Source organism: Hydra viridissima, unplaced genomic scaffold (assembly GCF_058129835.1).
Source record: "Hydra viridissima isolate aposymbiotic clone 2 unplaced genomic scaffold, HvirCarnegie_v1 scaffold_2, whole genome shotgun sequence".
Taxonomy (NCBI): Eukaryota; Metazoa; Cnidaria; class Hydrozoa; order Anthoathecata; family Hydridae; genus Hydra; species Hydra viridissima.
In genome coordinates this window covers 9,444,318-9,684,462 of record NW_028324301.1, presented here as the reverse complement: position 1 = coordinate 9,684,462, position 240,145 = coordinate 9,444,318, and the positions used below count along the sequence as shown (strand labels likewise).

The 240,145-nt window shown below is 29.6% G+C and overlaps 21 protein-coding genes and 4 pseudogenes across 51 annotated transcripts; 14 read left to right on the top strand and 11 right to left on the bottom strand.

Moving 5' to 3' along the window:
• Window positions 1-728: 728 nt before the first annotated feature.
• LOC145194510 (uncharacterized) lies at window positions 729-2,715 on the bottom strand. Of its 2 annotated transcripts, none has more exons than XM_080072175.2 (5): window positions 2,642-2,715; window positions 2,293-2,385; window positions 1,889-2,132; window positions 1,516-1,775; window positions 729-1,401 (listed from the first exon to the last, which is right to left on the bottom strand). In XM_080072175.2, the coding sequence occupies exons 1-5, from the start codon at window positions 2,660-2,662 to the stop codon at window positions 1,282-1,284; spliced, it is 738 nt and encodes a 245-aa protein (XP_079928301.2). In that variant the 5' UTR covers window positions 2,663-2,715; the 3' UTR covers window positions 729-1,281. The 2 variants fall into 2 exon arrangements, with proteins under 2 accessions (XP_079928301.2, XP_089935956.1); XM_090079830.1 differs by having other exon boundaries at window positions 729-1,335.
• A 779-nt stretch (window positions 2,716-3,494) lies between these two features.
• LOC145184868 (uncharacterized) lies at window positions 3,495-7,723 on the bottom strand. The gene is made up of 4 exons (XM_080060650.2): window positions 6,546-7,723; window positions 6,269-6,385; window positions 5,916-6,107; window positions 3,495-5,732 (listed from the first exon to the last, which is right to left on the bottom strand). Exons 1-4 carry the CDS (start codon window positions 7,216-7,218, stop codon window positions 3,841-3,843), a joined length of 2,874 nt encoding a protein of 957 aa, XP_079916776.2. The 5' UTR covers window positions 7,219-7,723; the 3' UTR covers window positions 3,495-3,840.
• An 18,529-nt stretch (window positions 7,724-26,252) lies between these two features.
• LOC145192768 (uncharacterized) lies at window positions 26,253-29,967 on the bottom strand. Its single transcript, XM_090078084.1, has 4 exons — window positions 29,258-29,967; window positions 28,845-29,042; window positions 28,500-28,718; window positions 26,253-28,368 (listed from the first exon to the last, which is right to left on the bottom strand). Exons 1-4 carry the CDS (start codon window positions 29,877-29,879, stop codon window positions 26,570-26,572), a joined length of 2,838 nt encoding a protein of 945 aa, XP_089934210.1. The 5' UTR covers window positions 29,880-29,967; the 3' UTR covers window positions 26,253-26,569.
• Window positions 29,968-30,106: 139 nt separating this feature from the next.
• On the bottom strand, window positions 30,107-38,875 carry LOC145192753 (receptor-type tyrosine-protein phosphatase O-like). Of its 9 annotated transcripts, none has more exons than XM_090078076.1 (17): window positions 38,785-38,802; window positions 38,352-38,479; window positions 37,569-37,618; window positions 35,938-37,312; window positions 35,419-35,641; window positions 35,087-35,169; window positions 34,754-34,874; window positions 33,011-33,148; window positions 32,787-32,868; window positions 32,591-32,681; window positions 32,227-32,303; window positions 31,861-31,995; window positions 31,665-31,787; window positions 31,356-31,501; window positions 31,098-31,233; window positions 30,824-30,983; window positions 30,107-30,649 (listed from the first exon to the last, which is right to left on the bottom strand). In XM_090078076.1, exons 2-17 carry the CDS (start codon window positions 38,389-38,391, stop codon window positions 30,543-30,545), a joined length of 3,087 nt encoding a protein of 1,028 aa, XP_089934202.1. In that variant the 5' UTR covers window positions 38,392-38,479; window positions 38,785-38,802; the 3' UTR covers window positions 30,107-30,542. The 9 variants fall into 9 exon arrangements, 8 of the variants coding, with proteins under 8 accessions (XP_089934202.1, XP_089934204.1, XP_089934201.1 ...); XM_090078078.1 differs by lacking the exon at window positions 38,785-38,802 and adding an exon at window positions 37,968-38,117 and having other exon boundaries at window positions 38,352-38,490; XM_090078075.1 differs by lacking the exon at window positions 38,785-38,802 and having other exon boundaries at window positions 38,352-38,495.
• Window positions 38,876-38,976: 101 nt separating this feature from the next.
• LOC145192788 (uncharacterized) lies at window positions 38,977-42,960 on the bottom strand. 5 transcript variants are annotated; one of them, XR_016449682.1, is made up of 10 exons: window positions 42,815-42,960; window positions 42,551-42,697; window positions 42,164-42,285; window positions 41,482-41,638; window positions 40,962-41,127; window positions 40,833-40,882; window positions 40,293-40,610; window positions 40,120-40,202; window positions 39,831-39,888; window positions 38,977-39,465 (listed from the first exon to the last, which is right to left on the bottom strand). XR_016449682.1 is itself a non-coding variant. In XM_090078085.1 (10 exons), the coding sequence occupies exons 1-10, from the start codon at window positions 42,919-42,921 to the stop codon at window positions 39,322-39,324; spliced, it is 1,185 nt and encodes a 394-aa protein (XP_089934211.1). In that variant the 5' UTR covers window positions 42,922-42,960; the 3' UTR covers window positions 38,977-39,321. The 5 variants fall into 5 exon arrangements, 3 of the variants coding, with proteins under 3 accessions (XP_089934211.1, XP_089934212.1, XP_089934213.1); XR_016449683.1 differs by having other exon boundaries at window positions 42,551-42,674; window positions 42,815-42,944; XM_090078085.1 differs by having other exon boundaries at window positions 40,293-40,443.
• A 16,046-nt stretch (window positions 42,961-59,006) lies between these two features.
• LOC149891826 (zinc finger BED domain-containing protein 4-like) lies at window positions 59,007-60,185 on the bottom strand (annotated as a pseudogene).
• A 5,670-nt stretch (window positions 60,186-65,855) lies between these two features.
• LOC149891818 (uncharacterized) lies at window positions 65,856-208,994 on the bottom strand. Its single transcript, XM_090080618.1, has 2 exons — window positions 208,461-208,994; window positions 65,856-67,293 (listed from the first exon to the last, which is right to left on the bottom strand). The coding sequence occupies exon 2, from the start codon at window positions 67,166-67,168 to the stop codon at window positions 65,975-65,977; it is 1,194 nt and encodes a 397-aa protein (XP_089936744.1). The 5' UTR covers window positions 67,169-67,293; window positions 208,461-208,994; the 3' UTR covers window positions 65,856-65,974.
• Window positions 67,366-69,202, top strand: LOC145190746 (large ribosomal subunit protein uL23m-like). Its single transcript, XM_090080708.1, has 5 exons — window positions 67,366-67,662; window positions 67,932-68,014; window positions 68,229-68,308; window positions 68,490-68,665; window positions 68,952-69,202. Exons 1-4 carry the CDS (start codon window positions 67,532-67,534, stop codon window positions 68,631-68,633), a joined length of 438 nt encoding a protein of 145 aa, XP_089936834.1. The 5' UTR covers window positions 67,366-67,531; the 3' UTR covers window positions 68,634-68,665; window positions 68,952-69,202.
• LOC149891825 (uncharacterized) lies at window positions 73,567-74,921 on the top strand. The gene has a single exon (XM_090079223.1). It carries the CDS (start codon window positions 73,670-73,672, stop codon window positions 74,447-74,449), a length of 780 nt encoding a protein of 259 aa, XP_089935349.1. The 5' UTR covers window positions 73,567-73,669; the 3' UTR covers window positions 74,450-74,921.
• LOC145190736 (endothelin-converting enzyme homolog) lies at window positions 75,720-80,906 on the top strand. The gene is made up of 16 exons (XM_080067625.2): window positions 75,720-76,453; window positions 76,633-76,686; window positions 76,912-77,046; window positions 77,126-77,206; window positions 77,307-77,437; window positions 77,596-77,818; window positions 78,091-78,189; window positions 78,322-78,399; window positions 78,491-78,653; window positions 78,783-78,837; window positions 78,937-79,004; window positions 79,407-79,537; window positions 79,656-79,721; window positions 79,881-79,973; window positions 80,082-80,158; window positions 80,323-80,906. Exons 1-16 carry the CDS (start codon window positions 75,869-75,871, stop codon window positions 80,438-80,440), a joined length of 2,157 nt encoding a protein of 718 aa, XP_079923751.2. The 5' UTR covers window positions 75,720-75,868; the 3' UTR covers window positions 80,441-80,906.
• LOC145187738 (endothelin-converting enzyme homolog) lies at window positions 82,934-90,601 on the top strand. 4 transcript variants are annotated; one of them, XM_090079633.1, is made up of 17 exons: window positions 82,934-83,665; window positions 83,779-83,832; window positions 84,948-85,082; window positions 86,863-86,943; window positions 87,065-87,192; window positions 87,529-87,751; window positions 88,317-88,415; window positions 88,555-88,632; window positions 88,773-88,876; window positions 88,982-89,040; window positions 89,220-89,274; window positions 89,394-89,461; window positions 89,548-89,678; window positions 89,762-89,827; window positions 89,935-90,027; window positions 90,127-90,203; window positions 90,286-90,601. In XM_090079633.1, the coding sequence occupies exons 1-17, from the start codon at window positions 82,991-82,993 to the stop codon at window positions 90,383-90,385; spliced, it is 2,226 nt and encodes a 741-aa protein (XP_089935759.1). In that variant the 5' UTR covers window positions 82,934-82,990; the 3' UTR covers window positions 90,386-90,601. The 4 variants fall into 4 exon arrangements, 3 of the variants coding, with proteins under 3 accessions (XP_089935759.1, XP_089935760.1, XP_089935761.1); XM_090079634.1 differs by lacking the exon at window positions 82,934-83,665 and adding an exon at window positions 84,492-84,576 and having other exon boundaries at window positions 83,803-83,832; XM_090079635.1 differs by lacking the exons at window positions 82,934-83,665; window positions 83,779-83,832; window positions 84,948-85,082 and having other exon boundaries at window positions 86,917-86,943; window positions 87,120-87,192; window positions 90,286-90,425.
• LOC149891824 (endothelin-converting enzyme homolog) lies at window positions 90,579-97,028 on the top strand. 2 transcript variants are annotated; one of them, XM_090079636.1, is made up of 16 exons: window positions 90,579-91,534; window positions 92,514-92,567; window positions 92,808-92,942; window positions 93,335-93,415; window positions 93,724-93,854; window positions 94,014-94,236; window positions 94,601-94,699; window positions 94,932-95,009; window positions 95,124-95,286; window positions 95,450-95,504; window positions 95,586-95,653; window positions 95,850-95,980; window positions 96,209-96,274; window positions 96,376-96,468; window positions 96,623-96,699; window positions 96,824-97,028. In XM_090079636.1, the coding sequence occupies exons 1-16, from the start codon at window positions 90,917-90,919 to the stop codon at window positions 96,948-96,950; spliced, it is 2,199 nt and encodes a 732-aa protein (XP_089935762.1). In that variant the 5' UTR covers window positions 90,579-90,916; the 3' UTR covers window positions 96,951-97,028. The 2 variants fall into 2 exon arrangements, with proteins under 2 accessions (XP_089935762.1, XP_089935763.1); XM_090079637.1 differs by lacking the exon at window positions 90,579-91,534 and adding an exon at window positions 92,034-92,285.
• Window positions 102,391-120,366, top strand: LOC149891822 (endothelin-converting enzyme 1-like). 7 transcript variants are annotated; one of them, XM_090079639.1, is made up of 16 exons: window positions 102,391-103,093; window positions 106,430-106,483; window positions 106,965-107,099; window positions 107,181-107,240; window positions 107,350-107,480; window positions 109,161-109,380; window positions 109,725-109,823; window positions 109,920-109,997; window positions 110,159-110,285; window positions 110,529-110,583; window positions 110,658-110,725; window positions 110,848-110,945; window positions 111,157-111,222; window positions 111,627-111,719; window positions 111,854-111,930; window positions 119,964-120,366. In XM_090079639.1, the coding sequence occupies exons 1-16, from the start codon at window positions 102,467-102,469 to the stop codon at window positions 120,079-120,081; spliced, it is 2,106 nt and encodes a 701-aa protein (XP_089935765.1). In that variant the 5' UTR covers window positions 102,391-102,466; the 3' UTR covers window positions 120,082-120,366. The 7 variants fall into 7 exon arrangements, with proteins under 7 accessions (XP_089935765.1, XP_089935764.1, XP_089935770.1 ...); XM_090079638.1 differs by having other exon boundaries at window positions 102,392-103,093; window positions 110,123-110,285; XM_090079644.1 differs by lacking the exon at window positions 102,391-103,093 and adding an exon at window positions 104,927-104,945 and having other exon boundaries at window positions 110,123-110,285.
• Window positions 115,337-116,288, bottom strand: LOC149891823 (uncharacterized; annotated as a pseudogene).
• Window positions 122,436-123,407, top strand: LOC149891821 (uncharacterized; annotated as a pseudogene).
• LOC149891820 (uncharacterized) lies at window positions 130,084-132,080 on the bottom strand. Of its 2 annotated transcripts, none has more exons than XR_016450201.1 (3): window positions 131,393-132,080; window positions 130,834-131,251; window positions 130,084-130,675 (listed from the first exon to the last, which is right to left on the bottom strand). XR_016450201.1 is itself a non-coding variant. In XM_090080234.1 (3 exons), exons 2-3 carry the CDS (start codon window positions 131,021-131,023, stop codon window positions 130,653-130,655), a joined length of 213 nt encoding a protein of 70 aa, XP_089936360.1. In that variant the 5' UTR covers window positions 131,024-131,251; window positions 131,393-132,026; the 3' UTR covers window positions 130,084-130,652. The 2 variants fall into 2 exon arrangements, 1 of the variants encoding a protein (XP_089936360.1); XM_090080234.1 differs by having other exon boundaries at window positions 131,393-132,026.
• LOC145186447 (endothelin-converting enzyme 1-like) lies at window positions 138,522-151,399 on the top strand. 3 transcript variants are annotated; one of them, XM_090077769.1, is made up of 16 exons: window positions 138,522-139,244; window positions 140,497-140,553; window positions 142,174-142,308; window positions 144,010-144,072; window positions 144,307-144,437; window positions 144,554-144,773; window positions 145,572-145,670; window positions 145,746-145,823; window positions 145,946-146,108; window positions 149,355-149,409; window positions 149,499-149,566; window positions 149,662-149,789; window positions 149,926-149,991; window positions 150,086-150,178; window positions 150,251-150,327; window positions 151,072-151,399. In XM_090077769.1, exons 1-16 carry the CDS (start codon window positions 138,624-138,626, stop codon window positions 151,193-151,195), a joined length of 2,178 nt encoding a protein of 725 aa, XP_089933895.1. In that variant the 5' UTR covers window positions 138,522-138,623; the 3' UTR covers window positions 151,196-151,399. The 3 variants fall into 3 exon arrangements, with proteins under 3 accessions (XP_089933895.1, XP_089933896.1, XP_089933897.1); XM_090077770.1 differs by lacking the exon at window positions 138,522-139,244 and adding an exon at window positions 139,618-139,775; XM_090077771.1 differs by lacking the exon at window positions 138,522-139,244 and adding an exon at window positions 139,915-139,939.
• On the top strand, window positions 157,627-160,112 carry LOC145195120 (5-hydroxytryptamine receptor 1E-like). The gene has a single exon (XM_080072902.2). It carries the CDS (start codon window positions 159,046-159,048, stop codon window positions 160,069-160,071), a length of 1,026 nt encoding a protein of 341 aa, XP_079929028.2. The 5' UTR covers window positions 157,627-159,045; the 3' UTR covers window positions 160,072-160,112.
• On the top strand, window positions 168,832-170,439 carry LOC145190763 (5-hydroxytryptamine receptor 1F-like). The gene has a single exon (XM_080067656.2). The coding sequence runs from the start codon at window positions 168,944-168,946 to the stop codon at window positions 169,964-169,966; it is 1,023 nt and encodes a 340-aa protein (XP_079923782.2). The 5' UTR covers window positions 168,832-168,943; the 3' UTR covers window positions 169,967-170,439.
• On the top strand, window positions 172,755-176,115 carry LOC145180396 (BTB/POZ domain-containing protein 10-like). The gene is made up of 7 exons (XM_080055286.2): window positions 172,755-173,320; window positions 174,067-174,163; window positions 174,317-174,437; window positions 174,625-174,725; window positions 174,823-174,919; window positions 175,132-175,296; window positions 175,490-176,115. The coding sequence occupies exons 1-7, from the start codon at window positions 172,878-172,880 to the stop codon at window positions 175,687-175,689; spliced, it is 1,224 nt and encodes a 407-aa protein (XP_079911412.2). The 5' UTR covers window positions 172,755-172,877; the 3' UTR covers window positions 175,690-176,115.
• On the top strand, window positions 181,986-201,023 carry LOC145180382 (periodic tryptophan protein 1 homolog). Its single transcript, XM_090077249.1, has 18 exons — window positions 181,986-182,075; window positions 182,403-182,473; window positions 182,597-182,655; window positions 187,384-187,514; window positions 188,891-188,976; window positions 189,073-189,169; window positions 189,509-189,619; window positions 191,576-191,691; window positions 193,287-193,366; window positions 193,511-193,607; window positions 194,115-194,176; window positions 196,524-196,557; window positions 197,178-197,252; window positions 197,361-197,451; window positions 198,774-198,895; window positions 198,971-199,076; window positions 200,717-200,769; window positions 200,857-201,023. The coding sequence occupies exons 1-18, from the start codon at window positions 182,060-182,062 to the stop codon at window positions 200,986-200,988; spliced, it is 1,539 nt and encodes a 512-aa protein (XP_089933375.1). The 5' UTR covers window positions 181,986-182,059; the 3' UTR covers window positions 200,989-201,023.
• On the bottom strand, window positions 194,644-195,745 carry LOC149891819 (uncharacterized; annotated as a pseudogene).
• A 2,560-nt stretch (window positions 208,995-211,554) lies between the features above and the next one.
• On the top strand, window positions 211,555-223,159 carry LOC145192330 (DNA replication ATP-dependent helicase/nuclease DNA2-like). Of its 5 annotated transcripts, XM_090080621.1 has the most exons (19): window positions 211,555-211,663; window positions 211,774-211,898; window positions 213,364-213,405; window positions 213,495-213,941; window positions 217,110-217,318; window positions 217,401-217,648; window positions 217,992-218,213; window positions 218,424-218,714; window positions 218,797-218,901; window positions 219,053-219,265; window positions 219,433-219,876; window positions 220,147-220,414; window positions 220,811-220,923; window positions 221,009-221,139; window positions 221,297-221,428; window positions 221,664-221,857; window positions 222,009-222,223; window positions 222,331-222,605; window positions 222,811-223,159. In XM_090080621.1, the coding sequence occupies exons 2-19, from the start codon at window positions 211,857-211,859 to the stop codon at window positions 223,030-223,032; spliced, it is 3,813 nt and encodes a 1,270-aa protein (XP_089936747.1). In that variant the 5' UTR covers window positions 211,555-211,663; window positions 211,774-211,856; the 3' UTR covers window positions 223,033-223,159. The 5 variants fall into 5 exon arrangements, 3 of the variants coding, with proteins under 3 accessions (XP_089936747.1, XP_089936746.1, XP_089936748.1); XR_016450327.1 differs by lacking the exon at window positions 211,555-211,663 and having other exon boundaries at window positions 211,722-211,898; window positions 220,147-220,427; XM_090080620.1 differs by lacking the exon at window positions 211,555-211,663 and having other exon boundaries at window positions 211,722-211,898.
• A 374-nt stretch (window positions 223,160-223,533) lies between these two features.
• On the top strand, window positions 223,534-224,862 carry LOC145192362 (UDP-N-acetylglucosamine transferase subunit ALG13-like). Its single transcript, XM_090080624.1, has one exon. The coding sequence runs from the start codon at window positions 223,534-223,536 to the stop codon at window positions 224,035-224,037; it is 504 nt and encodes a 167-aa protein (XP_089936750.1). The 3' UTR covers window positions 224,038-224,862.
• LOC145192351 (ubiquitin carboxyl-terminal hydrolase 38-like) lies at window positions 224,829-230,331 on the bottom strand. Its single transcript, XM_090080623.1, has 8 exons — window positions 230,042-230,331; window positions 228,584-229,531; window positions 228,387-228,488; window positions 227,278-227,430; window positions 226,977-227,164; window positions 226,570-226,666; window positions 225,334-226,344; window positions 224,829-225,169 (listed from the first exon to the last, which is right to left on the bottom strand). Exons 2-8 carry the CDS (start codon window positions 229,526-229,528, stop codon window positions 225,008-225,010), a joined length of 2,658 nt encoding a protein of 885 aa, XP_089936749.1. The 5' UTR covers window positions 229,529-229,531; window positions 230,042-230,331; the 3' UTR covers window positions 224,829-225,007.
• Window positions 230,332-240,145: the final 9,814 nt, after the last annotated feature.

The following is a 240,145-nucleotide window of genomic DNA, read 5'->3' as shown; positions in this document are numbered from 1 at the left end:
ACTTAAGCAAAAACTTTAAATGATTTTGTTTTGATTCAGAATTAATATTCTGCTCTCAAATTTGCATTATGAAACTCTGTCATGGTTGCCATTGTTAATCTAATAAAATTTTGTTAACATTTTTGACTTGTTTCACATTTCTAATTTTTAAAATTTTTAAAGTTCTAAAAAAAATGAAGAGGTTTCAAGAGGTTTATAATAAACAGCAATTGGTATATCTAAGGTAGTTGTTAAAACATAAATCTCTATTTAAAAGCCTAAGATGTTAGAATTTTCCATTTTTGAAACGCTGATTACATACTTTTTCACGGAATTGGGCAGATATGCTTTTCTCTTTTTTAATTAAAGATTATCATCTTTTAAGCACTGCACTTTTATAGTTGTCTATTTGTAAATATATTACATAAACATTTCCAAATTATTTGAAACGAAATACTGACAAAGATGTCTTTTTTATATGGAGCTTATTAACAAAGTTTTATGTTTCAATGGACTTAATGTCCCCCCTCTTCCCCCCCCCCCCCTTCCCTTCCTGCTTTCTTTTAGGGCCCTGTAAACTGCTACTACAACTTTTTAAAACTTGGATTTCTTAATCATCTTTTAATTTATTCTAATTATAATTAATAATTTTAACAAAACAACAATGTTAAATTTTAAGCCAAAGAAAAAACAGTAAAAAACAAGGCAAAACAAAAAAGAAAAAGAGAAGTTGAAGCATTGTTGTTTAATTCTTTTAAATAAATAATTTACTTCAAATGATGTTTAATAAATCAATTGGTGGAAGTGTGGATTGGTTGAAGTAATAATAAATCACTGATATATAATAAATAGTCAACACCTTTACAGAAAATGCTACTCTCTGTCATTAAATTTGTTCCTAATAATATACTATTTGTTTTAGCTTTTAAAAAAATTTCTAGTCTTAAAATATAATTCTAAAGGCATCATTCTAAACATATTTCGGAATATTTGCTTTAAACAATGCGGTACTCAAAACTTTGTTTAAAAGAAAGAAATGAGAAACAAAAAAAATAGAGAAATAATCAACCCTGATCTAGATAACGCGTATTCTAAAAAATGTCCTTTAGAATTGTTTAACTAACTTTGTTTATTTTCTATATCTGTATATATTTTTTAAATTCTACAATAAATAACAAATCTCTCTGAACAATATGTACAAACACAATTCTTTAAAAAAATACATTTTATAATTTGAAATTTGCTTTAAAAACGTCGTTTTAAAAAGAACAACGGAAGATTGCTGATATCCTTAAGATATGCTCATAAGTTATTGTCAATGTACAGATGCAGATAATCTGGTTGTACAAATGGAGGCTGTATATTAAAGTAAGGATGTGAGTTCATAGAAAAGAATTCTGGTAATGGTATGCCGCAAGAGTACTAAAAACATATATATAAAAAAACTGTATTTAAATCTTACAAAATAAATAAAATTAGCGGTTAATTTTTGTGAATTTGAAAAAGTTGTAAACAAAATAAGTAAGAACATCTTACTTGACTTTCAGCATGAGCAAGGGTTAAAAAGAAATCTGTAGCGTATTGTCCGATCGGATGCATAGAGTTTCGTGAACGTGGGGGTGAAGGGGGAGGTGTTAATAGATTAAACATTGTGGATGAAGAGATAACCATAGGAGCTGTTATTGGTAACAAATGATTACATGAACCGTCATTTAACTGTGGAGAAACTTCATTAATAGCTATATACTGGTGTTTTCTTGAATTTGAAGTGTGTCTTAAAGATTTCATCTTGGTTACTGATATAAAAAAAACAAACAATAACGGAACGGAGAATACAATATGGCAAACATGTAAGTTACATTGAAAAAGTGTATAGAAATATGAAAAGCAAGCTTTAAAAATTAAATACCTTTTAATTGTTCCGAAACTTTATCAAACTGAGATGCACTCCTCTGAACAGCTTTTCTTATTCTTAATTTTCTTCCGTTCATGCGAACAGTTTTCGCTGCAACAAGCATTTCACTTACTGATTTTTTCTCAAAAGTTACAAAACCGTAACCTTTGCATTCTGCTGTTATTCTGTCGGTTACAATCCGCACGTCGTTGACGACACCAAATCCAGAAAAGAACACGTTGAGCTCTTTTTCCGTAACCTTGTAAAAAAATTATTGAGTTATTATTAAACTATCAAATAAACTACTAAATATATTATTTTAAAGCATAAATGAAAATATATTTTGTGTTGTATTTATCTAAATTGAAATAATAATAAATTGAAACATAGTTGTGAATTTAAAAATCGTATTTTGCTACCTTTGCTGGTATTCCACCAATAAATAACTTGTTCATCGTCTCTCCTTTGCTTTCAGATGAAATGATACAGTATACTGACGATCCATCAAAGCTCTAAAAAATGTCCCACTATTGAAATAAAACTAAAAAAATTAAAAGATAAAAAGCTAAAAATATAAATCGATTGCTTAATGTTCCTAAAAAAATTTATTTATTTTTCATAAAATATGAGTTTCATCATTTGAGATGTCACTCTCTGGACGATTTCTGTATTTTTACATGATAATATCAAATAAAATGCTTGACAAAACCTAAAGATAATATTTTAAAAAAAAAGATAGGATTCTGGTATTTGTGAACGCGATAAAACCTTTTGAATAGGTGTTTCCATTTAACAAGCGTTTCAACAACACGTCCTTGAAAAATTACTTTTGTCTGACAATCATTTTTTCGATTGTTGTTCTTTTATATTGTCTAACGAAAACAATAAAATTACCTTCGTGCAAATTTGAAGAGATAAAAATTTTTACGAGTTACTTTTTATTTAAAGCATTATATGAAATTCAGACGCAATTAGACACATCCTTTTTTTTTCGTTCCCATAGGAGGATCTACAAGGAGTTTTGTATTTAGCGAAAACGGATAGGATTTTATTGAAACACACAAAATTATGTTGGTGACGTTGATACCATATTATTCTCACTTGGGAACACCAGTCTAAATCTACAATAACTTGAATTAATTCAAAGTTTTACAGTTTCTTACTTTAATTATACAATATTCGTGAAGGCTATTCTTGTAAAAATAGGTTATGGTAAAGGGATAAATAATGAGACACAATATTTTTTTCTTTTGACTTATCTTACCTAAGTTATTTTTTTATATGAAATTTGTTACTATTTGGTCTGCTTTTCATTAGCTTTAGTTTATTTCTGAAACAACTCGACCGCTCCCATGGGGTATTGGTCTTTATATTTAAAGAAATTTACAGACCGGAACTGAAATCTTAAACTTTGTAATTACCAGTTTTTGTGTAAAGTTTTGTAAACTTTAACAATTAGTCGATGAAAATTCGAATAAATGCGTCATGCAAAGTGGTTTTTAGAGTTTGTCTAGAATATTTCAATCAAAATTAGTTTAAAGACAGGATATAAGGGTAATTTCTTAGAATTAAAAGGTGAAACAAACGGAATCGAAAGAAAAATTTTTAAGTAAAAAAAATATTTTTGTAAAAAAGATTTTGATATTATTTTTGCATTGTTCTTAAATACTATCTTTATTTTTACAAAATATTTTGTCTAAAGCTTTAAAAATGTATTTTAAACATGGTCTAAAAACAGCTCCACTGTTAAGTTCCTAAATTTTCTTTCATGAATTTTTTAAGGATAAAGTTACTTCATGGCAGATTTAGTCTTTCTCGTACTTGGTGACAGCACCTTTTAAAATTTACTCCTGCTTTCTCCTCGGCTACTCTTTTTTATCTTAAACCGATTAATTTCACTTACCGTCTGCACACTTACAAACTAACCACAAAAACTCAATATCCACTTGTAACACCCGTATTGGCATTTACGGTTTGTTCATTTTAACAAATACTAAATCAAAAGTAATTGGCTCTTTTTCTAACATTGCTCTGGCATTGGGCGGATTTGTTTCGCATTTTTGGCAATGCAAAACACTCGCCATGCTCTTATTTACTAAACGAAATTTATCGTGGTTTAACACATTTATTGTTGGTTGTTCTTCTTTGTTAGAGTTTTGTTCGTTGTAAAAACTTCGATGACGATATGAAACCACAGGTGCGTTTGAAGTATCTTTAAGTACGCCTTTGGTAGTCTGAATTGTTGGTAGTTTGTTATATGCAGATTCTGATGAAATAGTCTCAGGAGAGACTTTTGAAAACGTATGATCGATGGCATTATTCACTTTTCTAAACAAAGCTTTTCTTTCTTCAGAAATGGGCCCGATCGGAGTTTTATAATTTTCGTCATTTTCTGTATCATTAGAAACCAACTTCGTTAAAACTTTTTTTTTTTTCCTTTCAGAAACTAAAACTTTTTGGAATGAGGGCTCCTTAAATTCTAAATCTCCAGAATTAAATTTTTCTCCGTCATAACTCTCGGTTACCGGTTCTTTGGGGTCAGGTAGCTTAATATGAGTTCTAAATCTGGATGGAATTTCACTTGGAACCTCATGTTCATCCTCTTTCATTTCTTCTACCTGTGAAACAGTAAGTCCTTTTGATTCTCTTAATGGCATTGGTTTACTTATCATTTCGACAACTTTAACAGTGTCTTCATTACTTTGATCTTTGTTTTGAGGTTGAGCTTTTAGCTTGGCTTCTTCAATCCTATAAAGAATATTTGATATAAGTTTTTCATTTCTTTCATCATTATCCATGTTCTGTGCAGCCTCGTTTCTTGTAAGTATTTTATTACTTGTTTGTTCTCCAGAAGCACGTAATTGAAATACCTCGTTATTATTTTGCGTCAAATGCGTAGTTTCACTTAAAGAAGGTAAAGAATTTTCAGCCGGCAACGAAATTCCAGGATTTTTATTAATTAAACCGCCTGATTTCGAAAGTTCGCTAAAACTTTTTTCTAGAGAAGCTGCATCGTTGTTTTCTCCTGGACTTTGGATTTGGTTTAAACCAGAAGAGAAATCATTGCGCACCGGTTTAAAGAGAACTTGGCCACCTTCTTGCTGTGAATTACTTTTTAAAATGTTATTGTTTACGTATTTACCTTGAGGAAAGAGTGGTGAAGTTGTTTCGGAAGTTTGCAGTGGAGGATTTTGGTCATGTTGAATGCCGTTATTTGGTGAATCAGCTCTCGAAAAACTTGCTGTTGAAGCACTGGTTAATATGCTGCTGTTGCTTTGAACTGGGGACAGTTCAAACTTTTTGTCTGTGCCTGACTCACGAGATTCTTGCGTATTGGAATTTTTATTTTGATTTATTAAAGAAATTTGATTTCCTGATGTGGATGTTGCAGGAACAAATTCCGTGACAGGTAACACGTTTACCGCTTTGATATTTTCTGAGGCTGCAACAGAAGCTGCTTGGTTAACTTCCTTTACGAGCGATGTTGTTGAGCTAATGATTTGCGGAGAGGGCGAAGGTAAATTAGGCTTTGCTTCAATAGGTTTTGAGTTTCCAGCTAAAATTACGGCAGTGTTGTTTGTGACCTCTGAGCTTTTATTTGTACCAAGAGCACTTACTGAGTTGCTTTCACTACTTTTAGCTTTTTCCGTTAACGTTTTAATAATATCGTTAAAGCCCTTCATGTTTTTAATTTCCTCTAACCCATCTTTGCCGTTCAAAACAAAGACAATATTATGAGAACTTTTTTTATCTTCGATGATTGGCTTGTTACCTTCATTGTTGTCCGTCTCGTTTTCTTTCTTTTTAAAGTTTTCTTTTTTGTTAACTTTTAAAGGTAAGCCAACTGTTTCTTTGTCACCTATGAAAAGAAGTAATATTCATTTTTCTACAAATAAAAATCTGAAAAGAAAATCTTTTAAAACAATCCAAAAATAAAGAGTATTTTGAGTTGCATTAAATAGTTGTAATAACGTTTATTTACAGAGATTTTTTTAAAGATCTGTTAAGATTTTTTATAGAGATTCATTAAGATTTTACGCACTTTCTTCTTCTGCTATTGATACGTGCTCTTGGTGATGATAGGGATTTTCGTCAGCCTCACTGTAGTTCTTTTCTTTCTTTTTTTTACGATGACTTGCAGCTGATCGATCGTTCTCTTCATCTTCCTCTTCTTCTTCCTCTTCTTGTCTTTCTTTTTCACGCAAAGCTTTTTCTTCTCTTTCTTCTTTTTCATCTACAACAATAACATAATTTTTTTGAGAGACACCAAATTCACCATTACCATACTCAGAATCACTAAACTCAGCGTCACCAGACAACCTCGTTCTGAACATTGCATAACTATTACAGGTCAATAATTACTAAACACCGAAACTGATTAAGTTATTTAAAAACCTTTAATTCTGTCTTCTTCATCGTCATCAGGTTCGTTTTGCGGACCCCGACCTTTATGATAACCTTGGGGTAATGGTGCAAACGGAAAAGGTCCTATATGATGGCCAGTTGTCACGTCTGAAAAGATTTTTTTTTTTAAATTCTTTATTTATGTGTGAGTGCAAATAAAAAAAAAAATTCTGAATATGGTATACAACTATATATTTGGTTAACTAAAAAATTGTAGAAAAAATCAACTGAACAATACAAATCACCCATCGACAGAAAAAATCTAGACCTTCATCCTCGTCATCTTCTTTACTTGAGTCTTTATGACTCTTCTCGGAATCTTCTTTCTCGTCATTTTCGTCATTTTCGTCTTCATCTTCGTCCTCATCACCTCCATGATAATGTCCCCCTCTTCCACCAATTAAACTATTACTCTTACTATTGGGATCACCTTGCACTAAATGTCCGTCTTCATCCATATGAACCCTACCACCGTGAAATGTAAAACCTAATTTTGACATTAAACTGTTTGAGAACTTTGTGTGTTCATTGTGATCGACTCTTTCACCCCCAAATAGTTTTTCGCCTTTTTCTTCATCATCATTTTTTGGTGATTTGTTAGAATGTCGCCGTTTTGTTTCATCATCGCTATCCCAGTTTTCTTCATCATGGTATCCAGTGTGAATCCCTTGATGTCTGTTCTCCAGATTTTTGAGTACCGTAGGCTTATTTGCCCTTGATTCCTTATCTCGATCATATGAAAAACCCAATTGCTTTCCAAAAAATCTTTTGCCTATTGTCTCATTACTGTGAGATGAGGAGCTATTTAGAAGATTTATAACATCTCGCGCATGTCCGTTATTAACATGCTTTTTCTTTGGCTTGTGTTTATAATGTATTGGAAGACATTTATGCAATACCAAAAGTATATAAAAAATGACTAAAATTAATAAAGTTTTCATATTTCATCAAGAAAGTTGTAAATCAGCAGCATGTTTGCTTATTAAAAAGTGGATTGAGTTCTAGTGTTATTGTCAACAAACTTCTTGCTTGACTGATTATGTGCTTCAGTTCTGTACAACATAATTTAGTCACCATTCTACTGAAGAAATAGCTCTTTTTAAATGGCGTATTCTGTGTTCTTTTTTTTTTTTTTTTCCAAAAGAAATTTTAATAGTAAATTGGCTTTGCTAACTTTTTTCCGACGTTATTTTTTTCTTACCTCAGTTTCACTGACATGGGCTTTGGCCAAAATGATAGTCACGGTATGTCAAAAGCTTTTAACCGATAATAAATTGCTAGAATTCAGCTCTTTTAGACTTTCTTGAAAACTAATAATCTACAGTTTCTATGCACAAAAAGCTTTATAACATGGTTTTTACCCCCTTTGCGCTACTATAAATTTTTGTAAACAGGAGGTCACGCCAATTTGTTAGAGCGGGTTTAAGTCATAGCGTAACGTCAAAATATGACAGTTACAAAAATGTCAGTGTATGAGCTTCTAAAGCAGTTAATCTGATTAAAATAAAAAAGATAGAGGTATTAAAAAATATTACAAATGAATTAAACAGCGGTTTATAAAGAAAAAAAAATTACTGAACTTCTAAAAGATTCCCAAAACCAGGGGAAAGTAGATCTGGTGAATTAAAAATAAACTGAGTTGCAGATTGTTTTACCACAGTTGCTTCTTTTACAAAGAAGAGTAGTAAGAGTAGAATACTCTTTATTAATAGCTTTACTAAGCGAACAAATGGATTTATAAACAGGAATGGAATCATTTTTTAACTGAAATAATTCAACTTTTTTCTTTTGTTCTATTATCTCGTTATTTTTTCGTTATTTTCTCGTTATTGTCTTGTTTTTTTTCTTGTATTAGTATTTTTTTTCCCTATCCTATTTTTTTTATTCCTTTCTTTTAAAGTGAGTTTTTTTTTTTCTTTTAAGTTTTCTTTTAAGTTTTCTTTTAAATTTTCTTTTAAATTTTCTTTTAAATTTTCTTTTAAATTTTCTTTTAAATTTTCTTTTAAATTTTCTTTTAAGTTTTCTTTTAAATTTTCTTTTAAGTTTTCTTTTAAATTTTCTTTTAAATTTTCTTTTAAGTTTTCTTTTAAATTTTCTTTTAAATTTTCTTTTAAATTTTCTTTTAAGTTTTCTTTTAAATTTTCTTTTAAATTTTCTTTTAAATTTTCTTTTAAGTTTTCTTTTAAGTTTTCTTTTAAATTTTCTTTTAAATTTTCTTTTAAGTTTTCTTTTAAATTTTCTTTTAAATTTTCTTTTAAGTTTTCTTTTAAGTTTTCTTTTAAATTTTCTTTTAAATTTTCTTTTAAATTTTCTTTTAAGTTTTCTTTTAAATTTTCTTTTAAATTTTCTTTTAAGTTTTCTTTTAAGTTTTCTTTTAAATTTTCTTTTAAATTTTCTTTTAAGTTTTCTTTTAAATTTTCTTTTAAGTTTTCTTTTAAATTTTCTTTTAAATTTTCTTTTAAGTTTTCTTTTAAATTTTCTTTTAAATTTTCTTTTAAATTTTCTTTTAAGTTTTCTTTTAAATTTTCTTTTAAATTTTCTTTTAAATTTTCTTTTAAGTTTTCTTTTAAGTTTTCTTTTAAATTTTCTTTTAAATTTTCTTTTAAGTTTTCTTTTAAATTTTCTTTTAAGTTTTCTTTTAAATTTTCTTTTAAATTTTCTTTTAAATTTTCTTTTAAGTTTTCTTTTAAATTTTCTTTTAAATTTTCTTTTAAGTTTTCTTTTAAGTTTTCTTTTAAATTTTCTTTTAAATTTTCTTTTAAATTTTCTTTTAAATTTTCTTTTAAATTTTCTTTTAAAATTTCTTTTAAGTTTTCTTTTAAGTTTTCTTTTAAATTTTCTTTTAAATTTTCTTTTAAATTTTCTTTTAAGTTTTCTTTTAAATTTTCTTTTAAATTTTCTTTTAAATTTTCTTTTAAATTTTCTTTTAAGTTTTCTTTTAAATTTTCTTTTAAATTTTCTTTTAAATTTTCTTTTAAATTTTCTTTTAAGTTTTCTTTTAAGTTTTCTTTTAAATTTTCTTTTAAATTTTCTTTTAAATTTTCTTTTAAATTTTCTTTTAAATTTTCTTTTAAATTTTCTTTTAAGTTTTCTTTTAAGTTTTCTTTTAAATTTTCTTTTAAATTTTCTTTTAAGTTTTCTTTTAAATTTTCTTTTAAGTTTTCTTTTAAATTTTCTTTTAAATTTTCTTTTAAGTTTTCTTTTAAATTTTCTTTTAAATTTTCTTTTAAATTTTCTTTTAAGTTTTCTTTTAAATTTTCTTTTAAATTTTCTTTTAAATTTTCTTTTAAGTTTTCTTTTAAGTTTTCTTTTAAATTTTCTTTTAAATTTTCTTTTAAGTTTTCTTTTAAATTTTCTTTTAAGTTTTCTTTTAAATTTTCTTTTAAATTTTCTTTTAAATTTTCTTTTAAATTTTCTTTTAAATTTTCTTTTAAATTTTCTTTTAAGTTTTCTTTTAAGTTTTCTTTTAAATTTTCTTTTAAATTTTCTTTTAAATTTTCTTTTAAATTTTCTTTTAAATTTTCTTTTAAATTTTCTTTTAAATTTTCTTTTAAGTTTTCTTTTAAGTTTTCTTTTAAATTTTCTTTTAAATTTTCTTTTAAATTTTCTTTTAAGTTTTCTTTTAAATTTTCTTTTAAATTTTCTTTTAAATTTTCTTTTAAATTTTCTTTTAAATTTTCTTTTAAGTTTTCTTTTAAATTTTCTTTTAAATTTTCTTTTAAATTTTCTTTGAAGTTTTCTTTTAAATTTTCTTTTAAGTTTTCTTTTAAATTTTCTTTTAAATTTTCTTTTAAATTTTCTTTTAAATTTTCTTTTAAATTTTCTTTTAAATTTTCATTTAAATTTTCTTTTAAGTTTTCTTTTAAGTTTTCTTTTAAATTTTCTTTTAAATTTTCTTTTAAATTTTCTTTTAAGTTTTCTTTTAAGTTTTCTTTTAAATTTTCTTTTAAATTTTCTTTTAAATTTTCTTTTAAGTTTTCTTTTAAATTTTCTTTTAAATTTTCTTTTAAATTTTCTTTTAAGTTTTCTTTTAAATTTTCTTTTAAATTTTCTTTTAAGTTTTCTTTTAAGTTTTCTTTTAAATTTTCTTTTAAATTTTCTTTTAAGTTTTCTTTTAAGTTTTCTTTTAAATTTTCTTTTAAATTTTCTTTTAAATTTTCTTTTAAGTTTTCTTTTAAGTTTTCTTTTAAAGCAGATTTAAAAATTAGTGTTTTCTTTAGAATTTTTCGTTCATTTTCTAAAAATATTCCACAAATAATTAAGCCAAAATTAAATTTTCAGAAGCATCCACGAATTTATTTCCTGTCAGTGACTGTTTCTTTTATTAATGGATAAATGAGCCATTACGTTCTAACATGACAAAAATGTTAAAGAATAATGGATAGCCAATAACCTTAAGATTAAAAATTTCTGATATATATATATATTATTCTACAAGCTCATTGATCAATAATTATTTTCATTGATTTCTCATTGATCAATAATTATTTAGAAAATTTTAAAAATTACAAATTGTCATGGTGCAGGAAATTACAAATTGTCATGGTGCAGGAAATTGCAAATTGTCATGGTGCAGGAAATTACAAATTGTCATGGTGCAGGAAATTACAAATTGTCATGGTGCAGGAAATTACAAATTGTCATGGTGCAGGAAATTACAAATTGTCATGGTGCAGGAAATTACAAATTGTCATGGTGCAGGAAATTGCAAATTGTCATGGTGCAGGAAATTACAAATTGTCATGGTGCAGGAAATTACAAATTGTCATGGTGCAGGAAATTGCAAATTGTCATGGTGCAGGAAATTACAAATTGTCATGGTGCAGGAAATTACAAATTGTCATGGTGCAGGAAATTGCAAATTGTCATGGTGCAGGAAATTACAAATTGTCATGGTGCAGGAAATTACAAATTGTCATGGTGCAGGAAATTACAAATTGTCATGGTGCAGGAAATTACAAATTGTCATGGTGCAGGAAATTGCAAATTGTCATGGTGCAGGAAATTACAAATTGTCATGGTGCAGGAAATTACAAATTGTCATGGTGCAGGAAATTACAAATTGTCATGGTGCAGGAAATTACAAATTGTCATGGTGCAGGAAATTACAAATTGTCATGGTGCAGGAAATTACAAATTGTCATGGTGCAGGAAATTACAAATTGTCATGGTGCAGGAAATTACAAATTGTCATGGTGCAGGAAATTACAAATTGTCATGGTGCAGGAAATTACAAATTGTCATGGTGCAGGAAATTGCAAATTGTCATGGTGCAGGAAATTACAAATTGTCATGGTGCAGGAAATTACAAATTGTCATGGTGCAGGAAATTGCAAATTGTCATGGTGCAGGAAATTACAAATTGTCATGGTGCAGGAAATTGCAAATTGTCATGGTGCAGGAAATTACAAATTGTCATGGTGCAGGAAATTACAAATTGTCATGGTGCAGGAAATTACAAATTGTCATGGTGCAGGAAATTACAAATTGTCATGGTGCAGGAAATTACAGTTATTTAGAGTAATTTTAATTTCCTGCACAATTATATTTGCATTTTTAATGCCCCATATAGGGACAAAGTCACAGTTAATACACAATTTAATCTCACCTTCATTGATATCTTTCAGTAATGGAGGAAAAGATAAATCATTGTCCATTCAGTTGACTATTTTCGAGTAATTTCTAATAATTGAAAATCTTGAACCTTAAAACAAAATTGAACCTTGAAATTTTGGTACCACGGATGCTCTGAAAGCTATTTCACTTTATAGAACTTTTAAAATTCATTGAAGTCCATGTTCTTTTGTGTGTTTTGTTTTGTTTTGTGTCAGGCAAAGATTAAAAAGTTTCTGGATTAGCGAAAAAAAAAAAAAGGTCGAGTATTATACATTTTAACAACCGGACTACTAGGAAATGCCGATTCTGAGCCATTGATATATTCCTATACTTAAGCCAAGCATGCAAGATGGCGTCGTGTTTTTTTTCCGTTCTAAAATTATTTCTTTCCGCAATGTTAAGGAATGGATCTGATTTTGTAGTGCCCGATGGCTAGCGTTCGAATTCCGTCTTGTAAGATGTGTCTTTTATCATCGTTAGCGCTGAGAGCAACTTTGTTGATTTCTTCGGTGTAGACATCGTGATGACGTGATCGTATAACGTTCATGGTGGCGAGTTTTTCTTGTTTATCCTTCAAGCAGTCACCACAAGGTATTGATAACTTCTTGAAAGTCAAGACCTTCATCCAATTTTTTTAAAACGTAAAGACACAAGTGACCGCAATAAGAGGTATTACCAAACTGAACTCTCTCGCTGTTGTAATAAACCGGACTTTTCAAATAATCGACAAGTTCGACAAGAGGAGGCTGAGCGTAAGAATCAAAACTATACTTTTTGTCACCGTCTTTAAACCAACACACCCAATGAAACCCACCAGTGCTTGAATCGCCCGTATTCACGATCCCACATTCTTTTTTCATTGTCTTTTTCGGTAACTCATCCCTGACAAACACACCTTGAAAGTTTTTTAATTTTAACTGTTTAGCAACCTTTATCAATTGAAAGTTAGTCAAAGCTTCATTAGGTAAAACAATTCCTTCTACGTCAATCCATTGAAAGTCGATCATTTTTTTAATTTCTTAAAAAGTTTATCCGAATTTTTTAACAAGAGCTTTTCATAGAATGGCGCCTAAAAAAGGAATGCTTGAGAAGGGTGAATTAGGTCCGAGCAATAAGCCGGCTCCAGCATATTTATAACCTTTCCCAGTTTTAATGAAGAGTCCATCACCGTGAACATTTTTAGTCCATGGGGTAATAAACAATCCTTCTCCACCTAAAGTTTTTATCTTCATTCCTTTTCCATTTTTGCTCAAGTAAACGATTCCTCTTCCAGCAATTTTATCAACCATAGCAGAGCCAGCAGAAGAACCTACACCTGCTAACAATCCGGTGGCTAGAGCTGGAACTACTTTTGTTGCAAGTGTACTTCCTATCATACCCAATAACGGTAAAAGAGCGCCAATAAATCCGCCTTCAATGGTTGAGTTGTATGCAATTTGTTTTTTGCTTAATTTAAGAGTGACTCCTTTACCAGTTTCATACGCTTTTTTAATTTTGTTCAATTTCACATTAGTGATAGCGAGAACATGTTTACCGTTCAAGTCTTGATGAGAAAGCTTAATGCTAGTATCGGTTTTGTGTTGAATGGCTTTTTAATTTTCTTTTAGTAAACCCTAAAACTGAAGAGATGCTATTCTCCACATTAAAGTCAATCAAATAATTCAAGCCAAGTTTAATGGTTGATTTTAAAGTATTAAGATTGATTCCAATTTGAAGGTTGCTTGGTGAGTAATTAACTTTATTTGCAATAATATAACTTCCACGTTGAGCTGATTTTATTGTGCTTAAAATAGACCTTTGCAAATACTCATTGATGTCTTTAATGTCATAGCTTCCTGATGGAATGATAATGTTCTCCCAATGAGCTCCATTGTTCATGCTGTATTTGAAAGAATTGTTTTTACTGTTTACATTTGGAATGCTGTTGTAAGTCTCAAGACCGAGAAAAGCCATTTCATAACTTTTCCTTCGTTAAAAACGATTTTATCCAAAAATTCAGTGGTGATAACACTTGATTTTCCATCTACATCGATGATTATACCTGACATTTTTTAAATAATAATTATTTTTTAAATTGTTTTAGAAAAATAAAAAATCGTCAAATCCGCTTCTGTACTTTCCCTCGTTCTTTTTAGAAGAGAGATCGATGACAGCAAATCCGTGAGGTTCATTCCAGCAATGATTGCAAAAAGCTTTAAAATCTTCTATTTTCATATCGCACGAAACGTGGTCTTGATAAATGTGATTAACGCTTTTTTGGTCTTGTTTAAAGAGGCAAATAAAGTTGGCATTTTCTCGGATGGTATGTCTTGGAATCTCAAAATAGTTTTGAGCGAGATAAAAGCAGTCAACGTTAGAATGTCTTCCTCGGATGTAATATTTTTCGCACTTGTTTTGATTGGTCAATTGCAAATCGTCAAAGATCATCAAGTTGTTTTTGGTTGCATCGAGATCTTGAGGTTCTGGCACATCGTCAGCCGTTTCAAAGAATTGACACTCCATATCATCGTTACCAGGATATTTTTTTGAAAGGCCATTAATAACATCTTCAGGGTTTAAATTCAATTTTTCCATTTCGTCTTGTACATCATCCGTTAACAAATCAACAATATCCTTTTTAGGAAGTTTATTTTCGAAAGACCTTTTGAGTATTTTGTATTCGGGTTGAAATAGTGATTTACCAAAGACATACAATCGGTTGTAATCTAACCACCCAGATCTTAAAAGTAAATTTAAGAGCAGCGTTGTTTTACCATATCCAGACTTTCCAACGATGATTCCTCGAATGCTTCTCGGTAAAAGCTTGCTGTTGTTTCTTTTGGTTTTCCCAATTTTACACGACAGTTTCATCACTTCCATATTTTTTATATTAAAAAAGTTTTTATATATGTTAAAATGTACTGCATTAAGTGTAGAAGAGAGACTGAAACCATTCACTTGAAAAACGAGATCACAAAAAACAACAGAACTATGTTGAAAGGGACTTGCAACTCTTGTGGGATAACAAAATGCAAGTTTGTTTCGGCTGCAAAAGGAGGAGACTTGGTGGAATCGATCAACAAACTCTCAAACAAAATAAAGCTTCCATGGGCAAAGTTTCCAGGAGAAATGCACGTTCCAGGTATGAACTTTGCTGGACCTGGTACTAATTTAGATAAAAGACTCACTTCTACAGACATGTATCAAGATTGGAGCAAACCGGTGGATAGAGTGGACAATGCTGCATATCACCACGATTTAGCTTACAAGTATTTTAACGACAAGCAAAACAGAAATTTAGCAGATCGAATGATGCTTGAAGAAATGAACTCTATACAAAATCCCACTCAGAGAGAAATAAACGAGCGAAAAATCATCGAACCCATCATCAAAGCCAAAGCCAAATTCGGATTAGGTGTGAGTGATTTGAAATGGACGGATCAACTTGCAGAGGAGCTTCATAAACCAGTAATACATCATTTCAGAAGAAGAAAAGTGTTTGTGAATGACATTGATGAAATATGGGCTGTAGATTTGGTTGACATGCAAGCGTTTTCAAAGTTCAACAACGGTGTAAAATACTTGCTCATGGTTATTGATGTGTTTTCAAAGTATGGATGGATTGTTCCATTAAAGAGTAAAACTGGAGTTGATGTAGCTAGCGCTCTAAGCAAAATATTTGAGGAGAGAAAGTGCGTCAAAATGTGGGTGGATAAAGGAAAAGAGTTTTACAACAAGCATGTACAAGCTCTAGGTGTGCAATTATACTCCACTGAAAATGAAGAAAAAAGTTCTGTTGTTGAACGATGGAATAGAACAATGAAAGAGAAAATGTTTAAATACTTTTCAGCTAACAACACCAATAAATACATTGACGTTTTAGACAAAATGGTTGATAACTACAACCACACCAAACACTCTTCTATCAAAATGACACCAGTTGAAGCCAGCGATGAAAAGAATAAAGGTAGGGTATGGTGGAATCTGTATGGAAAGGATCAAACATTACCAGCAAAACCAAAATTCTTAATGGGTGATCATGTGCGGATTGCAAAAAAGAAGTCTCATTTTGAAAAGGGGTATACACCTAGATGGACTGAAGAGGTTTTTACCGTGTTGAAAGTTCAGTATACGAATCCGCCTACGTATAAAATCTCTGACGCTAACGGTGAAGAAATTCAAGGTACCTTTTACGAGCAGGAGATGCAAAAGACATATCAAGACATATTCAGAATTGAAAAAATCATTCGCAAAACCAAGAGCAAGTCGTTAGTCAAATGGTTGGGATATCCAGACTCGTTTAATTCATGGGTAGATAATAATGAATTGTTAAGTTTGCAAAAATGATCTAAAAATTTATTTTTAATATGTAAAATGCATGCTCCTCACAAGTTTTTTAGAAATGTTGCCTCAGCAGAAGTCCACAGTTTGGATTTGCAATTAAAAATTTTGGAAGAGAGGGTTAGAGAGTTGAAGGAAAGAAGACCAAACAACATTATTGTGTCTACGAAAACTTTAGATCATCCACCTTATTTCAACGTTAACGAACAATATGAGATTTTTGCCCAGAAAGACATTAAATTTGCTGCTCTCTCACATACAATGATAGCTTTATCCATTGGGCTGAATTTGGAGAAAGGTGTTGCAGTGATAACATTAATGAATAAAATTACTGATCAATTGAATTATAGAAAAAACGAAGTTATTATTTCAGAGTCTGTAGATGATGTTATTATGGACGTGAATAGTAACAGCAAACAGGACGTGATTGTTAAAAAAGGAGAAAAACTTTGTAAGATTAGTTACATTGATTTAAAATAGTTTTTTTCTTAATAAAAAATGGAAATATTGAATGAAAAACTTTATCCAGTTCTTCCATCAGCTCCTATAGAAGAAGGAGGGCATGTTTACCGTCTTCAGAAAATAAGCGAAATTCAGAAAGAGATAGAGAGTGAAAAAGCAAAGCGAGTTCATCTAAGCAAAAAGTACCATCGCGTGTTTAGGATCATTTCTAATGTGGATAATACAATGCAAGCCTTATGCATTGCTTTAGGTGCGACTGGAATTGGGCTTTTGTCAACCATTATTGCTAGTCCTGCAGCGATTGCGTGTGAAGGTGTAGCTATTGGTATGGGGTTTTTATCCATTGTAGGAGGGCAAGTGAATAAAAAACTAGCATTAAAAGCGGAGAAGCATGAAAAGATCAAAGTGTTGGCCGAGTCAAAATTGAACACGATCAGCGAACACATTTCCAAAGCGTTGATAGACGGAAAAATAAGCGATTCAGAGTTTGAATTGATTTTAAACGAGCTTCAAAAGTTTAAATCCTTAACAGAGGAAATAAGAACTAAAACAAAAAAGGGAATAGATGAAGTTACTAAAGAAAACTTGATTCAAAAAGGAAGAGAAGATGCGATTCAAACGTTCAATAACCTTTTTAAGAAAGGATCAACGTAGTCGTAAAACCAATTTATGTTTTTTTCCACGTATTTTAAAAAGATGTTTTTCTTTAAAATACAAGACATGAATAAAAGGGATGAAATTGTGAAAGAAATTAATGACAGAAGAAACGGCAACATTTCAGATGCTAATCTTCAGACTGATTTGAGAAAGCTTTACAAGCCTCTGATTGAAAGCAATCAAAAGATGATTAAAAGCCTGTCAGTCGATCAAAAAAAGAAAAGACCTTTCGAAGTGAACAAAGTTGGAGATAAAATGTACATTGGAAAAATGGAGGTTGAAATAGATGGAAATGATATCATTGTCGGTGAAGAAAAGTATAATGGAACAAAAGGCCTTTGGGAACTGATGACTGAATTAACAATACCAAAGAGCTATACCGATGAAGATTTGCAAAATTATGAAAAAATTTTAATGGATAGTGATGCTATAAGATCTGATTCGCAACCGCATAAACCGAAATCATCAAGAAGACCAAAGTATCAGCAACTTATTGCTCCTATTTGGGAAAAAATAATGTGTATTGAAAAAGGTAAAAAAGGTCGTGGTGTCATTATTCTTCCAGGCGATCCTAATGCGTTGGTGGAAAAGCTTGAATTGAGTATTGCTGCATGGCATGCTGGGAATAAAGAGTCAAGAAATGTGGCTGTTGCTATTTGCGATGAGCTGTTGAGACAAGGAGAGATTAATAAAGAGGAATATAAATCGTTAATGAGGACTATTGATAAAATTATTTAAAAAATTGTTTTTATTTAAAAAATGCTCATTGTGAACAAAAGAAGATATGTAAAAAAGAACGTTGTTGGTGGAGGTGGTATTGTAGACATGATTAAAAATTTCATAAAAAGAGCAGCTGCGTCAAGTGTGCCAAAAGCAACAGTGAATTTGCTTAAAAATGCTGCTACAAGTAAAATTGGACAAGAAGCAATTACAGCTGCAAAATCTGCTGGGACAGAGTTAGCCCTTTCAGCCATCTCCGCTGCTAAAGACGTGGTTATTGATAAAGGTAAAAAGACCATTGAGAAATTAAAGACTGGTTCATCTATTCAAAGTAATAAAATGTCTAAAAAGAACGCGATTCGAATTCAAGACCTGGTGAAAATGGGACAGGGTATGAAAATAGCATGAAGATAGCATTCTGTTGCGATGGCTTGTTATAAACTTGCGATGGCTTGCGATAAGAGACATTTAAATGAATTAAATAATTTTTTTATTATATAAAAAATGATAAGTACTGAGCGATTAAGAGTTACTGAGAACCCAGAGTATGATATTGGTATTGAAAAAGTTGATTTTTTTGAGTATCTTCCAACCAATCTCGATTTAAATTCTTCAGGCACGATTACTTTTGAGATTGACTGTCAATCGATTCAAACAGTACCATCAGAGGCTTACATTCTTATTGAAGGAGTGTTGAAAAAGAGCGATGGAACCTTTTACGATGCTAAAGACAACATTTCACTGGTGAACAACGCTTTGATGTATTTGTTTAATGATGTGACTAATGACTTGTCGGGAGAGCAAGTGGAAAGAGTGATGTATCCAGGTCCAGCCACCACCATACTTGGATTGATGAAATATCCTTATGGATTTCAGTTTGCTGATGGATTAAAGCAAATGTGGTATATGGATACGTCAAATCTTGTTGGAAATTCAGGATTCATTGTTAGACGAGACCATTTGTTTGCAGACACTACATCCGTTGGAGCTTTTTCGTTTAAAATTCCGTTGAAGCACATTTTTGGATTTTGCGAAACCTATGACAAAGTTGTTTATGGGTTTAGACATACCATCACCTTTACAAAGAAAGAATGTGATGATGCGATTTATAGAGCGGAGAGCGTTAGTGCAGGAATGATCAACCTTAAAAAATTCAGACTTTATATGCCTCGCGTTGAATTAGATATTTCGAAAAAGACTGAATTCATGAATTTAATGGCTCAAAAAATTCCCATTCAAGTGGCTTATAAATCAAACAAATGTGAAAGACAGCTTATTCCAGCCGGTCAAACAGAATTTACCTGGTCGCTTGGAAGAGTCACTGACAAAAGCATTCCAAGATTTATCTTGTTCGGACTTCAGACAAACAGAAATTCCAGTCAAACAGTTAATCCGTCACTATTCGACCATTGTGATGTTAGCAATTTTTACGTGACTGTTAATGGAATAAAGTATCCAAATTACAATTACGACTTGAATTTTGGAGAAAAGAGAGTGGTTATGGCTTATTCAGATGCGTTCTCTTTTGATGAAAAATATTACGGCACAAATGAACTTGTTTGTCAATCTGGGTTAAGCTTGCTTGAATATATAAAATTATATCCGTTGTTCTTTGTGGATATCAGCAAGCAAAAAGAAAGAATGACGTCGGAAACAGCTGAATTAGTGGTAAACCTTAAATTTCGAACTTCAACTATTGCAAATACCGTTATTTTTGCAGTGGTTATTTCTGACAAACTGCTTAAATTTGTTTCAGATGGAACCAACATGACTGCTGTTTATTAAGATGTCTTTTCAGGAAAAATTGAATTGACTTAAAAAAAAATCTTGGTATAATAAAATGAGATATACAACATCGTATTTGAAAAATTTGCTGAATGAAAACGGTGTTATTAAAACAGCAGATGATTTAATAACGTTGATGATGCTTGCGGTTGAAAATAATTTGATCAGTAAAGATGAGATTTTAGAAAGAGCAAAAGAAAAAAAAGTAAAGCCTCCTCCAAAAGAAAAAAAACCTGTTGATCCAAAATGGGAATGGCTTAGTTTAGTTAAGAAAAAACCCATCATGTGAGAATAACCAACATTGAAACGGGTGAGGTGGTAGAATACAAGTCTCTTTACAAAGCGATGGCAGGAACTGGACGTGGATGGAGATATTTAGAGCGTCGAGATGGAAAGGTTGATAATGGAATCAAGATTGAATTTTTAAATTCTGAAAAGCTTGAAAAACGTAAAAAGCAGCAAAATTGATTTTTTAACTTTTAACATGTTAAAAATTGACTTAAATAAAATTCTTGGCATAAATAAAAAGATGGAAAGCATGCAAAAGGATGATCTTTTAAATGCCATTGATGATAGCTTTGAGTCAACTTCTGATACGGCTAAATCAAAAAGTTTGCTTAAATTTCTAAAAAACGTAAGAAAACTTCCAAAGGAACATCGAATCATTTTCAAAGAAATGGTTGAAGTAGCACCTTTTGAAGAAGTGATCAGAAATATAAAAGAAGACATTTATCTGCGTAATAAATTCCTGATCGGAACAAATTGGAAACTAAATGCTAGCGGACGTAATAATTGTCGTAAAATCACTGAACATATTAGAGAGATTAAAAATATGTATTCACGTCTTTCTAAATAATTTTTTAATTCTTTTCGCGGGGAATTAAAAAACGGTGAAAACTTTTCGAAGAAGAAAATATGCTGAAAGTGTGCCAAGATTTAAAAAAATTGAATTGACTTAAAGAAAATCTTAGTATAATAAAAATGAGTATCTATTCTTCAAAACCAGAATTAATTGCTAAAGAGCGAAAACTTGAATGCATCGAAAAAAATTTTCTTTCCCTTAATAAAATGGGTGATAAAACTGATGCTAAAAAGCAAAAAGCTAAAACTGTCGCCAAAGAGCGAAAAATTGAAAGCGACATAAAGAAAAATCTTTCCGTAATAAAAATGGAAAGTAAAACTGTGAAAGATCGAAAAGTATCAATGGCATCATTAAGAATGGATGCTAAAGAAAGAGCTATAAAAGGCTATACCAGAATGACCAAGGAAGAGCTTGTTGAGGCAATAAAAAACACAAGACCTATCATTGGGTATGGTCCTGCTCCTCGTAGACGAACGACTGAGGCAAGACCGTTGCCTGTTAATGAAAGACCTACCGTGGTTAGGTTTGTTCAACCAGCTGTAAAAGTTTCTGTAAAGCCGACAAAAGTTTCTGTAAAGCCAACAAAAGTTTCAATAAAGCCGACAAAAGTAAGGTTTGTTGTTGGTTCTGAAAGACCTGTGCCTGCTCCAAGACCAAGGTCTGACGACTTGATTTCATTCGAACCTTCTACTCTCTTGCAAAATCGGGTGACAAGAGATGAACCCTCTATTCTTAACACACCGGTTATCGATTCAACAAACGTTATTACACCTAGACCGGTTCCAGCACCAAGACCTGGTTTATTTTCAAGTCTGACGGCAGTTACAAAAAGTGTGGCGTCTTATGTTAAAACTAAGTTTAATAATATTAAAGAATGGATAGAACCCTACGTTCCTGAAATAGTCAAGAAGAATGTAAGCGAATCAGTGAAACAAATCGATGAAAAGATAAAGTCTATCAAATCACTTGTATTAAAAACAGTGTATAAACAGCCCGTGTCAAAACCAATTATAGTACAACCTGTGTCAAAACCAATTATAGTAAAGTTTAAAATGACTGAACATTCAGCGGAGAGTGCTGTGAGGCAATTTTCTTATAGACCTTCTTCTCGATATCAAGACCTTGCATCCTTTTTTAATTTGGTGAGAGAGTCTGCCATTCAAACCATGGAAGGAGAAAGAAATACAAAGGTAAGAATTATTTTAACGTGCGAAATGAAATCTGTGAGCATCATGACTGGTGAAGAAGTGACTCGGGAAGCAAACTTTTCATCAAGATCAGAGATTATTCTAGCAGCTACAGATGTAAGAGCACTCATAGGTGAAATGGAAGAAAAAGTCTTGGAAAGTAGTGTCAAATACAATGCTTTAGGATCTAATTGCACTATATCTAATATTTTAAGAATGGACATTAACTTTACTGATTACGAACCTCTCAGCGGTTCTTCCTATATTGAGCTGCCTGACGATCTGAAAAACAAAAAGGCGATCATCAACATGGAAAACAACGACAACCAATGTTTTAAATAGTCAGTCACTCGAGCTTTGAATCTGAAAAATAGAGACAACGAAAGAATCGATGAAGACTTGGTTCTAAAATCAGAAGAGCTGAATTGGGATGGAATGGAGTTTCCTGTCAAGCTTAATAAAATCGATAAGTTTGAAAAGAATAACCCAACTATTAGCATCAACGTCTTTGGGTATGAAAATAAAAAACCTTACCCTTTGCGAATATCTGAATTTACAGATCGAAAGCACTGTATTGATTTGTTGTTTATTTCAAACGAAGACACTGACCATTATTGCGTGATTAAAAGTTTCAGTCGGTTTGCTGGTTCCTCAGCATCGAAACATCAACACAAAAGATATTTTTGCCGAAATTGCTTGCAAGACTATGACCAGGAAGAAAAGCTTCAACATCATCAACCTTATTGTTATGATAACACCTCAGTAAGAATCGAACTTCCTAAAGAAGGGACGACCGTTCAGTTTAAAAACTATCAAAAGGGTATGAAAGTTCCATACGTTGTATATGCGGACTTTGAAAGTTTCATCAAACCCATCGATGACAACACTGAATATAATAATAAAGAGTCATGCACCAAACAATATCAAAAGCACGTTCCAAGCTCCTTCTGCTATTACATCAAATGCTTTGACGATAGCCTTTACAAGGGAAAACCAGTCATGTACACAGCTGAAAGCGAAGAGGATGACGTAGCTCAAAAGTTTATAACCATGCTTGAATCTGATCTTATAAAGATTTTCGACAAGATTGATTTAATAAAAGAGAAAGTCATGGCTGTTAAGGATGAAAAGAATTTTGAGACTGCAACCGAATGCCATATTTGCAAAAAAGATCTTAACGGTGATAAAGTATGGGATCACTGTCATTTGACTGGAAAGTACCGTGGTGCTGCTCATAAGAAATGCAACTTGGATTATAAAATTCCAAAATTTATTCCCGTTGTTTTCCATAATTTATCCGGCTACGACAGCCATTTGTTCATCAAGAAATTAGGCGGGAAATTAAAATGCATACCCAACAATGAAGAAAAATATATCAGCTTCACAAAAAGCATCAAAGTGAGAGAATTTATTAATAAGAAGGGTAAACTTCAGGAAGTATGGAAAGAGATAAGGTTTATTGACAGCTTCAGATTCATGTCCTACAGTTTAGACACTTTGGCTAAAAATCTAAACAACGACCAATGCAAAAACGTTGCTCAATATTACTCTGGAGAGCAGTTTGATTTATTAAGAAAAAAAGGCATTTACCCTTATGACTGGGTAGACTCGATTGAAAAGTTCTCCGAAACGCAATTACCTCCTATTGAAGCATTCCATTCAAAACTGAATGATGAGGGAATAAGCTCTGAAGACTATGCGCATGCAAAAAACGTTTGGAATGTATTTGGATGTGAAACGTTTAAAGATTACCAAGAACTGTACAACGTGTCCGACGTGCTGATACTTGCCGATGTCTTTGAAAATTTCAGAGACGTGTGTCGTACCTATTACAAGCTAGACCCTCCATGGTATTACACCTCTCCTGGTTTGGCTTGGGATGCCATGTTAAAGGAAACTGGAATTAAGTTAGAGTTTCTAACCGATATTGATATGCTCAATATGATAGAAAAAGGCATACGTGGTGGAATCAGCATGATCTCCAATCGATATGGAACTGCTATCAACAAATACATGAACAATTCCTACGATCCTTCAAAACCATCTACATTCATTCAGTATTTAGATGCTAATAACCTTTATGGATGGGCTATGTGCAATCCTCTTCCTGTTAGAGGATTTAGATGGATGGCTGAAGAGGAACTTTTAAATTGGAAATCCATACCTTGTATTCTCGAAGTGGACTTGGATTATCCTAAAATTCTACACGATTTGCATAACGATTATCCTTTGGCTCCTGAAAGATTAAAAATTAATAAAGTCGACAAGCTGGTTCCCAATTTAAACAACAAGGAAAAATACGTCATTTATCATGAAAACCTAAAACTCTATGAACGACTTGGATTGATCGTTACCAAAATTCATCGAGGTATTACCTTTGAAGAAGAACCTTTCATGAAACAATACATTGACCTCAACACTGCATTAAGAGCAAAAGCTAAAAACGAATTTGAAAAAGAATTCTTCAAGCTCATGAACAACTCTGTCTTTGGAAAAACAATGGAGAATATTCGAAAGCATGTTGATATTAAACTGGTCACCACAAGAAAAGAAGTCTTGAAATTGTCAAGAAAACCTAATTATGATCGACATGTCATTTTTGACGAAAACCTTGCTGCGATTCACATGAAAAGAACAAAACTCTTTTACAACAAGCCTGTTTACTTGGGAATGTGCATCCTAGACCTGAGCAAAACTCTCATGTATAAGTTCTATTACGAATACATGAAGCCTAAATACAACGATCGCGCGAAATTACTCATGACTGACACTGACTCGCTCATTTACGAAATCAAAACGGATGATTTTTATCAAGACGTTGCTGACGATGTTGAAGCTAAATTTGACACCAGCGAATTCACGAAAGACCATCCTGCCGTTCAAAACTTTGGATTTGACGTTGGGTTTAAAAATAAAAAGGTTATCGGTAAGTTCAAAGATGAAGCTGCTGGTAAACAAATTAAAGAGTTTGTCGGGCTTAGACCTAAACTCTACTCCTATGAGATCTTTAATGAAAAAGAAGAACACAAAAAATGCAAAGGGGTTAAAAAGAAAGTCGTTGATAAACACATCACTCATCAACATTTTAAAGACTGCTTATTAAATGGAAATGAATATCTTACCACCATGAACGTTATACGATCACGTCAACATAACGTTTACACCGAAGAAATCAACAAAGTTGCTCTCAGCGGTAACGATGATAAAAGACACATCTTACAAGACGGAATTCAAACGCTAGCCATCGGGCACTACAAACTAAAACCCTGCTTTACATTTATGGACTATGATAAACTCTTCGGCCATGATGATGACAAAAAAACATAATCACACACTACTATCTTTTTTCATTAAATATAACTCAGAACATGATTACACATTTAAAAAAAACGACGCCATCTTGAATTCCTTAAGTATAGAAAAGTATCAATGGCTCAGAACCGGCAAGTCCTAGTAGTAACCGGAAAACATTCCAATGATATATTTTGTTTTTTTAAAATTTTTGATAGACAATTCTTTCCTAGAATAGTGAGAATCATAGCAAGCCTACATTAAAACGAAACTGAATTGCAAAACCAAAACAAAATAAACATTTGATTTTTTGCACCTAAATTTTCAGCGGAAAGAAGATCTTTGCATAGGAGACATTTGAATATATATACTTTTTTGGTTTGCATAAAACTTATTAGTCATCAATCAGAACAACTAAGAACAGATAAATACCGTTCGGATCTAACTATGTCGTTCATTTAAGCGCAAACTTTTATCAACAACAAGATTTAATAATAACGATGGTCAACAAGTATTCCGAAACAACGGGTTTGAAGGTCAACCAGGAATTCTTCATAATTCTAATGAAACTAAAAAAGTTTGAAAATTTAAAAGACTTAAAATTAAAAAAGTAAAAGAGATTCAAAGAGAAGGTCAACCAGGAATTCTTCATAATTCTAATGAAACTAAAAAAGTTTGAAAATTTAAAAGACTTAAAATTAAAAAAGTAAAAGAAATTCAAAGAGAAGGTCAACCAGGAATTCTTCATAATTCTAATGAAACTAAAAGGTTTATTCTCAAAGAGAAAAGCAAAACAAAAAAAAAAAACAAAAAAAAACGCACGATATCATCTCACCATGGTTTCCTCCAACCTCCAACAAAAGTCCACCGATATTTTATAGATATTTTGATCGCCAAAACTAAATATTGAAAAATTGTTGTGTACGAAATTTTTTTATGCTCTTTGCCAAACAAATCACTTTTTTACAAACTGCAAGAACAACGCCATCCAAAGATAAAATTCCAAAGATCTATTAAGTAAGATCTATATAAGAGCATTATTTACAAATAAAAAAAAAATCAACTCGAGAATATATATATATAAGAACTTTGATTTATTTTCTTTTTTAGCGTCTGTAATACTTCACAATGTCATATTCTAATACTTGTTAATATCTTCAAAAAAAGTTTAAACTTGTTTCATTATACTTTTATGTGGCTAATTTCCACAAACCATTTAATAGCTCAAATAAATGTGCTCTCCATTACGCTCTCTGCAGAATGTCCACTATGGTCTACTGCCCTTTTCTTTAACATCTGATGCTTGCACATTTTTTTAAAACTATATACAGAGCTTAGTGAATGATCACTATTAGATAATTTTTGAAATGGGTTATTTATTTTTCAAATGGGTTACTTTGCTGGAGGTTTCATGAGATGTTTAATATTACCATCAACAAGGCGACGCTCGCAGTTGTCACAACGGACAGGCGAAATAATTAAATCTAAACCTTTACTATGTACAGTTAAAGGTTGGAATGCAAGATTGTCTTCTTTTAATATAGATCCGTACGGCCGTTTTTTTTTAACAATAAATGACACTAAACTCGCCAATTTGGACAGCAAAGGCTTTTTATTATCGTGACTTTTATTATTATTGTTCTCTGTTAGGGCATCTTGTATTTTTGATGGATGAGCTTGAGGCGTGTTATCCTCAATAGAAGGAAAATTCTTTTCATTGTTGTGATGCTTTGCTTGCTTTGTATTAACTACCTTTGGGGACTTTTTCTTGCTTTCTAAACGTGAAGGCTTTGGGTTACCAGGGGGCGATGCTTTCAGTACGGTGATTTTAGGAGAATCGTCTGGACGAGGGTTTTCAAGAGGCAAAACACTTTGCAACAATGGAGCAACAACTTCTAAATCTTTTGACGATTCATTTAACGTGCGATTCACAGATTGAATTTGGTAATCTTTTTCACTTTCAACTGAGTTATTCAGTGTTTTTATTTCATTTACTTTGGCTTCTTGTTTCGTCTTCCGCGTTTTGTTGTCTAACGCACTTGTTTTGATACTTTTTTCTTTTTCTAGCTTTTCCTCTTTCTCTATCTTTTCTTCCTTTTTTTCGTCGCTTTCTTTTGCCATGTTATTTGCATCATCGCCGTTGGATTGGGAAAAAGGTGTTCCGTAGTTATACTCATAGTTATATTGGGGATATTTAGACTTATAAACATACTTTGATTTAAAACTATACTTCGGTTTATCTCCACCGCTTTTATTAAACTCGCTTTTAGATTCAAAGTTTGAAGAACCAGTCGAGTATTCAAAACTATATTCAGATTTATCTTTCCCAGAACTGCTGTTGCTTTGAGGGAGATATTTTTCGGATGGATTAGCCTTTACAAATGAAGTGAATTGTTTATTCTGATCTTGGTTATGATTCCCAGAACTAACAAGTGGTCGGTTTAAAGATGTATTGACTTTCAGCTCGTCTGAAATGGTATTATTATCCGAATCTTTAGAGCCAATATCAATAAAATTTGTTTGCTTTTTTAATAAGGTTTCTCTGATTTTGTGGTTATCTTTCAAAGTTGATTGCGCATTTTGTGTCGGCGTTGAGGTAAATGTGCTTTGCTTTGAACTGTAACTGCCAATTGATTGCTGTAACTTTACAGATTTACTATCATCTACAAGAGAGGAATTACTTGGAAGGATTGACCTATGCGGAGAAACAATAGAAAGAGGCATTGCCAATACGTCTTGATTCGATGTCGATTGCCGTTCTATCTGATTTGTGACATGGTGATTAACTAAAACGCCATGTTCTTGTTTTTCAAGCGCTTGGCTTTGGGAAAGAGCGATTCTCGGTGTTGATAAATTCATAATTTGTTTCTCAGGGGTTTTATTTTTCTCTAGAGATAACTTAACTTCAGAGAGCTTTTTTTGAATATCAATTGGTATAGCTTCTTCTTTTTTTGAATCATATTTAGTAACGTTTTTAGTGAGAGCAATCTGATCGCTACTATGAACAACTTTAGAAGCATCTTTACTTTTTTGTTCGTATTTTGAAGCATTTGATTTGAACGTCTTTTTTTGTTCGTAATTATGATGACGATTTTCATACCCACCATGGTGCACATCATGATGCAAGCCTGTTTCCTCTTTTCCATTTACATCCTGATCCCATTGTAGCTCATTATACTTGCCTCTATGACCTATAAATACAAAAAAATCAATCTTTAGGAGATAGTTATCAAGAATAAAATAAATTCAAATGCATAAAATTCACCCTTCTAGAAAGACAATAGTCAAAATAAAAATAAGTGATTCTAACAAGCTTTCATACCTTTAAATCCAGCCGAGACAATACTCATTTCTTCACTTTTAATAACATCGTTCCCAACATCAGTGGCAGTTTCAGTATCCTTTTGATTGTTAACTAGTCCTGAAACTACTGACCCATCTATTTCTTTTGCTTCTCCATGCACTTTATTATTAGAGCTGTGACTGGCTGTTTGTGATAAACTTTGAGGTTGGTCCGTTTCTAAGTCAGATTCTTTATGATCTAAATTTATTATAAAAGTAAATAAAATACATTCATTTGTATTACCATATTATATTACTTTATTACTTATTACTATATCGAATTTTTCCGCCCTACTCAAAAATACAATTACTTTTGTATACTTACTTTTTTCTTTTGTTATCCAGTGTCCTTCATCGCAGCCCCCTCTATCCATTTCATAATCGTGTTCACGTTCTTCTTGCTCACAATCGTCATCGTGATGTTCTTCGCATTCATGTTCTGGTGGTCCGAGACCTTCATGATACCCTTGCGGTAAAGGAGCTAACGGTATCTGCATGATCTGATGGCCTCCACCACCTCCACCTAAAAATGTGACCTTCATATAAAAATGTGACCTCCACCTAAAAATGTGACCTTCACATAAAAATGTGACTTTCACATAAAAATGTGACCTTCACCTAAAAATGTGGCCTCCTCCGCCTAAAAATGTGACCTTCACACAAAAATTAACATTTAACATTAAGATCAACTTCTTTCGAGTTGAAAAATAAAATTATTATAGGTAAAAGTATCTTTACAGAATCCTCCACACGAATGATCATTTTCTTCATTATGGTCTGGATGACCACCATGCCCGCCCCCGCCTCCAATACCATGACCATGTATTCCATGATGCGCTCTTGAAAGATGACCACCACAATCCATATGAAGTGCTCCACCGTGAAATATATGTCCATTGCGAGAGTTATGTTGCATCATGCAATTGGGCTCACTGTGTTCTGAGAAGGAGACACCACCTCCCGCATACATACCGTGGGAACCTTCGGGGTATCCATACCCATGATCATCGTGGGATCTGCATCCTTCACTGTGACCTGATTTGTGACCTCCTCCTGAGCCAAGAAATCCTAAATGTCCATGACCACCATGGCAACCACCAGCAACAGAAAACCCAGGAGACAAGCCATAATACCTTTTAGAAACTTGTTTAACACTTGGAGCAATTACTCCATTTCCAATATTTTCTACACATCCTTTATCACTGATAGAAGAACGAGTTTTAACAACCGAGTCAAAACTCAAAGATAAGAAATCTGGCTTAGTGTTGCTTGCGTTCGTAATTCCTTTGTTTAATATCAAATTTTTTATAAAAACAGACGTAAAAAGCAGGAAAACTTTTAAAGATATACGAATAGTCATATTTCTTTAAAAAAAAAATTAACCTACAGGGTTAATCAGTCTAAATTCTTAGTATGAACAGCATGGCAAAACAAAACATGCCTGAATGATTCCGTAGCACAAACAACTTGATGCACACTTATAAAATTTGGGAAGTAATTTAAACCTAAAATCACGACGCCGCTATAAAATTAAACTTTTTATAATAAAATCTCATAAACTGAGGACCGCAAAAACTTCCAATAGTGTGAATTCAACTCGGCAAATATTTTTATTTAAAGAATGTATAAAAACTAAAAATATATACGCTAAATAAATAAAAAATCTACTCATAAACCTATGTCATGTGGATCGCTGCTTTGAACAAAATTTATTTACATAAATTTATTAAAAAAAGAGAACAAAATAAATATTAAGTATAAAAATATTAATCTCTTTAATCAGGTAAATATAAAAGGAAGTGTTTATGTAACTGTGTTAGTAAACGCGTCTAAATTTATAAACACGCATTGATAACATTTGGTATTAAAGCGCATCTATAAAAATGTATTAGCCTGATTTTTATGCTTTGCCATTTAGAACGAGAGAAAATTTCTCATAAATGGTTCGATGAAGTTTGGTCGCGTAATAACTGTCTTTAGCATTCTAAAACTCATTGATAGAGAAATTTGGCGCACATTATTTTCATGTATCTCTTTGATTGCTATCGTCCGGGTTATTAATTTTCTTTTCCGTGTCTTCCGGTAAATTTTTCTCTAAAATGTCACATTGCGTCTCGTTGCCAAGTAGAGCTGCAAGAACAATCAGTTCTCGAACAAAATAAGACATTTAAAAATGATGTAATAAGAAATGACTTATTTCATATATGTATGCTATATATATGCTATTTATTGGTGTAAAACATATATATTATGTTAACATAGCATGTTATGAACAAATATCTACAGACCAAACACAGATCCTACCTTCTGACGCTTTTTCAACATCCCCTTCGCCTAATCGAAAAATACTTCGTCTATTTCCTTCGTTTGTAAGTAGACCCCGTTGAAGAATGAAAATGTGTTCAGTCTCGTCTTTTTGATTCAAGTAATCAAGAATAACACGATGAATAAAGATATATTGATCCTAAAAATAAAATCGTCTGATGAAATAAAGTACTTCACACTTATCTTTATCTCATCCGACTTATTTTAGATTTTTAAAATAATTGCATACGAATATTTAAAAAGTTAAACATACTTCTGTTTGAACCATCGAGCAACGTTGTGTCCGCATAACAGAAACCACACCATACACATCGATGCTATTTTCGACTTGAAGTTTGTTCAATATAATATCTGCACATAAATAGGTTCCAGTCCTTCCTACTCCAGCACTTAATTAAAAGAGTACCAATTAAATATTTCTTACAAAACTTTTATACTAAACCCAATTTAGTTTTATTTACGTCCAGCCATAAAAATAGCTTTCTTTAATGCAAAAATGTATTATTCTTACGAGCAATGACAAATAAGTGGGCCGTCTTTGGGTTGCTGAAGGTGTCTTACTGTTTGAATGAATTGTAAGAGTTCATTAGACGATTTCGGAACACCATGATCAGGCCATGCGGTATATTGGCAATGATGAACTGTGCGTCTTTCTCCCTGGAAACAAAAGACGGAAATAAAAAGTTATTGTTCTTCTTCTTCTTTTTCTTTTTTTTATTTGGTAATACTTCATAAAATATATGTAAATATTTATTTTTTAATGTTTCATAAAATATATGCAAATAATTGCATACTCAAAATTTTAAATAAGACTACTCACTTCGCATTGCAGTAAAAACTCTCTTTCAATCCATTCTGGATATATATATTCATTGAGTCGCGTTACAGTGACGTCACCATATTTAACAGGTGTAATAGTAGGCCAATACTGATGGCACTTTACCTAAAGAACATAAGAAAACTCAAAAAATCAATAAACTATAAAAAAAAAAAAAATTTTGGAAGCGCCAACCTACCCTTCCTCTTTCCACGTATTGAGTCAACATAACAATAACACGAGAGTTTTGCTCCCAAGTCATTCTCCAAAAGTCTTCTGTAGTACAAGGTAACGGACCCTGGGTAGCTATATAAGCGCGAGGGTTTTTGTAACCCTAAATTTAAAAAATAAAACCATCATATTTATTTCAATTTAAAAATGTTAACAACAACCTGTATTATAAATGTTCGGATATCTTGTCGAAATACAGCTTCAAAAACGAATTTTTACCCTTTTAAAAAATTTACCATTTTTTTTTTGCAGAAAATTTTCGTAGCTGGTTTGTATAAGTACCAGTAAAAATTTTGTTCAACGAAAAACTTTCTAATTAAAAAAAGTCACCTACATGTATATAATTGGCGTTAATATAATCAGAGCCTGGCTCGTCGTCAATAGATGATAGTTTTACCCGAGTATAGTCATCTAAAAAAATAAAGTTCCGGTTTTCTTTTTACTAATAAATATTCGATGTTTTGCGAGAAAAGAGCAGAAAATTATCTTCAGCAAGCATTTGATTAAACGAAAAAGGGATTGATTCTGAAAGAAAGCTTTCTCGGTAAGCCTTTTATGATATATTTTGTACTGAAAACGATTTTTCCATTTATTGTAATATGTTTGATTCGAAAATTAATTTTGAATTGGAAATGGTTCATCTTAAACAGCAATAATAATAAAAGGTTAAAGTCGTTTGCAAAAACAAATATCTTTACATGGCAGTACGTTAGTGTATCTGTTTTTCCGGCGATTTTCGGATATGTCAGCAACTTCATGGCGCTCTGACTTACCAACATCACGCATTGACTAAACAAGAAAATCTTTCCTAATATGAAAATAAAAACCATAAAACTACGTCAAAAAAGTTGCGGATAAAATCCTGAATTAAGACCAAACTACCCGAACGTATACCTCAAATTCCTCGGCAAACCTATAAGCACTGTCAGAAGAACTACGATCGACCCAAGCTTTAAAGTCACGAACCGAAACAGGTCTATAAGCAGAAAATAAAAATGATCGATAAACTTGCACTATAAATCTCCCATTCCAAAAATCCCGCATCACAAAAATTTAAAACTTTATTGTGACTCAAAATCAAAATATAAAATTAACGCAGGAAGAAAAAAAAAACACACCTAGTCATTCCTTTTATGGATTTCTCGCTTTCTAAATGTAAATCAAGCCTGCGTCTTCCGCTGCTCTTCTTTTGGCAGGGGGACATAAGCGTGGAGCGGAGGTTCTCCGGCTTGTTCGTATAAGGGCTCTCCCGAGTTCTATTAACAACAGTAGTAGAGAAGTTTAAAAAACACTTCGGACATTTTTTCCTTAAATAGCTCGTAGTGTAAAACAAAAACCGAAAAAAAGTCTCCTTCAACGACATTTCGCAGTTCGCTTGAAATCGTTGGTTGTTAAATTGTGCAAGCTTTTTGTTAAACAACACGCAGCTTTCGTTTTTAATCAAGGAGTTCAATTTTGTACCCTTTTAATCATTTCCAATTAAAGTTAAACATAAAGTAACTCTTATATCATTTCTACTTGTAGTTCGACCCAGCTTACTTTGTTGTAAGCGTTCAAACCCTAAAAAATCGATTTTTTTTTCCTTATCTAAAATACATAAAAACGGTTTAAAAAAAAGAAAAAAATTCTGTCTTCTAAAATATTTCCTATATTGCGCTCTAAAGTCTCCGCGTAATAAGTGAAGTATTTGTGCAAAAAAATTGTGAATTATGACTTTTCAACTAATCAACCGCCAAATTTGATTTCGCAGTCTTATTAGGACAGTGAATATTGCAGTAAATAGATATTTTCAAAACAAAGTGAAGTTTGGCTTTACTTTTTAAATAATAAATAATGATTATGTAAAATATTCAATAAAAATTAGACTTTTAACACAAGTTCAAGGCAGTTTTTTTTTAACTAAAACGGCATACGAGATACTTACACCAACCAAAACATCATATTGATGAAAAATATATTCGTTAATATTAAATTAAAAAAAAAAACGTTTAAAACTTTTAGATCTATATTACAGGCCTTCATTATGAACAAAACCAAACACGTTTTATATTATTGGCATATTTGGCGAGCATGTCGCCTTTGTTCAGGTGCGAAATCTGTCTCAATGAACTACCACATAAACCACAGTGGAGAAGATTTAATCTACAACGAAGCAGCTGCTGGAATTAAACTGTTTGCACTTCATTAAAATTTAATAAAGATTCTGGCGCGCATTTGAAATTTTTTTTTTTTTTAAAAAAGCAAAATAAAAGGTTACCCGTTCTGTTACTTTTTCAAAACAATTTTTAAACAGTTTTAAAAAAGCGTTCTTGGTAGGAAGATGGTTCTAAGTAAATAAATTTTTTTAAAATTGTAACAAAACAACATTTGTTCGTCTATTGTAGTTCAGGACTTCCGGCATAAATTTTTCAAATTTACACCGGAAGTCTTGGACAATCTATCAACCGATAATACATGTCTGGTAATAGACCATAAACCATAATTCGTTTTAATGAAAAAATCAGAATGAAAAAAGTTATATAAGTTACACCTGTTCTTTGATATAATTTATAGAGTCCATGACATACTAAGTTGTAATCCATTTTTCTTAAAAACTACGGGTCATTAAAGCTAAAAGTACGGATCTCGTAGTAACAAGAACGGATCATTCTTACAGTAAACTTCCTAATTAAACTAAAAAATTACTTCATTTATTTCAACCTTGATATTTATATTAGCATAGTAAATCTAGTTGTTTTAAAACCTTTAAAATTTTATTACTTTTAAAATTGAAAGTAAAAGAAAAAACAAAAAACATTCATAACTCACAAATAACACACAAATAATAAACAAATAATAAACAAATAACATCCATAACTCACCTGTGATACCTTCGATAGAAAACAATGGCGAAGACAATTAGAAAGAAAAAGAGGACTCCGCAAAGTACAATCAAAATTATTACATTTGACCCCAAACTGTCTGGTGACAAAATTGGTTTTGCTAAAAAAGAGAAAAAAAAAAAACTTTTTTAAGCAACCATTAAAAATGACATTAGAACTTTAAATTCTATTTTTATTCTAGCACAAAAAAGTCAGTGTAACAATTCACCAAATAATTAACGTTTCAAGGAGGTAGTAAAAAAAGAGAATCTATGAGATAAAAAAACCTCTATCAACATGTCTTCTATATATTTTAATGGAAGATTTTCATACTAATTTTATTGTTGGTGTGATAAGTAACAGTGAAGTAAGTTTCTGTGCTCAAGTTGCCATTGAAGTGAAATTCCACTTGCATTCTAAAATAAAATTGAATATTAAAGCAAATTAAAAATGGATGCCCATCATTAATATAAAACAGAATTCACCCTATTCAATTTTTATTAAATATTTATATAAATATTAAAATACTTCATGAACTGCGATGGAACACAAACTGCTGCATGTGAAAAAATGAACCATGAAACCAAAACTGGATTGTTTAGAGAATCTGAAAATTCAGAAACAAAAATAAAGCGTCATCATAAAATGAATGGTTAATTACATACCGATAACCATGACTTGGTTTCAGAGGTCCATTACAAACAAAGGTATTTTGGTTAAAACAACTTTCAACCCCAATGTCAAATGAAAACCGGTTGAAATGGACAAACTGTTCTCCATGCAACAACATGTTAATTTCTGATTGTTCAATAACAATTGCACAATATTTATGGTAACGAAAGATTTCATTTGCACTTACATTGTACCAAGTAGATACTTTTTTAAAATCTAAACCAAATAGAATTGAATTAGTATACTGAGCAAACCTGAGATAGAAAAATTAATATTAACTGACATAAACACAATATAAATATTAATAATTTGAGAAAAAGCTAAAAATGTAATATTTTAAAAATTCATAAAAAAACAAAAAATTACTTTAGATATTTTTTTTTTGTTAAAAACTATTTATTTATTTGTCATCAATATCTCTTATTTCTTCAACAATTAAAACATCCAAATGATAAACAGATATTTTAGTGCGAACAAACAACTTAATATCAGGTTAAAATTAGATTGCTAACCTGAATATTTCGGATGGAACTCTTGCACAAAAATAACAATCTTCATCAACTTTTTTGCATTATATGGAGCTTGTAGAGACACTTGGATTGATTCATGGGAAATACTGATGCTTGTGCTTTGTAAAATTAGTGGAAATAGAGTTTGGTGTTTAGTTGTTGACATTAATAAAATATCAGTAGGTAAGATACCAATTGAGTTTTTGAGTTTTAAAACAGATGAAGTGGTAATCAGAACTTTAGGTGCAAACACACTGCTTTTCACTAGTGAGTTTGGTAGTTTAAAGCTTGAGGTCACTTGACTTTCAACAACAGTCAGCATGTCATCTAAAACATCTTTTAACAATGAATCTGTTGATGAAATTGTTGTAAAGTTATTCAATTTAGTTTTAAAAGATTTTTCCATAGCTGATGATATTGTGTGAAACTTATATAGAACATTTGAAGAATCTGCCAACACAATTTTTACACTTTTTTCAATGGTTGACATATAAGGTAAATATTTTTTAATAGTTGGTGTATAAGATGAATATTTTTCAATAGTTGACATACTAGGTGAATAGCTTTTAACAAATGACATAAAAGGTAAATATTCATGCCTCAAGTATGAAGAAACAAGCAAAAGAAAAACACGATCAGTTGAAAAAGATACTGTTGAGATATTAGTTACTGAGACAAAGTTTCTTGAAGCAATAACTTTGTAATTGGAAACATTTTTTAACACACTGTTAATGGTATGTAATGGCTTCTTCTTGATGCTATTATCATCATCAATAAACAATGTGGTCCTATCAACCGTCCTCTTATCAGGTGTAAAGTAATTTGGGTGTGAAGAGTAAATAGGAGAATGGCTGAGTAGTGGGGTTTCACTGAAAGATGTGTTTTCCAAAGTAATGCTTTTGTTTTGTGTGGGTATTTTAGTATTAAAAATACTTGAGAAGAGAATTATTGAAGGTTTAAAAGAGGGAGTAGCAAATATATTTGCTGTTAACTTATTTGGGTCTGTATGGGTTTTATTAACAGAGGACTCAGTAGAAACTTTTATTGTTGATGATGAGACATATGAAGTATGTTTAAGATGAGGACTTAACTGCATAGAAATGTTTTTATAAACTGCTTTAGTTTTCAATTGGAGGATTCTTGGAAATAACGTAAAGGATTTAGTATGTTTGTAACTGCTTGAGAGAATTGTTTTAATTTCTTCAGTTTCATTCAATTGCACAACATTAAATCCTGCTTCAATTGCCATTTTTGGTGGATATTTTGTTGCAGTCTGATCAGCAATATTTTCTGAGACATTCTGTACAGAAAATGTTTCTGAAAACAATTGAGGAGTCAAATCACCATCACAAAATGCAAAGAAAAGCAAATGATAAAGCTAAAATAGAAAAAATAAATTTAAAAAACTAAGTAACAATAATTGTAGATATTTTAGCACAATTATAAAGAAGATATAAAAAGTTCCCTTTAATGATGCTTTTTGCTGACTCAAAAAATCTAACTATATTTCAATATAGCCTTGTTCTTTTAAAAAAAAAAATTATTCACCCATTTAATAAATTCACTATCCTAGATTTATTGCTCCCTGGATTAAAAAAATCATTTCAAACTTAAGCAACAAAAAAAAATCTTACTAAAACGAAACAAACAGTCAGGAGCATATTTTCTCTAAACCATACTATCTCTAAAATTAACAAAAAAATTTTCAAGATTCTTAAATGAAGTTAATCTCTTTAAAATCTATTTGTAGGATTATCGCTGAGGATTAAAACAAATTAATAAAAATACACAAAACAGAAAAATTGACAGATATCATGATAATGCCTATAAATTAGTACATATCATTTTATATAAGCTTCAAATAACTATAATTAGTAATTTATGACAATATAAAAGACAATATAAACACCTATACTATAAATCAAACGAAAAAAACTAACTATCAATCTAAACAATATTTTTTCCTTCTAATTTTCATACATTTACTTTAAATAGAAAAATAATAAAAAGTTTTCTAAAAAATAAAATCTTGCCTTGTAAAAATTGCATGGTAAAAATTTTCATTTATGATTCTTGATAAAGTGATGAATGGAATTATACTGTTTACTATATCCATTTAAATCTGATAAAGTATGCTGGAGCTGATAACAACATTTTTTCTTACTAAGATTTCCTTTGTATAACTGATAAAACAAAGATCATAAAAAGCTTAAATCAGTTTTCTTTGGTTTTGTTGAACAATTTCTAAGATCAATGTTACTTTACAAACAGAAAACATCATTATAAGCCTTTTTATGTTTTAGGTATAAATTCTATTTATGTTTAAGAATATGTAAGCATAGTTGATTTATAATGAACAAATTGCAAAAGCTACAAATTTAACAGTTCTAAAATTTTAAAATAGTAATTTCCAGCACCTTCAACAAAACAACATGTTTTCAATAGTTGCAGCAACATCTAAATATTGTTGCAGCAGCATCTAAATATTGTTGAAGCAGCATCTAAATATTGTTGCAGTAGCATCTAAATATTGTTGCAGCAGCATCTATAATAATAACAAATACAAATGTTTATATTTATAAACAAAACAACAATGCTTATAAAACAGCATAATGATTTAAGCTTAATGTTGAACTACACCATGTAAAACTACATTGATTATAAGAAAACTTCTTTAATATCTTTAATTTTGAATACAACTGTCTTTCTTCAATTCCCACCTCCAAATAAACAAACAAAAAAAAAAAAAAAAAAAAAAAGGAAATGTATTAAAGATAAAAAATTCTCACTAAAAAAGCACAAATATCCTAAAAATACTAAATATTCTATGTTAAAAAAAACTTGAATTACTTCGTCCCTTTATTTCAAAAACTAAATACAATAACAAAATGTAATTTTCCACATGATGCATTCACTTAAATTACCTCAAACTAAATACACAGGAAAGTTTCTAAAAAAAGAACTCTTAAGATAAGGAAAGGAATATTGTTGGTGACTGTTTTTACATCATAGAACTTAATTGGATAAAAATTAAACACATAATTGTACCACTACAAAAATTTTATATATTTCTTGTAAATCAACTTTAAGCCACTGCTTAAAAAAATTTATTTTAAAAAGAGGTTTTTGAAACAATAACAATCTTTAGAAAGTATTCCAAAAAGCCAAACTTTTACAAAGATGTATTTAACATAATAAACTTACATGTTATATGTTTTTAAAACTGTTGCAATAAAATAAATGTAAATCTTCTACATAAATAACTATTTCAAAAGAATTGAAATAAATATGCTAACATATCTAAATTAAAGATATCATTGAAGCATGCAAAAACTTTGCATTTACAAGAGAAAAACAATGCAAGGCTAATTTAAGTAAAACAAACTGTCACCGAAAACGTGACTTTCTATAGGATTTAGGATTAGCCTTAGATTTTTTTCCTTCAGTTAAAGTTTGAATATCGCTTTTTAGACATTCATTAGATGAAAGTTTATGTTCTTCGTTGCTGCATAATGGTACAATTCTGGAATCCTACAAAATAAAAAAAATAATAGCAGTTGTCTATTTTTTTTTTTTTTTGAAAAATGCTAACCTAAATTCTCTAAATAAGAGTTTTAAATACTGCTACATTAAGTATTGACACAAGTATTTACTATATCAAAGCTACAAAAAAAAAAAAAAAATTTGCTATTTTGTAACACTAAATTGCTATAAAGCATGTGGTTTATAGACCAGATGATGTACCCATGTTCAACTTATAGATGCAAACCAATTTTTTGCAGGAAAAACTTGGTTTTATTACAACAGTTTGAAATTTTTAAAATTATTTATTAATGTACAAATTGATATATTCAATCAAATTTTCAAAATCTTAACAAAATGAATAAAATCTGTACCTTTTCAACAAACACAATTGGTTCATAGGGAACTGACTTCTCTATAACAAATGAATATCTAGAGCAAAAATAATTACACTTGAAGGAAAATCAACATAAAGCAAAATTGTAAAAACAGAATTTTCAGTGAAAAAAATTGCCATTGCAATAAATTACTATGCTTTTAAGAAACTTAAAAAAGTGCACAACTGAAAAATGAAATAGGAAAGATGACACAAGTGTTATCATTAAAAAAAACCTTTTTATAGAAGATTAACAGCACATTCTTTTATTTGAAAATAAAAAATACTTTGAAAGGGCATCTCGCTTTAGGCGAGCCAAATCCTCTTCTGATAAATTTGCTTTCTTAGATGATGTTTTATGAACTTGAAACTAAAATAAGCAATAATAAAAAAGTTTAACTTAACAAGACACTCAACAACCTGATTTGGATGAATGCAAAAATAGGTGTAAATATAAAACCTTGCTAGCATTTTGAACTTTAGCTTCTTGTTCAAGAAGCAATAATTTAGATGCAGCTTCAACGTTACCAACTAAAATCAACTTTTCCTGTATAGATGATATTGGCATACATGGGAACACCTCTTGGAGTTGAGAAACTTTTTCTGACATTCTAAAAGCATTAAAAATAAAATGGAAAAAATACAGTACAATCTCTCTAATTCGAACTTTATGCGGAAAAATTTGAATTAGAGAGATTTTTGAATTATAGAAAGTTGACTTTTCTTTTGCGCTTTTCACGGTGACTTTAGATTTAATCGAATTATGGAGATTTTCGAACTAAAGAGATTCGAATTAGAGAGATTATACTGTACTTATCTTTTTTCTTACTAACTGTTTCTATGAAAAACTATAAAAATAAGATTGTAGAAATAAAAGCAATCACATTCTTTTACATTACACAATTTAGTTGCCTCACCTAAAAATATGACCCAGATATTTCCAAGTTATTAAAAAAACAAAGCAGATATTTTATGTTATTATAACATTTTAACAACTTACAAAGGATCAGCACAAGGTTCTTTTATTTCAATATTTGCTTCCTCCTCATCCTAAAAAAGCAGGAAGGAAAAAAAAAATTATATTATCACAAGGCAATGTTTATGCGATTTTACACCAACTATATCTTACACTACTGTTAGTATTGTTTAAACTGCGCTCTTGACAACTTTTGTTTGACAATATGGTATTCACAGCTTTATCAAGATTTCCACGAGCATGTGCTAATGCACGACTTAATTGGTCTTCTGGAGTACCTGGAAATAGATCTTGTAACTTTTGTAGCTTATCACGATAACTATAAACAATAAGCAAATTAAATTCATAAAAAAGATAAAACAATGAAAACTCAAATTCAAAGCAGTATTAAAATAAAAACTTAGTCTAATATTTCTTATAATAAATAAAAATATAATCTTATATACTTGTAAAATTATGCTGAATAAAAGTGTAATTAGATTTAATGATTGAAAGATAACAAAATAATAATTCATTTTTGTAATTGTTAAATTCTAACCAAGGTAGATCCAGAATCAAATCAGGATTCCTTATTCCAATTGTAATGATTTTTTTAATCAATAAACATAAGAAGCAACCCTGTTCCTGTATTGCTTCCCTTTACTTTTTTTACTACTCAAACTTATAGTCTTACCTGAGCTTTTTTACAGGTGATTTTGAAGGTTTATCAGATAATCCATTAAAAGAATCATCCATTTTACTTGTTTCAAAATGTATAGGAAGCTGAATCAACATTAAACTAGGCAATATGACATCATTTTTAGTTGTTGGGATGCTGGATATTACATGGTCTAAATGAATTAGAAACCCTGAATATTTTTATGAATGAATCTTGTAACATAAACTTTGCAAAATTAGCCTTCCAGATTTCATTTAAAGCTATTTTACTAAGGAAAAATAGTTAAAAAGAATCTGAATAAATCAATACAAAGTTTTTCCAGACAGAAACCCTCAAATAAATAAACAAGATCGAAAATTGCTAACTTAAAGTTATTAAAACTTAAAACTTTCTATATTTTAACTTTAAAAATTTCTCAAAGTTAAGTAATTGCAAAAACTCACATGAATGAAAACTATACATAAAAGGTCAAAAAAAGTCAGGTTTATTAATTGCATAAGATAAATCCATTCTTCTAGATGCTAAATAGTGGAGTAGAAAAAATCCACAAACAAAAATACTTCAGAAAAGTGAACTCAAAAAATATATTCAACTCAGAAAATGTTTAATGACTTTATAAAACAACAAAAGTAGTAAATTGTAAGAAATTTCAAAAAAAAGTTTTGAAAAAAAAAAAGCAAAAAAAAAATAAACATACCTTTTTTAGGAATATCTTTCTGATCTTCACTAGTTTTAACTAAATTCTTCTTTGGTATGACACTAATAGTTCCTGTTTCAAAACGTTTTGCCAAAGAAAACATCCAGCTTATTATGCAAGCACTAAGAGGCAAAAAACTATACTATTTTCTCCACGTACATAAATTTGCAGTATTTAAACAAACTTTAACTATAATGGAATTTAAGCAGCTAATAAGTTAAGCTAAATATCTACATAAATTTAAATTGCAAAACAACTTTTTAGGCTGGCAATTTTTTTTAATATTCAGATTATCAATCATAACAGTATAAAGACTAAAAAACAAATTTTTCTTAAACATGTTGTGTATGTGCATAACACTAATATTTAATTAAATAATAACTCAACCTGTCTATGTTTTCAAACCCAGGTATGAATTCTGACATCATTTTAGTAAACTCATCTACATCAAAACTTGTCTCAGCATCATTTGAATCCTTACCCAGACTTTCCAAAACTGTAACCAGATACTCTAACAAAATTTCATCCACACAACTGAAATTAGCAACATTTTTTCATATATCAAGAATTAAACAGTTGTAAATGTGTGTTTGTGTGTCAGAGTGTCATTGAGCACATTATTGTTATTGTTATGTGCACATTTTTTCTTACCTTAAATCACAATCTGAGTATTCGAATATAAATTTCTCAAGAGCATTCCGAGCGAAGACATTTTTAGCATTTACAGTTTCATTTTTATCCATCATTACTTTTATCATATATTAGTTATCACCTAACATCTATATATGAGAGAGAGAGAACAATCATAACATCTATCTATCTATCTACCTATCTATCTATCTATCTATCTATCTATCTATCTATCTATCTATCTATCTATCTATATATATATATATATATATATATATATATATATATATATATATATATATATATATATAATATATAATATATATATATATGGGAGAGAGAGAAATATCCAAGATCTAGATTAGTCTAATCCAAGCTGAGTCTAATTCAAGAGAAATATTTGTAAGTTTCAAGCTCAGTGCCAGCGTCTAAGCAACACTTTTAAGACTAAGTAGCTATAAACTTTGCTTCAAGTTCTCAAGAGTTTTTTTTTTAAAAACTAAACAATTGCCAAGATTATTAGTTTCTTCACACCTGAACCAAAAAAGGCTTGAGAACATGTAACTTTTGAATAGGAAAACTCAAGTTTTGTTTTTTCTTTTTAGCTATTCAATGCCTCCATCAATGGTTATCATATATTTATCTGGTGGAAGGTTATGTTAGTTAACATTGTATTCAACCAATTCAACAACATCATTGCAAAAAATGACTGAGCACTGAGATTTTCCACATTGTTCATTGCCATTTGTTTCATCAACTCCATAGTCATTTGTTTCATCAACTCCATATTCAGAACTGAGATTCAAGTGTTTTGTAACATTGACTTAAATAAACTTAATTCAATTAATTTTTGAACTGTCCAAGTTCAGAAAATGTAGCTATTTTGTGAATCTCAAAGAAAACCCTAAAGTAAATTGAAATCTGAAATTTTTGATTACAAAAACAGGATAAGAACAATAAACACTTTTTTCAAAATTGTATTTTTTTGTAACAGTTAAGTCACTCCCTCTTATTGCTAAATAGCATTTGATCTTCTGTCTTCAAATGATGCAAACTTTGTTTTGACCACATCAGAAGCAATAATTTCTGCTGCACAGGGAACTCCGCCAATAACTCTCTATAGAATTTTCCTTTGATTTTGAACAATGCAGGGATTTGGATATTTTATTCCTTGACCAATTGGCTATCAACAGTGCTGACACACTTTGACTGAGTAGATCACCATTTAGTTTTTCCCCTTTTTCAATCTTAAGAAGAGTTTATCTATATCTAGCACAAATTGGTAAGGTAAATGTTCAAAGTAAAATAAGTAAGGTAAGGTGAATGTTCAAAGGTAAAAAAGGTAGATGTTCTTCGTTAAGCTCATAGTTTTCAATGAAGTATTTCCAACTTCTTGCAAGTATTGAGTCTCGTTTAGCTAGCACCATACCTGAACCTTTTTGAAATACATCAAACATACTTCAGTACAATTATCGTTACCTGAGCTTTTTTAGGCACTATGATAATAAACTTTGACATCTGATGTTTAACTGCTACTGCAGTTCTAGATTTTCGTGTAAACGTAAAGCATAAACAGTTGGAACAAAATTAAAAACACTCTTGATTGTAAACTAAGAAAACTACTTCACATTGAAGTTTTTAAAATTCAAAAACTTTGCGAAAACAAAGAAATAATTTCTTTTTTAAAAATTTTTTGTTGGAAATGGACAAAAAATAAATTTTTTAATATGAAATTGAATAGAACTTCGTACATGAACCTGATTTTGTTTTTAGTATTGGTAATGTTAACTACTTTTATTCAAAGTTTTAAGGAATTAGAACCTTGTATGAAAACAGAGTAAACAAACAACGTCCTGGTTTTTAGAATTCCATTGAAAATACTAAAATAGTTACAACTTTCTCGGACGCCGCTAAATGTTTTAAAAATCATTTACAGAGTTCACTGGTTTGGTAACTCGGTGTTTTGCTTTAAAAAAAACTCATTAAGGTGAAAGCTGAGGTCACATAACACTGACCGTGCACAGCACAAATATTTATGACTGCACAGAGAGAAGACGACGACTATTTTTGCAAATGACGTTATAATGCTATTGGAAAGTTTTAAACAAGATACTGAACTTCAAAATTACACTGAAGCTATTGTCGAAGATGTGAAGTACTTTTTCTTACTATGATTAAAAAAGTGAAAAATGTTTCTTAATGTAAATCATTTACACAGCATAAACAAAAATTTGTTTTCACGTTTTTTACTAAGTGATCATACACCTCCAACTAAGTTAAGATTATAAACCTCTTCGTAAAAGATAAATGATTGGATGGTTGATTTAGTTTTTTAAACATATCTTAGTTACTAAAAGTTATTTTTAGCTTAAATCTGGATCCTTCCCATGTAACGTATGTGTCAAAGTTTTTAGAAACAAAAGAGGGCTCAGATTGCATCTCTGAAAAGTACCCCAACTATGTTATCGTTGATAAAACCTGCTAATAATACAGATTTTATCACCGAGATTTTGTTCTTATTATTGAAAAAAAAGTGTCTTGCAAGATCATAGAAAGATCATAGAAAGATCATAGAAAGATCATAGAAAGATCATAGAAAGATCATAGAAAGATCATAGAAAGATCATAGAAAGATCATAGAAAGATCATAGAAAGATCATAGAAAGATCATAGAAAGATCATAGAAAGATCATAGAAAGATCATAGAAAGATCATAGAAAGATCATAGAAAGATCATAGAAAGATCATAGAAAGATCATAGAAAGATCATAGAAAGATCATAGAAAGATCATAGAAAGATCATAGAAAGATCATAGAAAGATCATAGAAAGATCATAGAAAGATCATAGAAAGATCATAGAAAGATCATAGAAAGATCATAGAATTTTATAGAAAGCTAAATTTATGGTGATAAAAGTAATGATATTGTTAAAATACATCAGATTGACTAGATAAAAGTTGAGATTCAGTTTGATAGAATAATTGAAAGCTGTAGTAAAATTTTTCCAAAATGTTTGAATGAGTTTTACGCTGACTATTTTGGCAAAATGTTAATCAACAGAAAGCAAAACTTTAATTGTGATGCTAAATATGAAGATGCTGCTACATTATTGTTAAGCAAACTTGCTGATAGCATAGCATCTTAATAAGGCTAATATTTCGAGTGTCAGTGATAAAGAGACATCAAATAGACGAACAATATGTGAAAGAGAAAAGTATGGATTGTAATATATTGGTGGTTACTGTATTCAAAAATTTAAAGAGGATTCAAAAGTTCTGAACAAATAATGTTACTGATATACAACAAGCAATATCAATATTAAAAAGCTGCCAATGTGAAGCAAATGTATTGCAGATCCAAAGTTTATCAATGCTCTTAGCTAAGGAGGACTCACTGCTATAACAATTCAGTTTGAGCAAATATTAGTTATAGCAGAAAAAGCATTTTGTTTATATACAGAACAGTCAGAATTAGGCACAGTAAAAAAATTTTCACAGCTATGCTTTGCATACTTCTTTTGTAGTCTGAGTAAATAAGATGACATTCAGGAACCACCCATATAAATAGTTTATTTACAACTTGCGTGTTTCAAAATCATTTAGCTTAAAGTGCTTTTCACAATCAAAGACTTTTTCAGAGTTGATCTGCTCTTTAAACTGCTAGTCAATAATGCGTCCTTTAGTTATTAAACTTAACCATTCAGATCACCGACTTGGATTAGCAGGATCTGCAAGATTTGAATATTCCTACACCCTTTATTCTTCTTGATGTACCACAATTTGTTATACTGAAATTAGCTCCTGACATATTATTATTATAACCACTGATCAAGGTTTTGATATACAACAAAAATTACTTATAAATAACTGCTACAGATAATCTGTGAAATAAAGCAATAATCTGTTTAAAATATTACTTAGCAATAAACAAACTTTTAAAAGTTTGTGTGCGCTGTAACGCTTCATTTACGCTCTATTTTTGCGTCAAAAGGTTAAAAAATTTAGATTTTAAAAAGTTTCCAAACCTAATAAGTCATAAATTTAATGTTAAAAAAAATTTAAAGATGGTAATCATTATATCAGTCAAAAATTAAAATCAGCTCTCATTCTTCAATTGCAACAATGAAGAATAATAATGACTGGGATCCTTCAGTATTTCCGTAATGGTAAAATCATTGTTAAGTCAGAATCTGAAGAGTAGTTCGTAACAGTTCCTTCTTCAATAAAATGCTGTAAAGTAATAGTTAAGTTACTCAATAGGCGCGAATCCAGCTTCATCGCTAGGTCCATTGTTGAATTCTCTGTTTTAAAGAGGCATCTCTAAAAACTGTATTTGATCCTGCTGAGTCTCTCTTTGAATAAATATTTTCTCCACTTAAAGAACCTTTGGCCCTTTCAGGTTGTACAAGTTTAAAAAGTGAGCTGTGAACTTCCATTGTTCTCCAATTGACCGCCAGGTTGAAACTCTCCCCACTCCAGATTTTTTTTAAATTTAATCAACTATGTGAATTACTAAATACAATTTTTTTAATAAAAAAAAATTTCTGAACTAAGTGCCAAATATTTACATTTTCAAATTTAAAACGAAATTTTAATAGTCAGCCATTATGGTAGTTAAAATAACCTATTTACATTTATTTAATTTATAAAAAAACCATAATATAAATACATTTATATCATAAATGATATTACCGCTTTTGTTTGTTTAAGTTAAAATTCACTACAGCTAGTGAACGACCGAAACCGAAATTTCAGCCGAAACCAAAAGTTCTGAAATTTCAGCCGAAACCAAAAGTTCCGAAATTCAGTAAAACCGAAACCGAAACTGGCCGAAAAAAAAACACCAAAACAATATGAAATAAATACTTTACATATACAGTGTGTCCCATAACTCGCTAGAAAAACTAAGCCTATGCAATATATATATATATATATATATATATATATATATATATATATATATATATATATATATATATATATATATATAACCTATATATGTATATATATATATATATATATGTTTATATAACCTATATATGTATATATATATATATATATATATGGTAATAATAATGATAACAACAATAATGAAAATAAAAATAATGGAATGCGAAAAGGTAGGAATTCGCTGCATACTTTTTGGAAAACTAGCTTGATAATCAAGACAAAGTACTGTGGAAAGGTGAGGTGTATTTCCATCTTGACGGAACTGTTAACACCAAGAAAGATTTTATTTGGAATCGAATCCTCACTGTTGTGCCAAAAAGTTGCTTAATTCACTAGAGTTGTGAGTGTGATTGATGTGAAAAATTATCAATCCACCATTTTTTATCGAAACTGACACTATTGATGGTGACAGCTATCTGTCTATATGACAGTACTAGGTGGTTCCTTTACCTTTCCTAGCCCATTGAAATCTAGCATCAACAATATACCAACAAAATGGCACTCCCTTGCCTATAAAAAGAAATAAAGCAACAATTTCTGATTGTGTTATTAGTTGTTTTATCTCACAGTTCTGGCCACTTCGTTTACCAAATTTATCGCCTTGCGATTTCTGGTACTGAGGCAATCTAAAACAGTTAATGCATGTGCCTAGACCACCTTTAATACTTAAAAATGTAAAGGTTCGAATATTAGACACTGCCCTTCAAACAATTCCTGACAATATCGGGTTAGTGCTTCTTTTTTTTATTGATTGCCTTCAATTAATGCTGGAAAGTGATGGCGGTTATATTGAATGATATTCAAAAACCCCATTCCTATGACGTTTACTTATCATTCAAATTTGTTTGATTAAATAATTATTTGAAAAGATAAAATAGATTTGTTTATGTAGTGGCATATTGGACATAAGGTAATTAAAAGATCATTATATAACACAACTGAATCAATTATTTTACGTGATTTTAATTAAAAACTGATTATGTCCCAAAAAGTTAAAACACCAATATAATTAAGAAATCATTATGATCCCACACTGTCTTAACAAAAAGTTAACGTTCCTAAACTGAGTAAGTAAAAGATAAAAAAAAATGAACAAGCAGAAGGTAAAAAAAAAAAAAAAATGAATAAGAAAAAGGTAAAAAAAAAATATATATATATACGAATGAGTAAAAGGTAAAAGTAACAGAAATTTCGGACCCGAAGCCGAAATTTAAAGATAGTAAATTTACTGAAGATGATAAAAAAGACTCTGAAAGTGCAAAAAGATGTTGGATTTGCAAGGGTAAATTTAAGCAGATTAATGAAAAAGAAAGAATTCATTATCACTATAGTTGAAAAAAAAAGAGAGAAAAAAGTGCTTTAAGAGTACGGCTAACTGCTTTACTTTTACAGGTAAAAAACTGTTTTACTTTTAAAGAGTAAAATGGTTTTTTACCTTTAAAAGTAAAGCCGTTAGTTGTGTTGTGCGCTGCTCCTCTATATTAACCATTCTGGTAAATATAAAGGAGCAGCGCACAATTCTTGGAATCTCAACTTTAAGGACCCTAAATTCATCCCAATTGTCTTTCATAGTATTATAGGATATAATAGTCACTTATTCATTAAAAATCTACTTTAAGGTGATATTAAGTGTATACCTAACAATGATGAGAAGTATATAAGCTTTTCAAAAGATGTTGTGCTAAATGATAGCGCTGAAATAGCTCCTTGACCCAAAACATCCAAGGCTAAGAGATCTAAAAAGAAAATAGAATTATAATTTATTCATAGTTTTAGATTTATGTCAACTAGTTTAGCATATCTAGTTAAAAATCGTAATAAAAAAAACTTTAGATCTTGCAAAATTCTTTGAATCTAAACATCTAGATCTACTTTTACGAAAAGGTGTATAATCATAAAAAAATGAATAGTATTGAAAAGTTAAATTGTACTAAATTATCTCCAAAAGAAACATTCTACTTTAGATTAACTGGTGAAGATATTAGTGATGAAGATTCTGTCCATGCATAAAAAATGTATAAAAAAACTCATATGTGAAACCTTTAGAGACTCATCATATTATGAGGGCGGTGTTTTTAATAATTATAATTAAATGATTTAAATGATTTTAATGATTTGTTGGTTGCCTGTTAGTCTGTTTAAAGCTGTAGTAAGATTTAGGATTTAGGGATGTATGGGTCAAGTGTTATGTGTAAAGCGCTAAGTTTGTGTATGCCGTCCTCAATATACTTTATTATACAATATAGCTCAATAAGCGTTCTATTAATGTATAATGGTTAGCACTCTTTTATTCATTACGCTTATGTAAATACAAATAATATTTTCTTACTCTACTTGTAGTGTTCGTTACTGTTTTTATCAATTACTCCTCTTTTTGGTTATTTGAAACTTCTAGTTATTCTTCTTTAATCAATATTTCTTCTGATTTCTATTTAATTCTTTACTCCTTTTTCACTTTTAAAACCTCTTGTTTTTTTCAAATATTTTTCAATCACAAAATTTATCTCTCTTTAAAGTTCTTCTAGACAACTTTCTAAAACTCTCTTTTACTTCTCTTTAAAACATCGTCTTCTTCCTTCTATCCGTTTCCCTCTTCTACTCTCCTGTCACTCTGTCTGTCTGTGAAACCCTATTTTTTGAGCTTTTTATAGTTTTTGGTTGTTTTCGGTTGCGATACCTATTCATCATTTATTAATATGGCCGGTTGATGAATCTTCCTATTTACGTCTCTTCCCGGTTGTTTTTTTTTTTTTAATTTTTTTTCTTTCCTTTTAATCGTTTTTTTATGAGTCTTCGTGTTTATATGGTGTTTACATCTAACTTATTGAGAAGCAAATGGACTTAATTCAAATTCAATGCGTAGTACTTTACCTACATATGGTTTTAAATCCATGAAACAACTTGAACTTAGATTATAGAAAAAGTATAGCCGTGTTTTAGAAATAGATTTGGAATATTCAAAAGATCTTTTTGATTTACAAAATGACTATCCTTTAGCCCCTTGTAATTGAATTGCGCGGAAGAAATTACCTAATATGACGTAATTTTCTTGAAATCTTGTTAATATCGTTTGAGCGGTTTTTTTAAATGAGCGTATTTAAGGTATTTTGTAAAGTTAAATTTGAACGTGATTTTGTAAAGTTAAATTTGAACGTGATTTGTAAAGTTAAATTTTGTAAAGTAGTTTGAACGTGAAATTTATGTAGAGGGAGAGTTTTTATGAGTAAAGAAAATTTTTCATTCACAAAGTTGTGTTTTCTGCAAGAAAGCTACACCCCTGAAAGAATGAAGAATAATATTGATAAGTTAATACCTACTTTAAATGATAAAAGTAACAACATTATTCATCATTAGACTCTAAAAAAATATTTAGAACTGAGTTTTAAGATTAAACATATTCATAGAGGTGTAAAGTTTGAGGAAAGAACACAGCTAAAAAAGGGTATTGATTTAAATGCTGACAAGAGAGTAAAGGCTTAAAATAACTTTGAAAAGGAATTATTCAAGCTAATGAATAGTGCTGTTTTTGGAAAGGCTATGGAGGACAAAGAAATAACAAAGATTTTAGATTAGTTAATGATAAATATGAATTTAAAAAGTTGACTACTAAAATAAATTATTGATCTTGTAAGATTTTTGACGAAGATCTTATAGGTATTCATTTATAAAAGATTGTTCAATACACTAGTATTGTAACAAAAATACATTTGAATTCGATTGTGGCTATATGAACAAATACTGAGAAAAAGTAGAATTACTGTATACAGACACTGACAGTCAAACTTATGAAAAAGAGACTGCTGGTTTTTACAAAGATATTTCTCCAGATGTTGAGGCAAGATTTTGATACTAGTGAGTTTGAACCAAATCATCCAACTAAAACTGGATGTAATAAAAAGGTAAATGTTCAAATCTGAAGAAAAGAGTAAGATAATTAAAAAAAAATTTTTTTTATGAAGTCAAAAATCCGTCAAAATACATAATGGAAATGTGGATAAGAAATGGGAATCGGTAAATAGAGCAATAGTAAAAAACATTTAATGACTGTAAAAACTGTTCGCTTAATAAAATAACTAAAGCTTTACCCATGAATATTATTTGTAGTCGTATGTATGAAATATAATATATTGAAGAAGTAAATAAATTGGATTAGAGCTTTGATGTTGATAAAAAAATATTTTTGGATGATAGTATACATAAACTTGCATACATTAGCATACATTAGCATACATTAGCATTACAGACTCTTTGAGACATAAAAGAAATGTATATTGTATTTAAAAATGTATTTCATAAAATGTAAAAAAAGTTACTGAATCTGATGGTGAAGAGTTTACACTTTCCAAAAATGAAAAAAGAGAAAGATATAAGTTATGTGGCACTACAAAAATTCGATTTGTTAGAGTTACGCTTAATGGCTCCTCTGGCGTTAAAGCTCCTACCAATGACTAAAAGGCTGAAGGTGGATCAATATTAAACTCATATTAACAAGCTACCGTTTGTGATGCATTTACCTGGTCATAATTTTACTGGATCTGTTACAAAATGATGAAAGATTAAATGATAATCTTACACCAAAAAGAATGAAGTAAACCTATAAATAAAGTTGATAATGGTGCATATCATCATAATATATGAATTGAATAAAAACACATCAACTCGCAATAATGTACTCTTTGGTGCCTAATAGAAGAAGGGGTTGGAATAAGCGGGAGGGGGGGGGGGGGTTGGAAATATCACTAAAACTTAATAAGCAGGGGGGCTGGAATAAGCTGGGGGGGGGTTGGAAAATTTCGAGTTTTTTTAAATACTTAAAGCAATAACTAAGTAATGTTTTTGTAAATTATTAACATATATATTAGTGTCTGAAAACAAGTAAATATATAATAAAGAAGTACTTAAGTCCAAAGAAGAAATATCAACAGAAGTCCAGTTCAAAAAAGTTTCTCTCTTTACATATTTTGTAAAATATCAAATATGTCACCCTCGTCCTCTTGCTCAACATCGGTATTATCATGAGCCTCTTTTATTCGTTAAGAAGAAAATAGAACGTTCTTTTTTTAAAAACAAAGTTTTTTGAATGAATGATATTACGTAACGTAAGTAAGTAGTGAAAAAGAAAATTTTTATAAAAAATTGTCTTGTCTTGGATGGAATTTTTTCTAAAATTCAATAGCCGGGGGGGGGGGGGGGTTGGAATAAGAATGTCCTGGGTGGAAAATTTTTGAAAATTTAATTAGCGGGGGGGGGGGGGGACGTCTATTAGGCACCAAAGAGTATGTGATAAAGAAATGCTATAGATAGTATAAAATAGATAGTATTAATAATTATTCGTTCAGAAAAAAGTTGGATAAGTCTATTATTGAAAAAATTATTAGAACAAAGATGAAGTTTGGAATTGGATTGCCGAGCGGGCGAGAACTATCGCATATATCTTATTCTTCGAAGAAAAAAACAAAAAAATTAGTTAAAAAAATGTAAATCATTTAATGTTTTCTCTCAATACGCTGATGAATTACATAAATAAGTGAAAAGAAAATATGCAAAAAGAAAATTTATTGTTTATGTATAGTGGAAATTCGGATGCTGATCTTGTTGATTAGCAAGCATTCTCTAAATTTAATAAAGGTATAAAATATTTGTTGATAGTCATTGATATTTTCTCCAAATACGGCGTAAAATGAAAGAAAAAGTGTGGAAAATGGAAATACTTTTGCGCCAGTTCAACTCACCTATATATATAAACGTTTTGGATGATAAAGTCAAAGAAATGATAACGCTAATCACTCTTCAATTAAAATGACACCTATTAAAGCTAGCTTACAGAAATTAACGTGGACACCAAGAGCTGATATTATAAAACAACTCCATAAATATTTACGCAACCTTTCTCGTATTTCACGAAATAAAATCAAATTGCTGACAAAAGAAAACAATTTTGTCATTACTAAAAAACTGTACCTTATTAAGAATTTTTTAATTAAATGATAAAAGTTTCTTTTTTCGTATTTTTTTTTAAACACAAAGATAATTTTGCAGCATGATAATTTTTACATTTTCACAAAACTCGTAGTGCCACGAAATAGTAAGTTTTATAACATTGACCCAGTTCGCACTTTTGCCAATTTGCCTTTATTCCAATATCGCGTCACACTCCAGTTCGCAGTTTGTGAAAAAACGTTCGGCCCGCTTATTCCAATTTTTATTTTATTCAGTCTATGTATTATGTTCAGTCGTACACTTGTTGCTGTTACAAATTTACACCTATTGAGCTCCCACAAAAAACATAATATTTGAAATTTTAAGTTTAAAGAAGAATGAAAATATAGCGTGGAAAAAAGTTATACCAAGAAAAATTTAAAATAAAAGAGCCGAAACCAAAACCAATATATTCGGTTTACACAACTAGATGGGCTGAAGAAGTTTTTACTGTATCTGTTATGCAAAATACTACTCCAGTGACAAATAAGAGTTTAGAGTGAAATGGTGAAGCTATAGCTATTTAGGATTGAAAAGATATTGAGAAAAACTAAAGTCTTTGGTAAAATGGGTTGGTTATCTAGATTCATCTATCTCATGGATAGATGATAAAGGTTTGTCTTACATTCCACACTAATGTTTATCAAGTGATATCTTATATAGTAAAAATAGCCTATCACAACCCGGTTACTATGTCGCCAACATCACTTAAAGCTTCTTGTAAAATCTTCTGATGACAGCAACAACATCTCCATCTTATATATTCATGCTGACATCTTTTAGTAATTGCATAGTTTTTTTTACATATACTATCCTCGTCACTTTTTCACCAATGACCTTTAACTTTAAGGTGTCATCAAAACCTTTCTTGACTTCATTCTGCAAGTAAAGCATTTTTTTACTTCTATATTTATTTTTATAACTAAGAAAGTAAACATATCACACAATAAACTGGCTGTAAAACGTATAGAGTTCTATTAATAAACTTTTGATTTCAGAAAAGATTGATATATAAGTTTTTTTATTCGTTATTATTCGTTTAAAATCGAAAAACCGAATGCCGATGCTTAATTTGTATTAACATACAAGTTTCTTTGTATCTATTTTTTTTAAGTGTTTATATAAATAGGAAATAGTAGATTTTCTGTGTACTAAACTAACTACCCACCCACCCAACAACAAGTTGTCTTAAAGACAAATTGAAGACGTCTTGAAATTGGTCTAAGATGAAACACAGTAAGTCGTCTTATTTAAAACGTCTTGAAGTTGCCTTATTTAAGACATCTTACAGTTGTCCTAAACTGGGGCCAATGCTATAAACAATTCGAAGTTTTTTTCGAGAAAAAAAATCTTTCGTAAAAACGCAATTTTTCACGTACGAAAAAAAGTTCGTAATCTCGAAGAATTTATCGCTGTTTGTATTTTTTTCGGCCATTGCTATAAAGCATAAAACGTATACGTCACTAAAATTCACGAACTTTTTTATCCGTAATACATAGTAGTTATATAATAGTAATTTTTATTGTAATTTTTATTTATTAGGCCTAATTAATGAATTTTATTAGTCATTAAGTATGCTGTGCTGTCTATTCTACTTTTATGAATATTTTTACATTCTAGTATTTGGTGTTTCAAAAAGCTGTGTAAAATTAAAGTAGGAACATAAATTTAATTTTTTCGGGCGAAGACTTAGATTTCGAAGTTGCAGAAAATTAGCTTCGCCACCGATTGCCTCGAGAGGTTGGTGTTTAAAACATTACTTAAAATTACTATATATATATATATATATATATATATATATATATATATATATATATATATATATATATATATATATATATATATATTTAATGATTTTTTATCGAACAAAATCAGAAATCAAACTAAATAGGCGCAGAAATTATATTTTTGTTTTGTTTTTCAATATCATTTTAGTTTAATGGTCGCTTTTTTAACGAAGATGTTTCTGACAACGTTTTTCGAGAGCAGTATCGAGTCCCAAGAGCTGTATTAGATTTTTTAGAAACTTGGCTTAAAGATGATTTGCAACATTATACTAAGCAATTTGCAACATTATACTAAGCATTTCTTCATTTTATTGGCACAAATGTTTTTTTTCATGTTCTCAGAGAATGTCATGGAATCTTTACCAACACAATTTATCGTATTATACAGTGTAGGAGAAGCTATTTTCAATGTTAGTGTATTAAGTTAATAAAACTATTGGAAGTATATATATATTTACATATATATATATATATATATATATATATATGTAAACACTATGAAAAATTTGTTTAACCAGAATTACTATCGAAAACCTTCATAAATAAGTATGGAATTTTAAATTCATGCATGCATTGTTAACGAAGCACAACAAGGAACTGAATAATCGATTAAATGCAGATTTTAAGTAATTAGTTTATTATGAAGTTACCAAAATCCTTTTAAGCTTTATCTATAAAATATCTGCATAAAAACACAAACAAAGAATGTTCAATGATTTTGAAGCGCTAACGTTGTTCTAACAATGGCCGCCAAAAATCACGAAGAAAATATCTAAAATTGAGATCAAAAATCTATCTGAAGTTTTTTTTCGAAAAAACGCATTTTTTATCTGAAAAGGCGATTCCCTTGTTCGTTTATAGCATTGGATTTAATAGCGAAGTTTTTATCTTAAAAACGGAGTTTTTTGAATGTTTATAGCAATGGACTTTTTTTTTCTTCGCTTTTTACGGTAAAAACTTCGTGTTTTACGGAAAAAACTTCGTTTTTTATGTTTATAGCATTGGCCCCAGGTCTCAAATGAAACACAGTAAGTCGTTTTAACTAAAACGTCTTAAAGTTGCCTTATTTCAGACGTATTAAAGTTGTCTTAAACTGGTCTCAAATGAAACACAGTAAGTCGTCTTTTCTAAAACGTCTTAAAGTTGCCTTATTTAACACGTATTAATGACGGCTTAAATATATATATATATATATATATATATATATATATATATATATATATATATATATATATATATATATATATATATATATATAACCTTTCAGTCTCCTGCCAATACAACATAAATATATATATTTATATTGTGTTAGAAGGAGACTGGAAGGTTGTGATAGAAAATAGAAAGGTGTGAATATATAAACTATCCAAATGCAATAATTGAAAAAAGAGACATGATTTACTATAGAAATATACTTCACAGCATCCACAAAAAAATAGTACATGATTATAAAATTTTATTAAGATTTTTGTGATGCTGGTGCGTTTTTTAACACACCATAAATAAATTTATGGACTGTCTTCTCCGATTCCTTCAGATATGTCTTTCGGACAGCCACTAAAAAGAGAAAATTAATGAAGCAATAATAGATCAAGAAAATCATTGTTTTTTTGGAAAGCAGCGTTAGAAGACAGATACCAATTATATATTTATAAAGGTGGGTTTCTTTAAAACTTCAACTTTGAAATTTATCATCAGCGAACAATGTTATTTCTAAATTCGATTAGTTTCTCAGAAATCTGTAAAATATGTGCTTGTAATAACCTAGCCATAGGGCCTTTACAGAAGTAGTTCAAAATTCTTTTGAATTATTAGTTGGTCTTTTGCATATAAACAACGCAGAAATCTGGAAACATATTTAATACCAGTAGCTATGAGAGGTAGCATTTCTCTTCCTTCCCAAGAACCTTTGATAATGCACCTTTCACATAATTGCTAAAATAATGCCATAATTTTAGCAATCTACATCAAAATATTCAATTATTAGTTTTGTTGCAATTTATACCAATAAAATATTTATTAAAGTTAACTATTTATAATTATAATTATTACTTTTTATTTACATTTTTAAGAAACTTTAACAAAATATGTTAAAAATGTATTATTGCTATTATTATTACTAATAACTGTACTAAATTTAGTATTTTCTGAAATTGTGTCATTGATAATCAAATTTGGTTGAAAGAAAAAACAAGATAACGAACCACATGGCTCATCTTGTTTTTTCTTTGGAAAATCATATTGTTACTATTATTTAAAAAAAAAAGTGAATTTATGTTTATTTCAAAACAAAAAATAAATACTTTATATACTTTATAATATAAAAAAATATCACTAATACACAAGTTTTTCTCCTATATATAAAAACAAGAACACATAAAATTACAGGTAGATATCTATGATGTCTGCATGTAATCTAGAGACAACTATAAACTAAAAAGGTTACCTTAGTTTACTTATGCATATAAACTAGAATGTTTTTCTCAATAAATTGCTGAAAAAACAATCTCTTTTAAAGTAATGAATTCATGATTATTTTAGATAGATGCTGGCAAGCCATAATGGATTGCTTAGAACTTATCTAAAACATTTCATTCAAATAAACACTGCATTGAACTGATGAAATTATTGACTCTCCAAATAAATGTTGTCGTTGTATTTTGATGGCGATAGAATGTTCTAATCTAAAAAATTTACTTTATAAATTGCACAAAATGTTTTTTTAGTAAGTAATTTTTAGAGCATGACAGTTAACTGTTAAACGGTTAATTTTTAGGTTAATCATGTTAAAGGTTAAGGTTAACCTTTAAAAATTATAAGGTTAGTTTAAAGGGTTAAGGTTAACCTTTAAAAATTTAAGGTTAATTTTAAGGGTTAAGGTTAACCTTTAAAAAGTTAAGGTTAATTTTAAAGGTTAAGGTTAACCTTTAAAATTTTAAGGTTAATTTTAAAGGTTAAGGTTAACCTTTAAAATTTTAAGATTAATTTTAAAGGTTAAGGTTAACCTTTAAAATTTACGGTTAATTTTAAAGGTTAAGGTTAACCTTTTAAATTTTAAGGTTAATTTTTACAGTTAACCTTAACCTTTAATTTTAAGGTTAATTTTAAAGGTTAACCTTAACCTTAAAAGTTTAAGATTAATTTTAACAGTTAACCTTAACCCTTAAATTTGTTTATATTGTCACGGATTAATGCCCTTTTCTCAAAATATCTTCTTAGTTCCTAAGAATTTTAGGTTTAAAATTTTTATGCTCTTTATATAAATGTAAAAGGTTATTAATTACACTTAAAAGTTCATAACATGTAAAAGTGTAAAGGATATTGGTTACATAGTAATTAGAGCATAATCTTATGGATAGTGCTCTAACTGCTAGGCATAAGCCCCATCGCCAAGCTTTTGTAAAGCTATTCGTCAAGGCTATCCTTTGTGATGGAGGTTTTTTTTTTTTTTTTTTTTTTGTTTTTATAACATGTTTTATTTTATTGGATATCTTATCTTATTCATTCTCATACTCTTCAAATCCAGGCCATGTAATATTTTTCATTTCTTTCATGTTCTCTTTCATGAAAACAAGTATTTCAATGTTGTCAATGCTAAGGCAAGTTCTTCGTTCTGTCAATGTATTTCCAGCTGTTGAAAACACTCTTTCTGATGTAGAAGATGATGCTGGGATGCACAACATCTCCCTGGCTAGTCTGGTTAGATATGGAAATTTATTTTGCTGGTTATTCCAATATTGAAGGATATTTGAATCTTTGTGTACACAGCCTTCTTCAACATATAACGTTACTTCATTTTGTGCCTCCTTAAAAGAGTCATCTTTAGAGTTTTGTCTTTTTTGCTGTTTCCCATAAAGTTTTTTATTTGCCTGTTCCCAAACATCTTTCTGTTCATCTTCTTCAGACTCCAGTAGTGTTGGTGAAGAGATTTTATTACTAGTAGGACTTTCTGAACCATCTCGCTTTTTCATATCAATTATGGCTTGGACAGCAGTTACCTTAATCAATTCATACCTCTCAGGATCTGCAAAATTGATAACAGAGCCCTTATAACGAGGATCAAGAAAATGACACATTACATATTCTGGTGTTTCAATACCAGAATTTGGAAATCGGGCATCTAATCCTTCAACAAGCTTCTCTGAAATCTCACTGACACAAGTAAGAGTACTGTGGTTACCAAAGAATACTAACTTTCTCCTAACATTGACTAGTTGCATAAACACCAAGTTCATAGTTGGTTCTTTGTCAGAACTAAGTGCTCTAGACATTTTTTCAAGAGGTTCAAGACAGTTCAAAACACCCTTCATGATAAGAATTTCATCCAGGCTTGGCAAGAAACCTTCAATGACTGTAGATGTTTCAGCCATTTTAGCAATGCAACCTTCAAGATCAATAATTGACTGCAACATCTTCAGATCTGAATTCCATCTTGTTGAAACATTTTATACCAGTTTAGTTCGTGACTGCTTAAAATCAAGAGCTATTTTCCTCAAGATACTGGAATTTTTGGGAGAATGATTGAAGTGGCCAACCAATTTAGATAGTTTAGAAGAAAGTTCTTTCCAGGAAGGAACAGCTTTTAAAGCATCAGTGACAATCAAATGAATCTGATGATCAGCACACCACAAGTTGTCATTTATCGATGGTAATTGGCTAGCTTTGCTGAGGCGCATAGCTTTCAAAACATTAGTACCTCCATCTGTTGTTGCCCATGTGTGGGTTTTTTGTTCCAATTTCAATTTCTTTGATCAATGAGTCAAGTTTTTCCAAGATTATTTCACCCGTGTGTTTTTCTCCGAAATAATCAAGTTTGACAAGAAGACGTTTAAGCTCAAACCGGTTATTGATAAAATGAAGAGTTAAAGATTGGAATGAAAGATTATTATACTGAGTAGTCCAGATGTCTGTTGTAAAAGCAGCACCATCAAGATAGGGCCTTTCATCATTCACAATTTTTGAGATGTGGTCCTGAACAAATTGATATAATTTTGGAATTCTTAAACGGGACAAGGAAGTTGATGAGATAGGGTTATATTTTCCCTTTGTTGTCAGTGACAATATTGTACGAAATCCTTCACTATCAACTATCTTAAATGACAACTGTTCCCTTATGATCCACTTAGTTATTTCTGTAACTATTTGCACATTTTCAGGATGGTCTTTGGGCCATTGACTTACAACACGAGCTGTTCTTGGTGTTTTTGGAGTTTTCTGAGTATTTGTTGATCGATGAGGTAATATTGATGATCCAGGAGTCATTACTAAACGAGCACGTTTACGACAATGAATGAAGTCTTAATCATTATCACTTTCACTATCATTGTATCTCTTTGCTCCATTGGATATTAACACTGCTTGAGAATCAGTTCTTTGCTCAAATTCAATTAAACTTTGAGGATGTCTCTTAAGATGATTCCCTATACCTGATGTAACAAGGATCGCGCCACACTCATTACACTTAGCATGAGAATCATCAGTTTTTGTAAAAAAGTCCCAAATCATTGATTTTTTTGGCATGATGATTGATGATGATGAAACTGAAAGTAATAAAAGAAATTAATAACTAGAAAGCAATTAAATAATATTTGCAAGTAAAAAAGATTATCTGTTTGACGGGAGGGGGGAGGAGTGGGGGGGGGGGGCGGACTAGGTTGTAAATTCCCTATTTGTAGTTTCGTTAAACTGTTGACACAGTTTAAAAATTTTATATTCTGTATAAAAATATTTCAGCGCTATATTTTTAAAAATTCATAAAACTGCTACATGTTAACAAATAGCTATTGCAAATAATCAAGAATATTATAAGTAACCAAAATACTTTTGGATCTCTGAAATATATGGTATATTTTCTAAATCAATCATTTCGGTTCTTTAGTTGCTGTTTTAAAAAAACATATTTATTAGTTAATGAAAAATTGTTATCGAAATGTTTCTCTTCTATATTTATTTGATGATTCTTAATTAGTAATTTTTTGCTAGGGTCACATAAAAAAATGAAAATACAAAGTTTCCAAAATGCCAAAAAGAAAGATTTTCGTACTCGCAAATAATATTTTAATTTATTGATAAAAAACATAGCGATCATTTGGAAAGAAATTCAGTGCTTAGTTGAAAAAGATGTTTTAGAAATTACTGTTTTAAGGTGACGCACTTAAATATACCCTAAAACATAATGTGATTATAAATAAAAAATTAAACAAATAAATAAATTTCTTACTTGATCAATTTGAATTTGAAGTTTGTTGAAGTTGAATATATATATATGTAGAACTTTTCAACACAATTAGTAAACAAGCACTGATTGTAAAAGTGAAAAGAGAAAAACTCTCTCTTACAGATAATTAAATTAAATTAAATTCATTTAACTTCTCTCTTCTAGATAGATGCCAAATTAAAAAAAAAAAAAAGGGGGGGGGGGGGGTTAAACACCATCTCTGCATGAGACTTTGTCGTCTTTAAACTGCAACACTGTTTCTAGTTTATACACTTTAAAAAAAATTCATATTCGGTTAACCGTACAAAAAGTTATTTTGTATGGTTAACCGAATACTTCGGTTAATTTTCTAAGGTTAATTTTAAAGGTTAAGGTTAACCTTTAAAAATTCAAGGTTAATTTTAAGGGTTAAGGTTAACCTTTAAAATTATAAGGTTATTTTTAAGGGTTAAGGTTAACCTTTAAAAACTTAAGGTTAATTTTAAGAGTTAAGGTTAACCTTTAAAATTTTAAGGTTAATTTTAAAGTTTAAGGTTAACCTATTAACCGTTTAACGGTTAACCTTCATGCTCTAGTAATTTTTGATTTCGATTTAACCATAGTCATAAGAAATAGATAGTCTGGCCACTTGCGGTATTCCTTTGATCAACTCTTTGTTCGCATTTTTTTCGTGTCCAGTCCGCTTCAGAGTGCACAAAATTTGTTTTCATCGATTGTTTATCTACGAACTGCTTGTTTAAATTACATCTTTTTCATCCAATATTTTGAATGCCTGGTGCTAATTGTTCTATTTATGGATGCAGTACTTCTAGGAGGCATAAGGGAGTCTCAATATTTAAAGTTCCTGCTTCTAACGACAGTTTTAATACGTCTTGGAGGGAAAGTCTGATTGCCATTATTCTCAAAGATCGTTATGAAGATTTAAGTTTGAAGACTCAAATAGAAAATAAGCGTCTGTTTATTTGTGAAAAGCATTATCTTCCAGAAATGATACTTTATAATGATAAAAAAAAGACATTAAAACCTGGATCATTGCCGACTCTGTGCTTACCAAAAAAATCTTTCACACCATCAATTCCTATACAAAGAAAATCTGCCTCTGCCATCATTGCTAAAAAAGATGCTTTAACGACTTCAAATAATATTACTGCCTTTAAGCCTATATATAAATCATTTGAAGAGTTCTTAAATCGTATTAGCAAGTTAAAAATTAGTGACTGGACCATGAGTGTGAGTCCTGTTGTGGCAGAGTTTAAACTTTATGATACAATCCACACATGTCCTCGATATGAAATATATGTTGATGATAGTCTTGCTTTCACCATTCGTGTATATTCTTGGCTCATTCCAGATGATCATTTAATATATACAAAATACAGAAGATCTATGCGACATATTTCAGCATCTAATCTTTTATCTATTGTTACTTCTTTTAACCTTTGTTCTGGAATAACTGATGTCTTTGCATTAAAATCAAATCTTTATATTAAACATTGTATTTCAAAAAAATTTGATTTATTTTCATCTAGGAGTGAGTTTCCCTTAAACCAGACAGAGTATTTTCGATCTCAGTCATGTATTATGCTGATTGAGTGGATGTTATGCTGTTCACAATGTAAAAGTATTGAAAAAAGTGAAATTAAATGTTTGAAAAAAAGATTAGCTACTTCTAGTATCCCTGCTAAATTAAATGCACCAATTACATTTACATCTCCAGATCGTCTGAAGCTTACATTACAGAGTGTTCGTCTAGAAAATAAAGAATTAAAAAAAGAATTAGCTTTGATGAAGCAAGAGATTGAAAATTCATCACTAGCTATTAGTAAAAATATTGAAAGTGATTTAGTTCAAATAATGGCAGAAGCTGATAAAAGTCAGATTTCTCCATTTATGAACCTGTTTTGGGAGGAGCAGCAAAAATATTTAAAATGCTCAAAGCAAGGGATTCGTTATCATCCAGCAATAATACGTTACTGTTTGGGATTAGCTGCAAAATCACCAGCTGCTTATGAAGCAATAAGGTTAAATGAGAAAACTCATTCTGGTTTTTTAATTTTACCAAGTCGTAGGCGATTGCGTGACTATAAAAACTATGTAAAGCCCAAGTTGGGATTCAATAAAAACATAATAGAAGAATTAAAAGATAAAGTCATTAATTTTTCAGTTCAAGAGAAATTTATAGTCCTAGTTCTTGATGAAATGAAAATTCAAGAAAATCTTGTTTGGGACAAACATTCTGGAGAATTAATTGGTTATGTTGATTTGGGTGATCCTAGTGTTAATTTTGCAACGTTACAACAAGCTGATAAGCTTGCTTCTCATGTTTTAGTTTTTTTAATTAGAAGTATTGTAAATCCTTTTAAATACAGTTTTGCAAATTTTGCTACTACAAATATTACATCAGTGCAATTATTTTCTCTATTTTGGAAAGCTGTAGGAATTTTAGAAATCTCTGTTGGTTTAAAAGTAGTTGCTGTTACTTGTGATGGAGCATCATCGAATAGAAAATTTTTTAAAATGCATTTTAATCTGACTGAAGAAGAAGATATTAATGGTAATGTTGATGTGACTTACCGCACTGATAATCTATTTGCTGATGATGATGATAAAAGATTTATATATTTTATTTCTGATGTTCCTCATTTAATTAAAACAGCAAGGAACAACCTTTACCATTCTGGAGCTGGTAAAAGCAATCGTTATATGTGGAATCAGGGTCAACATATTTTATGGTCCCATATTTCTGATTTATTTTATGAAGATTTAAAATGTCAACTACATGCATGTCCAAAGCTAACTGTTGAGCACATTAAAATAACTCCATTTTCAGCTATGAATGTTCGTTTAGCTGCACAAGTTTTAAGTGATTCATGTAGTACTGCATTAAAAATCTATGCACCATCAGATACAGTTGGGACAGCACAATTTTGCAAATATTTTAATGATTTTTTTGATTGCTTAAATGTTCGGAATACAAATGATTGTATATTAAAATGCAACTCTTTTTTGAAACCATTTTCTGACACAAATGATGTTCGATTTACATGGCTTAGAGAAACATTTTTAAAGTATCTTTCTGATTGGCTTTTTTCTATTGAATCAAGATCTGGAAATTTTTCAAAAAGTGAGAGAAGTAATATGTTTATTACTTGGCAAACTCATGAAGGTTTAAAAATCACAGTTAATTCTGTTATTGAACTTGTCAAATTTTTAATTAACAACAATGTAAGTTATGTATTAACTGAAAGGTTTTGTCAGGATCCTTTAGAAAATTACTTTGGACAACAACGGTCAATTGGTAGAAGAAAAGATAATCCTTCCTTGTTTGATTTTGGTTTCAATGATAATACCATTCGAAATCAACTTATATTTCACCCAATTGCAGGTAACTGTCAAAATGTCAATGAATCAAACAAAATATCAAGGGAGAGTACAACACGTATACCACGCAGAAAATGGACCAACTCTGAAAAATGTATTAATATGAAAAGTTGACTTTTCAAGTGATTCAATAAAAATTTCCCTTATGTCTCCTTGTACTGCTGAAAACAAAGAAAAAGAACATACATAAAAACGGCTATTTTCATAGCCACAAATCTTATTAAAAATGTTAAATGGCATAAAATATTGATTAGTTACATTAGAATTTTTTTTATATTTGTAATAAACTAAATTTCAGTTAATTTTGTAGACATTTCCTTACATTTACTTTTGTTACAATATAAACAGGCACCTATTATTCTTTTTATAAAACCTCCACAGGTATCCACTTCCCCCAAAAAAACTAGTGATTTCACAGGCAGATCTAAGTTAAGATTAGTTGATGTATGCATATATATATATATATATATATATATATATATATATATATATATATATATATATATATATATATATATATATATATATATATATATATATATATATATATATATATATATATATATATATTAGGGGTAGAATTGATCTTTGAGTTGTTTTTGATCTATGAGTTATTAGTTGTTTATTATAAATATAAAACTAGTGTGCATAGTTAATTTTGGACTTCATTTTTAACTATTCTTTGTTTTCTTTTAGATAAGGGAGGGTCTCTTACCTAGCTTTTATTTCTATAAACAAATAACAAAAATTTTAAAAACTAATCTTTTTAATGACAAATAGTTGCTAAAGTTACTATGCCAAGCATGCTTTCATGAGATTTGTGGCTATGAAAATAACCGTTTTTAAGTGTAATATTCTACTAAACTTCTATAATCCAATTGATGTTTTTTTCATTTTTGAGCGGAGGGATTTTGACTTTGTTTGATTCTCTTTGATTTTGTGGATACTTAGTTTTTCTTTTGCATACGAAAAAGATCTTACTCTGACATAAAGTGTAATCAGATGATAAAATAAGTTTAAAGACAGTTCTTTGGAAACTCGATTTGTGCAAAGACCACGAAGTTCAGATATGTTAGCCAAAACTCCACTGTTTTTTAAGGTTTCAGCTACAATTAACTCTGAATCAATTTTTTTTACAAAACTTTTACTTTGATGGCGAAAGAGAAACTCAACTTTTGTAAAAATTTCTAAAACTGGAGGAGACACTTTCCACAAACCACCACGATTTTTAGCATTCACAAATTTATCATAAGCTTCAGTGCATGTTTCTGGACTCTCAAATAATTGTTCTGTTTTACCAGCATTAAGAAGTGAAAGGCAGTCTGTGCTTAACTTTTGCTGCCATAATCGAGAACTGCGAATTCTGCAATAAAATGTGCTAAATACATAACCACTTAGATAAAAGATAATTTCTTTGTCTCTATCAGAAAATTCAACAGGTGATAAACCATTTAAATTTAAAAAAGAAGTATTGTAAAGTGAGTTTGTAAGAAATGCTAAAACATGATTGCATAGTTCATAGCCAAGAAGTCTAGTCGATTTTTTAGTCAGATTGCTAAATAAAATTCCTTGATTAACAGTTTTGTAAAATTTAGGATAAAATCTTTCAGCATCACCATCAGCTTTAAAACCAGCTATTACTGTCTCTAATAGAGATAGAGTTTGTTGTGAAGTATCTAAAATTATTGCATGATTAATCCTTAACTCATCTCTATACAAATCAGGATAGCATTCATCGTTGATTAAGGTAGTAATACTTTTATCAAGCAGATTTTTAAATTCATCAAGAAGAATAGGTGGTTTAGGACTTTGTATCGTTAAATCTAAAGGAATACTTTGATGCTTTGAATTTGTATGCCTTGTAAGTCCTCTTTGAGATATGCACTTCTTAGAACAAATTGTGCAAGAAAATATGCAATCAACTTGTTCACTAGATAACTCCAACACCAAAGCATCTAAATCTTTAACAAAATTTTCGTCTTCAAAAAGAATATCATTCTCCAAAGAAAAAAATAATGCTTCTTTATCAAATTCACCATAGAGTTCTTTCTGCGTTTCCATTTTTTGTGCACTCAGTTCCTGGCCGCCCGACAAATTTCAAGTGTTTCGTATGATTATAAGAAAAATCCAGATATTACGGCCCAAGTGACCAGACTATCTATTTCTTATGACTATGATTTAACCGCCTATCCAACCAGCTTTATTGTGAAATATAAATCGCACTGTTTTAATAAAATAATTGCGCATGCGTGTAAAATATTGCGCTCTAAGTAACTTATGGCTTAGTAGCTCTATATCTTTTGCTTTTTCTTATTAACAGCTAAAAAAAAAAAAAAAATTCATAAAGTCTTGTGTTAATGTGTAACTTCGGCTTCAATCAAAAGTGAAAAAAAAGTGCTTTGGTCGAATTCTCACCAATCCTAAATGGCGTATCGCTATCGAGTTAGAAATCCTCGTCTTCAAGCAAGAATATTTCTACCAGATTGGTTTGTAAAAGTTGTTCGACCAGGAAAAGAAATTCCTAAAGATACTGTTCAAATGCATGTTCCTTTAGAGTAAGTCTTATGTCTATATTCAAAGTATTTTCATATAGTAATGAATCGTTTAGGTTTAATATGACCTATAGATTAATAGTAAATGCAGAACTCTGGGTTTATACCCTAAATTGCCACTATCTCAAACTTTAAAAGCATTACATTAATCTTGGTATTTCTATTATTTTCTTTATAACAATGATAGCAGCAGCTACTATTAATATAGCTGTTATACTTAAAATTTAGAATGTAAATATGTAACTTATTAATTTTTCTCTTAAAATATTTAGTATGGGTAAAATTGATATAAAAAACTACATGGAGAAGATATATAATGTCCAAGTGGCTAAAGTTAACACTAGAATACAAGCTGGTATATATTATATAACTTTTGATATTTTTCAAAAAAATTATTTTGTTTTATTAGTTAAGGGCTACTTTTAAACAAAAGTTGCTTGAAATCAAAAGTTATGTACATGTATGTATGTATGTATGTATGTATGTATGTATGTATGTATGTATGTATGTATGTATGTATGTATGTATGTGTTTTCATATAAACCATTGTTTATGCATTAAATTAATAGGAAAAATGAAAACTACTCAATGGAGAAATGACATTATAACTAGAAAGACTTCTGATGTTAAAGTTGCTTATGTGATATTGGTATGGTAGGAGAAGTTCGGTTTACATTTTTGACTAATCGCTAACAAATTTAATACTTTATAGCGTTATTTCATTATTTAATTTTACTTGTTCAAAAAATATTGTTTATATGACCTTTTAATTTAATTTCTTCGGATTAGTGAGTGTTTTTATTCCAACTTTTGAGGTTATCTACTTTTAGAAAGAAGGGACGTTTAAATTTCCAGATATGTTCCCTGAGATTTCATCAAAAGAAATTGATGATGATAACAACGAAGAAAGGAAACTATCTCCAGATGAAAAAGCTCTAGAGATTGTTCAGAAAGCAACTGCTACTTGGTTTTAGTGACTTGCAGCTGATTCTTTTTAACATATTAGGTAAAAACAATAAAAGTAATGCTAATTTATTTACATAAGTACTGTGATATACGCCTATAGATAAAGTATACACCTATAAATAAAAATCTAATAACCCAAATGTTAAGGGTATTGTTCAAGTTTAATTGAAACAGTTTAAGTTTTTTAAAATCACATAAAAATAATATTCAATTTTTTCCTCCCAATAATGGGAGGAAAAAATTGAATATTTTTTTTGTGATTTTTATTTTTCAACACACTCATGCATATGCACATTAATTTACATCTGCATATTTTTTATTTATAGAGGAAGTTTACCCTTTAAATCTAAAGATCAAAACTGCAATTGAAGATTTTGTAGTTGAAATAACCAAGTCAATTATGATTTTAAATCATAAAAGAGAAGTTAAAATATTTATATCTATTGGGAAATGTTAATGCATGAATCCAATGTGCTGGCATCAAGATTCAAAGATATCCTTGATATTCCTTAATAATATTTTCATATTTTGTAAGCAGAAAGATTTTTTTAACCATGGAAAAACGCAGATCACATAAGTTAATGTTTATTTTGTAAAAATATGAAGTGAAAAATTCTTTTTACAGATGCCAGTAGGTTACATTTGACCAGAGAAAATATTGGTAGAGGCTGGATTTCTATTAACAATTTAACTCAATGAAAAATGATTTATCTTTATAAACATTGTTTAGAGAGCTTTAGAATATCAGAAGCATCAAATAATCAAACTGAGTTGAGATGAGGCATACTTTTTTAAAAAAGTATCGTGGATTTTTTTGTGCAAAAAATGGGGTGTAAAGGGATTGAGTTTTAGGCAATTGATTTATGAACAAGAATATTTGAAAAATTGTTTTTTTGCGTTATTTTTAAAAATGACTGTTATAAAAAACTTATGAGAAAAGATAAATTTTAGAAGAACAATTAGGATTAAATGTAATTTACTACTAGGCATGGGAGTTTAGTCTTACTAAATTTAGTCAACTAACTTTTTAGTCTAAAATTAGCCGGCAAAAATAAGATTTAGTGCTAAAAAAAACTGAATAACCTATATCATGAAATTATAAAAACATAATATGAATTATGACAAATAAATCAATTTAAAGACATCAAAATTTATTGTTTTTAAGAAATATAAAATGCTTAACATAATTTGTGACAATTAGGTAATAAAATTGTTTTGTTTGTCCCTAGTATTGCCCCAAATTTTCTTTTATTGAATTAAATAAAAATTGGTTTGTTAGCAGAACAACTCCGCCAAAAACAGCTGATATTTATACCGAAAACATAATTAGTTATTAGCATTTTAATAATTATTTTTTTAAAGAAAAACAAAATTGAGAGTTGAACAAGATATATGTTTAATTACATAATATAGAAATAATAAAAAACATTAACTTCCTGTTTCAATCTTATTGTTGTTTTTTTAAATATCTGCGTTTTTATGAGTGTAGAACGAAATAAATTAGGTATTATTACCTCAAAAAATCATTGCAGGTATTATATAAAGGAAATCCGAAAATGTTTCCACACATAACACACCTTTCAAAAACGTGGCGCCATTTTTTTTTATAAATTGATTTCCCATGTGTTTTATACTTTATAATTCACTTTAATTAGAAATTGAAATAATCCAGATCTGAACCGCTTTTCATTGAAAATTAAAACAAGTACTTAACAATAACGGGGGACTAATAATATAAGTTTTATTACAAAATTACAAGTTATATGTCGCAATCCTTTCTCCAAAAACCTGAAAAACTCTGAAAATCGAATCTTGAAACAGACGCCCTGCAGATGTAAATTGGAACTTATAGCTATATGTAATTAAAAACATGGCGCTCAAACCACTTCACAACTAATGCATAACAAGATTTTGAAAAAGTATTTTTTGGGGAACAGTAACAATATATTTTTCGCAAATTAAAAATTTAGTAGACTAACTTTAGTTATACTAAAAATATAGTCGAGTAGTGTTTGGTTAGACTAAATTCTTAGTCGACTAAATTTAGTTACGGTTTTTTTAGTTAATATAGTTACAACTTTTAGTTTTGGTCACAACACTATTTATTACGTTTTAAACTGTAAGAATGAAAGAAGTTCTAATTTAGTTTCTCAAAGTGTTAAGAAATTCACTAAAAAGCACAAAATAAGTATTGAATATTTTTTAGATTTCCACTCTTCTTTTTAGCAACAGGTCCAGATAACTTTTATTTTGGTTTCGCATTTCTATCTTTATTTGTTTGATCTGCCCTTGTGTTACTTTTTGTTCTTCGCAAATCCTTTTTCTCTCTCTCATTTTTCTTTTCTTGTAAAGATTACTTAATTAATTTTCTTGGTATGTCTTGTTCGGAACAAATTAAGATTTTAAAAATTTTCAGAAGTGACTTGCGCAACTGAATTGAAAGCAGATTCGGAATCATCATCTTTGTCGATATACCGCTGTAGGTGAACATTCTCAATATTCAGTGGTAAATGCCTCTACCGCAGAAATCATTGATCAGTTTAGGTTTAATAATGATTTATCTTTAGCAATTTTAAAATTTTTGATAAACTCAATCTTGTTGCAACCATGTTCTCTGCCCAATTATTAACAACCTTTTTCTATCCTATTTTTTAGTTGTTCCAAAAATTGATGAAGTTCAATAATACTTGGTTGAAGTTCATCATAATTGCTTACTGCTGATCTACAAAATCTTTTAAGTTTCAATAATGGAATCTAAGATTTGCTAACTGCAAAAACATTTTAAGCATCATCATTATCAGTTTGAAGTTTAGTTCCATCTTCATCATCACTGTCCCCATGATCAGAATCACTGTCACCATGATCAGAATCCCATCTATCACCCATACGATGAATAGTAAATCAAAAAACACTTTCTAACATAAAAGTGTCAAAAAAGTCTTAGCCATAAAAAACTACCTAAAGGAAAGTCGTTTCGCAAAACGTTCCATTTTTTGGAGTATTTATTTTATGGTTGTGAATGAAAAATGAGCCTCGGTGCTATCAATAATTCTTAAAAAATGATCTAATATCAGAATTGTTAACTTTCTTCAACTTACTTGCTTCTTGTAAGTTTTTATTTGATGTAAATTTTCTAGATTCAGATCAATTTTAAGACGTTGACTCAGATTCATCTGAATAAACATAGGATCCAACAACAGAATCTTTTCCCCGAGGGTCGTAAAGAAGTTCGATCATATCCTTACAATATCTACTAATTGTAAATTCTTTACTGTAAGCGCCGCTATTATTTTAACCAAGCATGGAATATCTCAATGTTTGAAGATGAAACAGAAGGCGAACTATATAAATTAGTAAACTTTTACGTTTGTGTTATATCTAGTGCTAGCTTTTTTGTACATCGAAGTGTTTTACTTCATGAAGAAAACTATTGCTTCACCATGACTCATTTTCTTCGCCGTTAATATAAGAATACATTCAGTTCTAAATTTTCTGCTTAACGAATTTTAATTCTGCTTCTCCATTTTCAATATCTGCAAAAAAATTTTCGCAAACTTTAGTAAAATTAGTCATCCGTAAATATTCCGTAAAATATAGTATTTTGGGACCATCCATCTGCAAAAGTAAGTTGCGCAAAAATTTCTTCCGCAAAAAATATCAAGGTATAAACGCCTAAGCCTAAGTATATTCAATATTGGAACATTATTAATATTGCTCTCATTGCTGTGCAATTCAGCTTTTTGCTCATTATGTAAAACAAGTTATCTGCTGGTGCCATTAAACAATTTGGTGCTGTCATATTGTATTTTTATTAATATTTTATTTGCTCAATGCTCTACAACTTTTTAGGAATTTAACATTAATGCTGTCTTCTAAAAAAAAATATCCGTTATTTTTATTAAAATTATTTTACTTTTATTAGAAATTGTTTTGTTGCAAATTATTTTATTTCATTAGAAAAAAAATGTCCGATATTTTTTTCACAGTATAAATATTTATCCAATTTGTTAAAAAAGTCTAATATTATGGTCCATTCAGGTGCAAATTTTCCTTATGGATCTGAGGGATACCAAAAAAAACAAAAAACATATCTGTCGTTTGTAGTAACAAACTGTTTGCAATTGGAAACTTCTGATTTCACCAACTGAAAAGAAATATCTTGTACATCATAATGGTTAAGCTTTGTTAAAAGAATGTCATGGCTTCGCAGTGTTAAATGTTATCTAAAAATACTTTCCATTATCAAGAACTACTCTTATATTTTCTAAAATCTCAATACGAGTGTGAAATGTAGAATCCTCTTTACGAAAACCAAAATGATGTAAATATTGAAATTTAACTAGTAAATAGTAAGTCATTTAGTATAACCTTTTCAAAAATTTTGATTAGAAAAAAGAGAAATCGGACGACAATTTGTGCATTCAGCGTAAAATCTCTTCTACCAGACTGTCTAGCTTGAAGGTATTTGGAAAATATTATTTTGAAAAATAAACCGAAGATAATACTTAAGGGCTAAAAAAGAATCTCTAATACCAGTTTAGCAGATTTTCTTTTTTTTTTTTTTTTTTTTTTTTGAGTTTTTATTTAATAGTAAAATTAGGAGGAGAAATCTGCCTCGATCTCTCAACTCTACAACACCCCCAACCTCCTTCTCTGATTTTAGAAACAAAAAGTTTTTAAATATTCATTTTTTTCTGTTTGATAGTTAAATAACAAGTTAGCAAAGCAAGTACATTTATTTACGTCTTCCTACCCGTGTAACCTTCAAACAACCCTGATAAGTGACTGTCTCTCTTTTTTTTTTGTTCATTATTCGTTGTTTAATCCTCTTATTTGATTTAGATATACTTTCATTGTTTATCTCGTTCGCTATCGTTTTTTTATCTAGGTCTTTAAACGAAACGATAACATTACAAATCAAACGATTGCTTTGCAATGTTTTCGTTTTGTTTTAGATGTAGATAAGAAACTTCGGAAGTTTTTATAACTTTTCTTAGACAAGAATTTCAATTAAATTGAATGATCCAAAATCAGTCAATATTGAATGATCCAAAATCAATCAACATTGAATAATCCAAAACCAGTCAACATTGAACAAACAACTTCCATTAAATTGCAGGATCCAAAATCAGCCAACATTGAAGATGATGATTCTTTATCGGGTTTCTTATCGCAGAATAGAAATGAATTTTGTGAAAAGTGTTCGGATTTCAGCGGTTCAATAAAAAGCCATTTAAGTTCAACTAGGGAATCAATTTTGAATGCGAAACAGGATCCAAGCACTTCAAAAATGCCAGAACACAGCAATGGCTTTGATAATAATGAATCTATCAAGCAAAGCTCGCATTTCAATGGAGTTCAAGCGTTATGGTTGGCTAGAATAAAGAATAAGATTAATCCAACTTTCTTTCATGAACAGCTTTTTAGTGAATCAGAATTTAAAAAAAACGAAATTTTAACGAAAAAAAACCAAGTCATTGAATGCATTAAATCAATTGACACAGAATTACTGCAGAAGAAAAACAACGATTTTAAAAAGGTATCAAAAAATATTCAGAGTTATAACAAACTTAAATCTATTTTAACAGCAAAGCGCATCAAAGAAATAGAAAATGACAAAATCAAAGAAACATTGGCAATCAATGTCGAACGTCTGAAAACTGAAGTGCCTCTTCCGTTACAAATTTCCATAAAAGAAGAAGCCACCACGATTGTTTCTTTAACGGAACAAATGTATAAGTCAATCTTAGGAAGCAAACATAAGCTCACCATAGAAGCAGCTAGTCATTTAAGAATGCTAAAAGGACAGATTTATGATAAATAAGAGTTTAATAAAAATATTTTGCCGTGTATTATTGACCAATACTTTATTTATTTAATAGTGCTCTGTGCGAATAATTGATGACGATGTTTTTTATCGTGTTTTATTGATATGATTTTGGGTATCGATTTCTTTTAGTCAGCAAAAATTTAATGTTAAAATTATTTTTGAAAATTATTTTTGAAAATATTTAAATTATTTAAAAATAATTACGAAATTCTCATAAAAATATTATCATTAAGTGTCTGTTACAAGAAACCCCCACACACACACACACACATACACAAGCGCACAGTTTTCCGTATTTAATATAATCCTTGTTTAATTAATCTTTCATTAAACGATAAATCTATATCTTATGTTTTGTAATATATAAACTATAGTATTTATTTACAATTGAAATGAATATTTATCTAGAAAATTTATTATGTATAAACGGAACATGTTCGAATAAAAGCAAACCACGTTTTGAAAACGAACTTCGATTACATATATCGTAGTCAACTTCGATTACATATATCGTAGTCAACTTCGATTACATATATCGTAGTCAACTTCGATTACATATATCGTAGTCAACTTCGATTACATATATCGTAGTCAACTTCGATTACATATATCGTAGTCAACTTCGATTACATATATGGTAGTCAAATTTGAATATCTAAGGGGACTTTTCGGTATATTTATAACAATAAAAAATATATATATATACTTTTTTTTGTTTGTTTATTTTCCCCGTTAGCAAAGAGACAGGCATGGTTTCTTTTTTATTATTTTAGAAGAACAAAATATGCTCAGAGAAAATTTGAAAAAAGTTTAGAGAAACTAAAAACTTGTTCTTTAAAAGTCAAAAAACAATATTCAAACGTCGTAAACTTGAAGAAAGCTCATTTAAGATGTGTTTTAGTGCCAACCTGATGGTCTCTGAAAATTGTCAATCTGGTGTTCTCAGTGAATTGCCGAGAGTTCCAATGCTTAGCCTTCAGCCACTTTGTACTTATTGTTGATCATAACTTAAATGTAGATAAATTCGAGAAATCGAAGACTTTATGACTAATTTAAGACCGAAAGATGCTTTAAACGAATGGAACTTTTTTCTTTAAGTTTAATCTAAGGGAGTTGCACGAACACCTCGGATATTCCTCTTCGCTGGTAGAAAATCATATAAAATATGAATAAATTTTCAATTAGTGAGATTAATTTTCTAAACATACAGCTGAATTATATAAGCGTCCTTCTATGCATAATACGATCAAAAGCTGCAATCAAAAGCTTTTGGCATTTCTTGTTCAATCAGGCGTAAAATGGCAAACGGGGTTAAACCAAGAAAAGAACGTCGTTTATAACAAAACAGAAACAACTATTTTATGATGGAGTAAAAATAGGAACACATTAGACGCCCTTTGTACCGATCTAACGATGATAGAATTTTTTAAATGCACTTCCTTCGTTGTTTTTATATTAGCTTGTTTGGCTCCACCTAACATATGCAAGAGTATACCAAAGAACGTATGTGTTTCAAAAGAATGTAAAGATCTTTCTACAACTATAAAATCAGCACTCAATGAATCTGAAGAGCCTTGCAATGACTTTTACAACTTTGCGTGCGGTGGTTGGAAAAAAGCTCATAAAATACCATCAAGTGAAAACGAAATAACTTCGTTCACTATTCTTACAAAAGAAATTGAAAATGAAATACATAAGTTGCTTGAAGAGGAACCAAAGAGTAACGAAACCGAGGCTTTTAATAAAACTCGTTTGTTTTATAAATCGTGCATGGATAACGAAACGTTAGAGCGATTAAAGGCAAAACCAGCACTTGATTTTATATCTTCTATAGGTGGTTGGTCGGTTTGTGACAACGCTGAGTGGCAAGCAAATTCGAAAGACTGGAACGTATATGACGTTTTGATCCATCTGCAAAAAACATTTTATCCAGCACCACCTTTTTTTTCAGTTGAAGTCACCAATGATCACTTAAACTCAACAAAACACCTGATAAAGGTAAAACTAAAAAGTGTCATTCATTTTCAAGAGTCTAAAACAAAGTCACAGTTCATAATTTAGTAATTGTAAAGTAAGAAAATAAAAAAAACGAAAACAGCAATTTAGTATAAATCATTTTTGGAAAATTTACAATACTTTACTATTGGATAAATTTATTGGTCGCGGTTGTATTTTAGATTGACCAATCAGGGCTAAGTCTCCAGAGAGAAATATACTTTAAACATGCCAACGTAAGTAAATATTAATAAAAAATAGTAAGGTTAATGCCTCAATGGTGAAGATATATTTAAATGGTAGTATAGCAATTAAAGTACATTTAAATTTACTTTATTAAGTTAAATTGCTTTAAAGTATGTTGTGTTTAATACCTTACTGTAAAAAAATAACTATCTTGAAGATTTTAGTTAGAAATACTTTTACTAACTTTACGAGTTATAATATTGTAACTCTTCCAGATTACAGATGACTACGGGGAATACATGGTAAAAATTGCAAAATTGCTAGGCTATACATGCAATGAAAAAGACCCTAATAAAAACGTAACTAAACAAATGATTGAAATACTTCGTTTTGAAAGAAAACTTGCAAAGGTATAAACGGTTTTTTAGAACATTACTTTCATTCCCAAACAACTATTATGGATTATGATTTGTGAAATGGTTCTTATAGCTGACTACTCCCGCAGAAGCAAAGCAGGCTGGAACTTTTAGAAGAATTGATTTAGCCATCATCAAGAAAATAATCCCACAAGTAAGTGCTGATGAGATTATTTTGCTCAAGTTTTTTTCATTTATTTTTTAAATCAGCAATCTTTTGAAAAGTATAACTCTTCCTTAAATTTTTATTTTAGTTTGATTGGGCGAGGCATTTAAAAGGTATATTTCCGCCTGATACAAAAATCCAAAAAGATGAAGTAATTCTAGCTACTTCACCGCTCTACTTATATAACGTCGCTAATCTTATAAGAAAGACAGACAAAAAGTAAAGGTTTCTTTTATTCGGTGTCGATATACTTTTATGTAATATGAAATAGTTGTTTTTCGATTGGTGAAAGAAGTACGAAAACAAGCTTTAAGTATATGAAGAAGTTAATAATAAAAACTCCGACCCAACTGCTATCAAATGGTCTTTTACTTTAGGCTATTGTCAAGGTATATAGTTTGGCAAATGCTTCGAGATAAAATAAGTTTTCTATCGAGAGATTTTCGGAAAGCACGTGCAGAGTTTAACAAAAAAATGACTGGCGTGGAAGACAACGAACCTCGTTGGAGAACCTGCACCACGGTAACAAACGACAACATGGGCGTACCGATCGGTTCTTTGTACGTCGAAAAATACTTTAGCGACAGCACCAAAGCGAAGGTAAAAAAAACCACATTTTGACGCAGCGAAAATGTCTTTCAGTAGCCGGGGTACGCCTCGAGTCGAAACTCGGTTTTATTCTTTATACGTTAATTCATATTTTTTTCTTTCAAATGACTTTAAGATTTAATGCCGTTTAAAAGAAAAAAATACCAAAAAAAGACTTTAAAAAATTAGCATGAAGCAAATTTTAACTACTTCAAGTTTTAAAACAATTTTAAGTAATAATAATTTGTACCGTTCAAAGAATGATGGCTTTACAAAATCTTTAGACGGACATCATGATTAAGGAAATTATGCAATCGTTTAAAAAAAGGATACAGGATCACACATGGATCGATAACATAACACGAGAAGGAGTCGATCAAAAGGTATATTATTTCCGTTTAGCAACTAATGGTTCATGGATATCTAAAGCAAGCCGCTACATTCTCGATTTAGCATTCTTTTTTGTTTTTGTTTGATGAAAATGACGTAAGTACAAAGTTTAAAAATAACTTTAGGTAGATGCTCTCGTGGCAAAAGTCGGGTACGCTTCGTATATAAAAAACCCGAAAGAATTAAACAAAAGGTTTCAAAACGTAAGTTTAATTTGTAGCCAATCAAATTGTTTATAGTTCAAAATATCTTTATCCCAATAACACTTGTGCGCTGTTTTGTTTTTTGCAATAGCTATCAATAAACGGTGCCACATTTTTTGATAACAATTTGAGCGTTGACAAATGGATTCGATACAGGTTGTTTAATAAGCTAAGAAAACCCGTTGACAAATCAAAGTGGCCTATGTTTCCACAAACCATTAATGCTATGTACCAGTTCTACGAAAACGAAATAGGTGAAGTTTTGATTTTCAACTTTTAAAAAAATTCACTTCGTTACAGCCAAAGATTAAAACATTCCAATAAACCTTCGTGTTTGTACATTTCGTGTTTTTATCGTTAAACCTTCGTGTTTGTATATTTAGTTATACCAGCTGGAATATTGCAACCTCCTTTTTTTTACACCGGTGACGTCCCTAGGTATGTCCCTATTGCTGCTGTTAGGGAGAACAAGTATGAACAAATTACTAGCCTTAAGAAAAATACATTTAAATATAATTTTATTGTTGTTTTCTTCAGATCGCTAAGCTATGGTGCAATCGGTTCGATAATTGGTCACGAGCTTACACACGGATTCGATAATACAGGTAATAGATTATTGCAGCAATTTCCTAGACGTTAAGAGCAAAACTGGTATAAACTATTGATCTTTTAGTCTTTGTGAGCATTGCTATGTAAATGATCATGATGATCATTATGATCATCATGATCATTATAATCGTTATGATCATGATGATCATGAAATCATCATGATCATTATGATCATGATGATCATGATGATCATAATGATTATGATGATCATGATGATCATGATGATTATGATGATCATGATGATCATAATCATCATCATGATTATGATGATCATGATGATCATCATGATTATGATGATCATCATGATCATGATGATCATCATGATTATCTCAATCATCATGATCATCATGATCATCATGATCATTATAATGATAATGATGAACAATTCTTTTTTCAAGGACGTAAATTTGACAAAAATGGAGATATAGTTAAAGAATGGTGGACCAGAGAAAGCTTAAGGGAGTTTAACAAAAAAGCGAACTGCATTGAGAAGCAGTACAGCCAGTACAAAGTCCAAGACATGTATAGAGTAGGTTTATTTTTTTACGGTTTAATCTCATACCATCTTAGTTGACCAAATGATTTATTACTATATCATTTCACTGCAAGGAAATCGTTTTACCAAATCTCAAAAAATTTATATTTAGATAAGTGGTAGATTGACACTCGGCGAGAACATAGCTGATAATGGTGGAACAAAAATCTCTTTTGCGGTAAATATTGATAAATTTTTAACAACTCAAAAAATCAAGCAACCAAACCAAAATTTGCTTTTTTTATACATAAATTGATACCAGCTGCTGTCTTGACGACAATAGCATCTGATAACTTTTATTAAACAGTTTAAGTGAGTTAAAAGATTTTATCTTTAGGCATACAAAGACTTTTTAAATGGGACTACTGACGATATTCTTCCAAATCTTCCTTACACAAACGAACAGCTTTTTTTTATTGGATATGCACAGGTAAAAGTATTCTTCTTAAACTCTTTTATTTAATTGAACAAAACAAATAGATAAATGAGAGAGATTAATAATACCATTACAACATAAATAAACATAAATTATATTTAGGAATACTGCGCAAACGTTAGATCTAAAACAGAATACATCGCAACATTAAGCGAAATTCATTCCCCCTCTAAGTTCAGGTACGAATGGATAAACAAATCTAGTTATAGTTAGTAATCTCTGAGGAGAAAATCTTTTTTTCTTGTTCATTTGGTGGATTGTTTCTTGAGCACACTATGATGGTAATGTTGTAAGAAAACAAACGTGTTATATATATATACTTCTTATTTCATTTTTAACACAGAGTGATTGGGACTTTATCAAACTTAGAAGAGTTTTCAGAGGCATTTCAATGCAGACAAAAAGCAAAAGACGGCACAAGGATGAAGATGGATCCTGAAACAAAATGCGTTGTTTGGTAGATGAACAGATGTTTACTCCAAATCCGTTAGAAGATGAATAAACTAATGGTCGAGTAAAAAGAAACCCAACTTAAAATGTGCAATTAAAAATAGTGGTGTTATTAAAAAGCAAGTCTGCTTAATTTGAGATGTTAAAACTTTTTTTTTTTAATATCTCAAAAAGAGGTAAAAAAAAAAAAACAAAACAAAAAGAGGCAAAACGTTTCAAAGAGGCAAAACGTTTCAAAGAGGCAAAAAGTTAAATATTGCACGCGACCATATGTTGTTCATACAAACTTTTATTTGTTGTAAAGTTTGTTTTTAACATACAAACAATGCAAAAGTGAAATAGAAAGTATGTTTTTTAACCAACAAATGTTAAAATAGTTTATATGTTCATCTTTTACTACTATTTATTTCAATTTTTATATATATTTGTAAATCGCAACATTTTTTATATGAAAATAACGGATAATCAAGAACCCAAGAAGAACTTTTATTTTGAACTAAAAAGTTTTCTAGTTTAAACTAGAGAACTTGCTATATTAAAAAAAAACTTTTTACGCATAAAAAATAAGGCAAAAAAGTAGTCCATAATAATAAATGATGGAAAAATGTGATAAAAACCAAACAGAAAGGATAGCCAAACAGTAGGCTATACTTACAAGCCATGAAAATGTGTAATAGCAAGGGTACACTCACAAGGCCATGAAATTGAGCGCAATAATACGATAATATAAGTATTTATTAAAGCTAAAAAAAAAATCAAATAAATCCAATTTCATCCTTTTAAAATTTTGATCAAAAGTGTTCTTGTTTAACAAAAATATTATTTTATATATGTAAAGTTCAAGTTGTTATCAGTCAAATTTCGGTAAAATTGGACACCCTCTTAAAAGAAGATTTGTACACAGGAATCTTTTTACTTTTAGAGTTTCACAGTGTCTTAGATTTTTCAATTAGGATTTTTAACTATTTTTTTTCCCTAATTAGAACTTTGCTAAAACATTTCGAGTAGAAAAACTTTTTTAGAAATCCAATAGCATTTCATTAGCAATCCATTAGCATTAGAAATCCAATAGCAGTCACTTTTATTTTCTTTAACACTTCTATAGAACTCGTATAGATTTTTGAAACAGAGCTTTTTATACAAGGTTGTTACTATTAACATTTGGTTGCATAAAGAAGTAAAAGATATAAAAGATATTTGTTGTGTTTAAAAAAATCAAAAAACTTATTACTTCGGTAAACACTTCAATCAAAACTCAAACGAATTCAAAAAAACAACAAGTTTTAATTAAGTTTAAAGACGGCTTCCGTTTGAATTGTGAGAAAATAGCTCACAAAATGGTAGAACTAACCTTATTAATTAAAATCATGTTGGAATATTTCCAACAAAATTTTCAAAATTTTTAACAACTATATTCGTATGGTTTTTTTTTAATTTTAGTGTTCGCCTATTATTTTGCTCTTCGATAAATTTCAATAGAACGCTACAACTGAAGGTTTAAAACCATCAATATCGCAATCTAAAAGAGTATTTTACAAGAAAGAAACTTTTCTAACTATATGAGAAATTATGTTTAGATTATTGTTCTGATGTTAAGATGTTTGAGATGATAAGGTTTGAGATGATCAGTGTTTGAGATGATAAGATTTTGTCTATTCTTTTAAGGTTGTTGTTATTTGTCGCAAAAATAATAATAACAAAAATAATGATAATTGTCTGATTGTTTGATAAAGGTATTCACTTTATACAATAAACAAATGAAGGAAAAAAAATTTTAAAAACAAAGTAAGAAAAAGAAATTTTAAAAAAGTTTACTTTATCTTATGTAAAAGTTGACTGACCTCTGATAACTTCAGAATTTAAATCTTGTTTGCTGACCAAATCATCATTAGCTTTAAAAATCATGGAAATGTAAACAACACTCTTAATTGAGAATTATTATGCTTATTATGATTATTATGCTTATTATGCTCCTCCTTAAATGAGATTTTGTTTCATTTTGAACTTTTTTTATATCTTTCTTAAAAGAAATAGAATATGAAATGTAATTTAAAAATCTTAATTATTTCGGAATAAAGGTAAAAATTCTTATCTTAAACCCTAAAAAACCCCTTTATTTGATATAACCATGAAGCATCCATATTTGTTTTGAATTTGAATACATAGATGTGATTACTGGATGTGAAAGGAATTAAAATTCAGAGTAAAAAATTTTAAATTAATTTGTTAGCTCTGATAATTCCTACACTAATTTATGAGTACATTTTTTTTTTTTTTGATCCATTGATTTCTGGCTTTTTTTTTTTCGTTCTAAGCCACCGCGTGTCTGTTGTCAAAAAGATGATATTTTAGCTAAAACAAAAAAGTTTACACGTGCAATTAAATAAATTTTCGCAGAAGCAAAATTTATTACTTTGCTTTGTTTATTACTACTTTGGGCATGTTCCTTTCAACCCAGTTTTTAATGCCCACTCAGGCGTGTTTCTCTAAAGATCCAGCGAATCAAAAGCGCTTACGCTTAAAAACAGCATTAAGCTGTTTTTAGGGAAAAAGTGATTAATATGACTTTATCACGGAAACTTGTTTTTTTATATTTTTCTGAAGTGTTATTCCTATTTACGGTTAGTTTACCCCGCAGTTCCTTTATTCAAGAATCAGAAAATTTAGTAGAGCTTGGCATGTGGCCTGTGAACAATTTTGTAGATAAAAGTAGGCTTTCGAAATATAGGAAGAGGCAAGTATGCGATTCTCCTCATTGTTTGAATATATCTTCAACAATCAAAGCATCATTGAACGAATCAGAAGATCCTTGTAATGATTTTTATAATTACGCATGCGGTGGATGGAAAGCGTCACATGAAATCCCATCGAGCGAAAACGAAATCACAGCTTTTACAATTCTTACTCAGGAGATTGAAGAGAAGATTCATGAGATGCTGAGTACTGATCCCGTAGGAAAAGAAAACGGCGCTTTGAGGAAGACACGTTTATTTTTTAAATCTTGTATGGACGTACAAACAATAGAAGAATTGGGGCCGAAACCCGCTTTAGATTTTATAAACTATTTAGGAGGATGGTCTCTCTGTACCAATCCCGATTGGCAAATTACTCACGCAGCAAAATGGGATGTGTATGAAGTTTTGAAAAAGTTGCAAAGAAATTTTTATCCCGCTCCGCCATTTTTTTCTGTTGATGTCACAAATGATCATTTAAACTCAACTAAACATCTTATCAAGGTAAAAACAAGTTATAACTTAGATTAAAAAAAAAAAAGATAGAAAGGATATTGTTGCAAGTAACACCGAACCACGTTTCGCAAAAACTCTATTTCCTTAAATCATTTTGCTAGATTGACCAATCCGGATTGAGTCTTCAAAGGGAAATTTATTTCAAGCATGATAACGTAAGTATATGTCGGGTTCAAATTAATAGTAAAATTAGGTAATCAAATCTAAATGTTTTTGGATTTAATGTGCAGCTTTTCTCGCAGAAAATCTTTTTGCTTTAAGGTGAAGCGAAACATAACATACCTTAATGTTGTAGATAACAGTTAAATAGTTAATTGTATAATAATAGTTTAATTCTTTGTTTATCTGCGTAATTTCGTTTGATTGCGGTAATATCCTCTTTTGCATTTTCCATGCAAAACTCTGTCAACGTCAAAAAATGTGTAAACTGCTTTGAACTTTGACAAATTTTTTACTGGTTGCATTTCTTACTTAATCCTAGTTGGATCTTTTTACATAATCCTGGTTGGAATTTTAAAAACGTAATATAGCTACCTCCAAACTATTGCTACGTCTTAAGTGCCTTTTTTTTCTTTATCTTTGCAACCTTCAAAAAGACCTTCCAACAGCCTTTTTATTACAATTATCATCTATTAATAATGTATGACCAATAAAAACTATTAAAAGAAAACAGTTAAAACATCAATAATAAAATAATATTAAATTACCATTCCTCGTATTTTGGTGTTAACAAATATGCCATAAGCTATAATATAATACAGTTAATGGTACTAACCAAAGGCTGCCAATTCCAAACCAATTATGTTAATTTTAGCTGGGTTATGGGATATCTTGCAGGATCAACTACCAACTTAATTGAAGTTTAAACGCTATCAAACCTTGGATATCAATAATATCAGGTAATTTGAAATATTTTTGAACTATAATTTAAAATATGAAAATGGTCCCGCCGGCTAGCCCATAATATATTGCGCCACCAATTACATACAAATATATGGATTGAAAGACGAGTTGACAGCCTTTTGTTTTAACTCTCATATTACTGATTAATAGAAATAAATTCACACATTATGAGCTCATTAACTTGTATAAAAGTACCAAAATGCCTAAAAACTTTTTAACTTGAATAATTCAGTGTACATATCCCCTTTGTAAGTTTTACGTTTTGATGAATAAAACTTCCTCCAAAGGAAAAAAATTGGTGCAATTAGGGTATAAACATTGCATCGAAGATTGAATATGTTTAAAGTAAAGATGTTGTTTGTTTTAGGTAATAAATGACTATGGTGAATATATGGTTAAAGTTGCAAAATCATTGGGGTATACTTGCAATGATACAGATCCAGAGAGAAACATTACAGCCCAAATGTTTTCTATATTGGAGTTTGAAAAGAAACTGGCAGAGGTAAGTGTTAACACTGTCGGTGTCTAAAAATAAAAACTTTGATACATAATATTTCGTTTTTTGCAATGTCTAAATTTGAAAAAGCTGAAATATTTTGTACGAAATTTGTAATTTAGTAAAACTCATTTAATTCGCGTATCTCCAAAATGTGGGGGAAAATGTATAAAACGGTATATCATAACTATATTAGTATCATTAAACCATCAAACTTGTCATTTTGAACATTTTAAAAGTGACTTTGCCAGAACTCCAACGATATTCCCACAATCAGGACTTTTTCTGCAGAATACATATTAATGTTGATTCTTGCTTTAAATTTAAAAATTTTTAACATTAACAGGCTTTTTGTTTGAACCACGCTTACATTGCGTAGCATTTTTCTTAATTTTGTCTAGTTAAATATGAAAGTAGAGCTATTAGCTCAATATTTTCCATTTCGTTAATTTTACATTTTTTGTTTTTATTCTTGAGCTCTTCAGAAATCAGAGCCGCAAATCATTGACGTTAATATTAATGGAAGGCGCCCTGTTTGTCCTGCAAAATACTAAGTTTGAAACTTTTTTAACATTTAGCCTCAACACTAACAACTTAGCCGATTCTTTTAGTTTACATAAACTACTGTTAATTATTGAATATTCTGCAGCTACCTTAGATTCATCACTTGCAGTGGGTAGTTCAGAAAAACAAAAAAGAAAAAAAACAAAAACAAACAGTGACATCGTTGCTATGGAAATAGGACGTTTTTTAACTGGTAAATAGCGAAGCAAAATTCGTCTTGAGGAGCATTTCCTTAATACCGAGACTTATTTCTGATCGTGTCAGCCTTAAAAGAAGAGTTTGAAAAATAGAAAGTTTAAAGATTTTGAAAAATAAGTCTTCTTTTAATGGTAATATGGTTAGAAATAAAGCCAATCGGTTAATTACAAAAGTAATCCAAATGATTCGTAAAAGGAAAATCTAATCATAGAGAAAAATGAGTTGCCAGGTATTTGGTACCAAATAAATAATAAAATTTTTAGTTTTTCCTAAAAAGAAGTTGTTTAATCATCAAATTTTTTTATCCAAAATCAAAGATTACTTTGTTAAAATATGCACATGTTCTTCGTAATGATCACTTTCATCATTGCTGTTTCATTTAAGGTTTTAAGTCATGAACGGTTAACCTTACCAGAAGCACCGTATCTTACATAAACAGTAAAACTCATTTGTAGTGATTTGAGAAGAAAATAACATAATAACATTGGAAAAACTTAATTTGTCGCTGTAAATCGATTTTGACGCCCTCAGCGATTTTTTTTTTTTAAGATTCTTATTTGAAAATGTTTTAAAAAAACATGGAAGGTTAAAAAGATTATAAATGCAGGATTAAAAAAAAAAAAGCTATGTCGTATTAGGAAAATTATAATGCCTGTGCATGGTTTATTTGGGGTGTGCTGTGTCACATACCCAAACTATAACAAATTAACTATAGTACTGTAGTTGACGTTTTTTGTATTAACCTTGGGTTCTATGTTTTCTTGGGCTCTACATAGCGCTACTCAACATTAAAAAGTTAGTGTCTTTAGAGTTTCAGTTTATAACTTTTTAAGGGACTTGCATATTTGGCTATTTAGTACAAACTTTTCTAGATTTTAAATTCGGTATAAACATTTAATCGTAAATAGCTTTTTAATTTATATTTCAATTCATACTTAAATTGCATGTTAAAGTATTAATGTCTAATACAATATATTATTACTTTTTTCAATATGTATTACATGTTATAGCTAAATTTATCTAGATCACAACACCTGCTGAAGCAAAACAAGCTGGGACTTTTCGAAGAATAAATCTTGCTATTATGGAAGATGTTGTTAGCGAAGTAAAAGATTTATCTTTATATTGTTAATAGATATAAAAACTATTTTTCATCTTTTTTTTCTTGCCTTCGTTTAAAGTTTTTATAGCAAAGTGTTTGTGAGCTGATTGTTTCTTTTAATTAGTTCAAGTGGAAGGAACATCTTCAAGATGTATTCTATTCTATTAATATACTTCCAGATGAGGTTATTCTTGCTACTTCCCCCGTTTATTTGAAAAAAGTTGCTGATCTTATAAAAAATACAGATAAAAAGTGAAATATTTTTGTTACTATTATTATGTTACTATTTTGTGTTATTGATCAAAATAAAAATAGATATTTTTTGAAGAGAATAATTCTCTTAAAAATAAAGTATTTATTTTTAGGAGATTAATTCTCTTAAGAATGTAGTAATATTTAAATATTTAAATAAGTATTTATTTTGAATGTTTATAAGTTTTTATAGTGAGCGTGTAGAATATAGTTTTTTTTTTTTTTTTTTTTTAATCAAAATCAAAGCGGGTATGATAATTTGATTGAAAACCCTAAAAAAAGTTTAACTAACAGCACTATTATTTATGATAAACTATTATTGTTGTTTCTTAATAGGCTGCTTTCCCGTTATATGATGTGGCAAATGTTAAGAGATAAAATCAGTTTCCTCTCTGATGATTTCCGAAATGCTAGAGCAGAATTTAATAAAAAAATGACGGGGGTAGAAGACAGCGATCCTCGCTGGAGAAAATGTACAGGAATGACTAATGAAAATATGGGTATTCCAATTGGAACTTTGTATGTGGAAAAATACTTTAGTGAAAATACAAAGATTAAGGTAGGAACTTCTATATTGTACCGTTTTTTTTTTTATCATTGTATTTTTTTAAAATTTCCTGAATCCCATCCATTTAAAAATATATTTTTCTTTGCAAAAAAAAATGTAGCTTTCACCGATTATAGCTGAATGTATCATATTTTGATCACATTTGTTTTTTTTTGATTAAATTTCAAAATTGCTAATTATCTTTAAACATTTTTATCTGCAACATTTAAATAAAGTAAATCAATGTAAAGACAATTTTGATACATAAAAAGTATTTTACAAAGAATTAATATACTTCGCTTTAATGTGGTTTGGCTAAAGTTGTTAAGGTTTGTCTAAACTTCTAAGTAATGTGGACTTTTACACGGCCCTAATAATATCAAGTCCAAAAGCTTAGATTTAAAATAGTTATGATTAACACCACCAAATGTAAAGTAAATATAATTATATTTTATGTTAACAGTAGTATTTCTTATGCTACTGAATTATTCTTTTTTTCTTTCTTGAAAATATCCTGTTAACTATTTTAAGTGTTTGCGTCATTATATGTGTAATTTCATTTAAAACATTTTTTAAGACTAATGATATGATTGATGAAATTATTCAAACATTCAAATGGCGAATAGATAAGCATAGCTGGATTGACGGAAAGACAAAGAGAGGTGTCATAGAAAAGGTAAAAGAAAGAAGTTGCTGAAGCATCAAGCTAATTGATGATAAAATCAATTTTAAATTTAAAACACTGATCTGTATAATTCATATTTAAGGTTTTCTTTTTAGAATTTTTTGTTTTTATCTTTTTTTTTAACTTTAAGGTGAATGCTTTGGTTGCAAAAGTTGGTTATGCATCTTACATAAAAAAGCCATCGGAGCTGAATAAGCGCTTTCGAAAAGTAAGATGTTTTGATCATCATACTCTTTATAGCATAATATTATAACATTATGTTTGTACCTTCCTAATCTCCTTAGTTAATGAACAATTATAAAGTTAAAATTTTTTTATTACTACAATACTATTTTAAATTTGTTTCAGCTCAAAATTGATGCAAATAAGTTCTTTGAAAACAACTTGAATGTAGACAAATGGATACGATACCGTCTTTTTGACAAATTACGTAAACCAGTTGACAAGACAAAGTGCGACATAACTTCATCCCATTCTTGTTCTATATGTAACAAATGATATTTTATTTTTCATAAAAAATGCTTATTTCTCTTAGTTCATGAAAAAATATCTTTTAGATGGCCAATGTTCCCTCAGACCATTAATGCTATGTATCAATTCTATGAAAATGAAATAGGTATCATTTACTGGTTCCTTTCTTAATTTTGGTTTTTTATTTTTATATTTGGATATAATTACAATGCCATTGTAAAACTTCCAAACATGTGCATGTGTGGAAGTTTTGATGCATATATCTTATGAAAAAAAAGTGTTTTTTTAATTTTATTAATGACAGTTGTTTGTTATTTACTGTAGTGATTCCAGCTGGAATTTTACAACCCCCGTTTTTTTACACCGGAGATGTTCCAAGGTAAAATAAAATTTTAGAAGACTGATTTTTTAGAACAAACATTTTTAGAACAAGCATTATAGGATTAAGGCTGATTTTTTAAGACAGGTTTTTTTTAAGAACAAAAGCTTTTTTTCCAGATCATTAAGCTATGGTGCTATTGGTTCAATCATTGGCCATGAGCTAACACATGGGTTTGATAACACAGGTAAGTTTTGAAATTCTAATATTTATTTTGATAATTATAAAAAATCTGTTGAAACATCAAGAATAAAATGGATATTTAAACTTTAGGACGAAAGTTTGACAAAAATGGTAATATTGTTAAAAATTGGTGGACTGAAAGCAGTTTGGATGAATTTATGGAGAGATCAAAATGTTTTGTGGATCAATATAGTAAATACAAAGTTCAAGATAAATATAATGTATGATATTTTACTTCTTATGTTTCTCTGAAGAAATCGTTCTCTTGATAGATTTAGTTAAAGAAAAAATAAAAACATTTTAGATTAGCGGGAAGTTAACGCTAGGAGAAAATATTGCTGATAATGGAGGTGTAAAAATATCTTATCAGGTATTTTTTCTAAATTGAAAGCGTTAGTTTTTTTTGTTATAGACTGCATAAACAAATAATCTGAAGATGGTGAAATTTGTTTGTAGTTTTCATTATCTTTAATCTAGGCGTACGAAGATTATTTGGCTCATAGAGAAGATAAAGTTCTGCCGAATTTGCCTTTTAATAATAAACAATTATTTTTTATAGGATATGCACAGGTAAGACAATATTGCAGCTTTTATACATCATATGTATTAGTTTGTGAAATATTACGTATGAAGTTGTGTAATTTTACGTTACTTATACTGTTATTATAGGAATATTGTGCGAATGTGAGACAAAGAACAGAATATATCGCTACGCTAAGTGAAATTCATTCGCCAGCTAAATTTAGGTACCGGTCTATTTTATTTTTAATTTTCTTTAAATGAATCTACTTAAGTTTGTGATTTCAAACAAATAGATACATTTTCTAGAGTCATTGGATCATTGTCTAATTCTAAAGAGTTTGCCCGGGCGTTCCAATGTGATAAGACTTCAAATATGAATCCAGAAAATAAATGCGTTGTATGGTGAATAACAATCTGATTAAAAACTTTCTTGTGAACAGCGAACTCATGAAATAAACAAGCATTTAGAAAGCAGCTCTAAAATAGGAAAGAAGAAAATATTCTTAAGGAACTTAGTTAAGATCAAATTTTTAATGGTTTTTATCTATTGTGAATTTTTTTTTTTTCTTTCTATTTTATGTGTTTTTATGTTATTGTTGAAGGAAATAATTTATTCAAATTATTTTTAAAGAAGTCCTGGTAGTTTCCTAATTAAAAACCAACAAAAAGTGGTACTAGGTTTTAGAGAGACTCGCACACCTGGAGAAAACGTTTTGAGTATGTTTAATTCAAGTGTTCAATTTATTGCATTTTACATGCAGCCAAGCGTGAACTAACAAACAAGTGGACACAGAAAACAATTATTAAGTTTAAAATTAGCCTTCATTAATTACCATAAGAGGAATAAAAGCTGCATAAAATATAAACTAGTATTTTAAGAAAAAAGCGGTAGATATGATAATGAAGTAAGAGACACAATTGTGTAAAAAGTAGAGAAATGGTAACTTTCTCTAGGTGTAGAAATCTTTTTAGTTATTTATTTATATGGTACTTAATAAACAATGTTGTGGGCAAAAGTTTAAAAAACTCATCTGTTGACAGTGAGGAATTGAGGACTAAGGTGTGCATCTCTCAAGAATGCAATATCCTTGCTAACACCGTTAAAGAAGCGTTGAATGAGACAGAAGAACCTTGTAATGATTTTTACAACTTTGCGTGTGGCGGTTGGAAAGAAACGCACAAAATCCCATCCAGTGAAAATGAAATTACGTCATTTACAATTTTGACAAAAGAAATTGAAGATGAAATCCATAAACTGTTAGAAGAGGACCCCAAACCAAATGAAAATGAAGCGCTCACAAAAGCTCGCTCATTTTATAAATCTTGTATGGATAATGAAACTTTGGAATCTTACGGAGCTAAACCAGCTTTAGACTTTATTTCTTACATTGGCGGCTGGTCACTTTGTAACAACGATGAATGGAAGAAAAAATCTAAGAAATGGAATGTGTATGACGTTTTGATAAAGACGCAAAGAAACTTTTATCCCGCACCAGCCTTTTTTACAGTAGAAGTAACTAACGATCATATGAATTCAACAAGGCATCTCATAAAGGTATTTCCTTAAATCTATTTTTCGAGAAAACTATACTAAAAAGCGGATCGCAATTACAACTTAATTTCTACTTTTAGTTTTAAATAAGGTTACTTAACTTTATCCAGTTGTCGAAACAGTTTTATGACAAAAACAAAAGAAGTTAAGTTTTTTAAATTACCAAGCTTTCTTCTCAGGGTCCAGTTGTTAAGAAAATGTTTTATACCGACTTACTTATACGAAAAATACCAGTTTTCGCCTAAAACCGGTTATATTTTAATAAGTTGTCCGATTTTTTCTGATTGTTTGATAATGAAACATATTTTCAATAATTGTATTATTATCTTTTCGTGCAACAGAGATAAATTCCCATTTTTTTACATCAAAACATACTTTTTTTACTACCTGAGTTAAGAATATAAGCAATACTTTAGATTTTACGATATAGATAGGATTTGCATTAAATCTTGATTATAAGTGTGAAATACCAGCCTATAGATCCACCGAAATGACATTCTTCGGCCTCTTTCCCATCCACTACTTTTCATCCGAACGGTATGCATAATGCAAACGAAAAAAAATAAATTAAAAAAAAAAAAAAATTAAAAATAAGAAAATAAAAGAGCTGCTATTGCAGTATCCCATCCACTTTTTTTAAACGCGATAGAAAGATCATCTATAATGAAGAATTATGGCATTTTATTTTACATTACCAATGTCAAATTAGAGCACTTGAACCTTATAGAAGCACTAAATTCCTTAATGAGAGAAGGTAAATAAGTCATGCTTATTAAACGAATTTTGTGCACTTGGGCACAAAAAATGTTTACTTAGTCAACAAAGGCAACTTGATCAAATAATATTTTTTTAAATTTTAAGTTTTTACTGTAAGTAACATGTGTAAAATACATTAACTTGATTAATTTGCAGAAGTTAATATTTGGTAAATGGTTAACTTATTTCACATGTATATATTTACATAAATGTATACCTTTTTTAGATAGACCAGTCTGGGTTGAGTTTACAAAGAGAAATATATTTCAACCATACAAATGTTAGTAAGCTTAATAGAATTAAATAATTTTTTTTCTAAATATAGTAAAGATGTAATTTTTGTTGTCTCCTTAAAAGATATATTTTTGCTTTGCTATTTTTAAAAGTTGCTTAAAAGTTAAAAAGTATATATATATATATATATATATATATATATATATATATATATATATATATATATATATATATATATATATATATATATATATATACACACACGCACACATGCATATATATTTAGATCACAGCTGACTATGGTGATTACATGGTCAAAGTTGCAAAGTTGTTAGGATATACTTGCAACGAAAAGGATCCTGAGCATAATGTCACAGCACAAATGCACTCAATCTTGGAGTTTGAGAAAAAAATTGCAAACGTAATTTATTTTTTCATCTCTCTGCTTTTTATTATCATCTTTAAAGTGAAAGTGTATGTTAAGTTGTTTTTTTTGTTGTTGTTGTTCTTTTGATGTCTCATAAGATACATCATATTTAAGTCTTTAAATTAAATTTAAATATTAATTACCTACCTTGATTTTGAAATAAACTTTTACTTTAAAAAAGTTTGTTGCTATTCTATGAGTGTTTTTTTTTTTTTTTTTTTTTTTTTTTTAAAAAAAAAAAAAAATCAGAGATTTTTAAGAACTGAAGCAAATGAGGCTGAATGACAAGTTAAAACTGCAATCAATATAAGATAGATATCAATAGTTACAAAAAAGTTTCTTCAATCTTGAATCAAATACAATAAAAAATGTTTTTTGTGTTTTAGTTAACAACTGCTGCTGAAGCCAAACAAGCAGGGACATTTAGAAGAATTAACTTGAAAATCCTTGAGCAAGTTGTTCCACATGTAATCATATTTATTGTCTTATATTCATATTTATAACTTATTAAATAATGTCAAATTTGATCATTTAAATTTGGAAACAAAAACTGAAAAATGTTAGTTTAATGAAAATAGTTTGTGTCAATTTATATCCATTTTTAAAGAGCTTTCTCTGTTAAATGTTTCTATTGCATTAATTTGAAAAAGTACAGGTATTTTAATATTCATAAATATTCTAAAAAGGTGGGAAATGTGTAAGTATGATGTAAAATACTTTTGATAAGTTTTGATGAAAATCATTTCAATTCATCAAAATCATTTTCTTTTTTCAGTTTCATTGGAAAAATCATATGACAAAAATTTTTCCTGAGAGTTACAAGATTAGTGATAAAGAAGTAATTTTAGCAACATCACCAGTATATCTTCATAGCATTGCAGACTTAATTAAAAAAACTGATAAAAGGTTCAAAACTCTACTATAATTTTTTAAACAAATTTTACAATTTTATGACTGTATCTCAAGAAATATAAGTTGTATATATATATATATATATATATATATATATATATATATATATATATATATATATATATATATAGTTTCTTTAATTCCAATTTGTAGGTTATTATCAAGGTATGTAGTATGGCAGATGCTGCGAGACAAAATAAGCTTCTTGTCAAAAGATTTTCGCAAAGCTCGTGCAGAGTTTAATCGTAGAATGACTGGTGTTCAGGATAATGAACCACGATGGAGAACTTGCACAACTGTAACAAATGATAATATGGGTGTTCCAATTGGTACACTATATGTTGAAAAGTATTTTAAAGAGAGTACAAAAACAAAGGTAACTAATAAACAAAAATATGATAAAAATCCGTTCATATATTTTATGTGAAATATGCTCACAACATGTGCTATATGTTACTAATTTTTGTGTTTTGGTTTCAATTTTCTTGTTCATTGAGTCTCAATCACCTCATTAGTTTACATACTTTTTGTAGTTCTTAATATTTTTGTAGTTTTTTGTTTTGTTTTGTTTTTTTTATCAGAAAAACTTGATCTGTTACAGTAATCAACTTTAATTGAAGGGGAAAATATTACAAATAAAACACTTTTTTTTATAAATTATTCAATTAATTTTATGAATTTTTAAAAAGAAATATTTAATAGAATGAGTTTAGTTCAAAAAAATGTATGTTTCTTTTTAGACTAAAGCAATAATTGAAGAAATTAAAAAATCTTTTAAAAAGAGGATCCAGGACCATGAATGGATTGATAAAAGTACCAGAAAGTTTGCTTATGAGAAGGTTATTTTATTTGATTGCTGCATTTTAAGTTTTCTTAAATATTTCTGTCAAAAAAAGAAAATTCTATTTTTGTTACAAGCAACTGACAACAAGATGCATGAGAGAAAATTATATTTCAATAGATAATTTAGTTTGCTCCCTACAATTTTTTTTTTTCAGATAATACATTCAAAATTTTTCTTTAAATTTGTAACATTTAGTTTTAGTTTTTTTTATCTAAATTTTATTGTAGGTTGATGCATTAGTTGCCAAAGTTGGTTATGCTTCTTACATAAAACAGCCAAAAGAGCTAAAGAAGAGATTTCGCAGAGTATGTTATTTATTTTTAAACTAAATGGATAAAGCATGATTTAAGCTTACAGCAAAAGTTGGTTTGAAAAGAATTATAGTTATGAAAAGTATTGAATTACAAAATAAATTTTAGTTGAGTGTTGATGATGATCAGTTTTTCACAAACAATTTGAATGTGGACAAATGGATTCGCTACAGGTTGTTTAACAAGTTGAGAAAGCCAGTTGATAAAACAAAATGGCCAATGTTTCCTCAAACAATTAATGCAATGTATCAGTTCTATGAAAATGAAATAGGTAATATTTTATTTTTGTTTCATTTTGTTAAAAACTTTTATTTGACTATTTTTCAAAGTTTGGCTTATGCACAGAAGCTGTTGCAGAATAATTATTTTAATATCTAATGTGTTAAAGGTTTTTGTAAACAAAAAAGTTTTTAAAAACATTTTGATTGCTTTAGTCATTCCTGCTGGTATATTGCAGCCCCCATTTTTCTACACTGGAGAAGTACCTAGGTATAGTTTTATTGTTTATCAATCACTTTTTAAACAAAATAGGTATGAATATGACTTACTTTTTTCCCCTATTTTTTTCAGGTCACTGAGTTATGGTGCTATCGGTTCAATCATTGGCCATGAACTTACACATGGATTTGATAATACTGGTATACCACAGGTTTTTATAGGCTTTGAATTGATTGAATGATTTTAAAGGATTTTAAAGAATAGATTAAAGGGTTCTAAACACTTTAAGTTTTGGAATCTGATATTTCTGAAATATATTAGAATATGCATGCTATTTGTATTATCAATTTTTTTTTAAATCTCAATTCCAATTAACCACTATCTTTTATAACTTAGGTCGAAAGTTTGATAAAAATGGTGACATAGTAAAAGACTGGTGGTCCAAAAGCAGTTTAGATGAGTTTATGAAGCGATCTAAATGTTTTGAGGATCAGTATAGCAAATATAAAATCCAAGATAAACACTCAGTATGATTTGTTTATAGTATTTACATGTTTGAAGCCAATGTAGTTTTACTGTTTGCATGTAATGAAATTGCAATAACAGACAATTTAGCAACATCGTGTAATATCAATTCCAAAAATTTTCATCAAATCGAAAAAAATTACAGTACTGGAAATCAAATTGTAAAAATTTCATAATTCTATTATAAATTTTAAAAAAGCCAGTTTATACAACTTCATTTTATTTTTTAGATTAGCGGCAAGCTGACCCTCGGCGAGAATATCGCTGATAATGGCGGCATACAAATATCATTTGTGGTATGAAAGTTTATTATCTTCTAGAGGTTATGAGTTTTTGTGATGTTAACGGTAGGCTGCTTTTTAGTTTTTGTTTTTTCATTATTTATTGATTCTTTCAGGCGTATAAAGATTATTTAAAGAATAATAATGATACAGTTTTGCCAAATATGGAATACAATAAAGAACAGTTGTTTTTTATCGGTTACGCTCAGGTATTTCTTAAAAGTCGATAACTTAAATAGTTATTATTTTCACTTTTTCAAAATAAAATGCATTCAATCAAAAAAACTAATTGACTTAGTTATCTTAATGTTTCTTTTTTTTTTTTTCATCATCTCTTATTTAAAATATTCACTTTGTTGACAGGAATACTGTGCTAATATTCGAGCAAAAACTGAAGTCATCGCTACTCTAAGTGAGAATCATTCTCCCTCAAAATTTAGGTAAAAAAAAATTTAGGTCTTGCATGAAGTTTTTTATAAAATAAATATTCTTAAATTATGAACTATTTTCAGAATATAGTTCTGTCACACTCAAATATTTGACAGCTTTTATTTTGTTTTGTAGGGTAATTGGTACGCTATCAAACTTTGAAGAATTTGCGAAAGCTTTCCGATGTAGAGAAAAAGCAAAAGAAATTAATGGTGGAAAACGATTTAATATGGATCCTGAGAAAAAATGCGTAGTTTGGTAAAATTACTGCGTTAAATGCACGCATGAATTGTATCATTGGTTGTAAATATATACTTAAATATATAACATGTTATTATCAGATTTTTTTTTTTTTTCTTTTTGAAATTGTTGATATCTGGAAAACTGTCGAATATTCGAATTAAATCGTTGAGGCAAACACAATCAAAAAAACAAAAAAAAACACAAAAGTATGGTTGCTTTTTGTAATAACCTGCAATAAAGCTGAGAAAATGGTCTATTGGTCCCGGTGTTGTTATATAAGGTTTATTTAAGGAGTAGGATCACTGTACGGTCGATACAACTCATTTGACAAGTGACCGAGCCCTTAATAAAATTTTTTGCATTAAAAGCTAGCGAATTAGGTTAACTAAGGCTTGCCAAGTTGGATAAATAAGTTAATAAACAGTGTCACAAACTAATAAATATGATCAAACTAACATGGACTAGTGTCATCCAGTTTAGTTCTACTTTACATAAAAATTTCCATAAAAGTTTCTATAAAAATTGTTTGAAAAGCATTAAGGCTCTTGAAGTAATTTTATTTAAACAATTTTGTTTGTAATCGCTTTTAGTAGTTCTAGGACATCGATCTTCCTTGACATCAACCTTTGAATAATCACCCCGGACAATCCAACCTAGACATTAACAATTTATAAAACATTCATGGCGATTATCCGCATACCATTTTTTGTATGTTAAAGATAAGCAAGTGATGTAGAGTAAACTGGGGTAAGAGTAACTGGTTTAGCTTCAAACTCGATTATTTTTTTAAAGAAAAAAATTTTTTTTTTTTTTTTTCAATTTATAAAGAACTTTAAGAAATAAAATTTTATATAAAATTTTTTAAAATTCTCAATTTTATAGAGAATTTTGAATAATACAAAAGTTGTGAAAGTTATTTTCGTAGAGTTTTAAAAAATTGGTTTTTTTATGAAAGAAAAACTTTTTTTCCCTTATAATCAGGGGAAAATAAACTAATTAAATTTTGATAAAAATAAAGATTTTATGAAAATCAAAACTAATCCTATTATACTAATCCTGTATATTTAATTTCTACTAAATATACAAAAAATATCTATTAACTAATTAAATTTGAGTTATTTCATGATTTGAAGCACGTCGACGGCACTTTTTCAATCGAAAAATCTCTTCACCAATTTTGTATTTTTTAGGTAAACACGTTTGACAAACTCAAGACTTGTGTGAGGGTGGCGTTTTCAATTGGTTTCTGCTTATTTATTTTATTTCTGTTTTAATGTTTAGTTTGTTATTTGTTATTAAGTTTAGCTAACGAAGGTAAGGGGAAGTTGGTGGGATGGTTTGGGTTAAGGTTGTTTGGATTAGGTGTACGGAGGTTGGTAATGAGGTTGATGGTCTGGGGAGTACTTGGTTAGGTAAGGGCGAGGTTTGGGAATAGATTAGTTAGGAATGGGCTAGGTTTAATCTAAAAGGACTAAACTTATAATCGCCGTCCTCAGTATATTCTATAATATAATAAAACTCAAAAAATGTCCTATTAATGTGTAATGGTAGCACTCTTATTCTTATAACTTTTATATAATACAAATAATATTCTCTTACGCTTCTTGCAGTGTTCAATACTGTTTATTTCAATTACTCCTCTTTCTTTTATATTTTCTTTTATTACAAATATCTCTTCTTTAATTAAATCTTTTGGTTATTCTCCAGCAATCAATATTAAAATCTTCTTCTTTTCTTCTTTTATTCAACTGCTTATTAAACTGCTTATTCATCAAAATACTCTTCTTATCACAAAATTCTTTCTCTTCTTTAAAATCCTCTTTAAATCTCTTAAAGCTCTTTTCTCATAAAAATCTTCTTTTAAATCTCTTTAAAACTCTTTTCTCATAAAATTCTCTTTTAAATCTCTTACTCTACCTTAACCATCTCTTCTCTTAACTTCACTCAACTCCACTTAACTGTTAGACTCCTTCTTTTTTGAGCTTTTTTTTTTTTTTTCTTGTTTTCCTGTTGCAATATCTTTTCAGTAACTTATATGGCAGGTTGATGAGTCTTCGTGTTTACGTCTTTTCTCAGTTGTTTTTTAACTTTTCTTCTTTCCGTTTTATTGTCTACTTACGTGATAGATCGGTGAATCATCGTGTATAAGTCTTTTTTGATCGTTGTTTTTGACTTTTCTAATTGTCGCTTTATCGTTTACGAGTCTTCGCGTATACGTCTTTTCTCAGTTGTTGTTTTTAACTTAATTCTTTTTGCTTTATCATTTATTGATGTGAAGAGTGGACGAGTCATCTTGCATGTGTCTTTTCTGATCGTTGTTTTTAACTTTTCTTATTATCGCTTTATCATTTACGAGTCTCCGCGTTTACGTCTTTTCTCAGTTGTTTTTAACTTAATTCTTTTTGCTTTATCATATACGCGTCTTCGTGTTTACGTTTTTTCACAGTTGTATTTAACTTTTCTTCTAACGCTTTATCACTTATTTATGTGAAGAGTTGGTGAATCATCTTGTGTATGTTTTTTTTTTATCGATCGTCGTTTTTATTTTAGTTCTCCCTCTTCACACTTGCAATTAGAAGTTTTACATTTGTGCCATATGTTGTTTTGAGTTGGCTCCTTCCCAAACTCTGCAACACTTTTTGGTACTTTTGATGTCTTTGTCTTGTCTCCGTTTTTTTAAATTTTGCACTTGCTGTGTTTCGTCTAAAGCTTTACTACAGTCAATATTGCGTTTCTTTAATTGCTTTGTTTTTTTTGGTCTCATTGCTTTAGCTTGTCGAGCACCTCAGATGTACTTAGACATTGCCCTACAACTCTTGGAATGCTGACTGGTTTTTTGGTTTGAAAAAATGGTGGCGCTGTAAAACATTTTTTAAACTACCTTCGAGTCTTTCTGTGAAGTGCTGCAACACTTGATACATTTGAACAGGAGTCCTTTGTGTTGTTGTTAAATTTTGAAGTTGGCAAATTGTTGGAGTTGGATGCTGGCTGATGTTAGATAGTAATGTAGGCTGAGATAAGGATGATGAAGCAGGCTCGGATGAAGATAATAAAGCAGGCCGAGATGGTTCTTGATATGATTGAGCAATTTGTAATTTTGATTGATCACTTCGCTAATATTAATTGGAAACAAACCAGTGTTCTGAAATCCAGCGATTATATGTCTTTGTGTAAATGCGTCAACGATGCCACAAAAATTTTTCTTATAGTTGAATGAAACTTTCTTTTGTTAATTTGATGAAATTTGGAGCTGCATGAAATTCTGTAAGTAGCTTTCGTGGAACTCGTTTAATGTGAAAATACACACCTACGTCTAAAGGTTGAAGTATGTGGAACGAATGAGCAGGTAAACATATAACCCTGATGTTATTATCTATGGAAACAAGTGCAATATCGTAAGTGACATATGTGATGTGTCTGTCCAAAACTAGAATGTGAATACCTATAACTGAAAAAATTAAGTTAAATTATTGATCAAGCTACTTAATTTAAGAACTTGACCAATTTGACCAAACTTATTAGCAGGATATTTTAAATACGGTGTTTGGTGGTCCCCCAACACACCAGTCTTTGTAAACTAAGAATGGTGGCAGAATGGTAACGGCTGCGTTGACACAATTACCACCTGTGTAATTACTTTTTTCACTATTACCGTTCAATTTTAAAAGGCGTTTAGCGCCTGCGAATTTTATGTTATTTGCCTTGATCGCGTGAAAATCCAATTTTGTCAATATTCTAATAATTGCACGAAGCGTTATTTTTGAAACTGGTTTCAAGAAATTGTTTTAAAAGTGTTTTGAAATAACTGGTTAGTTTGTTTTCGGTACAAGAAGAAGCCTTGAGAGACGATATAATGCCTGCCACTCTGACGCTTAATTTATGACTTTATCGTTTCATGAAACCTTGATATCATTATCGTCCTGGTATATCGTTCGGTGAAAATAGATGACTTTAATTTGTAGATACTAAATAACCCTTAGTTGTTTTAATCACATCTGCAAATGTTCTGCCGAATCCCCAATCACTTAAACTGAAAAGTACTAAAACAAGAACAAATTCAAACGCTGTACTTAGCACGGTTGCTGAACCTCTACCAAGTGATTGGATTTTTTAGTGTATAATTTGTGAAAAGCTGCCTTTGGTATCTTGTATGCCTCTTAAACTTTACATAGTGATACTTCGCCTTTTTTTGATTTCTACAGCAAATTCTAATTGTTTTTCAGTGTAAGTTGTTTGGGTTTTATCGAATATGAATCATATTTGTTTTAAATTTTTTTTAGATAGATAGCAAAGGCTACCATATTTATTTAAAGGCTACCATGATAATACTTTTACCATAATAATAATTTTATAAAGGCTACCATACTTATTTACGTTTTAGTTAATTATTAATAAACTAAGCCACTCTCATCTTAATGCATAAGTGTGAACAATTACTTCGGCAGAAGGTTCGCAGATATCATCGCATGGGGGTTATTTAATATCTACAAATCAAAGTATCTACAAATAAAAAAAAAAAAATTCAGATGTTAATTTGCATGTTTACTTTTCCAACGATAAGCCTTTCCTCGGTTTTCCTCTCGTGATTTTTTTCCTAAACTTTTTCAAAAGTCAATTTTGAAGAGAGAATCTTATTTGTCAAAACGTTTCCGACAAAACTGCTTTTTTAGTTTAGTAAAATTTAATTTTAGCTTTTTTAGTTTATCAAAATTTAATTTTGGCTCTTTTAGTTTAGTAAAATTTAGTTTTAGCTTTTTTAGTTTAAAAAAATTTAATTTTAGTTTTGAGAACTTGAAGCCTTTTTTAGAAACCTTTTTTTTTTTTTAGAAATCTTTTTTCTTTTTTTTAATAGCTTGAGAACTTTATCGTTTGCTAAAGCAAAAATAAGTTTAAAAAAATAATTTTTACACCATACGATAAATCAGAAAATTCTCTACAATACGGTGTCACACCTTTTTAAAGATTTAATGTATATACATTAAATAAATGTAAACGAGACAAAATTTAAAACTTTTCTTTTTTTTCTTTTTTTTTCTTTACCCCCAGTTTACTCTATGTTTTTCCAATAATTGAGTAAAAGCATTGCAATAAGATTTTTTTAGAATGACTTTTTAGAATATATATTTACAGTAAACTCTTATAAATTATTTTTAAAATATATCTTTATAATAAATTTTTACAATAAAATTTTAATAATATATTTTTAAATTATTTTAATAACAAATTTATATGTGCAACATTCTCTTGCAGAAGAATTAAGTCACATTTTATTTCGAATATTTTGTTATAATGATGTCAAAAACAATCCACCCTCCACAGGACGCTTTTTATGATTTATTAGATTTTTTTTTAGTAGAAAATTTTTTAAAAATTATATCAATACTTGGCGCTCAATCAGGCGTGTAAAAAATTATCTACCAAAAGATTAAATGACCTTATGTTTATATCTAAGTTTGATTGCTCGTAAAAGTTGTTCGACCGTGTTTAATGCGTTTTTAATAAAATAGATTGATTTGAAAAAACGTTTCTTAGGACATGCATACTTGGTGCTCAGTATTTCTGGTATATTTGTTTATATACCATTTAAGTCACAGTTATATTATTTGTAAACGAATACAATCTTCTAAAAGAGAGTTCACCAAATCGACTGTATGTGGCTCACCGGTGTGTCATCATATTGCTGATACCATCAAAAAAGCTTTAAACGAGAGTGAGGAGCCTTGTAACAATTTTTACAAGTTTGCATGCGGTGGATGGATCAAAACGCAAGAAATTCCTAAATCTGAATTTGAATTTAGCCCTATGGTTTTTCTTAAAAGAGAAATTGAAGATAAAATACGACCGTTACTTGAAGAGAAACCTGATTCAAACGAAAATACAGCATTTTTTAAAGCTCAGGTCTTTTACAAATCATGCATGGATAATGAAACATTGGATGCATTGGGTGCAAAACCGGCTTTAGATTACATTACTGAACTTGGTGGCTGGTCTATTTGTAATAACGAAGAATGGAAAAAAAAATCGCAACAATGGGATGTTTACGATGTTTTAAAAAAAACACAGAGCAAATTTTTTCCGGTACCTCAATCATCTAACATCCAACCATTTTTTAAAGTTCAAATAATTGTAGACTCACGTAATTTAACAAAGTCTCTAATTCAGGTATTAATTAAGCATGCATAATGTAGAAGTATAGTTTGACTTTTTTTGTTAAGAAAAAAATATTGCTAGTATCAACAAAAACATATCTAACATCTTATTACATCATCATTTAATTGCAGCTGTAAAGTGTGGTTGAGATCAAAAGGAACTTATTAGAGAATTCAAAAGAAATGGAATTTTAGAAAATCGCTTTTTAATGTTTTAAGACATGCTGTGAAAAAACGACACTTAACAAAAAAAAAAAAAAAAAAACAGTTTATAGGGCTGAAAAATGTTTGTAGGTCATTTGGTAGCGCTAATTTTTAGAGGTCTGTTGTAACTGAAACTCGGTTCTTCATTCAAGACTTTTGCAATATCTTTCTATAATTTAGCAGTTCTTTAATAATGTGCATCTGAAAAAAAGAAAGTAGCTGTAATTTTTGTCTTAATTTATGTCTTCCACGTTTTTCGGAACATAAATCTTAATATAGTAGGACATTGAAAAATTAAAAGGACATCTGTCTACAAAAATATACATTGTTTGTTGCTTTGTTAGGGCGTATAAGCTTTTTCTATACTTTTTTAGCAATTTTCAAATCCTCGGAAAAAAGCAACTAAGTTTTTTTTCTTGAAGAAACTGGAAAAAATAACTAATAAATAAAATCATAACTCTTGAGCTTGTTTATATGCACTGATAAACTTTTTATCAGTTTACAGAACTTTTAAGCTTCATATAAAGATGAAGCTTACTTTTAAGTATAGCTGCAGGGGGATTTAGCAAAGCTTACACCAGAATAATATGCTATTTGTAGGTAGAGCATATGAACCAATCATATTCATTTAATAATTAAAATGTCGGCCAAGGATAAAGAGGTTATTTGCAGCCACGTTTTTTTTTTCTCTTTTCCTCTGCAGCGATGAACGAAAAAGACTGGTGCATCGCAGTTGTTAATTTGTTTTAACAAGGAGATCAACCTTCAACTGTAATACAGAAGCTGGGACTCACAAGAAATCAATACGAGACTGAGTTCGATACCTACCACAGGTTTCTTAAGACTGGATCTATTGAAAGAAAGAAGAGGGGAACTTCTCTTCAATCAGAAGCTTGAACGAAGGCAATCAAGTTGAGGGAGAAAATTTATCGAAATCCAGCTAGTTCCCTGCGGAAACTACAATATGATCTAAATTTATCACAAACTATAATTCAACGCATTGTTAAAGACGATCTACATATGTTAGCATTCAAATATCGGAAGAATAAGCTTTATGCCGCAAGTGGTCCTCAAGAATGACTCCGACAAGAAAAACTTCTGAAAGCTTGGCACATGGAATTCAATCCAAAAGATTTCATTTTTAGTGACGAGAAAATTTTCACGATTGAAGAGAAATTTTTACTCCCAAAATCACTGCGCGTATGCTTCACAATAAGGGCATCACATACCATCTTTATGTTTCCTCTCTTAGGATCCAGCACCAGTGATGATTTTTGCTGTCTGTGATCTGAAATTTGCGAATCTAAGTGTGAAAATTAATCTAAATTATTACCGAGAAGAAATTCTTTACGGCTCAGTCTTTCCATGGGCAAAAGCAACGTTTTGAAATAAATCATGTCTCCCAGCAGGATTATACAACCAGCCAAACTGCAAGGAGCAACCAGACCTTCTGTAGGGAGAATTTTCATGATTTCATTCCTAAAGAAGAATGGCTGGCTGCATCTCCAGATATTAATCCCAGTGATATTTTTCTATGGGGCATGTGTTGGAGCGGTTCGTGCCTAAACTCCATCCCTGGCAAAACTTTGATCAAGACGTCATCGTGTCGATATGTGTTTACTCATATTCAAAGAGCTTTAATTTATTGATTTAGGAAAAAGGTGGTTTTATTGAACACTTTCTCCAATTTTTCAATGCGTTATATTGTTCTTGTATTTTTCACAAAAGATTGTTGCTTCTTGTCCATTCTCTAGTGGCTGTATATTAGCTAGTGTAAATTTGGTAATACCACAGTTAAGCGGCCTAAGATAATTCACGGACTTATTGTGGATCAATAAGAAGCAACACTTTTTTCAAAAAATGAGTTATTATCATTTTTATAGTCATAAATAGTATGCGCAATAGAAAAAAAAAAGATATTTAAGCATAGTTCTTAAAATTGGAGTCACAATCTTAAAATCAACTTACAGCAAAATGTATTAATCACGATATTTTGAAATTATACAATGACACATGATACGCAAACTGACGCTGAACCAATAACGCCTAAAATTTCAAAAAAGTGTTCAGTGATAATAATGATACAATTAGTAATTTTGATGATAGTGATAGTGATGAAGACTCTGTTCCTGACATTGAAAATAAAGCTTCAAATCAACAGGTAAACATTTACTTTTATCTTATGGCTTATTATTATCTTGCACTTAATAATATTAAAAAAATAATAAAATATTTGTGACCTAGATTTTGTCGTGCTTTTTCTTTTTACTTTTGAATAAGTGCTTTCAATTTATTTTTTGACTCTTAGGATTAGGTCTCGGTGTTTCAACTTGTAACTCGCTTGTAGGCTGTTACAGTAATTCAGGATATTCAATAGAATCTGTAACGTCAACAGATTTGATTGGGATGTTACTCTAAAATAAATATATGATATTATAACAATCCTCAACGATAAACTATTTTTTTTGAATTATAATATTAAGTTAATATTATAATTCAAAAAAAATAGTTTATCGTTGAGGATTGTTATAATATCATATATTTATTTTAGAGTAACATCCCAATCAAATCTGTTGACGTTACAGATTCTATTGAATATCCTGAATTACTGTAACAGCCTACAAGCGAGTTACAAGTTGAAACACCGAGACCTAATCCTAAGAGTCAAAAAATAAATTGAAAGCACTTATTCAAAAGTAAAAAGAAAAAGCACGACAAAATCTAGGTCACAAATATTTTAGTGATAAAACTAAGAAGTGAGTCCCGGCTAGAAATTTACGATCACTTTGTGGTTCTAAAAATAAATGCACGGAAAAATTGAATAATATAATTGAAATAAAGATTTTTGATGAATTTTAAAACTTCGGATCATTGGATTTGCATAAAAGTTATCTATTTGGATGCATAAATGTCGAAAAAAAAAAGTCTTACAGAAATAAACAAACAAAAAAATGAGCCCAGTATAAATTACAACGCAAATTATTTTACGAATGTTAATGGCCAGACCATTAAAGTATGTAAAAATGAATTCCTAAATGTTCATGGGTTGCAACAATTAAAAGGCAAATAGAAAAAATCATAGTTATATAAGTGCACTGAAATCAAAAATGCACTCTTTCAATTTTCAATTTTAAGTTATGTTTAGATTGCACGATCAGGATTGGGTTTACCAAAGAAACTTTATTTCACTAATAATCAGGTAAATAATAATCATCTTTGTGTATGTATATATATATATATATATATATATATATATATATATATATATATATATATATATATATATATATATATATATATATATATATGTATATATATGTATGTATGTATGTATGTATGTATGTATGTATGTATGTATGTATGTATGTATGTATGTATGTATGTATGTATGTATGTATATATGTATGTATGTATGTATGTATTTATGTATGTATGTATGTATGTATGTATGTATGTATGTATGTATGTATGTATGTATGTATGTATGTATGTCTGTATGTCTGTATGTATGTATAAAAATATATGTGTGTGTATTTATCAGTGTATATATTGAGGTTTGTATACTATATTTTTACTATAGGTATGTATATGTTTATGAAATATTGTTACAGTCTAGTAAGACTATAAATAAAAAATATTTATGAATTCACTAGTTCTGATGAACTTATTGCATATTTTAGTATAGTAAACACTATGTTGACTTAATGGTGCTTGTTGCAAAACTGCTAGGGTTCACATGTAATGAAACAGATCCAGAAAATAATGTCACTGCACAAATGTATTCAATTTTCCAGTTTGAGAAAGGAATTGCAGAGGTAATATCAGTTGAAGTGACTTCTGAATTTCAGATTTTAACCTATAAAGTCCCATAATTATCAGATAATTTTGCATTTCAGATAAAAGAAAAAAGTATTAAACTGACTAATCTAATAAAGCTTCAGGCCGATGTTCCCAATGTAAGCATACTTAACTTAAAAGTACCCAATCTCTTTCTGTGTTTTTACATGAACTAATTGTGTTTATCCTAAATGTTTTAATATTTTTATGTAAACATGGTTTGTTTAGTTTGATTGGAAGGATTATTTTAATAGTATATTGCCCGACAGTTACAGATTATCTCAAAATGAACAAATTTTAGCACCGGATGCTGATTATCTTAATAGTGTCACTAACTTAATGAATGTAACAGATAAAAGGTATATTTTTTATTACAATAGAAAAAATATATAGATATAAGAGAATAGATGCAATAGATAAAAGGAGGGCTTTTTTTATATGCATATGAAAACTGTAGATATCAGGATGTCTATAGTTTTTGCATGTATGTTTAAAAAGCTTGTTTCTTCAATTTGAACCCCATTACTCTTAGCCTTATTAGAGTGACAGGGTTTAAACTATTTTGTGCATACCTCAATTGTTAATTCCTGGGCAAGAATTTTTTTGTTAATATAGAGAAGAACAGAATATTATGTTGAAAGAAAAAAACAAATTTTCTTAATCTACCTAAAAACTACTCTAATAAGGATGTGAAAAGTATAATACTTAGTTATAACCAGTTAGGTCAATATATTGTTTCTTGTTCAAGTTTATGCAATTATGTCAATTAGGTCAATATATATTTTTGTTCAAGTTAATGTACAAATCTTTAAAAAAAAAGTAAAACACCAAACAAAATTTTCAGATGTAATCAGGGTTGAGCTAGTTTTAAGCCAAGTTACAGTAGAAATTATTTTTATCAGCAAAATCTTTTCACAAGTAAATTTGAAAAAAAAAAATTTAAAGTTGTGATTTTTAAAATTTACTCATAAGAAGATTTTAAAAATTCATTTTTTTTTATCTTCTTTATTAACTCTATTTGTGCTGCTTCAAGCATTAGAGGATTGTTAGTTTATTTTTATATTAGCTATAAAACTATTTTATTTGATACTACTTGTGTTAACTATTTAATATTATCTACCATATTAAAAAGTTAATATTATGTTAAAAAGAGCAAATAGTTTGATATTTTTTTATTTTTCCTAAAATTATTTACATTCTTTTAACTTTCACATACTTGGGTAAGCATGTGCAAAATTTATATAAGCATGGGTTAAGTTTAGGGAAAAAACTATTTCACTAAAATATCTACAGCCCACTGGGGGTTACCCTGATAGCTTGGCAAGGTAGATGTAAATCTTAATCTATGCAACATTTACATATTCTTACCTACTTTTATATCTACAGTTCAGACATAAAACAAGTAAGTTTATCCAAATAGTAAAACTAAAAAGGACAAGATTTTCTAATTCTGCACTCAAGTGTGCTATTATTGAGATATGCTAATCTTTATGCAAATTTTTATATAAGAGAAGGGTTGGGCATTGGAAAATATTTTCCAAATAACAATAATTTTAACATGAAAGGTTTCTTCATCACAGACTTTCCCACAGGGATAGAAGTAGTGATGATCATTGGTGAATGTCAAACTAAGTTAGAGGTTTGTCTAACTGAAGTATGTTTCTGACAGACATCATGCCCAAAAGAACTTTTTTTGATGTAAAATCATTAAAAAAAGCATTAAATTAATTTTTTCCTATATAGTTTTTCAGTGTTTTTATGTTAATAAAGTCTAAAAGGATTATCATTATTATTAATCTCTTCATATTAATGCATTATACTCTATACCTTTTTCTTTTTAGTAAATGTTTTTAGAAAAACAAACTGAAAGAATCTATGATGTCTAATAGATTCTTATATATGCTGGATATCATGTCCTATGAGCTAAAAAAATATTACCTGCTCTGTGATTTTTAATTAAAAGTTTACAAAATATTTACTTTATAGATAGCATTTTAACTTAAACAGCTCAGTTATCTTTTTCATTTTAATTTTTCCAGACTATTATCAAGGTATATTTTATGGCATATGTTGAATGACAAATTGGATTTTCTATCGAGAGGTTTTAAAGATGCAAATATACAATATTATAAAAATATATTTGGTTTAAAAGATCCTGAACAATGGAGAACTTGTATTAGGTTAACAAATCAAAACATTGGTTTACCACTTGATGCAAAGTTCATTCAAAAGTACGTTAAGGATGAAAAAATAACTAAGGTTTGTTGAATTTAGAAATGTATTTTAATTTTTTTATGATATTTTAAACTAAAGTGTTACAGTCTTTTATGTTGGATTTATAGTTTTGGTATTTAGTCAAATGTCAATTAAAATTTTAAATGATAGTTTTTAGTCAAATGTCAATTAAAATTTTAAATGATAAAAACCAAGAAGTGATTGCTATATATATATATATATATATATATATATATATATATATATATATATATATATATATATATATATATATATATATATATATATATATATATATATATATATATATATATATATGTATATGTATATATATATATATTGCTTCCTATTGTAATTATGATTTTTAGATAAAAGAAATGTTTGATAAATTTAAGAAAGTTTTTAAAACTCAAAATTTGGATCAAAAATGGCTTGATCAAATTACAAGAAATCATATCAATGAAAAAGTATTTCAATTTATTTAGTTTTACTACATTTGAAAACAAAATTAAAATAACACAAATGAAAAGTTTTCAAACAAAACATGTCATGTCATTTTTCAGGTTGATGCCATGATTGCCAAGATTGGATATCCATCTTACTTGAAAGATAATAAATATATTAACTGGCATTATGAAAATGTAAGAAATTTTTGATAAAAATAAAAAGTTTTTCTTTTTCGCCCAGTGATTAAAAATATTTGATATTTTACTAGCTATTTATTTATCTATTTATTTTTGATGTGTTTGTTATTTCATTATTACAGCTTACATTTAATAAAAGTACTCCTTTCCTCAACAAGCTTAAAATTGACAGCTTTAATCGCTATCAGTTGTTTAAAAAGTTAAATTATCCAATTAACAAAACTGAGTGGGATGTTCAACCGCAACATGTTGGAGCTGTATACAAGCAGATTTCCAATCAAATAGGTAAAACATCTTAAAATTGATATTTTTTAAAACATTTGTTTTATTTATTTTTACTTATTTTTTTCTTCTTCAAATAGTTTGTTGTTAATATTTGACTTGAATTTAGTATAGTATTTTGAGAAAAGAAAAGTGGCTTTTTTACAAACATTTATGTAATTCTGCATTTTTAACTAAAACAAAACTTTTTAAATTCCTTGATAAAAAATTTTACTACAAATTAACATTTATGAGCTTTTTTTTTAGTTATTCCAGCTGGATTGTTACAGCCACCAATTTTTCAAGTAGGAAAAGTACCAAGGTAACTTATTGTTAATGATAAGTAATGTTTATTTTTTAAAAATATGTGCTTGATGCTTAAACCTTTTGTTATAGTTCTCTTAATTACGGATCCATTGGTTCAATTATTGGTCATGAGTTAATCCATGGTTTTGATAGTAGAGGTAAAAATTCCAAGTTGAAAAAGTTTATTATTTTTTGTTTGTATTTTGGTGATAAAGATTTTTCTAAAATTTACCACTTGAGAGATATTTTTCACCAATATTACTTCTCCTTTAATCACTAGGTAAAGATTCGTGGTCTTCCAATAGTTCAAAACAGTTTCAAAACAAATCCATATGTTTTGAAGAACAATTCAGCAAGTTTAAAGTGGGAAATCATACGGTAAACAGAAAGAAAAGTTATAACAAAAGAGTTTTTTTTTTGCAAAAAATTTGTATTTAACTAATTTTAATTATACCTCTTAGTATTAAGTTTAAAACTCTATAAGTTACAATTTTAAAGTAATCAAGGTTTAAAAAACTTGTAATTCTAATTCAATTAAAGATTGCTGTGCTGAATCTGAAATTAAATCAAGTGTAAATATATTTTTCAGCTAAATGGCACATTATTACTTAGAGAGATTATTGCAGATACTGAAGGCTCTAAGCTCTCATATGCTGTGAGTTTAAAGTTTATTTCTTTGATTATGTGAAAATTCACTTGTCTCATAAAATATATCATAAATTTATTGTGATCAATCTTTACCTTGTTGTACTTTTTAACAAGCCAATTTGTAGATGATGTCAAAAACTGGAAGCAAGCATTTTGTTTTTCCATATTCTGATACTTGTGAAACATTGAAAGCCTTGATAAATCATTTAGTCAAAATTTTTAAGTGTTTAATTACATTTGTAATAAACATGAATCATAAATGCTGTATCACACAAAACTTTTATCATAATTTCTGATTGCAACAGAAATTATGATAAAAGTGTTTGTTATTTCAAGAATTTTAGTTCAGATATTCACTAATGGTGATGAAGAGAAATTTGACTAATGTTGAGTTTTTTTTCTTTTGTGTAGGCTTATAAAGATTATTTGAGTAATAATAGAGACATTGTTTTACCAAAGCTAAATTACACTAATGAGCAGTTATTTTTCATTGGCTTTGCACAGGTATTTTGATTGTAAACACAAACTTTAGAGAAAAAAATTTAATTATATTTTTTGATCCATTTTTAACTTTTTAAGTTTTTCACTACTTCCTCTTTTTTTTCTTTTTTCTTTTGCTTTAACTTTTTTGCTTTTAGGGATTTTGTATAATATCTACACCGGAAGCTGAATATTATAGTTCTCTAATTTCCAGTCATCCTCCGTGGGATTTAAGGTAGACTTGAATATTGTAGTAATTTTTCTAATCCGTTGTTGTTTTTTTTTAAAGTGATAGATTGTTTATTTTATTCAAGATTCAACATTGGTACAGTCAAACTTTCAAAGTTTCAGCTCACTAACATTAAAATTTCAGAAATTTCTAATCAGCATTTTACAAAATTATTTTTTAGGAACTATTTTTTCTATAATCTTAAATTCAAGAAGTTTTTTTTAGGAATTGCTTTTGAGAAAGATTGCCATAAACTATTATAAAACTAAATACAAAACAATATCTGTTAACAGTTCATTAAGTTCAGAAGTAGTTTCTATCATTCTTCTCATCTCATCAACTGAGACATATTTCCACTTTTTTATTCAGATTCTCTCTGCTTTTTTCTGCAAAAATCAGTGTTTTGATGGTTTTTCAGATTGAAACTTGGTCTGTAGTCTATCATAATATTTCCAGTGTAGCTGTAGGAAATATTGTGATAGGTAATTAACTTTTAATTAAGTTTTAGCAGTATTTTTAGTTAAGACCTAATTTGTTAAATATCATAAACTCCTCTCTGAATTGTCTCTCAATAGATTTAAGAATAATTTTTTGTAAATAAATACACACTAGTAACAGAATTATTGATAAATTTTGAAAACTTAAATTTATCATAATTTATCAACAATGTTGAAATTCGTTAAACTTCGAAAAAAAAAAAAATTTAACGATTATGAAGGCCTATATAAATAAATGCAAGGCTCTTAGTATATCTTTTGTATATTCTGTATACATAAAACTGCAGTTTATGCTTCAACTCTTTTTTATTTAAAAATTAGAACTTAGAAGGGCAGAGATTACTAGCATAAACCAAAATAGTTATCAGTTTTCTTCACTTTAAGTCCATCTCTTTGACCTGAACAATTTTTTTTCCAAATATAAGGGATTAGAATAGGAGTCTAAGAGACTGGAAGGGAAGAGTATAATAGTACTAGCACAGCCACATACTAGTTATCACTTACCACTTCACTTTAAAATATAGCTTATAGAACTTGAAATTAAAGTCATTTAACTTGAACAAATTGAGCTTAAAACCTGAACGTCACGCAACGTTCGTTTGTTTACTTTTCATACGCATTCGTTTCGCTTACTCAAATGATTTCAAAAACGGTTATATTTTTGGAAGCGAATTTGAAACCCGTTAGAAATTTGAAACAATTTTGAAACATTTTCAAATTTATACAAATTTTTACGACTTTGAAAACCGCGAAAATATACTTTATTCGAAGTAATACGATTTTGAAAACCGTCTAATTAAATTTTATATAACTTTTAACAACTTTGAAACTCGTTCACAAACAGTTTTTTGCGACGTCGAAGCTTCGTCTTCGACTTTGAAGCATGTCGACATGATTGTTTTATCTCTTGTATTTATTCTAGTATATACCAAATATACTGGAATATATGTATTTATTCCAGTATATACCAGATAAAGGTTTCTTAATTATTCTTCATGACCACGTGACCACATAGTGGTCACGTGGTCATAAAGAATAATTAAGAATATAATGCAGTATAATAATTATATTGCATTATAAAGCATATTTAATCTAGATAATTTTTTAAAAAAATTAAAAATTAAAAATGACAAGATATGCTCAGTCTAAGCAAGAAGCTCTTCGAGAGCACCTGTATAAATTTTATTTAAAAGAAGGATTGTAAGTGGAAGAAAACCGAAAATCATGGATACCAAAGTGATGTGAAAATTAAAAGTCATGTTTGGTCAATTAGAAAAAGATTCACAAATACAAGTAGCCAGATCATTCAAATGTTCTCAGCAATGATGCAAAAACTGATGCAAAACACATAAATAGTTAACTAGTATAAGAAAAAGACAAAAAATTGTAATTCCAAAGCGATCAGAGGAACAAAAAGCTGAAGCAAGGAAGAGATGTGGAAGATTGTATTGAAGTTTTAAAAACTTAAGCTGGGTTTATGATGATGAATCTATTTTTACGTTAAGCAATAGTATTAGTAATAGAACCAGCAAATTCTATATAAGCAATAATAAATTGGCACCAGAAGATGTAAAGCACATAAAAGAAGAAGTTTGAAGATCATATAATACTTTGGATATGCTTCTCAGAAAAGAGTTTTTCAAGTCCTTTGAATGAATGAATCAGTACAACAACTTAAAGGAATGTATGCAAAAAGGAGTGATGCCATTTGTAAGACAACATCATGCAGATAATAATTGGATATTTTGGCCAGATCAAGTAAGAGCTCATTATGCTAAAAGTGTGATTGACTACTCACAGGTAGTTTTAGGTATAAAATGATGTGACCCCGGAAGTTTCAATGGATTTAGGTTACTAATACCATATGTTTTAAAGATCTAACTTTAAAAAAATCTAATGAGTGGCCCTTTTTGAGAAAATTTGTTTTTAAAATTTAAAAAAATTTTCATTATATTTTTTAGGATTTTTAATGGTTTAACTTCTTTAATTAGTATTTAAATCAAAAGTATGCTTGATAATACAACGTTTATTACTATTTTTTGTTAAATATTACAAGACTACAAGATTTTAGTTAAAAAATCAATGACAAAAAATCTTTTATTAATATATAACTTTGATAAGGTTCTTTGATTACAGGTTTGCACTACTAAACACCTCTGTAATTCTCTTGGTTCTTGTCAGATGTTTTTTGCTCATTTGGGAAACATTGAACCTGTTGATGACAGGATTCATTTTAGCATGAGCTGCTTCAGAAGCCTGCTCTGCATATCTTCCAAGAGAATGGCCTGATCTGGAGATAAAGTCTTCTAAGTGTGCTGTAATAGCATGTACTTTCCAAGTGACAGTCAGATCCTTTTCAAAATACTATAATAAAACATCAATCAAACATTTTTAAATAATGCTGCTTGTTGTAATAATATTTCTTTAAGAAAAGTATTTTGTATAAACTATAGTGAAATATTAAAAAGTGTACTGGGGCAAACAATATTATTAAAAGCAAAAAGAGACATTCTATAGCCTACCTCCTTATAGTATTCTTGGGTAACCACATAAGATTGCGTAAATGCCTGAATTTCATCTTTGTGATTGGAATTCAAACAGTTTCCAAATGTTCCTTGAACTACAACGCGGAACTTTTGCAAGGGTTCTAATAGAGGTAGTAGCTCTACTGGTAACAGATTGTTCAGCTCATCGCACTGTTCTAGTATCCGTTTTAAAGTATTTCCTTCATAAGTTCCACCATGATATCCTTTTCTTATACATTCTAAGCTTGAAACCCACATCTCAAACTCGGGCCACAATTTGGTTAGAAATGATAACATGATTTACAAAACCCATCAGCATGTGAAGTTCTGGCAAAGGTATAACATCTAACACCAACTTGGACTTGTCTTCTTCCTTGATCAAACATGGCTTCACAACATTCTATGTAAAAAAAATATTTATTAAAAACTGATAAAATGTAGAGTTTTTTAAGGCAAAACTTTATAAAGATCTTCAATTATGTTCATTAAAGTCACCTTGAAGTCCTGCATTCTTTTGTGTGGCAATCCCGCCTTGTAATACAGTGTATACCAATCATCTAAAGATCTCAAAGTTCTGAGATCTCCAGCAGCAATAGTTGATGTAACTTCACACCAGGCACAGGAATATTTTCCTCCGTGAGCCTAAAATAATTTATATAAGGCTCCTGAATTACATTTTATCAAGTAATACATGTGTATGTGTTCAAGTAATGTAAAAAGTATAAACTTGGATTATAATATATTATACCGAAATTCCCAACAATATGTTGATGATTTTCATGTCTGATGCAAGAGAATATTTGCATTTATGCAGATTTAGGCTTCGACAATCTGCAATAGGTTGTCATGGGTTTCTTGTAAGTTATCTGCATATGCAAGAGCGACAGCCCCATTGATCCCAGAGTATGTTCCTTTGTCCCCCATGTCATCCTCTCTCTCTTGTTCTGGGTCAAATACGTTACAGATTACTTTCAATGAACCTCCACCTAAATTGCACATGCAATTCAGGGATTATTTTACTAAATAATAGATTAAAAGAGTGCTCAACTTATATCTATGTCCCTCATTTTTAACTTTGGCTACCTGAATCAATTCCAACTCTGACAAAAGTACAGTGGTAATTTTGACCTCTGAAATCCATGACAAAGTTGAGAAACTCTGTAAGGTCTTCAACATAAGCAAGGTCTCTTGCAACTACTTTTGTTAGCCTATTGTTTATCTTCTCTTCAGCTTGAATGGTCTTGACAGCATAAAAATCTGATAGGATCTTGCTCCTCTCATCTAGTTTTGATTCAAATTTTATACCGCATTTTTGAAGCCCCTTTAACATTAGCTTATTCATATATTGACTAAGTCCTAGTTTGTTCATAAGGGGCTGGATCTCTTCAAATTTCACTTTCCTGGTTTGTTCACTTGGTTTTCCAAGGGTTACAGGAATTAATGATCCTCCTGTAATAAAATTTATTAATTCGTACATACATATTTAAAAATGGCTAATGCTAAAAATACAAAAAGTGTCATTTTACATTTTATTTATAGTATAATAAATAACCTAACCTGTTGAAATATTGATCTCTTCGCCGAGGTTTGTCTGTGAAGATGCATAAATGTTTTTGAGCACAATTGAAGTAACTTGCTGTTGTACCTTTAATGATCTGCTGCTTAGCAGGCTTGAAACATTTACCTTCTCCTGTCCAGGAGAACATTTGTGAGGTATACCTTTACCACGATTGCAAAAGCAGTTAGGACATAAAAGAAGAGGTTTTTCTGATTTTGACTTTTCTATTCTAGCTTTGGTTTTCCTTACATCTTACAATCCATGGATTTTGCCATAGCGCAGACTGTACACTGTATGCTACAATCTCTTCCAGATATGAAAAGCATTAGATCCCCTTGCTTCCAGTTTTCAATAACATTTATTGGAATAGAATTATTGGAAGTCAGCTTGTACATGTATGATTTGCAAGATGAACAAATTCCTAAGTAGAATAAAACTGCTGTTATGGATTCAGAATAAATATCTACTTTTAACAAAGAACATTGTTGTGAGTGAGCAGTAAGAAATGTTTTCTTTTTATAAAATATTTTGTTCAATATTCTGTCAAAAGACAGTATTGAATTGATAATAATACTGAACATCTTGTACAAAAAATGTTCAATATAAGTTTTACCTGTTGGATACTCAAACACATGTTTTGAATAGCTGGGATTGATATGATCTTTGATCAATTTTTCCAGTTTCAGGTTGATGGGTATACATTTTAAATCTTTGAGGTGGCAGCAGGCACAAACCAGTCTCTGATTGTCCTCATGACTTCTCTTATATTTATTCTTTTTAGAGAGTAGACGTGGCATAACTTTTTGGTTCTTTAAACTACTTTTGCAGATTTTATTTTTTAGTTTTGCGGATTACCTATTTAAGGCATATAAGTGTATGTGTTGTTACATATTTAAGTTCAGAGAGTGAACATAAGAAGAACTGGATTTATTGCAGATTGTACTGACTTCCTATTGTTTATAAAAAATACTATTTTATTTTAATTCATTACAATATTGATAAATAAATGTAAATAATAAAAAAAGCAAATGTGTGTGTCTACATAGGACTATTTATGCAATATGGCTACAAATATTGATATAGAATGGGAAACAGATTGCAATTTTTTGCTTTTTAACTCAAATGTTGTAGTCTTGTTATATTTAACAAAAAATAGTAATAAACGTTGTATTTAGTAATAAACTAAAAGTAATAAAATAAATAGTATAAAACGTTGTATTATCAAGCATACTTTTGATTTAAATACTAATTAAAGAAGTTAAACCATTAAAAATCCTAAAAAATATAATGAAAATTTTTTTAAATTTTAAAAACAAATTTTCTCAAAAAGGGCCACTCATTAGATTTTTTTAAAGTTAGATCTTTAAAACATATGGTATTAGTAACCTAAATCAATTGAAACTTCCGGGGTCACATCATTTTATACCTAAAACCTATATTTGTGAACTGTGTACTTGAACGTAAAAATGATAATCCTGTAAATGTACCAGAATGTCGCCCAATAGAAAACTTTTAGGCTATTTTAAGGCATAAGGTTCCTCAAAAACTTTTAAGGTAAAATAACTCTTAACAAAAAACCAACTATATTCTGAGACAGACCAAGGCAACAATATTTAAAAAAATAAATAATTTTATTAGTTGTCATGGTTACCAATGACAAAAACATTTTTGGCATAAACATTCTAAAATGTTTGTGCCATCCCGGCCATACTATCTCAATAACTAAAAGCATTTAGAATATGAATTTTTGGCAAATGGTTAACAGGATGCTGATCTACAAACTGAACTAAAACTACTGAAATTTCTAAAATGGTTTGTTAAAAAAATAAGAATTCTTTGGATCAAGCTTGTATGAATAAATTTTTTTTTACAACATTGTAAAAATTTAGTTCCAATTGTAAAACTAGATGCAATAAATATTTGCTGAAATTTTCATACAAATTGAACATACCATCAATGAAATGGAATGGGGAGGTCTGGGAAGGCCTCGTGTTCAAAAATTTATATATTGAGAAAAACACTTTTAAATATAATATTCACAATTGTACCAAATATTTTCAGTCGAAATCTCAAATTAAAAACAGTTACTTATATGAACATGAACTAGGTTCATATAGGTTACTTTCTTGGACATTATCGGCATCTTTTCTTTATTTTGCATTCCCGAATAACTTTTCGTTGCTTTTTTGATGTCCGATTTTGATATTCTGCAGAAATTAGACGTTTTTTGTTCATGATTGAAGAGTATATATTCCAGGAATCGTATTCATCTTTTCAAATAAAAGAACACTTGCTTTTCTTCCAATATTAAAATTTGAAACAGCGTCATAAACTCCTAATTCCAACTGTGTAAAGGAAGCATACTTTGTCTTGGTTATGCGCTGCCATATCACCCCATTAAAACTTTTCATTTTGGTATTGGTTCTTACCATAAAAGCATTTTTTTAAGAGTTCTTCTTGAAATAGATTTTTAAATATATAGGTTTTAAATGACTGACAACTGAGAGTAGAAGACCAATGCCTGGTTTGTAGGTAGAGGCTTTGTTAACTTTGTTCTGTTTATAACGACGCCAGAAAGATATCTCAGACAGCATCAATCATTGTTTCTTTTGCAATAACTTTAGCACATTCACAGACAGTTTTTGTAATTGTTTTTAGTTATTGGTTTAGGGATGATCATTAAAGATATAACTTTTTCTAATCTTGAAAAACCTTGACTGGCTTTCAAATTTATGTTCAGCGATAAATTTCGTGCCAGAAATATATTTTAAAAAAAGATTTTTTTAAGAATCTTGAGGGGTCTTATAATGTAAAACAGCAAGTATACAAGAATAAATGGCAAAAAATGTGAAACAACTCTGCCAAATTATCGTCTTAATAAATTGGATATGAACCTAGTACAACGGCTTTTTCCATCAGTTAAGTCAAAACTTGATACTGTAAGGCGAAGAGAAGTCATCATAACTAGATAAATGTTTTAAAACAAACTATAATTAAGCTTTAAGAAAACTCTTTGAATTTTAGTTTTATCTTAAAAATTGAAAGAGTAATGAGCTTTCAAACTTTGTCCCATTTTTTAGCTGTAATCCTTTGTTATCTTGTTCGCTTTCCTGGGTAAAACTGACCACTGTCGGCGGGATCAATTTTTAAAAGTTTTAGAATTTCCGAAAAATTCGTTACGAAAATTCCGATATTTCGAAAACCAAACTCCGAGGCTTATTTTATTAAAGTTTAAGACTTGTTCTATTGAAAAATATTTAAAGCTGTTTCATATAATTTGATGAAAAATTTCAGTTCTTAGCATGTATATATCAATCTTTTGATTCCTTGTTTAAATTATTCCTCTAATTCAAAACTTTTTTTTGTTGTCGATGTGCAGACACTGTTAAATTTAAATTTTTTATTTTAAGTTGATAACCTTAAGATAGTCAGAGTTTAAACTGTTTTTCATATTTACAGAATTATTGGTACTCTATCGAATTCCAAGGATTTTGCTAAAGTATTCCGATGTAGAGAAAAAGCAAAAGAAAAACAAAGATTTTATATGGACCCTTTACAAAAGTGTGGCATTTGGTAAATAAGTGTGGCTATTGGTCAATTAACAGTTTAGTTTTTAATGAGTAAAAGGATTTCCTCATTCAAAACTGATTAAACTGCACAGTAAGAAAAACGTGTTATTGTATTTTTCAGAAATATATTTGTATCTTGTATATAATTTTTTTTTTTTTTTAATATTTTTGTATCTTTAAAAAAATATGTTTGGATTTGACATATCTTATCATAAATTTTACTTTATTTGGAATAATTAATTTGAATGATTATATTTAAGTTTTGTGAATAAAAGATTATTTTCTTCTGCAAATCTATTTATTTGATTTTTATTTGATTATCCGTTGTATGAAAATCTACTTTAGACAATATCATGATATTGGCAAGTTCTTAGAATAAAATATCTTTAGCAAATTGTTTTTGTAACTAAACCATCTTTAAGTTTAAGTGTAAATGGATTAGAGAACTGCACAGTTCTCTAATCTACTTTGTTTTGAAACGTTATAAGGAGCGCCTTTATTGTGCGTCTTAACTTTAGGTGAATTTATCTAAGTGATACATGTTTCATGTGATGCTAATAGACGAAAACAGTGTTTTCAAACTTCACCTTATAGGATTTCACCCACTGGGGACCCATACAACGACACTTACCTTGTAACTCAAAGAAATAGACTATTATTTTGTGAGTTTACATGTAAGACATGCAGCTGTAATAACATGCAAAGATGTCGAAGATATTAAAAAATGTCAGGAATAACACCTGTGCTATTAATACTGTAGACAGCATAAGAATAGCTTTTTCAAAACCTGGACAAGCAGTGTTTACTTATTCACATATTGTTTTCTGATCATTTAAAGATGTTTATTGTAATTTAATTTAATTTTGAAAAAATGACAGTCTTTGATCAATCAAAATCTTCGCAAGTAGATTATCCATAACAACCAATTGATCATCGTAAAGAAATTTAGAATCAGAACATTCTAAAGCCGGGGCCATCCGGAAATATCAAAAGAGAAAGTCCAGTTAAGACTTAGCTGAACTGTGAGTCTTGACATAGTTTCAGTTTTAGATCGTTTTTAAATTCTTTTGAACGATTTGGACGTCTTTTCAACGTTCAAAAGACATCTTCTTTAGGTCCCGTGCCTACTGGGATAACACAATGAAAACTGGCTTTATTAAACAGTCGATGCAATGTTTTGATGCTCTACTATTACTTGCTGTTTTTTTTCAGATGAATATTTAAAGAATCAAAATCACTTATGTCTTTAGAGAACAAAAGTGAAATTAGTTCTTCCACGATCATACGTAATACTCTAATACTGTGTGGAAACGTCTTTCCAGCCAACATAGCTCCAACACCTGCAATCGCAATTTTCAATACACCTTCCAGAACATGACATTAATGTACAAACACAATCAACAATTGCTGGATGTTTTTCAACTGTTTTAGCTAAGTAGCTAAAACAGTTGAAAAGCTAGTGCTAGCTTTTCCATAAGAACTGAGAACCACCATAGCACTACCAACGTAGTCAAAAAGATCAAAAATTAAATTTCTGCGGCTTTTTGTCTGCAAACAAAATAAATTAAAAACTACACTCCTTTTATTTGGTACGGATTAATTATCAAAAGAACATTTGCGAACGTATGCCTTACGTAATAATACCAATAAAATACCACAATGAGCGGAAACTAAAAACCTTATTGCTACGAAATTATCCTGAATTAGCAATTTAAAATTCGGGAAATTTCTAATAAAACTATTTATAAGTAAAGTCTTGTATTGTAAAAAGAGTATACCAAAACTTATATAGAATTTCATTAATTATATTAGTTGTAATTTATATAATATATTATTAACTAAAATCTTCTTAAATATTTTGTGGTTCATTCTCGGGTACAACCGATTTTACCCTATTCAAAAAATATTTTATGTTGAATTGCTATCTACTTAGTATTTACACAATAAACGTTTAATTAACTAAAATTTTAAACTTTGATAAGTCTAAAATTGTATTTTAACTTTAATTTTAGACTGCCTAATTCTTTCCAGCCGACTAGTACAAATTAGGTTTTTTATTGTTTTATAGTCATGGTTTTTTATTACGTAATAAATAATTCTTCCGCGGAAGAATTGACACAGTCCGTGTCCAAACAATGTTAAAGCGTGTCAATATAAAAGCGTGACAAGTTAAACTTTCTGAGTTGCCTAAGTCAAAAGAAAATTTCAATTTTTGAAAGATTCTTAATCAAATGCAGTAAAAAGGTTAGTTTTATGATTGCTGGTCAAATGGAGGCCACTGCAGCGCACTTGAAACCGAAAAAATTTGTTTAAAGGACCACTCCATAAAATTCAAAGCTTTGTCAAGACACGCTGGAATAGTATGTTTTTTTGCTTGAAGTCAATTTTAGATGCGAAGCCTATTCTTTTGTACATACAAAGAAAAAGAAAGAAAAATGAATTCCCTGTCAAGCAGAATACCTGGTGGAGAGAAATTCCTGATGAATCCATTTTTGAAATCTGGCAGAAAGTTTTGCCCTTGATGAAAAGGCTTAAAGGCGCAATCAACACCTTGTCTGTTGAAGACAAGCCATCAATTCATGAAGCCATTCCCGTAGTGTTCAACTTGCACAAAATCTTCTCTGACAGCATGACAGAAGAAAACACAGAAGATGTGAAGAACTACTGTGCAGCTGTTTTGTCTAAGCTTGAAGAAAAGTTTAAGAATCATGGCTGCGATGAGAAAGCTTTTGCTGAAGCCAACTTTTTAGATTCACGTTACCGTGGTGTGGTTCTACGTCAATTCTCCCTGGCATTATTCGAAAAGGTCAAACGAGAAATTATCAATGAACATTCTTCCTACGAAGAATGGACCTCTGCAACACGCCCAGAGGTTTTTTAGGAGTTTTCCCGTAAAAACGATCCCCTTTATGAAGCCTGCAGAGATGAAGAAAAAGCAACAGACCCAATGGTTGGAGCTGAAGAGAAACCTCTTATTTTAATGGAGTGGGAAGCTTTTTTAAAAGTCAAAGTGCCAAAAGATACTGATGTCTTTTGCTGGTGGAAACAAAATGAATTTCAATTTCCAATTTTGTCTACAGCTGCTCGTGCTGTGCTCTCCGTCCTAGCATCTTCTGCAGCATCAGAACAAGTTTTCTCAGAGGCATAAAATATTGTAACTCTACTACGAAGTCGTTTGGACCCAACTAATGTGGCTCGTCTGGTGTATATACATCACAACAGCAGCAAAGTCATAATTCAGTGGGATTTACAACTTGAATCAGGTAAATGCAGTTTGTTAGAGGGTTTGTTGGTTGCTGTAACAAATTTATCTTTTTTAATTCTTTCAACTTGATTTTTGATTTTACTTTAATTTGAAAAATTTAAATTAAAAAAATTTAATTAAAAATAAATAAATTATAAAACTGTCAAAATGCAAACTTTTAATTTAACTGACTAAAACTGTTAGGAAATATCATATTTTGATACAAAGTATCAAGAAGAGTAAAAATGCTGAAATAATGTTATTCAGGTCAACTTGAAGGTCCATCTAAGTCTGATCATGAACAGTTCCATGTCTGCTGCCTCCTCGAGCAGAACCTCAACTTCAGTTAAGCGCAATGCATCTCATAGCCAATTTGAAGAAATTGATTCAGAAGATGATGAAGATCAACTTAATCAGGTCTCCAGTGGTTCAAGTCAGAGTTTTGATGATAATGATGATTACACATCACCCTGAATTCAAACAAAGGCAAAAACATCTAATAGTCTTATTCTTATACCAAAATCTTATAAACACAACTCATTCCAGTATAACTTTTAGCAATTAAAATCTTTGTAAGAAAAAGTATGAGATATTTGGAAAAATAATGAATATGAAGATATTGTTAAAAATAGTACGGTTAACATTTTGTTTTATTTTCAGGCCTTAAACGCATCAAGAAAAATCTCCTTTTGGCTCTTCGTTTCGTCATCATTAATTTTTTTGTTGGTTCTTCAATATTTCAAGACATTAACATTTATATTTAAGAAGAATATTATGTTTAACTGTTTGTGTTACTAAAGTTAATTTTCGTATATATTTTAAGTTCCTTTGCAGTATTAAAATCAAGAGGAAAAATAAAAGGGCTGAATAAAATAATTTATGAAAGTTATTTTTCATAATAGTAAGGCTATCATCAGACAGGCAATATTTTGCGGCCATTTAGAGCATAGAAATACATAACAAGATAGGCGATGCGAAATCTAAATATGTAAAAAATAAAAATTGCAATATGTTGCAAATCCGTAAATAAATAAAGAATAGCAAAAATAATAGTAAGTTCGTCAGAGATGAATATAAATACGTTAAAATACGTCAGCTTTTCTACAATAGTTATTGTAATTTTATTTCATTAAAACAATACAATACAATAGTTCTCGAATTTTGTTGTATTGTTAGAAAAAAAACAATACAATACTTATTGTAATTGTTTTTCATCACAGCAATACAATACAATAGTTCTTGAATTTTGTTGTATTGTTAGAAAAAAAACAATACAATACTTATTGTAATTGTTTTTCATCACAGCAATACAATACCAAAATAAATTTATTTTATTGTTTCTGTAATATTGCAATACAATATTATTGTATTGTAATGTGTAATTGTATTTAATTTTTACAATTACAATTACAATAGTCCTAACCCTACTTTTGACAACCAGTTCTTTTCCACCAAAAGTAACATTAAAAGTACCACATTTTTCTATTTCAGATTCTAAGTATTTTGCTTCTTCTTGGACAACAGCTTTGCTTTCTTTTTGAAAAGAAAATCTTATTGGACAACAATACGCAGTAGATGATGGCTTGTCATTACGCCATAATAGTACTTTTTTGTTATTGCAGAACCCACTGAGTTCTAGTGGTATTAAGCAGGTAATGAACAGAGATTCTTCTTTTTTTAAGTTACGATTTCCAGCTTCCTCACTACTCACTTGCTTGTACACGCTTTGCCCAGTAGCCCCATTAAACCCGGCCTTGCAACGCAAAGTCAACCGGGTCAAACCATCCAGCATTGTGCTGATCACAGGAGCTTGCACCTCACAGAGTCTTTTTACTGTATGTTTTAGCAATTCTTGTAGTGGTACTTGTGCTGAATAATCATCAGCAAAGATGTTCTCTGGATAGCAGTTAGCTTTGGACAATCTTATGTTGTTGTATGAAGGATATATATGGCAGTCACGTTTTGAAGCTCCATTTCTGATAAGTTGGTAGGTTGATTTTTACATGCCACCATCTATAATTAATGCCAGACCTTCATTAGGTGTATTCTTTTTAAATTGACAAGAAGGTTCTGATATCTCAGCAACTTGCTTGGCAGCCTCATAATTGAACTCATTTCTTAATTTAAGCCTTGCTGAGTGGAGCAACTCATCAGTAGTTAAATTATTTATATTTATAACATCATTGAGTCTTCTTCTTTTGGTTTTATCAGATGCATCTTCAAAGGAGCAACTTGGTCTTATGTGGTGGACAAGAATTCTCAGATAAATTATTACTTATGTAGATTTAAAGTCCTGAGCCAACCAATTTTTATTTTTACTCTCAAACTTTATATTTCCCCGGTTTGCATCCTTCCATTTCTTTTGATATACTTTTAAAAACGCAGCACATCCAGTAGAACCCAAATTCATAGAGACTAGAATAGCTTCTACAGACAAAGAAAATGATTTATCACTAGGCTTTAGTTGGTCATGCCGTATACGTTTATGGACATCACTTATCTTCATATCAACTTCAAAAAAATAATTTTAACATTATTAGTGCAACCACTATAAACTAATATAACATGAGTATGGCCATTATTTTCATTTCAGCTACATTTAATTAGGCCAGTATAATAAGCACAGCACCTATTATTAACTAAAACCAAAAAATAGGTTTGTCGCGAATAGCATTTTACGACGATATCTTTTTTTAAATGTTTACCAAACTTAAAGGGGCAGCTAAGAGCAGAATTAAACAGCACTAACAGGCTGTACATATATTGTATTATTTGATCTAGGAATTAATTCGTGCGGTTTTTAATTGAAAATTGAAAGTTTATTTCAAAAACTAAATGGATGAATACATTAATGAAAATAGTGTCCATCACTAGTCACTACTTTTGCCCATCTTTCCGGCAATTTACGAATTCCGTGTCGAAAAAAGGCTTCATCCTTAGAAGTGATCCAATCAGAGACCCATTTTTCGATACTTTCTGAAGAAGTGAAGCGCTGTCCAATCAAATCGTTATTCACGCAATCGAACAAGTAGTAGTCAGAAGGAGCAATGTCCGGAGAATACGGCGGGTGGGATAACACTTCCCATCCGACATTTTCCAAATAGTTTTTGACAGGTTTTGCGACATGTGGTCGAGCGTTATCATGCTGAAAAATGAGTTTATCATGTCTGTTACCCCAATCTGGTCGTTTTATGACCAGAGCTTGCTTCAAATGCATTAATTGTCGTCGATAACGTTCTCCATTAATAGGTTCAACTGGTGTCAGAAGCTCATGGTACACCACACCTTTCATATCCCACCATATACACAGCATAACCTTTGCACAGTGAATATTCCGTTTGGGTTGTGATGGACCTGGTTCACCTGGCTTTACCCAGGCCTTTTTTCGTTTAGGATTCTCGTAATAAATCCATTTCTCATCATCAGTAACGATTCGATGCAAAAATCCCTTTCTTTTCTGTCTTTCAAGCAGCAATTCACAAATGGTCTTTCTTCTTTCCACCTCTCTGTCTTTCAATTCATGTGGAACCCAATGAGACATTTTTTGAATCATACCCATGGCTTTGAGGCGTCTGGAAACTGTTAATTGTTCAACTCCTAACGATTTTGCAAGGTCCTCTTGCGTTTGACAAGAATCCTGATCGAGCAATGCTGCCAATTCTGCATCTTCAAATTTTTTCGGCTGTCCTGGTCGCTCTTGGTCTTCCAAAACAAAAATCACCACTTTTAAACCGTGCAAACCACTTCTGACACGTTCGCTCAGCTAGAGCATGGTCACCATAAACTTCAACCAAAAAACGATGACTTTCGGTAGCACTTTTCTTCATGTTAAAGTAATGAAGAAGAATCCCCCGCAAAAACACTTTATCAGGAACAAAAATTGACATTATCAGTTAAATTAAAAAAAGTGTTGTTTACGCTTAAATCAAATGATTTATAATGAAAATGATGCGCAATAACAGTGATCTTCGCACGCATGCGTGGCTAAAAGAAACGCTGAGACAATAAGCTAGTTTCGTAATCCCTTGTCAAACCGCACGAATTAATTCCTATACCAACATTTCAAATAGCTTGTTATGCAATATCTTAAGAGCTCTAAGTGATAAGAATAACTTTTGTTTTAGGTATGTTTTTAATAGCTGCCACAAGATGATGCAAAAAGTAAGGGGAGCCATATACATATACATACATACATATATATATATATATATATATATATATATATATATATATATATATATATATATATATATATATATATATATATATATATATATATATATATATATATATACACACACTGTCCTCCAAAACATTAGCAACCAAATAAAAAAATGCTTTTTTTCTATTTTGAATACTAATTACAGCAATTTTATTTTTTTAACTACGCTTTAAATAGAAAAAACGCTTAATATTGAATGTAAGAAAAAAGATTTGTACATAATAAGGGTACTTGAAAATGAATAAACTTGTTTTTTCGTTTTTATTGGTATTTTAACGCAAAAACGTGGTCCTCCAAAACATTAGCAACTTTTTATAATTACTCACAAAAACTCACGGAAAATCAGCAGCACAAGTGTGGAAATAATGCCAAAGGGAATTGTTGTGTTGAAATTATCAGTACTTAAACAATGAGAATCAACTAATTGTTAATTTTTGTCCAGAGATGAATATGGAGTGTTGCAATTATTACAATATTAATTTAAGATCGCGTGTATATGCTGTTTTGGATTATAATGGCAGGAAACAAGTGTAATTTAGCTTTTCGAGAACGTATTGTAAAAGATTACAAGAAAGGAGTCAAACAAAAGGAAATCGCAACGAAATACTCCATTAACAAGTCAATTGTATGTCGAATGATCAAGCGATTTAATAAAGGTAGTCCTTTAGAAACAGAACATAAGGGCGGAAGACCACTCAAAACACGTCGTTTCACCGATCGAAAAATTATTCGTCATGTTAAAAAAAATCCTTTTGACAGCGCTAATGATACTATTAAAAAACTGAAACTTTCCGTGTCTCTAAATACAGTTTGTAGACGGTTACAACTTTCAAGACTTTTGAGCTTTAGAGCAGCAAAAAAACATTTCATTTCTCAGAAGAATAGAAAAGCTAGAATTGAGTTTGCAAATTCTCATAGAGACTGGACTATAAATGATTGGAATAGAGTACTCTGGAGCGATGAATCAAAGTTTATTTTGAAAGGTCCTGATTGAAATTTAAAGGTACGTAGACCTAAAGGTAAACGCTTAGATCCTAAATACACAAGAGGAACAATCAAGCATGGTGGTGGAAAAAGTGCAATGGTTTGGGGTTGTTTTTCTGGTTTTAGTGTAGTTTGACCTATTTACCGAATAAATGGCATTATGGATCAGTATGATTATCGTGATATTCTTAAGGAAAAAGTAATTCCTCATACTGATAACAATATGCCTCTTTTATTGACATTTCAACAAGACAACGACCCCAAACACACCTCTAAACTCGTTAAAGAATGGTTTGAAACAAATAGTAATGAAATGGCCAGCTCAATCACCTGATCTCAACCCGATTGAAAATTTATGGTACCAAGTTGAACTCTCCCTAAAACATAAAGCACCGTTCAAAAACGCCGATGAGCTATATAAAGCTATTGAAACCACGTGGAATGAGGTTACACAAGAAAAAAATAATAAACTCGTAGAGTCTATGCCGAGAAGATGTTCCTTGATCCTAAAAAGTAAAGGATATGTCATTAACAATTGATATTAACATTTTTTAGGGTAGTTTTAAAAAAGTTGCTAATGTTTTGGAGGACTACGTTTTTGGGTTAAAATAGCAATACAAACAAAAATTCACATTTATTTTTTTTCAAGTAGTCTTATTATGTTAAAATCTTTTTTCTTATATGTAACATTTACTATTTTTTTCATTTAAAGCGTAGTTAAAAAAATGAAATTGATGTAATAAGTAATCAAAGTATAAAATTTTTTAAATATTATTTGGTTGCTAATGTTTTGGAGGGCAGTGTATATATATATGTGTGTGTGTGTGTGTGTGTGTGTGTGTGTGTGTGTGTGTGTGTGTGTGTGTGTGTGTGTGTGTGTGTGTGTGTGTGTGTGTGTGTGTGTGTGTTGTGTGTGTGTGTGTATATATATATATATATATATAAATCAGTTTGTTTCTGTTATATTTTTGAAAAGCTTTTTCTAATCATACTGAAAAGGTTGCTAATAGTAATTCCTACATTAGAATCTTAAATGACTTTTAACGGAAAATTTTGTTATACATAATGAATATATATAAAAATTGATTTTTCAAACCTAAGCACCCAATTCAGATCTTTAAAATATTTTTAATGAACCACTTTTTATGTTACCACCATACATTGGAACGCAAAAAAAACTGCGTTTTGCGTTTGCGTTCTCAAATAAAAACTCACACGCAAACTCAAACGCATTTGACGCAATTTATTGCGTTGACTTACGTAAACGTAAACGCAATTCACGCAAATAACTGCGTTTACGCACGCATTTAATACGCAACTTACGCATTTAAAATGCGTTTATAAACGTAACTCAAACGCAACTTACGCGTATAAATGGGTTTGCAAACTTGACTCAAACGCGACTTACCTAATCTATTTTTAAAAATGTGTCTTTTTCAGAAAACGCGAATTGTTAAGTAGATACTTTTTACTTTTTAATTCAAAGATATAATAACTTTTTATTTAAACCGTTGTTATTAAAATTATTGTTATTATTGAAACTATTGCATTATATATTCATTTTATTTTTGTGCGTTTCAAGTTCAAAAAATATATTATCTTTATATTATAAGTTTACATTTCACTATCTGAGTCATCATCGTCCGAAAAATCATTTAAACTTTCAAGAAGCTTTAAGTTTACTTTCAACAATGAGCGACTGATAATCAGATCAGCAGTCATGTTGCCTCGTCTCTTTTCACATACAAAACCAAAAGTACTAAAATATCTCTCTATAAAAGCTGCTGCTGATGGAATATTTAGTAAGATGACAAATAGCTTTCGTAACATTGGCATTTTAGAATTTTTGAACCGAAAATCATAAGAAGGATACACAGATACAGCAAGTCCTTTCTCTTCAATTTGCTTAAAAAAGTAAAGTTTTTCTTTTTCAATTTCAAGTAAATAAAGTTGTAAATTAGGCTGCCGAGCTTCTGGGCAATAGTTATCATCTAGCATAAATCCGCTGAGCGAATCAGTTTGCTGATCATTTGAATTCAATCGTGTAAACTCAGTTGTGTAAACTCACATCCTGGTTGCGATTCTAAAGCATTTTGATAAATATTGCGTGGCGTAAAGAATTTCAGGACTTAGTGTAGCTTTTCTACTGCTCCTAAACAATTTTGGGTTGTGATACAAACTTTTATATAATAAATTAATATATAAAAGTAGTTTAATTTATAAATTAGGTTTTTAAGAACTACTTTTTAAACTAAATTTTAAAACTTTTTATTTGTCTTAATTAAATAATGTAACCTAATAACTAAATACCTTTAACAATAAATTGACAATCAGGTCTAAAGAACCATAATTTAAGCTTTGAGATATTCAACAGTGATGCTACTTGATAAATTCCTGAGTTAAGTTCGTACTGAAACTTTAATTTAAAAGAAGAAATTAACAAGTTAGCAAGTTCTTTTCCATTTCCTTGTAATTCCATTCTACTCCATTTTGAAATCATAATAGTCAATGCAGGCAAAACATCAGCAATCAATGAAAGATTCTTTTGTACAATTAAGTTGAACTGGTAAGCGGGAAGAAGGATTTGTAGGTATAGTTCAATCTTATCTAATTCGATTGGGCATCGTCTAATTTTTCGTTAATTATGTTTGATAATTTTGCCATCGTTTCTGGTATCAAGTTTTCTCTAAAACTTTTTGCACAAGGAAGTGGAACTTTGACTAGTTTCCTATAAAAAAAGGATTATTAAATGCATTAATCGAGCAGTTTGATGTAATAAAGAACTTGATAGCGTTCAAAGTATCGGCATCTAGCATGTTTCGCTTTTTATTTGATTTGTTTAGTGAGTCGTATGAGTCAAACAATTTACCCAAAATGTCGTAATGTTTTCTTTGTAAATGCTTCTTAATGTTGGATGTTCGACCAATACGAGCTGTAAACTTTTGATTACACAATATGCAGAAAAACTCAACATCATTTTGTAATTTATTTATTTGAGTATCAGATGTAGTGAAATGAAGATACGAAGAATACTCCTAAAATATATAAAAATCATACGCTACATTGTTCTTAATAACATTTTAGATCTAAGAAAAAGTAATTTAAATACCCGTTTAGTTAAATTTACAATAAACTTCTTTTTCGGAAAAATGTTTCTTTGACCAAAATCTTGCATTTTGTCAATAAATTTGCCAAAGACTATAACTCTGAAACCTTAATCTCGGGTCTTGCTGAATAGGAGGAATAGAAATATTAGAAACTGAAGTATTATTCGAAGACTTTCCCGATAATGATGTCAACGCAGCGCTTGTTGTCTGCATAGTAGATTTCGTCGTTTTTGTAGGATTTACAGATCTTGTTCTTTTTGAAATTGCTTCTCCAGATTTAGATGCAGATGAACTTTGAGATAAATAAGGTTGCAATTGCAACTGTTGTGATTGCAATGTTTCTTCTTCATGTCGTTTTTTTGAACAAGACTTTATGATATCCTCATGATAGATTTTACTCTTGCGAGATTGATGTGTCATATTAAATTAGATATTTATGAAACGATTAAGTAAAACTTGGTTTTGTTTCCTAAACTAATTTTTTTTTTATACTTTTATGTATAAGCTGCATATCATAAGGAAATGCCTATAGCAACTTCTTTGTGCTATAAGGAAATGTCTTTAGACATATCCCTTAAAAGAAATTATTACGTGTTTAACATGTTTTTAGGTCATTTTATAACGAATTTAAAAAATAATTATTATTTAAATTTTTTAAAAAATGATATTTAGTTTCTCATTAAAATGGCTCCTTTTAAATTGAGTGTATTATGTTTTTAAATTGAGTGAATATAGCCAGATTTTTATAATAATTGAAATGAGCTTACAAGTTAAAGGTATTAAGCTATGCTTGTTTCTAAAAATAAGTTTGGCTGAAATAATATTACCATATACAACTGATTATTACTGTGTTCAATTTGTGAGCGGAAAATGAGTTTTCCTTTGTTTTAAGCAAAAAGGGCAAGATGTTCCTAAAGTCAAGTCCCTTGTGCATTTGTGAGACCTAGGTAAATTAATAATGTTAACTTTATGGACATCTTGCCCCACCCTATCCTAAACTTGAAAAAATAAGAAAGCAAAAGAAGAGAATAAAAACAATTGTTAAAAAAAAAATGAAATGAAAAAATTAAACTGTAAGGTGCAACGAACGAAGAGTCAAAGTAAGTAACTATATATGCTATATATACACGATATATATATACACCATATATATACTATATATACACGATCTTTCTTATTCTAAATTTTATGATACGGCAAAGAAAATGGAATATATATATATATATATATATATATATATATATATATATATATATATATATATATATATATATATATATATATATATATATATATATATATATGCGTATGTTCCGTTTCAGTTACGTTTGTAAACGCATTTATACGTGTAAGTTGCGTTTGAGTTACGTTTATAAACGCATTTTATATGCGTAAGTTGCGTATTAAATGCGTGCGTAAATGCAGTTATTTGCGTGAATTGCGTTTACGTTTACGTAAGTAAACGCATTAAATTGCTTCAAATGCGTTTGAGTTTGCGTGTGAGTTTTTATTTCGGAACGCAAACGCAAAACGCAGTTTTTTTTGCGTTCCAATGTATGGTTACCACTAATTAAATAATAAAGGTTTTGATCGAGTGACACGGCATAAAAACTGGCGGTCTCTCTGATCCACAATGCATATACACTTCAGTATGTTTAAAACCCGTTTTAAGCATTTTTTATTTTATTTTTTGCTTTCTCTCTTCTCTTCGAAGCTTCTTTTATAGCCGAAGAATTTTTTTCTTCTCGGTAATTTGACCACCAGTAATCATCCATCATGTTGAAATTTCTTCGTCTTGGGCAACAAAGAGTTCTTACTAAAAAACTTAAATCTGAAAGATATAGTAATTGATTTGTATTACCGAATTTGCAAGATGTCGTTGGGAGTGTCGGTATTTCGGGCTGCTTAAATTTTTATGAAATGGGCTTATGAAATATCCTTACAGGTAGACTTAACCAACATGCTTACATAAAAGCGCAAGAGAACTGCATGGTTCCATTAGGAGAATTTCCCACTCCATTGACTTCTATTAGGTCTTCTTCAACATTTGTGATCTGACGTTGTTGTAATCGGAAGGACCTTTTTTCGATTTCACAGCGATTAGAGAGATTTTAGCAGAGATTCGTGGATGTATTGGAGCTGAGCACAGTGAATATCAGCGTAATAGTTTATCACCTTTTCATCACCTCATGACAAACCACACTAATTTTGGCTCATAAAAGTTACAAGAATGCTGGCGCAGGTTAAGGTCAATTTCGGGTACCATCTGGGATGGTTTATCTGGGTACATCTAGGTATACCATCACCGTTGGTTGTTCCACTTTTCCCTTAGCATGTAGGTGGTTGGCAATTACAGTTAGTAAGCATCCAATTTTACTTACCAATTCAGAGGTGTTCTAATGAGGATCTGTCTTGAGCACAGAATTCAGCGTTGTCATTACCAACGTGAGGTTGTCAACCTACACGTAGTTTATCTCAAGGACTTCAATTTCATAAAGGAAATTTGTAAAATATAAATCTATGAATATGTTACATTATATTCTACTTTGTTATAAGTTATTTGATTAAAGGCTAGCGTTTACTGTATTACATTTTATTGTTTTGCTATATGTAATAAGGCGGGTCATACTTTTTTTTTTTTTTGGCTATAGCATAAAAAGTTGTTCTATTGGTCCAAAATCTAGGGACATAAGATTTTTTAAATTTTAACCTCAGTAAGTACTTGCAACTTGTAGTTGAAAATGAGGAAATAATGTGAAAACGTATATCAATTTTATAAAGGCATATTCTTATTAGTGTTCACTACGTTTAGTTTATATTACATTCGCTGGTACATGAAATGAGATTAGATAAGTCTAAGTAACCGTAAATTAATCATACATTACCTTAACTCAACCAAAAGTAATCCTAGCATATCGTAAATTTACCCTCATCAAACCCTGTATTACGGTAATATATCGCGAGGTTAGAATTATTTTGTTCTATCTCCAAGTTTAAATGTTGGGAGAAAGTTTTTGATTTTTTCTAAAAGTAAAAATTGTTTAAAGTTTTAGCTTTTATTTTTAAAGAAATAATAACTTATCTTTAAATAATTTATGTTTAAGCAATTTATTTAGAAAAAAAATAAAAAAATAATGCATATTTTAAAAGTTATTATTATTAACTAAAATTAATAACTCATTTTCTCCTAACTTTTAAAATTGGAGATAGAACAAAATAATTCTAACCTCGCGATATGTGTTTAACATGTTCTGTTTTATATTTTATATTGTTTAGAAAAAGTGATAATTTATTCTTGCTACAACAGGGTTTATTTCAATCAGTTGTTTATAATTAATCTTTTCTAATTGTTATCTGATATTGTTTGGACAAGTTGGTTTCCATTGTATTGAGTATTAATAAATGGCGTCCGTCAGCACAAGACTTTGGACTAAACACTCAGTTATAAAAAAAAATCAACTTCCTACATCTAGTAATGTTTACAGACTGTATGACTACTACTTAAAGTACAATAAATATGATTGTATGCAGAAGAGAGTAACAGCTGTAGCACATGAAGTTGTAAGTATCTACAACACTGCGAGTATCCCAGTAATTGACACAAAGAGTGTAGTCAATCGTATAAAGAAATTGATTGATAAAGTTAAGGGTCTTGCTAAATATCCCAGTTCTAAGAAGACATCCATCAACTACCAAGACTGTTTGAAATCATTACAAACTGTATTTGATATATGTACTTGTAAATGTGTTGACAGCGGTATACAAGAGAATTCACAATGTATTTGTCCACTGTCGCATAAAATACCTCCAACAGAATGGTCTTTCTGGTTGGACCAAAAAACTGAAAGGAAAATGTATATAGGTGCTATAGATATAAAAGCTACAGGTAAGTTGCAGAAGAAAGAAATGAGAGCAGTCAAACATTTAAAATTTGAGCGCAATCAGAAAATAAAACATGAGACAAAAATAAATTATATCTACAACAACATGAGTGATGATGCTGATGATGATGGTGGTGAGGACGTAGAACTTCAACTAAACATGGGTAATGAAGTTCTTGATTGTGAAATTTCCAGTGGTGAATCTGATGATGGTGTTGCAGCACCCAGAAACATGAAACAATATCCGGAGTTGTGCAAAGCTTTGGACAGATGCAAGATTAGTAACAGAGAAGTTTGTCTTGTAGTGAATGCAGTGCTAACAGATATGAAGCTATTGTCGGCAGAAACTGCAATAGATCCTGCAAAACTTAGACGTCAGAGAGGTCTTTGGCGGCAGAAACAAGTTTCTAAGCATGCTGCCGAGATGCAAGAACTAGTTTGTATTGGATTTGATGGGTAGAAAGACTTAACTTTTGTTGAGAAGTCTGGCATACGTAGAAGCATAAAGGAAGAACATTATGTTATTGTATCATTTCCAAACAATAACTACATTGATCATGTAATGCCAGAAACAGGTAAAGCAGCTGATGTTGCAAATGAGATATTATCGATAATTGCAAATACAAATTCAGCAAGTACGCTACAAGCAGTTGTTTGTGACGGTACAGTAACCAATACAGGCAAACAAAATGGTGTGATTCGAAAATTAGAGAAAGGCGTTGCAAGACCACTGCAATGGCTTGTTTGCCTGTTGCATACTAATGAACTACCATTTCGGAAATACATTTCTGCTATTGATGGAGGATGTACAAGAGGTCCTAGTAGTTCAAGTGGTGTAATTATGAGTGCGCTAGACTTTGATCCCAAGGATTTACCAATTTCAAAGTTTAAAGCTATGTTAGGAAAAGTGGTTGAGATTAATGATGAGGTTAAGAACAGTCTAAGTACAGATCAAAAATATTTTCTTAGAGCATGCTTAGCAGTGCAGCAAGGTTATACAAATAGTGATGAAATTAGGTTTTTACAGAACGCAATGCCAGGAAATTTAAACCATGCTAGGTGGCTGACAAAAGCCAACAGAATTTTGAGATTGTATATGTCAAAAGAAGTCTGTTCCCCATCACTATACAAAATTGTACGCTTTATAGTAAATGTTTACGCTCCTTCATGGTTCAATATCAAGAGTCATCCTTCTTGCGCTGATGGTGCAAAGAACTTTTTTTACTTGCTGAAGCAGTGTCATGAGCTTGGAGCAGAAGATTGGAAAATATTAGAGCCTGTGTTGCAGAACAACAACTACTTTGCCCACTCCGAAAACATTCTTCTTTCTGGTGTTTGTGACAATGATGATTCTGTGCGACATTTCTGTTGTGAAAAAATAATTAAATTGAGAAGTACTTTGTGTAGTTCTTCTGTGCGTGTTTTTGATAAGTCAAGTATCAAGCTAAACGCCAATGCTTTGACTTACGTTGATATGATTGACTGGACTACAGCTAACCTCACACCACCACCGCTGCTAGCAGCTATTGAGGATGAAAAACTTCTACACCGTCAGTTTGATTTCATTTTTGGTATACCCTGTCACTCTCAGGCAGTTGAGCGTGCTATCCAAGATATCTCTGCAGCAAGCTCAACCGTTTTTGGGAATGAATCGCGACATGGAATGATTTTACAGTGTACTGCATCAAGAACAGAACTACCTAGTTTTAGCTGTAAATCAGACTTTTTGTAAATTACGTTTGATTATATTGTTTCATTGAACTAATAATATCTAGAACTTCACCATTTAAGTGAATTTTATGTTTCGACGTCGATAACACCCCCTTATCGTTGACAGGGCCGAAATTAAGGAGGTGCATCTTTTTTTTTACTTTTTTTATAGTAAGCAAAAAATGCTTATACACCCCCAAAAAAATACTTTTTTGCGCTAGCCATGGATATGGTCTTTGTATCATATTAAGTGCTTGATTAATTTCTTATATTTTTAGCTATAAGCCTTTAAAGGGTAAATCTTTGCGGTAAAGTTGCAAGTACAAGACACCTGTTGTTTTAAATGTTTTTGGCCTTTTTACAATAACTAGCACCTAGAGCAACTTTTTAGACCATAGCCAGGTTAGCAAACTCTAAAAAAAAAAAGTATGACCCGCCCTAATATGTAATCAATTATTGTAACTTTTGTTTTTTTAAATTGACCGGACAAAAAGACCAATGATAAAGTGTCTTAGGAGTATGTTAATAGACTTTTACTAAGTGAAAATCGCTATAAGCTGTTTTTATGTCGTGTATTTCATGTCGTATTACATGTCGTGTATACATTTTAAATTATGTCACGAACTAGAGATGAAAAACATTTAGCAATGTGGCGGTTAGAAATTTAGCAATTGGTAAACCGGCTTATAGTATTTTCATTTAATGCTAATTTGGTAATTATTTAAGTTATGAATATAATTGTAAATCGTTTTATACAAAAAAGGTTATTTTAAAAATAAAATAGATGGCACGGTTTCCATCATATTATGAATTAAAAGTAAATTCATAGATGGTAATTCCAGTATTAAAAACAACGTTGTGAAGTTAGAACCTGAAGAAAAAAATCTATATTTTTAGGTTGTAACTTTGCGAAATCTTCAAAACAGATCATTTTTTAAAGATCCAGGAGGACTTATTAAAACTCTCAAATAAAGAAAGTTAAATCATCAAAAAGCAATTTGTTTTAAATCCTTCAACACAAGAATCATTTGCTAAGCAAGTGATTAAGTTCTTACAAAAAATATGTCATACCTAAAAAATGCTGGAAGAAATTTATCAATTAAAAAAAATTTTAAAATAAAATGATTCTTTAGTATTGTTTTCTAAATAGCGCTTTAATTCTCAGTTGTTTATGACAACAATTCCAAACTTTATTGTTTTGCCAAACTTTAAACATATCTTTACCTTAGATTTAGCTTTGTTACCGTTTACAGGCAACCAACCGTGAATAAGATAACAAGTTTAGAAGAAACAGTAAACTTGAACCAATGCATTTGGCGCACTCTTCTCTGTTTTGTTTACAGAAAAACAATGCGACAAGTTTAACATGTTTTAAAAATTAAAGAAACAGAAATAGCTGAAAATGGCCACAACTTTGTCAAATTGGTTCTTACTGTGTATAATTGTAATCAGTATACGCAGTATTGTAGAGTGTAAAAGGACCAATGGCTCGTCATCTAAGCAAGCTAATTCTGTGAAGAACTCAGACATATGTAATTCTGAGGAGTGTCATCGACTCGCTGATACTATAAAACTTGCTTTAAACGAAAATGAAGAGCCTTGTAATGACTTCTACGAATTCGCGTGTGGTCGATGGAAAAAAGAGAGCAATGTTTCACGCTTGGAATCTGAAATAAATCCCTTTACAATTTTAAGAGAAAAAATTGAAAAAGAATTACATGGATTGCTTGAAGAAGAACCAAAACCTAATTGGAATGAAGCACTTGTCAAGACTCATTCTTATTACAAGTCTTGCATGAATACTGAAGCATTAGAATTATTGGGTCCCAAGCCGGCTCTAGAGTTTATATCAAGTATCGGAGGGTGGTCCATTTGCAACAATGAAGAATGGATGAAGAATTCTGCACAATGGAATGTTTATGAAGTCTTGATAAAAATACAAAAGAACTTCTTTCCTGCGTCAGCATTTTTTACGATTGAGATAGTTAACGATCAGACGAATCCGAATAAAAATCAAATTCGCGTAAGGAAATTCTTTCAAGCCTTAAAGCATTTTGTTTCTCAAGTAAAACAATGACGTAGCTAAAGAATCTGAATGTTATGACATTCAGATTCTTCTAGCTACGACATTGTTGACTGACATGTTTGTAACATGTTTGTACATGTTCTGTACATGTTTTGTAACTGACATGTCATTTACAAAACTTTTATTAGCTGTCAAGAAGTTTGCTCGAGTGCCGTTTTTGAAAATAATAAATAGCACCGTCATTGAAAAAAGAGGTGGTAACAAAAATAAAAATAACGTCACAACTTTAAAAATTTAAACCAGGGAACAACAAAAAAAAAAAAAAAAAAAAAAAAAAAAAAAAATGAACAGTGCCATATCTCATAAAAATACATGAGTAAAAAATATATATACCGTAAAATATGTAACTGTATAATAAAATATATATGCATCGAAATTCGGTTTTTCAGTTTTTAACGAATGATGACAAATAAAGTACCTACTTACATATCAGTCTTTTAAGATTAATCTAACTTTCTGTAGTTCATGGTAATTGAACCCTTTATGCATTTAATTTAAATGGTTTAAAACAGCAAAATTTTTAGTGTGACAAGTTTTTATTCATATAAGAATTTGTCATAAAAATAAATTTACCATATTTAATCGAATAGCAATTTTTCGATGCCTAGAGAGGTTAAAAAAAGTAACATAAGGTATGCCAGATATCGTATTTCTTTTATGGAATAGTGTCACTTTGTATATCTAAATATGTAAATTATATTATATTCACTTAATTTAAAATGAATGAGATAGAAATTGGTACTTCATTCATTATTATTCATTAAAAACCGATTACCCAAATGACGATGTTTAGAAAAATATGATTACAACAAGAAGAAATTTTCTGTTTTACAGCGCATTTTTTTCACTTACAATTATACTTTACAGCAATATTCCTAATTTAACGATTAGTAGAAAAAAATTCAACGACAAAATCTTTATTATATTCAAATTCAACGGGACTATTACCTAACTGTTTATTCTGATCTAACTACTCCACTGAGTGTTTTTTGTTGGCTCTTAACAGAATCCTTTCTTTCTTGATATGTTAATTTTCTAAAATTCTATTTTGAGCAGTGTTTTTCTTAGTTAATCATAAATATTGAAAGATTGCGTAAAGAATTGCCTTTTATGTGAAAAGTTCTGTTAGTGTGTTTAATGTTATGTCTAACCAGTTTTTTACCTTTTTTTTCTTCTTCTTCTTCTTTAGATAGCTAAATCTGGCCTAGGTCTCATAAGAAAGGAGTTGTATTTTAATCATACCCAGGTAAATTTCATTTTAAACAAAAAAAAAAAATTTGTTCTATGTTATTTTAAATTTAGTTAATGATATAATTAAATCTAGAAAAAAATGATTGGGCAAAAGCCAAATAAATGTTTCAAGAAGTGAAAATTAACCTTCAAAAGAAAATTATAGATTCTTGCTCTATCTTAATCTACCTAAATAAAAATCTTTTTTACTATTCAAGTAACTTTCGCTAACGTCATTCTAAAAATATTTAGGTATTTTATAATGCCAGATACATGTTAGATACATAAAAAGATAAACTTTTTCCCAGTTAGTAAAAATCCTCTCTTGTTACATGCACACAGTCCAACAAAATTTTTTTTAGAACAGACTTTTGTAGGTTGGTTAACTTGTTAAAAGCTAGTAAGATAGGTTAATAATTATGTGAGGGTAACCACACAAAGGATTTTTTTCTATTGTGTTTTGTAACTTTTAGGGTATTTTGATAGCATTCTTTTGTTCTGGCTCTGTTCATAAAGTCTGTACTTAATTTAACATTTATGGCTGTAAAGCAGTCTGGAAATAGTCAGCCCCTTTATGCACAAGTAAAGGTTGAAAATCATTGTTGATATTCAATATTGAAAAAAAAAGGTCAATAGTCCTCTGTAATGAAATCTGATAGACTGGAGTCCAGACCAAAATCATTCAGAAATTTTTAGCTTTCCATAGTTGAAACTAATACAGGTTTTCAGGTCAACAACTCGACATGTATGGTTTTTTGAGTTAATAAGTTTATCCCCTACTTATTGTTTTTTAACATTTAGAGAACATTTCTTTTTTTTTTAAACATTTAAAAATTGGAACTATTTTACCATAAATGTTACTTGAAGCTGTTAATTAGCACTATCTGAATCAAGTTATTTATTTTACAGTCAAAATATTCCATGATGTGTTGATTTAAACTGTGCACTGAAACCATCAGGTGCAATAGATAAGTGAAATGAAGTATCTTTACTCTTGAACAATTTTAATTTTAGTTCAGTTTAGTTTTAATTGAGTCTAAGACCCTAGATTTTAGCTTGGTGGTAAAGTGAATAATTATAAAGATGCCATTTGTTATGCACCTTGGTTTTGCCATTTGTTATGCACCTTGGATCCTAGTCATATTTCCCAGCTAAATCTCCAGGAGTTAAAGTAATAAATAATTTGAAAATTAAAAAAAAGTTTTATAATTCGGGATTTGCTCTGCATAAAAGTATGAACAATTATAGTTGGTACCTCTTTGAGCAACTAATTGTAATGAGGTTGGATAATGATGATTTTGACTCTGTTGAAAAGATTATGCACAAATGGCTGCAGTGAATAGATGGATAAAGTATTTGTAATTAATTGCGTACTAAATGAGTTACATTCTGCAGCAGGGTTAGCATTAAAACTAATATAATCTATATAGAGCTTACTTTAAATTATGTTAAACTTTAAGACACCCTACTGTATAGTGGCACAGAGAATAATCAAATATCCTAAATAGTTAATACATATGTATAAGCACACATATACTTCCAACATCTGTGTGCATATTTTGTTGCTGTATGTTGCTAGTATGTAATGTTTAGTGTATCAAGATATCAATATGTAATTATATATTACAATATTTAGATTGTACAGAATTATGCATACTATATGGTTGAAATTGCAAGACTGCTTGGATACACATGCAATGAAATGGATCCTGAATATAATGTTACAGCTCAGATGCTTTCAATATTGGAGTTTGAAGAAAAGCTAGCTAATGTAATATATATTAAGGGTTGATAATTCACTTTCAGGATATAAATCTATGTATTTCATAAAATGTTATTTTTGTGGGCTGCCAAAGCTCAAGAAAATATCATTTTCTAATATTTTCTTCATAAATAATTTTTTTGATTCATCATTTTAGATAATTTTAGTTCTTGAACATATAAGTGCTTGAGATGGTTAAATTTGTGTGATAAAAAACATTTAGTTTACACTTTCTGGATTTAGGTGCCTATATATAAGCTTTTTTTTTTTTTAAAAAAAAAAATATATATTATATATATATGTTATACAGCTTTAATATATATGTTACTACAGCTCGCAGCTTTCCTTAGAAAAAGTTGCAATATGAGCTTCACAAAAACTAACTGTAATCTGACAATCTATAATTTGTATTTTGTCAATTATTATTATTTTTGTTGTAACAAATATATATTACTATTACTATTACTAAAAAGAAATCTATACTGTGTGCAAAAAAGTAAAAAAACATATAAAAGACTTTCAGACTATTTATAGTTAAAATTTACACAGAGGAAAATTAAAAGTTTAAAGAAAGAAGAAAAAGGAAAAAAAGATTTTTTGCCTAAAAAAATTTTAAAATCTCAAGAGAGCACATTTCAAAACTAAAAACACTAGAGTTTTTCAAAAAATGAGTTATGCTGTTCATAAACATGGTACAAGTTAAGAGCAGTAGTGAGCATTTCACAATATATATTAACATGTTGTGAAGAGTTAACTGCTCATGTGTTATGATGCAGTTATTTCTTTCAGTGTTTGAAAGTGCAGTTACTTTATTCATAAGATCTTTATTGTCTAGAACAATTGCTATTGCACAAGTTTGCTAGGTAAACATACAGTCATCTTCTCTAAAGTTTTAGAGATATTATTTTAAGGGAGGTTTCGTTTTAGTTAAACTAACTTTTCTCCCTACAGCATTTAATGGAACTCTTTAAAAGCAAAAGAATGTTAACCAAAATTGAATTAAATAATTTATAACCTAATAGTTTTTGGGTCATTACTTAAGCATGACAATCTGAGTTGTCATTTAGGTATAATAATCTGAATTGTCATTTAAGCAAAGTAATGTCATGTTATGATAAAATGCAACTGATTTGCAGGAAATCAGGATGAGTCCATTAATTGAATTTCTTCAGGTGTAGATAATACTGTATCAGATCCTTGGCAATAGCAAACTTATATCTTCTGTAGACCTTTTATTTTTCGTTTTGCTCCCGATAGTTCCCATTCTTAATTAAAGCATAATTTGTGGGAAGTTTTCATGACATTTTCTATTTAACTTTTTTTTCTCTTTACTATTTTGCCCACACAAATTTCCTTAGAGTACTTGCAACAATTTACCCAGATCAACAGTTCATGAGCAGTACAATTATTTTTATCCATATAAATAATTTTTATATGTTGCACCTCTTGAAGATTATTGTTTTATGATAAAAAGATTTTAGATGACTTCACAATTGTACCTGCCTATTAGGGAGTTAATCCATAAAGTGTAAACCAATTTTTTTTATACCTGTAATGAATAACTTTAATGCTTACTTACCCAGGTAATTTCAGTTCTCTTTGATTCTCTTTGGTTTTAAAGTTGGTTAAACATTTACTAGAAGTATTTTGTTTAAAATTTACATTTTAGTTGTTTAGCATATATTCATAGAATATTTTTATTGATTTTAGTTGTCATTTGCTGAGGGCATGATGAGAGTCAACCTTTCAAATCTTGCAGAAATGATTCCAAATGTAATTTTAAAAATTTTTTAATTGCTTTTATACTTAAGATTCATTCTTTATTTTTTACAAATAAACTCTTTTGTGCAGCTTTATAGAATGATTCCATGTTTCCATTTTGAATACTATATACCTAGATTTATATAAATGTATATTTAAGAAAGTTATATGTAGCTTGTTTATATACATGCATATGTATGTATGTATGTATCTATCTATCTTTTTATACATCTATATTTTTTGAAGTTTGATTGGAAATATCATTTAACGAGTCTATTTCCAAAGAATTATGACATAAATGACAGTGAAATGATTTTAACTGCTTCTCCAACATATCTCTATGGTGTGGCTAATCTAATAAAGAAAACTGACAAAAGGTACATAATCTGATATCATTGCTTTACCTAAATATATTTTCTTAGCTGTATATTTAAAAAAAAATCATAGCAGGAATATTTAGTGGTTTAGTTTTTTTTACTTACTTATTCTTTAGCCTATTATCAAGATATATTGTGTGGCAAATGTTGCAGGATAAAATTCTTTATCTGTCAGAAGACTTTCGTAAGGCAAATGCAGATTACACAAAGGCACTTGGTACTGAAGGGAAGCAGAAGCGCTGGAAGATATGTACTACTGAAACAAATTTTAATTTGGGTTTACCAGTTGCGAACTTGTTTATTACTAAATATTTTGATAAATCTACAAAAACTAAGGTAATTATTTAAACAAATTATTCAAGTTATTAATAATAGTAAGAATAGCGATTGGCTTGTTTCAATTTTGAAATGTTTTTGAGAAGTTATATATAATTAGGTTAAATGGTTACACAATTCTGAGTTTGTGTAAAAAAATTTTCCAAAGTATGAGTTCTTCGCTGTTTAAGTAAATACTAAATTTTTTATTCATGGCGAAAAAGGCTTGGTACCTCTCAAAAATAAGTTTTTTTAGTCTCAATGTTAATTGTTTGTCTGCAGATGTACATATTGCTGCCACAAAACTTGCAGATAAAGTGGATTTGTTGAGATTTGGAAAGTGGTATTTGTTTATCACTTGCTACAAAAGTTGTTTCAGTTTTCTTGGAATGTTAGGCTCCATTAAATGTCTGAAGCTAAGCCAGGTTTGATGACTGCCAGGTTTGACTGCAAGAGGAAAGCAATCCTGCAACACCTGTTGATTTAAAGGAAATTTGTTTCCAGATGTATATTTCAAATCTTTTTAATTCTCTAAAATATTAAGTTGTAATATAAAATAATTTTAGTGAAAAATTTTATTACAGGAAATGTGATAAGCTCATTGGCACAGTTACTATGCATGATAAAAGGAAGATAACAAGGTGTTTGGACAATGTCTATTAGAAAAATAAAACATCTGTTATAGAGAAATCAATTTAATACTTTTAAAAATTATTTGGATCTGTATAAATTTATTACTTTTTTTTTTTTTTTTTTTTTTTTTTTTACAGGAAAAAAAGTTTTTTGCGTTTTTTTTTTCTTTTAATCTTTTCACTTCAGATAAAAGAAATTTTTGAAGAAATCAAAAAAACTTTTATAAACCGAATTAAAGACTATAAATGGTTAGGCGAAAAAGAAAGGAAGTTTGCAATTGAGAAGGTAATTTGTAATGCTGTACATCATTTGTATTTTGTTCCCTCACTTTGTACCTAAAGGTAAATAATTTGGTAATAGGTTGATGCAATGGTTGCTCAGATTGGACACCCATCATATGTTAAAAATGCAAAAGAACTTGATAAGAAATTAGCTATGGTAATTTTTATATTAATGTTTTCTTTTTTTTTTTTAAACTGAAGTTTAATAAAATGCTGTCCCAATGTTTTATATTTTTAAAATAGCAAGAAAGATAAATATAAATATGATCTTGTTTTTAGCTTACAATTGACAAAACAGAGTTCTTCAATAACAAGCTCAATATTGATAAATGGAGACGTAATGAGTTGTTTGAAAAACTCAGGAAACCAGTTGATAAAAAAGAATGGCAAATACATCCACAAGATATTGATGCTATGTATCTTGTCTTTTCCAATGAAATGAGTAATTTAAAATTATTTTTTTTTAACATGTACATTAGGGTGTTGGCTTTTTTATGACACCTATATCCCTTTTTTCTAACAGATGAATAATATGGGATGTAGATGTAGTTTTTAGGATATTTAATTTTTAAAAAAGATATGCTTTGTAATCCAATATCTTTAACAAAAAAATTGCAGGCCATAAAAACTTTCCTTGGTGATAACTTTAAAGGTGTTGATAATATTAAAGCTGTTGAAGTTTTACTCCATTTTCAGGAGATTAAGTTCAGGAAGTGTGTTGTTGAAATTTTCATTTTCACCACTACTCTCAGTTGTCTCAGTATCACTATCTTCTTTATGTAAGTCATAATTTTTATTTCGGGCTTTTCTAATTCTCTAAGGTGGATGAATAGTTTTTGGGTTACTTGCATTGTTTGTAGAATAACCAGCTCTTCCTTGTGGTCTATCTGCAGTTTATAAAGTTTTTATCTTTAGTTGTTAGCTACATATTCTTGGAATCTGTAATATCAAACAATTCAGGAAATGTAGTTTTAAAATCTTTTTCAAAATATTTCTCATTTTCTGTGATAAGATCTCCTACTTAAAGTTGAGCAATTGTGACAGAAATTTTCAACTTTATCATCTGCTTTGATAAAAATGAAAATTTCTGCCACAACTATGCCACTTTATTATTAAACATAATTGTTCTTGTTTTGGTGAGTTACTTTTTATTCATATTAAATCAAATAGCATATATATTTAATCAATTTATATAAATGCTCATTTATTAATGGTACTGGGTTTTAAAAATAACTATTAGTAATGCCCTAATGTACATAATCTATGAGATTTACAGTTATACTTTGCAGTTAAAATTTCCAAAATAAGTTACAGATATATTACAAATTACATATAATTGCAGAAAGCAACAATGTTTTATAATAATGATTTTCCTTCTTGACAGCAATAAAAAAATTAAAAGATTGTTCAATTGCAATATGATTTCAAGGTTTAATTGCACCATGTTCAAATAGATGTAATAATAGGTTTTAACCACTGTGATAAATCACACAAACTTTATTGATGGCTCTATAGCAGTTTCCATTCACTGCTATGTTCTGTCTGGCATCTTTTTTAAAGAAATATGAAACAATGAAACTGGTTGTTGGTTGATTTAGTCATTCAAGAAAAAATTAGTTTTATCTCTGTAAAAAATTTTGTAGTGAAGATGAGATCCATTCACTGAGTGTAGAATCCACATGATGGTTATGCAGTTTCAATTTTTGCATGAGCTGGATCTTGTGAGCTTGTAAATCTTTAGATAAAAACAGCTCCTATTTAGATCTTCTTTAATACTGTGCTCCACAGCAGCAACAGCTTCTTCTGTATGCACTGATCAATATCTCAATAGATGCATATTATCTATTAAAGAATGCATGGTGCAAAAATGATCCATGGTTATTTAAATTACTTTCTTAAATAGACAATTATATCAACCATAAAATGGGCAAATAAACTTCCACAAGTTGCAAGCATTTTTCTGGCATAACTCTATTCACAGTGAAATAGTAAGCCAAACTGAGCATAAATCAACTGTCAAGTTGGCTGTCATTGCCAGTTCTAAAAACAAATCTCTAAAAAAAAACACCCTTTATCTTTAATTACTAATTTCCACTAATTCAATTTATTGAATTATAACTGGTTTTGCAAGCAACATCAATTCAAAAAAGTGGGAAGAATAATGGTAATGGAATTAATTTTTCTAGAACAATAATCAAAAGTCAAAAATCAAACACTTCAAAGATAAATGATGTAAAATGAGAACAATTCAGTGCTGAAACATGCTGGTTATGATTTTTTTTTTTAATTTAAAAGCCTGGCATGTTAAGTAATATGGATCATTTGAAAGTAATGAAAATAGGTTTCAGTTTGCCTAATTGTATAAAAACCTGGTGCACTCATTTTTCAAGTGATCTAGTATGGATATCTGCATTCAACAGTTATGGTTTATTGAAGCTGGAATAGATAATGAATTAGACAAGCTTTTATTAGATTTAAAATTTGAAAAAAATTTCAAATTTAGGTGTTTGTCACTTTTGCAAACACCACCTAATTCTTTATGATAGATACACTGGTAACTGGTATAAGAAAAAATTCTGATCCACCATGTATCTGGTTCATCATGCACATGATGATTCAGAAAAAAATTTTTTTACTACATGTTAGCCTTTATTTCATTATTGCAGCATACACACAGATAGAAAGTATAAGTTGTGCTAGAATTTTTCAGAGTTTTCACAAAAGTTTATCGAGAAAACCCCAGGATAAATTTTTTTTTAAAAAGTCTTAAAGTCATAACCCTTATGCTGAAAATGGTAAACAGCTGAAGAAGATCAAGAAGAATAATGTTTGCAACCCAAACACTAGTAACCATTTAGCAGCCTGTTAATTCAAAATTTTGAAAACTAGTGTGATGAATGCAAAGAATCAAATCTATGAAGAAGGTCCCTGATCCAACTTATGCTAAAGTTCAAAAAAGAATTCACTGAAGAATCACTTAAAAGTTTACAAAATCTTCTGTTGGAGGATTAAACTTATTGTCCAGTTTTTTCCATCTCAAGTACCAGATGATGATTACTAGAGTGCTATTAATGATTTTCAGTTTGATTTTGAAACAAAAACAAAGATAACAAAAAGAATTTCTATGCAAAATATTTGGTTTGACAGACAATTTTGCTGGGTTGTATCATTCCAGATCTGATGTCAAGTTTCTAAACTTTACATTTCATTTGGAATGATAAACAAGCATGTTTACCTCAGAGAGTGTGTCATGAAGCATCTAGTTTCATTTATGAGCAAATTGAAACAAGATCACAGCATTATCTCTTGACCAGAAAAAAGTAGCTTGCATAATACAAAAGTTATGTGTAATTAGTCAGCTGTACCTAAACAAAGACCAATAAAATGCTTCAGGGAATTGCGCAAGGGAAAGTACAAATAATTGAACAAGAAATGTGACACAACTTGTAAGTTTAAGAATACCTAAATAAAGATTTTGAAAAAAGCAGCCAAAAAAAGTGAGGTTTATCTGTTTTTTTGGTTACTTCTTATTAGTTCCAATTTTACTTACCTTTGAACATTTGGCAATTAAACCTTAATTACCCTTTACACTAAAGCCTACTTTACAAGTTGTGTTTTTAAATTTTTTTTTTGTTGTTTTATTAAAATAAAATAAAAATTTTTTAGATTTATTAATTTTTGTTTTTAGTTATTCCTGCTGGTGTTTTGCAATCTCCTCTGTTTTACAGTGGAGAAGTACCAAGGTATATATAATAAAGACTTGTTATGCAGAATTTCTAGCTCTATTTTTTGTGTGGATCAGCTTTTTTTTAAAATTAATGTTCTACTTCAGATCTCTTAGCTATGGTTCAATTGGTTCAATAATTGGCCATGAAATAACTCATGGGTTAGATAGTAAAGGTCAGTTTCAAATCAATCTTAAGTGCAAACTTTCAAAACTTCTCTCATTCCATAAAGTGTTTAATGAAACAAAGGTTGTTTGTATGTAATTTTAGGGCAAGCGTATGATAAAAATGGTGATATTACAAAAGATAGGTGGTCTCGTAAAATTTTACTTGAATTTTTCAAGAAGTCTAAATGTTTTGTACGCCAATACAACAAGTTTAAAGCAGGAAAGGAATCAGTAAGTAAAGAAGCAAATATGAGGGGTTTTTTTTTAGCATTCTAATTGCTCTTATTTACTTATATATTTCAGTTGCATTATCATTTATAAGTTGTTAATTTTGTTATCACAAAAAAGTTTATTTAAAATTTATTAGGTAAATGGCAATTTGACGCTAGGTGAGAATATTGCAGATAATGGAGGTAGCAAGTTATCATTAATGGTGAGTTTTCAATCTGAAAAGCAACTTTGTTTAAAGCTTTTGGTTTGGTTTATTGTTTTTTATAATAAAATTTTTTACATTTTATGTTCTGCAGGCATATGAAGATTATTTAAAGAGTAACAGTGATACTACTCTCCCAACATTAAATTACACAGCCAGACAGTTGTTTTTTATTAGCTTTGCACAGGTACTTTATTTACTTGAGTTAACAATATAACTTTTTTTTGCTTTAATTTTAAAACTATATTAATAACTTTAGGGATATTGTACAAACATCCAAACAGAAGCCGCAGTTGCTAATGCATTAGTTGAAGGTCGCACACCATCAAAGTTTAGGTGAGTTCCTAATTTATAAATATCTGCTAAGTATTTGATAAATATCTGATAAGTATTCTATAAATATCAGGTAAATATTTTATAAACATCTAGTAAGTATTTGATAAATATCTGGTATTTTATAAATATTTGAGAAGTAACTCTCATGTAAAAGTGCGAAAAACAAAAGAAAAATGTTGGTTAAATTTTTCAATATTTATTTCAAGACGCATTGCAACCAGTGTATTGTGTTATAACCAGTGATGTGTTTATTAAGTTTCCTAAAATTATTTGTTTGCTGAAAATTGTTTGCCACATGATCTTATGTTTGCTCTTAAAGAAATGTTCTACAAATTATTATTATCAATAATTCGATTCAATAATAAAAAGTAATGTTAATAATAAGTTTCGCTTTGATGTTTGGATTAAGTGGGGTAAATTATAAAAGGAACTCAATGTGTTAAACCTTTACGTGCAAACAAAAAACACGGAACAGTTAAAAGAGTTGTAAACAATTTTTTCTATAAATCTATTGAATTTAAACAAGTTGGTATACTGGGATATATAAAACGTGTGGAAATAATATTCTTATCTCACGCCTACCTTTTTAATCTCTCTTTTTCCAGTCTCTTCGATCACCGAACTTTTACTAAAGAGGTTCAAATTCGAACGACAATGAAAATCTGAGAATGTATTATATGGTCAAGTTTCTAACAAAGAAAAAGACAAAAATTATTATTATTTTCTTTTGTACGAACTTTTTAGGGTCATCGGCACTTTATCTAATTCAGAGGAGTTTGCAGAGGTTTTCCAGTGTCGAAAAAAATCCGAAAAAAATGGCGGAAAAAGATTTAAAATGGACCCTGAGAAAAAGTGCGTATTATGGTAGAGAAGTTTTTGTTTTTAATCAGCTTGCGCTTATCTCTATCAGATATAAGAGTAAATTTTGTGTTTTAAAGAAAAAATTTATGTTAATATTTTAAATTATAACTCAAAACTATTTACTTCGATATTTTTTTTACGAAATAGATGTATATTATACTTTAGGATTTATATTAAGACGTGATATTAAAGAACTAAACTTTTCAAATAATGATCATCGTTTACTATACTTAGTGCGTTCCTTACAATTCTATAGGAACTCCTTCTTTCTTTGAGTATGAGATTCTATAGCATCTCCTTGCTTCTACGATTATGAGATTCAATCATTTTTCTTGTATTCTAGTAGCAACACCGGATACTTTTCCCTGCAGGACAGAAATGCCATTACAAATTTGTGCCCTAAGATTTTCCATTTAAGATGCCTTTGATAAATTAGTTACAGTCTCCAGGCATTCAAAAATTTCAAGGAAATCTTCATGAACTTTGTACTAACCCTTTGTGCTGATTCCTTGCCTATTTTCTAATGTTCCATGCGACCATTCCATACTTATTATTTGTTAAATACCTATTATTCTATAGCCATGCAACCATTCCATCCCTATTATCCGACAATCTATTCAATGATCCATACCTGCCACTTGCTCAATTAGTCAGTTGCGAAGAAATTTTTTAATGCATTTAACTTATTTATTGTATTATAAAATTTCGAGAAAATCTTTAAATTTGAAAAAATGACATTCTTATTTAACATTTTAAGAAAAAAATCAACATTGATTTGTTAAAATATTGTTGGTTTAATCATAGTCATTAGAATTATCTTTAAGTGTTTACTCATTGCGCAAGCAAAAAAGTTTTTCATCTGGTTGTCTAAGAAAATTACAGTTGGCTAGAGTCGAATAGTATTGATCAGATATTTCCAACCTACAGAACAAAAAGCATTAGTAGCCACCATGATGCTTTATTGATGAATCTGATCGTTTTAAACGAATGTCAGAGTAAGCGAAATTAATATAGCAAAAAAAATGTTAAAAGTCAATGTGATGGGAGCAAAGAGAGTGCGATTTCTAAATGATCTTAAATACTATTGATCATTGAAGAATGATATGGTGAGCTAACTCTACTTAAAACATTTACATCATTATTATAAGAATCTGGAAATTGCACTTGGTGTTTTGCAAACCCAGTTTTAACAATTAAGACATTCAATATTTCAATAACGACAGATGCACAGTATCGCTTCATACAAGCTAGGTGGACAAAAATATTTTGTTTTGTAATTTCATTCCTAAGAATGTAGTTAACAATATTTGGTGTTTTATTGATTAGTTGCCCCCTCTAACCAAATTTTATTTTTGTTTAAAAAACGGTTCATCATCAATGTGCTGCAGACCATTTTTTTGCGAATTTTGAAGCCATACATAAAATATTTAACTGCAAAGACCTCTCAGAATCTCTAGTCACATCAGTAACACAAAATCTTTGCAAAATGAAATCCATCAAACGATAATTTCTTTCTTCTTGATTATGTCTTCGCCATTCTTCAAATAACTCCATTTTTGAAAAAGAGCGCAGATAACCTAAATGAAATTTAATAACAAAAAATTGTGGATTTATGTGGTGATAATCTTTTCTTTGTTGTACGCTTTAGGACTTTAGCAAAACACTGTTAATAAATTAGCTTGGATACATGTGGATACAAAAAAATGTACAAATTTAAAAATTAAAAACCAAAAAGTATTTTACAATTTTAACCCAGTTTTTTAAACCATATGTAATTAAATAGTACTTACCCTCAAAAGTAAAATCCATCGCTGAATTAAAATGATTGCTATCTTTAATTCTTGTTAAATGTTAATGCAACTATTGTAAATTTTTAATTAATTTTTTTCAAAAATGAAATTTCATTTTAACCCCTTTTTAATTGCTTATGTTTGATTGCTCTGGAATGCTTTTCATAATTAACACCGCAAGTTATTACTAATGTAGGACTATTATTGTGAAAATATTATCAATAAGTCGATTTCTTGATATGACTTTTGTCCACCTAGCTTGTATGAAGCGATACACTATGAGATGGTAAGATTTCAATAACGACAGATGGTTAAGTTTAGCGATGCCTTCAATTGAGTTGGTAATGAGATAGATGGTTAAGTTTAGCGATGCCTTCAATTGAGTTGGTAATGAGATAGATGGTTAAGTTTAGCGATGCCTTCAATTGAGTTGGTAATGAGATTTTTTTTGTGAAGTGTTTAATCTTGGTTTAAGTTTTGCTTTTATGTTAATTCTTAAAATTAGAGAGGAAAAAAAAAAAATCCAAATTGGCACTTTTTCAGAGCTGCTGGTAAAAAACTTTTCTATCAAGAGTCTGAAGAGATGTTCAGTTTTTTAGGAAATCATCACAAGAACTTTAAAAGTAACGTACACAACCCTCCTAGTGACGTCACTGTATATTAAAGTTAAGCAAAATAAATTTATGTAAAATGTCAGAGTAAATGCAAACAAAATCAGAAAGCGCCAACTGATTACTCTCTGAGGCGAGCAATTTATTCGAGCTTAAAGACCGGAAGTGTGACAAAAAGCTTGTCTTTTAACTGTTATGCGTTGTTTATAAGATAAAAGCTTTCTTATCAATAGAAAGATAAAAATACCTTAATAAGTAAGGTAAATATAATTTTCTTGGAGAAATACTTTTAACGCACAGTCTACGCATGCGTGGTCAATAGTCTGCTATTAAGTTTTAGTTAATTTGTACATAAGAAATATCGAGAGTTTACCGTTTCGTTCTTCAAAAAATAAAGCATTAAAATATGCTACTTTTAAAATTCTGTTCAAAGTATACTTTCAATTGATGTTAACCTGTTAGTGGTAAGCATAGTCTATAGAGCTGTAATATATAGAGTATGCTTTGAATTTAACAAGACATTAATTTGTATTTTGAGAAGAAGCACTCGGAATAATTATTTGTTTCAAAAGGATCTCGGAATAATTATCGGTTTTAGAATAATTTCGAAATAATTATCGGCTTAAAATGTCTTGGTTTAAATATTTCCTTTCTTTGATCAAAGGTCGCATTACTACAGTAATGTTTTAAAAACCACCTTTAGGGGCCATTATTAGGATTAAGAAAAAATGAGAGAGGATTGATAATAATTTAAATAAGTAAATTTCATTAAAGTCTTCTAAATTGTCTTTTCTATTCTACCTTATCCACTGGCCCATAATTTTATGTTTATTTAATCTCGTCTTTAACCTATTTTTTAAAGATGCCTTTGTACATAAACCCAGCTAACACAAAACGTTCAAGGAACGTTCGTAGAGCGTTAGAAACGGTCGGGCACGTTTTAAGAACGTTCTAAGAACGTTTCCAACGTTCTTCGAACGTACTTGAACGTTTTGTGTTAGCTGGGAAGATGATCAAAACAAATCAACGTATTACTAGATAACAAAATTTAATCATAAATTTTTTTGTCTTCTGTAAGAGAATAATTATATTGGAGCCAGGTTATTGAAGAGTTCCATCATGAAAATTAAAGTAATTAATGTTAGTATTATATTATCCATATTATTAAGTGTATATTTATGTGTAAGTTTTTTGTAAAATGTTATTAAAATAATCCCAAGTTATTTGTAAGTTATTAAAATAATCCCAAGTTATTTGTAAAATGCAATTTTGTTAAAATAATCCCAAACGAGAGACAATTGTAGTTTATCAATATTATAAAAGAATATTTTACTTTTAAATGTTTTTCTTGATGCTTTTTAGTTAATTATCGTCGTTGTCAAAAGCAAACCACCTAAATTACGTCTAAATTAAATTTAAAAAAAAACTGCTGGATTATATTGAAGATTGCTTAATTATATGTTACGAGATTATTGAATTAACAAAGATTACATGATATTGACAAAATAAACAATCTGTTGTATGTCCTGTAAAATTTAGTTTTATGGACTTACGCGTTTCGCTTGCGACAACGACGATATATTATTTTTCCATTTTTTTATAAAACAATTCTATAATTTGTTTTAAATTATTTGGCTTCTTCATTAAGTAATATGTTAGGCAATCATTAGTTGTTAAGTAAACTCTGACTTCAATAAAATTTGTTTCAAATGAAATTTTACTTTAGAAAATGTTTAATTCATTCAAGTTTGAGAAAACTTAACATAATTTTGATCAAACAGAAATTTCGAATATGAAATTTTTTAATTGGTTTTCAATTAATTCCTTTCTCAAACAAGTTATAAATTTTTTTTTAAGTGTTAAGTTTGTTTGTTTTTTTTTCATTCTTATTGAAATAATCGTATTCTTAAAGAATTAATCGGATTCTTAGTGAATTAATCGTATTCTTAAAGAATTAATCGGATTCTTAGTGAATTAATCGTATTGAATGGTTTTTTCGAGATTTTGGGAGGATTTAAAAGTTCAAGTGCAAAGAAAGGAGTCGGAGTGAGTGTTTTGCCAACTTACACATTCAAAACATTGAAAGAAGAACATGAAATCAATTTAATCCTCTTACCGGCTCAATACCCAGATTTGAATCCACTTTGGGTTCACATCAAGTTTATTTGGTCTTGGGTGGGAATGGAACTTGTCAAGGTCTGCGTAACTTTATTAGGGAGCAAGAAACAGTTATTTAAGCCATTCGGATAAGGCTTCTCATCTAAGCTTGCAATATTCCAGTTAAGGTGGTACACCCCATTCTAAAAAATTTCTTTAAATAATCAATACAAAATTAAAACTACAATACACAAGTTAAAACAAGTATGTTGATTTTTTTTTAAATAAGAAATCTCGATTGCCCAACTTTTGCCTCACTTATTCCATACGAATTGCCAAAATATGCGTGTAATTTAAAACAAGATGTTTCCAGTTCTATATATCTTTTAACTCTGAAATTTTCACACTATGTTCCTAAAAGGTACGAAGAGGTTATGAACCAAAATCATGCATTAAAGATGCATAGAACATTTTAAAAATAACTTTCTATATATTTAAGACAATTTTTAACAAAAAAAGCAAGAAAAAAAGATTTTAAACATACTTATACATCATATTTATTTGTAGTTTTGGTTCATTACCTAAGTCAATTTATAACAAAAACACCCTGAAAATTTCAAGTCACCATATGGTCCCAAACTGAAAATATTGCGTTTTAAAATTTAGGTATTTGGTAAAAATGACATTTTGAGAAAAACACAAAAAACAAAATAAAAGTTCGTTATATTAGGAAAAGAAGCACGAGCCCAACTAAAAACCTCCACTATTACATTGTGGGTCCTTTTCCAGTTCTTTTTCAATATCTATGTAACCTTTTTTGATGGCTCTAAGCTGTTTTCTCCTTATTTTACCTTTAGCACTTGATTTGTGATTCATTTTTTTAATTCGGTTGCAGTCCAATATTTATTGCACTATAGTTTTTAAAATTCATAGGAGATGGCATGTTCATTACTGCAGCAAAAAACTTTCTTGCTTTTTAAATTATTTTCTAAACAAACTTCATTTCCACATTCGGGGCATTTAAACTCACTAACCATTAGTTTTAAAATATTTAAGTTTATAATGATGTTGTAATTTTTTTGACTTCCAGATATTTCAGTGTTTACTATTTTTTTGGAGCTTGCTGATAAACTTGGATCAGAAATTGATGTATCAAGCTGAATAAACTTTGAAGATTTTAGGTGTTAATTACAAGAAAACTTTCTTTTTTTAGTTCGAGCAATAGAACGTCCCATATCTTATTTAGCTATTTATTTATAAGAACATTAACAAATTAAAACAGCATGCAAGCACGATACATTTGATACATGTTCGCATTAGTAGTTCAAGTTATAGCTTTTAAAATAAACATGAAGCACAAAATAAACAAGCTGCAGTAGAAAAGAGTTATTGATGTTTATAAGCTTGAGCAAGTTTACATTTTTTGTTTTAAAATGCGTTGCTATGGCGTTGCTACGGACTTCTCAATTTACTATGGTCACAAAACACATAATTGTACACACTTCCTTATTTATTTATTAAAAAAAAATTAATAAAATTGTTCTATGAAAAATTTTGAATTTAAAAAACCAATTTTCAAAAAATTGATTTTTTCTAAAAAATTTCAAAATTAATGGGGATGTACCACCTTAAAGCGATGCATAAGAGATGCCTACCAAAAAAAAGGGCGTGGGGACTGTTTTAAAAACTATTCTTTCTACTTCTTTAATGGTACGCTTATTTTTGTTTATTTTGACGTTGCACTGCTTTCTTTTCTTAGTTTGTTATATTTTATAATATAGTTGCTTGTAAGATTCTTCTAAAAACAACTTTTTTATTTAAACAAAAAATAATTACGCCAATCTTTACTGGTTATTTTTTTATGACGCTTTGAAAAAAACTAGAAGCAGAAAAATCTTACTCCGTCGTTTTCTAAACGCAATTTATACTTCATTATCTTTTTTATGCCTTCATAAAAACACTTCAGAGGACATAATTTTTAGCCAATAGTAATTGAGGATTTTTAAGTGAACTTATTGAACTTTTCCGACAAAAAATTTAATTTAGAAAATTTCATTTCCTTTTATTTTATCATCAACATTGATATAAAAAGTTATTTGAATATAGTTATTTTAATGAAAATTCTATAAAACTTGAAAGTTCTATATAAATCTAGTTAATTTTTTTAAATCAATTTTCACGAAGACTAGAAATTTGACGGTTGACGAAAAAATGGCTAAAATATGCTAAAAACGTCAAACAATTTTTAGTCAGACAAAATGTAGAGATTGCCGAATATTGAGTCTCTCAAAATTTCAGTGAATTAGGAAGACAAGTTCCAGATATTACTTCGTAGTTTTTTTAAAGGACGAAAAACAAAATTAACGGTGGGAAAAAAGTTGTCATCTGGAGAAAAAAAAAGAAGTTGCACTTGAAATAAAAAAGCTTTTAGTTAAAAGATTTTTTCTCGAGATTTCAAATAATATAGATTACGAACAAAAATGTTTTGATTTAAAATCTACGATCTATAATGTCATAAATTTAGAAGAAAAAACTAAATAATGAATATTTCTAGACTAAAAAGCTGAAAGCATTCTTTAAAAGAAAAGTTCCTATTGCAGCGTTTTTAAGATAATTAAAGAATTCTTTTTTCGGAACAGATCAATGTTAGTATCAGTTAAATTGACTTTAAATTGTCGGGTTCTTAGATGTTTTTGAATACCTGAATTTTGGATATCTTTATTGACGATCATCCTCCTCAATAAGCAGATGTCGATTAAAAGCTGATAACCAGCACACTGGAGTTGATTTTTTTGTTTGTTATTGTCTGCAATGAATATTTTTTGAATTTATCTTTAATGAAGGCAATGCATAAAATTTAAAAAAGAGCTTTTTACACAGATTTATAGTAAGCTATTTCGTATTTATTATACTAACGTTTTTTTTATGAATAAAAGAACGTATTAATACATTAATTTTGCTCAAAATCATGAAAAAGCTTTTGGAGGACGGACAAACTTGAGAACTCAGCAAGCCAACAACGGCGGTTTTAAAACAAGACATTCAAAATAAGAGAAACAAGAAAAGTGTTGAGAGTTAGCTGAGAACAATCGTTCCAAAAAATAGATCAAATTCCTAAGGAGTGAAAAGAAAATTGTTATTGATAAATATTGAGATAAAACTCAAGAGAGGAAGCGATGTGATCCTAACAGTGATCATTTTTAGCTGTAAGTCCAGGAGATTGATTATATGTATTTTCTATCTGATCAGTTTTTTTTTATTAGAACGATAAGATTAAAAAACTTGACATATTGCTGTTCTCAGAATACACAGCTACGTTTAATCTACTGACCAATTTAGAGTACTTTTAAGCTACAGGCATGTCGAATTCAGTTGATGCCATCACCCAGCCATTGTCAGTTGTAATTCCTCTAATGATATCGTGTGTGTTTGCTGTTATCTTTAACATAATAGTGTGTTACCTCATCGCAACAGTACAATCTCTGAAGACACCGACAAATGTTTTTATATTCAGTTTGTGTCTTTGTGACATGGTTATAGCTGGGATACTACTTCCAGTTCATTGCTACTTTAGTGATTCAATCTACTACGGCTATCTCTTGACAATATCAATCTTAGTGTACATATGTAATTTGACTGCTGTCACATGGGAAAGATTATTTTCTATAACATATCCTCTAAAATACATCATGATTGTCACAAAAAAAAGGACAACTATGATTGCTATACTAGCGTGGGTCATTCCCATACTTTACTCGTTGTTACCATTGATTTGGAATAGTGACATTAAAAGAATAGAGAACAAAGTTTACGTTGTTTTTACCTTAGTGGTGTTTCTCATTGGTCCTCTAATTTTTGTATGCATCACATACATCAAAGTGTGTGTTGAGATTAAAAAAATGCTGAACTACAACAAAGAATGTAATGGGATGAACAAGCTCAGATTCTCACCATCTACAGAGAATATTGCTTCAGAGATGACCCTGGTTCCAGATTGTGACAAATTTATGTCCTCAGAAAAACTTATTAAACCCATTGACCCTTCTTTTGTGTTTATCAAAAAAGAAATTGAAACCAAAACATCTCTTGTAAAACAGCTAAAAGCAAAAATGTCAGAGCTAAAATCCTCCACAGCGTTTGCAATCGTTGCGATAACATACATGATGAATTGGATTCCTGTGATTATACTTACATTTTTACAAGCTATAGGAAGATTAGATTTAACCCCACCCGGACTTGCTGAGTTTTCAATCTTCGTGATGGCAATGAGCGCACTTATCGACGCTTTAATTTATGCGTTGTTTCTTAAAAGTTTTCGTAAAACTATTAAACTGATCATAAGAAGGTTTAAAACGAGAGACAAAAAATGTATGTGTTTTATTTAAAATGTAAATGCAGTTAAAATGCAGTAATTTTCTAAAGAAAAGGAAAGACTTTTTTTTTTACTTTTTACTTTTTTTCTACAGTCATTTAGTACTTAATACTAAATTTGTCTTTGATTTTTTTTTTTTTTTTGCACTGAACTTACCAAGATTAATGAGATTAATATAAATTATTATTTTTTAAGTTTTTCAGTTTGCAAGTAATAGTTTTTTTAAAAAAAATTTAATTATTTATTGTTGAAGACATATTATATAAATGAAAATCTCGGATCATATGTTTGTCCCGTAGAGGTATGAATTAATTTTCACCGTATCGTCTGTTAAAAGTAGGACAAAGGTAGTGATTTCTTTGAAAGGCAGTTTTACACATTTTTAATTTTCGAAGATACGGACATTATTCTCTAAATGTTGAAGAGTTTTCGGTTTATAACAAAAAGGTAATTTAAGTTATTAGAAAACAGCAAGCTTCTAGAATTGAACTTGAATGTCGGAACGGTAAGATCTATAATCGAGAACATAGTTGGTCAACAATTTATTTATTATCGGATTTTAACTTCGCATGATTCCAAACTTGATCAATTTGAACAAACAAGCTGCTGATATCTAAAAAGTAGACATCAATCGTTGCCTCTGTTAAACAAATAGCTTGAAATGTTGTATTTCGTTTCAGTTATCTTCTTGCTAAACATAAACTAAACATGATTTCCTAGGGAACGGAAATACTCAGAACTGGCCCCACTCAAAACATTCTTATTACATTCATTTCTAAATTTATAGAACTATTTTAAGCTACTTATATAAAATTTATGAAAAATATATTGATTGCTGAAGGAAAAGTATTTTTCTGAACGATAGTCGAATGTTTTTAAACAAAAAAAAACAATACGATATCGCAACACCTCATGAAAGGTATTTAAATGGAAGTAATTTGTTACTGGTGCTGTGATTCAAATGGCTTGTTGTTTTTTTTAATCGAAAAACTTGTCTATTGTTCAAGCTTTTTAATTTTTAACTAAGACAACCAACCATCTTAAAAAACCTGTGTGTTTTTTAGTTGTTTTTTTTTTTTGTTTATTTATTTTTTTTTTTTTCTTTTTTTTTTTTTTTTTTTTAATAAAGTTAACTCATTTATAATTATATGTTCTAGTAATTATTATATGCTTAAACGTTTTTAAAAAAATTTATGAAAAATGTTAATTTTGAGTGAAACGGTTTATAGCCTTCGGTCTGCAAAGATGAAGTTACACGATCATTTTTAAAAGTTATTTCAATCTATGTTTACTTTTTAAAAAAAAAACTATCGATTGCAACAATATTACAACAACAATACATCAACCCCAGTTTTGAAAACACAAAAACTACACTAAAGTAAACAAATAGGCACTAATCACGAGCCGTTTCATAAAAATTACTTAACAAAAAGCATATGTGAAGAATAAATGATAAAAAAAATCATATATTTATTTAAAATATATGATTTTTTATCATATATTCTACATATATGCTAAATTATGTTAATAATAGTCTTAATAGCCATATTACTACTGGCTTAATTACTGATAAATTTCACTCGCTTTTATCAAATATATATCCATTCATTTTGTGAAACTCGCTTTTCCTATACTGATAACTATCACTGAAAGAAATCAGATTGATATTTTTCATCGATAACTATCAGTGTGGGAAAATTTACGACACAGCCCCTAAGTTTATCTCACCAACTTTTTTTTTTTTGTTAAATTAGAAATTTTTGTTAAATTTAAGTTCACCTCACACGTTGATACTTTGTTTGTCGCATACGAGTACCTTATGCATTTTTATGTTTTAAAAAGACCCATTTTCTAAAATTATTTTTCGCATCAGCTCCTGCTTGTTTTGCTGACCTAAATATAGAAAATAATATATAAATATATTACATTTATACCATATAAATATCATATGCCGTATGCGGAAAACTGAGCAAACCTTTTTCTGTAAGGCAACGTACTAGTACTTTCCGTTTTTTTTTTTTTTTTTGGCGTTTCTATTTTGATTTTTCACAAGGCGTGTAAAGACCTTTTGATATCAACTGTAATTGCGCAAATCTTGGATTACTTTGATGAAAACAAATTGGTCTTTAAAAAGAAAAATAAAGTTTTTATAAATACCAAAGTTATGTGATTATTATTTAATGGTAATATTAAGTTTGACATTGCTTCTTTATTGTTATTGTTTTTTTTTTTTTTCTTTAATTGTTGTTTTAAAAGTTTTTTTTCACGAACAAATTGTTAAACAGTAAGAAAAGAAAGAAATGTAGAGTAAACTTCTTAATGTGTCATTGAGAAAACAATAGATATTTCATTCCGAATTGAAAATTGTTCTAAATCGTCAACTGATTTAAACAAGAACCATCGCAATCGCATAATTGAAAGAATAAAAGTGAAATTTAAAACTACTTCATCTTTAATATTTTCATCATAACACCAACCATGATCTGAACTAAGGATCAGCATGAAGAATAAATCAAGCAGCAATGGGAAGTAAAGATCTTTGCCAATAAAGTTAGTAAGAAAGATAAGCACCTGAGTTTAAAGCCTTCCACATAAGCAACTGTGTGTATCTGTGTGTATGTATGTATGTATGTATGTATGTATGTATGTATGTATGTATGTATGTATGTATGTATGTATGTATGTATGTATGTATGTATGTATGTATGTATGTATGTATGTATGTATGTATGTATGTATGTATGTATGTATGTATGTATGTATGTATGTATGTATGTATGTATGTATGTATGTATGTATGTATGTATGTATGTATGTATGTATGTATGTATGTATGTATGTATGTATGTATGTATGTATGTATGTATGTATGTATGTATGTATGTTGTTGAGAATAAATTACCATAGTGAGCTGCAAAACAAAGAATAATCATGGTCATTAGCCATACCCTGTTGAGCAAGCAAAGTACTTGCTTATCTTAGACAGCTACATTTATCATATATTCCTCTGACCATGAAACTGTGCTATACAACACGTTTCTAATAAAGTATGAGACAAACTTATTTTGTATATTGTAACTTAGTTTTGCACCTTAATTAATTCTTTAATGATAAAGTTACTCTAAAGCTTTCTATTTAAAAATGCACACATATTTATTAAACATTTTCAAAAAAATAAAAAACAAATAGCTAGACTGTTTAGACAGCCGAACTTGAAATTTCCGTGTTTACGCTTTCTATAAATTGCACAAAGAAAATGGTAAAGCCTGTAATTGAAAGCACTTTAAAGATAAATGTGAAGCTCGTTCAGCAATTTAAAGATTAATCAAACATACAAAACAAGGAAAAAATGTTACTAGAAAGAAAGGAAGCGGTCGAAAGACAAAATTTAACACACTTAGTATCCGTGTTCAACTTAAACGAGCCAAGAAAAATGTTTGTTGATCAAAGGATGCACCATGAAGAATGTTTTATAAACCAGTTACTCTCTTTTATTAAAAAAACATTAATTTTAAACTGAAGTGGAGACAAATGACGATCTACGACTTTTTTTTGTAAGCTAAAGTGAGACAAGTTTTAGTGAAGTTATCAATTATAATAATAAAAAAGAAAAAACCTTTTTGTTCTAACTATTCTTCAAAGATCAACTCTATTTGATTAGGAATAATGATTATAAAAGTTGTATTATGCAACTATTACTAAAACAATATTTCTTCTTAAAGCTTTCATATTTCTATGATACCAACGTCTCAGATATATATAATTAATATAATATAGTAAATATAAATTTTATTTTTCTATTAATAACCGATAGTTTGATAAAAGAAAAATGAAATAAAAAAAATCGAACTTTTAATCAAGCTTAAGCTAACTTAAGTTAATATTACGTATTCAGAAAAGTAAAGAATGCGTTAAGCGTTTTGAGAAATAACTTGGCTTAAAAAAACAGTTTATTTTAAAAAAAGAACATAAACATGTTTTTTTTTTCTTTTTTTCCCTTAACTAGTATCTTTTTTAAAAAACTGTTTATAAATGTTTTGGTGACGGGCAAAGCAGGTAATTTTTGGCCCTTTGTAAAACATTCAGAGTGTGAATCCACGTCATATAATTATTATTTGGATTCTGGATTAATGAGGATTTAAGGATAAATGCCTGCTGAAAAATGCATCATGTATACTTAAAATAAACTCGTATAATTCAGTATTAGGCAGGAGATATCAGTTACTACTGATTGAGCCTCAATTATGAAAAAAGTAGGAAAGATTATGTAACTTTTTTGTTATTATTACAAAATCTTATTTACTACAAGCTTACTTCAATAAAAAATTTGTTAACAATGAGAAATGACTATGAAGCCAATGAATTTAGCTATATTTTTGTTTTAAACCAAGTATTTTTGATAAGTTTTTTAATAACTGGATTGTATTATAGTGTCCATTCCTCCCTTTAAAGACAATCATCTTTAAATGAACTATGTTAAAAATGTACACAATTTTTTGTAGTTTATGGATCTTTTGGTCATAGAAATCAACTTTTCTACAAGCTCATTTTTTTCTCTTCGAATGTAATTATTTTATTGTGGTAATCCAACAAAAAGCTTGTCAATTTTTTAACTTTTTAAGTTTTTTAGTTTTTATAGGCATGGCTCTAAGATTGAAAAAGGTTCCAACTGAAGTCACCAACGTTATTAATATCAAACATTAATTTTAACCTTCAAAAAATACCGGTAAATTATCCGTTCACCGGTATTTAAAAAAATGACCTAATACCGCTATTTTTAACTTCTGGTAAATTTACTTCCCCAATTAAGTAAAGTATCAAGATACCAGAAGACTAGTAAAAACAAGAACTAGATTTAAATTATACTTATTTATGCAATGTATAGTTCTACTAATACATAACATTGAGCACTATAAAACGAACATGAGATTTTGTATTTCGGAGTAATACAACTGGAATATATATATATATATATATATATATATATATATATATATATATATATATATATATATATATATATATATATATATATATATATATATATATATATATGAAGACCACACTGGAAAAACGAACAAGCTACATTTTTATTGTTTTGTGTAAATTAGAATTTCAAAACACCATCGCTCACTTATTTGTCAAGCTTTTTGAATTTTCTCTTTTTTATTATTTACTTGAGCAAGGTCTTTAATAAAAACAAAAGTTTTACTGTCAACATTACTTAGCAATTATGCTGCTGTTATTGTTTTACCGATGGCATACCTTTTTGGTGCTTGATCGTTTTTCCGTTTTAGACTTTTTTTTTTCAAAAAATGTTTGTATAATAGTAAATTACAATTTTAACTGAGTGTATGTATCGTTTTGTAGAGTGTATGTATCGTTTTGTCTAGAAGAATAACCAATTCAATAAATTAAGGAAAACTTAAACTTTATTAACTAGAAATGAGATGCGTTTTAGTAATGGTGATCAGTATTAGTTAAAAAATAAAAGGTGATTATTTTTAATCATCAGTGTCCGAGCTACTTCCTTCAGAACCGTCAGTGATGTCTGTAGCTGAGGTTGAAAGGTTGTCAAAGAATGCATGGTTTTCAGGTTGACAAAAGCGCTTGAGAACCTGGAGATCTTTATACTTTTCTTTTCTGATCGCCAGATCAGTAGGGTAGAGCTGCATCAGCGTTGGAAGATTTCTAAGAATGGATCCCTTCTTCTGGGGTTTTGCTAATACAGCGATTTATATTGAGCCATTCCAATTATTTCTATATGACATCAATTCGGATGCTTAGCCTCAAATCGGATTTCCTGCACTGGCTTTGTGGGAAAGGGACATGTTGCTTTAAAGTTTAGTTTCATGTGGTCAGCGAAGCTCAAAAACTAGTTGCGAGAAAAACGAATAACATTGAATAGTGTTGGTTTAGCTCTAGCTTCTTCTAGGACTCTACACCAGTCTTCTGGCAACTCCACATCAGCCTTTTGGTTTACCAGGCCCATGTCTCTGTCACACTCCATGTAGGAGTGTCCTCTGATGGGGAACGTCAGCTTGACAGTCTTGAAGCGCTTGTAGGTGTGGATCATTGTGTGGAAGAAACGAATGATGGTGAAACTTTTGTTCTGTTCAGCACATCCGTCACAAAAACCTCCAGGTCAGCAACATTACTCGAAAGATGATTTATAAAAAAATGATGCAGCATTGACCCAAAGTCATCTGCATCCTTCTTTCCTTTGGTTTCGTCGTAGGTATATATGTACACATCATTTGTGTACAGCACGTGAATGTTGAAAGATACAAAATTAAGTTGGCGACGGTAGTAGACGTCATTAAACATCTTGTTTGATATAGGTAGATTTTTTTGATAATCAAATGATATTGCCTCAACCGCTTCAGTTGCTTGAGCACGTCTTTGTGCTTCCAACTTTCTTGTGTAAAATGTATCAGCTTTGCGTTTGTGAAGTTCATGCTGTTTGGTCAACTTTTCTTTTTCCACACGTGGACATCTACGTCTCCTTCATTCTTTAAGATACATTTTTCCACATGCTCCATTTTTAAAACTAACTCGTCACAAGTCGTGTCTTTCCTTAGGTATCCAAATCCTATATTGAAGTCCTTAACGAACACTCTGCGATAAGCTTCGTAAGTTATCTCTGTCAGGGTGTGTTTCTCGGAAGAGGACGTGCATTTTGCTGACATTAAGCTCTGCTGAAAGATACAGCTTTCTAGTTTTGCCAAGCGCATAGTGAAATTTGTGCACGGATAGCTGCTGTCACATGGTCAGGAAGCCTGTGTGGCCTATTGTTATGTCATCCTCTAATATCTTTAGGAGGACACCCTATTGTAAAAAAAATCATTTGTAAATGTGAGTAATAGAGGTAGATTAGTTGATTGGCGGGAGGGGGTGGGATGTGAGTGGTAAGTATTGCACATTTTTGTTTAACTGTTGTCCTGTTGTTACTAAATAAACAAATTTCTCGTGCATACAAGTTTTTTTGTCACAAATCAAAATTTGAATTTTTCTTTTGTTAACAAAATTCTTTAAAAGAATCTCTTCCTCTGCCCTTCCCGTTTAATTAAGAATAGTCCACACTCACTCAAAAAAGATAATAACATTGTTAATCCTCCAAGTGGTGGTGCTAGTATAAGCTAAAAATTAGTGAATATCTTTCCATAAACAGTCAGCCGTTACGAATACAGTTAGTCTAAGTTAGTAATGCTAAATCAAAATTATTATTGAAATTGAACTGTTATTAGTATGGTTACTAGTTTATTAATTTAACTGTTTTAAGTCGGCATTTCACTTTCTGTATAGTATAGGTTGCTAGACAGTGTGAAAAAAGGGGTGCAAAACCCAAACATCAATTCAAAAAAGAGGTTCCACTGGATGTTTAACAATGGTTCGAAAAAAATACAGTCAACTGGTATTACTACAGTCTATAGCTAATTTAAGTAATAACAATTTATGATATTTCTGTATTACAAAATTATACGTGACTACATCTTGTAACATGAACTGATTATATTTGCTCAATAATATTTTAATCTAACAGTACCAGATCTAGTCATAATTAGCTTTGTAATACAGAAATAGCTACATGTAAAGATGTCTTTTCAATTATTTATAATTATGATAATATAAATTATTATTATAATAATTATCACAATTATACATTTTTTGATAGGCATATTTTGTGTAATAGTTATATTTTACTACTTACCTGTTGAGGTTAAAGCTTTTTTGATGGTTTTTACTCTTCTGTTTGTAATGCCGAACAAGGCAATAAAGGCTTTGAAGCAGACTTTCTGTTCAACATAGGTTCCACCACGCAGGACTCGTTTATGATAAGAATAGCTAAGTTCATGGAACTGGCTATTTCCTTCACGACGAGTAGGTCTTCTCTTCAACACTTTATTTGTCGTAATAAGATAAGATAGAAATAAGTCTTGTTCGTCTTTTGAAGGTTAAGCATTGAATGCCTAAATAAGAGCTACTCTGTCTTCTAGATTTGTTTTTTCGAAGTACTGCAAAAATGTGCGCTGGCAGTTATTGCCTATTGTGTGGTATGAAAGTCGAGCTTTTTCGCTTTATCTTTTCTAGAACCCAATGAATTTTTCTTTTCTTCGGCTTGTCCGTCACTTGTGGAAAATCACATGCATCCGTCATTTCAACAGGTTTATTTATAATTTTCTCGATTCTGATTGGTTTAGCGTTGTCACATGTTTTACAGCGAGCAATATGATCGTTCTTATAGTGGGCAGATAAACTAGAAAGCTAAATATCTGTGTAGTTTGATCGGTTTTCTAGTTATATAGCCAATTATTATATAGTTAAACTGAAGCCGAAAATAACAGGGGGAAAACCCCAAAAAAAAGCAAAAATGTAGCTTGATCGTTTTTCCAGTGTGGTCTTCATATATATATATATATACTTGATAGATTATCTACTTGATAGATTATCTGTGTCATGATTATTTTGATGTAATAGCCATTAGAATGACAACCACTTTGCCGTTCTTTCGGCTATTTCTGGAAAAACTGCATTATAAAAATTTTTTAAAAGCCACTTTACACTTTGTTTTTTAAACTTAGTCTGAAACATCTCAAACCAACATAATTAATTATTTAAAAGAGTCTTTTCCATAAAATTATTGTTGTTGCCTTAATTTATTTGAATAACAATTTTCGTTGTAATAATTTTAATTTATGTGTTAATATTTATTCATTTTATTTATTTTAAATGACAGAAATAAACATGAAAAAATCAGTAATAAAGCCTTTTTTTAGGTAAAAGTATTTTAAGCGACTGATAAAAAAAAAAACGTCGCAAAGGAGTGTGATTTTTTATTTTTATAATACATACCTGTAAAGATGTAAGAGGCGTTTTTAGAAAATATGACCAATGAAGAAAAACAAGTTCATCAATCACTCTCAGTTGCGATTCCTTTAATGACCTCGTGTGTTCTTGCTGTGGCTTTCAATACAATAGTGTGCTACCTCATCGCAACATTCAGTTCCTTAAAAACAGCAACTAACGTTTTTGTATTTAGTTTATGCTTATGTAATATTATTTTAGCCGGCGTTGTACTACCGATTCATTGTTATTTCAGTGAGTCAATTTATTACCGCTATCTGTTGACAATCACAATTATAGCTTACATTTGTAACATGACAGCCGTCACATCAGAAAGATTATATTCAATTACTTGCCCGCTAAAATACATCATGATAGTCACAAAGAAAAGAACAACTATGATTGCTACTCTAACGTGGGTTGTTTCCATATGTTACTCGTTGCTTCCATTGATTTGGAAAAGTGATACGTCTGGGAACCAGTATGTAATATATTCCGTCTTTACTTTAGTTGTGTTCCTCGTTGGTCCTCTAATCTTTGTATGCATTACTTACATCAAAGTCTGTATCGAAATTAAAAAAATTTATAGCTGCAGCAAAAAGTTCAAATCAAATAAACTTGAACTTTCACCATGCTCAGAAAATATTGCCTCAGATTTACCGTCTAAAAGTAAAGGGAACGGCGAGAATAGTTTAGCTAAAAACATCGAAAAGCAGTTATTCGAACCTTCCTCGTGTTTAATCCTGACAAATGATAAAATAAAAACATCAGTTGTCAGACAACTTAAATCCAAAATGTCAGAGTTGAAATCTTCAGCAGCATTTGGAATTGTGGCTTTAACTTACATGTTGAACTGGATTCCTATCTTTACAATCACATTTTTAGATGTTATAAAAAGGAAAGATTTGGTACCCCATGGACTTGATAAATTTTCTATTTTCTTTATGGCAATTAGTGCACTTATCGACGCTTTAATTTATGCGCTGTTTCTTAAAAACTTTCGTAAAACTATTAAACTGATCTTAAGAAGATTCAGAGAGAGATATAGAATATCCTCTTTTTAAGTATCAAACAGATTTAATTCTTTCTTCCAAATCAAATTTTGTGTTTAATACGGTTGAAATTACTCTAGATGCTCATCACCAAGTTCTTATTTTTCAAAACACTTATTTTGTCTTTAAAAAAAGGAAATATATTTTAAAATGAGAAACTACAGACGTCCCTAGATAAGCCAAGCTTCAGTGTTAAGACTAATTACTTTTTGTTAATAACACTTTATCTATGTATTCCCTAGAGAGGAATAGAATTTTCACACGAGCTCAAAAAAAAGTATTTTGGTGAAACAGACATTTTATACATTTTACTTTTCCATCAGGTACTTCGGATGACGGCATCTGATTTAGATACTTAGAAACCACTTGTATTTAATTTTAAGTACATGCGTATTCTTATTTGTTATAAATTAGAGAAAACCACGTTTAAAAATATTGAAGTATATTACTATGTGAATAAATAAACGGTCTTTGTTAAAAACTCACGGGCGTACTCGTTCTTGTTTTAATCAATGCTGACGCAGAATTAAATCAAATTTAATTGTTATTACTTTTATATATTACGTCACGCATTTTTTGCTTTTTTAAATCGTACTCCCTCTGTCTCTAAATTGAAATAGTATATTGGGTTAGAGAGAGAGTAATATTTTTGCCCTTTTCTTTCCCCCTCCCCTCTCTTTAAAAAGACGTCAAAAATTTTCAACCCCCTCCCCTATTACAAATTTCCTACTAAAATACTTGGAGACCATGTTGTAAACCTTTTTTCGGCTGAACACATTTTCAATGTTTCAAAAAAAATACGGTTGAAAGATGTCTATAGCTGTAGACTTTACACCTGTAAAAATGACAACTCTAGTTAAGTCGGATTTCTGCTTTTGCATTGGATTTTTGACAAGATTTGTTTAACAAATTGCTTTTTTATGTTCAGTAGTTCAATAATCTACGTTTTTTCTCTGATGTGAGGTTCACTATCTTGATTGTTTTAAAAATTTTAACTTGAAGTCTTTTTACATGAGATAATTCAACACATTAGTTTTAGTTTACACAGATATCAGGTTGCATAGATACCATATTGAACACATTTAGAATTTTATAAACTATGATTTTTTACTTTTTCGGCTGAAAATTATACAATTCTAAGATATATTTTTATTACATTCAAAAATTTCACTTCCCACCAAAAGTCGAATTCTGGCTAACGGCTCTATTTTCAGAGGAATTTTTTCAGCTGTAGTCTACAGTTTAAGTGTTTTTACAACATGGTCCCTTAGTCGACATTTAAACTGTTTGTTATTAGATGTGTTGAATATATTAGTTGTACTTTACTGTTTAAAAAACATCAATAACAGTTCTTTATTAACATAAACGTAATATTTAGCTGTCTTTTAATCAACATCTGTCTAAGATGAACTTAAGAGTTTATCCTCCGAGAAAATCGTCAGATCTAAGACAATGTCAAACAACTTTATAGCTCGTCTAACAAAAAGGGATGGAAGATTTTGATTTTTGTAGTCTTTTCCTGTTTCTGTGTTCCGTTACAAATTTAAATTCTTTAATCTTTAGTTTTTAGCCTTTTTCGAATTGGTAAGATTAAGTGTCTTATTATTTACGTAGTTTCAATTTTTTTATCATAAAATTGTAAAGGAACAAGTGAATTTACAAATATTAATGAATCGCTAATTTCTCCTAATGTTTGTTGTCTGTTGTTACTTTGCCCCAAACTCCCATCTAGGCCCTATTTGCATACAAGAGCTAGTCGTGTAATAAATTTGGAATTTAACACGTCTTCTTGTAATTTAAATAATTGTTGAGCAGTTAAACAAAGAAGATCCTGAAATATAATTTATGCTCGTATCTTTGTTAATTTTATAGCACTGGAGTAAGATGGCATTTTTCCTTTGCTGATAATATTTTGTTCCAGGATAGATATATATTTGTGTTGTAATCCTTAGCGGTCATTGTGTATTCCAAATACGGAGGTTTGCTTGATTTCTTATTTGTTAACAAGGCCAATGTTTCTTACGGTGTAAGAAGTATCCGTCTCTGAGTTTCTCTCCCCTTTTCAGAAAATTCTGTTTCTAAGTCTAACCATCTCTTATTGTTTGACTGACACCGTCACCATCTCTCTCTATTTAAAGATTTCTAACGTAATTCGATATTTTTGATCAACTTTAATAAAGCCTCTTGTGTATTCTGTTGATTTATATTTCTTACCCTCAAAAGGGGTTAATCTTCTAACCCAAAAAGATAATCTTCTAATCCATAGCAGCTTTTTCTTAAATTCAAAGATTTAAAACCTTTTCGTTTTAAATCTTTGAATTTTAGCTACTCATTGAGAAGCAACGAAAGTTTGGGTGATTGACGATGCGGGTGCTATAAAATCAAATAAAACCGTCAAGGTCATTTCGGGGCACTATATTTTCGTCTTAAGTTAAATTCAATATTTACGATTTTGGTACATGTATGTAACTAAAATAAATTTAAAAAAAGCATAAACTTACCTTAACTAACTGTTGAGTATTATAAAGTTAAAACACACAATTTTTTGATAGCACTCACAACAACAAAATATTATAGTGGACTAAACAGGGTTCACGCGAAAAGATTCCTGATTAACGTTTTTAGCATTTTTTAATGGCTTTTAATTTCTATACATCATTCTTCGATTCGATTGTTAATTATGCATGTTAAACCGTTATCTGTATCAAATTTTATGAAGCGTTACTAATTTTACCACTGCGCCCCTTCCAAAATCTTCTTACCCGCAAACGCTTGGGCCGTAGATTTCTAGCGAATTTCAAAATATACGGTCGTAGTGATCGTTTAGTTAGTACATTAACTGAAGTTCCCTATGTTTGAAATATCTACTTTGTTATTGTTTATCAATATAAAAAACTGAATTTTTCTTTACGCGTCCTTGAAAATGAAAACTGAGAGTGACGATATTGATGAAATACCGATTGGAACACCAAGAGAAGAAAGACTTGCCAGAAAGCTAAAAGTTATCGATGTTCTTGCATCAAGTTCTTCTGATAAAGACTCAATAGATATTAGTAAACTTCAAAATGCTTCAGCTTTTTCTCAAGAGTTGTATTCCCCTGTTTTAGATGTTTCTGGCAATCGCCCTTCTATTGCATCGTTGTCAGCTTCTGACGTGATACAATGCGAAAATGATTCCAGTGTATGCTTGGATTCTTCTTTCTCTAGCTCTTACATTTCTTTACAACCAGAAGGGACTGTTACTGTTCATCAGTCAACAAGACCAAAAATGCAAACACAAAACAGGGCCACATTGGTAGTTGGTGGAACTCGTTTTAATATAAACCCCCATATTTTTATGAAGCATCCTAATACTATGTTGGGAAGGTAGATAATGATTGAGTAATTATTTTTTTTATGCATTTATGAATAATTATTTATCTTATACATTTTTATATTGTTCTATATAAAAGTTAAACCTTTATTCTTTGTTTTAAAATATTTAATAATCATTCAAATTTACAAGAATAGATAGTACAATTTCAATTGCCCTATACACAGTTTCTTTTTGTTTTTTGTTTTAACAACAACTAAATTTTAAAAAATGTAAAGCATCAAAATTAATATTAGTTTTCCAATTTTTTGCTTCTCCTGCACCTAAACTTATAACTAAAATAATATTTGTTTAGTGATTAAATAAATAAATCCATTTATCTTTTATTATTAATACTTATCCATAAAATTCTGAAAACTTTTTCTTGGGCTTTAATTTTTATTAAAAAAAATTTTTACATAATAAATTCCATCCTAATATTCATTACATCTGTAGATTTTATGTTAAATTATTACTGATAAAATAACTTTTCTATAGAAAGACAAAAAAATATAAATTTAGATAAGATTAACTTAAAGAGTACAAGAATAAATTTAAAAAAGCATTAAACAAATATTTTATGGTGTATCCATTCTTTATGATTTTCTCTATGACAATATATTCTAAATGATTTATCAAATCTTTTTTTCTAATACCAATGTAACTGTACAATGAACTGCCACAGAAATAATATGTGTACATTTTGTTGAAGTAGATTTTTAAAAAAATCAATTTAGTTATGTTTAACTATTTTAAATAGAATGTTTACATCGCCCAGCAGTTATTTAAGAGTAAATCAGCAAGGTGAATATCTTGTCGCTGAGGGTGTCTCACCTAATGTCTTTCAAATAATTTTGGTAAAAACTTTGATTTATTTTTTAACTATTATGCAGATAAAATCTCATAGAAACAAAGTTTTAAAGCAAATATTTTACATTCTGTTTTCTTCAATGCTTTTTTTTTTTTTAAACATATACTATAGTCACATTATTTTTTGTGTTTTTCTTTAGGAATACTACAAAAGTGGAAAAATGGTCTGTCCCCCAACAGTTCATGTTTCAGAATTAAGAGAAGCTTGTGACTATCTTCTTGTTCCATTCAATCATGAATCTCTTTCATGTCAGAACTTGAGTAAGATTATCTTTAGAATATATATTAGCAGTAGTATTCAATTTCATCAGAAATTATGATCAAAGTTATAAATAGTAGTATTGTTCTAAACTAGAAAAACCCAATTGCAAGAATTTAGGAAGTTTAATTTTGTACATAGCATAGGCTTCATCTTATGGCCACATAATTTTTTAAATGAATTTTTCAGGTGAATTACTACATGAACTGTCAAATGATGGTGCCAGAGTTGAGTTTACTAGTCATTACATTGAAGGTTTTATATTGCCCAAAATGATTGAGAGCGCTAAGGTTTATTTTTCTTTATGAAAACTGATAAAATGTTTCTTACTTTGATAATTAGATTTTAACAATGTTTAAATTTGCTATGTTTTCTAAATTGTTTCAGAAAGGTAACAGAGAATGCCACTTGGTGGTGCTTAAAGATGATGACACAATTGAATGGGGAGAGTTTCCACCAAGTACTGGAGAGGAATTTGCTGAAAGTAATCTTTGTTTTATTTGTCATACAGAAATGTAGTAATATTGAGTTGATATGTTTTGTCTAAATGAGAATTTCTTTTAAATATAAAATAAAACTTGATATTAAAACTACTTGGTATGTTGGTGTAAAATTTATTATTAGCTTAAAATTATTGTCTTTACATTGGTATAAATGTTAGTATAAATATTTAAGTTTACACATATCACAATTTAGTTATTTACAGCTCAAAGTTGTATCATTTCTTTAAATACTTTGAAAACCGGGATGTTGCAAAAGAGGTATTAAAAGAAAGGGGCTTAAAAAAAGTCAAATTGGGGATTGAAGGCTATCCAACACATATGGAGAAAGTCAAATACAAGCAATATGGCAAGCCTGATGGTATGTTATTCTAAGTTTATGAAATTTACTATCTACACAAGTCCTATAAATGATTCAAGCAATAACTCCATCAAACCCACCCTCCCCTATAAGTTTTTTTTTGTCTTATCATTAAATATTGAATTTCTGTAAACTATTGATAATTTTATCAAATTGTTATATTGTTTAACTTATTATTTACTTTATTTTTAAGTTGTGTATAGTTACATTCAGCGACCATTTGTTCACATGTCTTGGGAGAAAGAAGGAAGTAAAAGTCGTCATGTTGATTTTCAGTGTGTAAAACCAAAACATACTTCAGCTGGTACCAATGTTGATGAAACAATTCCTTTTGCTGCTGCTGTTATAGATATTGATATCCCAACAGCTCTTTTACCTGATCAAGCTGACTAGTTTTTTTGGTTTGATCTCTTAAAGAAAAACGTTTTTTCATGATGGTATTCACTGCCTAACTCTTCGTGGAATAAAGTTTTTTCAAATGCTGAGCATTTAGAGTATCTCTTGATGTTTGTGAATCATTCTATCATTCTAAAAGAAATAAATTTTTGGTATTCTCCAAATGGAATGATGTGTTACAACTTCTGACCTTTTGCTACAAAACATGAGCTTTTCAAGTATCTGAATGTATATAAACATTTGTTTATATATTAAAAAATTTTTTTGAATACGTGTTGCAGAAAATTGTATTTTTAACCTCGACTGGTATGTGCATTATTATTTGTTGTGTCTTTTGTATTTGGTGATATTTTTGTTAAACTGATATAGCTTAAAGGTTATAGAATATCTAGAAAAAAATTAAAATATAGCATATACAAGTTACACGTCGTAACCTCTTGGTATATCTTGAACCACATGTGAAATTACTTGCCAAGTAATAAGATGTTAATGCATACTATCAAGAACCGATATAATCATAAGAGAAATATAAACAAAAATAAATATATTTTAGATATATTTCCAGGGTATAGCTTATTTCATTTTTGACGTGCTGGCTAATTTAATAAACATCTTAGACAAAATATGATTAAATTTTAATTTTTAGTGAATCTTTACAAATTTCCTTGGTATCAAATTGTTCTTCTCTTTATAAAATTGTGTTAGTTTATAAACTGGATTGTTTTTTAGGCTTACAACGTATCAAAAGTAACAGTGTGATGAATAAAACTACGTAGCAAAGTTAAACTCTGTCTTTGGGTTCAAAGTCCACATTTTAGTTTCTATTTCCTTTATGCATTAAATAAGTAAAAAATGGCCAATGATTCAAAAAAAGCATTGGCTTTTTAGAAACGTCTTGAAATTTACTAAGTACTGAGTAAAGTTCCATATTATTCTGGAACTCTTCAGAAACGTTTAAAATGTCCCAAAATTTTCTAGATCTTATGGGAATCTTTTAAATTTTTAAACTTTGTTATAACTGTTATGCAATATACACATGCAAAGTACATGGCGTTCGAGAACTTACGCAAATTTTTAAACTGCGGTAATTTTATTTCAAAAAAACAACTAAATTCAGAATATTTTTTGTAGCTTATTCTAGATGCTCGAAATGGCCTCCATTTATTTGCACAACATTTTCTAAGCGGGCCACCAAATTGTCGATGGCTTTAACTCTTTTTTCTTATGAAATGTTTTCTATTGCTTGATCAGTGCAATTTACTGATTCTTCTTTAGAATTGGACCGATTGCGGTAATATACTGTTACTTGCAACTCCCCCCCCCTCCCTCCCCCCAGAGCCAGTAATCACATGGATTAAGGTCTAGGGAACGAGGGGGCCAGAACTGTTTGAAATGTCTGCCAGTAACTCGATTTTCATCAAACTGGTTGAGAAAAAATTGCTTAACACCGTTAAAAATGTGGGGTGCTGCGCCATCCTGCATGTAAATAACTGAACGCATTTTCCGGTTTTTTCTCAGTTCTGGTAAAAAGTGCTCTTTCAACATAGTAAGATATCGTGCTGTTGCACTTTCACCCCCATTTCCATAATAGCATTTGATGATGAAAATTCTGTCTTTCATAGAAATATTGTTAATGACTGTATTTTCAAAAATAACAATCTACAGCATAATGTTCCTTCCTTACATATATATTTTAAAAAAAGCACATTCTAGAAATGTTCTTATTGGCTAATTAGTAACAGAAAAATGAAATTGCGTGTTACTTATCTAACACCCTGTATATCAAAAGAAATGTGAAAAAGTGCTTTGAAAAGGTGTCTGTCAAAATACGCTAGGCTTATAAACCATATTTCGGCATGCTTATCAGGAATCAAAACAAGCTCAGGGATTTTCATTTCACGTAAGAAATTTACAAGAGAACTCTTGAAGGTAAGTTGATTAGTCCAATTCTTGCTCACATAAGTGACATTGCTTTATTTTGTAAAATTCCAAAGATTTAAAACAATTTAAAAGAGTTGGTGTTAAGGAAATATTTAAAATTGCAGTGTTTTAAGAAACGATAGTTATTCATAATATCGATATTAATAAATTATGATATTGAACCATATTAACTAATGTGTAGAATTTCATCTATTTAAATGTAATTCTATTTGCTATTGTACAGATGCGAAAAGAGGGCCATTGCACGAATAAGAAAAGTGATGCATAAAATTTTATATTTCAAGGATTTGGCGGGAATCGATTGACCTTTAAAGTAATATCACATTTTCATGGTTAACCCTTTTAGACCTCAATGTGGTAAGAGTGCACATGCTATCATATTTTCAGAAATGTTTTTATCTAGAGATGGCAATCCCGCATTAATTTAGCGTATGCGAGTTCTCACAAAAACTGCGGAATCCGCGGGATTTGCGGGATTTTGAAACTATTGCTTTTAAACAATAAAAGTTAATCCTTTTAAACAAAAAAGATATCAAGTTAAAAGTGTTTAATGTATTTGCGAAACAAATCCATTTAAAAATTTACTAGTCATACAATGCACAATTAAGTGTATACTGAGAAACTTAATATACTATATGCAGATACCACGATACTGAGTCAGGATTACTTGAAGTGTTTTATTACATGTCTGAGAAATTATGTGTTATTTATTAAATAAGTAATAGCAATTTATCAGAAGCTGTCTAAGTTTGTCAACATTTTTATTTTTACTTCTAATATATATATATACACTGTATATATATATATATTAGAACGACTTCGACTGTATATTATACAGTCGAAGTCGTTCAAATTTTTTTTTTGTTAAGTTAATGATTATGTTAAAATTTTCGCTAATGAGTATGTTGAAATTTTTGTTAATGAGTATGTTGAAAATGTGAAATTGAAAACGTGCGTGCGTAATAATAAAAGATATACTTTTAAAAACTACTTTTTAAAAAGAAATTATTTACATCAAGATTTTAAAACAAAAGTACCAACTAAGCATGTCGAAAAACAAAAGTACCAACTAAGCATGTCGAAAAATAAAACTATATGGAATTATTTTAAAAAAAGTGAAAAAGAAGAAAATGCGAAGTGCATGTTATGTTCGGCTATTTTAAAAATTTGTCAAAAATCAACTAAAGGTTTACTAATCCATTTATAAACTAAACATGGCACCGATTTAAAATCAAACGTTTTACAACAAGACGGAGCTTTGACTTCAAAACAGCATGAATCAGTTGAACTAGAGCCTAAAATATAAATCGACTACGAAGACGAAGAAGTAATTTTATCGAAAAAGGTCAAAACAATTGACACGTTTTTCGTAAAAGAAATTTCTATGAAAAAAGTGGTATCGCGCATGGTTGCTAAAGATGGCATTTAATAGTTTTTGCACATCTTCAGATTTGCAGTATTTGTTTTCTAAGAATGGTTCCCGGCTCCCTACTTCACCTAATGCTATAAGATCGATGGTAGTTAAATTCTTAGATTCTGTAAAAGCCGATATATTGCAAAAATTCATATCACTAAAAAAGCAAAATCAAAAGTTTTCAATAACGTTTGACGAATGGACATCACAAATAAGTCAGAGATACTTAAACTTAAATGTACATATGGAGGCGAAACACTTTAATCTTGGATTGATTCGAATCCATGGATCGTGTAATTCAGAATATTGCGTCAAGTTAGTGGAAGGAAGGCTAAATAGCTTTGATATTGACCTCCAAAAAGTTATTATCGCCATGACCACTGATGGTGCAAGTGTGATGTTGAAAGTCGGTAAAATGATGTCTTGCTATCAACAACTTGCAGTTATTGATATCTTATACAAGAAAACAACGGAGAAGTCGAAGAATCGTTTACTACATGGAAATTCTGAAGAAGATGATGAATATGGTAACACTGATGATGATAAAGTTGTAAATAAAGAATATGGTTTGACAATAGTTTTGGACCGACCATTTTTGGTTAGGTTTGAATTGGTTAGCAATTACAAAGATCTCATGAAAAAAGTAAGAAAGGTTGTGAAAATATTAAAAAACTCTCTTGTCAAAAATGATACATATTTACAGAAGTATATCCAACAAGAACACGGGAAAAAGTTGATTCTTGATTGTAAAACTAAGTGGAACGGTATGTTCGATATGTTAGAAAGATTTCACAGACTAAAAGTGTCTATTGAAAAAGCCTTAATTGATGTTGGGTCAGAAATTCGTTTCACTCAAGAAGAATGGTTCCAAATCAATGACTTAATTATTTGCTTGGCACCACTAAAACTTGGTCTCGAACTATTATCCAGGAGAGAATCAAACCTTGTCACTGCGGAAACAACTTTTTAATTTATGTTAGATAAATTACAAAAGCAATCATCACTTTCGAGCATAAATTTAGCCGCGGCACTTCGATAGACTTTTACACAACGTCGTAATAAGTATTTAAATAGGCTACTAGCTTACTTACAAAATCCTAAAAAATATGAACAAGAAATTAAAAAAAATGAAAATACTTTTTCAATGCCAAAAAAAATCGTTATGCGTCAAAAAATAAATAAAATATTGATAAGAGTTTATACAATTGAAAGAAATGAAGACGAAGAAAATGAACTCGAAGAAAAAGAAGCTGTAGATTCTATTAACAATTCCCAAATACTTACTCCTACAATTCTATTGCTGAAAAAAGAATTGGAAAATCAAATACAGAAAGACAAGAAAAGCTGGACAGAAAATGTAAAGGAGATACCAAATTAAGATTCTTTAGACTTTGATAAATTAATGAAGCAGGAAATGTCTGCCTATGAAAGTAACGGAGGTAAGAGGCAAGTTTCTAGATATAGCGCATAGTTGATGACCATACCACCAACAAGCGTAGAGGCCGAGCGAGCTTTTTCAGCTGCTGGTTATATATGCAGTCTTTTGAGGAGTAGATTAAGTGATGATACTTTAAGTAGGGTCTGTTTCTTAAGAGCGCATTTCTTATAATGATTTTATCATATTTGATATTTTAAAAAATGAATAAAGCTAATAGACGTTCTACGTAAAGCTAAAAGATATTCTACGTATTTTGGCTTATCTTTTTGTTCATAAAATATTAAGAACTCTATTGATTTACAAATGAATTGTGTTTTTTGGCTTTATTTACCTCATCTTATCAATTTAACAAATTGAGTATATTTTTTCTGAAATACTTGAAAGAAAAATACAATTGTCATTTAGCTTTTTATAATGTGCATAAGAAATTTACCAATCCCGCGCGGGATCTGCAGGATCCGCACAGAAATTAAAAATTTCCGCAAGGATCCTGCGGGATTGAAAAGTGTGCAGGATTGCAATCCCTAGTTTTATCTATCGTTCCGGTAATACACTGCGCTGAATTCCCCATTCCTAACCATTTGGATAGAGATCAACGCTGAATTCCCCATTCCTAACCATTTGGAAAGAGGTCACTACCTCAGAGGGAGATAATCTAGATGTAGAGTAAAATTTTACAAATGTGGATAATGAGAGAAGCAATAATTCACCAGAATGACATCAAAGATCCAATCAGGATCTTGGCCTAACTAAGCCCAATGTTGAGATTCTGACAGCTTTTAACAGTGGATTTTATTGAGTGAAGTATCCAAGTCCAAGATTTTAGAGAAAGTGTTACCGAATGTTTTCAAAATTATTCATTAAGCAAGGTGGGTTTCTACATCAGTGTGACCGGTTTGTTCAAGGCTATAGAAATACGCTGTAATCTGAATAAATAATGTATTCATAGACAGTTCATCCAGGAATCTTAAAGCCGTGCAGGTTCATAACGGGAGCAAATACCTGTCTCTCCTTATAGCTCATTCTGTTCACCTGAAAGAGGATTACAGTGGTACATTTACAGTAGTAAATGTTGCTGAGTGCCTTGGAGTAGACAACAGTAACTGTTAGATCATTTTTCCACAAGCAAAGGAACTCACCTTGGGTTCCTTTGCTTGTGGAATAATCGGTACTTTATAACGCATTAACAATAATGTCGAATAGCATCTGCTTGTAGACCCTCGGAAGTTGTTAATGCCACAACTACTAATTAAGCTTTGGGGGCTTCAGCCAATCAGTTCTAGACGGACGTTTTCAAAATCTACTACTTTCTGAAACCATCTGAGTTGTTTTAACTTTCATTGTGTAATTATTTTTTAAATGTAGTTGTATGAATAAAAAGATATAATTCATCTGTACTTTTATATCTATAAACAAGAAATTTCTATAGAATATCTTCACAAAACCAAAAATCTTTGTGAATATTTGATGATACTTAGACATAAGCACCTTAAATCTTGCACTTAAAAAGCCTGAGACAAAAATCGTGTGATAGTGTAATTGCCGGAGCACTCACGTGGTGTATGTAATCTCATATGCCATCACATAATGGTAAATTTTACCAAAATATTTTGAAAAAATGCGATCTAATTTCAAATAACTAAATTCTTTTTATGCATTTAATTTCACTTCTTTTCGTTTATATATATATATATATATATATATATATATATATATATATATATATATATATATATATATATATATATATATATATATATATATATATATATATATATATATATATATATATATATTCAGAAAATCGAAAGGAAAACTTACTGCTGGTCTATATACCTAATAAGTAGATTAGTGTACCTCATTATATTTGAATTTAATTCCTGTAAAAAAGATTCTAATAAAATTATGTTTGTAAAGATTTTCGTGATACAATGTTAACATGTGGAATATGGGTCAGAAGAGGAGTTGCCAAGGAAGTGCCTGATAAAGTATGTTTTGCTTTTAATTAAAATGCTGTCATTTAACTGTAATGTTACTCACACAATAACCACCAGAAAGTGAGTTTTAATTACAATTTCAAACAATCTTTGTAATTCAATATAGTAATTTAGGTTGAAATTACAGCAGATGAACTAAAAGAACTTCTGCAAGAAACAAAAGAACAAATAAAGTATGTTGCTTTTATATTTTTGAATACACCAACAGAACTTATCATAACCAAAATAGTCAATTTTACAAATAATAGCAAGTGCTGGAATTGTATAAATCTGTTAAGCGTTTATGATTTAGTATTTACATCATTAATTATATTTTTTCAATGTTATGAGTTTAGATAGTTCTTTGAATTCTCAAATTTAGTCACAAATGCCCCAGCAATAAACAAATTAAAAAATGAAAAATAAAAATGATCTGCTTTTTTTATTTTAATTCTTATTTTTTATGTCAATGTTACCTCAAATTTTTTTCTAGTTAGAATTAAATTATGATTTAAATATTATTGAAATTCAGTGCAATTGCATCCTTTTTGAATCATTTTTTTGTTAATTAATGTCTTAAGAAATTACAATCATAGAAAATCTATTTGTCTCATTTTCATGCCTTTAAACCTAATTTAAATAAATATTCTAAAATACTAAATTATGAATTCAATTACTTACTAAGTTATGGCTATACAAGATTATAACCAAATTTTGTATAGCCATACTTGGTTATGCATTTTTTTAATGTGCTAGTTTCCTATACTATGATGCAAAAAGAGAAAATATAAAGAGTTGGTTCTTGATTACTCCTCAAAATGGAAACTGAAAAATTACTAGAAAGTGCTATTTGGTGAAGAGAAAATTCAATAATTTGTGTAATATACTGTTTTATGCATTTTAGCTAGCTACAAAGTATCAAAAAATTGAATGTAAAATATTTTTTAGGATAACCTTTTTAAATATTTTAAAACAAAGGGTTTGTATAAGTTTTAGTTTTAATTTTGTTTTTATCTAGTTCATTAAAAAATATACTTGCAATAGCATGATTTAGTTCATATTTACTTGATATGATTACACACATTATGATGAATAAAATTCATTAAAACAGAATCAATTAAAAACATCATCAATTATTCTAATTTAACTCTTTGTTTAACAGAAAAAATCTGAGTGCTTTTAACATAATTTAGTTGTTAAAAATTGTTTTTGGTTTCTACTAAAATTTCTACTGTTAAACTTGTTTATAACTTAATTATAACTTGTTTATAACTTGTTTATTTTAATCTCTCTTTTGTCAATTTTACATATTGGGTGATTTTTTTTGAAAAGTTTTGAAGCCATGTTTTTTGAATTATTCTTGTAATAGTTTGACTTAACTAAGATATTAGTTCTGTATTAAGGTGTCCCAAAAATACATTTTTTCACAGAATCAAGATACATGGAATTAATCCTGGTTAATACTTAAAGTATAAGATAACCACCAAGTTTTAGATCTCTAAACCTATGGGAATGTATACATTTTAATTTTTTCTAGGTAAATGTCCAATCTTACAATCATTTTTAGAGGAACGTGAAAAAAAAAAAAAAGGTTGTAGCTAAAAATGTTCGTGTTTATTGCTTGGGAAAAATTATTCAAATCCTTTTTCAGCATTCAGTTTTCTACTAACTTTCTGTTTTCCTTAGCCACTATCATGATGCACTATCTTTGAGTTTCAATGTACCAAGAAAGCTTGCACAAACAGATTTCTTTCTGTTCAATCATTCATGCATTAAGACAAAATTTAAGAAAAAATCCTTGAAAGACTTGAAACTGGGATGAAGATCCACAAATGTACCATCAGAAATCTAAGACAATATATCTTCCTTGCTTAAATTCATTATGAAAATCTAGGACCCCCTGTTTTTCCCAACTAATTCATGCAGCTGATGTTAACCAGTATATCATTTTGATCCATGTTTTGTTTACATCAAAGTAAGATATATCTTCTGGATACTTAATCATAAATGCTTTTCTTTTTCATCATCTACTTTTGCATTAACAAGTGACACAATAATATTTTATGTCAAGTACCATGTATGTATATAAAGAGAATTTGCTGCAAAGACTCCTAACAAAATATCATTACAACCATCATCTTCATGTTGCACATGCTGCAAATTTTTTCTTTTTTTAAAGTAATATTTTTTTTTGTGATCAATTTCTTTACACAATTTTGCTGCGGAAGTGTAAGACAAGTTTTTTTACTAATTAAATCTTCTTTTTAGCTAGCTTTGATTTCCTCTCCCTTGTTCTTGATAATCTCAAAATTTTCTCTGTAGGTTCATGATTTTAAAGTAATGTCATCCATGTTCAACCCAGTATGGTTCAAAGTATTGAACTAAGTAAAAAATATTTGACTGAAAATATCTCAGACTTCAACTATCAGACTGTCCAAACTTTGTAAAGTAAAATTACTTTAAACTATCGAAATTTTGAAAATTTAGATAGTTTAAAGAAATTTGAATGTTTTATAGAAATTTAAACTAGGCATTAGGTATTCAAAGTTCTATACAACGTTTAAATGTTATGAACTTTTTGTTTATATATTGCAGAAAGCATTTATGTTTTTAAAGAAGTGCAAGATGTTGGTAGTGGGACAAAAATATAAACATATTCTCAAAACTCTGCAAGAAAAAGCTCAGCCACCGATTGTATTAGTATATATAAATGGCAAAGAAACTATTTAATTTAAAAATTTTGCTATTTCTAAAATTATAGATCTGTAAATCTAAACCCATTTTTTTTTATCTTGAAAGACCTAGAAAAAAAGTGTGATTTTTTTCAAAATGCGAGAAGAAAAAAATTAAAAAAGTCTTCTCATGATTTTTTGTGTACTATCAGATTATTGGACTATTGGACAATCAGATTGAATTATTTTTCTTTTTTTTGTTGGAATCTCAATTATTGATCTTGCAAAAACTATCAGATATCAGATAAGAAATCAAACTATTAGGTTTTAAAAAAGTCATCAGTTAATTACAATACATTTAAGTATTTGTTGGTTAGTAAGACAACCATGATACACTTTGCATGGATTAAAGACTATGTGCATGATATGAGTATTTAACACCCAAAGTATATTTAATAATATTTAATTTATCTTTCTTAAAGATAAAAAAAAAATAAAGTAAATGCTATTAAAAGTATTTTCTGTTTAGAGTGCAAGATTGTAATAAGGTTCCAAACCCTCTAAGCTTTCTTATTTAACGTGTGTATATATAAAAACATATTAACATATTATAAAAAATCTACAGAGTTCCATAACTTTGTGCTCATTGCAACTTCACCAAAATTTTAACTACAGAGTCTGAAGATCTCAATAACCTAAGCATACATTCTCTATTGGTATCCAGATAACTGATTTTTCTTGTTAAAAACTCTCTTAATCATTTTTTTCCCCTGTCTTCCTGAGCCTCTTCAGAAAAGATTGAAATTGACAAATTCTTTTTCCCTCACAACTTGTTATGATTGCATTACCATTTTATGAACTGTCTAGAGCATATAAATCAGTTATACATATCAACATAGGTTTTGCTGTTAATGAGCAGTATTCTTGAAGTTTGTCACTGTTAATGTCTTCTTTGCTGGACAATAGACATCACTATTAATGTCTTCCTTGCTGGACAATAGAATCTTAAATAAATTTTTGATTTTCATCTACTTCTAAAAAAAAGACCTTACCTCTAAAAAAATCTAACCTCTAAAAAAATCTAACCTCTAAAAAAAGTATGCAACTAAACTTATTTTAGATCACTTTTTTTTTTCATCATCTCTTGCTTGTCATTTCACAGTTTGCATTTTGTAGATAATGTGAAGTAAACACTCCATACATTTTATCCAGAGAGGCTTTGTTGATAATCAGAGTTTAATCTTTTATTGAGAATTGTAGCCACTCTCCTATCCATCAGTTTTTGTTGTTCTTAATTTATAGTTAATAAGGACCCCAGAGTTGTTTAAAATCATTGTTTATGTTTCTTTTACATACTAAAATCTGACAGAACAATTTCTCAAATAAATTTCTCTAAATTAAAAAAAATTTAATTTTGTAGTAGACTGAGTTTTTTTTGAGCAGTCTTTTTTTCTTTTTTTTTTTACAACTTGTTAAATAACAGGCCTTGTCCCACAATTGGTTCATATGCTCTCAAAATGAGATTTCTGCAAACTAGATTTTAAAATATAAAAATGCACCATAAGAACTCATTTTAAAAAGTGCGCTAAAAATTATAAAACATTTAATTTAAAACTAAAACCTCAAACTAAATATAACAAAAATTCACAATAAAAGAAATATAGATTATAGTAGCAATTTGAAAGCATGTCCTTTTTTGGTATATGAGTTTATTAATTGAAATGTAAATTATCACCATTTTGACAATACAGCAAGCGTAAATTGCAATTGCTTCTTGACCAGTATTAACTCTGTATTTTGACTAAAAAAATTCATAATTTTCACCCAAAACCTATGAATTCATGATTGATAATCTGGTATTAAATTTTTTTGAAAATGACACTTGTTATATGGATACTATTTTCAAATCTTTTCCACCTTAAAAAGTCAGCAAAAAAATTCTTTATGCACTGCTGCAATTGCTTGCTAGCCCAGCTCATTAAATAATATTTTGTTTACAATGTTTTAATAATGATTTTTAAATACAATACTACAATAATCAAAGATACAATATAAAGTCAAAGTTTCTAATATATTTTACCACTGTAACTCAGAAGTAAAATTAAATTTAAAAATAACTGTTCAAGTTTTTTGTATTTAAATTGAAACTACTTAAGTGCAGTTTATTCAAAACTTTCAAAAGATCCTTAGCACTTAACTTCTAGAATCAGAAAGTGAAAAAGCTTCGTAACATTATTTTGTGTGCTTTAGTGATCTTGGAGAAAATGTAGAAGATTTGGATGAAATACAGAAGAAGGTTGTGTCAGGAGAAGATCTTAAATATGAAGATAGTGATGATGAAATTAAAGCTGAATATGGTTTAGATGATTATGATCAAGAAGGTAAGAGTTATTTTTTAAATAGAGTTTTATGTATGTGAATGTGTGTGTATGTTTTAAAAGTGCTTCTTAGTTCTTGCTCAATTTCTCTCAATAATAGGTAAAACTATTTAGCTCTGTGGATAAGGAAACAAATTTAACAGTTTTTACAAAACTTAAATTTGAACTTCATGATTCATGGTAGTTATGTACTACAATAGTTTTCTTTGTTTTTTTCTTGTTAATATTTTAAAACTTTTTCATTGTTAATGAGTTGTTTTTTTTAAACAAAATTTTTGAGTGTTTCTGGGGTTAAAAAAAAAATTTTGATAAATTAGATATTAAGGTGCCTAATTTTATATGTTATTACTATTAAATTAATGTTAAATTATATAATTTTTTTTAGTATATATTTAATGATTATATTTAAAGGTTCTAAATAAAAATACGCACACACATAAATATACAAAATTCAATTTAAAATTCCTGCTTTTCTGTTCCATATCTTTTTCTGATTTTGGTATAGCACCCTGTTAGAGAGAGAGAGAGAGAGAGAGAGAGAGAGAGAGAGAGAGAGAGAGAGAGAGAGAGAGAGAGAGAGAGAGAGAGAGAGAGAGAGAGAGAGAGAGAGAGAGAGAGAGAGAGAGAGAGACAGAGAGACAGAGAGAGACAGAGAGAGACAGAGAGAGACAGAGAGAGACAGAGAGAGACAGAGAGAGACAGAGAGAGACAGAGAGAGACAGAGAGAGACAGAGAGAGAGAGAGAGAGAGAGAGAGAGAGAGAGAGAGAGAGAGAGAGAGAGAGAGAGAGAGAGAGAGAGAGAGAGAGAGAGAGAGAGAGAGAGAGAGAGAGAGAGAGAGAGAGAGAGAGAGAGAGAGAGAGAGAGAGAGAGAGAGAGAGAGAGAGGATTTACATCAGAGAAGTATTGAAGTGTCACTGTGGAGTTACCTTATTATATTGTTTTAAGCTAAACTATATATTCCTAAGCAATTTGTAATGCGAAATTAGGTCATTTAGAAAAGGGAAAATAGTGATCCAAAAATAGAGTATCATAGCGAAGCAATAGCTGCTTTAATATGTAAACCACATTGAGCACATCAGGAAAGAACTGAGGAATTTAAAGAGCTGAGATAAATGACAAACATGAATTGAAGGAAAGTTTTTCCCTAGAATGAACAAGAAATTTAGTTGTATGTCAAATGTAATACCAAGATGTATCCAACAACATCATCAATTCCAAACAATATCTAACAAAATAATAATTAAATATTTTTATATGAACATATTATATAAATATGTTCATATAAAAATAATTATTGTATTTTATTGTATTTTATTTTGAAAACCTTTTGATTTCCACCACTGTGTATTTCAAATTTTTTTTTTTTTAACATTTTAGGCACAGAAATGACAGGAGCTGGTATGGCTGGCTTAATGTATTTTGTTTCTACTGAAGATGATCCATATGTTGATCTTAAAGGAATGGTATAAATAAAAATCCTTGTACTCCAATTTAGTTTTTGCATTTTTAAGATTACTTTTTTAGTAGAGGAATTTGATTTAATGAGTCTTTGTTTTTAGGAAGCAGAAGATATAGACAACTACATCATAAAAAGTAATGACAATTTGTTTGTTGTTGGAAAAATGGAAGAAGAGCATAGTTGTCTTGATATTTATGGTAGTTATTTTTTTATATCTTGTCATATTTATCATTAAAAATCATTTTAAAAAATGCTGTTAATGATTTTTACAGTAATTTTATAGAAGTAGAGGCCTTAATTCAAATTCTTTATCAAGTTTTACAAGATGGCCTATTGTGTATCAGTGACATCTAATGAGTTAAGTTTGCTATAACAAAACAAAACAAAACTTTCTGGTGCCGCGATTTTCTCTTAGTTTTAGAAATTTTTTCATTTAGTAAAAGTATGGCAAAAATATTTGACTTTTGTTCACCATTAGCTGGAATCCCTCATAACAGTATTAAGAATCAATATTATGTTTATTATTAATTTCTTAGTTTACAATGAGGAGGAATCTAGTCAGTATGTTCACCATGATATTCTTCTTGAATCATATCCTCTGTGCTTGGAATGGCTCAGTTATGATCCTGCTTTAGAAGGAAAGTCAGGTAAAGCTTCAAATTACATTTTGTATTATAGTAGAACTATATGTATACTAGCAAAATGCTAGCTAGTGTTTGTAGATGCATGACAAGATTTTCAAAATAATAAAGCTAGGTTTGTTATACTTAAATTTTATGATAGAACTGAGAGGTAAGATCTTATATAAAATCAACTGTTCGATATAATAGTATGTATGTATGTATGTATGTATGTATGTATGTATGTATGTATGTATGTATGTATGTATGTATGTATGTATGTATGTATGTATGTATGTATGTATGCATGCATGCATGCATACATGTGTATATATATATTCTTCAGTATGTGTGTGTATATATATATTAGGGGGACTGGAAAGTAATATCATTTTTCTACATAGAATTCAAATATATTTTTAACTTGTTTTTATTTTTAATCAATGGTGTAATCACCCTTGTTATTGACAACCTTTTGCCATCTAGTGTGCAAATTTTCAATGCCAGATAGATAAAAATCAATTGGTTTTTGAGCAAAGTATCAGAAAATAGCATTTTGGATATCATCCAAATTTTCAAATTTTTTGTCACATAGAAAGTGCTGTAGCAATCAGAATAAATGGAAATCTGATGGTACAATGTCAGGAGAGGATGGTGGGTGAGGCAGTACCTCCCACACCAGTTCATTAACATTTTCTAGGGCTCATTTTGCACAGTGTGGTCTTGTATTATTGTATTGCAGAATAATAACTTTTCTGTTGACAATCGCTGGGCACTTCAATTAAAGATAGAATTTCTCAATTCTCTTGTTCACAGTAAAGGTCTGCACAGTTTTTTTGGACAGAATATGCGGGATCCAAACACCTGTTCTGCATACTTTACCAGTCTGTTGTAAATGTTTTTTTGATGATCAACCAAGGTTGGTTAAGAGTTTTCAACAGTTCCTCGATTGTCTGACAAAGATTTGCTTCCACTTCTGTCCTCAACATGTCATTGTCTAAAGAGGTTGGTCTTCCTGATTGACACAAGTTGGAAAGATCAAAATTACTAGATCTGAACTTAGGCATTTACCAATGTTTTATTCACTTAGATAAACATGACAAATGCTTGTGGTAGCAAAGATAGGTTGATGATCTCCCATCCTATCTCTATAAACTTAAGATATAAATCTTTTAGAAAGTAAATCTTTTAGTGCTGGGGCCGCATTTGAGTTACTTTCTGCCTGAGTCTTTCCACTTGTTGACAGTAATAGCCAGCTACTATGGTGGTTTTGGGAGAAGAAGAACCTCAAAATGTATGATGCCATGTACATCCCACCACACTAACAACATAACCATCTTTTGGTAAGGATCTGCTCTGGGTTCTACCCGCTCTTCAGAGATAGATATATTTATTGGTCCATCCTTTACTCTGTTCTTTAAAATTTATAACTTAAATACAACCTTCCTTCACGAAGGTACCTGGTACCTTCATGAAGGAAGGTGCTGGTACCTGGTGAAAGTTAGAATCTTATGCCCTGGCCTAACTAGATCACTCATGGTTGTAGTTTTCAATAGCTTTTAGTACCTCTATAAAAAAATATGAGGAGCAGAAAAAACTTCTCCTTCAGGTTGTGGAAAGTCATTTAAAATATTTTCCAACTCTTAGAATCTTCAGTCATGCAATCCTCACCTATTGATCTATCATGTTTGTATTTGCATGAAAAATTGTTGTCATTAAAATTGCATATGTTTTGAAGATGGTACTTTCATTAACATACTTTCAAATAGGCTTTTTCAAGTTCTCAAACAGTATTCAGACTTCATTGTTTGTTTTCAAATTTTTTGTCTGTTATTTGCACATTAAAAAGGGAAAAAATTAGTGCACATAAATATTTTAGTTCATCCATATATCTGTGTGTGTGCGCGCGCGCGCGTGTGTGTGTACACAATTGTATATACATTTATATTTAAATGTATATCATAAATTTGAGTTTCCCTTTAGGTAACTATGTTGCAGTGGGAACAATGGAACCAGATATTTTGATCTGGGATTTAGATATTGTTGATGTAGTTGAACCAGCATTTGTTTTATCTGGCATGAAAAAAACAAAGAAAAAAGTTGGTTGCATTTTGATATTTTCTTATAATCTGATTTTTTAAAGATTTATATTTTTTTCTTCATAAGAAAGAAGTATAGAATAATATTTTGAGCAATATTTTGTCACCATCCTGCACTTCTAAAAAGATTTATAATTAATTATTATTTAACTTGTAAAATAACATTTGATTTATAATTGATCATCATTTCACATTTAAAATAATATTATTTGACTTGTAATTTTATGAAAATGATAAAAAAATTCAAAGTTACAATAATTTTCCCAAAATTTGAATTACCTTTTAATTTTAATAGCACATTACATTTAAAATTTTAATAGCACATGACATTTTAAAATTTTAATAGTACATGACATTTTAAATATTATAGAAGTAGTAGTAGCAAATTATCTATCCTTTTGGTCCTTTTTTATTTCTTATTTTCTTTAACAAATTTCTGTGCTATCTTAAATAATTAAAAGTATTTATATTTACCATCCTTTTGATTGCTGAAAATGATAATAAAGAAATTGAAATGAAGTTAAATGAAGATTTAAGTATCCATAGCTCATTATGCTGAAATCAGTGATTTATTAACTTACAAAAGTAAAAACTGAATGTATGGTCTTTGGAACAACTAAAAAAGTCAATAAACTTCAAGATTTTTTACAAAGCATATAAAAAGTTGCATAAACCAATCCAAATACCTTGGAACTGTTTTAGGCTCTGCTTTAAATTTAAAAGAAAAAAAATCAACAGAGCAAAAAAAATCTTCTTTTTGCATACTGACTGTATACAAATCTGTGATAGTATTGTTACTAACATATTGCACTACCTTAAACCTCAATTGAAGCAATTCCCAGATTCAAAATCTCAAATCCTTATAAAGCAGAATGTTTCAAATCATGAAGCAATGCAATTTAATAGAAAAACTATTAGACCAAAGTCAATTTTTAAAATAATGAAAAAAAAAAGAGCGTCCTTTTTTGTTTATGATCCAAAACTATTTTTCTTGTTTTTCATACCAAGACCACACATGATGTCATGATGTCAACATCAAATTAGCAAAGTAAGATTTAAATATGTCCAAAAATAGTTTCTACTACTAGGAGCTCAAGTTTTTCATGATTTGCCCATAAATTAAAGATAATCTAATATTTTAATTGTTTTTATCTTCATTTATGGAAAGCAGTTATTTCTAATGATAAACTTATCCTGTATTCATGAATAATGATCATGATAATGATCATGATGAGCATGATTATCATGATGATCATCATGGTGATAATGGTGCTGTTGCTGGTGATGATAGTGCTAGTGATGGTGATCAACAACATAAAAAACAATAATATAACAATAATAGTAATAATGAGTAAATATTTTTCATTGATCTGATTTGCTTTTCAAATTAAATTCATTAAGAAACAAAGTTCCTATGTCATGTACTATTGAAGTGTTTTAAATCTTAAAAAAAAAACCCTGGAAATTTTAAAGTTTGAGTTTTTTATTATGCAAATTTAATATTTAGTTTTCATTTCCAGATTTTATTAAATTTTTATACAGGAGCAAACAAATACTGAAACTCCTTTTCTAAAGGTCTATTCCGTTTTTCATAGAAATCAAAGGCTTCTTTAGGAAATAGTGGAAATGGACACAAAGATGCTGTGTTATCATTAACATGGAATCAGAATATCAAGTAAGTTCTGTATTTTAAAATTAGATAAGTTATAATGACTTTTGTTTTTTTATTTATATTTGGAATTATCAATAAAGTTTAATAGTTTATTATATATATTTTTGAATCTATAAGATCAGCAGTAACAGAAATTTTTTTTTTTAGGAATGTTCTAGGTAGTGGATCCGCTGATAAAACTATAAAACTATGGGATATGTCAAAATGTGAATGTGTTCACACTCTAACACATCATACAGATAAGGTATCCTATACTTTTATAATTATGTATTTCACTTTTTAAGTAGAGTTTTAGTTAAAAAATAAGTATTAATAATAATAGCTATAACAAAGGAATCATCCTGATGTTACAAAGAAATCATCCTATTGTTTAATGTTGTCTGTATTTTAAAATTAATGGAAACAGATTTTCTATTATTCACTATGAAAAAACAATTTTTTTTGTTTTGCACAATTTACTTAAGGCATCTTTAATTGTCAGCAAATTAAAACAAGAAAAACAAAAATAAGCATCATAGAGAGTTATTTAAATAAAAATGCATATTCCAGGGTTTTTATTACTTTTTGTTGTTATCTATTGCTATTATTATTTTTAGCAATAAAGTATTTTTCAAAGAAGAGAAACACTAGGTCCCAAAGTTTTGTTTTTTTTTTTACATCAATTTGTGCAGAATGTCAATTTCTAACCATTAAAAGCACTTTTTTCATGAACTGAGTTCACAGCACTTTTATTTGAAAGTTAATTATTTAGGTTCAGTCAATACAATGGCACCCTCATGAATCACAATCATTATTATCTGGTTCATTTGACAAGTGAGTATTAATAATTCAATTTAGTTAAAGTAATAATCAGTAGTAATATTGTTTCCAAAAAAAAAGAGTTATTACTGTTTTTTTTTTTTTTTTGTATTTTAGTTCCTAACTTAGTTTCTTGTTAAAAATAATTTATTTTTAATATGTTATTTTTATTTACGAATTTGTTAAGTAGTTTTTAAAATAATTACCACGTAATACATATTGTATTATAAAATATCTATTAACATAAAGTATATAAGAAATCCATGGTGTTCTCTATTACAGTCCTATTCATCATGCAACTGGATTTTTTTGTGGGGGCCTACTTTTTTTACAGCAAAAAAAAATTATAACTTTAATAAAACATAATTTTTAAAAACTAAAAGTATTTTGAATGTATAACCTAATATTTTTTTTGTATGAAAGGAAAAAGATAAATAACCTAAAATGCATTGAAATATTTTTTGATTTAAAACTTCACACATTTACATAATTATAATTTCACCTATATTAGGCTTTACTATCTGAAACACAAAATTGATATTTTCTTGTAATAATTTGAAAAACAAAACTAAATATCAGTTGAATTTTGTTTAAAGATAGGAAAAAATCTGAAAACAATAACACAGCTAAACAAAACTTTGATAAACTGTAATAATATCTTTACAACCAGATCATTTAATGCAGGTTCTTTGCCAGATCTTGGAGTGACAGTGGTACTTAATTTTTTTTAAAAAATGTTACTAATATACAAGTATATTTTTCCATATCCAATAAACAGTAGTCTGATGTTATCATAAAAACATTGCCTAATATTTTCTACAAACATAACCTTTAATTATTTGAAAAATTATAAAACAAAAAAATGTCCATTTGCAAAAATTATCTGTTCGTATTTTTAATCCACCATGATTCAAAAATTTAGAAAATTGACCATATTTCTGATAATAGAATGTTGTTTAATCTAAAAGTTCATATTCACTTCTTTCTTAATCATTTCATGTAGCATAACCAGCAATGTGAACAAGTGACATTTTAACATCTTCAGCAATAGAAGATTCCAGATCTTACAAGTTATCAAGAATTTCACAAAAGTCTTCAAACATTTTATGTTTGCATAATCCACATTGATGACCAGATTCCACAGTAAAATTTTCAAAAGTAAAGATGCAGTATCTTTAGAAAGCTGTTTAATACCTTTACCTTGTGGATGTGCCATATCACCAAATCATTTCTCAAACCATTATATAATGCACTTGATGGTGAAAAATATACAAAAGAGCATATAAATATGTCTAATGTATAAATTTTATCTCCAATTATTTTTGGTCCCATAATTGAAATATGTTGAATAATTACTTCTTTTTTATTGTCCATTTTCATGGAGCTTAAAAACTGAAGTATCTTATCAAACTTAGACCAGGTGTCAACAGTTATCATAAGATTGGTTGTTAAACTAGAAACATTATACTTTACTCCATTATGAAATGTTTCAAAGCTAAGGTTTTCATAAATTCTAAGTATAAACAAAGGTATTCCATTAAACAATTTTAAAGATTGTATTGTAACAATATAAGCATCAATCATAAAAGATGTAACTGAGTATTGGTGATCCCTTTTATTGATAAACTTGTTTTTGTCACAAAAAGTAGCTTTCATCTTTTTAAATGTGTCTAACTCTCATCATTTAACGTATTTCTAATGCCACTTAAAGATCTTATGGTAGTTCTTTGAGTTGGACCAGCAGTTGGAATCTGAGATAAGGGTACTACCAGCCGAACAGATAGAGCATATCTTGATCAACGTTTTTTCTCCATGTAATTGTTTTAAAATTTGGAGTTAACTCACAGATAACATTATTATTGGTAACAACTAAAATAGAGTTTGGAATAGCTTTTTATTCATTTTTCACGCTCAACGCTATCACTTGGAAATCAATACACTGATACTTTACTAGCTTCACTCAATTTATATATCTATATTTTGTCACTTTGATAATTAGTGCGACAAGCATACACACAACATTATTTTTGGCATGATATAAAGATTTAATATGAAATTGAAAAATACATATTATTTGCTTTAAGTTAATTCTAAAACTCCATGTTTAAATTATATAAGTTTATTTACATTATATCATATAACAATAATTTACAATATATCATATATAACATTACATTTTCTCTTTTAAAAACTAGTTTGAATGGGGAGAAATAATTCTCTACAGCTGTAAAATAAATAGGCCCCCACAAAAAAATCCTGTTGTGCGATGAATAGCCCTGTAGTAGAGAATGCCATAGAGAAATCACTTTTATATAATGTTATATTAGTATTATTGTAAATGATTGAAAGAGTTTTTGTTTAGAAAAGCTGTATTACTTGATTGCAGAACTCCAAATGTAAGAATGCTTGTATAAAATATTTTTTAGAGTTAAAAATAAACAAAAAATAATGAAAAAAATGCAAAGTATGTTTTTTTTTACCAAGAATACTTTTTAACTAAGGCATAAAAAAGTTGATAAGATTTTCCTTTCAAAATTAGGTTTTAAAACTTCAACCTATGTTCAGCAACCTTTACTAGTAAAACAAAAAAAAAATTTTTCTTTCCTTACAGCTCCAACAGACTTCTGTTTTAGCTTTGATCAGCGCAAAAAGTACACAAATGTTAATGTAGAAATTTCTTTTTTTTTTTTTAGTCTTTTTTTTTAAATTTACTAATGAATCTAAAAAAGTTTTTTTCACTCTAATTTAACGGAGATTTTTTAATTTAAAGCAATAGTTTGTTACATAACGGATATTTTTCTCATCGAGGTAAAATAGTTTGTAATTTTAATGCTTTTTTGATACAGTGCAACTTTTTTTTCTTAAAAGAAGTTTTTAAAAAATAAAAATCTAATTTTAACTGTGTTTTGAGCAAGTTTTTCAACTTTTAAAGTTCATAACATTATTTTATTTTTTTTTTTTTTTTGCTGTTACTAAATATTTTACAGTATTTTGAAATGAGCTTTTCTTTCTTTAGATTTTTAAATCATGGTCATTATCTGGAGAATGTGAGAAGGTTTTATGGGATCATTTGTCACCATGCAATTTTTATGTGAGATTCTTTAAAATAATGTTGAACTGTGTTTTTATTATCATTGGAGTTGTTTAAATTATCCATTTGAATTGCATATATAAGAACAAAAATTTTCTTAAACACCAGGTGAGCACAGATGATGGTGTTGTTTGTTATTGTGATGTTAGAACTGATCAACCTGTTTTCACCTTACATGCACATGAACAAGCTGTGACTGGTATATACATTATTCATTGAAAAAAGTTAGGAACTTTTTAAATGATTCAAAAGTATTACAAAATTTAAAGAATAGTGACTGATCAATTTCAGCTCAAGATAAAGTTAAGTTAAATACTGCAATATTACTTCAAAGAACTATTTTATTACTTTTTAATATAAAGATCAATTGCTTTAAAAATGAAAATTGTGTATATTTGATGTTCTTCAATTCAATGCATTTCAAGGCATAAAGAAGGAATAAGTAGCTGCCTAACCTAATGGGTTCTATTTTAAATTTATTTTTCAAAGTTTCAGTTTCTTGTGCAAAATGTGTTGAACTATAAAAAATTCCAATTGATCTTCACTTATCACAGATTATTACACAGATTATTTTCACAGATTATCTTCATGGATTATCACACAATTATTATTATTATTATATTATTATCACACAGATTATCCTAATCTTTAGGGATATACTTTATTACATTTATCCTAATCTTTAGGGATATACTTTATTATCGTCTATTACCGCAGCAAGGAATTTGAAAATAAAAATAATTTTATACAGGAGTGATAAACAATTCACCTTTGTATAGGTAGGTATTTAAATTCACACCTGTAGACAATGGATCAAAAACTTTTTATAGGTATTTCTGATTCGCTTTCTCTAATAATATAAAAATGTTATTCACCACATTAAATTTTTCCTCTGCTGATTTCAATTCTTTTGTGTATATGAAGTAATTGTTTTTCAGTTACCAATATAAATATTAGTGACAGTAGAGTCTAATCAATACTTAAACAATATTTCATATCTTCTTATGTTGTCAGTAGATATGTCCTCAGCTTTTAATTCTTTGAATACTTCAAATATTTAAGTCTCAGACCTTGGTTAATTTTCCAATTAAAATTTATTTAGTTTCGCTTTCTGCTTTCAATTTGTAAACCACTGTGAGAGGAAAACTTGTATATTTTCTTTTCAAGAAAATGATGGTGCTAACAATCCACATTATTTTTTATAACAAACTCTAATATTCTTGGTAAGCTTTAGGATCTGTGAAAATTTGTCAAATAAATCCTTTTTAATGCAATTTGATTGGTTTCTAGAGTTCACTTCTAATAATCAAAGCTAATTGCAATTAAAATTTTAATTTTTTTATAACTTCATAAAAAAAAAAAGTTCAAACTTAATTGGTTTGGCTTACTTACACTTGCCTGCGAGTCTAACAGATATCATATCTGCTTTAACAAGATCAATTGTATACTTTTTGTTATTAAATTTCAAAAAGGATAATTCTGTTCGATCGCTTTTAATCTTGGTTTTTTTTTATTTTTAAGGAATGTGTTTAGCTTCCAACATACCTGGGTTATTGACTACTGTTTCATCCGACAAAAAACTAAAAGTATGGGATACGAAAGGTAACAAACCTACTTGCGTGCTGTCACGTGAAATGAAAATGGTAAGTTTTTATGTGACTTTTTACACTTTTTTTTTTTTAACTTAATTATGTAACCTCTATAAATATTGTGCATAGGGAGGTCTGAACTTTGTCTCGTGTTGCCCAGATGTTAGTAACTTATGCGCAATTGGTGGAGAAAAAGATGGGGTGCGAATACTTAATATCATGGAAACAACTCAAGGTTTGAAAAAATGATACTACATATATATAATATATATATATATATATATATATATATCTATCTTATATATATATATATGGAGTATATATATATAATATATATATATATTAAACCATATGCAATAGTAATTATGAAATAAAGTATCCCTGTCATTATTTTTGTTAGGAGATTGTCCAATTAACAGTCTAATTCTACAGAAATATTGCGTAGGCCTTTTATACTATTAAAGCTATAAGAATATTTTGTAGGTAGGGTTGTAATGGACTCTGCTTTTTTTTCCATTGTTTTGGACATTTTACTTTTTTTTCAATTGTTAATGTTCTTAAATTCAACTGAAGACTTATTAAACTAATTTTGCAAGATAATAAAGTAGCTGTTGGAACAAATTGATCATCGGGCCAGAGGAAAAGCATTCATCAGCTTTAGTTGCCAGTGCTTACTAGGAGGTTTTATGGTCAGAGCAATGCCTAGCTCACTTTACTTTACCCCAACTAATTATACCCATCAAAGCTGAGCAGAATCAGTAGGACTTACACAAAGAAAACAACAAAAATACGTTTGCATTATAAGAAATAAAGAACTAATTTTGATTTAGTAAGAAAAGAAACCAAAGAATTGGTTTCTTTTCTTATTTATTTATAATTTATTTAGTTGTCTGGAAGTTCATCTTGTGGATCATCATTAGTTTCATCATGTTTCATACTGTCATAAAATTCAGGCACTGATGTGAATTATTTGAGGGCCTGAAGATCTTTGTGTTTTGAGAAAGAAATAATTTTTTTCTTGTGTAATCTTACAGGCTCAACAATATTGACAGTTTTATTTGAAAGCCTAGCGTTTGAAAAAATAAGCCCAGCTAGAAAAGAATATCGCAAATCTTTAGTGGACATTAAATTAAACTTAGCCAATAAACATGCCCTATCATTTTCTCTTACAATTTCAAAACATTTAAATCTTGAAAATTTGTTGTCTGGTACTGTTGTGTGGTTTAAAATTTTTTTTTAATATTTTCTTTTGCTTTTCCAACTTTTTTTCTCTTCTCTGGGTTATTTACAATATGAACCTGTTCAACAACATCCACCATCTTAAATGTTGTCTTCATCAGCGTTGCATTTGATTGGATCACGTGATGCTAATTATCGCATGAATCTTTGTGACAACTTTTTCTTTCTTTGTAAACAATGGACTTTGCCACTTTTTCCACTGGATTGGGTTTTTTTCTTCTCTAATTTTCTTAATTTTTTTTTCGTTTTTTCATTTGAAAAGTAGTTTAATACATACTATTTATGGCTATAGGTAGGACTGAGACATAAACTTAAAAAATTACAAAATGTGGCTCTGCTGTTTTTTCCTGTGTGGTCTTTTATATATATATATATATATATATATATATATATATATATATATATATATATATATATATATATATATATATATATGTATATGTATATATGTATATGTATGTATGTATGTATGTATGTATGTATGTATGTATATACATATGTACATATATATGTATATATATATGTATATATATATATATATATATATATATATATATATATATATATATATATATATATATATATATATGTATGTGTGTATGTATTTCTATTATATCTTATCTTTTGTATTAACAGGTAAAGAATACTTTCAAAATAGTAATCCAGAATTGAAATCAGAAAATAACGAGGTATTTTTATGTTAAACAAAAAACGTTCCTTTTTTTTCAGTGCGCTTAAGACTTACACATTTTATTTGAACTTTTGTATTTTGCTAGGATAAAGCTCCGGATAAAAGACCTTCGATGGATATTGATGTTCATGTTGATGCCATGCAAACGCTCTCCTTGAAAACTGACTCACAAAAGAGCTCTGGTATCATCCGAAAAAAGAAAAAGAAGAAGAAATAAATGCAACATTATTGTAAATATATAATTTTTCCTCATTTGACTTTTCTATTTGTTAAGGGTCCTCTAACATTAAATGAGCGTCAGTGGTCAAAATGAATAAATTGAACCTGAATATATGAGTAGCCCACTTGCAAAACGCACTAAGTAGCACAAAAAAAAGAGCTCCCTTGGCGTATTCTCCACACTGAAAGCTATCACTCATTCAAATATTTGTTGTTTTTGCAAGACAAATAGAGTTATTAATCAAAAAACGGAAAGTCCCCAGCGAATCAAAAGGATGCTATCTTTCTCAATTTTCTTAAAAAAGCCTATAGAAAGTGCTTTTGTAATAGCGCATTAATCAATTCAAAATGGCTGACATTGATCAGAATTTTCACCCGTCGGATAAAATGCTTATAAGCAACCTTTTAAAGGTACAGCGATAAAAAAAAAAAAAAAAAAGTAAAGGTTATTTAGGTATTTGTTTATTTCAGTTGTATTGTAGATTTGAAGTGTTTCAGTTTATAAAAAAAGTGTTTTTTAGCCCCAAAGTTGTGTTGCTCATCTTTTCCTTGAAGCAATACTATGAATAACTGGTCTAAGAGCTTTGAGCTCTTATTTGCAATCATGATTTTTCCTTAATTCAATCATGTTATTCCGGTGTTTTAAGATGTTGATTTTTTAAAACTAGATATTTAGGTTTATAACTTTGTTTAAAATATATATTAAGACATCATTTTAGCATTATCATTTTTATGCATAGCGCAAAATCACCATCTAGACACTTAACAAATGATGACCTCAACCTGTTCAATGTCTTGTTTTACTCTACAAAATTAAAAGTGTCCATAAGTAGCATATCAGTGTCCATAAGTAGCATATCAGATGCCTGCAAGGTTGACTGATTAACTTGCATTGTTAGATATCTACCTGAAGACAGTTGCGTACCCGTTGAGCGTTTCCTCAAGTTTGTTGACATGAGTGGGTATACTGCGAGTGAGATCTCAACAAGCCTTTTGGCGTTTTTAGAAAAAGTGGGTATTAATACTACAAACTGTTGAAGAGTCTTAGTGAAACCAGACGGTCAGCTTGAACAGACGCAGCAAAGGCTTTGCAGTTGGGTTATCGTGAAATAATAAATGCTTTAGAGAATATTAGAGACGATGCCTCTGAAAGAGCAGACACAAGACACGAAGCAGATGTGTTAATAAGAAGCTGATTTAGCTTGAATTTGGAGTTTGACTGAACTCTAGTTAACCATAATGGATTGCTTCAAGGATACGTCTACTATGCTACAAGCTGCAGATTTGGCTTAGCACAGCTGTCAGTTTGATGCAATCACTAACTGACTACATCAGCAGTTTAAGAAGTGAATTTGAGCTGTTTGAACGTAAATGTAAGGAGCTTACTGGCAATGATGTATACAACGAGCAAATTGCTCTACATACACTTTGCTTGTTGTATACATCATTGTAGTAGTAGCACAAGTAGCACAAAGTGCGTGTTAGAAGTACTCAAATCACTTTTCATGAAGGCAAGAAGGAGGAAGTAAGCTTGTCACCAAGGGAGCATTTTAGAATAACCGTTTTCCTATAAATCATAGACATCATCTTGGCTGCTATGCAGAAGCGTCTTATTGTGTATTCAGGTGTTCGAGATAAGTTCTCCTTCCTACACAATATAGTTGATCTCCATGACTCCTGCCTGCGTTAAACCTCCAGCAAGTTGGTTCGTGAGTATTCAGCGGATATGGAACCTTCATTAAGTGATGGCATGTTTCTACATGTGAAGAAGAAAGGCGCCAACTACTGCACTAAAGTACAGTATTATAGCATTGTGTCCTCCCCGGGTGTCTGCGAAACGTTAATGTTACACTCCGGATATACCTGACTCTAATGGTTGCCAATTGCACAGGTAAGCAATCATTTTCGGCATTTGGAGAAGTGAAAAACGCGATCCGTACAACAATTAATGATGAAAGATTGAATTTTTTGACACTCGTGACAGTTGAAAGTGATCTACTACGCGATTTGGACTTTGCTAACATTATCAACGATTTTGTCAAAGCTAAAGTTCGAAAAGTAGCTTAGGCATCCACTAAATAGGCGTCAATTTGTTCACATTTAACTTGGATTCACTGAATTAAACGTTGACTAACGTGAGTGAGAGTGAGTTGGAACTTACTGTATATACCTAGCAGCCAAGACCTTGGCCTACTTTTGCTGTATGTTTTAAAATAAATATACGCACATTAACATATTACTAATTTTACTGTCAGATAATTTATGTACAAGAGGCCTTTATTATGTCACTAGCCTTGGGGCCCCAGATTACTTAGTCCGCCATTGCATTCATCATATGTCCAAATAAAACCGATGAAAATTTTTTAGCGATGTATTGACTAGATTACCATCATCTTAATTGTTTTAGGATTATGAACGACTCAACCTATGTTTTCAATATATCCGCTAAAGGACTCCGATACATATGTTAATTTTGTTAATTTTCTTTCTCTTTATTTCATTTAAAGTCTGGTGCTTCGATTGTTCTTATATTATAGAGGACGAACTAGGCATTTAGAATCAGTTGCTTGGAAATTTTTTTTGAGAAATTTTGCATTCCGTTACTTCAACTAATGATGCAGCTTTTTATCATGTTTCTACAACTGTTATCATCTTTTAAGAATTTTCATTTAACTGTTGATCGAATTCTCTGATATCTTTCATTTTCTTAATTTTCTTCGTTTTGAGTTTGTGCTGGTAACAATAAACGTGTTATTTAACATATTTACATCTTAAGGTTTAAGACCCCACCAACATTTTTAAAGAAACCATTTATTAAATTTTATGCAAATCTGACACGAAATTTGAAAACTATTTTTTAAAATTTGTTTTTGATCTTAAGATATTCAACGTTTCCTTCGATTACATAAATTTGGTCTGCTTAGCAACATGCATAGCAACGGGTTTTAGTTTTTTAAAATAAGAATTGTAAGCTATTTAAACCATTTATCTTTTTTCCACAACCTTTTTCTTCTGTCGTTGAACTGCTATACTTTAAACTTTCTCGATTTCTGCGTCACTTTGACTAAACTTTCTCGATGTAGTTTTGTACAAATTGCATTTATAGATGAAGTTAATTTTAGATATTGTTTTTAATTTTTTTAATTTTCGATAGAAAAAACATAAAAAAATAATTTTTTTTAAGCTTAAATAAAGAAGCAAAAACAAAAAAAAAGGTAGAAAAAAGCAAAAACCAAATTCGGATTACAATTAAACACTAAGAAAAACTGCATCTATTTATAGACGAATGCAACATAACAAACTTTAACGCGATTTGGCATCGATTCGATTAACTTGATACGGAACTCTTTCGGAATTTAGAGCTAAACTCTCTCTAACTCTTGTTTAAGATTCACGGACGTTATCTTGATTGGTATAATTTTGGCATCCATATATGACCAAATGTTCTTGGGTTGATCGAGTTTAGCTCTGGAGACCTGGCAAGATCTCAATTAGTTGCTCTTAGAACCAGTCTTGGACTAATAACGCCGTATGAACTGTAGCTCCGTCCAGTTGAAATTTCAATGTTTGGGTTTCACGATAAAAAAAAATTCAGCAGATGGTAAAAGTTCATTTTAAAGAGTGTCTTTGTAAGTAAATTGGTTAACTTGGCCCGTATACACTTTATAACATCCAGTACCCTTGTGGGAAATGCAACCCCAGATAACTCCTGAGCCTCCTCCGCCTTGTAACCTTGGTATTACTAGTCGGTTCACAAACCGTTCGGAACTCAATCTTTTTACCGTAACTCTTGACTTTCGATTGAAGACTTCGAAATTCGATTCATCGCTGAAGATGAATTTGTTCCAATCTTCTACGGCCCAGTGAAGTCTTTCTCCATACCAATTTCGCTTCTTAAGCCTATCCGTGACTTTTAAGATTTTCCTTAAGCAATGGCTTTCTAGCTGTTTTATAAGAGCCGTATCTTTTTTTTATTTAAATCTTTCTGATCTGTAAATCCTAATAATAAACAATATTTTTAAACTCAAAATTAAATTCACAAGTAAATTTTACTGTTACTAATTATAAGGTTTTTTCCTGGCCTCTCCAAAGAAGTAACTTGCGTTTCTGTCTGTTGTCTAAGGCAGCCTACCAGTTCTTAGTAACTCTTTGGCACTATTAGTCGTCTCGTTATTTTTCTTTGTAATTCGAAAGAATTTCTCTAGAACATTGAACGCTTTACTTATCTCACAGTTTCGTTTACCAGCTTTCACCATAGCAATGATTTGCCATCGAATCGCTTCGGATATGCTTATTTCTTTGAAAATTACCAACTTTTATTACCAACTCGCAAGGTTAGAATTATTTTGTTCCATCTCCAAATTTAAACGTTGGGAGAAAGTTTTTGATTTTTTCTAAAAGTAAAATAATTTTTAAAGAAATAATAACTTTTTTCGGAGGTTTTTCGGAATTTTTATTTTCCTCTTTCGTCTATAGACATATAAATATATGCAGATTTATTGTTTGATATTGTTTTAATATATACTGTTCTAATTATCATTTGCATTAATGATTTTTTAGTTTAACTTCAAATATCCATTTTCTCGCTTGTTTTTTCTTTTTTTTTAAGTTGAATTTTTGGATTTATCATATTACTTTTTAATAAAAATACTTAAGTAAAACGCAGAGTTGATAACGCCTCCCAGCGGCAAAGTAACTTTTTGCCGAATGGCCAACTTTTTTTGGAGGCAGAGGCCACTGGGGGCCGCCGTTAGAAGATATTTTGGAGGCAAGTTGATTTGGAGACCGCCTTCAGTGGCTTCCGCCTCCCGATTGGCGACAGCAGCCAGAATTTATTTTCGGAGGTAGAATGTTTTGGATGCCGCCGCCAATCGGGAGGCGGAAGCCACTGGCGGCCGCCGTCAGAAGATATTTCGGAAGCAAGTTGATTTGGTGGCCGCCTCCTGTGGCTTCGGCCTCCCAATTAACTGCTACCGCTAGAATTTTTTTTATAGAAGCAGCATGTTTTGGAGGCTGCCGCTAATTGGGAGGCGGATGCCACTGGCGGCCCCCGTCAGAAGATGTTTTGGAGGTATGATGATTTGGAAACCGCCTTCATGGGCTTCTGCCTCCCAACTAGCGGCGAAAGCCATACTGAAGTTGGTATCTTAGTCTCCCGCCGCCAGAAGAAATGAAAACAAAGGGTGTTGTTTAATTGTTAGAAAGTTGAAAGCCTTTTGTGCTCTTCGATGCGAAATAAGTATAAAACTTCGTTTTAGAAATAAGCATCTTAAACAGTTTCTTGGTCAAGATGATTATTTAAATGAGAGCGGTTCCACCAAGATCTTAAGAAATTGGATGATCGATATCAAGGACGTTTGGAAAAACACGTTTTGAAAAAAACAATGATGGCAGACTACTGTCCAACTTTCTTTTGTCAACTTGGATCAAGCAAGTTGACAAAAGAAAGAGCTACAAGCAAAATAAATTTTTTGTTTGCCTGTGTTATTTCATAACAAAAGTTAATTATTTTTCTGCGCGTTTTAAGACAAGATTTAGAAATTGTGTTTTTTGTTATATTCCATTTCAAAACAAATGACATTAAATGGAATCCTTTTTTTTATTGCTTGTATTGTAATATAATTCAAGCTTATTGGAAGACTAATATTATTTTGTCAATTTAAAACTTAAGATAGTAAATAAAAACTTTTTTTCGATAGTCTCCAATTAGATACTTTAGACTTGATAAGTTTTTCCACCATCCTGAAGATATTATACAAAATTTAGAAACGATAAAAAATGACGTTCTTCAAGAGAAAAAAAAAGTATAAAAATATTTAATGACCTCAAACACCACAACACTGTGATTGTTATCATTGCGGTTTTTTTAATTATAACTTGTTAAGGACAAAATGTTTTTTTATTAATTAAGGACTTTTGCCTTAAGGCTAAAGTCCTTGATATAATGACAATTGTCATTATTTTCGAATGTTTCAGTTAGCAATGTTAATACAAGTTAAATGTAGTTATTTAGCTATCAGCAGAGTTTATAAAAGACGGAAAAATTCTCGACTACACTTTTCTTTCACAGCCATTGGCGTCCGCCTCCCAAAAGTATGGAAATCTTGAAAATCGTTTTATAATATTAATTGCCAAATTTCGAGTATTTTAACAAAATTATGACTTTGTCATTGATTGGTTTTTTTCAAAAGCTATCGAATAAAATATTTTGGTACGATAAATTTTTTAAATTTTTAAAATTTTACTACCATTTTTCATTCGCAAATTTTTTGTTTGTTTTTTATTACATAAATTTAAATAAAAATCGATTTAATCACCGAAACAAGTCAATTTTACTGAGTCTTCAAAGATTTAAGAATTAAAGTTTGGGTTGTGTTTTATATTCCAACTTAAAACAACTGACATTAAATAGAATCTTTTTTTTTTATATATGATTAACGTAATAAAGAGAATTTGACTTTGTCAAGCAAATCCAAATTTTGTCTAACTACTAAAATCGCGTTTAATGTTTCATCCAAAAGCCGAGTTCTCAAATGGGTGTAGACCATTGCAAAGCTACTAAAATCTCGTTCAACTTTGACCTGAGAAAATGCAGCACCAAAAACAACTTGAGAAATGTTGTAAAGTTCCTTCCAGTTAGGATCATCACGCAGGGGCGTGTACAGGAATTTTTTTGGGTAAGTCGCAGTTTTAACCCCCCCCCCCCCCCAAAAAAAAAAAAAAAAGTTAAATTTTAGCATCCCCCTCCCCCCCCCCTTTCTCATTCACAAACGCATATATGAGGTAAGACGGCTTAGCAATCCCCCGATATTTTATCGCACATGATGCTAACCATTATCAAACATCATCGCTTCGCACGCTATCTATTTTTAGAAGAAAATGATGATAACCATAGTCAGCACCAACGCTTAACAATTACACACGACCTATTCTTATATGAAGCAAAAAAAAATTGTTGAAAAACTGTCTAAACTTTATGTTTAAGAAATGTTTAATAAATACTCACTAAACAGGGTGTATGTACCAAGGGAAGTCCAAATTTTATTTTTAATGTTTAAAACCCTTTCTTTCTTTTTATATTTTTTAAAATGCAATTAATTAAAAAGATACACAGCTTTGTATAAAATAGTTGGGGATGTCCATTGATATATTTTAATATATGCTTGTTGTTAATTACAGTCTTCTCCTCCTGATGATAAATATCAATAGAATTTGACTAAAACTTTACTCAGGGTGTAATTGAAAAGGGAAGTCCGGAATTTGTTCTCTAAGAAATAATTACTTTTATTTTTTTTAAATTAACAAAAGAAAATATTTAAAAAATGAAGTACCTTATAACTTAATAAAAAAAGGTATGTCCATTCAAGTTTCTTATTAATTTGTTTAAGTCAAAAATTAAAACAACCTCCGTTTAAATATATAAATCGTTTTTTTTTTTTTTAATAAACTTTAGACCGTTCTCGATTTGACAAGCACTATGCGCGAGGTTAGAATTATTTAATTCTATCTCCTATTTTAAAAGTTGGGAGAAAATGAGTTATTAATTTTAGTAAGTAATGATTACTTCTAAAACGCGCTCTATTTTACAAGTTTTTTTCTAATTTGTTTAAAAATAAATTATTTAAAGCATAAGTTATTATTTCTTTAAAAATTAAGACTAAGTTTTTAAATAATTATTACTTTAAGAAAAAAATCAAAAACTTTCTCCCAACATTTAAACTTGGAGATAGAACAAAATAATTCTAACTTGGCGTATAATAAAATACTAAACCGTAAATCTAACTGTTATCCCGGATTAATAACTTCTTACCATCCGTTCGAACAGTTAACCTTGTATAGTTTGCTTAATTATTGCTTTAGTTTATTATAATTATTCGCTCTGTTTGCTTTTATCTACCGACGCATCATATTTACTTAACGAAATATTGAAGTTGTGAAAAAATATGTATATATACATATTTTGGGTATGTCCAGCGACGTAGCAGACATCCCCTAGACACGCCCCTGTCACGTTTTAAATGCCAACATTCAAGAATATTACAATTTTCATTCACACCAATACGTGGCTCACTATATACAATATTTGTTATTTACTGATGAATTCTTGTGTTTTGTATAATATCTATGCTTTGACGTTGACCTCCTCCTGAAAGAAGAGATATCAATTATTTGTTTATCAAACAACAAGTATTGTCTAATCGAATTGATTTTCGAATCATTAAAAGTTTCAAAGTTTTTCAAACACTTAAGAGATAAAAGCTTTTCTTTAAAATTTGACTTTTTGACCTTAAATCAATAAAAGGTTAAACTATTTTCGTTTGATTTGTGAAAAAAAAAAAAGAAAGAAAAAAAAAAAGAAAAAAGGAAGAAACAAATAATACTCTATGATGACAAAAATCATTAATATCAAGTTATTGAGTAGTAATGAACATTTATTAGGCCGGGTGAATAAAAATGAGCAATTACTTTTACTCAGTAATTGGTCAGGTTTACGTGAACTAAAACTAAAGAAAAGTTGTTGAAGTTTTTATTCACGTAAAGCTGACCAATTACTGAGTAAAAGCAATTGCTCATTTTTATTCACCCGGCCTATTGATACACAGTGTGGAAATTCTTGATTTTTTTAATGTAATTGAATAAAATTTACTTAATGAACCGCTTGATATTAAATACTGGTTAAATATGAATTACTGAATGATAGTAAAATCTCTACCTGAAAGTTGAGTCAAACGTTCTTTATCTTCATCTCGTAAATTTTCAGGCTGTCGAGCAATTTCAGCAAGTTGTCTTTGTGAGTTTACAAAGTGATGAATCTTCAGTAGATGATCTACTCCACGGCTTCTCAATAAATCGTTGAAAACTTCAAGACTAGCACTATTCCATGCAAAACGAGGATCCAGTAAGAGGGCAGCGATGAAAGCATCATATTCAAAAAACCTTTGTGAACGTAAATTTAAAGCTTGTAGAAGTTTAAATGTTAAATTATTTTGTCCATCGGCAATCTTTTCTAAATTCATAACCATTCTCATCCGTCGTAAAAAGAAGTCCGACATGGTATAATCTGATCTTTGAAAATCCTTCATTGCATAAAATATCGGCTCGAATGTTCTTGGATATTCCTCAATAAATTTCCAGGTTTCATCATTTAATCTTAGCTCGCGGTTATTTCGATTAGTCCCGATTTGTTCATATATCGCGAGTTTTTCAAACATGTCTGATACCATGATGTAAGTACTACTCCATCTCGGAGCAATATCTTTGCGTGGTCTTTTAAGATCAGAAAAAATTGCATCATATTTAGGCCCTTGGGTATTTCTTGTAAATACAAGTTCTTATTCAAAATTGACTCGGTCAAGCAGATCGAAATCTTCAAAATCAAACTGTTGTGCTTCCTCAACAAATTCATTACAAACGATCATTTGATTTTGCATTTCTCTGATAGCATCAGAAGCTTTGATCATGTTTTTACCTTGATCCGAACAAGTTGAGTAAATATCATCTGCCCCTTTCCCTACTTTCGCAATCAGAGTAATTAGCTGATCAGCTAAAACCGCTCCAAGTTGCCGTCCGTGCTGAGTGAGCATTCCCAAAGTTCGATCGTGCATTTTTCCATCTTTAGTATACCGAATACTTGCAGAAAAAACATTTTTAATGACAAAATACAACGCGGTCGCAAAATACTTGTTGCCACAAAATATTCTAACTAGGGGATAAATACCTGATGGGGGGATAAAGTTTTATGAGATTTTTATTGGGGGAGTTAAAAAATACGTTGTAGTAAAAATTTCATAGCAAACTGGAAATTTCAACAAGTAAAAAAAATCTCCTTCGTATAATATAAAATGTAAAATTTTGATTATTGGAAAAAATTCAATTCAAACCGATACTAATTTCTAAAATTCTTAATGAGCATTTAAGAATATTGGGTTTGTCAAGAGTTTTTAACAATTATCTAATGAGTAAAATTAAGAATTTAATGTTATGGTTGAAAAGTGACAGTTTTAATTCAACTGATGAGCGACTTGTTCAAAAGTTCAAACTTTGATCCCATCAAAAACTGACAATTTATTTTCTATTAATTTTCGTGGAAAATATTTTTTAGCCAATTGCATGGACATAAAATTTCCAACTTTTAACTCTTGTTTTGAATATAAAACTTCGAGTTTTGTTGATAGCAATATAAAAAAAAAACACTCACAAAATCATAATTTTTTTAAATAGTCAGTTTGACAATAAATTTCATATAAAACGCAATTTTAATTTTAATTTTTCAATATTTGAATCCAATTAATCTTTAAATTGCTTATTAATTTAAAAACAAACTTTTTTCCCGATTGGCGGCAACCTCCAAAAAATTCTGCCTCTATAAAAAAGTTCTGGCGACAGCAGCCAATTGGAAGGCAAGAGCCACTGGAGGCGGCCTCCAAATCATCTTGCCTACAAAATAACTCATGACAACGGCCGTCATTGGTTTCCGCCTCCCGATTGGCGGTAGCATCCAAAAAATTCTGCCTCCAAAACAAAGTTCTAACGGCGGTAACCACTAGGGAGGCGAAAGCATTTGGAGGTGGAAGCAAGAACATTCTGCAGGGAAAAAAAGTTTAGGGAAGCGGCGCCCATTACCTGCAGAAGAAACGTGGAAGCGAGAAGATTTCTGCCGTTTATCATCTCTGGTAAAACGCATGTTAAATATCGGACAAAAAGTTTTTAACGTTCTTAAAATAGCGTGCAAGTTGTTTAGTCTAAAATTCCGGCTTCAAAGTTAAAACGTTTATTTTTTTAGAACATATCTACTGAGCACTCTTTTTAAGAGTAACACGACCAGGATGGCTTGAATACATTTAATTTAGTAATTAGGTGGGGAAAATGTCTGCAAAGTTAAAGTCTTCATCAAAGAAAAGAAAATGCGTAATAGTTTCAATATTTGTTTGTTTTTAATTTATCTCAATTCTTCTTGTTTTGAGATAATCACAGTTTAATTTATGTAGGACTACAACATATTAAAACTATCTTATAATAAATCTTAAAAATACAATCTTTTTTTTTTTTTTTTCACAAAGCATCAATAAATAAATCAACTATATACCGTTAAAAAAAAAAAATTTGAAATAATACTAATAATATGCTGTTACTCCAAAATGAATATCTGATCTGTTGCTACTGTAATTTTTCTTTCTTCCAAAAAGCCAGGGGTTCTTTAATATATATTATTATATATGCTTCCCATTAGGAGATTGCTTTTTAACTTGAAATGAAATGTAAATTTGTACAAGTTTTATAGCAGATTTTTGGACAAAGCCATCTTTTTAAATATCTATGTTGTTTTCGTTAATTAAACTTCTCTTTTGAAATGTCCTTAGCTACTTTGTCCTCTAATTAAATATGAATTCATGTAGTAGTTCTGATGAATAGAACAATACATAGTTCATTAAATTTACAAATAAAATTTATCTGCATTGTCTTAAAGACTTCAAAAAACCAGGCAGATTGTTCAACGGGCTTGAGTCTACAGGGTTGTTTATGTCTCAGAGAGATCGTTTTATAAGGTCCAGATTTATCATTACCTTGGATTGTATCAAATTAAAAATAAAGCAAATAGTTTGTAAGGTTATGCACTGTATTAAATCCTATAATTTTGGGAGTGAGTGAGCAAATGTAGAAACAAAAAAAGCATGAAGATAATAAATTATTTTTATGAATTTTAACTTTGATATGTTAAGTCTGAAAATAGATATTTTTTATAGCTATTTACACAAATTTTCAATAGCTTTTAAACAAAAACGATGATAAATTTTAGCAAATTGATGGTTTAATTATAATTCTGGAGAGTAGTCACCATCCACTTCAAAAACTGCTTCCCATTTTCTTTTTTCATAGTTTTTTTTGCTTTGATTGCAAAGTGAAAGCTTTCTCAGAGGATGCTTCTGTTCCACCATACACCACATAACTTTCTTACAATTTTTCTGATTATTCTCTTGCTAAAAAGTTAATTGAGATTGCAAAATGATTCTACTGCTTTTTATCTTTTCTCAATGTGGTATTATATAATATAGCAAACATGAGTATGATTTTTAACAGGCACTTTTGTTAACTACAACAAATAGAAAATTATTTTTAAAAAGCATACAAAACACCAAATTTTTCAACAACAAAAAAAAAAGCATTATAAATGTTTTATGAAATAAAAGTTAAGATTGTTGAACAAGTTTAAAAAGTAATTTCAAACTTTTCTTCCTTCTAAACAGGTCACAAAAAAACTCTGATATATTTGGTTGTATTATATTTGGTTGTATTATATTGGTTGTATTATATTTGTTTGTAATAATATTATGTCAAATTGTCAACTCATAACTACTAATTTTTTTGTGCACAGAGTGATGTAAAGCATACACCAATTGGAAATTACTTCCAAAAGGTAAAAAATAAAATATTTAATCTTTAATCTTTCAAGTATTGCTTATTAACTTCAAAAGTTTTTGATTGCCTAATAAATTTATCTTTTAGATAACCTTTCATGACAATAAACAGAAAATCAGTCCAGTGGCTAACATTTCTGAAAGACTAAATCATATTGAAAAAACCATTGTCAAAGAAAACAAGTCGCTGTTTTTATCTGATGACATTATTCCACCAACTCCTGAACAAGTAATAAACAATAATACTCCTAGGAAAAATTATGCTCAATCAAAGAATTCTTCAAAAAAGTACATTGAAAATTCTTCAAAAATATTTTCATTAACCAAGACTATCAATTCAAATAAAAATTTGCTTGAATTAAATTCTAAAGATGCATCAGAATCTCTCACAAACGTTTCTTCATTGCTTGATTGTAAATCTGTTCCTGAAAAATATAAAAAAAATATGTTACTCTCAAAAGCAATTAAAAGGACTACAAATGAGTCACAGAATTGTACCAAAGTAAAAAAGAAAATATCAAAAATTGAAATCCAGGTAAATTTTTTATTAATACTCTAATAACTAAATTAACAATACTCTTTTCATGCAACATAGACTGCTTGTATACATATTAGGGTAAGGACATCTTTTAAATTTAAAAGCCTGTGTTAGAAAATGATGAACTTTTGCCTAAAATTTTCAGAAATGATTTTCATTTTCTTGAACTAGTAGAAAAACTCCCCACCTAACAAGGTGTTGTAAAAGACACATAATAATATTCATCTGTTTACAAGTCATTTATTGAAAAAACTGTCATACCATACAGTAACTTATCAGAAAGGTTTTAATTTTCTGAATTACTATTTATGAACTTGCTGTTAAGATATTTATCACTTTTACAAGTGCTGTGAAGCTCTTCCATCAGCTTGATAGTTTGCCCGGCAACAATATTTAAGTGAAGAACATTAAACACTGATAGTTCCTATGTCCATTGGGCAGACAGTTCCATTTGGAGACAGCAACATACAGCTGGTTGTATGAATCCTCTGTATTGTGGTGTTTTGGAAACTATGCCTTGAACCATGTAATTCCAAGGAAGTCACAAGTACTTTTGAGCTGATCTATCCATTTTCATCTAGCACTATGAAGGGATGGCAGCTTACGTCATTGCAATTGAGGCCATTTTACCTCCTTCTTATAGAAATTATATGCTTCATGAAGTTCAAAAAGTAACCTGAAATTGTCCCTCCATCCTGGGTTTTCATGTGTTAGTTTTTTTTTTTTTTTTGTCAGAATCACTATTTTGTATGTCCTCATATTCTGCTAAAACATCTTTAATGAACTGATAGTTGGTGTTAGGTAACTGTAAATCTATTAGGAATAAGGAATCCAACAAGTGCCAAAGAACTAGGTCAAGAATATGGTGTTGACAACCAATTAACTGAGGCTTGTCTAGATCCTTTTGTCTGAACTGTCTTTGGAGTCTAGTAACACCGTTTTTTTGACCTATATTGGCTGCTTTAGTGACATAAATAAAAGTTTTGACATACCTCCATGGACTATATTCCTCCAGTGGGATAAAGATGCTCTTAGTTGACCTGCTGGCACAAACCAAGATACCAAGATTGAGAATTCTTCAAACAGATTGCTAATATTCTTTATTGTCAATTCTCTTCCCATCATAATTTAAGCAGATTTCTTCTTCAATAATAAGTTTTTTCAGCTCTGCTTTGACTTGCTTGCATCCATGATCATTCAAACACCAAAATCTGTATTATGATAGCATGGGTACATCTAATATTTCAGCTATGTTTTGGAGAATAGTTAATGCTTTCCATGTCGACAAGGACACTTTTGACACCAGTATGGTGCAGATTTTGTTGTTGGATACTTTTTCTTCAGAAGGGAAGACTCTTCTAGAACATCAGAATCTGTACAGCTCTAGTCTTCTTCACTATTAAAACCACTTCTGAAGCCTTGCACTTGGCTTGTTGATGGTTCTGTTAGGCTTCTTAGTCATTTTAAAGGGTATATTGTTAACATGGAAACCACTTTCTCAGTTTTGTATCTCATTTGCCCTCTTAATTCAAATTGTTTTTTATAAAGTGGTTTGTCTTCGCTGCAAAGCCAGTTTCCACTCTATTTTGTAATACCTAAGAGAAGAGGTAGATTTTTTTAAAGTCCTTTATGTGGTTGCTTTCTATATTTTTCAAACATTTTTATGAGCTTGTCAACCTTTGCTAAAACTTGCTGCCTTAAAGTAAAAGGGAAGCTAAGTTTCTCCCAAAGCTTTAGTAACTCCTTAGAAATCTTCTTTACTCAATCAGCTCACCCTTTGACTTGATTCTACAGTTGCAAAAACCTTCTGACATTGTCTCTAATTACAGCCATTCTGCACATTATTGCATGAATGTCCTTTTTCATTTCTGGTATGCTGGAACAGCATTTGATAGATGTTGTTAAATTGTGTTCATTTTTTTCTCACTGATTCTACTGCTGATTTTGATCGCTTACTACCAAGAGACATGTTTTTTTTAAATCTGAAAATACAATCCAATACATTCAATCAGAAATGAGAATTCAAAGATTAGGGAAATCAATATTTCATAAAAAGTATATATATAAAAGTATATATACAGGGTGGGACTAGCAGACTAATACTAATGCACCATAAAATAAAAGCATCATTTTATAGAACAAATATTGTATTTATAATTTCAAACATGTAAAACAAAAGCACTGTAATTAGTTTACCCAATACTCTCAATATGATCACCTTTAGTAGCCCAAAGACTGTAGTAGACTGTATGCTAGTGATCGAGCAAGTTACAGTCTTCTGAGGTAGAGCCACAAGTCAGGTGACCAGTTGAATGGCATGTTCTTTGAACTTCTGGCCCTGTTCAAAGTTCTTCTCATTAAAGAAGAACATTATCAAGCTAGCAATTTTGTACTTGAGATTGTTTAGCAGCTTCATACTTGATGTTGTTTACCTTACTCATATCTCCTTCATAGTATCTGCCAGGAGCTGACTATTTCTCATGGTATAAAACTTCTTCCCAGGTCTTCTGTGAATTTTTTAGAGATGGTTTTGTGATATGCATTCATTTCTTGTTTTGTTAGCAACAGGTGTATTTTTATGTTTGAGGCTGAATATCTCCTGAGACTCCTTAATATCATAACTCTTTTTTACCCAGTAAACTAAGCTCTTTTGTATTCTTCTTGAAAAATGAGCAACAATAATGGCAGCTCTCTTGTTATTTCAATTGAAATTGTTATTTTTATGGTTTTAGCTGCTGAAGATTTTGAAAGATAATTAACATATATTTAAGGAGTGACACATACAGATCTCAATATATGTTTGTATTTAATCTGTTAGACAACAAAGTTCATCCTTTTACTGACATATATACAAATAAATACACATACATAAATACATAAATACATACATGCATACATACATACATACATACATACATACATACATACATACATACATACATACATACATACATACATACATACATACATACATACGTACATACGTACGTACGTACGTACATACATACATACATACATACATACATACATACATACATACATACATACATACATACATACATACATACATACATACGTACATACATACATACATACACACACACACATACACGCACACAAATATTTTTATTCTTTTACAGTAAAAAGGATTTTTAAAATGTTTAGGAAAATCATTCTATGCTTATTCAAGATGAGGATGATGATGATGACTTTCTAAAAGGTTATGGCTATGATACTCATAAACTCAAGAAACAACTTACATCTATCAAAAGCTTCTCAAAGTCTTCATTAAATGATAAATTGATTGATTTTGTTGACACAAATCATATGGGTAGTGATTTTCTGCATAAACATCAAACCATTACTAATGACAGGTTAAATAAAAGATGTGTAGATGAGAAAATTAAATGTAATTATTTGTTACAGTTTGCTAGAATCTGAAGATTTTTATTTTAGTTTGCTAGAATCTGAAGATTTCTTCCTTGAAGTCAATGATACTGACTTAGTAGAAGATTTAACAAATCATAAGCTGATGCTTTTAAAAGTTAAAGAGGTTACACCTAGGTTTTATATCTCAAGTGATTTTGGATCCAAAAAAGAAATTTTGCTTATACTTGAATCAACAAAAGGAACTTATAGTTGTCATCTTCGAGAAGACTGGATTAATATGGAAGTTGAAGTTAATGACTTGGCCTATGTATCAGGTAGAATTACTAAACATTTCTCCCAAGTTATAATTGTTTTATCTATTTGCATCTTTACTTGTAATTTCCTGCTAATGAATTTTTACTTTTAGAGATTTTATAATTGCAAATATTCTTGTGTTATATATTTGCCTAAAATTAAACTTAGTTTTTTGGCAATGAGTGTAGTAATTTTATAACTTTTTAAATTAGTTTTACTTCAGTTGATTTTTTTTTCTTTTTTGCTCTTCTGTTGTGTGAATTATTGTATTTAATTGCACAATATTAATTTGTTAAATTATGCAGTAAAATTATGATTTATTTTAGATTTATGCAGTAATTTATATATTTTTTTTTTTTTTAGGTTTTTCATCAAAATGCTTCCAATGTGTTTTGGACAATTCATCTTCACATTTTATTACTTTATATCCAAATACTCTTATTTCTGGAACTTGCATATCAACAGGGATATTTTGTGATAGAAATGCTGTTCTAAATGAGCATTTCAAGAACGATGAACAAAATGAAGCAATGCTACTTGGAACAATTACTCATGACTTATTTGACTGGGCTGTTCAAAATAATTGTAAGTTTTAATTTTATACCCAAGAAAAAAAACTGCAATCTGTTTTCTTTTGTTTTATAATTCTCATTCACTTTTAATTTATAAATCCTAAAATAGTGATTACTTTGTTATCTTATGTTTTGCATTTAATAGAATATTTTTATCAGTAGTTTGGAACTAATTGCTTTTGGAGCATTTAGTGTTTACAGTTTGGTATATCCTAATTTTTAGCGTTTTCAGAAAAAGAGTTGGAAAAGCAAGCACAAAAGATGTTATGCACTCCAAAGTATATAGAGTTACTGTATGGCATTGACAAAGATGAAGCACAAATGCTTTCAAACTTGCAAGAATACTTTTCATCAATTGCAGATTGGCAGAATTCTTTTCTTAACCCATCAGGCAAGGAGATCTTTTTCAAAACAGGACAGGAGTTTCAAAGTGAAAATAACTCAGCTTTAGTGCACATTCAGCGTATTATAGATATAGAAGAAAACATTTGGGCACCTTGCTTGGGACTAAAAGGTCTCTATCTTTAATACTATACAATCTTAAATATATTTTTTGCTATTTTTTGTAATTATAGATTCTTTTTTTTTTTTAAAAGGCAAGATCGATGTGAGTGTTGAGCTTGTTGTGCAACGTAAACCAAAAGTAAATAAATATACAGCTCCTTTAGAACTTAAAACAGGGAAAATGTTTTCAGCAACAGGCATGTTTTTTTGACTTTTCTGTAAATTATTTAAGTTTTAATATGATTAGTTTTGTTTCTTTTAACTTTACTTTATTTACTTGTCATAAATCTGTTTTTTTTAAGCCAAAATAGTTTTACTTATTGAGTTTCAGTTTTTTTTTTAATTCAGGCTCAATTGAACATCGAGCTCAAGTTGCACTATATACAATTCTAATGAGTGAGAAATACAGCCAAAATATTGATGCAGGATTGTTACTTTACTTAAAGACTAAACATTTGCAAGGTATTCCTGTTCCTCTTCATGAAAGGCGTGCATTAATAATAAAAAGAAACAGCATTGCAAGAAAGCTTACACTTGAACGTGATGATCTCACAATGCCTGGTAATTCTTGATTTCATTGAATGAAATTTATCACTTTTTAAAATAGATTTTGAGAGTGTTTTGATTTAAAAGTTCTTTTGATGCAGAAAAAACTTTTAATTTTTTAAATTTAATTACTGTATCATATTGTGACCAATCTTTGATGATGCAAAACAAAATAAATTTAGGTTTACTAGGTGACAAACACAAATGTACACGATGTTTTCAAAATCAAACATGTATGCTTTATCATATGGCTATTGAAAATGGTGATGCAAATACAAGTGGTGTGGATAAACTGTTTATAAAGTTAACACAGCATATAAACAGAGATCAGCTTGAGTTCTTCAAGAGATGGTATGAGTTGATTATGATGGAGATAAAGTATGAAGAAAAGACAAACAAGAAGAAGTATTTTTGGCTTGAAACTTCACAGGCTTGTGAAGCACGTGGAGACTGTTTAAGCGGAATGAAGGTGGCACATGAATCCAGAACTTCGGATGAAAAACTGCATTACATTTTTCGCAAATGCAACCACAGTTTTAATGTTGGTATGTTGCAAATTCATTTTATTATTGGAGAACGTGTCATAGTGAGTGAAGAGAATAAAAAAGTATACAACACTGTTGCAGGTTTATTTACTTGATTACTTTTGTTTCATAATGAAAGCTTAAGGAAAAATATTGATGATATTAATGTTGTTAATCACTTTGGTTTTAGATAATAGGTTGAAGAGATCATATGATCATTGTTAATAGAATGAGGTGTTTTTTTTTTTCAAATCAACATAGTTGCTGATTTGATGCACATTAAATATAAAAAGTGTAAAATAAACTAAATCTTTTTAGAATCCTCAATTTTTGTTTCAACCTTTTAAGCTAAAACTTTTCTTGTTGGTTTAGGTTACATAATAGATGTGTCTAGTGAAACTGTCACAATTTCAGTCAATCGAAAAATTCCTTCTAGTAAAATTTCTTCAACTTTTCGTATTGATAAAGACGGTTTCCAATCCATCTACAAAATACCTCTCAGTAATCTCAGTAAGCTGTATAAAAAAGACTCTCCTAAAGATGAAAAAATTCGCAGACTCATTATTAATAAAGAACCCCCTAGATTTTCTATAGAAAAAAGTGAAGAAATAAGATGTTCTCAGCTGCTTGCTTTAAATGGGTTTGTATATAATGTAATCTTCCAATATTAGTCATCTTTCGATTTTTTAGTCTTATTTTAGGGTATCATCAATAATCCTAGTCAACTGTAGCATTCCACTCTTTGTCAAAAATGAATATACTGACATACATTAGAATTACAGAAATCCCCTATTCCCTGAATGTAGAATTCTTTTTTTAAGTGCCACTCACTTTTTTTTTAGTTTTCATTGTATTGATATTATATTATATTATTGATAAGTTATTAAATAATGTTATGATTTTATAAAACTATAAATATGTTAAAAATACTACTTTTTTGAAACAATTGTCAAGAAATTACAGAAAAACCCTTGGTGTATGAGAGTTGTTCCAACGCGTAATTAATATAATTTGACATGAAAAAACGTTATTTTAGCTCAGAATCTGTTCAGGGTGCTGCATTGAACAGCATATTTTCAAAACTAAATGCAGTGCAGAAAGCAGCCATTGAAAAATGTTTAGTGGCAGAAGATTACCTCATCATGTTAGGTGACATATCTTCATTCAAGATATATATTTTAAAAATACTATGTTAGTTTTACAAAATTAATGTAAATAAAATTGACAAATGTAGGTATGCCTGGTGCAGGTAAATCCACTACGATTGCTTGCTTGGTTAGAGCTTTAGTATTAATGGGAAAATCTGTGCTCCTGACAAGTTATACTCACTCTGCTGTGGATACAATACTTGTTAAGCTTCTTGACGTAAGTTTCGTGCATAATCTACAATCGCAACAAATAAAATCCGTTTCAGTTTCTTAAAACAACCTCAATAGCTTTTTAGATTTTAATGCCTAATATGTGAAAGAGTATTTTTTGTTTGATTGTTCGTTTTTCCTACTTTTCTTTTTATTATTTCTAGGCTGGTTTTGAATCATTTTTACGAATAGGGGAAAGTTCCCGTGTTAACAATAAAGTCATTCACCTAACAAGTAAAGAGCAAACAAAACATTTCTCTAGTACATATCAGCTTAAAGACTTTTATAGTAAACAGGCATGCGCTTTATATTCTTTTATAGTTAAAAATAAAAAGATGGCTGAAAAGCTAATTTAAAATATAAATGTTTTGAAAAAACAAAAACAAATTGCGTGTATTAAATTTTCGCAAAATTCGAGTGAAATACATATAACGCAAAAATCCTTTTGTTGACATCTTACTTATTGTCGTTCGTTTTGTATTTCAATTAGTGTTTTATGCTTCTTTTTTCAAGCGTATTAATTTTACATAGAATGTTGTTGCAACCACGTGTCTTGGAATCAGCCATCCTATCTTTTTACATAAACATTTTGACTACTGCATTGTTGATGAAGCGTCACAAGTTACATTGCCAGTTTGCATCGGACCTATTAGATATGCGAATGCTTTCATACTAGTCGGTGATCACAATCAACTCCCTCCTCTCGTGCAGAGTCCTGATGCTAGGTGTTTTTTTTTTTGTTAGACCAAAAAATTGCAAAAAGTCTTACGTTTTGTAAATATTTCCTGGTTATAGATTAGTTTTTACTTATTCAATGTTTGAATTTAAATTGAAGAAAGTTTGTGTATTTTTTTTTTTTTTTTTTTTTTTTTTCAGAGAGAAAGGCTTGGACGTGAGTTTGTTCCGTCTTTTAACTGAAGCACATCCTGAAGCCGTGTTAACATTGAATCATCAGTATCGAATGAACAATCAGATAATGCTGCTCACTAATTCTCTTATATACAATAATGCTATGAAATGTGGAAACGATGACGTAGCCGGCGCAAGAATTAAGCTGCCTCTATATGAGTCATATAAAGAGAATTGTCAAGGTGACGTGCTAAAATATTATGATTGCAATATTCGTAGCCATTCAAAAGAAGTCAATGATTTTTTATTTTATATACTTTACTTTTTTGTTAAATTCCTTTTATTGCAGACTTTTTATTGCATATCTTGAATCCTGAACGCTCTGTTGTTTTTATTGATACTGATGCATCGGAAATGTTTCAAGAGAAAAAGACTTCCCACGGTGTTGTCAATCAAGGAGAAGCTCGGCTTGTAAAAGACATCCTTGACGGATTTCTTCATTCTGGTCTAACTGCAAAAGATATTGGGGTTATCTCACCGTATCGACAGCAGCTAAAAATTATTCGCAAAGAATTGTCAACTTTGACTGCAAACGTGGAAGTTGATACCATTGATAAATATCAAGTAATTTTTAAAAAAAAAACAAAAATTAGTCTATGTTTTGCATGTATTTTTCTTTCATTTTTTTATTAAAAATATTGTTAATCGATACTAATGATAAATTTTCCTAAAGGTTGAACCTTTAGGTGTAGCAGCACTTATAAGATATTTGCTGCAACCTTTTTTGTAGTTTGCGCTATAAACCTAAAACAGACTTTTTTTTAAATAGGGCAAGGACAAAAAGTGCATTATTGTTTCTCTGGTTCGCAGCAACAAGTTGGAAGAAATTGGGGATTTGTTAACTGACTGGAGACGAGTTAATGTGGCCATAACAAGGGCAAAAACGAAACTTATTTTAATTGGTTCTGCAAGTACCGTGAAGCAAAGCGACATTTTTGATAGAATGCTCAAGATTTTGGAACGAGAAAAATGGATCTTTTCCTCAGTGTAGTTTTATGCCTTTAGTTTATAATATAGGTTATTTAACTTTTTGGCAAATAGCATTAAGTTGGTGAAAAGGAAGTTTTAAATAATGCTAATGAAAAAATTTAATGAATATTTATTGGTTAAAGGAAATAGAACTTAGATTTTTTTTTCTCCATAAAGTCGTAATCGTTAATGTTTGATGTAATACACGTTTTATTTTCCGTATTAGATTCATTTCCGTTATGATCTTGCAATCAATATCCACTATTTTGATCTCTGAAGATATTAAAAACTTTTTTAGGAGCGACTCTTCGGATTTGATGAAAAAGGCAACAGTCTAGTTTAAATAGTGGATGTTGATAGTATGTTTTAAATGGTGTAATTTTTTTCTCCAGATTTAAAATATATAGTTTTTTTGTCTGTCTGTCAATAAGTCTGCAATAAAAGGAATTTTTTCTTTATTATTAATTTTTTTAACCCTTATTCTCATTTATTTAAAGATTAAGTTTTTTAGCTATTTTCTAACATGAACAACGAAAAATACGTCTTTGTCACAGTGGGAACAACGCAATTTGACAAACTCATTGATGTTGTTACTACAGACGAATTTTTGACTCTTTTAGTTAAGAAAGGGTACACTAAAGTCCTGTTACAGACTGGTAAAGGAAAATTCACGAAAAATGTAAACCGATATGACATCCGTGTTGAGTCTTACAGTTTTAAACCATCTATCAAGTATGATTTGGAACATGCATCTTTAGTAATTAGCCATGCTGGAGCTGGGAGTATCTTAGAGAGTTTAGCTCTAAATAAACTTTTATTGGTTGTTATTAATGAGGACCTTATGGGCAATCATCAAGTTGAACTAGCTGAGAAGCTTGCCTCTCTTAAATATTTGCATTACACGAAATGCAAAGAGTTATTGCATGCGATGCAGCACGCTGACATGCAGGAACTTGTTAAAATGCCTCCGCCTAACAAACAAATATTCGGGAAGTATTTGGACGATCTTATGGGTATGACAATGTGATAATCAGACCATTCAATTCGCGAAGAATTATTATTTATAAACTTAAACTGGAATCACTTTATTTGAAACCTGGTTGTCGTGGTTTAAAAGTTAAAGTGATTTGTAAAATTCCGCGTTACTTTAAATCCCACGCTTCACAAATCTTCAAAGGGGAACGGTTATGAAAACAAGAAACGGAACAAACTAAGTTCTTAAACGTCAGGTTACTGATAAATAATTGCAGACATTGTGAGGTAAACGCTGAAAACAAGACCTTATATAATTTTGAAAAGCGTCAAAATGTAAACGTTTTATGAATCCTACGGCTGAATTGAATCATCTGAGAATTTAGAACCGGAAGTTTTATAAAAATTAGCATTAGGCCCCAAAATCCATTTAAACTGTCTTGTTTGTAAATTCATGCACATGGGGTTTTGATAATTGTGTTTATCTGCTTGTGTCAGTTTAGCTTTAGAATTTTGTAATCGATTGCCGTTAAAAATTTCGGCGGGATTTAGATTTAAGATATCTACTGTTGAAAATTTACTACACAGAAATTATAGTAGCAGTGAGATAGTTGAGGCAAGTTATCATCATGCTCCAAAACATTTTTATTTTCGTCTTTTTCGTTATCAGCGACTCAGTTTGTCATTAAAGAATAAAATAAAAGCTGTCGCTTTTTGAAAATTGATTTTTCTACTTTTATTAAAATAACTTTTTATGCATTTAGCTACTTTTTTAGTAATTAATTAGTTTGGTAGCTTTGAAATAATTTTAACGGATTTAATTAAATAGAACATAATCCCATATTGTAGGGAATGTTTGAATAAACTGCACGTTTAATAACTTAAGAACTCGTTCATAATCATTAAATAATTATTAAAATTTATTTAGATACTTGATTGCGAAGAGCTTTTTTTCTCAAGCTAATGTTGACATTAATATTAAACATTTTTACAACTTTTCAGCAAATTTAATTACAAATGAATAGCTAAAAAACAAATTTTCCAGAATCCCAATTCGTCGCGGAACTTGAACAAGAGCCTCTCGGATTGTTCGACGTATCGTCGTCGTCATCGTCATCTTTATTAAAATCGTTTGTAGGATATAAGAGAACGCGCTTTTGGTTTTTTAACTCTTCACGAAGAATTTCCTTGTTAAAATAAATAAAAATAGTGATCTTAAAAATTAAAAACAAAAAAACACGATTAGCATTCAAAGACTAACCTATGAAAGGCAACATGGGAACAAAAAAAGATAATAAATTTAGGAAGCAACTAACTGCAGAACTAAAGTAATTAACAACATTGAACTTACCTCTCTGTACAAAGCATTGTCTTTAACTACGAAATCCATGAGATGTTGAGGTAAAATAAAATCTCCAGAACTAGAAAACAACGATTGGTGATACTTTTCATAAATGCAAACGTAAGGAGTGTCTCTAGGAAAGCTAGTGCCAGATTTAGAAAAACTGTTCGTTGATGCTATGCTTACTCGACTATCATTCATAAGTAACCAATTGCATCCGTTTTCAGAATATTCGCATATGTAGCTATAATAATGACCACAGTCAAGGGACACTCCAGAATGTACTATAACTGATGATAACCTATATTTAATTTCGCTCTGACAATTTTCATATGATGTTGCTAAAATTGTTGGGTTTTGAGAATGTTTGTGTGTTTCTTCACAAGCTTTGCATCCTTTGCACAAACTGAACGTCAATGGATAATCGATTTGCTGCAACAGCTTGCTTCTTTTTTGAGTTTTTACATTAAATGTAAAACGCTTTAAAGTCAGGGTTAAAATTGGAGGAAAATCCACTATGTCAATTCGTTTTGTGGCATCCTGTAGGGATTGACAGTTATTGCAGAAGTAACGATTTGCATCATTCAAATGTTCTGGGAGAAAATATGCGCATAACATACTTAAAAGGGATTCATCTTCAAATATCTCTTTATCTGGTAAGGTGTCATCATCTTCAATCTGCTCCTGTAATTTAGATGATTCTCCTCGATCACATTGCATTGGTCTACTTTGATTTCCTGAGGGATCACCACCCTTTAAAGTATATTGTCCTACAAAATTTTCGTGAAAAGAAAGAGGTAAATCATTAAATACTTCTTTCTTTATGGATTTCAAATGACAATTTAAGCATTCTACAATAACGTGCAACATTCCTGTAAAGTATTGAGCTAGAGAAAGCTTATCTTGCTCCAAGCGATCAAGAATGTGTTTGAAATATTCTGAACAGTCCTGTTGAGAACCAACTTGAAACCATTCTGGCCGTGAAACATCATAAAACGTTTTTGGAACAATTGCTGGGCGCTAATTTACAAACATATTTTACATTCAATGGAAATAATTTTAAGTCCTAAATACTGTGAAACGATTAAAAGTAAGACCAGATATTGAAATAAATGTTAAAAGTAGGACCAGATATTAAATAAATGTTAAGAAAGAAAAACTACCTCTTAATTTATTCAAACTTTTTTAATTAGTAATAATTTTCTAAAATAAATTTCTAAAAGTTTTTGAACATTTGAAAATTACCTCTGAAAGATAAAGTAATGAAAATATCTTTTGTAGTTCTGTAGAGAAGATTTGCTTTGAAGAAGAAAATACTTGCCTGATAACATCATTTCGGAAACTAAAAAGAAATCCAAGGTTGGAATCAAATAAAAAAAAAATGTTTATAACCATCAAAAGTTTTAGGTGAATTTTTTTTTTAAGTGAATGGCTTTTTTATAAATCAAACTCTTTTTCAGGGTAACAAACATAAGCATTTTTGTATTTTTTAAGCTTTAGCTTCTCTGATTAAAACAAAGCCTTCTTAAGCTTTTTTTTTTTAATGAAATATTCCCTTTCTTTATATGGAATTAATATATTATATTTATTCAACTATACAACTATGGTGGCTGAAACTAAAAATGTTACCAGTTAGATCTTAAATATTTTACCTGGTCAAGTTGAAAAGAGCTTGAATAACACTGTTCATATAACAAGTATTGCCTAGATTTTCTAACCCTACTTTTCCTGTGTCTGATTTTCTGTTTATTAGTGCAAATTGTGGAACTTCCACTTTTGCAAGTGTAGGGTAATTAGAGAGCCATATTTTCATGTTTAGTTCTGATGGTTTTTTATAATTCTAAAATAAAACAAAAGTAAAACTTAGAAATGTTGAAACAAAAAAATGATTACCTAGTAAAGAGGGTATTAAAGGAAATAACTTAAATCAACAGCAAAATTTGATTAAATCACCTTCAGTACCACTAACATATCAGAATAAATATCAGGATAACCAGGAAAATGATACATCAGTGTAAAGATAAGCTCTGCTAAAACAATGCTGCACTTACTACCATTTTCTTCTTTTTGTAAATGATCAATCAGTTTGGGAAATATTTTGCACGCCTAAAAATTGTGTTTATTACTATATACATTGTATACAATATATTTACACATACTTTAAATTGAAACAATTTAAACTTATTTAAGCAATTTATATACAATAAGCATTAGCTAAAAGTCACAAAATAAGTTGTTTTTTTTTCTCTAACACTTTTATCTCTAACGCTGTTACATTCTTTTTCAATCAATCTATTACATTTTCTGCTAAAATTTTTTTCCACTGCTTGTTTAAGATGCTTTAGATTATGCAATTAGTGAAATGCAGTTAATACCTCACAAACAGTACAAATCTCCTTTTCTTTATGAAAATAGGAATAAATAACTGGTGTTCTGTTTAGTACAACTGTTTTTTATTCCTATATTCAAATGTTGTACTGATATTGAAACAAACTTAATATATATATATATATATATATATATATATATATATATATATATATATATATATATATATAACAATTTATTTTATTTCAATCTTTTTCCCAAATAAAATCTCATACTTTCTTTTGACAAATATGCATGTAGATAACATTCATACTACTCATACTACTGAGTAGTATGAATAGTATGAATGTTATCTACATGCAGTTTTAAAATTAACAAAGGAAGAAGTCATCTATCTAATTTTAATCAAGCTTTTTTAAACTTTTGAGCATACAACATTGGCCAAGCATGTTAATCTGTTGACCATAAGTATTTGACTTAAAAAGCTTAAAAAAGCATGCATACATACATACATACATACATACATACATACATACATACATACATACATACATACATACATACATACATACATACATACATACATACATACATAAATACATACATACATACATACATACATACATACATACATACATACATACATACATACATACATACATACATACATACATACATACATACATACATACATACATACATTAAATAATAAAATTTTCTGTTAGAATATATACCTGATGAAAAGGCGCTGGTGAATGAAGGTAAGACAAAAGAGAAAATGTTAAAACTGAAAGTGAAACTTGACGTGTTGATGGGAATAAAATTAGGCTACATAGCTAGAACAAGAGCAAAAACATCATCATTAGAAACAAAATAAACCAAAAATATTCATGCCAAATAAAAAAATTAAATTTTTTTACATATTACTGACCTGATTTATTTTGTTTTCAATAACTGTGAACAAAATGTTAGATTTTTGAAACTTGATAAGCAACCCCATAAGCTTGTTGATTAATCTCTCAATATAAAAGTCTTCAGCAGGAAAACAAGCCCAATCTACCATTCGACACAGCATAAGAATCAAAGTCTCCTCAGCTATAGTTGAGGATACAATTATATTTTCAAGATCTTCATTTAACATTTCAAGTTGAAAGCAAGGTACCAATCTTGCAAGGGATATTGAAGGATATTTATTTGGATTCGATAATATATTGAAAATAGTTAAAGCAGTTTGTTTCATAAGAGCTTCATCTTGTCCAAAATGCTTTGAGAAAAATCCATAAACATGATTAATAGAGTTATAAAAAGCAGGATGATGTTTTTCATTTACGAAAACAAATCGGCATGAACTAAGAATAGATATAATTCTATTTGATAAATCTAAAAGTGTCTGAGAGTTTAAATTGGAAGGGAACAAAACTGGGTACTGTAAATAGAGATCACAAAAACACTCAAGAAGTTCAAAATCATCACATCCAACAAAAGATGAGAATAAATAAGTGCTCAAAATTGCTTTTATAGGTGAACTAGAGATTTCATGGATGGTATTGACAGTTTTGATGAATTTGTTAAGGCTTCTTACATGCTTAATTTTTAAGTTGGATTCCATTTGATTTATAGGTTTTTTTAACAGCTCATCTGTAAGAAACTTTATTGATGCATCTTTATTATGTTTCACCCAGTTCATAAACATATTGTCCATGGCTGAACTCAATTCATCAGAATAACTGTCCTCTTTAAAAAAATTTATACATATTTGGAGTATGCTTTCTAAGTTCTCTGCTGCAGAAACAGTGTGACTTACTTGTCGTATAAATGCTACTTTAAGTTTCTCAGGATTTGATGAATTTAATATTCCAGATAATATTTTATCCATAGTCTAAAGTTAAAAAATGTTAGAATTTTAGTGTGTGTGTATTTATGTGTGTCATATATACACACATATATAAAAACATACATATATATATGTATATTATATATGTAGAACGTAAATATATATGTATATTATGTATGTAGAATGTAATATATATATATATATATATATATATATATATATATATATATATATATATATATATATATATATATATATATATGTATGTATGTATGTATGTATGTATGTATGTATGTATGTATGTATGTATGTATGTATGTATGTATATATGTATGTATGTATGTATATATGTATGTATTTATGTATGTATGTATGTATGTATGTATGTATGTATGTATGTATGTATGTATGTATGTATGTATGTATGTATGTATGTATGTATGTATGTATGTATGTATGAATGTATGTATGTATGTATATAAATATATTAACACAAAAACACAACACATATATCCTGGTCTATAGTCTATACAGCGTAAAGGTGTAGCGACCTACCTACAGCACTCAAGTCTCTGTTTGACTTCCATATTAAATCTGAAGGCAAATCTTATATAAAACTTTAACTTAGTGGTATACTTGTATATTCTCCAGAGAAATGTTTAACATTTCTTGTTCATTGCTAGGTATCTAAGAAAAGCTAATATAATATATGTATATATTTTTTTTAACTTGTTACCTCCGGCAATAAAAGTTGTCAACAAGGTTTTGATTGATTTAAAATGACATCATAAGGTTCACACTGAAAAATGTGTGGCCGCATATTTTATTTCTTATTTAATGAGCTTCATAAGGCCGCACTGACCAAGGGTTTATCATTTTTCTTTAATAGGTTTTTGATAAAATGATTGTCTGGAGGGTAGTAAAAATATGGTTTTATAATTGTCACAATAGCCAAGTCGCGGTCGTTTCAAAAGTACAAACACCTCATAAAGACATTGTACAATGTTATACATTACTTGCTAATTGCTTGTCCTATTTTTATGTCACAAGCAATTATTATTGCATTTACAGAACTACAGAACTACATGAAAGTTTTTTACATTAATATGAAATATTAATGTAAAAAACTATAGTACTGATGCCTAAATCACGCAAGCAAATTTTCTTAAACACCAATCTTGTTAAACCACCAGAGCAATAAAAAGTGATTCTAAGAAATTTATTAGAACTGCGTAAAATTACTTACAAACCAAATAATCTGCATTTCTAAGCTGATATTTTGTATCAGTAAATCTAAAGAAAAAATATAACTATAAAAATAGTTAAAACTTTTCGAACATTCGGAATATCATTATGCAACGTAAATTTAGATTTATTTTTTTTTTAGTAGAAAAACTTTTAAAATGATGATCCCTTTGTTCCTGTCAGATCTTCGTTTCCTTTAGACTTTTTAACCTCGGACAAAACAGCCTAATAAAACAATCCCAATAAAATACTTTGGCACAAAACAACCCCCTAAACAACCATCTCAATAAAAACCCTGACAAAAACAATCAATGACAAAAATACCTTTTACAGATTCAAGCAGAATAATCTCTTAGAGTGGTACTATCCCACCGTTCTGTTTTGTATTGTCTTCCCAATAATCAATGATGTCTTCCATTTCTACGGACAACTTTCCAGTTTTTAGGAAGAGGAGTATAACTTTTTAAATTCATAATAACAGAAATTTCTTGCCATATAGAAGTTTTTTTTTTTAGGATCTGTGAAGAAATATTTTTTTATGGCATAAAATTATTCATAAGGAATTAACATTACTCAATAAATTGTTATATTTGTATTATTGAGTTGTATATACTCGTCTCTACTGTATACTATATATTCTCTATCGAAATATGTATTAACTGTCAAACACTGTGGCCATTACTATACTTTCATCCAAAAAGTTTTTTTCTTTTAAAAAATGTTTTTTTCTTTTGGCTTTAATTTCTTGGTAAACTATTCAGGAGAAATCTTGTGTGTGTGTGTGTGTCTGTGTGTGTGTCTGTGTGTGTCTGTGCGTGTCTGTGCGTGTCTGTGCGTGTCTGTGTGTCTGTGCGTGTCTGTGTGTCTGTGCGTGTCTGTGTGTCTGTGTGTCTGTGTGTATGTATATATATATATACACACACACAAATATATTTGTTTTAATTTTTTAACAATCCATTTTTAATAACTTTTTCAAGGGGAAAGATGTTACATCCTCATCGAAGGAACATAGGTTTTTCAAAAAAAAAAAATCCTACATTTATACCAGCGTTATTGATTGCTATCTATAATTACTTTAAAGATAATTTTACTCAATTTGAATAAATACTCTAAACTGTAATTTCAGTCTTTACTTTGTTAACCCTATTCCCGTTTCTGTTGCCTATTTGCAATAAATGATTTGCTGATAAATATTTTGGTTACAATGTTTATCCACAACATTAGGTGTTTTAAAATTTGTATTTTAGATCTTTCTTTTTTTTATTTTGACGCAAATTACACAATAACATTTTCTCTTGAATAATGGCAGCTCAAGAGAGAAGTGTTATTTTTAGTAAGTTTTAGTTACTATCTTTGATATATACTCATCTTTGGATATATGAAAACCCAAGCTGACGCTTAAATGTTTAAAATTTATATGTACTATGATTGAAGATTTAGAAAGGTGTCATTATTGACAAAAAAAAAAAAAAAAGAAGATATTGTTAGATATACCTTCTAATTTATTTGTTACAAATGTAAAACATTGTCGGATCAAGGTATATAAATAACCATTCTTTCTTTGCTATATGATTTCTCTGGTAGCTCCTACAAAAACTTGCAGAATTCGGAATTTTTTTCTGTACAAGAAGCTGTTAATTAGTAATTAACAGCTTCTTGTACAGAAAAATTTCGAATTCTGTAAGTTTTTGTAGGAGCTACCAGAGAAATCATATAGTAAAAAAAGAATGGTTATTTAATTAATAATTACGTACTCAAACCAGATTCTGATTCTGAGTTATCGGACTTAGTAGAACCAGATGAATCAGGGAATTAGACAGAAATTGAAATTGATAATATTGTTTTCAGCTCTGAAAAATCTGAGTGAGTGAGTTTTGATTACCATCAAGTTGCTTTGTGAATTGATGTAAATTTACATTCGATTTTTTTATCTTTAGGGCTGAAGAAGAAGAAAGTGGTTTTCACCATTTAACATACCATGACTTTAGGATCTAAAAATATGAGATTCTTAATTCAAATTGATAAATACCATGCCTCTTTATATCCTAAAGTATATTTTAAGTAATATGTATATATATGTATGTATGTATGTATATATATATATATATATATATATATATATATATATATATATATATATATATATATATATATATATATAATACATATTACTTGAAATATATTTTAGTGATTGTGAGGATGATGCCACTCTGTTAAAAAGAAAGTCTGCAATGAAGCCGCCAATATTTGATGCAGCGAAAATGCAACCACAATATTTGATGCAGCGTTCAAAGGAGAGGAAATTTCTCTACCAGAACGCAATTACATGACACCATTTGAGTATTTAAAATTGTTTTGGGATGATAGCGTCACCCAGAATTTAGTAAAAAAAGCTAATCTCTATAGTGTCCAGGTAAGAGGCACTAGTATAGTAACAAATTTAAAAGAGATTGAGCAACTCTTAGGTGTTCAGATGTTGATGTCATTAGTTCACCTCCCTAGCTATGAATCGTTTTGGTCAACAGAATTTTGATGTCGTGCTGTTGATGATGTTATGAGTTTAAAGTGTTATGAATTTCTAAGAAGGTTCTTGCGTGCAGTGGGCAATGCTACAAAAAATAAATATTCTGGCAAATTGTTTAGGTTAAACCTGTATTAGATGCTGTTCGTAATAACTGTATCAAAATTGAACAACAGCAAGTTGTTCAATTTTGATACAGTTATTACGAACAGCATCTAATACAGGTTTCACTTCAACTAATTCAAGAAATGCCTGAACGTAAAAACTTCCGTATTTACTTTAACAACTGGTTTTCTTCATTACCATTACTTAGTAAACTGAAAGCTATGGGAATATTAGCAACATGAACTTTCCTTAGTTATCGAATAGGGTAATGTCTACTTTTATCTGACAAAGAATTGAAATCTCAAGGAAGAGGATCATGAGACTATGAAGTGGACAGAATTCTGGGATACATTTAGTATAATGGTTTGATAGACGTTACAGTTGGATCAACTTATGCTGGTATCGCAGGATCAACAAAAGTCAAAAGGTTGGATAGCAAAAAAAAAAGTATATGTTGATGTCACAACTCCTGATACTGTTCTTGCATACAATGTGCCAATGGGAGGTGTAGATCTGGCAGAAAAGCTGATATCATTATAACGTACGAGAATAAACACTAAGAAACGGTGGTACTTAAAATTGATTTTTCACTGCATTTACATTAGTGCTGAGCATTATTTTGACCAATCCGGATTACGGATTACAATTATTTAATCCGAATTTCGGATCAATCCGTTTTATCCGGATTCACGGATCCAATCCGTCGATTCGGATTTCGGATTCAATCCGTTGATTCGGATTTCGAATCCAATCCGGCTTCATTTTTTTTGAGATAATCAGCTATTTTTTCATTATTAGGCATTATTAGGCATAGGCATTGCAAAATACTAAGTGCTTGTTGTGTTCTTCAATACCTTTGGTAAAACTTGTCCAAATTTGAGACATTTTTAATAGGTAAAGTTTAAAATATCAACAGTTTAATAACAAAATATAAATGATATAATACAAATTACGATACGGTACGTAATAAGTACTAATGTAATAACAAATTACTGAGCTGTAAATTAGTAACTAGTAGACTACAAAAAACTACAGAACAGTGAGTACTGAAATTAAATAACATTGCCTCATGACTGACGACTGTTATTAAATATTAATAAAAGTAAAATAATAATTGATATCTGATAACTCGTTGTAGAACGCACACAATATTTATTTATAGCAGTAGTTTTTAAAAAAATCGGGGAAAATGGGAATTTTTACGCAAAACAGTTTTCGACAAAATTGATTTTGATTTTTTTATATGGCTGTAACTCAATGTAAATACTTTAAATTTTCACCAAATGTTTATATTAGTGTTGAGTTTTTTAAATTTTATATTTAATTTTTCCAAGTATTTTTTTTTTTTGAATAAACCGGATTTATATCATAATCCGGAATTGGTATTTTAATCCGGATTAAACGGATTGTTACTTTGTTTCAATCCGGATCAATCCGGATCGGTAATCCGGATATGGATTGATCCGGATTTTGTGCTCAGCACTAATTTACATATCAAAGATAAATGCTTGGTTGTTATACCAAAAGCACTGTATTCAATTTCAAGTGCCTAAAAAAAGTAGTTGCCTTTTGGAAGATTTATCTTACAGGTAGCAACAGCATTGAAGCTTAAAGACAAAGATCCAGAAAAAAATGTGGTCATCCCAAAAGAATATGTAACATTTTGAATAGAATATTTTGACCTGTTCTTTTAACTGTTCAAAATTTAAAATACAGCTTTGTTTGAGCAAGAATAAGAAACTGCTTTAAAGACTTCCATGTACGATAAAATCAGAAAATATATAACTATAGTAAGAAGAAATTGTTTTAAAACTACAACGGTATATTAAACATATTTATTAATTCGTTAATAGATATTAGTAACTTCAAATGCCTGAATTTACCCATATTATTATTGCTATTATTATTATTTTTTTTTTAAAAAAAAAGGTGTTATTTTCTATACCTCTTTCCGGCAATGTTGCATATATGCAACAAATCATAAATTAATAGTTATGAAAAAGATTTATTTTGTGTTTTTTTCTAATCCATAATGCCATATTCTTACAACAAATTCATAAAATTTTTTTTTTTTTTCGTAGTTTGATCATAATGTGCTGGATAGAAGGTTAAGCGACCCCCTGATTCGATTTCACAAAATTCGATCTTCTTGAATAAATTTAGTTCAAATGCTTTTCAATTCATCTCTGAAAATTTGGTTGTTTAAAATGTATTATAAGATATATGGTAAAAAATAGAGAAAAATGTTGTGGTTTCTAGATTACAGTATATGGCCACTTTACTTATAGAACTGTATATTAACTATCGAAATATGTCGAAGTAACAAACTCAAATAATAATATAGGTAAATTAAAAATTTAATTCTTCTAAACAAATAAAACTTATTACCTGTTTTCATTGTTGCAACAAATAAAAGGTGATAAAGCTAATATGGATTGTTTTATCTCACCCCACTATAAACCTTTAAATGTTTGTCACTTCTCTCCAGCTTATTCAATAAATTTGTATAGAAGTGATAAGCATTTTAAGATTTTTGACAAGTTCTTTATTTATAAATACAAGAAACATTAGGTTGAAAGCATTTAGATTTTATTGTTGAGTAGAGGAGGGCGAGCATAATTAGTGGGGGGGGGGGGGGGATACCGCCGACTTTGAGAAACAAATTTTGCAAATGACGAAGAAAAAATTGTATTATTAATATCTCATTTATTGATATTTTTTTAAAACAAATGAAATTTAAACTAATCTAACTCAGTGGTTCAAGCAGCTGGTAACTATGGGTGGGAGGTCTATTTTTAATGTTTTACACTATTATTAAAACCTGTATATAAGTAAAAAATGTGTCAACTGATAAATTGTGTAATAGTCTAACAGTAAAATATTAAAAAAAAAATGAGATTCAAAAACTTGTCAAATAATTTCACATCTGTTGTTGTTGTTAAATTATTCATAATATTATTTAAAACAATATCATTGATGTAAACTGTCTGTATTATAGATAACCAATCCAGATATCGTTAGTCATATTGGATCGCAAATGACTTTTTATAACTTTCAATCTGCTTAAAATTTCCGAGTGGTGTCCACCAAGTGGTGTCCACCAAGTGGTGTCCACCAAGTGGTGTCCACCAAGTGGTGTCCACCAAGTGGTGTCTCATTCTCAGTAGAATCTGTATTTAGTATGAGCATTGCAACTTTAACAATTTACGCCCTAAGCTCCACTTAATTTTTAAACTACTCACCGTTTATTGACCAGATAACTTGACCGTGGCTTTAATTTAAATTTTGAATGAGTTTGGATCGTTATTAAATAAGGCCGGAGCGATAGATAAGGAAGAGGTGAAGCATTAACAAACATGCTGAACCAAACGTTGTGCCAGCAGCGCCTTGATTTATTAGGTATAGTAATTCTTTTAATTCAAAAATTGAAAATTTTAAAAATAGAACCGAACGTGAAAAATGAATACACTCGAGTAGAACTTGCACTACAAAGAACTCGAACCGAATTACGATTATAAAATTCAGGTTCTTTTCTTATGTTAACCTAGTGAAATATTTTATAAAAGCAATAACTTTCCAAATAAATTCTACGAATGTCTTTCAGAAATATTTATAATAACAATAAATATAGTACTATAGTGCTATACTATAGTGGTATAGTTCTAGGAGCCCAAATGTAACCAAATCGGAGCGCGGGGTGGCACAACGGTCAGTTTTACCTAAAATCTCGCAACAATAAAAAAACAAAAATTAACTTTATTATCTAAATTTCCGGGTTTTACTTTAAGCTAATAGTTTGTATTTTAATAAAATATTATTTAAAACTTACCATACCTTACACCTAAAATAATTTTTTAAACGAAGTTAAATGCAAAGTTGATAAAACCAGAAGAGAAAAAAACTTCCACACAAAATATGAGCTTTGGGACAAGTCTAGAAAACTAGGATTTTTTAACATAAAACGTATAATGATGATGCTTAAAAATGTAATACACAAATGTGTAATTGAAATATAATAATAATTCATAATATTTTTGATTTTTTCAGTTACCAAAGAATAACTTTCTTCATAGCAACTAAATAACTAGTTTTTAGGAAATACAGCCAATTTTCATTCATAATTTTCTTAAATTGTCTGGTAGTGTCACCAATTATTTATAGATTTATTGTATTATTTTGAAGTTAAATTCAATAATTTAAAGTTTCATGTCCGACTTGGTCCGACTTTGAAAGATATCTTTATAAATGGGCAAGAAGATAAAATCAATTGAGTACAAAGTTTCGCGTAACTCTGCAGCTGTTGCATTGTAAGGATAAGGCAAGACAAATATCAAAATCACAAATGAATTGCATTTTTAAAAAATATATATATAGGGGAAAACCTCATTGAATGGGACAGTTTTTGCAAAATGCTTTTTAAACGTAGATAAAATTGTTTAATATATATATTTAAATATGTTTGATAACCACCGACTCTTCCTCGATGATAGTAAAACAAAAAAATTGGTTTTGCATTTGGCTATTGGTAAAAAGAGAGTTTTATTGGAGCATGACATTTGTCCCATTCATTAAGTATGTCTCATTGAATGGGACAAACATAAAAAATTTACAAATAAACGTATTTAATTCAATCTTTTTTCAAATTAGTTTATTAATTGTAAATGTATTTAAATATATAGATACATACATAAAGACCACACAAAAAATATTTTTAACTTTAAACATTTTAACTCTAATTAAATTTCAATCAAAGCAGAACTTTCTCATTTTAGAATTTTATATTTAGTTATTTTTATTTAAGTAAAATATTGCAGTATAAAAGTGTGTAAATAATACCCATTACCCTTGGGGATAGAAGTAAGGGACTGCAGCATCCCTCTGCTGAGCTGTAAATAATACTTTATTAAATTCATTCAATTGGTAGTATTTTGTCCCATTCAATATGCGCATCACTTTATCCAAAAATGATTAGTCACACCAAAAACACCATTATTTAAGCTTGAATGTTTTACTCACTGTAGTACTAGAGACTGCTATCTATTTAAGCATGAAATATTATTTTCCATAACTTCAAAAATTGCTGCAAAATCAGAAAAAAAAAAAAAATTTTTAAATTACTTTTTACATTCGAAAACACAATAACATCCATTGTCATTACGGTCATAGAGCAATAGGATGGATGAGTCGGTCAGTTGAGTTCTTGTTTCTATCACTCTTTGTTACAGGAATTTGAATATCCTTACATCGATGCTTCTATAAGAATCTGAGTTTGTCCCATTCAATAATCGTCCCATTCATTAAGGTTCTCCCCTATATTATAATTGTTTAGTCAAAAAAAGCTATTGTCACCTGAAATCGCACATCTTTTAAAAACACCTGTACTTAACCTTTCCAAAAGTGTGCTGGAGAGTGATTATAAAGAGTGACCTACTCGTTCTCATGAACTTATTGCTTTACTAAATAATTTTTTTGTCAATGCTTTTAAGTGGTTATTTTCTTACTGCCTATTAAATTTTCAATTGATATATGATTCATATATTAAACTCTTTTTTTAACATTTCTGTAAAATTTTTTAATTGGAAAATAAGTCATTTTGTAATTACAATATGTCAATTTGTTTGAAAGGGTTCAACTACCATATTTTCTACAGGAATTTACTAGTTAATATTCTTAGAATACTTTGAAACTGTAATCATAACTAATATTCTATTTTTACTATTGATTTTTAAAGTAAAATTATGAGTTGCACGGTTTTGTTTTTTTCTGACCATTGTGGGTGGGAAAGCTCCTCCCTGCCTCAATATAATGTGAACAAATTGTTATGAGTACAACAAAAAGTTAAAGAAAAGCAAACTTTGGTTTGTTTATGGCCAGCTTAATGCTTTTTCATTATATGTATAATTATATAAGCTTGGCATAACCAACTTTCAACACAACGCTTCAATTCAGAATTCATTTCTGAATTGAAATTTCAAGCTCTTAAATGTTTTTGGCAAAGTTTGTCTCGATCTGGTTAAGTGATTTGTGTCAGCTTTCTGAATATTTGTTTGAAGTTAACGAAGATCAGTATGACTATTAATCTGTTTTAAATAATTCCTTTCTATTGTTCTTGGACTAAAGAGTATTCACTGAGATTTTTTGTTTTGATACGGTTATAAAGTAAGTTTACGATGTCTCGTAAAAATGAAAAAAAAGTTCTGCTTTTTAAACTATTATTGAATGCTTAACAGTAATAATACGAAATAATATACGAAAAGAGGAGCGGGGTGGCAAGCTTTGAAGCGGTCTAGACCTTCCTAACTCTACTTGATTTTCACCGTTGTAGATAATTTACTGTTTACACTTTCGTAACTAAGAAGGACCGAGAAAATAATATACCAAGAAAATAATATGCCGAGAAAACTTTTTGAATAAATCCATCCTTTAGATTGAAGAAACCTTTAAAAAACGAGCAGAATTTTCTCTTATAATACTTTTTTCTTTCTTTTTTTTTTTTTTTTTTTTTTTATAAGAGGTTCAATACAAGTTTTTGGAATTTAAATACCCTTTTTCCTACAAAGGTTTTTTGTTGATAAACCTAGACACGTGCGTCAACATTTGAATTCTTTTACATTATTAAAGACATGATCGACACCAATCTAAAGACTAATTAAATTGGTTTCGTACAAAAATGGGTCTTGAAATAATGTCATTTGTTGTGGAAACACTGCTGATGCATCAGCTTTTGAAATTATGCTTTTATACATGATATTCATATATATAACAACAATAATAATAAATTTGTTTAT

Coding starts and splice junctions, on each gene's coding strand:
- LOC145194510 (XM_080072175.2), bottom strand. CDS start 2,662: ATGGAAACACCTATTCAAAAG. Junction 2,133..2,292: donor TTGGTGGAATACCAGCAAAG/GTAGCAAAATAC, acceptor TTTTTTTACAAG/GTTACGGAAAAAGAGCTCAA. Junction 1,776..1,888: donor AGTTTCGGAACAATTAAAAG/GTATTTAATTTT, acceptor TTTTTATATCAG/TAACCAAGATGAAATCTTTA.
- LOC145184868 (XM_080060650.2), bottom strand. CDS start 7,218: ATGAAAACTTTATTAATTTTAGTCATTTTTTATATACTTTTGGTATTG. Junction 6,386..6,545: donor AGAAGATGACGAGGATGAAG/GTCTAGATTTTT, acceptor AAATCTTTTCAG/ACGTGACAACTGGCCATCAT. Junction 5,733..5,915: donor ATCAATAGCAGAAGAAGAAA/GTGCGTAAAATC, acceptor TTCTTTTCATAG/GTGACAAAGAAACAGTTGGC.
- LOC145192768 (XM_090078084.1), bottom strand. CDS start 29,879: ATGACTATTCGTATATCTTTAAAAGTTTTCCTGCTTTTTACGTCTGTT. Junction 28,719..28,844: donor CTGGATAACAAAAGAAAAAA/GTAAGTATACAA, acceptor TAATAAATTTAG/ATCATAAAGAATCTGACTTA. Junction 28,369..28,499: donor TGTCTCGGCTGGATTTAAAG/GTATGAAAGCTT, acceptor TTGTATTTATAG/GTCATAGAGGCAAGTATAAT.
- LOC145192753 (XM_090078076.1), bottom strand. CDS start 38,391: ATGTTGCTGCAACTATTGAAAACATGTTGTTTTGTTGAAG. Junction 37,619..38,351: donor AACATGTTGTTTTGTTGAAG/GTGCTGGAAATT, acceptor TGTTAATTTTAG/AGATAGTATGGTTTAGAGAA. Junction 31,788..31,860: donor AATACGTGGAAAGAGGAAGG/GTAGGTTGGCGC, acceptor TATGTTCTTTAG/GTAAAGTGCCATCAGTATTG.
- LOC145192788 (XM_090078085.1), bottom strand. CDS start 42,921: ATGATAAAAGTAATGATGGATAAAAATGAAACTGTAAATGCTAAAAAT. Junction 39,889..40,119: donor AAGCGAGATGCCCTTTCAAA/GTATTTTTTATT, acceptor TTTTTGCTCTAG/ATATTCATTTGTTATAGAGA. Junction 39,466..39,830: donor CAATTGTGTTTGTTGAAAAG/GTACAGATTTTA, acceptor TTTATTTTGTAG/GATTCCAGAATTGTACCATT.
- LOC149891818 (XM_090080618.1), bottom strand. CDS start 67,168: ATGGAAACGCAGAAAGAACTCTATGGTGAATTTGATAAAGAAGCATTA.
- LOC145190746 (XM_090080708.1), top strand. CDS start 67,532: ATGGCGTATCGCTATCGAGTTAGAAATCCTCGTCTTCAAGCAAGAATA. Junction 67,663..67,931: donor CAAATGCATGTTCCTTTAGA/GTAAGTCTTATG, acceptor TAAAATATTTAG/TATGGGTAAAATTGATATAA. Junction 68,309..68,489: donor AAGTTGCTTATGTGATATTG/GTATGGTAGGAG, acceptor ATCTACTTTTAG/AAAGAAGGGACGTTTAAATT.
- LOC149891825 (XM_090079223.1), top strand. CDS start 73,670: ATGATCCAAAATCAATCAACATTGAATAATCCAAAACCAGTCAACATT.
- LOC145190736 (XM_080067625.2), top strand. CDS start 75,869: ATGATAGAATTTTTTAAATGCACTTCCTTCGTTGTTTTTATATTAGCT. Junction 78,400..78,490: donor TAAACAAAAGGTTTCAAAAC/GTAAGTTTAATT, acceptor TTTTTGCAATAG/CTATCAATAAACGGTGCCAC. Junction 79,722..79,880: donor GAACAAAAATCTCTTTTGCG/GTAAATATTGAT, acceptor TTTTATCTTTAG/GCATACAAAGACTTTTTAAA.
- LOC145187738 (XM_090079633.1), top strand. CDS start 82,991: ATGACTTTATCACGGAAACTTGTTTTTTTATATTTTTCTGAAGTGTTA. Junction 88,633..88,772: donor TGAATAAGCGCTTTCGAAAA/GTAAGATGTTTT, acceptor AATTTGTTTCAG/CTCAAAATTGATGCAAATAA. Junction 90,028..90,126: donor TTTTTATAGGATATGCACAG/GTAAGACAATAT, acceptor CTGTTATTATAG/GAATATTGTGCGAATGTGAG.
- LOC149891824 (XM_090079636.1), top strand. CDS start 90,917: ATGGTAACTTTCTCTAGGTGTAGAAATCTTTTTAGTTATTTATTTATA. Junction 92,943..93,334: donor TTGAGAAAAAAATTGCAAAC/GTAATTTATTTT, acceptor TTTGTGTTTTAG/TTAACAACTGCTGCTGAAGC. Junction 95,287..95,449: donor GTTCTATGAAAATGAAATAG/GTAATATTTTAT, acceptor TGATTGCTTTAG/TCATTCCTGCTGGTATATTG.
- LOC149891822 (XM_090079638.1), top strand. CDS start 102,467: ATGCATACTTGGTGCTCAGTATTTCTGGTATATTTGTTTATATACCAT. Junction 109,824..109,919: donor GAAATCATATCAATGAAAAA/GTATTTCAATTT, acceptor GTCATTTTTCAG/GTTGATGCCATGATTGCCAA. Junction 110,726..110,847: donor CCATGGTTTTGATAGTAGAG/GTAAAAATTCCA, acceptor TTTAATCACTAG/GTAAAGATTCGTGGTCTTCC.
- LOC149891820 (XM_090080234.1), bottom strand. CDS start 131,023: ATGATTTCAAAATGGAGTAGAATGGAATTACAAGGAAATGGAAAAGAA. Junction 130,676..130,833: donor TTGTCAATTTATTGTTAAAG/GTATTTAGTTAT, acceptor AAAATTGTTTAG/GAGCAGTAGAAAAGCTACAC.
- LOC145186447 (XM_090077769.1), top strand. CDS start 138,624: ATGGCCACAACTTTGTCAAATTGGTTCTTACTGTGTATAATTGTAATC. Junction 144,774..145,571: donor ATAAATCTACAAAAACTAAG/GTAATTATTTAA, acceptor TTTTCACTTCAG/ATAAAAGAAATTTTTGAAGA. Junction 145,824..145,945: donor TTGATAAGAAATTAGCTATG/GTAATTTTTATA, acceptor TCTTGTTTTTAG/CTTACAATTGACAAAACAGA.
- LOC145195120 (XM_080072902.2), top strand. CDS start 159,046: ATGTCGAATTCAGTTGATGCCATCACCCAGCCATTGTCAGTTGTAATT.
- LOC145190763 (XM_080067656.2), top strand. CDS start 168,944: ATGACCAATGAAGAAAAACAAGTTCATCAATCACTCTCAGTTGCGATT.
- LOC145180396 (XM_080055286.2), top strand. CDS start 172,878: ATGAAAACTGAGAGTGACGATATTGATGAAATACCGATTGGAACACCA. Junction 173,321..174,066: donor CCTAATACTATGTTGGGAAG/GTAGATAATGAT, acceptor TATTTTAAATAG/AATGTTTACATCGCCCAGCA. Junction 175,297..175,489: donor GCAATATGGCAAGCCTGATG/GTATGTTATTCT, acceptor TTTATTTTTAAG/TTGTGTATAGTTACATTCAG.
- LOC145180382 (XM_090077249.1), top strand. Junction 197,452..198,773: donor ACATGAACAAGCTGTGACTG/GTATATACATTA, acceptor TTTATTTTTAAG/GAATGTGTTTAGCTTCCAAC. Junction 199,077..200,716: donor TATCATGGAAACAACTCAAG/GTTTGAAAAAAT, acceptor TTGTATTAACAG/GTAAAGAATACTTTCAAAAT.
- LOC145192330 (XM_090080621.1), top strand. CDS start 211,857: ATGTCTGCAAAGTTAAAGTCTTCATCAAAGAAAAGAAAATGC. Junction 219,877..220,146: donor AGTATACAACACTGTTGCAG/GTTTATTTACTT, acceptor TTGTTGGTTTAG/GTTACATAATAGATGTGTCT. Junction 221,429..221,663: donor AAGACTTTTATAGTAAACAG/GCATGCGCTTTA, acceptor AATTTTACATAG/AATGTTGTTGCAACCACGTG.
- LOC145192362 (XM_090080624.1), top strand. CDS start 223,534: ATGAACAACGAAAAATACGTCTTTGTCACAGTGGGAACAACGCAATTT.
- LOC145192351 (XM_090080623.1), bottom strand. CDS start 229,528: ATGGATAAAATATTATCTGGAATATTAAATTCATCAAATCCTGAGAAA. Junction 227,431..228,386: donor CACCAGCGCCTTTTCATCAG/GTATATATTCTA, acceptor CACAATTTTTAG/GCGTGCAAAATATTTCCCAA. Junction 226,667..226,976: donor GCTCTTTTCAACTTGACCAG/GTAAAATATTTA, acceptor ATTTCTTTTTAG/TTTCCGAAATGATGTTATCA.